The sequence below is a fragment of the Anolis sagrei genome, chromosome Y (assembly GCF_037176765.1).
Source record: "Anolis sagrei isolate rAnoSag1 chromosome Y, rAnoSag1.mat, whole genome shotgun sequence".
Lineage (NCBI taxonomy): Eukaryota > Metazoa > Chordata > Lepidosauria > Squamata > Dactyloidae > Anolis > Anolis sagrei.
In genome coordinates, this window is record NC_090035.1 from 79,330,225 (window position 1) to 79,618,582 (window position 288,358).

General features: G+C 45.2%; 1 protein-coding gene across 1 annotated transcript; it reads left to right on the forward strand.

Moving 5' to 3' along the window:
- Positions 1-26,846: 26,846 nt before the first annotated feature.
- LOC137095500 (leucine-rich repeat and fibronectin type III domain-containing protein 1-like) lies at positions 26,847-205,395 on the forward strand. The gene is made up of 3 exons (XM_067462244.1): positions 26,847-27,623; positions 187,401-188,807; positions 204,501-205,395. Exons 2-3 carry the CDS (start codon positions 187,432-187,434, stop codon positions 205,363-205,365), a joined length of 2,241 nt encoding a protein of 746 aa, XP_067318345.1. The 5' UTR covers positions 26,847-27,623; positions 187,401-187,431; the 3' UTR covers positions 205,366-205,395.
- Positions 205,396-288,358: the final 82,963 nt, after the last annotated feature.

Consider the following 288,358-nt stretch of genomic DNA (forward strand, 5'->3'; position numbering starts at 1 on the left):
GAAAGGGTGAAGGGAGAGGCAGTGTCCCCGTATGAAAGCCTTGATTTGGGTGGTGGGCAGTGTGGTGTTGGTGGAGGACATTGGCAGGGCTCTTGGACATATTCATGACACTCACTATAACCTGTTGTTATAGTGTTATAGAACTCCAGTATGCTGATGACAACGTTGTCTGTGCGCATTCAGAAGAAGACCGACAAGCCACTCTAAACACCTTCGCAGAAGCAGACGAGAAGCTCGGCCTGTCATTAAACATAGAGAAAACCAAAGTGCTGTTCCATTAGTCACCCTCTCCAATGCCAGAGATACAGCTTAATGGTGTAACATTAGAAAATGTTGACTATTTCCGCTCCCTTGGCAGCCACCTCTCCACCAAAGTCAACATCAACACCAAAATACAACACCGCCTGAGCTCTGTGAGTGCAGCACTTTTCTGAATGAAGCAGAGAGTGTTTGAGGACCGGGACATCCGTTGGGAGACCAAGGAGCTTGTTTATAAAGCTACTGTCCTCTCAACCCTGCTATATGCCTGCGAGATGTAGACTGTCTACAGACGTCACATGCAACTCCTGGAATAATTCCATCAGCACTGCCTCTGGAAAATCTTGCAAATCTCTTGGGAAGAAGACAGGCGGACACATGTCAGCGTGCTGGAAGAAGCAAAGACCACCAGCATTGAAGCGATGGTCCTCCGCTATCAGTTCGGCTGGACCGGCCACGTTGTCCGGATGCCCGACCACCGTCTCTCAAAGCAGTTGCTCTACTCCAAACTCAAGAACGGAAAATGGAAAGAGATTGAAAGATGGACTCAAAGCCAACCTTAAAAACACTGGCATAGACACTGAGAACTGGGAAGCCCTGGCCCTTGAGCACTCCAGATGGAGGTCAGCTGTGACCAACAGTGCTGTAGAATTTGAAGAGGCACAAATGGAGGGCGAAAGAGAGAAACGTGCCAAGAGGAAGGCGCATCTAGCCAACCCCGACCAGGACCGCCTTCCACCTGGAAACCGATGCCCTCACTGTGGGAGAAGATGCGGATTGAGAATAGGGCTCCGCAGTCACCTACGGACCCACCACCAGAACACCGACCTTGGAGGACCATCATCCTCAGACTACAAGGGATTGCCTAAGTAAGTAAGTAAGTAAGCAGATGGTAGTTGTGACGTAAGTTCCAGTGAATCATCTGGGCCATAGAGTTGTGCCTCTGTTTGTAGTCCGTCTGTGTGATTTTCTTGCAACAGCTTAGGAGATGGTCCATGGTTTCATCCACTTCCTTGCACAGTCTGCATTTTGGGTCATCTGCTGATTTTCCAATCCTGGCCTTAATGGCATTGGTTCTGACGGCTTTCTCCTGGGCTGCAAGAATCAGACCTTCTTCTGTCTCCTTCTTCAGGGTTCCATTCATGAGCCATCACCAGGTCTTCTTCTTCTTCTTCTTCTTCTTCTTCTTCTTCTTCTTCTTCTTCTTCTTCTTCTTTATTTTATTTATTTATTTATTGTGTCAGGAGCAACCAGACATTTGTATTATATTTTTAACAAAACAAACAAACAGACAAAACACAAAGTTTGCAAGCTTGGTAGTTGATTAAATGTCCTTTGACCAGTCTCTGGCCACTTGGAGTGCCTCTGGTATTACTATAAGAAGGTCCTCCCTTGTGCATGTGGCAGGGCTCAGGTTGCATTGCAGCAGGTGGTCAGTGGTCTGCTCTTCTCCGCACTCGCATGTCGTGGACTCCACTTTGTGGTCCCATTTCTGAAAGTTGGCTCTGCCACTCGTGGTGCCAGAGCGCAGTCTGTTCAGTGCCTTCCAAGTCGCCCAGTCTTCTGTGTGCCCATTTGGTATCAGCCATTGATTGAGGTTTGAGCCTGCCACTTTTGGACTCCCGCTTGCTGGGGAGTTCCAGCGAGTGTCTCTGTAGATCTTAGAAAACTATTTCTTGATTTAAGTCGTTGACGTGCTGGCTGATACCCAAACAAGGGATGAGCTGGAATGAGTGATAGTTTGTGCAGTTCACACCAGGAGAGGACAGCCTCTCCATTTTTGTCCTCTTGAGCATAGCCCCATATGTGGCTATGGCTGTTGAAGTCACCAATTACTACCGCCCTTTGGTGCCTATCAAAGTTCTCAGGGGAGGAGAAACGAAACTCTTCATTTGGGGGCTTGTCCACAGAGGTAATTATGATGTTATTAAGCTCTACTGTTATAACCTCTATATTGTTTTCTTCAGTGTTGTGGGCACTGTTGACTTGGAGGCCTGGTTTGACAAAGACAGCACTTCCATACTGCGCATGTGGTCTTTCCACTACTAAGACCATTCTTGGAACTTTGGGTCATTTCTGTTGTTCATCGCTGTGTGTTTCTTGGACACACCACACATCACATTTCTTATCTTGGTACAGTTCATAGAGCAGTTGTTCTTTGGCAGCTGACATGCCTTTAATGTTGATTGAGATTATTGTCATGGTTAGAATCATAGAATCCTAGAATCAAAGAGTTGGAAGAGACCTCATGGGCCATCCAGTCCAACCCCATTCTGCCAAGAAGCAGGAATATTGCATTCAAATTACCCCTGACAGATGGCCATCCAGCCTCTGTTTAAAAGCTTCCAAAGAAGGAGCCTCCACCACACTCCGGGGCAGAGAGTTCCACTGCTGAACGGCTCTCACAGCCAGGAAATTCTTCCTCATGTTCAGATGGAATCTCCTCTCTTGTAGTTTGAAGCCATTGCTCCTTTGCGTCCGTCTCCAAGGAAGCAGAAAACAAGCTTGCTCCCTCCTCCTCCCTGTGGCTTCCTCTCACATATTTATACATGGCTATCATATCTCCTCTCAGCCTTCTCTTCTTCAGGCTAAACATGCCCAGCTCCTTAAGCCGCTCCTCATACGGCTTGTTCTCCAGACCTTTGATCATTTTAGTCGCCCTCCTCTGGACACATTCCAGATGTCTGTAGTGGAGGAAACATAATTTAGGATGAAATGGTCGTTGCCCAGGGGACGCCTGGATGTCTTGCAATCCTGCGAGGAGCCTTCTCTCATGTCCCCCATTATTATTATTATTATTATTATTATTATTATTATTATGCTGGCTTTTGTATTGGATCATATGCCGGATCCTTCCCAAGTGTCTAGAGCTGTGAAGTATTGGTGAACAATGTGTGCAGATCCAAGCAGGGTGGTCTTTTGCAACTAACAGATGGTAATTTTGTCAGTGCCAATTGTGTTTAAGTGCAGGCCAAGGTCTTTAGGCACTGCACCCAGTGTGCCGATCACCACTGGGACCGCCTTGACTGGCTTGTGCCGGAGTCTTTGCAATTCAATCTTTAAATCCTCACATTGTGTAAACTTTTCCAGTTGCTTCTTGTCAATTCTGCCGTCACCTGGGATTGCAAAACCGATGATCCATATATTGTCGAAGGCTTTCATGGCTGGAATCACTGGGTTGTTGTAGGTTTTTCCAGGCTATATAGCCATGTTCTAGAGGCATTTTCTCCTGATGTTTCGCCTGCATCTATGGCAAGCATCCTCAGAGGTAGCTTGCCATAGATGCAGGCGAAACGTCAGGAGAAGATGCCTCTAGAACATGGCCATATAGCCCGGAAAAACCTACAACAACCCGATGATCCATACTTTCTTTTTTCCACGATTAATAACAATATTAATAATAATACCCCACGTTATCTCTCCCAAAAGAGTCTCCAAGTGGCTGAACATAAAAAGTATTAGCATACAATTTAAATATGCAAACATATTACATAAAACAGTATTAAATATAAATAGTATTTACAAAATTCAGAGTTGAAATCCATGAAAACAGATTCAAAGTGAAAATGTTATTAGTATTAGTCGAATCCCGCTTTTTCTCTTCCAAAAGAAGGCTCAAAAGCGGCTAACATCAAAAACCATAACAACGCGTTCGTTAAGACCTAAAACATATAAACATTAAAACAAGAGTTAAATATAGGAATATTAAAAATAGATAGCTAAAACCAATGGAACTATTAAAAATGTATTCGACGACATGAGACACCGCACCACCCTCAGCTTGGCCTTGAAAACTTCCTTCATTAAAACTCCATTCTGCGGTCAGTGTAGACTCATATAAAGCAAGTCAATGCAGTTCAGCCACATTATATGAGTCTACACCAGGGTTTCTCAACCTGGGGGTCGGGATCCCTGGGGGGGAGGGGTGTGAGGGGGTGTCAGAGGAGTCACCAAAGACCATCAGAAAACACAGTATTTTCTACTGATCGTGTGGATTCTGTGTGGGAAGTTTGGCCCAATTCTGTCATTGGTTGGGTTCAGAAGGCTCTTTGTTTGTAGGTGAACTATAAATCCCAGCAACTACAACTCCCAAATGCCAAGGTCTATTTTCCCCAAACTCCACCAGTGTTCACATTTGGGCATATTGAGGATTCTTGCCAAGTTTGGTCCAGATCCAATCATTGTTTAGGTCCACAGTGCTCCCAGGATGTAAGTAAACTACAACTCCAAAACTCAAGCTCAATGACCACCACACCCTTCCAGTATTTTCTGTTGGTCATGGGAGTTGTGTATACTAAGTCTGGCACAATTCCATTGTTGGTGGCGTTCAGAATGCTCTTTGATTGTAGGTGAACTATAAATCCCAGCAACTACAAGTCCCAAATGCCAAGGTCTATTTTCCCTAAAGTTCAATCACCACCACACCGTTCCAGTGTTTTCTGTTGGTCATGGGAGTTGTGTATACTAAGTCTGGCACAATTCCATTGTTGGTGGCGTTCAGAATGCTCTTTGTTTGTAGATGAACTATAAATCCCAGCAAACTACAACTCCCAAATGCCAAGGTCTATTTTCCCTAAATGCCACCAGTGTTTACATTTGGGCATATTGAGGATTCATGCCAAGTTTGGTCCAGATCCAATCATTGTTTAGGTCCACAGTGCTCCCAGGATTTAGGTAAACTACAACTCCAAAACTCAAGCTCAGTGCCCATCAAGGTCAATGCCCTTCCAGTATTTTTTTGTTGGTCATGGATGTTGTGTGTACCAAGTCTGGTGCAATTCCATTGTTGGTGGAGTTCAGAACGCTCTTTGATTGTAGGTGAACTATAAATCCAAGCAACTCCCAAATGCCAAGGTCTATTTTCCCTAAAGGTCAATCACCACCACACCATTCCAGTATTTTCTGTTGGTCATGAGAGTTGTGTGTACCAAGTTTGGCGCAATTCCATTGTTAGTGGAGTTCAGAACGCTCTTTGATTGTAGGTGAACTATAAATCCAAGCAACTACAACGCCCAAATGTCAAGGTCTATTTTCCCTAAATGCCACCAATGTTCACATTTGGGCATATTGAGGATTTATGTCAAGTTTGCTCCAGATCCAATCATTGTTTAGGTCAACAGTGCTCCCAGGATGCAGGTAAACTACAACTTCAAAACTCAAGGTCAATGACCACCAAACCCTTCCAGTATTTTCTGTTGGTCATGGAAGTTGTGTGTACCAAGTTTAGCACAATTCCATTGTTGGTGGAGTTCAGAATGCTCTTTGATTGTAGGTGAACTATAAATCCCAGCAAACAACAAAATGAATCCGCTCTCAACCTCACCAGTATTCAAAATTGGGCGTATTGCGTCGCTCCAATGTATGGAAATACATCCTGCAGATCAGATATTTACATGACAATTCGTAGCAAGGCACAGTTTTAAATATGTTTGTGGTATTGCTGTATTGCTGTGCCCTTAACGTATTTATTATTTACAGTATTTATATTCCACCCTTCTCACCCTGCAGGGGACTTAGGGTGGATTACAATGCACATATACATGCCAAACATTCAGTTCCATTAGACATACAACATATATAGACAGACACAGAGGAAATTTAACATTCTAGCTATTCTGGCTTCATGAGTGTATGCCCGATTCCGGCCACCGGGGGAGCTGCTGCGTCACCATCGACTTGTGACACCGAGACCTTGATGGAGTACTTCCTCATTCTTATGCACGCCTCTGGAAGGTTTTATGGTGTCGTAAATTAGTTAAATTAGCCTCCCCACATAAAGTCGATGTCCCACCTAGGAATTTAAGATCTACTGGAGAGGCCCTGCTCTTGGCCCTGCCCTTGTCACAAACGAGACTGGGGGGGACGAGGGATGGGGCCTTCTCGATGGTGGCTCCCTGCCTGTAGAATTCACTCCCCGGGGAAATTAGATCATGGAGTACTTCCTCATTCTTATGCATGCTGCTGGAAGGTTTTATGGTGTTGTAAATTAGTTAAATTAGCCTCCCCGCATAAAGTCTACATCCCGCCTAGGAATTTAAGATCTTCTGGAGAGGCCCTGCTCTTGGCCCCGCCCTTGTCACAAACGAGACTGGGGGGGACGAGGGACAGGGCCTTCTCGATGGTGGCTCCCTGCCTGTAGAATTCACTCCCCGGGGAAATTAGATCATGGAGTACTTCCTCATTCTTATGCATGCTGCTGGAAGGTTTTGTGGTGTTGTAAATTAGTTAAATTAGCCTCTCCGAGTCCTCACATAAAGTCTACGTTCTGTCTGGGAATTTAAGATCTTCTGGAGGGGCCCTGCTCTCGACCCCACCCTTGTCACAAACAAGACTGGCAGGGATGAGGGATGGGGCCTTCTCGGTGGTGGCTCCCCACCTGTAGAATTCACTCCCCGGGGAAATTAGATCATGGAGTACTTCCTCATTCTTATGCATGCTGCTGGAAGGTTTTATGGTGTTGTAAATTAGTTAAATTAGCCTCTCCGAGTCCTCGCATAAAGTCTACGTTCTGTCTGGGAATTTAAGATCTTCTGGAGAGGCCCTGCTCTCGACCCCACCCTTGTCACAAACAAGACTGGCAGGGATGAGGGATGGGGCCTTCTCGGTGGTGGCTCCCCACCTGTAGAATTCACTCCCTGGGGAAATTAGATCATCATCATCCCTCCTCTCTTTCAGAAGGAAATTAAAAACATGGGTATGGGACCAGGCCTTTGAGTAATCTGGCAGACCGACAAGGACAATGTCGACAAGAGCTTTGGAAATGGATTATGATAAGCTGAATGGAATCACTAACTACAGAACTTGGCGAGATGATGGCCACCACGCTGGCTTCTTTTCTAGTAGATTTTATTGTATTAACTCAATGTTTTAATGATTTATAATTACTGTTTTGTTGTGCATTTTATTGTGTTAAATTGTAGGCATCGAATATGTGCCGGCTGGAAGCCGCCCTGAGTCCCTCCCCCCCCCCCCCGAAAAAAACCTATATAAATAAAAATTCGTTTGTGGGATTAACAGAACTCAAAAACCAGTAGGTAAATTGACACCAAATTTGGACAGCATACACCTAACAACCCAATGTTTGTCCTTCACTCAAAATCTTTTTGGTTTTGTCATTTGGGAGTTGTAGTTCTTGGGATTTATAGTTCACCTACAATCAAAGTGCATTCTGAACTCCACCAATGATGGAATTGAACCAAACTTCCCACACAGGATTCCCATGACCAACAGAAAACACTAGAAGGGTTTGGTGGGCATTGACCTTGAGTTTGGGAGTTGTAGTTCACCTACATCCAGAGAGCACTGTGGACTCAAACAATGGTGGAACTGGACCAAACTTGGCACAAATATTCTACATGCCCAAATATGAACACAGATGGAGTTTGGGGAAAATAGACCTTGACATTTGGGAGTTGTAGTTACTTGGATTTATAGTTCACCTACAATCAAAAAGCATTCTGAACCCCACCAACAACAGAATTGGGGTAAACTTCCCACACAGAACCCCCATGACCAACAGAAAATACTTAAGGCCATCCAGTCCAACTCCCTTCACCAGGGCAAAAAAGTAATCAAAACCCTCCTGACAAAGAACCATCCAGCCATAGATAGATAGATAGATATAGATAGATAGATAGATATGAATCACACACAGAGAGATACATAGTATCATAGATTTCAAAGGAACCCCTAAAGAAGGACAATGATATATTGCATATTCCAGAGTAGGCAAACCAGACACTCTCCACATCAACACTGACAAAGAAACAACAAGAAATACTGTTTACACACAAGCAGAAAGAAATTACATAGATTAGAAACCATTACTATATTTTCCAGATCATCAGACTGGGCCACAGCAACGTGTGGCAAGGGACGGCTAGTAAATAATAAATACTTGAATTTCCTACTTGACAGATGCAAGTGTCTTCCGGGCTGCATAGGTCAACAGCAATCTAGCCTATTAATGGTTGGAAGCTCACTCTGATCCGGGCTGGCTTTGAACATGACCTCTCGGTCAGTAGTGATTTAATGCAGCTGCGCCACAGCCCGGTCCAACTTCAGTGAACGTGGAGCGCTCACCATGTCTGGACGTTTCCGAAGGCACCGCTCTCGCTCTGAGATCCCTCCTCTTTGCTTCCCAGAGCAGAGAAAAGGGTTTCGAAGCCTTGAGAGATGCCAACCTTCTCTGAGGCTCTTTGTGCCTCGGCTACCAAAAGGCAACAACAGTCCTCCCTTTGCCTGCCTCATTAATAGGGCGGATTTATGAATGATGCAAAGCTGCGCCTTGCCGCCGAGCGCGGCCCTCTCCTCTCCTGTCTCAGCCATTAGTGCCTGATTTGTGAGGCTTTCTGTTGGAAAGGCTGTTCTCTCAGCCCCTCAGGTAGCCATGAAAACAGAGGTTTTTATGAGCAGGAGCAAAGGAGGAGAAGGAATTTAAGGGCTCGCCAGATGGGCCACCTTTCCCTACCCAGGCGTCTCCAGCGCAGGCGTCTTGGATGCCTTTCGGTGCCCAAAGACTTGGCATAAATAAGAATGCTTTAAGAGTCGCTCTCCGTTCTCACGTTTCTTTCCTACCCAAGGACTTGGCGTCGAGAAGGGCGTCTTCAAAGCAGATGTGTCACGGAGACGTCGCAAGCCTTTCACGTTGCATTTAGGCCCGGCGCCATAGAAGAAAGAGAAGAGAAGAGCAGGCAACCTCTGTCCACGTGCAATTTCATAGAATCATAGAATCATAGAATCAAAGAGTTGGAAGAGACCTCCTGGGCCATCCAGTCCAACCCCATTCTGCCAAGAAGCAGGAATATTGCATTCAAATCACCCCTGACAAATGGCCATCCAGCCTCTGCTTAAAAGCTTCCAAAGAAGGAGCCTCCACCACACTCCGGGGCAGAGAGTTCCACTGCTGAACGGCTCTCACAGTCAGGAAGTTCTTCCTCATGTTCAGATGGAATCTCCTCTCTTGTAGTTTGAAGCCATTGTTCCATTGCGTCCTAGTCTCCAAGGAAGCAGAAAACAAGCTTGCTCCCTCCTCCTCCCTGTGGCTTCCTCTCACATATTTATACATGGCTATCATATCTCCTCTCAGCCTTCTCTTCTTCAGGCTAAACATGCCCAGTTCCCTAAGCCGCTCCTCATAGGGCTTGTTCTCCAGACCCTTGATCATTTTAGTCGCCCTCCTCTGGACACATTCCAGCTTGTCAATATCTCTCTTGAATTGTGGTGCCCAGAATTGGACACAGTATTCCAGATGTGGTCTAACCAAAGCAGAATAGAGGGGTAGCATGACTTCCCTAGATCTAGACACTGTGCTCCTCTTGATGCAGGCCAAAATCCCATCGGCTTTTTTTGCTGCCACATCACATTGTTGGTTCATGTTTACCTTCCTGTCCACGAGGACTCCAAGATCTTTTTCACACGTACTGCTCTCGAGCCAGGCATTGTCCCCCATTCTGTATCCCCCATTCTGTAATTTCTTATGGGCTTCGTTCCAGTGCCAAAGACCAAACAGGGCAAGGCCAAATGAATGCCTGGGTAGTTTGATGGCAAGCTATTACAACAGGCTATTACTTTATTACACTACTAGCCGTCCCCTGCCAGGCGTTGTTGTGGCCCAGTCTGGTGATCTGGAAAATAAAATAATGAGAAAGTGTTTGTGCTGGTACGGCTGTACCAGGAGCTCCAACTTTATTTGCTTTGTATTAAATGTTTGCTTGCAGTCCAAGGTTCTTGGGATTCTGCAGAAAGGTGGCTTTCTTTGGTTGCAGTCGTAGGGCAAGTCACCTGTCCATCATCATTAAGTTTGGGTTCTGCCCCTTGTTCAAGTAATTGGGAAGGGAAGGGAGCCAATTTTAGTTAGTCTTAGTAAGGAAAGCTAATTTAGAGGACGTGTACAAGCTTCTCCTGTACAAAAGCTTCAACTCTTAAGACTTTCCGGGGGAGAACAGTCTTAAGAGCATCCAAAGATTTCCAAAGATTTCCAGGGAAGCAGCCCTAAAGGTTTGAGGAATTTCGGAGGGTAAACAGTTTGGAAGACCAAAGAACTCCAGCTGGAGAATCTACTGGCCTTACTGGTAGGTCCACTCGATGCTCGAGACGCAGTTCGACCCGGTAGCGGAGCCCACATCAGTAAGGCTTAGATTACAGTCAGCCTGGGAGAAGTTAAAAAGGGATTTTCCTTAAAGTAAAGAAACAGTTATTGAAGACAATTGCCTGTCCCTCGTGGACATGATTAGGAAGCCACCAGTTGCATAAAAGCCTGGAAGCATTTGTTTAACTATATTGAAGACAAGAGAAGTTTCTGTTTGATTGTTCATTAATAAAGGACTTTGTTATACTTCACAAGCCATCTAAAGACCATTTGTGGTGGAAAATCCTTGAGAACTTCTCTTTGGGGGGCCCTGGCTTCCCGCTGGGCTCAAGCTGCAAGTCATATTTTAGAGGCAATTCTTTACAGGCCCAGCGCTTGACAGAACAGTGTTGGTTTCTAATATATGTAATTTCTTTCTGCTTGCGGGTAAACAGTATTTCTTGCTGTTTCTTTGCCAGTGTTGATGTGGAGAGTGCCTGGTTTGCCCACCCTGGAACATGCAACATATAATTGTCCTTCTTTAGGGGTCTCTTTCAAATCTGTCATATACATATATGTGTGTGAATCATATCTATCTATCTATCTATCTATCTATCTATCCCTGGATGGCTCTTTGTCAGGAGGGTTTTGATTCTGTTTTCTTGCCCTGGTGAAAGGAGTTGGACTGGATTAAGGCAGCATTTCTCAACCTGGGGGTTGGGACCCCTTAGGGGGGTTGCAAGGGGGTGTCAGAAGGGTTGCCAAAGACCACCAGAAAACACAGTATCTTCTGGGTTGTTGTAGGTTTTCTCGGGCTATATGGCCATGTTCTAGAGGCATTCTCTCCTGACATTTTGCCTGCATCTATGGCAAGCATCCTCCTTAGTTACTTGGGTTTGGATGGGAATATTTTAATAAATCAAACACAGAAATAATCCTTAGAATGTGCTGGTCACTTTTCCACATAATCATCAGACAATTGGATACATTTCTGCCAATGATGATCAAGTTTTCCGAAGCCGTCACAGAAGAAGTCGACACTCTGTTTCCGCAACCAGCGTCTCACAGTTCTCTCATCCTGGGTACCCATCGTGCACAGATCTTCCGATAGCCAAGCCAAGCAATAATGTGGCCCACACTTTTTGTGAAATGCCAATTATGCTTGAAATTTCTCTCTGAGTGATACAACGATCATCCTGAATCAATATGTCAACCTTTTGCTTGTGAAACTCGGTGGTTGCTGTCACAGGACGTCCAACTCTTTGTTTGTCATGGAAGTCAGATGTCCCACCTCAACATCTTTAAACTTTCTCACCCAACGATGCACACTACTCACATCAACACAATCACCATAAACAGCTTGCATTCTCTGATGAATCTCCTTTGGGATGACACCTTCTGCCGTCAAGAATTCAATAACTGCACATTGCTTAAGTCGCATTTACCAACCGTCTGTGCAGGGTTCCATACTTTGCACTTTAATAACACAACCATTCAATGCTAAGGTTTCCTGCCAAAATAGAACTGCTTGTCTACTGAACAAGCCAGTACCTGCTGCATACCCGTGCTGTCATCTTCTGAGGAGTTACGAAGGTGGAGGCATTACATTTCATTCAACCCTCGTATTTGGGGATCATAGAATCAAAGAGTTGGAAGAGACCTCATGGGCCATCCAGTCCAACCCCATTCTGCCAAGAAGCAGGAATATTGCATTCAAAGCACCCCTGACAGATGGCCATCCAGCCTCTGTTTAAAAGCTTCCAAAGAAGGAGCCTCCACCACACTCCAGGGCAGAGAGTTCCACTGCTGAACGGCTCTCACAGTCAGGAAGTTCTTCCTCATGTTCAGATGGAATCTCCTTTCTTGTAGTTTGAAGCCATTGTTCCGCGTCCTAATCTCCATGGAAGCAGAAAACAAGCTTGCTCCCTCCTCCTCCCTGTGGCTTCCTCTCACATATTTATACATGGCTATCATATCATAAAATCATAGAATCATAGAATCAAAGAGTTGGAAGAGACCTCATGGGCCATCCAGTCCAACCCCCTGCCAAGAAGCAGGAATATCTCCTCTCAGCCTTTTCTTCTTCAGGCTAGACATGCCCAGCTCCTTAAGCCGCTCCTCATAGGGATCTTTAAACTTACTCCCCCAGCGATGCACAGCACTCACACCAACACAATAAACACTATAAACAGCTTGCATTCTCTGATGAATCTCCTTTGGGATGACACCTTCTGCCGTCAAGAATTCAATGACTGCACGTTGCTTAAGTTGCATTACCAACCGTCTGCGCAGGGTTCCATACTTCGCACTTTAACAATACAACCATTCAATGCTAAGGCTTCCCACCACAATGGAACTGTAGAGGAGAGTCTACTGAACAAGCCAGTCCCTGCCACATACCCGTACTGCCATCTGTTGAGGAGTTACAAAGGTGGAGGCATTACTTTTCATTCAACCCTCGTATTTGGAGATCAAGCTCTGAATATACGGGGAATTCTTGGAGTGCCAGTCCAAAAAAGGCATATTTTCCCCTTGCTCTGCAGTTCCAGCTTTCAACATTTGGGGAAAGGGGATCACATCCAGAATATATAGAATGCACAGGGGATGATGTGAGTTGTAGTCCAAAATGGCTCTTTGACCATGCTCTGGAAGTTCTAGCGTGCAGCATTTGGAGAAAGAGATCAAGGTCAGGTCTCACTGGCTTCCATAACTTCGCGTCAATGCGCCCATAGAGGCAGGGATGGGGCCAAGAGAGAAACGGAGGGTGGTGACCCAGCTCCAAGCACATGATGTTCGCTCCAGTCGTTGTTGAACGAATGCAACCCTTCACTCATTTCTCCGGCGCAGCGATGAAGATGTTAGAAACGAAGATGTCAGTGGGTAAAGATGCATGAACAGGCGGTTTTAGACTGACTGGATAACATGCGCATACAGCGTGCGCATCAGTACAGCATGTGTCTGGAGGGAAGGGGAGGAACGCATAGAAATACAAAGTGGGTAGATGACAGATAGGTTGGCAGCGTGTGGAATTAGTGGGAGAAAAGAGAATGTTGGATGTGGACGGTCTGAATTCAGATTCCACGGAGGCATGGGCGCATCGAGGAGGAAGGCAGGTGGCATCACTTTGATTGCCATGTCCCCATGTGATGGAATCCTGGGAGTTGCAGTTTGACTAAGGGTGCATCTACACTGTAGAATGAATGCAGTTTGGCATCACTTGAACTGCCATAGCTAAGTGGCTCCATCCATAGGATCCTGGGAGTTGTAGTTTGACTAAGGATGTATCGACACTATAGAATAAATGCATCACTTGAACTGCCATGGCTATGCCTATAGCATCTTGGGAGTTGTAGTTTGATGAAGAGTGAATCTACATTGTAAAATAAATGCAGTTTGGTACCACATGAATTGCCATGGCTCAGTGTGATGAAATCCTGGGAGATGTAGTTTGACTAAGGATGCATCTACACTGTAGAATAAATAGTTTGGTACCACTTGAAATGTCATGACTCACTGTGATGAAATCCTGGGAGTTGTAGTTTGACTAAGGCTGCATCTATACTGTAGAATGAATTCAGTTTGGCGTCACTTTGATTGCCATGTCCCCATGTGATGGGATCCTGGGAGTTGTAGTTTGACTAAGTGTGCATTTACACTGTTGAATAAATGCAGTTTGGCACCACTTGAATTGCCATGACTCACTGTGACGAAATCCTGGGAGTTGTAGTTTGACTAAGGGTGCATCTACACTGTAGAATGAATGCAGTTTGGCCTCACTTTGGTTGCCATGCCCCCATGTGATGGGATCCTAGGAGTTGAGGTTTTACTAAGGGTGCATTTACACTTGAATTGCCATGACTCAATGAAGTGCAGTCCTGGGAGTTGTAGTTTGACTAAGGGTGCATTTATACTTTAACAGCCATGACTCAGTGAAGTGGAGTCCTGGGAGTTGTAGTTTGACTAAAGGTGCACCTACACTGTAGAATAAATGCAGTTTGGCCTCACTTTGATTGCCATGTCCCCATGTGATGGGATCCTGGGAGTTGTAGTTTTACTAAGGGTGCATTTACACTTGAACTGCCATGACTCAGTGAAGTGGAGTCCTGGGAGTTGTAGTTTGACTAAAGGTGCATCTTCACTGTAGAATGAATGCAGTTTGGCCTCACTTTGATTGCCATGCCTCCATGTGATGGGATCCTGAGAGTTGTAGTTTTACTAAGGGTGCCTTTACACTTAGACCCCACTTGGACTCAGTGCAGTGGAGTCCTGGGAGTTGTAGTTTGACTAAAGGTGCATCTACACTGTAGAATGAATGCAGTTTGGCCTCACTTTGATTGCCATGCCTCACTGTGACGAAATCCTGGGAGTTGTAGTTTGACTAAGGGTGCATTTACAGTTTGGCCCCACTTGAGCTTCCATAGCTCAGTGAAGTGGAATCCTGAAAGTTGTAGTTTGAGTAAAGGTGCATGTAAAATGCTATGGCTCAATGCAATAGAATCCTGGGAGTTGTAGTTTGACTAAAGGTGCATCTACACTGTAGAATGAATGCAGCTTGGCCTCACTTTAATTGCTAGGTCTCCATGTGATGGGATCCTGGGAGTTGTAGTTTGACTAAAGGTGCATTTACACATGAACTGCCATGACTCAGTGAAGTGGAGTCCTGGGAGTTGTAGTTTGACTAAAGGTGCATCTACACTGTAGAATGTACTCAGTTTGACCCCATTTGAACTGCCATGGTTCAGTGTGATAGAATCCTGGGAATTGTAGTTTGACTAAAGGTGCATCTATACTGTGGAATGAATGCAATTTGACCCCACTTGAATCTGCCATGGCTCAGTGCAATGGAGTCCTGGGAGTTGTAGTTTGACTAAGGGTGCATTTACAGTTTGGCCCCACTTGAGCTTCCATAGCTCAGTGAAGTGGAATCCTGGAAGTTGTAGTTTGACTAAAAGTGCATGTACACTGCTATGGCTCAATGCAATAGAATCCTGGGAGTTGTAGTTTGACTAAGGGTGCATTTACAGTTTGGCCCCACTTGAGCTTCCATGGCTCAGTGACATTGAATCCTGGAAGTTGTAGTTTGACTAAAGGTGCATGTACACTGTAGAATGAACGCAGTTTGGTCTCACTTTGATTGCCATGTCTCCATGTGATGGGAGTTGTAGTATTACTAAGGGTGCATTTACACTTAGACCCCACTTGAACTGCCATGGCTCAGTACGATAGAATCCTTGGAGTTGTAGTTTGACTAAGAGTAAAATGAATGTAGCTTGACCCTTTTCCCTGCCACAGCTCTATGTAGAGGATCCTGAGAGCTGTAGTTTGACAAGGTCAAAGACTGAGAATTGCAACTCCCAGGATTCCATAGCGTGGGACACCGCAGTTCAAGTGAGGTAGAGCTGCATTCATTCTCTACTGCAGATGCACCCACAGTGATCCTCATTCAACCCTATTTGCGATAGCCTTCCTCTGAGGCTGAGAGAGTGTGACTTGCCCAGAGCAATGGGTTTCCTTGACTGAGCAAGGATCCAAACCTAGTCCTTTCTTCCTAAATAGCTCCAGTCCAAAATAAATACGAAACCACCTTCCTGTCGCTCCTCAAATCTCAGGGGTGAAAGGACGGATAGCTTGTCAACAAAACAAAGGAAGCGGAGAGACCCAATTCTGGCAGGCCATTATTCCGGACCAGCGCACTCATCGCTGGGTTTGGAGGCAAACATGTCCGGGAAAGAGAGATCTTTTTGCAGAGCCAGTCCCGAAGAAGTGAATTACCTCCAGGGAGGAGCTGAAGTGACTGAGATTGTGGGGAGACAACTTCATCTATTAAGTCCATCCATTAAAGATGCTTCTTCCCATCTGGAAAGAGGCCTGGAGACCATCTACACTGGACAAGGAATGCAGTTTGACACTATGGAACCCGGGGAGGTGTCACTGGACATGGCTGAGAAGGCAAAAGAACCCGGGACTGTGATTTTACTGCCAAGAACCAGGAAAATCGCATTCAACTGCATTCCTTCAACAGTGTAGATGGTTGGAGGTGAATTGATTTTGTCATTTGGGAGTTGTAGTTGCTAAGATTTATAGTTCACCTACAACAAAGAGCATTCTGAACTCCACCAACGATGGAATTGAACCAAACTTGGCACACAGAACTCCCATTACTCTTCCAGTATTCCAAGATACTGGAAGGGTTTGGTGGGCATTAACCTTGAGTTTGGGAGTTATAGTTCACCTACATCCAGAGAGCACTGTGGACTCAGACAATGCGGGATCTGGACTGAACTTGGCACGGTTACTCAATATGCCCAAATGTGAACACTGGTGGAGTTTAGGGGAAATAGACCTTGATGTTTGGGAGTTGTAGTTGCGGGGATTTATAGTTCACCTACAATTACCTCCTCCAGCGATGGAATTGAACCAATCTTGGCACACAGAACTCCAATGACCAACTGAAAATACCGACAGGTCACAGGTTCGACTCCGGGGAGAGCACAGATGAGCTCCCTCTGTCAGCTCCAGCTTCCCATGCGTGGGCACTGACCTTGAGTTTTGGAGTTGTAGTTCACCTACATCCAGAGAGCACTGGATCTGGACCAAACTTGGCATGAATTCTCAATATGCCCAAATATGAACACTGTTGGAGTTTAGGGGAAAATAGACCTTGACATTTGGGAGTTGTAATTGCTGGGATGTATAGTTCACCTACAATCAAAGAGCATTCCGAACTTCACCAACTATGGAATTGAACCAAACTTGGCACACACAACTCCCATTACTCTTCCAGTATTCCAAGATACTGGAAAGGTTTGGTGGGCATTAACCTTGAGTTTGGGAGTTATAGTTCACCTACACCCAGAGAGCACTGTGGACTCAAACAATGATGAATCTGGACCAAACTTGGCATGGATTCTCAATATGCCTAAATGTGAACACTGATGGGGGTTGGGGAAAATAGACCTTGGCATTTGGGAGTTGTAGTTCCTGAGATTTATAGTTCAGCTACAATCAAAGAGCATTCTGAACTCCACCAGTGATGGACTTGGCACACAGAACTCCCATGACCAACAGAAAATACTGGAAGGGTTTGATGGGCATTGACCTTGAGATGGGGAGTTGTAGTTCACCTACATCCAGAGAGAACTGTGGACTCAATTAGAGATCTGGACCAAACTTGGGACGGATACTCAATATGCCCAAATCTGAATACTGGTGGAGTTTAGGGGAAATAGACTTCGATGTTTGGGAGTTGTAATTACGGGGATTTATAGTTCACCTACAATCAACTCCTCCAGCGATGGAATTGAACCAAACTTGGCACAGAGGATGCCCATGACCAACAGAAAATACCGACAGGTTGCAGGTTCAACTCTGGGGAGAGTGCGGATGAGCTCCCTCTGTCAGCTCCAGCTCCCCATGCATGGGCATTGACCTTGAGTTTTGGAGTTGTAGTTCACCTTCATCCAGAGAGCACTGTGGACTCAAACAATGACGGATCTGGACCAAACCTGGCATAAATATTCAATATGCCCAAATATGAACACTGTTGGAGTTTGGGGAAAATAGACCTTGACATTTGGGAGTTGTAGTTGCTGGGATGTATAGTTCACCTACAATCAAAGAGCATTCTGAACTCCACCAAGGATGGAATTGTACCAAACTTGGCACACACAACTCCCATTACTCTTCCAGTATTCCAAGATACTGGAAAGGTTTGGTGGGCATTAACCTTGAGATGGGGAGTTGTAGTTCACCTACACCCAGAGAGCACTGTGGACTCAAACAATGATGAATCTGGACCAAACTTGGCATGGATTCTCAATATGCCTAAATGTGAACACCGATGGGGGTTGGGGAAAATAGACCTTGGCATTCGGGAGTTGTAGTTCCTGAGATTTATAGTTCAGCTACAATCAAAGAGCATTCTGAACTCCACCAGTGATGGACTTGGCACACAGAACTCCCATGACCAACAGAAAATACTGGAAGGGTTTGATGGGCATTGACCTTGAGATGGGGAGTTGTAGTTCACCTACATCCAGAGAGAACTGTGGACTCAATGAGAGATCTGGACCGAACTTGGCACGGATACTCAATATGCCCAAATCTGAATACTGGTGGAGTTTGGAGGAAACAGACCTTGATGTTTGGTAGTTGTAGTTGCTGGGATTTATAGTTCACCTACAATCAACTCCTCCAATCTTGGCACACAGAACGCCCATGACCAAGAGAAAATACTGACAGGTTGCAGGTTCAACTCCGGGGAGAGTGCAGATGAGCTCCCTCTGTCAGCTCCAGCTCCCCTTACGTGGGCATTGACCTTGAGTTTTGGAGTTGTAGTTCACCTTCATCCAGAGAGCACTGTGGACTCAAACAATGAGGGATCTGGACCGAACTTGGCATGGATACTCAATATGCCCAAATCTGAATACTGCTGGAGTTTGGGGAAAATAGACCTTGATGTTCGGGAGTTGTAGTTGCTGGGATTTATAGTTCACCTACAATCAACTCCTCCAGTGATGACATTGAACCAATCTTGGCACACAGAACACCCATGACCAACAGAAAATACCGACAGGTTGCACGTTCGACTCCGGGGAGAGCATGGGTGAGCTCCCCCTGTCAGCTCCAGCTCCCCATGCATGGGCATTGACCTTGAGTTTTGGAGTTGTAGTTCACCTTCATCCAGAGAGCACTGTGGACACAAACAATGATGGATGTGGACCAAACTTGGCATGAACATTCAATATGCCCAAAAACTATCAGTGGTGGAGTTTGGGGAAAATATACCTTGGCATTTGCAAGTTGTAATTGCCGGGATTCATAGTTCACCTACAATCAAAGAGCATTCTGAACTTCACCATTGATGGAATTGAACCAAACTTTGCACACAGAACTCCCATGACCAACAGAAAATACTGGAAGAGTTTGGTGGGCACTGACCTTGAGTTTGGGAGTTGTAGTTCACCTACATCCAGAGAGCACTGTGGACTCAAGTAATGATGGAATTGGACCAAACTTGGCATGAATATTCAATATGCCCAAATGTGAACACTGATGGAGTTTGGGGAAAATAGAACTTGACATTTGGGAGTTGTAGTTGCTGGGATGTATAGTTCACCTACAATCAAAGAGCATTCTGAACTTCACCAACTATGGAATTGAACCAAACTTGGCACACAGAATGCCCATAACCAACATAAAATACTGGAAGGATTTGGTGGGCATTGACCTTGAGTTTGGTGGGCATTGACCCCTCTGATACCCCCTTGCAACCCCAGTAGGGGTCCCAACCCCCAGGTTGAGAAATGCAGATCTACAGTGCAAATTCTACACTGGAAAAAGGATGCTGTTTGACACTATGGTTCAGTTCCATGGAATCCTGGTAGGTGTCGTTTGACATGGAATGGAAGACAAAAGCTCTTGTGGAACTACAAGTCCCGGGATTCCGTAGAATGATTTTGCAAGATGTTTCGCCTTCCCTGCACACGTGTGCCTCATTAAACTATCTCCTAGTATTCCATAGCTTTGAGCCAGGGAAGTTAAAGCGGTGTCCAACTTCATCCACTCTGCAATGGAGATGCATCCTAGGCCTCATTGTTTACACCCACAGACCCTAATATGCATATTTTGAACAAAGGACCTGCCAATTATTACCTGTGGAAGACTACGTCTCTCTCTTTCTCTCCCTCGCCACTCTCAGAGTGGGTGGGATGCCCACCGAGGACAGCAAAAACCGCGCCGCCATCTGTGCCGACAACAACGTCGCCGGCTAATCTCTCGCCGGCGCTTTATTATCCCATTGCATTATTAATCCCAATTATCCATTTCCTTGATTGCTATTCTTCTGTTTTAGTGGGTTTATCCAACGGATCTTGCGGCTCCGCGCTCCCAGCGGCGAGGGTTCAATGGCGCGCCTGTCTGTTCTCATTGTGGTATTTTGAGAGCTGGGACGCAAATTCTGGCTCAGGAACCCATTCAAGGACCTGGAGTCACACTCTCTCAGCCTGAGAGGAAGGCGATGGAAAACACGCCCTGAAGAAAACCTGACAAGATCCTATTTAGGAAGGGCATTCTGAACTCCACCAAGGATGGAATTGAACCAAACTTGGCACACAGAACTCCCATGACCAACAGAAAATACTGGAAGGGTTTGGTGGACATTTACCTTTAGTTTGGGAGTTGTAGTTCACCTACATCCAGAGAGCACTGTGGACTCAAACAATGATAGATCTGAAACCAAACTTGGCACAAATACTCACTATGCCCAAATGTGAACACAGGTGGAGTTTGAGGAAAATAGACCTTGATATTTGGGAGTTGGTAGTTGCTGGGATTTATAGTTCACCTACAATCAAAGAACATTCTGAACTCCACCAACAATGGAATTGAACTAAACTTGGCACTCAGAAATCCTGTGACCAATAGAAAATACTGGAAACTTTTGATGGGCATTGATCTTGATTTTTGGAGTTGTAGTTCACCTACATCCAGAGAGCACTGTGGACTCAAACAATGATGGATCTGGACCTATCTTGGCACGAATACTCAATATGTCCAAATGTGAACACTGGTTGAGTTTGGGGGAAATAGACCCTGCCATCTGGGAGTTATGGTTGCTTGGATGTATAGTTTACCGAACCCCACCAACAATAGAATTGGGCCAAACTTCCCACACAGAACCCCCATGACCAACAGAAAATACTGTGTTTTCTGATGGTCTCTGGCGACCCCTCTGACACCCCCTCGCGACCTCCCCAGGGATCCCGACCCCCAGGTGGAGAAACGCTGTTCTATAGTATAGTGCTATAGCAATATTTTCTATATAAATAAAAATGCAATGTTCATTTGTGGGATTAACAAAACTCAAAAACCACTGGACGAATTGACACCAAATTTGGACACAACACACCTCTCAGGCCAGTGAGTATCCATCACTCCTAAACACACACACAAAACCCCAGTGAAACAGAATTAAACTGCCCCCCCAAAAAAACCCCACCATATATACATATACACATATACTCATATACATATACGCATGCACACATTCATACACACACATGTGTATGTATATATATGTATAGTAAAGGTTGTCCCCTGACATTAAGTCCAGTCATGTCTGACTCTGGGGTGTGGTGCTCATCTCCATTTCCGAAGAGCCAGCGTTGTCCATAGACACCTCCAAGGTCATGACCGCATGGTACGCCGTTACCTTCCTGCCGGAGCAGTACCTATTGAGTTACTCACATTTGCATGTTTTCGAACTGCTAGGTTGGCAGAAGCTAGGCCTGAAAGTGGAAGCTCACGCCGCTCCCTGGAATCGAACCTGTGACCTTTTGGTCAACAAACTCAGAAGCTCAGTGCTTTAACCCACTGCGCCATAGGGGGCCCATATATGTGTGTGTATGCACAAACACACACAAATATACACATATACAGACACACATACATATAGATACACATTTATACATATACACATGCACACACATATACATATCCACATACATTCATATGTACACACAAATATGCATATAGACAAGCACACACATATACACAATATGTATGTATACATATAAACACACAAATACACAAATATATACACACACACATATACACAATATGTATGTATACATATAAACACACAAATACACAAATATATATACACACACATATACACAATATGCATGTACACATATAAACACACAAATATAGACACACATATATAGACACACACATATATACACCCATATATATATATATATATATATATGCAAACACACATATATAAACAAATATATACACACACAAAGCACATATACACAGACTGGGCCACAGCAATGAATGGCAGGGGACGGCTAGTTAGAAATAACCGTGTATTGTCAAAGGCTTTCATGGCTGGAATCTCTGGGTTGTTGCAGGATGTCCAGGGTGGGAGAAAGAACTCTTGTCTGTTGGCGGAAGGTGTGAATGTTTCAATTGGCCATCTTGATTAGCATTTAATGGCCTGACAGTTTTTAGGTGTGACTTATTACTGCCTGGGGGAATCCTTTGTTGAGAGGTGATTAACTGTCCCTGATTGTTTCTTGTCTGGAATTCCCCTGTTTACTGTTATAATTTTAGAGCTTTTTAATACTGGCAGCCAGATTTTGGTCATTTCCATGGTTTCTTCCTTTCTGTTGAAATTGTCCACATGCTCGTGGATTTCAATGGCAAGCATCGAAAGAAGCCAGACCTTGAAAACTGCAAGGCCATTAAATGCTAATCAAGGTGGCCAGCTGAAACGTTCTCACCTCGCTCCAACAGAGAAGAGTTCTTCCTCCCACCCTGAACTTTTCACAGATACATAAACCTAATTTTTCTAGCTTCCAACAGACCTCACAAGCTCTCAGGTTGACTGCCACAGATGCAGGCAAAACATCAGGAGAGACGTTGGTCAGCTTGAGATTTGGTTTGGTTATTTGGGGTGCTGTTTCAGAAAATTGCACTGGATAGACCCCATCTGCTCTAGTTTCTGATACAGAACATATGCCGCCAAGTAGTCGCCATCTGCTTGCCCAAAGAAAACCATATTTAATAATCTAGAGCTGATGTGGTGGTAGTAATCTTTCGTGGGGAGTTAGCCTCTCCCATCCCGACATCCCCATTGCTTTGGCACTAGAAGAGGGTTTCACAAAACTCATGTTGACGTGTGGTTTCAAGGCAATGATGTAGTAATGGTGAGACCACGGACCATATTTTTGTTCTTGCAGACCACTGGTGGTCCACGGACCACTGATCTACAGTGTGTAGATGCAACTTGACTCAAGGTCCTTGAGATACCAAGACATTGACATCAAGGTCCTTGACACCAAATGCCATCCCTTATATGAAATTGCAGACTCAAAAGAGGCATCTGCACTGTAGAATGAATGCATGCAGTTTGACATGACTTGCAATGCCATGGAATCCAGGGAGTTGTAGTTTTACAAAGTGTGTTGCCAAACGACAACTCCCAACCACATAGCAGTGGTGCCAAACTGCTGAGTATAGAGCAGGCATGGGGCAAACTTGGGTCCTCCATGTGTTTTGCACTTTGGAATGGTGGGAGTTGAAGTTCAAAACATCTGGAAGTTGAAGTCCAATGCCTGGTGTAGAGTGTGGAGACATCCTTCCTCATCTTCACGCTTTCAGCTGCTTGGGTGGACTATCACTCCTCCAGTTGGGCGATATAGTTTGGCGACTGCATGTTGTAATACCCACCTGTATCCTCTCCTCTCTCCCTTCCAGAGTAGGTATGCTGTTAGGAATGGTGGGAGTTGAAGTCCAAAACATCTGGAGGGCCCAAGTTTGCCCAATGCCTGGTGTAGAGTGTGGAGACATCCTTTCTCATCTCCTTCCAGCCTTCGTCTGCTGGACGGCTCAAAACACTTGGAGGGCTCAAATGGCAGAATGTAGAGCAGTCACTGGGCAAACTTGGGCCCACCAGGTGTTTTGGACTTCGACTCCCACCTTGTTTGGAACTGGGTCCAGGAAGAAGCGCAAGGAAGAGGTGTTGTTATTGCTCCTCTTTGTGGAATATCACCATTGACCAATGGCGTTTTGCACCCAAGAATGAGATCCTTGCTCTGAATACAGCCATATATTTTGACCAAGGGGAGAGGAGAGCCATTTGACCCACAAATAACCCCAATTGTTGATGGCTTTTGATCCACTCTTAGAAGTCTCGAGATGCACACTCCAATTGGCCTTACTGGGGTGATACTTGCCCGATATCAATCACTTCCAAGGAAACTCTTTGTAGATGTGGAACATTTTCTGCACTCGGCACTGCCACTTGTTTACTGAGTCCCTTTGTCCAAAGGAACAGGGAGAGTCTCCTTAACACACAATCCATGGCCTTCTCAATTCAAATCATCTAACAGAGAGTGAGTTTGCGCCAATATTAATCCCAGTTGTGTGCCAAAGGGACATTTGGTGTCATATCTACTTGCAAAGCATTCCAGGTTTAGTTGTGGACTCGTCCTTGTTTTGCACACAGTCCAACCTGACTGGTAGCTCTTCCACTGCACACAATCTCTCTCTTGCTTCCAACAACCTTGCAAGGTAGGCCAGGCTTATCTCTTGACTGCCTCTGGGGGTGCATCTATAATGGAGAGCAAAGGCAGTTTGGCCCAAATTTAAGTGCTACATAGAATCATATCAAATCAAGTTTGACCAATGCCTGGTGTTGGGAATGGAGACACCCTTCCTCACCTCCTTGCAACATTTGCCTGCTTCCCAAAGTCGGGTGGACTATCACTCCTCCAGTTGGGAGATGTAGTTTGGCGACTTCACCTTGTGATACTACAACTTTCCCATCGGCTCCCTCTCAGAGTAGGTAGGCTGTTAGGAATGGTGGGAGTTGTAGTCCAAAACACCTGGAGGGCCCAAGTTTGCCCAATGCCTGATGTTGGGAATTGAGACATCCTTCCTCACCTCCTTCCAACCTTTGCCTGCTTCCCAAAGTCGGGTGGATTATCACTCCTCCAGTTGGGAGTTGTAGTTTGGTGACTGCACCTTGTAATACTACAACTCGCTCACCTGCTCCTTCTCCTCTCTTCCTTCCAGATTAGGTAGGCTGTTAGGAACGGTGGGCAAACTTGGAGGGCCCAAGTTTGCCTAATGCCTGGTGTTGGGAGTGGAGACATCCTTCCTCCTCTCCTACCAACCTTTGCCTGCTTCCCAAAGTCGGGTGGACTATCACTCCTCCAGCTGGGAGTTGTAGTTTGGCGACTTCACCTTGTGATACTGCAACTTGCCCACCGGCTCCCTCTCCTCCATCCCTTCCAGAGTAGGTAGGCTCTTAGGAATGGTGGGAGTTGAAGTCCAAAACACCTGGAGGTCCCAAGTTTGCCCAATGCCTGGTGTAGAGTGTGGAGACATCCTTCCTCATCTCCTTCCAGCCTTGATCTGCTTCCCAAAGTTGATCTGCTTCCCAAAGTTGGGTGGACTATCACTTGGAGGGCCCAAGTTTGCCCAATGCCTGGTGTTGGGAATGGAGACATACTTCCTCCTATCCTTCCAACCTTCGCCTGCTTCCCAAAGTTGGGTGGACCATCACTCCTCCAGTTGGGAGATGTAGTTTGGCAACTGCACCTTGTAATACCCACCTGTATCCTCTCCTCCCCCTTCCAGAGCAGGTAGGCTGTTAGGAATGGTGGGAGTTGAAGACCAAAACACCTGGAGGGCCCAAGTTTGCCCAATGCCTGGTGTTGGAAATGGAGACATCCTTCCTCATCTCCTTCCAGCTTTCTTCTGCTTCCCAAAGTTGGGTGGGCTATCACTTCTCCAGTTGGGAGTTGTAGTTTGGTGACTGCACCTTGTAATACTACAACTTGCTCACCTGCTCCTTCTCCTCTCTCCCTTCCAGATTAGGTAGGCTGTTAGGAATGGTGGGCAAAGTTGGAGGGCCCAAGTTTGCCCAATGCCTGGTGTTGGGAATGGAGACATCCTTCCTCATCTCCTTCCAGCTTTCGTCTGCTTCCCAAAGTTGGGTGGACTATCACTCCTCCAGCTGGGAGATGTGGTTTGGCGACTGCACCTTGTAATACTACAATTTGCTCACCTGCTCCTTCTCCTCTCTCCCTTCCAGATTAGGTAGGCTGTTAGGAATAGTGGGCAAACTTGGAGGACCAAAGTTTGCCCAATGCCTGGTGTTGGGAATGGAGACACCCTTCCTCACCTCCTTCCGACCTTTGCCTGCTTCCCAAAGTCGGGTGGACTATCACTCCTCCAGTTGGGAGTTGCAGTTTGGCGACTTCACCTTGTGATACTACAACTTTTCCATCTTTCCATCGGCTCCCTCTAAGAGTAGGTAGGTTGTTAGGAATGGTGGGAGTTGTAGTCCAAAACACCTGGAGGGCCCAAGTTTGCCCAATGCCTGGTGTTGGGAATGGAGACATCCTTCCTCCTCTCCTTCCAACCTTTGCCTGCTTCCCAAAGTCGGGTGGACTATCACTCCTCCAGTTGGGAGTTGTAGTTTGGCGACTGCACCTTGTAATACTACAACTTGCTCATCTGCTCCTTCTCCTCTCCTCCTTCCAGAGTAGGTAGGCTGTTAGGAATGGTGGGAGTTGAAGTCCAAAACACCTGGAAGGCCCAAATTGCAGACTGTAGACCAGGCATTGGGCAAACTCAGGCCCTCCAGGTGTTTTGGACTTCAACTCCCACCATTCCTAACAGCCTACGTACTCTGGAAGGAAGAGCGGAGAAGGAGCAGGTGAGCAAATTGTAGTATTACAAGGGTGCAGTCACTAACTTGGAGGGCCCATGTTAGTCCAATGCCTAGTGTTGGGAATGGAGACATCCTTCTTCTTGTCCTACCAACCTTTGCCTGCTTCCCAAAGTCGGGTGGACTATCACTCCTCCAGTTGGGAGTTGTAGTTTGGCGACTGCCCCTTGCAACCCTCCAACTTGCCCACTTCCAGAGCCTGGCCTTCCTCCTCTTCCTCTTCCTCTTCCTCTTCCTCCTCCTCCCTCCCTAGTTTCGGTGCAGCAGCATCAGCTGCAAGGCTCCCTCCTTTCCCAACGCCGAAGCCTCCGCCTTCCTTCTCCATCTGCAGAAAAGGGGCGGCCCTTTCCCCTCCCTCTCCTCCCTCCCTCCCTCCTTCCCCTTCCTCGGGGCGACACCCAGCTCCCCTCCCTTCCCTCCCCCCCAAAAAGAGGCCAGGAAAGGAGGAGGGCGCCCCAGGAAAAGGCACCCCAAAGCCGCGCGCCCTGGCTGCCCTGCGCGCCCTGGCCTCTCCGAAGAGGGAAAGCGGGGAGGAGGCGCGTCTTCCTTTTGCGCGCTCCGCCTCTCCTCGCCTCTTCCTCCCCCCAGCCCATCATCTCCCCCCAACCCAGCCCAGGTTCTGCGGGGCTCGGCGAGACCCAAACCCGGCACCGGGGAGCTTCGGCTCGGCTCAGGATTCGGAGAAAGCCAACGTCGGGAGCCGGTGCGCGCTCCAAAACAGAACAGCCTCTCCAATGGCCAAGGGCGGTTGATGAAGCTCATTTTTCCGGGGGCCACAGCCCTTCCGTGCCCCCCCCCCATCTTACCCTACCTTCCCTTCCCTTTGCCTCCTTTATGTGCGTGGATGCCGCCGATGGAGGTTTGAAGGAGGCGTTTGGGGGGAGCGCTTTCCCAAGGTCCCCCCTTCCCAATCTCTCTCCCTTCTCTCCCTTCTCCGCCTTGGCGCAGCGTCGGGGAGCCTTCCTTCTCTTCTCCATGCCTCCCAACCCCCCCTGGAGATGAAAGCATGACCCCTCCCATCGGGTGAGGCAAGCTGCACCCCAAAAGGTAAGCGAAAGAGGGGGCTTTGCATGTCTTAAGAGACCCTTCTCTTGCCTTTTCCCCCCAAGTAGAGAGAGAAAGGGCGTGAGGCTGGGAAGGAGGGTGGGGGGTGGCAAAGGGATGCAGTGCCCAAGCTTGGGCAAAATGGTGTGTGTGCTTGGGGGAGGCTTGTAGGGAAGGGTATAATAATATCCCTTTCCAAAGGGATTAATAGGGAAATGGGGAGGGGGGCTTTGAGACCCTCCCTTCCTCACCGGCGTGGGTTGGGGCTGTGCGTAAAAGCTCTCCTTGGAGGATCCCATGCCGGAGGTTCCTCTAATCAAGAGAGAGGGAGGGTGGGAGGGGCTGTTGGGGGTGGAGTGTCCGGTTTGGAGAACCTTTGGTGGTGGTGGGGGGGCAGCTAAGAAGGGCTGGGCTTGGCAATGGCAGGGCGGGAGGCGCCTTTGGGGAGAGAGGGATGCTGGCTTGGAGACAGAGATGGATGGAAAGTGGCCATTGGTGCCATGGAGGAGAGGGGTGTTTCCAGGGCTCCTATATATATATATATATATGTATATTTATATATGTGTGTGTGTGTATATATATATATATATATGTATATGTATATATGTATATGTATATATATATACACACACATATATATACATATATACATACATATACATATATATATACACATATATGCACACATATACAAACTGTATATGTGTGTGTGTATATATATGTATATATATATATGTTTATATGTATATGTATATATGTAAATGTATATATATACACACACACATATATATACATATATACATACATATACATATATATATACACATATATACACACATATACAAACTGTATATGTGTGTGTATATGTATATGTATATATATATGTATATGTGTGTATACATGTATATGTATATGTATGTATATGTCTGTATATATACACACACATATATATATACATATATATACATACACATATACATATATATACACATATATATACACACATATATATACATATATATACATATATATATACACACACACATATACAAACTGTATATGTGTGTGTATATATATATGTATATGTATGTGTATATATCTATCTATATAAAATATATGAGTGTATATATATGTATATGTGTGTACATATATATGTATGTATATCTATATATCTATCTATATCCATCTATATCATTATATGTATGGGGATGTGTATATATCTATCTATATAAAATATTTGAGTGCATATATATATATATATATATGTATATGTGTGTACATATATATGTATGTATATCTATATATCTGTATCTATATCCATCTATATCATTATATGTATGGGGATGTGTATATATCTATCTATATAAAATATATGAGTGCATATATATTTATGTATATGTATATGTGTGTACATATATATGTATGTATATCTATATATCTGTATCTATATCCATCTATATCTATATGGGGAGAGCGCTTTGTTTGTCTAATATGTTGCTCCCATTCGAGTCTTCTTGTGCCAAGGCATGCCAAGGGGCATCTCTCTTCCCAAGCTTTCCCCTTGGAGACTTTTCAGGCTCTCCAAATGTGACTTTGGGGCGGGGGAGTGCGTTCGCCCTTGTGGCCAAAAACAATGCTTCCTAAAATTTCATCACAAGGCATCTTACATTATATATATCATCATCATCTCCTTGTGCCAAAAGGAGGGAATGGCAGAGGACGTGTCTTTCCCTAAGCGTTTGCAAATCATGTATGGATGCTTTCAGGCCCTCCCGACTTATGGGGAGGGGATCTGAGTATGTTTGCCCTTGTGGCCATAAATGAGAGTATGTATATATATTGTGTATATGGATCCATTTCATAGTGGACACAGGAGGCTCTGAAATCCAATTCTTCACAGTGAAGCAGAGCTCTGTGACAAGCTTCTGCACACCACCCTTGGGGACGTGAGGTCTCTCCCGATATATAAGGAGGTGACTTGGGGGTCTTTGCCCTTGTGGCCAAAAATGAGAGTATTTTTTTTCCCCTGTGCAAAGGATCCATTTCGCTCTCGCCACAGGAGGCTCTGAAACCCACATAAAGGACCACCCTCCCACCCTTAAAAGAAAAATAATCCTCTTCGGAGTGGGTTTCTCTGCCAGGGATGAGTTTGCCAGTCTCCGAACTGGGAAGCTTGCCTCTGTCTCTCCCTCTCTTCCCTCGGAGGGCTGCCTATCATGGTGGTTCCTCTTTGCCAGACCCTGGGGGTGGCAGCTGGTTAGGGAAGTGGGGGAGCTTTGCCAGCCAATAGAGGTGCCATTCTCTTCCCTTGGCACCGAGGAAGGGCAGCTGGCATCCTCCTGGCCTCCCAGCCACCACCGTTGCCGTCGTCTCTGCTGCTGAATGTCTAAGTGACTCCATTAGGGATCTTTTTGGGGATCGCAAACCCACATTTTGGGGGACATGAATAAAGGAGAGACCCTTTTTTTGGTGCCGAGGCGGAAGCGCCCGCCTCAGGCCCCTTCCCCCATTTTTTCCGAAGGAGGATCTGAGCCGCTTCCAAACAAGAGACATGGAAACAGCTGCCAGCCCTCCGCCTCCAGCTTCCCTGGATTCATATCGAGCCCTGTGCGGTTTTGATGGGTAATCACCTTGGGGTAAATGACTGGATCGATGATGGATCTATATTGGGTGGTTTTTACACTCTCCTCCTCCTCCTCCATTTCTTCCCTCCCTGGTTTTGGCTCCTCTCTTGGGTATCTCTGGGCCACAGAACTGAAACACAGGTGAGGCTTCTCTCTCTCCCCCCCTCCCCTCCCCTTGGCTAGCTTCACCTGCTCTCTTCCATATGTTGAGTCTGTCTCCTGCCCCTCGCTGTTGATGTATGAGGCCTTGTTGCGGCGGTAAGGCATGAAGGATGGTGGCGGAGCTTCCAGGGAGCATCTAATGAAGCTTCCCTTGAGTGCTTGGCTGCCTCATTGGTTCCATAGAAAGCTTTTTTGGACACCTTGCCCTCTCCGTCCCTCGCTGGCCCATGCATCTACCCACAACCACTGAAATGCTGATGCACACACTCAACTAGAACCCTTCATGACAATGCCTGGTGTAGAGAGTGGAGACATCCTCCTCTCCTTCTAACCATCATCTGCTTCTCAAAGTAGGGTGGACCATCACTCCTCCAGTTGGGAGATGTAGTTTGTTGATTGCATGTTGCAATACCCACCGGTATCCTCTCCTCTCTCCCTTCCAAAGCAGGTGGACTGTTAGGAATGGTGGGAGTTGAAGTCCAAAACACTTGGAGGGCCCAGGTTTGCCCAGTGCTTGGTGTAGAGAGTGGAGACATCCTCCTCTCCTTCCAACCTTCATCTGCTTCCCAAAGTTGGGTGGACCATCACTCCTCCAGTTGGGAGATGTAGTTTGGCAACTGCACGTTGTAATACCCACCCCTCTCCCTTCCAAAGCAGGTATGCTGTTAGGAATGGTGGGAGTTGAAGTCCAAAACACTTGGAGGGCCCAAGTTTGCTCAATGCTTGGTGTAGAGAGTGGAGACATCCTTCCTCCTCTCCTACCAACCTTTGCCTGCTTCTCAAAGTTGGGTGGACCATCACTCCTCCAGTTGGGAGATGTAGTTTGGCAACTTCACGTTGTAATACCCACCTGTATCCTCTCCTCTCTCCCTTCCAAAGCAGGTAGGCTGTTAGGAATGGTGGGAGTTGAAGTCCAAAACACCTGGAGGGCCCAAGTTTGACCAGTGCTTGGTGTAGAGAGTGGAGACATCCTTCCTCCTCTCCTTCCAACCTTTGCCTGCTTCTCAAAGTTGGGTGGACCATCACTTCTCCAGTTGGGAGATGTAGTTTGGCAACTGCACATTGTAATACCCACCTGTATCCTGTCCTCTCTCCCTTCCAAAGCAGATAGGCTGTTAGGAATGGTGGGAGTTGAAGTCCAAGACACCTGGAGGGCCCAAGTTTGCCCAATGCTTGGTGTAGAGAGTGGAGACATCCTTCCTCCTCTCTTTCCAACCTTTGCCTGCTTCCCAAAGTCGAGTGGAGTATCACTTCTCCAGTTGGGAGATGTAGTTTGGCAACTGCACGTTGTAGTACCCACCTGTATCCTCTCCTCTCTTCCTTCCAAAGCAGATAAGATGCTAGGAATGGTGGGAGTTGAAGTCCAAAACAGCTGGAGGGCCCAAGTTTGCCCAATGCCTGGTGTAGAGAGTGGAGACATCCTTCCTCCTCTCCTACCAACCTTTGCCTGCTTCCCAAAGTCAGGTGGACTGTCATTTCTCCAGTTGGGAGATGTAGTTTGGCAACTGCACGTTGTAATACCCACCTCTCTCCCTTCCAAAGCAGGTAGGCTGTTAGGAATGGTGGGAGTTGAAGTCCAAAACACCTGGACGTCCCAGGTTTGCCCAATGCCTAGTGTAGAGAGTGGCGACATCCTTCCTCCTCTCCTTCCAAGCTTTTTTTCTTCCCAAAGTCAGGTGGACTATCACTTCTCCAGTTGGGAGATGTAGTTTGACAACTGCACCTTGTAATACTCACCTGTATCCTCTCCTCTCTCCCTTCCAAAGCAGATAGGCTGTTAGGAATGGTGGGAGTTGAAGTCCAAGACACCCGGAGGGCCCAAGTTTGCTCAATGCTTGGTGTAGAGAGTGATATCCTTCCTCGTCTCCTTCCAACCTTCGTCTGCTTCCCAAAGTTGGGTGGACTATCACTTCTCCAGTCGGGAGATGTAGTTTGGCAACTGCACCTTATAATACCCACCTGTATCCTCTCCTCTCCCTTCCAGAGCAGGTAGGCTGTTAGGAATGGTGGGAGTTGAAGTCCAAAACACCTGGAGGGCCCAAGTTTGACCAGTGCTTGGTGTAGAGAGTGGAGACATCCTTCCTCCTCTCCTTCCAACCTTTGCCTGCTTCCCAAAGTCGGGTGGATTATCCAGTCGGAAGTTGTAGTTTGGTGACTGCACCTTGTAATACTACAACTTGCCCACCTGAATCCTCTCCTCTCTCCCTTCCAGAGTCGGTAGGCCATTAGGAATGGTGGGAGTTGAAGTCCAAAACACCTGGAGGGCTCAAATTGCAGAATGTAGAGCAGTCACTGGGTAAACTTGCGCCCTGTTTTGGCCTTCGACTCCCACCTTGTTTGGAACTGGGTCCAGGGAGAAGCGCAAGGAAGAGGTGTTATTATTGCTCCTCTTTGTGGAATATCACTGTTGCCCAATGGCATTTTGCACCCAAGAATGAGATCCTTGTATTGTCGAAGGCTTTCATGGCCGGAATCACTGGATTGTTGTAGGTTTTCCGGGCTATATGGCCATGTTCTAGAGGCATTTTCTCCTGACGTTTCGCCTGCATCTATGGCAAGCATCCCCAGAGGTAGTGAGGTAATGAGATCCTTGCTCTGAATACAGCCACGTATATTGACCAAGGGGAGAGAAGAGGCATTTGACCCACAAATAACCCCAATTGCTCTAGGATCCACCCCTAGAAGTCTCGAGATGCACACTCCAATTGGCCTTACTGGGGTGATACTTGCCCGATATCAATCACTTCCAAGGAAACTCTTTGTAGATGTGGAACATTTTCTGCACTCGGCACTGCCACTTGTTTACTTCGTCCAAAGGAACAGGGAGAGTCTCCTTAACACACAATCCATGGCCTTCTCAATTCAAATAATTTAACAGGAGTGTGTTTGTGCCAACATTAATCCCAGTTGTGTGCCAAATGGAGATTAGGTCTCATATCTACTTGCAAAGCATCCCAGGTTTGGTTGTGGACTGATCCTTGTTTTGCACACAGTCCAACCTGACTGGTAGCTCTTCCACTGCACACAATCTCTCTCTTGCTTCCAACAACCTTGCAAGGTAGGCCAGGCTTATCTCTTGACTACCTCTGAGGGTGCATCTACAATGGAGAGCAAAGGCAGTTTGGCCCAAATTTAAGTGCTACATAGAATCATATTGGAATCATAGAGTTGAAAGAGACCTCATGTGCCATCCAGTCTAACCCCCTAAGAAGCAAGAAAATAACATTCAAAGCACCCCCGACAGATGGCCATCCAGCCTCCGTTTAAAAGCTTCCGAAGAAGGAGCCTCCATCACACTCCGGGGCAGAGAGTTCCACTGCTGAACAGCTCTCACAGTCAGGAAGTTCTTCCTCATGTTCAGATGGAGTCTCCTTTCTTGTAGTTTGAACCCATTGTTCCATTGCGTCCTAGTCTCCAAGGTAGCGGAAAACAAGTTTGCTCCCTCCTCCCTATGACTTCCTCTCACATATTTATACACGGTCCTCCTCATGTCTCCTTTCGACCTTCTCTTCTTCAGGCTAAATGTGCCCAGCTCTTTAAGCCGCTCCTCATAGGGCTTGTTCTCCAGACCCTTGATCCTTTGAGTTGCCCTCCTCTGGACACATTCCAGCTTGTCAATATCTCTCTTGAATTGTGGTGCCCAGAATTGGACACAATATTCCAGGTGTGGTCTAACCAAAGCGGAATAGAGCATGGGGAGCATGACTTCCCTAGATCTAGACACTAGGCTCCTATTGACACAGGCCAAAAATCCCATTGGGTTTTTTTGCCGCCGCATCACATTGTTGGCTCATGTTTAACTTGTTGTCCACGAGGACTCCAAGACCTTTTTCACACGTACTGCTCTCGAGCCATGCGTCCCTTCACAGTTCAATGCAATGGAATTCTGGGATTTGTAGTTTCCCATAGTCTTTAACCTTTCTTCCCAAAAGGTGAGTTGAAGCCATGGCAGTTAAAGTGATGACAAACTGTATCCAGTTTTACAATGTAGATGCACATTGGGATGAAAAGGCATTCCACCTGAAGGATTATTGGTAGAGGAGTCTTCCAAGGGTCATTCATACTTTTTATCACTGTTTTTAATGTTGTGAATCAGTTTGCATCTCAATCAAAGAGATAAAAATGGGATCATCATAATAACAACAACAATAATAATGCAGAGAATTGCAAAGACTCTGTCACAAGCCAGTCAAGGTGGTCCCAGTGGTGATTGGCAAACTGGGTGCAGTGCCTAAAGACATTGGCCTACACTTAAAAACAATCAGCACTGACAACATTCCCGCTGCTTATTGTTATTGTTATGGTTATTTCTAAAGCTAATTGTAGTGTTTTAATTTGTTTCTGTAAACCGCTCCGAGCCAAACTGGGAGTAGCAGTATACAAGTCAAAGAAATAAATAAACAAACATATAATGTAATATAATATATTGTATATACATATAATGTTTATAATATTATAATGTAATACGATATCACATTGTGTCCAATTCTGGGCACCACAATTGAAGAGATATCTTGATAAGCTGGAATGTGTCCAGAGGAGGGTGACTAAAATGATCAAGGTCTGGAGAACAAGCCCTATGAGGAGTGGCTTAAAGAGCTGGGCATGTTTAGCCTGAGGAAGAGAAGACTGAGAGGAGGCATGATAGCCATGTATAAATATGGACCATGTATAAATATAATGGTTTGACAGTGCCTAGAGCAAACTTTTGTTGAGAGGTGATTAGAGAGGAAACAAACAAGGACATCGAATCACCTCTCAACAAAAGTTTGCTCTAGGCACTGTCAGGCCATTATATGCTAATCAAGGTGGTCAGTTGAAACATTCACACCTAGCTCCAGCAGACAAGAGTCCTTTGCCTCACCCTGGTCATTCCACAGATATATAAACCCCTTTTTCCTAGTTCCAACAGACCTCACTACCTCTGAGGATGCTTGCCATAGATGCAGGCGAAACGTCAGGAGAGAATGCCTCTAGAACATGGCCATATAGCCCAAAAAAACCCTACAACAACCCAGTATGGGAGACCTTGGAGTCAGAGGGTGGTTTGGAGCATTAAATGGGTTGACGCATGTCAATGTGTTGTGATGTGAGGAGTACGTGGGTGCTTTGCTTATTAGCATTGCTTAATGGTGCATATGGCAAAAGTTGATCCATGTAGGCACACGCTATCATTGGGATTAGCCGAGCTTGAAGGCCCTTCGGTACATCATGCGTTTCCTGGATTACCCAAAGCGGAACTGACTGTTTGTTTGCTCGGTTCCTCTTCCCCGACACTCAAGGATGTGCGTGGAAACAGGATTAACCAGCCATACCCTAGAACTCCGCATTGGGCCATTATTAACCTTATACTATCTCTCCAAAGCATCTCCAAGGCATCACTTCTGGTTCTGGGTGCCATTTTGGACATTTCAGTTCTGGGTTTGGGCATCCGTGGGTGTCCTGGAGTGGCTCTACTTTGCAGAACCAATGCAGCTTGACACCACTTTAAATGTCTTAGTTCAAGGCTATGGAATCATGGGAGTTGTAGTTTGGCACTAGACACCTTTGGCAAAGAAGGCTAAAGACCAAGTAAAACGACAACCTCCAGGATTCCATAGCAATGCTGCGAATTTATGGACGAAAGAAGCTTCTCATTTGATGAGTAAGTATTATTATTTGATGTATTGTTGAAGGCTTTCGTGGCCGGAATCACTGGGTTATTGTAGGTTTTTTTGGGCTATATGGCCATGGTCTAGAGGCATTCTCTCCTGACGTTTCGCCTGCATCTATGGGAAGCATCCTCAGAGGTAGTGAGGTCTGTTGGAACTATTATTATTTGGGAAGACTTCATTCTTACTTCCTCAATGTTCTCCCCACACCTTATGGGACACATCTATAGAACGGATGCAGTTTGGTCCCACTTGAACTCCCATGGCTCAATGCTAAGGAATAATGGGAGTTATAGTTTTTCAAGTTCTTGAGCCTTCTCGGCCGGCAAATACCGATGTTTCGTAGAATCCTAGAGTTGGAAGAGACCTCATGGGCCATCCAGTCCAACCCCATTCTGCCAAGAAGCAGGAATATTGCATTCAAATCACCCCTGACAGATGGCCATCCAGCCCCTGTTTAAAAGCTTCCAAAGAAGGAGCCTCCACCACACTCTGGGGCAGAGAGTTCCACTGCTGAACGGCTCTCATAGAATGTCTCATAGAATCATAGAGTTGGAAGAACCCCCAGTGTCGAAGTGGGTTAAACCCCTGTGCCGGCAGGACTGAAGACCGACAGGTCGCAGGTTCGAATCCGGGAAGAGGCAGGTGAGCTCCCTCTGTCAGCTCCAGCTCCCCAAGCAGGGACATATGAGAAGCCTCCCACAAGGATTATAAAAACATTAAATCATCCAGGCGTCCCCTGGGCAGTGTCCTTGCAGACGGCCAATTCTCTCACACCAGAAGCGACTTGCAGTTTCTCAAGTTGCTCCTGACACGATTAAAAAAAAATAGAGTTGGAAGAGACGTCATGGGCCACCCAGTCCAACCCCATTCTGCCAAGAAGCAGGAAAATAGCATTCAAAGCACCCCCGACAGATGGCCATCCAGCCTCTGTTTCAAAGCTTCCAAAGAAGGAGCCTCCGCCACACTCAGAGGCAGAGAGTTCCACAGCTGAACGGCTCTCACACTCAGGAGGTTCTTCCTAATGTTCAGATGAAGTCTCACCAAATTGCAACTCCCACTATTCCATTACATTGAGCCTTGACACAGTACCATAGCCAGGATTTTGATTGGGGGGGGGGGGCTGAGTCTGAGTGAGAGAGGATCTACCCTAGCAAACCTTTTGTATCGTTATCCCAATACCCCCATGCATATGGGATACATTGAGCATGGTATCAGGTCATGATATGAATAAACATAACATATTGTCGAAGGCTTTCATGGCCACTGAGGATGCTTGCCATAGATGCAGGCGAAATGTCAGGAGAGAATGCCTGTATAGATGTTCAAGGGCCTTGATGTACAGTGATGAAGTAAAATGCATCCAGTGATATTAAGGTTTGATGTTGTTTTGGAATATTTAGGTAACCCGCGGATACCAAATCCATGGATACTGGGTGCTGACTGCAATTGGTAAAATGACTCAAAAATATGGAATCCTGGGAGTTGTAGTTTTCCAAGGTCTTTTGCCTCCTCTGCCCAAGAGTGCAAGTGCATGCTACTTCTAGGATTCCGTAGTATTAAAGTGGTGTCAAACCGCATTCGTGCTATAGAGCTGCACCCTTGGAGATGAGTGGGCAGCTTGTTTTGAATGTGAAGGTCATTTGGGAACATTTTTGGGAAGGGGAAGCTCACCCCTGAGTTAGCCACAAGACTCCAACCAGAGAGGGTTTGAGAGCATCGTAGGATGCAAACGTGGTCTTTGGTGGCCACACTCCATGCCTAGTGGAGCAGAGGAGACGAGAAACCGATCCGACTTCGGAACGAGAGGGAGAGAAGTTGGGGGAGAGGGAAAAGGCGTGGGCGGACTTTGTTGTGCATTAATGGGCCTGCGTTTGGGAGAGTGCGCGACGACGGCGGCCTCTGTGCAGCTGTAAGGCTAATGTTTGTGTGCAGATGTTTGTGTGGATGTCATCCTGTGTTTGCTTCCTCCAGCAAGGGAAGCATCCTCCTGCAGACAAGGGATCGGGGCATTTTGTGCCTTGCCCTTGCCCTTCGCTTTCACCATCAGGCTTGGAATGGAGAGGATTGGATCACAAGCGAGAAGAATCATAGAATCAAAGAGTTGGAAGAGACCTCATGGGCCATCCAGTCCAACCCCATTCTGCCAAGAAGCAGGAATATTGCATTCAGATCACCCCTGACAAATAGCCATCCAGCCTCTGCTTAAAAGCTTCCAAAGAAGGAGCCTCCACCACACTCCGGGGCAGAGAGTTCCACTGCTGAACGGCTCTCACAGTCAGGAAGTTCTTCCTCATGTTCAGATGGAATCTCCTCTCTTGTAGTTTGAAGCCATTGTTCCATTGCGTCCTAGTCTCCAAGGAAGCAGAAAACAAGCTTGCTCCCTCCTCCCTGTGGCTTCCTCTCACATATTTATCCATGGCTATCATATCTCCTCTCAGCCTTCTCTTCTTCAGGCTAAACATGCCCAGTTCCCTAAGCCGCTCCTCATAGGGCTTGTTCTCCAGACTCTTGATCATTTGAGTGGCCCTCCTCTGGACACATTCCAGCTTGTCAACATCTCTCTTCAATTGTGGTGCCCAGAATTGGACACAATATTCCAGGTGTGGTCTAACCAAAGCAGAATAGAGCATGGGGAGCATTACTTCCTTAGATCTAGACACTAGGCTCCTCTTGATGCAGGCCAAAATCCCATTGGCTTTTTTTGCCGCCGCATCACATTGTTGGCTCATGTTTAACTTGTTGTCCACAAGGTCTCCAAGATCTTTTTCACACGTACTGCTCTCGAGCCAGGCGTCACCCATTCTGTATCTTTGCATTTCATTTTTTCTGCCAAAGTGGAGTATCTTACATTTGTCACTGTTGAACTTCATTTTGTTAGTTTTGGCCCATCTCTCTAATCTGTCCAGATCGTTTTGAATCCTGCTCCTGTCCTCTGGAGTATTGTCTCTCCCTCCCCATTTGGTGTCGTCTGCAAACTTGATGATCCTGCCTTCTAGCCCTTCATCTAAGTCATTAATAAAGATGTTGAACAGGACCGGGCCCAGGACGAAACCCTGCGGCACTCCACTTGTCACTTCTTTCCCGGATGAAGAGGAAGCATTAGTGAGCACTCTCTGTGTTCGTCCACTTAACCAATTACATAGTCTTGTGCTCCGTGTCATAGTCCCATGCTCACTCTATTTGGACATAGATTATGGACTGTCTAATGCAGGATGGGGCCATGTGGTGTCACACCTCAGAAAAAATCCTTTGGCAAAAGCTCTGAGCAGGTGCCCTTAGAACATATATGTCAAACCCAAGCTCTGCATATATGCCCTTAGAACATATATGGCTGGGAGAACCTTTGCACAATTTAAACTTGTGCACCAGCTGCGCCCGTACCTTGGGAAGTCGGATCTGGCCACGGTGGTCCACACTCTTTTTCCATCCTGAATAGATTACTGCAACGCGCTCTACGTGGGGTTGCCTTTGAAGACTGTTCAGAAACTTCAATTAGTCCAACGGGCGGCGGCTAGATTACTCACTGGAGTGTCATACAGGGAGCATACCACCCCCCTGCTATGTCAGCTCCACTGGCTGCCGATCCAGTTCCGAATACAATTCAAAGTGCTGGTTTTGACCTACAAAACCCTTTACGGCTCCGGCCCAGCGTACCTGTCTGAACATATCTCCTTCTACGTCCCACCTCGGAGTTTAAGATCTGCTGGGGAGGCCCTGCTCTCGGCCCCACCTTTATCACAAGCGAGACTGGCGGGGACGAGGGACAGGGCCTTCTCAGTGGTGGCCCCTCGCCTGTGGTATGCACTCACGGGGGAGATTAGGTCATCAACATCCCTCCTTGCTTTCAGAAGGAAGCTAAAGACCTGGACGTGGGACCAGGCCTTCGGGTAAGTTGGCAGATGGACCAAGACAACCAATGACGACCAGAGTAGGAAAGGACAATGACAATGCTAGATGATTTACGGACTATGAATTAGCGAACATTGACCACAAGATGATTTTATTGCTGCTAGTATACTGTCGGGTTGTCTTAATTAGTTATAACTGTTGACATTATATGGTAAATTCGTGTATTGTATATTGTATTGTATTTTGTGAATTGTTAGGCATCGAATTGTGCCTTTTGTAAGCCGCCCTGAGTCCCTCCTAGGGGGTTGAGAAGGGCGGGGTAGAAGCACCCCACATCAATAAATAAACCCAAGCTCCGCATTGCCGAGTGTGGCCCTCTGTATCATTTTATGTGGCCCTCCTCCGGATGCTGGACTACAACTCCTGTCTTCCCCATCATTGGGCATCATGATTAAGGCTGATGGGAGTTGGGATGCAGTCACATCGGGTTCTGGGTTGTTGTGATTTTTTTCCAGGCTATATGGCCATGTTCCAGTTGCATTCTCTCCTGATGTTTCGCCTGCATCTGTGGCTGGCAACTTTGGAGTTTCTGAAGTGGTGAAGCAAGTGGTGTGTGTGTGTATACACACACATACATATATGTACATACATACACACATACCACCTGACATTTCACCTGCATCTGTGGCTAATGGCAACTTCAGAGTTTCTGTTGGTGATGAAGCAAATGGTGTGTGTGTATATACACACACACACACACACGCATATACGTACATACACACATACCTCCTGATGTTTCGCCTACATCTGTGGTTAATGGCAACTTCAGAGTTTCTGTTAGTGGTGACGCAAGTGGTGTGTGTGTGTGTGTGTGTATACAAACACACACACATATATAGACACACACAGATACATACATACACACATACTTCCTGATGTTTTGCCTGCATCTGTGGCTAATGGCAACTTCAGTTTCTGTTGGTGGTGAAGCAGATGGTGTGTGTGTGTGTGTGTGTATACACACACATACATGCACACACACATATACATACATACACACATACCTCTTGACGTTCGCCTGCATCTGTGGCTAATGGCAACTTCAGAATTTCTGTTGGTGGTGACGCAAGTGGTGTGTGTGTGTATATACAAACACACACACACATACACATATAGACACACACATATACATACATACACACACACATACCTCCTGATGTTTCGCCGACATCTGTGGCTAATGGCAACTTCAGAGTTTCTGTTGGTGGTGAAGCAAGTGGTGTGTGTGTGTGTGTATGTATACACATTCACACATATAGACACACACATATAGACACACACATATACATACACACATACCTCCTGACGTTTTGCCTGCATCTATGGCTAATGGCAACTTCAGAGTTTCTGTTGGTGGTGAAGCAAGTGGTGTGTGTGTGTGTGTATACACATTCACACATATAGACGCACACATAAAGACACACACATATACATACACACATACCTCCTGACGTTTTGCCTGCATCTATGGCTAATGGCAACTTCAGAGTTTCTGGCGGTGGTGAAGCAAATGGTGTGTGTGTGTGTATACACATATATATACACACATATACATACATACATACTTACATACGTACCTCCTGATGTTTTGCCTGCATCTGTGGCTAATGGCAACTTCAGAGTTTCTGGCGGTGGTGAAGCAAATGGTGTGTTTGTGTGTGTGTGTATGTATGTATGTATGTATGTATACATACATACACATACATACCTCTTGATGTTTCACCTGCATCTGTGGCTAATGGCAACTTCAGTTTCTATTGGTGGTGAAGCAAATGGTGTGTGTGTGTGTGTGTGTATATATATATATATATATATATATATATATATACATACACACACACATACAAACACACACATATATATACACACGCACATACATACATATATACACACACACCTCTTGACGTTTCGCCTGCATCTGTGGCTAATGGCAATTTCAGAGTTTCTGTTGGTGGTGAAGCAAATGATGTGTGTGTGTGTGTATATATATATGCACACACACATACATACATACACACATACCTCCTGATGTTTTGCCTGCATCTGTGGCTAATGGCAACTTCAGAGTTTCTGTTGGTGGTGAAGCAAATGGTGTGTGTATGTGTGTGTGTATATATATATATATATATATATATATATATCTACACACACACACACACACATACATACACACACATATACATACATACATACATACACACACATACCTCTTGATGTTTCGCCTGCATCTGTGGCTAATGGAAAATTCAGAGTTTCTGTTGGTGGTGAAGCAAGTGGTGTGTGTATATATACATACACACACACACACACCTCCTGATGCACCAACGGAAACCATGGAGTTTGGGAAGAGTTGGCAAGTGTTTTGTTTGTATGTTTTTGTTATTTAGTGTTAGCAAGCATTCATATTATTATGAATATTGTGTGGTTTGTACACATTGGGTACAATAAAGGAAAGCAGTATGTAAACTAAGCGGTGGTTATGAACAGCAAGAGCAGAAACGCATAGGCGAATGGCTAGTAAAGTTCCAGTCCTGCAGTTGAAGTGGACGATGGGTGAGAGGGAATGCCAGCGAGACCTTTCGCAGAGGCTTGAAAAGGCCAACGCTATGTTCACAAATGGGTCGGGGGCTTTGATGGCCGGGCCTTCCACGTTTCGGACAAGTCTTGGCGTCTAAATTGCTGCCCGCATTCCCTTTGAAGGGAGACGGATGCCGTAGCCGCAACACAAGCCAGGAGAATGCACATTGAATTTCCCCATTGGCTGACCTTGGTTGGAACAATTACAGATTGCAAGCTGACTCACTCAGCAGCAACATTGAGAGCACACAATCGGCGTCGTGTCATGCTTGCCTTTTATTTGTAATGCCAGCATTCTAGTCCTCAAGATGAATACGGCAGCCATTAAAACAATGCCAGATCTCTATGATGTAATGCAGTTTGACACCACTTTATATGTCAGGGCTCAATACTCTGCAGTTCTGAGAGTTGTAGTTTGCACTCCTTAACCAACAAGGCTCAAGTCCTTGTGAAACTACAACTCCCAGGATCGGCATTCAGCCATTGCATTCTAGTCCTCAAGATGAATACGGCAGCCATTAAAACCATGCCAGATCTCTATGGTGTAATGCAGTTTGACACCACTTTGTATGTCAGGGCTCGATGCTCTGCAGTTCTGGGAGTTGTAGTTTGCACTCCTTGGTTACCTAGGCTCAAGTCCTTGTGAAACTACAACTCCCAGGATCGGCATTCAGCCATCACATTCTAGTCCTCAAGATGAATACGGCAGCCATTAAAACAATACCAGATCTCTGTGGTGTAATGCAGTTTGACACCACTTTATATGTCAGGGCTCAATGCTCTGCAGTTCTGGGAGTTGTAGTTTGCACTCCTTGGTTGCCCAGGCTCAAGTCCTTGTGAAACTACAACTCCCAGGATCAGCATTCAGCCATCACATTCTAGTCTTCAAGATGAATATGGCAGCCATTAAAACAACGCCAGATCTCTATGGTGTAATGCAGTTTGACACCACTTTATATGTCAGGGCTCAATGCTCTGCAATTCTGGGAGTTGTAGTTTGCACTCCTTGGCTGCCAAGGTTCAAGGCCTTGTGAAACTACAACTCCCAAGATAACATAGCATCCAGCCATCGCAGTTCAAGTGGCGTCAAATGATGTTCTTTCGACAGTGTAGATGCACCCTTCATAAAACTACAACTCCCAAAATCCCATGGCTGAATGCTATGGCGTCTTGGGAGTTGTAGTTATGTGACGGGTGTATCTACACTGCCAAAAGAATGTCATTTGAGTGGTGCCAACTGCAGTCATTTCACAGTGTAGATGCGCCCTTAGCAAAACTGCAGCTCCCAGGATCCCATAGCATTCAGCCATGGTAGTTCAACTGGCGTCAAACTAGATTCTTTAAACAGTGTAGATACGCCCTTCATAAAACTACAACTCCAAAGATGCCATGGCTGAATGCTATGTGAAGGGTGCATCTACACTGTCAAAAGAATGTCGTTTAAGTGGTGCCAAGTGCATTCATTCGACACTGTAGGTTTGCCCTTAGCAAAACTACATCTCCCAAGATTCCAAAGCATAGATACACCCTTAGAAAAACTAAACCTCCTAGGATTTCATAGCATTCAGCCATGGCAGTTCAAGTGGCATCAAACTAGATTCTTTTGACAGTGTAGATGCACCCTTCACAAAACTACAACTCCCAAGATGCCATGGCTGAATGCTATGTAAACTTGGGAGTTGTAATTTTATGAAGGGCGCATCTACACTGTCAAAAGATTGTAGTTTAAGTGATGTCAACTGCATTTGTTCGAAAGTGTAGGTTCGCCCTTAGCAAAACTAAAACTCCCAGGGTTTCATAGCATTCAGCCATGGCACCCTTCATAAACCTACAACTCCCAAGATGTCATGGCTGTATGCTATGGCCTCTTGGGAGTTGTAGTTTTGTGAAGGGTGCATCTACACTGTTGAAAGAATGCAGTTTAAGTGGTGTCACCTGCATTCATTCGACAGTGTAGGGGCACCCTTAGCAAAACTAAAACTCCCAGGGTTTCATAGCATTCAGCCATGGCAGTTCAAGTGGCATCAAACTAGATACTTTCAACAGTGTAGACGTACTTTTCATGAAACTGCTACTTCCAAAATGCCTGAATTCTACGGCATCTTGGGAGTTGTAGTTTTGTGAAGAGTGCATCTACACTGCTAAAAGAATGCAGTTTAAGTGCTATACACTGCATTCATTTGACAGTGTAGGTGTGCCCTTAGCAAAACTAAAACTCCCAGGGTTTTATAGCATTCCGCCATGGCACCCTTCATAAAACTACAACTCCCAAGATGCCATGGCTGAATGCTATGGCATCTTGGGAATTGTAGTTTTGTGAAGGGTGCATCTACGCTGTTAAAAGAATGCCGTTTAAGTGGTGTCAACTGCATTCATTTGACAGTGTAGGTGCGCCCTTAGAAAAACTACAACTCCCAGGATTCCAAAGCATTGAGCCATGGCAGTTCACGTGCTATCAAACTGCATTCATTTCACAATGTAGAGGCGCCCTTAGTAAAGCTAAATCTCCCAGGATTCCATAGCATTCAGCCATGGCAGTTCAAGTGGTGTCATTCTTTCGATAGTGTATATGTACCCTTCATAAAACTACCACTCTCAAGACGCCATGGCTGAATGCTATGGCATCTTGCGAGTTGTAGTTTTGTGAAGGGTGCATTTACTCTGTCAAAATAATATCGTTTGTGGTATCACCTGCATTCATTCGACAGTGTAGGTGCGCCCTTAGCAAAACTACAACTCCCAGGATTCCAAAGCATTGATCCATGGCAGTTCACGTGCTATCAAACTGCATTCATTTGACAGTGTAGATGCGCCCTTAGTAAAGCTAAATCTCCCTGGATTTCATAGCATTCAGCCATGACACCCTTCATAAAACTACAACTCCCAAGATGTCATGGTTGAATGCATCTTGGGAATTGTAGTTTTGTGATGGGTGCATTTACACTGTTAAAATAATATTGTTTGTGGTGTCTCCTGCATTCATTCGACAGTGTAGGTGCGCCCTTAGCAAAACTACAACTCCCAGGATTCCAAAGCATTGATCCATGGCAGTTCATGTGCTATCAAACTGCATTCATTTGACAGTGTAGCTTTGCCCTTAGCAAAACTACAACTCCCAGGATTTAATAGCATTCAGCCATGGCAGTTCAAGTGGCGTCAAACTAAAATCTTTTGACCGTTTAGACGTACCCTTCATAAAACTACAACTCCCAAGAAGCCATGGCTGAATGCTATGGCATCTTGGGAGTTGTAGTTTTGTGAAGGGTGCATTTACACTGTCAAAATAATATCGTTTGTGGTGTCTCCTGCATTCATTCGACAGTGTAGGTGCGCCCTTGGCAAAACTACAACTCCCAGGATTCCAAAGCATTGATCCATGGCAGCTCATGTGCTATCAAACTGCAGAGGCGCCCTTAGTAAAGCTAAATCTCCCAGGATTCCATAGCATTCAGCCATGGCAGTTCAAGTGACGTCAAACTAGAATCTTTTGACCGTTTAGATGTACCCTTCATAAAACTACAACTGCTGTTCATGTGCTATCAAACTGCAGAGGCGCCCTTAGTAAAGCTAAATCTCCCAGGATTCCATAGCATCCAGCCATGGCAGTTCAAGCAGCATCAATCTGCATTCATTCTGCAGTGTAGATGCACCTGGAGACAGCTCCAATAGCATGGCAACCACTAATTATTTTGCTAGTTTCCCAGATTTTATGCAATTGCCTCTCCTAAGGCTTACGTAATGGCCAAAAAATATATAGTTTTGAAGAAAATGCATTGCTGTTTTGTCCCACTTTGCCTTTAGCCCTGTCCATCAATGCAACTGGGCCCCTCCAAAACGTCTCCAAATCTCGATGTGTCCCTTACCCTTGGTGTAAACGCCAACCACGGTCTCCAAACCCTCCGCCTTTGTTCTTCCCCTTTGGCGAAACTCTTTGCTGCCGAAATGGCAAGCATGAAAAGCAGAACGCGGAGACCACGCTGGGGCTTCATGTTGCTTTTATGTGCCTTCGAGTCAACTTTGACATACGGCAATTCCCCTCCCAGGGCTTTCTTGGCAAGACGTGTTCAAAGGAGGTTTGCAACCATTGCCTCCCGCTGAGGCCGAGAGAGTGGGACTCGCCTGAGGTCGCTCAGTGGGTTTCCGTGGCTGTGCAGGGATCCGAACGCATACCTTTGCAAGTGCATACCTTTGCAAGAGATATTGACTCTAAGCTGGAATGTGTCCAGAGGAGGGCGACTCAAATGATCAAGGGTCTGGAGAACAAGCCCTATGAGGAGCGGCTTAGGGAACTGGGCATGTTTAGCCTGAAGAAGAGAAGGCTGAGAGGAGATATGATAGCCATGTATAAATATGTGAGAGGAAGCCACAGGGAGGAGGGAGCAAGCTTGTTTTCTGCTTCCCTGGAGACTAGGATGCAATGGAACAATGGCTTCAAACTACAAGAGAGGAGATTCCATCTGAACATGAGGAAGAACTTCCTGACTGTGAGAGCCGTTCAGCAGTGGAACTCTCTGCCCCGGAGTGTGGTGGAGGCTTCTTCTTTGGAAGCTTTTAAACAGGCTGGATGGCCATCTGTCAGGGGTGATTTAAAGGCAATATTCCTGCTTCTTGGCAGGGTTGGACTGAATGACCCATGAGATCTCTTCCGATTCTATAATTCTATAATTTGGTGAGACTCCATCTGAACACGAGGAAGAACTTCCTGACTGTGAGAGCCGTTCAGCAGTGGAACTCTCTGCCCCGGAGTGTGGTGGAGACTTCTTCTTTGGAAGCTTTTAAACAGAGGCTGGATGGCCATCTGTCAGGGGTGATTTAAAGGCAATATTCCTGCTTCTTGGCAGGGTTGGACTGAATGACCCATGAGATCTCTTCCGATTCTATAATTCTATAATTTGGTGAGACTCCATCTGAACATGAGGAAGAACTTCCTGACTGTGAGAGCCGTTCAGCAGTGGAACTCTCTGCCCCGGAGTGTGGTGGAGGCTCCTTCCTTGGAAGCTTTTAAGCAGAGGCTGGATGGCCATCTGTCAGGGGTGATTTGAATGCAATATTCCTGCTTCTTGGCAGAATGGGGTTGGACTGGATGGCCCATGAGGTCTCTTCCAACTCTTTGATTCTATGATTCTAAGTGCCCAAATTTTGCATTATTTTCGGCACCCTTTGACGACCCAGTTCAGTGGCGTGTGCCCAAGTCGTGCCAGGACATCGCCGGCCCCAGGCATCGGACGCTGCTCCATTTTTGCAGCTTGTCAACACGCATTCCTGACCCCTTGGCCTTGAGTGGTTTGGAGTCAATGGTGGCTTTTCGTGTCGCTGTCGTCATGCGCCTTCGTGTCGGCTTTGCCCCACGGCAATCCCGTCCCAGGCTCTTCTTGGGGAGCGTCTACACTGGAGAGTTAATGCAGGTTGACACTGCTTGAACTGCCAAATCTCAGTGCTACAGAATTGTGGGACTTGTAGTGTGGCACCTGCACTTTTTTGGCCAGAAAAGGCATTGCAAAACTACGAACCCCCAAGTTACAAACTTCCAACTTACAAATGACTCACAGTTAAGAGCTGAGACAACCAAAAGTTAGAGAAAACGACCCTTTGGATGGGAAATGCATTCCTGAAATAGTTATTATCATGGCGAAAAGGCGTCTCCATTGAAACTTTCTAACTAATCCTTGTTTCCACAACAAGCCAAATTTTCCAGGGAGAGAAAGGGAAGTGAAATCTTCTGAACAGAGGCCCAGACAGCAAATGAAACGCCACAGGAGTGTGGTGGAGGCTCCTTCTTTGGAAGCTTTTAAACAGAGGCTGGATGGCCATCTGTCAGGGGTGATTTGAATGCAATATTCCTGCTTCTTGGCAGAATGGGGTTGGACTGGATGGCCCATGAGGTCTCTTCCAACTCTAGGATTCTATGATTCTAGGAGGTTAACTCTTTCCTACACTAAACAAAGTGCTCTCTCTCTCTATATATATATATATATACACACACACATATAATACATACACATATACATACAGATATACACACATAACGTATACACATATAGATACACACATATACATACAGATACGCACATATAATATATACACGAATATATATGCAGATACACATATAATATACACAGATATACTTACATATACATACGGATACACACAAAACATACATACATATACATACACACATACACACATAACATACACACATATACATACACACATATACATACAGATACACACATATAATATATACACGAATATATATAGATACACACACATATAATATACACAGATAAACATACAGATACACACAAAACATACATATACATACACACATATACATACAGATACACAAACATATATATACACAGATATACATGCAGATACACACAAAACATACACATACATACACAGATAACACAAAACATACATATACATACACATAACATACACATACAGATACACACACATATAATATACATTCACATATACATAAAGATACACACATATAATATACACACATATACATACAGATACACACACATATACATGTAGATACACAATATAATATGCACACATATACATACAGATACACACACACATAATCACACATATACATACCGATACACAAATATAATATACACACATGTGCATACAGATACACATACATGTAGATACACAATATAATATGCACACATATACATACAGATACACATATAATCACACATATACATACAGATGCACACACATATATATAGATAGATACACATACACATTTAATCTACACACATATACATACCGATACACACACATAAAATATACATACAGATACACATACATAACACACACATATACATACAGATACACACACATAATACACAGATATACATACACATATACATATAGATACATACACACACACACACATATATATACATATATACGGCTGGAGTTACACTTAATAATAAATCTATTCTGACTTACATACAAATGCAACTTAAGAAGAAACCTATCTGAGTTATCTCCCCTGTGTAGCTTCACACTCCTTGAATTGCCAGGGCTCAATGTTGTGCAATCCTGGAAGATGTAGTTTCGCAAGGCCTTCTCTGCCAAAAAAGTGCCGGTGCCTCACGTAATCCCAGGATCTCCTAGCATTGGGAGTGAAAAGTGGTATCAAACTGCACTATTGCTACAGTGTAGATGCTCCTTTAGATTGCAATATAGCTTTATCCATATACCAAAAGCAACTTGGGCTAATTGAGAGTGAATGTTGTTCCTTCCATAGTGTCAAAGGGCACTATGTCTACATTGTAGACCAGGCATGGGCAAACTTGGGCCCTCCGGGTGTTTTGGACTTGAACTCCCACCAATCCTAACAGCCTACCGGCTGTTAGGAATGGTGGGAGTTGAAGTCCAAAACACCCGGAGGGCCCAAGTTTGCCCATGCCTGGTAGACAGATTGCAATGTAACATTATTGTCGAAGGCTTTCATGGCCAGAATCACTGGGTTGTTGTAGTTTTTTTCGGGCTATATGGACATGTTCTAGAGGCATTCTCTCCTGACGTTTCGCCTGCATCTATGGCAAGCATCATCAGAGGTAGTGAGGTGTGTTGGAACTAGGAAAAAGGGTTTATAGATCTGTGGAATGACCAGGGTGGGACAAAGGACTCTTGTCTGCTGGAGTTAGGTGTGAATGTTTCAACTGATCACCTTGATTAGCATCTTCAAACTACAAGAGAGGAGATTTCATCTGAACATAAGGAAGAATTTCCTGACTGTGAGAGCCGTTCAGCAGTGGAACTCTCTGCCCCGGAGTGTGGTGGAGGCTCCTTCTTTGGAAGCTTTGAAACAGAGGCTGGATGGCCATCTGTCAGGGGTGATTTGAATGCAATATTCCTGCTTCTTGGCAGGATGGGGTTGGACTGGATGGCCCATGAGGTCTCTTCCAACTCTAGGATTCTATGATTCTATGATTGCCTACAGTGCCTGGGGCAATCTTTTGTTGAGAGGTGATTAGATATCCTTGATTGTTTCCTCTCTGTTGTTGTGCTGTTGTAATTTTAGAGTTTTTTAATACTGGGAGCCAGATTTTGTTCATTTTCATGGTTTCCTCCTTTCTGTTGACATTGTCCACATGCTTCTTGTGGATTTCAATGGCTTCTCTGTGTAGCCTGACATGGTGGTTGTGAGAGTGGTCCAGCATTTCTGTGTTCTCCAATAATATCCTGTGTCCAGGCTGGTTCATCAGGTGCTCTGCTATGGCTGACTTCTCTGGTTGAAGGAGTCTCCAGTGCCTTTCATGTTCCTTGGTTCGTGGTTTGGGCAATGTTGCATTTGGTGGTCCCTATGTAGACCTGTCCACAGCTGCATGGTACACGGTAGACTCCTGCAGAGGTGAGAGGATCCCTCTTGTCCTTTGCTGAACGTAGCATTTGTTGGATTTTCTTGGTGGGTCTGTAGATAGTTTGTATGTTGTGTTTCCTCATCAGCTTCCCTATGTGGTCAGTGGACATCTAATCACCTCTCAACAAAAGATTGCTCCAGGCACTGCCAGGCCATCACATGCTAATCAAGGTGGTCAGTTGAAACATTCACACTTAGCTCCAACAGACAAGAGTCCTTTGTCCCACCCTAGTCATTCCACAGATATATAAACCCTTTTTCCTAGTTCCAACAGACCTCACTACTTCTGTGGATGCTTGCCATAGATGCAGGCGAAACGTCAGGAGAAAATGCCTTTAGAACATGGCCATATAGCCCGAAAAAACCTACAACAACCCAATGTAACATTAGTCGTAGATGAAAAGCAATTTGGGTTTGCTAAGGGCGAGCGGTTGCCCTTTCCTTATGGCGAAAAGGCCTGAACCAAGACGGGGAGGAATCCAAAGAGTCTTTAGCCGTTGCCCTTGCGATCTGGGTGAAGCGCCCGCTCTGCACCATTAACATTTCTGCCTCTGCCCCTTGGCAGGAGTAGAATTCGTTCGGCGTTCTGCACCATGCAAAAGTGGACAGTTGGTCCGAACGGTGGGAGTCCAGTTTCTCTGCCAAATGCCAGCTCCGGCGGTGGCTTGTGGGCAGGGCAACGAGAAGGACGGAGGAGCGGAGAGCAGGTGGCAAGGATGGGCAAACAAGGCCAGGAGAGCGGTACCGGGCAAGGGGAGGACGGGCGGCTTCCTCTCCTTCTTCGCTTCCCGCTGCTCTGCTCTTGAGATGCTGCTCTTGACTTGTAAACACACATCAGAGAGAAGCTCAAAGGGTCTCTGTGCCCTGGACGCAGTTGGACGGAGCTTTGTTGTTGTGGGCTGCGGATCATAGAATCATAGAATCAAAGAGTTGGAAGAGACCTCCTGGGCCATCCAGTCCAACCCCATTCTGCCAAGAAGCAGGAACATTGCATTCAACGCACCCCTGACAGATGGCCATCCAGCCTCTTTTAAAAGCCTCCAAAGAAGGAGCCTCCGCCACACTCCAGGGCAGAGAGTTCCACTGCTGAACGGCTCTCACAGTCAGGAAGTTCATCCTAATGTTCAGATGGAATCTCCTCTCTTGTAGTTTGAAGCCATTGTTCTGCGTCCTAGTCTCCAAGGAAGCAGAAAACAAGCTTGCTCCCTCCTCCCTGTGGCTTCCTCTCACATATTTATACATGGCTATCATATCTCCTCTCAGCCTTCTCTTCTTCAGGCTAAACATGCCCAGTTCCCTAAGTCGCTCCTCATAGGGCTTGTTCTCCAGACCCTTGATCATTTTAGTCGCCCTCCTCTGGACACATTCCAGCTTAGAGTCAATATCTCTCTTGAATTGTGGTGCCCAGAATTGGACACAATATTCCAGGTGCGGTCTAACCAAAGCAGAATAGAGGGGTAGCATTACTTCCTTAGATCTAAGACACTATGCTCCTATTGATGCAGGCCAAAATCCCATTGGCTTTTTTTGCCACCACATCACATTGTTGGCTCATGTTTAACTTGTTGTCCACGAGGACTCCAAGATCTTTTTCACACGAGCCAGGCATCACCCATTCTGTATCTTTGCATTTCATTTTTTCTGCCAAAGTGGAGTATCTTGCATTTGTCACTGTTTTTCCTCATTGAGTTGGAGGAGACCTCATGGGCCATCCAGTCCAATCCCATTCTGCCAAGAAGCAGGAACATTGCATTCAAAGCACCCCTGACAGATGGCCATCCAGCCTCTGTTTAAAAGCCTCCAAAGAAGGAGCCTCCACCACATTCTGTGGCAGAGAGTTCCACTGCTGAACGGCTCTCGCAGTCAGGAAGTTCTTCCTCATGTTCAGGTGGAATCTCCTTTCTTGTAGTTTAAAGCCATGGTTCCGCGTCCATACAAACAAGTTCGCTCCCTCCTCCCTGTGGCTTCCTCTCACATATTTATACATGGCTATCATATCTCCTCTCAGCCTTCTCTTCTTCAGGCTAAACATGCCCAGCTCTTTAAGCCGCTCCATCCAGTCCAGCCCCATTCTGCCAAGAAGCAGGAATATTGCATTCAAAGCACCCCTGACAGATGGCCATCCAGCCTCTGTTTAAAAGATTCCAAAGAAGGAGCCTCTGCCACACTCCAGGGCAGAGAGTTCTACTGCTGAACGGCTCTCTCAGTCAGGAAGTTCTTCCTCATGTTCAGGTGGAATCTCCTTTCTTATAGTTTGAAGCCATTGTTCCATTGCGTCCCAGTCTCCAGGACAGCAGAAAACAAGCTTGCTCCCTCCTCCTCCCTTGGACGACTACCACATCATCTCTAGATTATTAAATATGGTTTTCTGTGGGCGAGCAGATGGCGACTACTGGATGGCATATGTTCTGTATCAGAAACTAGAGCAGATGTGATCTATCCAATGTAATTTTCTGAATCAGCACCCCAAACAATCAAACTGAATCTAAAGTTGACCAAAAACTGATTCGTAACCATTTTGGTACTCATGTTGGAGAGTGGTCCCTGGTCAAAAAAAGGTTGGGAACGACTGATCTACACTGTCGAGTGACTGCAGTTTGGCACCACTTGAACTGCTGTGCCTCAATACTGTGAAGTTATGGAAGCAAAAACAGTAGTACTACACGTCTGGTTCTATAACTCTCAATATTACTATATATAACTATAACTCCCAATATCCCATTGCACTGAGCCATGGCACTTCAGGTGGTGTCAAACTGTATTAATTCTACAGTGTAGATGCACCCATGTCAATGTTGTATAGTTTGGAGATTTCCTTCCTGCCTTCATTCTAATGTAATGGTTATAGTCTTTAGGTTTTAAAGTGTATATTGTATTGTTTTTGAGCCCCTTTAAGAGAAAAAGGATGGCATTTAATAATAATAATAACTAATAATAATAATACCTAATAATAATAATACCTAATAATAATAACTAATAATAACAAAATTGTAATACTACCAACAGTAACTAAAATAATAATAATAAATATATAATAATTAATAACAATCAATAATAATAACTAATAATAATTAATAATAATAACTAATAATAACAAAATTATAATACAAATAACAATAACCAATAATAACTAATAACAAATATCTAATAACAACTAATAATTAATAATAATAATAATAATAATAATAAATAATAAACCTATAATAACTAGAATAATAACTAATAATAGTAAATATATATAACAACAACTAATAACAATGAATAATAATAACTAAAATAATTAATAAGAATAAGAATAACTAAAATAATAACTAACAATAACAAAATTATAATACTACGAACAATAACTGAAATAATAACTAATAATAATAAATATATAATAACTAATAACAATGAATAATAACTAATAATTAATAATAAATATATAATAACTAATAATAACAATGAATAATAGCTAATAATTAATAATAAATATACAATAACTAATAGTAACCATGAATAATAATAGCTAATAATAACTAATAATAAATATTTAATAACTAATAATAACTAATAATAAATATATAATAACAAGTAATAATAATAATTATTAATAAATATATAATAACTAATAATAACTCATAATAATTAATAACCTGGACTTATTATTTGGAGTTGTAGTTTCATGAAGGGTATATCTACACTGTTTGAAGAATCTAGTTTGATGCTACTTGAACTGCCATGGCTGAATGCTATAGAATCCTGGAAGCTGTAGTTTTACTAAGGGCACATCTATACTGTCAAATGAATGCAGGTGACACCACTTAAACTACATTGTTTTGACAGTGGAGATGTACTGGAAGACGACTATAGATTTATGTTGGCTGACTTAGAGATTCCTAGAAAGGGTTTCTCTCTGGAGGATATAGTGTTGGAAGACCTAGAGATTCCTAGAAAGGGTTTCTCTCTGGAGGATATAGTGTTGGAAGACCTAGAGATTCCTAGAAAGGGTTTCTCTCTGGAGGATATAGTGTTGGAAGACCTAGAGATTCCTAGAAAGGGTTTCTCTCTGGAGGATATAGTGTTGGAAGACCTAGAGATTCCTAGAAAGGGTTTCTCTCTGGAGGATATAGTGTTGGAAGACCTAGAGATTCCTAGAAAGGGTTTCTCTCTGGAGGATATAGTGTTGGAAGACCTAGAGATTCCTAGAAAGGGTTTCTCTCTGGAGGATATAGTGTTGGAAGACCTAGAGATTCCTAGAAAGGATTTCTCTCTGGAGGATATAGTGTTGGAAGACCTAGAGATTCCTAGAAAGGGTTTCTCTCTGGAGGATATAGTGTTGGAAGACCTAGAGATTCCTAGAAAGGGTTTCTCTCTGGAGGATATAGTGTTGGAAGACCTAGAGATTCCTAGAAAGGGTTTCTCTCTGGAGGATATAGTGTTGGAAGACCTAGAGATTCCTAGAAAGGATTTCTCTCTGGAGGATATAGTGTTGGAAGACCTAGAGATTCCTAGAAAGGGTTTCTCTCTGGAGGATATAGTGTTGGAAGACCTAGAGATTCCTAGAAAGGGTTTCTCTCTAGAGGATATAGTGTTGGAAGACCTAGAGATTCCTAGAAAGGATTTCTCTCTGGAGGATATAGTGTTGGAAGACCTAGAGATTCCTAGAAAGGGTTTCTCTCTGGAGGATATAGTGTTGGAAGACCTAGAGATTCCTAGAAAGGGTTTCTCTCTGGAGGATATAGTGTTGGAAGACCTAGCGATTCCTAGAAAGGGTTTCTCTCTGGAGGATACAGTGTTGGAAGACCTAGAGATTCCTAGAAAGGGTTTCTCTCTGGAGGATATAGTGTTGGAAGACCCAGAGATTCCTAGAAAGGGTTTCTCTCTGGAGGATATAGTGTTGGAAGACCTAGAGATTCCTAGAAAGGGTTTCTCTCTGGAGGATATAGTGTTGGAAGACCCAGAGATTCCTAGAAGGGGTTTCTCTCTGGAGGATATAGTGTTGGAAGACCTAGAGATTCCTAGAAAGGGTTTCTCTCTGGAGGATATAGTGTTGGAAGACCTAGAGATTCCTAGAAAGGGTTTCTCTCTGGAGGATATAGTGTTGGAAGACCTAGAGATTCCTAGAAAGGGTTTCTCTCTGTAGGATATAGTGTTGGAAGACCTAGAGATTCCTAGAAAGGGTTTCTCTCTGGAGGATATAGTGTTGGAAGACCTAGAGATTCCTAGAAAGAGTTTCTCTCTGTAGGATATAGTGTTGGAAGACCTAGAGATTCCTAGAAAGGGTTTCTCTCTGTAGGATATAGTGTTGGAAGACCTAGAGATTCCTAGAAAGGGTTTCTCTCTGGAGGATATAGTGTTGGAAGACCTAGAGATTCCTAGAAAGGGTTTCTCTCTGGAGGATATAGTGTTGGAAGACCTAGAGATTCCTAGAAAGGGTTTCTCTCTGGAGGATATAGTGTTGGAAGACCTAGAGATTCCTAGAAAGGGTTTCTCTCTGGAGGATATAGTGTTGGAAGACCTAGAGATTCCTAGAAAGGGTTTCTCTCTGGAGGAGATAGTGGTACCAAACTGCATTAATTATGCAGTGTAGATGCACTTGAGGTTGAACGTGAGCCTCCTTGCTTCTGCTTGGTTGCTTCCCATTTTGACCCCATCTTGCATTGCATGATATGAGCCCACACTGACCACACAATGCCGTTTCAAGCTGCATTGTATGGCAGTGTAAATGTAGTAGTATGAATGCACACACACACAATAGCTGCAAGCCACCTACACACAGGGCTTGGCTGCTGCTAGAGAAGGCCGAGGGAGCGAGAGGTGAGAAGCTAAATACCGAAGGCAGGATCTCATCCAGCGTCCAATTTGTTTCTCATTTGCTTCTCATTTGTTTTAATGACGCCGGTCAGTTCCCTCTCGTGCCACTTTTTTTGCAAGCGGGGAAGTGCAAATAAATAGTGAGGAAAATGGTTATGGGTGGACAACAGAACAAAGGAAGAGCCGGATGGGTCAGACGGGGCCAGTGCCTCCAGGGTCCGTCTCCAAGGCGAGTTCCCCAGCCTCCTTGTTACCCTCCATCCGCTGTACTGTCTGTTCTCTGGCGAAAATGGGGTCAATTACTTTCCTTGGGAACTAGCACCAAAAATATCACTTTCTAAGCAGGTTGCAGCCCAATGTCGGGCAGATTCCTATTAGTAGCATATGCCGCAAGACCTCATATCTGCAGAGGTTATGTTCCCGACCATGAAATGATGAATATGACCAAATACCATTAAATGATCTCACTTCGGCACCCAACATGCCTTAGCATTGCATTGGAGAATCTCTCTCTTGGCATTTGCTTATATTAAAGGACTTTGCAAATTCCTGGAAAGACCAATAGGTCAATGAAACCATGGATATGGATCCCATATGTATTGGCCGGAATCACTGGGTTGTTGTGTATTTTTGGGTGGGCTATATGGCCATGTTCTAGAGGCATTATCTCCTGACGTTTCGCCTGCATCTGTGGCAAGCATCCTCAGAGATAGTGAGGTTTGTTGGAACTAGGAAAAAGGGTTTATATATCTGTGGAATGACCAGGGTGGGACAAAGGACTCTTGTCTGTTGGAGCTACGTGGGAATGTTTCAACTGACCACCTTGATTAGCATATAATGGCCTGACAGTGCCTGGAGCAAACTTTTGTTGAGAGGTGATTAGATGTCCTTGTTTGTTTCCTCTCTGTTGTTGGGATGTTGTAATTTTAGTTTTTTTTTAATACTGGTAGCCAGGTTTTGTTCAAAAACTCTTGTTAAAAAACAATAGCTTTATAAACAAGCACCTTGGTAACCCTATGGATGTCCCGGTCCTCAAACACTCTCTGCTTCATTGGAAGAATGCTGCACTTGCAGAGCTCAGGCAGTGTTATATTTCAGTGTCAATGTTATTGTGCATGCCTACAGGTGCATCGCCACTGTGGAAATGAACGCAGTCCACATTTTGCAGGCATATAGCAGGGTTGGGAGGACAATAGCTTTATAAACAAGCACCTTGTTCTCCCTACAGGATGTCCCTGTCCTCAAACACTCTCTGTTTCATTGGAAGAATGCTGCACTTGCAGAGCTCTGGCGATGTTGCCTTTCAGTGTCAATGTTATTGTACACACACAATGCATGGCTACAGGCGCATCGCCACTGTGGAAGTGAATGCTGTCCACGTTTTGCAGGCGAATAGCAGGGTTGGGAGGACAATAGATTTATAAACAAGCACCTTGGTCTCCCTATGGATGGTCCCGGTCTTCACGCTCTCTGCTTCATTGGAAGAATGCTGCACTTGCAGAGCTCAGGCGGTGTTGTATTTCAGTGTCAATGTTATTGTGCACCCACAATGCATGGCTACAGGCGCATCACCACTGCGGAAATGAATGCAGTTTGAGCAGGGGCGGCTCATCCATTACGCAAAGTAAGCGGTTGCGGTACACTTTTTTTTTGCCAGGGGTACAGATGCGCCAACTTCCGTACAGTGGCCCTTATTTCTCATGCCAGTAAGGTAATGCTCAAGATCCTGCAAGGAAGACTCCAGCAATACATGGAGCGAGAGTTGCCAGATGTTCAAGCTGGGTTTAGAAAAGGCAGAGGAACGAGAGACCAGATTGCCAATATCCGCTGGATAATGGAGAAAGGCAGGGAGTTTCAGAAAAACATCTACTTCTGCTTCATTGACTATTCTAAAGCCTTTGACTGTGTGGATCATAATAAATTGTGGCAAGTTCTTGGTGGGATGGGCATCCCAAGCCATCTTGTCTCTCTCCTGAGGAATCTGTACAAGGACCAAGTAGCAACAGTCAGAACTGACCACGGAACAACAGACTGGTTCAAGATTGGGAAAGGCGTACGGCAAGGCTGCATCCTCTCACCCAACCTCTTTAACTTGTATGCAGAACACATCATGCGATGTGCGGGGCTGGATGAATGCAAAGCTGGGGTGAAAATTGCTGGAAGAAACATTAACAACCTCAGATATGCAGATGACACCACTCTGATGGCCGAAAGCGAGGAGGAGCTGAGGAGCCTTCTAATCAAGGTGAAAGAAGAAAGCGCAAAAGCCGGGTTGCAGCTAAACGTCAAAAAAACCAAGATTATGGCAACAAGAATGATTGACAACTGGAAAATAGAGGGAGAAACCGTGGAGGCTGTGACAGACTTTGTATTTCTAGGTGCAAAGATTACTGCAGATGCAGACTGTAGCCAGGAAATCAGAAGACGCTTACTTCTTGGGAGGAGAGCAATGTCCAGTCTCGATAAAATAGTGAAGAGTAGAGACATCAGACTGGCAACAAAGATCCGCCTAGTCAAAGCCATGGTATTCCCTGTAGTCACCTACGGATGTGAGAGCTGGACCTTAGGGAAGGCTGAGCGAAGGAAGAGAGATGCTTTTGAGCTGTGGTGTTGGAGGAAAGTGCTGAGAGTGCCTTGGACTGCGAGAAGATCCAACCAGTCCATCCTCCAGGAAATAAAGCCCGACTGCTCACTGGAGGGAAAGATACTAGAGACAAAGTTGAAGTACTTTGGCCACATCATGAGGAGACAGGAAAGCCTAGAGAAGACAATTATGCTGGGGAAAGTGGAAGGCAAAAGGAAGAGGGGCCGACCAAGGGCAAGATGGATGGATGGCATCCTTGAAGCGACAGGACTGACCTTGAGGGAGCTGGGGGTGGTAACGGCCGACAGGGAGCTCTGGCGTAGGCTGGTCCATGAGGTCACGAAGAGTCGGAGACGACTGAACGAATGAACAACAACAAACAGATGCGCCTCTGTAAATGCCCCTCGACCACCACTTGAGGAGCTCCCCCTCAGCTCACAACAGCCGTAGTAGTCTGGGGGGAGCCTGGGCTTCCTTGCCTCACTAGCCTCGCCTAGCCCCTCTCGTTCCTGCTCCATATCAATGATTGGTTGGGGGGGGGGGGCAAAATACTGTTTGCTTACCGTTGAAAATTACCTAGGGCCACCTCTGGGTTTGAGGCTGCTTTTACTGCACAGAGAAGGCCAAAGCCCTTGTAAGACTACAACTCCCAGCATTTCATCACCTTAATCCTACAATGGAGATACGACATAAGACCAATCTGCCCTGTCCGTTGTTTCTAGGGAGGAATCCCTTCCTCGGAGAGCCAAGTCTAGCATCTTGGTGGAGGGACGTGTTCGTTTGCTGCTAGCCAGTTTTAGAATAGCCTCCCTCTCCACTGGCACAGATGGTGCTGCTGCGTTGGTGCTGCCGGAGAAGCATCGCAAAACATCAAAGCAACTCATGCAAGGCCTAAGGATGCTATTATTATTTGCACAAGGCAGACCGTGAAAGAGGTGGACTTTGGGCACGTCTACATTGTGGGATCGATGCATCATACAGTTGGAAGGGACCCCCAGGGACCATCCAGTCCGACCCTCTTCTTCCATGCAGGAAAAGCACAATCAAAGCCCTCTCAAGAGATGGCCACTCAGTCTCCCCTATTATTTGCACTGCAAAATAGGTAGACTTTGGGCACATCTGCATTGTGGGATCATAGCATCACACAGTTGGAAGAGACACCCAGGGGACATCCAGTCCAGCCGTCTTCTTCCATGCAGGAAAAGCACAATCAAAGCCCTCCTGACAGATGGTCGTCCAGCCTCTCCATAATAATAATAATAATAATAATAATAATAATAGGTTGGAAGGGTCTTCCAGAGCCCAGCCAGTCTAACCCCGTGCCATGCATGAAAAGCACAATCAAAGCCTTCCCAACAGATGGCCACCCAGTCTCTCCAAGTATTATTTGCAAAGGCAAACCATAAAATAGGTGGACTTTGGGTGCATCTACATTGTGGGATCGATGCATCATACAGTTGGAAGGGATCCCCAGGGGACATCTAGTCCAGCCCCCTTCTTCCATGCAGGAAAAGCACAATCAAAGCCTTCTCAAGAGATGGCCATCCAGTCTCTGCTATTTTTATTTGCAAAGGCAAACCGTAAAATAGGTAGACTTTGGGCACATCTACATTGTGGGATCATAGCATCATACAGTTGGAAGGGACCCTTAGGGGACATCCAGTCCAACCCTCTTATTCCATGCAGGTAAGGCACAATCAAAGCCCTCCTGACAGATGGTCATCCAGCCTCTCAATAATAATAATAATAATAATAATAATAATAATAATAATAATAATTGGAAGGGACTTCCAGAGGCCACCCAGTCTAATCCCCTGCCATGCATGAAAAGCACAATCGAAGCCTTCCCAACAGATGGCCATCCAGTCTCTGATATTGTTATTTGCAAAGGCAAACCGTAAAATAGGTGGACTTTGGGCACATCTACATTGTGGGATCATAGCATCATACAGTTGGAAGGGACCCTTAGGAGACATCCAGTCCAACCCTCTTCTTCCATGCAGGAAAGGCACAATCAAAGCCCTCCTGACAGATGATCATCCAGCCTCATAATAATAATAATAATAATAATAATAATAATAATAGAGTTGGAAGGGACTTCCAGAGGCCACCCAGTCTAACCCCCTGCCATGCATGAAAAGCACAATCAAAGCCTTCCCAACAGATGGCCATCCAGTCTCTGATATTGTTATTTGCAAAGGCAAACCGTAAAATAGGTGGACTTTGGGCACATCTACATTGTGGGGTCATAGCATCATACAGTTGGAAGGGACCCTTAGGGGACATCCAGTCCAGCCCCCTTCTTCCATGCAGGAAAAGCACAATCAAAGCCTTCTCAAGAGATGGCCATCCAGTCTCTGATATTATTATTTGCAAAGGCAAACCGCAAAATAGGTGGACTTTGAGCACATCTACATTGTGGGGTCATAGCATCACACAGTTGGAAGGGACACTCAGGAGACATCCAGTCCAACCCTCTTCTTCCATGCAGGAAAAGCACAATCAAAGCCCTCCTGACAGATGGCCATTCAGCCTCTGAATACTACTACTACTACTAATAATAATAATAATAGAGTTGGAAGGGTCTTCCAGAGGCCACCCAGTCTAATCCCCTGCCATGCATGAAGAGCACAATCAAACCCCTCCCAACAGATGGCCATCCAGCCGCTGCATATTATAATTATAATTAATAGAATCCTAGAGTTGGAAGAGACTTGTGCTCTTCCAGTCCAATCCCCTTCTTCTATGCAGGAAGAGCACAATCAAAGCCCTCCTGATAGATGGCCACCCAGCAACTACTTAATAATAATAATAATAATAATAATAATAGAATCCTAGAGTAGGAAGGGACTTCCAAAGACCATCCAGTCTAACCCCCTGCCATGCAAGAAAAGCACAATCAAAGCCTCCTGACAGATGGCCATCCAGCCCAACCCTCTTTTTCCATGCAGGAAGAGCACAATCAAAGCACTCCTGACAGATGGCCACCCAGCCACTACTTAATAATAATAATAATAATAATAATAATAATCTTAGAGTGGGAAAGGACTTTGAGAGGTCATCCAGTCCAACCCCCTTCATGCAGGAAAAACACAATCAAAACCCTCATGACAGATGGCCGTCCAGCCACTGGTTATTATTATTATTATTATTATTAGAATCTTAGGTTTGGAAGGAACTTCCAGAGGCCATCCAGTCCAACCCCCTGCCATGCAGGAAAAGCACAGTCAAAGCCCTCCAGACAGATGGCCACCCAGCCACGACTTCATAATAATAATAATAATAATAATAATAATAGAATCTAAGAGTTGGAAAGGACTTTGAGAGGTCATCTAGTCCAACCCCCTTCCTCCATGCAGGAAAAACACAATCAAAACCCTCATGGCAGATGGCCATCCAGCCACTGCTTATTATTATTATTATTATTATTATTATTATTATTATTACTACTACTATTATAAATATAATCTTAGAGTTGGAAGGGACTTCCAGAGCTCATCTAGTCTAACCCCCTGTCATGCAGGAAAAACACAATCAAAGCCCTCCCAACAGATGGCCATCCAGCCACTACTTAATAATAATAATAATAATAATAATAATAATAGAATCTTAGAGTTGGAAAGGACTTCCAGAGGTCATCCAGTCCAACCCCCTGTCATGCAAGAAAAGCACAATCAAAGCCCTCCGGGCAGATAGCCATCCAGCTTCTGCTTAATAATAACAGTAATATGATTTGCTTGGAGGGTGGCAAGCTCTCTTTGGGTATTAAATGGCTTGCTTGCCCTATCTTTTCTAACTGCTTTGTTTGTGGCTCCTTGCATGGCTGATTGGGGTTGGACTAGATGACCCTTGGGTGCCCCTTTGGATTCTCCGAACCCAAGCAGAGCTGTTCCTGCGACAGAGCCAATCAATATTAAAAACAACCTTGTGAGGGGGAAAGAGAAGGAAAGCTACTTGAGCAGCGCATTTACTTTCCACGAGGGCTCTCCACTCTGCGATCATTATTCTCTGCTTAATGCGCTCTGGTTTTAAGCAAGCCCTCATGCCGCAAGAAAAGGGTTTTTTTCCCTCCCCTGTTCGCTTCCCACCAACCTCTGCAAAGCATTTCAGCTCTTAATTGCATTTACAGGATGGGAAATACGCAGTAGAAGGGTCTGCAAGCTGCAAATAATACCACTTGGAACAAAGGCCCTGCTTGGCGTCTTACAATGGCTTCATCTACACTGCCATAGAATGCAGTTTGAAACCATATATCCTATAATGCAGTTCAATGCAGTTGAAACTGACCTATATGTATGAGAATCCATCTACGCTGCCATGTAATGCAACTTGAAACTCCATTATATTATCGGTATAGACACATTGAACTGCATTCTATATGTGTATGTATTTATCTATACGGTCAGTGTAGACACATATAATGGTCAGTATAGACTCATTGAACTGCATTCTATGTGTTTATGTATATATCTATAAGGTCAGTGTAGACACATATAATGGTCAGTATAGACTCATTGAACTGCATTCTATATGTTTATGTATATATCTATATGGTCAGTGTAGGCACATATAATGGTCAGTATAGACTCATGTCAGTGTAGGCTCATATAATGGTCAGTATAGCCTCATTGAAGTGCACTCTATATGTTTATGTATATATCTATATGGTCAGTGTAAACAAATATAATGGTCAGTATAGACTCATGTCAGTGTAGGCACATATAATGGTCAGTACAGACTCATTGAACTGCATTCTATATGCTTATGTATATATCTATATGGTCAGTGTAGACACATATAATGGTCAGTATAGACTCATTGAACTGCATTCTATATGTTTATGTATATATCTATATGGTCAGTGTAGACAGACACCTATAATGGTCAGTATAGACTCATTGAACTGCATTCTGTATGTTTATGCATATATCTATATGGTCAGTGTAGACACATATAATGGTCAGTATAGACTCATTGAACTGCATTCTATATGTTTATGTATATATCTATATGGTCAGTGTAGACACATATAATGGTCAGTATAGACTCATTGAACTGCATTCTATATGTTTATGTATATATCTATATGGTCAGTGTAGACACCTATAATGGTCAGTATAGACTCATTGAACTGCACTCTATATGTTTATGCATATACCTATATGGTCAGTGTAGACACATATAATGGTCAGTATAGACTCATTGAACTGCATTCTGTATGTTTATGCATATATCTATATGGTCAGCGTAGACACATAATGGTCAGTATAGACTCATTGAACTGCATTCTGTATGTTTATGCATATATCTATATGGTCAGTGTAGACATATAATGTTCAGTATAGATTCATTGAACTCCATTCTATATTTGTATGTATATATCTATATGGTCAGTGTAGACACATACAATGCTGCTCAGTGGAATGAATCTGCGGCTCCATCCCATATATAATGCATTTCTATCCCAGTTTGGAAATGCATTAAATGATCAGTATAGACTCATTGAGCTGCATTCTATATGTATATGTATATATCTATATGGTCACTGTAGACACATACAATGCCGCTCAGTGGAATGAATCTGCAGCTTCATCTCATATAATGCAGTTTGGAAATGCATTAAATAGTCAGTATAGACTCCTTGAACTGCTTTCTGTATCTTTATGTATATATCTATATGGTCAGTGTAGACACATATAATGCCGTTCAGTGGAATGAATCTGTGGTTCCATCCCATTTAATGCAGTTTGGAAATGCATTAAATGGTCAGTATAGACTCACTGAGCTGCAGTCTATATGTTTATGTATATATCTATATGGTCAGTGTAGACACATATAATGCTGCTCAGAGGAATGAATCTGCAGCTCCATCCCATATAATGCAGTTTGGAAATGCATTAAATGATCAGTATAGACCCATTGAGCTGCATTCTATATGTTTATGTATATATCTATATGGTCAGTGTAGTCACATACAATGTCGCTCAGTGAAATGAATTTGCGGTTCCAGCCCATATAATGCAGTTTGGAAATGCCCCATTGTCCCCTGTATATTCTGGCAGGGGTTGTAATACATGTGGCCATTTTGGACTGTCGCTGCCATCATCCCCTATATATTCTGGCATGGGTTGTAATAAATGCTGCCATTTTGGAGTGTCACTCCTGTCATCCCCTATATATTCTGGCATGGGTTGCTTTTGTCGGAGAATGTAATAAATGGTGCAATTTTGGACTGTTACGTCCATCATCCCCTATATACTATAGCATGAGTTGCTTTTCTCCAAGAACATAATAAATGGTACCTTGTTGGAGTGTCGATCCCATCATCCCCTTTATATTCTGAAATTTGTCCCTTTCTCTGAGAACGTAAAAAATGGTGCCTTTTGGGACTATCACTCCCATTGTCCCTATATATTCTGGCGTGGGTTGTAATAAATGCTGCCATTTTGGAGTGTCGCTCCCATCATCCCCTATACATTCTGGAGTGTCACTCCTATCATCCCCTATATATTCTGGCATGGGTTGCTTTTGTCTGAGAATGTAATAAATAGTGCAATTTTGGACTGTTGCTTCCATCATCCCCTATATATTATGGCACGGGTTGCTTTTCTCCAAAAACGTAATAAATGGTACCTTGTTGGAGTGCTGATCCCATCATCCCCTGTATATTCTGGAATTTGTCTCTTTCTCTGAGAACGTAACAAATGGTGCCTTTTGGGATCGTCACTCCCATCGTCCCCTAATATATTCTGGCATGGGTTGTAATAAATTGTGCCATTTTGGACTGTCACTCCCATCATCTCCTATATATTCTGGCATGGGTTGTAATAAATGATGCCTTTTTGGGCTGTCACTCCCATCATCCCCTATATATTCTGACATGGGTTGTGATACATGGTGCCATTTTGGACTGGTACTCCCATCGTCCCCTATATATTCTGGCATGGGTTGTAATACATGGTGCCATTTTGGAGTGTCACTCCCATCATTCCCTATATATTCTGAAATGTTGCTCTCATCATCCCCTATATATTCTGGCATGGGTTGTGATACATGGTGCCATTTTGGACTGGTACTCCCATCGTCCCCTATATATTCTGGCATGGGTTGTAATACATGGTGCCATTTTGGAGTGTCACTCCCATCATTCCCTATATATTCTGAAATGTTGCTCTCATCATCCCCTATATATTCTGGCATGGGTTGCTTTTCTCCAATAACATAATAAATGGTGCCTTTTTGGAATGTCACTCCCATCATCCCCTATGTATTCTGACATGAGTTGTGATACATGGTGCCATTTTGGACTGTCACTCCCATCGTCCCCTATATATTCTGGCATGGGTTGTGATACATGGTGCCATTTTGGAGTGTCACTCCCATCGTCCCCTATATATTCTGGCATGGGTTGTGATACATGGTGCCATTTTGGAGTGTCACTCCCATCATTCCCTATATATTCTGAAATGTCGCTCTCATCATCCCCTATATATTCTGGCATGGGTTGCTTTTCTCTGAGAACGTAATAAACGGTGCCATTTTGGACTGTCACTCCCATCATCCTCTATCTATTCTGGCATGGGTTGTAATAAATGGTGCCATTTTGGAGTTTCGCTCCCATCATCCCTTATATATTCTGGCATGGGTTGTAATAAATAGTGCCATTTTGGACTGTCACTCCCATCATTCCCTATATATTCTGGCATTTTGGAGTGTCGCTCCCATCATTCCCTATATATTCTGGCATGGGTTGTAATAAATGGTGCCATTTTGGACTGTTAGCCTATCATCCCCTATCAATATATTCTGGCATGGGTTGCTTTTCTCTGAGAACATAATAAATGATGCCATTTTAGACTGTCACTCCCATCGTCCCCTATATATTCCGACATGCGTTGCAATAAATGGTGCCATTTTGGACTACCGCTCCCAACATCTCCCAACCCGCGCCGTTGGTTTGAAGGCACATTATTCTGGCATGGGTCACATTTCTCCAAGAACATAATAAATGGTGGCATTTTGGACTGACACTCCCATTGTCCCCTATATATTCTGATATGTGTCACTTTTCTCCGAGAACATAATAAATGATGCAATTTTGGAGTGTTACTCCCATCGTCCCCTATATATTCTGGCATGGGTTGCAATAAATGGTGCCATTTTGGACTGCCTCTCCCAGCATCTCCCAACTCGCGCTGTCGGTTTGAAGGCCCATTACTAAGAAGCCAAGCCAAGCCGAGCCCAGTGCCAATGATGGCATCTTTATGACCGTTTCCCCTCTTAATCCCTCTTCCCTGCTTGCCGCCTCCATCCCCGGTCGTCCACTGAAAATGTCACGTCTAGAATTCAGCCGTCAGCCGAGGCCTCGGAAAGCGACACGCAAAGCCCACGGATCGATACGGCTGGAGTGTTAAACAGGTGTCCGGGCCGAAGGGACATAAATCAGGCGTCCAGGCCAAGCGAGCGTTTGGATTTTGCCTTCCCCTCGGCTCCCCTTGAGCCGCCAAACCACCCGAATTGCAGGACACGGGAGGACGGCCATATATATTTTATTGTGCCACCGAACTTGGCAAATCCAATATCCGAGACGTTGGAAACGTTCAGGTGAAAAAAAGAGACCTGCTTAATTAAATATATTTCCCCGAATGCTGGCATTTCTCAGCATTCACTTACGATATTAATTAAGTTATAAATTAGAGTGCTTAAAAGGCAATGAGGGAGTTTCTAGTTTCCCACCTGGTCCTTTACTACATATATATATATATATATATATATATGTTGACAAGCTGGAATGTGTCCAGAGGAAAGCGACTAAAATGATCAAGGGTCTGGAGAACAAGCCCTATGAGGAGCGGCTTAGGGAACTGGGCATGTTTAGCCTGAAGAAGAGAAGGCTGAGAGGAGACATGATAGCCATGTATAAATATGTGAGAGGAAGCCACAGGGAGGAGGAGGGAGCAAGCTTGTTTTCTGCTTCCTTGGAGACTAGGACGCAATGGAACAATGGCTTCAAACTACAAGAGAGGAGATTCCATCTGAACACGAGGAAGAACTTCCTGACTGTGAGAGCCGTTCAGCAGTGGAACTCTCTGCCCTGGAGTGTGGTGGAGGCTCCTTCTTTGGAAGCTTTTAAGCAGAGGCTGGATGGCCATCTGTCAGGGGTGCTTTGAATGCAATATTCCTGGTTCTTGGCAGAATGGGGTTGGACTGGATGGCCCACGAGGTCTCTTCCAACTCTTTGATTCTATGATTCTATGATTCTATATATATATATAATTTTTTTGGATTTCTGCAACTGGCGTCCAGGCTACTTTAATACAGCGTATGTACCTTAACTTTATGTACACATTGGATTTTGTTTAGCTTGACATAATAGAATATTCTCTAGGCATTTTGGAGATTTGATGTTATGCTTCTGGTAGGAGATGACCAATCCAGTTGTGCCGGAGGACCAAAATGACAAGCTGAACATGAGCCAAGAGTGTGATGCAGCAGCTTAAAAGGCCAATGCAATTCTAGGCTGGTGGTTACAGCTGTTAGACCATGCTTGGGATTCTATTAGCATCTCCTTCTTTGGGGTTTTTTAAGCAGAGCTTGGATGACCATCTGTTGGGAGGGCTTGGATGGTGTCCTCTTGCCTGGCAGACTAGATGATGATGATTATAATGATTACTAGTTTGGGTAGCCACTAGCCAGCATTGCCCAGGCTATTTGGCAAAGTCATTTTTAATTGTACGAAATGCATAAGGTTGTGGGTGAACTACAACTCCCATCATGCCAGGTTAACCCCCTGAAACTCCATCAGTGCTTAAAGTTCGTCGTGCTGGGCAAGTTTGCTCTCTAGATGCATCATCAGTGGGGTCCGTGGGGTCTCTGGATGCAGGATAAACTACAACTCCCACTATGGTGAGTCAGTCCACTTAAACCCCTCCAGTAGGTTCAGTTGGTCATTGGGGTTCTGTGTGCCAAGTTTGGTCCCGGTCTATTGTCGGTGGTGGTCACAGTGTCTCTGGATGTAGGTGAACTACAACTCCTGAAAATGAAGGTCAGTTTCCCCTCAAACCTCTCCAGTATGTTCAGTTGGTCATGGGAGTTCTGTATGCCAAATTTGATTCAGGTGCATCATGGGTGAGGGTCACAGTTTCTCTGGTTGTAGGTGAACTACAATTCCCAGAAAGAAAGCTCAGTTCCTGTCAAATCTCTCCAGTAGGTTCAGTTGGTCATGGGTGTTCTGTGTGCCAAGTTTGGTCCCAGTCTATTGTCAGTTGTGGTCACAGTGTCTCCGGATATGGGTGAACTACAACTCCCAGAAATGAAGGTCAGTTTCCTTCAAACCTCTCCAATATGTTCAGTTGGTCATGGGAGTTCTGTGTGCCAAGTTTGATTCAGGTGCATCATGGGTGAGGGTCACAGTTTCTCTGATTGTAGGTGAACTACAATTCCCAGAAAGAAAGCTCAGTTCCTGTCAAATCTCTCCAGTAGGTTCAGTTGGTCATGGGTGTTCTGTGTGCCAAGTTTGGTCCCGGTCTATTGTCAGTTGTGGTCACAGTGTCTCCGGATGTAGGTGAACTACAACTCCCAGAAATGAAGGTCACTTTCCTTCAAACCTCTCCAATATGTTCAGTTGGTCATGGAGGTTATGTGTGCCAAGTTTGATTCATGTGCATCATTGGTGAGGGTCACAGTTTCTCTGGTTTTAGGTGAACTACAACTCCTAAAACTCAAGGTCAATCCTCCCAAACTCCTCCAGGAAATCAAATTTGAGCATACCAGGTATGGATGCCAAGTTTGATCCAGAACCATCAGCTTTTGGGTTCACAGTGCTCTCTGGATGGAGGTGAATTACAACTCCTATTACAACCACCAGTATTTTTTGTTGGTCATGAGGGTTCTGTGTGCCAAGTTAGTTGCAGGCCCATCATTGGTGAGGTTCAGAGTGCTCTTTGATTGCAGGTGAACTATAAATTCCAGTGCCTACAATGAGATATATATGCTGGATTTCATATCACAAAATCACAAGTCGAATAGATTATTATTATAGATATTATTATTATTATTATTATTATTATTATTATTATTATTACTACTATTTGAAGCACAACAAGATGAGTCCACAGCAAACAAAATCACACTGCTGGCTGTTGTATTGGATCACACGTTGGACACTTCCCAAGTGTCTAGGACTGTGTGATGTATCGGCGAATGATGCGTGCAGATCCCAGAAAGGTGGCCTTCTGCAGCTGCCAGATGGTAATTTTGTCAGCGCCGATTGTGTTTAAGTGCAGGCCAAGGTCTTGAGGCACTGCACCCAGTGTGCCGATCACCACTGGGACCCCCTTGACTGGCTTGTGTTGTAGTTTGATCTTTAAATCCTCATATCGTGTCATTTTTTTCCAGTTGTTTCTCTTCAATCCTGCTGTCACCTGGGATTGCAACATTGACAGTTCATACTTTGGGTTGTTGTAGATTTTTTCAGGCTATATGGCCATGTTCTAGAATCATTCTCTCCTGATGTTTCACCTTCATCTATGGCAAGCATCCTCAGAGGTAGTGAGGCGAAATGTCAGGAGAGAATGCCTCTAGAACAGTGGTTCTCAACCTGTGGGTCCCCAGATGTTTTGGCCTTCAACTCCCAGAAATCCTAACAGTTGGTAAGCTGGCTGGGATTTCTGGGAGTTGTAGCCCAAAACATCTGGGGACCCACAGGTTGAGAACCACTGCTCTAGAACATGGCCATATAGGCCGAAAAAACCTACAACAACCCAGTGATTCCAGCCATGAAAGCCTTCAACAATACATTAATTCAAACTTTGTTTTTTAACACTATTGTGAGGTCAGGACTCTTGTACTCCCAAACTCTTGTCAGTCTGAATTCAAAAGTCCCAGAGTAGCTTGACGTGTTCATTCTCTGTAACTTTTTCCGGCTTGTGATCCCACCAGTTCTTTGTCGCAGGCGGATGGGTCTTTTTGGCACAAGTTCCAATGAATCGTCTTAGCATCTGTGTTGTGCCTCTGCTTGGAGTCTGTCCACGATCTTCTTGCAGCAGCTGAGGATGGGATCTATTGTTTCATCTGCTTCCTTGCAGAGTCTACACTTGGGAACTGTTGTCGACTTTTCAGTTCTGGCTTGGATGGCCTTGGTTCGAATGGCTTGTTCTTGGGCTGCCAGAATCAGGCCCTCCTTTGTCTCCTTTTTCCAAGTTCCATTTGTGAGCCACAGCCAGGTTTTTTCTTTGTCCATTTGGCTCTCAATTTTTACCAGGAACTGTCCATGGAGAGGCTTCATTCTTTCGCCAGTTTTCTCTTCTGCTCTGCATTGTTTTTTTACGGTATAATAATAATAATAATAATAATTATTATTATTATTATTATTATTATTATTATTTCTGCCAGAAGGGACAGAGAGTTTCATCTATGCTGATGATCATGCCATTACTGCTCAAGCAGGGAGCTTTGAGATGATAGAACAGAAGCTCTCCGAAGCTCTAGGTGCTCTTACTGCCTATTACAGGGAAAACCAGCTGATCCCTAACCCATCTAAAACACAGACGTGTGCCTTTCATAACAAGAACAGAGAAGCATCCTGAGCTCTGAGGATTACCTGAGAAGGAATCCCACGGGAGCATTGCAGTGCACCCAAATACCTGGGAGTCACCCTGGACCGTGCTCTGACCTACAAGAAGCACTGCCTGAACATCAAGGAAAAAGTGGGCGCTAGAAACAATATCATATGAAAGCTGACTGGCACAACCTGTGGATCACAACCAGACACAGTGAAGGCATCTGCCCTTGCGCTGTGCTACTCTGCTGCTGAATATGCATGCCCAGTGTGGAACACATCTCACCACACTAAAACAGTGGATGTGGCTCTTAATGAGACATGCCGTATTATCACGAGGTGTCTGCGCCCTACACCACTGGAGAAATTACACTGTTTAGCCGGTATTGTACCACCTGACATCTGCCGGGAAGTAGCAGCCAATAGTGAAAGGACCAAGGCAGAGACATCTCCAGCTCATCCCCTGTTTGGGTATCAGCCAGCACGTCAATGACTTAAATCTAGAAATAGTTTTCTAAGATCTACAGAGACACTCACTGGAACACCCCAGCAAGCGAGAGTCCAAAAGTGGCAGGCTCAAACCCAGAACCTGATACCAAATGAGAGACTCCTCCCTGGGCACACAGAAGACTGGGCGACTTGGAAGGCGCTGAACAGACTGCGCTCTGGCACCACAAGATGCAGAGCCAACCTCAAGAAATGGGGCCACAAAGTAGAATCCTCAACATGCGAGTGTGGAGAAGAGCAAACCACTGACCACTTGCTGCAATGCAACCTGAGCCCTGCCACATGCACAAGGGAGGACCTTCTTGCGGTAACACCAAAGGCACTCCAAGTGGCCAGATACTGGTCAAAGGACATTTAATCCACTACCAAGCTTGCAAATTTTGTGTTTTGTTCTGTTAGAAATGTAATACAATTGACTGGCTGCCCTGACATGACAAATAAATTATTATTATTATTATTATTATTATTATTATTATTATTATTATTATTGGAAACCCAACAAGATGAGTCCACAGCAAACACTCTGCTGGCTGTTGTATTGGATCACGCCAGTTTGTCTCTCCTAAAGGAGACTCAAACTGGCACAACACCAAAGCATCAGCATACAAATGGCCCTTGGTGTCTCTTCCAACTCTATCATTCCTTTGATTGTTTGATATTTTCGAGTGGACACCAATCGCATCCCAATCTCTGGCACATTGCAGAAAGAGAATGAAAAATCCACTTCCTTTGAAGGGAATCTAGTCTGCCAGGAAACTGTCCTTTACTATCAGAAAATTATTTTTCCTCCTATTTCCTCCGACTCTCCGTTCTTGTAATCCGAACCCGTCGGTTCAGGGTTTATCTTCTGGAAGTTGCAGGAAACAAGCTCGCTCTGTTTTCCACTTTGGCAGCCGTTCCGATATTTCAAGATGGCTATCGCCTTGTCTCTCAGGGCTTTATTGCCCTGGTCTGTTGTCTCCTTGCAATTGCTTTGTTGGTTTTTTTTTGCAAACAGAAGCAGGCTGTCGTTGGATCTCTTTCACGTCTCGGAGCAATTGTGGGATGGCGGCACCTTGTTGCCTTGCTGTTCTCCAAATGCTATAGGCTAAAATACACAAAGCTTAGGAAACTGTGCCACTTTTGGACTGTAGCTCCCATCATCTCCTATATATTCTGGCCTTGGTTGCTTTTCTCCAAATGCTACAGCAGTGGTTCTCAACCTTCCTAATGCTGTGGCCCCTGAATACAGTCCCACATGTTGTGGTGACCCCCAACCAAAACATTGTTTTCGTTGTTACTTCATAACTCTAATTTTGCTCCTGTTATGAATCGTAATGTAAATATCTGATATGCAAGATGCATTTTCATTCACTGGACCAAACTGGGCACAAATACCCAATACACCCAAATGTGAATACTAGTGGGATTGGGGGAGGATTGATTTTGTAATTTGGGAGTTGGAGTTGCTGGAATTTATAGTTCACTTATAATCAAAGAGCATTCTGAACGCCACCAGCGATGGATTTGAACCAAACGTGGCTCCCATGACCAATGGAAAACATTGGAAGGGTTTGATGGGCATTGACCTTGAGTTTGGGAGTTGTAGTTCACCTACATCCAGAGAGCACTGTGGACTCAAACAATGGTGTATCTGGACCAAACTTGGCACAAATACTCAATATACCCAAATGTGAACACTGGTGGAGTCTAGGGAAAATAGATCTTGACATTTGGGAGTTGTAGTTGCTGGGATTTATAGTTCATTACAATCAAAGAACATTCTGCACCAAACTGGGCACAAACACCCAATACACCCAAGTGTGAATGGTAGTGGGGTTGGGGGAGGACTGATTTTGTAATTTGGGAATTGTAGTTTTCTGGAATTTATAGTTCACTTATAATCAAAGAGCATTCTGCACTCCACCAGCGATGGATTTGAACCACCAACGATAGAACTGGCTCAAACTTTCCCACATGGAATCCCCATGACCATCAGAAAATACTGTGTTTTCTTATGGTCTTTGGTGACCCCTCTGACACCCCCTCGCGACCCCCTCAGGGGTCCTGACTCCCAGGTTGAGAAACACTGTGCTACAGGCTTCAGCTTTGAGAATGTAGGATATGGTACCTTTTCAGACTGCCATTCCCATCATCCCCTATATATTCTGGCCTTGGTTGCTTTTCTCCAAATGCTAAAGGCTTGAGCTTCGAGAACATACCTTTTTGGACTGCCATTCCCATTATCCCCTATATATTCTGGCCTTGGTTGCTTTTCTCCAAATGCTATGGGCTTGAGCCTCGAGAACATTCCTTTTCAGACTGCCATTCCCATTATCCCCTATATATTCTGGCCTTGGTTGCTTTTCTCCAAATGCTATGGGCTTGAGCCTCGAGAACATACCTTTTCAGACTGCCATTCCCATCATCCCCTATATATTCTGGCCTTGGTTGCTTTTCTCCAAATGCTATAGGCTTGAGCTTTGAGAACATACCTTTTCAGACTGCCATTCCCATCATTCCCTATATATTCTGGCCTTGGTTGCTTTTCTCCAAATGCTAAAGGCTTGAGCTTCGAGAACATACCTTTTCAGACTGCCATTCCCATCATTCCCTATATATTCTGGCCTTGGTTGCTTTCCTCCAAATACTGTAGGGTAGAACTACCAAAGCATAGGAAATTGTGCTTTTTCAGACTCCAACTCCCATCATCCCTTATATATTCTGGCACAGGTCACTTTTCTCCAAATGCTATAGGCTTGAGCTTCGAGAACATATGAAATGGTACCTTTTTGGATTGCCATTCCCATCATCCTCTATATATTCTGGCCTTGGTTGCTTTTCTCCAAATACTGTAGGCTAGAACTTCCAAAGTGTAGGAAATTGTGCTTTTTCACACTGCAGCTCCCATCATCCTGTATATATTCATGTTGAGTTTTTGTGCCAAATTTGGTCCTGATCCATCATTGTTTGTGTCCACTGTGCTCTCTGGATGTAGGTGAACCACAACTCTAAAACTCAAGGTCAGTGCCCACCAAATCCTTCCAGTATTTTCTGTTGGTCATGGGAGTTCTGTGTGCCAAGTTTGGTTCAATTCCATCATTGGTGGAGTTCAGAATGCTCTTTGGTTGTAGGTGAACTAAAATTCCCAGCTATTACAACTCCCAAATATCAAAGTCTATTTTCTCCAAATTCCAACAGCATTCACATTTGGGCATATTGAGTATTTGTGCCAAGTTTGGTCCAGATCCATCATTGTTTGAGTCCACAGTGCTCTCTGGATGTAGGTGAACTACAATTCCCAAACTCAAGGTCAATGCCCACCAAACCTTTTCAGTTGGTCATGGGAGTTCTGTGTGCAAAGACTGGATCAATTCCATTGCTGGTGGCATTTCAGACGTTCTTTGATTGTAGGTAAACTATAAATCCCAGCAACTACAACTCCCAAATGACAAAATCAATCCCCCCTCAACCCCACCAGTATTCAAATGGGTATCAGGTATTTTGTTCCCAGTTTGGTCCAGTGAATGAAAGTACATCTTGCATGTCAGATATTTACATGACAATTCCTAACAGTAGCAAAATGACAGTTGTGAAGTAGCAACGAAAATAATGTTATGGTTGGGGGTCACCACAACATGAGGAGCTGTGTTAAGGGGTTGTTGCATTAGGAAGGTTGAGAAACACTGATATAGTTGCAGTTCTGATAAACAAAGCAACGGTTTGCTTTGATACCCTTGACCTTAAGAATTGGTTATAGGGTTAAGCCCTTCTTAACTTGGCCCCCTTCCTCTCTTTCCCGTCAGTGATCAATACCTTCCTCCTCGCTTTTCAGCCATTCCACTTTATTGCACGGTGTGCCATTCACACCCCACATGTGGGCATTTATTTATCGTGTCATCGTGTCATCAGTAACCATTGTATTACAATTCTAACAGAGCAAAACAAACACACAGATTAAAAAGAAAAAGGGGGAAAAAAACACAGATTTTGCAAATTTGGTATTTGGTTAAATGTCCTTTGACCAGTATCTGGCCACTTGGAGTGCCTCTGGGGTTGCCGCAAGAAGGTCCTCCATCGTGCATGTGGCAGGGGTCAGGGTGCATTGCAGCAGGTGGTCAGGGGTTTGTTCTTCTCCGCACTCGCATGCCGAGGATTCCACCCTGTAGCCCCATTTCTTAAGATTGGCTCTGCATCTCGTGGTGCCAGAGCGCAATCTGTTCAGCGCCTTCCAAGTCGCCCAGTCTTCTGAGTGCCCAGGGGGGAGTCTCTCATCTGGTATCACCCATGAATTTAGGTGCTGGGTTTGGGCCTGCCACTTTTGGACTCTCGCTTGCTGGGGTGTTCCAGCGAGTGTCTCTGTAGATCTAAGAAAACTATGTCTTGATTTAAGTCGTTGACGTGCTGGCTGATACCCAAACAGGGGATGAGCTGGAGATGTTTCTGCCTTGGTCCTTTCACTATTGGCTGCTACTTCCCGGCGGATGTCACGTGGTGCAATACCAGCTAAACAGTGTAATTTCTCCAGTGGTGTGGGGCGCAGACACCCTGTGATAATGCAGCATGTCTCATTAAGAGCCACATCTACTGTTTTAGCGTGGTGAGATGTGTTCCACACTGGGCATGCGTACTCAGCAGCAGAGTAGCATAGCGCAAGGGCAGATGTCTTCACTGTGTCTGGTTGTGATCCCCAGGTTGTGCCAGTCAGCTTTCGTATGATGTTGTTTCTAGGGCCCACTTTTTGTTTGATGTTCAGGTAGTGCTTCTTGTAGGTCAGAGCACGGTCCAAAGTGACTCCCAGGTATTTGGGTGCGCTGCAATGCTCCAGTGGAATTCCTTCCCAGGTAATCCTCAGAGCTCGGGATGCTTGTCTGTTCTTAAGGTGAAAAGCACATGTCTGTGTTTCAGATGGATTAGGGATCAGGGTTTTCCCTGTAATAGGCAGTAAGAGCACCTAGAGCTTTGGAGAGCTTCTGTTCTACCATCTCAAAGCTCCCTGCTTGAGCAGTAATGTGGGCAAAGGGATGGTTTTAACTCCCCAATTGTGGTTGTTGTATTTTTTATTCCAGACCCATAAATTCATCTTTTTCATCCCTTTGGATTATCAGCCGTAGGTCAGCCGGAGTGCCTTGAACCATCTGTCTCGCCTTTTGTTTCCTTTTCCTTTTCACAAAAGGGATTTTCTGCTCCATTTTCCTGTTTGACACTCAGAATCGAGCCTGATGTGCCGATGTGCCTTTTCCACCTCTTTAGTGCACCACTTTTGGGGGGCTGAAAGGGTGGAAGAGGCTGTGGGCATCTAAGGAGGGTCAAGGTGGCAACAGAAGAAGGACAGTCACACTAGGCCAGTGTTTCTCAACCTTCCTAATGCCGCGACCCCTTAGCACAGTTCCACATGTTGTGGTGACCCCCAACCATAAAATTATTTTCGTTGCTACTTCATAATTGTAACTTTGCTACCATTATGAATTGTAATGTAAATATATGCAGGGTGTATTTTCCTTCACTGGACCAAATTTGGCACAAATACCTGATTCACCCAAATTTGAATACTGGTGGGTTTGGGAGTGTGTGTGTGATTTTGTCATTTGGGAGTTGTAGTTGCTGGGATTTATAGTTCACCTACAATCAAAGAACATTCTGAACTCCACCAATGATGGAATTGAACCAAACTTAGCACACAGGACTCGCATGACCAACAGAAAATACTGGAAGGGTTTGTTGGGCATTGACCTTGAGTTTGGAAGTTATAGTTTACCTACATCCAGAAAGCACTTTGGCCTCAAACAATGATAGATCTGGACCAAACTTGGCACAAATACTCAATATGCACAAATGTGAACACTGGTGGAGTTTGGGGAAAATAGACCTTGGCATTTGGGAGTTGTAGTTGATGGGATTTATAGTTCACCTACAATCAAAGAGCGTTCCGAACCCCACCAATGATAGAATTGGGCCATACTTCCCACACAGATCCCCATGATACTGTGTTTTCTGATGGTCTTAGGCGACCCCTCTGACACCCCCTCGCAACCCCCCCAGGGGTCCCGACCCCCAGGTTGAGAAACACTGCACTAGGCTTTGGCCTAAGACAAGTGGAAAAAGCAAAAACACAAGTCTTCCTCTTTTCCTCCCAGAATTAGGAGAATACTAGCTATTTTTTCCACTTTGGACTCAATTTGCTTCAACTGGAGGAAGCTGGGGACAAAGGGGGAAAGTGGGAGGAAGGGAGAGAAACTGGGACATTTAAAAGCAGTGAGAAGGAAGGGAATTAATAGGTGGAGTTCTTGTCAAATCAGAATATTTAGAAGGTATCTCCATGAAAGGCAAATGACACCAACTATCTCTGCTCTTTTGGAACAGGTTGAATTCCTTTCCTCTCTTCCCTCCATTCTTCCTTCCCTCCTCTTCTCCCTTCCTTCATCATTCCCTCCTTCCATCATTCCCTTTTCCCTTCTTTTCTTCCTCTCCTTTCCTCCCTCTCACCTTCTTTCCTTCTCCTTCCCTTCCTCCATTATTCCCTCTTTCCTTCTTCCTTCCATTTCCTTACCTCCCTTCTTTCTTCCTTCCTTCCTCTCCTCCTTCTCTCCCTCATTATCTCTTTCCTTCTTTTCTTCCTTCCTTCCTTTCCTCCCTCTTTCCCTCTCTCTTTGCTTCCACCTTCCTTCCCTCCCGCCTTGTTTTCTTCCTTCCTTTCCTCTCATCCCTCCCTCCATCATTCCCTCTTTCCTTCCTTACTTTCCTTTCCTCCCTTTTTGCTTCCTCTGTCCTTCCCTCCCTCCTTCCTTTCTTCTTTTCTTTGTCTCCTCCCTCTCTCTACCATTCTTTTCCCTTCTTTTCTTCTCTCCTCTCTTCCTCCACCTTTCCCTCTTTCCTACTTTTCTTCCTTCCTTTCCTTGCTCCCTCTTTGCTTCCTCCATCCTTCCTTTCCTCCATCCCTCCTTCTTCCTTCCTTCCCTCCTCCCTATGTTTGTCACCTTTCCTTCTTTCCTTCCTTCCTCTCCTCCTTCCCTCCCTCATTATCTTTCCTTCTTTTCTTCCTTCCTTTCCTCCCTCTTTGCTTCCACCTTCCTTCCTTCCCGCCTTGTTTTCTTCCTTCCTTTCCTCTCATCCCTCCTTCCCTCCATCATTCCCTCTTTCCTTCCTTCTTTCCTTTCCTCCCTCCCTTTTTGCTTCCTCCTTCCTTCCTTCCTTCCTTCCTTCCTTCTTTCCTTCCTTTCTTTGTCTCCTCCCTCTCTCCATCATTCTTTCCCCTCCGTTTCTTTCCTTCTCTCTCCCTCCACCATTCCCTCTTTCCTACTTTTCTTCTTTCCTTTCCTTGCTACCTCTTCGCTTCCTCTGTCTTTCTTTTCCTCCATCCCTCCTTCCTCCCTCCCTCCCTTCCTTCCCTCTTTCCCTCCCTTCCTCCCTACACTTGTCACCCTCCCTCTCTTCCTCCCTATGCTTGTCCTTCCTTCCTTCCTCCCTTTCCTCCCTCCCTCCCTCCCCCCTTCCTTCCTTCCTTCCTTTTTTCCTTCCATCTCTCAAATACTATATTCTATTCTTGCAAATTGAGGTTATGCTCAATATAGATTTAAACTACAGTTGATTCTCTCTTCTCCCCTTCTGAGTTAATTGATTGTGATCGAAGCTTTGTGCTTTGAATTCAGTTTGCAGCAACTGAAGCAAACTGGGGAAGAAGGAAGAAGGAGGACAGAGAAAATGGGACATTGAAATGATAGTTGAGAAACTGGGATGGCAGAGCCTGACAAAAGGTGCATCTAAACCGGCACGGGCAAACTTTGGCCCTCTGGGTGTTTTCCTAAGCAGCTGTTAGAAATTGTGGGAGTTGAAGTCCAAAACACCTGGAGGGGCAAAGTTGGCCCATGCCTGATCTAAACTATAGAATGAATGCAGTTTGACTCCAGTTGAACTGTCATGGCTTGGTACTATTGAATCCTTGGAGCTATAGTTTCACCGGGCACCAGCCCTCTTTGGCAGAGAAGACCTGGCAAAACTACAACTCCCAGGATTGCACAGCATTGAGCTGTGATAGTTTCAAGCAGTTGAGAAGATGGCAGAAGAGGGTCAAACACAAACACTGATGGATCTAGACCAAACTTGGCACAAACACTCAGTATGCCCAAATGTGAACACTGTTGAAGTTTTGGGGGAAATAGACCTTGACATTTGAGAGCTGTAGTTGCTGGGATTTATGGTTCACCTACAGTTGAGAAGATGGCAGAAGAGGGTCAAACACAAACAGTGATGGATCTAGACCAAACTTGGCACGAATACTCAATATGCCCAAATGTGAATACTGGTGAAGTTTTGGGGGAAATAGACCTTGACATTTGAGAGCTGTAGTTGCTGGGATTTATAGTTCACCTACAGTTGAGAAGATGGCAGCAGGGGATCGGGTCCTCTCTCTAGTGACCCCCTAATATCTGTCCTTATTTTGGGTATCTGGCGAAAATGGGATTGATTTATCCTCTTCAGCTGTCAATCATTGAGGAGTCTGTAGTTTGTTTGCTGTTCTCGCGCCTTTGATTGATTGCTGCTTTTATCTTGTGCGCCGCATTTTTATTTCCCGATTTTAAATGTTTATTGCCCCATTATTTTTATGTCTCTTTAAGAACTGCGCTGTGAGGAATGAGCTTCCTTTTGTTTGACTTCAATCTTTCTGATGGCAAATGGGAAGCGCGCTTTGCTTGGAGCAAATCTTCATGGCGTCGCAGCTTTCGCTCGCGATTGGACGTGTCTCTACTTACTTAACCAGGATTTTAGAGTCCGGAAACGAGTGTGTGTCTACACCAGTGTTTCTCAACCTGGGGGTCGGGACCCCTGAGGGGGTCGCGAGGGGGTGTCAGAGGGGTCGCCAAAGACCATCAGAAAACACAGTATTTTCTGATGGTCATGGGGATTCCATGTGGGAAGTTTGAGCCAATTCTATCGTTGGTGGAGTTCAGAATGTTCTTTGATTGTAATGAACAATGCTCTCTGGATGTAGGTGAACTACAACTCCAAAACTCAAGGTCAATGCCCACCAGACCCTTCCAGTATTTTCTGTTGGTCATGGGAGTTCTGTGTGCCAAGTTTGGTTCAATTCCATCATTGGTGGAGTTCAGAATGTTCTTTGATTGTAGGTGAACTATAAATCCCAGCAATTCCAACTCCCAAATGTCATGATCTATTTTCCCCAGACTCCACCAGTGTTCACATTTGGGCATACTGAGTACTCGTGCCAAGTTTGGTCCAGATCCACCATCGCATGAGTCCACAGTGTTCTCTGGATATAGGTGAACTACAACTCCCAAACTCAAGGTCCATGCCCATCAAACCCTTCCAGTGTTCTCCATTGGTCATGGGAGCCAAGTTTGGTTCAAATCCATCGCTGGTGGTGTTCTGAATGCTCTTTGATTATAAGTGAACTATAAATCCCAGCAACTACAACTCCCAAATTACAAAATCAATCCACCAGCGATGGATTTGAACCATACTTGGCTCCCATGACCAGTGGAAAACACTGGAAGGGTTTGATGGGCATGGACCTTGAGTTTGGGAGTTGTAGTTCACCTATATCCAGAGAACAATCCTCCCCCAACCCCACATTTGGGTATGAATGAAAATGCATCCTGCATATCAGATATTTACATTATGATTTATTACAGTAGTAAAAAGACTGTTATGAAGTAGCAACAAAAACAATATTATGGTTGGGGGTCACCACAACATGAGGGTCTGTATTAAGGGGTCACGGCATTGGGAAGGTTGAGAACCACTGGTCTACACGCTAGAATTAATGCACTTTGGCACCACTCTGGCTCAGTACTATGGAATCCTGGGGCTTGCCGTGTGACAAGGCCATGAGCCTTTTCGGCCGATGCCTCGCCAAACTATAACTCCCAGGATTCCATACCGTTTAGCTATTATGATTCAAGTGGTGTGAAACCGCATTAATTCCATAGTATAGGTTTATTGGAGCCCCCAGTGGCGCAGTGGGTTAAAGCGCTGAGCTGCTGAACTTGCTGACCAAAAGATCGCAGGTTCGAATCTGAGGGGCAGAGTGAGCTACCACTGTTAGCCCCAGCTTCTTAGAAAACTATTTCTTGATTTAAGGTGTTGGCATGCTGGCTGATATCCAAACAAAGGATGGGCTGGAAGTGTGAATGCCTTGGTCCTTTCATTATTGGCTGCTACTTCCCGACGGATGTCAGATGGTGCAATACTCTCTGAACAGTATAATTTCTCCAACGGTGTTGGGCGTAGACATCCTGTGATAATGTGGCATGTCTCATTAAGAACTTCGTTGTTCATTCGTTCAGTCATCTCTGACTCTTCGTGACCTCATGGACCAGCCTACACCAGAGCTCCCTGTTGGCCGTCTCCACCCCCAGCTCCTTCAAGGTCAGTCCAGTCACTTCAAGGATGCCATCCATCTATCTTGCCCTTGGTCGGCCCCTCTTCCTTTGCCTTCCACTACATCCACTGTTTTAGCATGGTGATATGTGTTCCACACTGTGCATGCATTCCCAGCAGCAGAGTGGCAAAGCGCAAGGGCAGATGCCTTCACTGTGTCTGGTTGTGATCCCCAGGTTGTGCCAGTCCGCTTTCGTATGATATTATTTCTAGCACCCACTTTTTGCTTGATGTTCAGGGAGTTCTTCTTGTAGGTCAGAGCACGGTCCAAAGTGACTCCCAGGGATTTGGGTGTTCTGCAATGCTCCAATGGGATTCCTTCCCAGGTCATCCTCAGAGCTCGAGATGCTTGTCTATTCTTAAGGTGAAAAGCACACGGTTGCGTTTTAGTTGGATTAGGAATCAGCTGGTTTTCCCTGTAATGGGCAATAATTTATTTATTTTGGGTATTTTTACTCTGCCCTTCTCAACCCCTGGGAAGGGGGGGGGGGGGACGGACTCAAGGCGGCTTCCAGCCAGCACATAAGTAAACACAGTAAAATACATATCAAAAACAATAATTATAAATTGTTAAAACATTAAGTTAATAGCATAAAATCTACTAAAAAAAGGAACACCAGTCTGGTGGCTGTTCTGTAGACTCCATTAAACTTGACCGTAATCCGTGTCCATAGCAATTGTCTTCATTGTCATAGTCAAAGTCTGCAAAGATTACCCGAAGGCCTAATTTCCTTCTAAAGGAGAGGAGGGATGAAGATGACCTAATTTCCCCAGGGAGTGAATTCCACAGGCGGGGGGCCACCACCGAGAAGGCCCTGTCCCTCGTCCCCACCAACTGCGTTTGTGACAGGAGCGGGGATGAGAGCAGGGCCTCTCCAGAAGATCATAAACTCCTAGGTGGGATGTAGAAGGAGATTCATTTGGACAGGTACTCTGGGCACCTAAAGCTTCAAAGAGCTTTTGTTCAACCATTTCAAACTCCCTGTTTGGGTGGTGATGGCACGATCATCAGCATAGATGAAACTTTATCTCCCTTTTGGCAGTGGTGGGTCATTTGTGTAAACGTTGAGCACTCATGGAGAAAGCACACTCCCCTGGGGCAGGCCGTTCTTCCGTTTTCGTCATCTGCTTCTCTGGCCCTGGAACTCAACAAAAAAGCTCCTGTTTTGTAGCAGATTTCCTATGAAGTGGTTGAGGTGGTAGCCCTTCAAACTAGAAGAAAGGAGATTCCACCTGAACATTAGGAAGAACTTTCTGACTGCGACATGATAGCCATGTATAAATATGTGAGAGGAAGTCATAGGGAGGAGGGAGCAAGCTTGTTTTCTGCTGCCCTGGAGTCTAGGAACAACGGCTTCAAACTACAAGAAAGGAGATTCCGTCTGAACATGAGGAAGAACTTCCTGACTGTGAGAGCTGTTCAGTAGTGGTGAAATGTCATGGAAGAGGTTTCAGGAAAGGAGAGACAAAGAGAGATCCTGAGATCTGAAAAGCATGGCTTTTATTTCCAGCTGGGGCCCTGGGGTGGACTTCCGTCCCAAAGCAAACCAGAGCAAATGATAGAGGGGCTGACTGTGGCTTTTATAGATTCCAGGTTCAAGCAAACAAAGAACATGCTACTACATACATTATCGTCACTCACTGCGTCATCTTAGCATCAAATTCTTCCTTCTAACATGCAAAAAGCATGTGTCTGTGTTTCTAAAGAGCAAGCATGGCTTACACTCATCAATCAAGGGGCCCACTTTGACCTGTCCAAGAGAGAGGCATTGGCTCCTTCCCTAGAAGGAAGACACTGGGCTTTTCGTACCAGCCTCTGGGGCTTATCTCTCTCTCCTGGAATGTTCCCCCTCCCTCTTGCTGTGCCTGGGACGTAGCTTGCTTGTCCTATACAGAGAGAACTTGATTTGTCTATGCATTTCAGTAATTGTAAAATACATACAATTTTCACATAAATCAATAAATATCTATTTTTCCAATATCTCCTCATCAGTGGAACTCCCTGCCCCGGAGGGTGGTGGAGGCTCCTTCTTTGGAGGCTTTAAAACAGAGACTGGATGGCCATCTGTTGGGGATGTTTTGAATTTGATTTTCCTTCTTCTTGGCAGAATGGGGTTGGACTGGATGGCCCACGAGGTCTCTATCCAACCCTTGTGAGACATAGTATAGATGCAACTTCGGTATTTAATCTCTTTGCAGGTTTGTTTGTATCGTAACTGGTTGTTTGCATCGGTTGCTTAAAAGGCTATTTCTCGAATGGGAAAATGAAGGAGGGTGGAAAGACAACTGTATCAATAAATGTGAAAATGAACATATAATGGAGACGTTTCACCCGAACGGTCAATGGAAGTCAAACGCGTGGCCATTAGATACATAAATGGATACGTTTTGCCCCTCCGATGAACAAGAAAAGGGCGCCGATTTCTTCCGAAAATTGCGATACGGCTTTTGTTTGCGGGGCACTAATTTCACCATAATTGCCTGCGAAGGCAACTCATCCTCCCCGTTCTCTTATGCTAGATAGACTTATCGATCTCTTGTTCTTTGGAGTACAAAATCTCAGCGCAATGCATAGGAAATCATTTCTCAAAGAAGAAGAAGAAAAAAGACTTAAAACATTACAGGTTGGTAAGAAAGGATTTTTTTTTTGGTCTCTGGGCGCATCCGCACTGTGGAATTAATGCAGTTTGGCACCACTTTGACTGCTGTGACTCAGTGCTATGGGATCCTGGGAGCTATAGTTTGACAAGGTCTTTTGCTTTCTCGGCACCAGAATGAATGCAGTTTGATACCCACTTGACTACTCTGTCTCAAAAGTCTAGAATCCTGGGAGTTGTAGTTTTACAAGGTTTTTTGCTTTCTCTAGGTGCATTTACATTAGAATGAATGCAGATCAATAAACATTTAACTATCCTGGCTCAATGGACTGGAATCCTGGGAGTTGTAGTTTGACAAGGTGTTTTGCCTTCTCTGTTTGTTGTTGTTCATTTGTTCAGTCATCTCCAACTCTTCGTGACCTCCTGGACCAGCCCACGCCAGAGCTCCCTGTCGGCCGTCACCACCCCCAGCTCCTTCAAGGTCAGTCCAGTCGTTTCAAGGATGCCATCCATCCACCTTGCCCTTGGTCGGCCCCTCTTCCTTTTGCCTTCCACTTTCCCCAGCATCATTGTCTTCTCTAGGCTTTGCTGTCTCCTCAGGATGTGGCCAAAGTACTTCAGCTTTGTCTCTAGTCTCCTTCCCTCCAGTGAGCAGTCGGGCTTTATTTCCTGGAGGATGGACTGGTTGGATCTTCTCGCAGTCCAAGGCACTCTCAGCACTTTCCTCCAACACCACAGCTCAAAAGCATCTCTCTTCCTTGGCTCAGCCTTCCCTAAGGTCCAGCTCTCACATCCGTAGGTGACTTCAGGGAAGACCATGGCTTGGACTAGGCAATGGATCTTGGTTGCCAGTCTGATGTCTCTACTCTTGACTAATTTATCGAGACTGGACATTGCTCTCCTCCCAAGAAGGAAGCGTCTTCTGATTTCCTGGCCACAGTCTGCATCTGCACTCATCTTTGCACCTAGAAATACAAACCCTGTCACGGCCTCCACATTTTCTCCCTCTATTTCCCAGTTGTCAATCATTCTTGGTTTTTTTGATGTTTAGCTGCAACCTGGCTTTTGCGCTTTCTTCTTTCACCTTGATTAGAAGGCTCCTCAGCTTCTCCTCGCTTTCGGCCATCAGAGTGGTGTCATCTGCATATCTGAGGTTGTGAATGTTTCTTCCAGCCATTTTCACCCCAGCTTTGCATTCATCCAGCCCCGCACATCCTCGCATGATGTGTTCTGCATACACGTTAAAAAGGTTGGGTGAGAGGATGCAGCCTTGCCGGACGCCTTTCCCAATCTTGAACCCGTCTCCTGTTCCGTGGTCAGTTCTGACTGTGGCTCCTTGGTCCTTGTACAGATTCCTCAGGAGAGAGGGAAGGGGGCTTGGGATGCCCATCCCACCAAGAACTTGCCACAATTTATTATGATCCACACAGTCAAAGGCTTTAGAATAGTCAATGAAGCAGAAGTAGATGTTTTTCTGAAACTCCCTGCCTTTCTCCATTCTCCAGCATCTGGATATTGGCCATCTGGTCTCTGGTTCCTCTGCCTTTTCTAAACCCAGCTTGAACATCTGGCAGCTCTCGCTCCATGTCTTGCTGGAGTCTTCCTTGCAGGATCTTGCTTTCTCTAGGTGCATCTATACCAGAATGAATGCAGATTGATACCATTTAACTATCCTGGCTCAATGGACTGGAATACTGGGAGTTGTAGTTTTACAATGTTTTTTGTCTTCTCTAGGTGCATTTACATATGAACGCAGATTGATAAACATTTAACTATCCTGGCTCAATGGACTGGAATCCTGGGAGATGTAGTTTGACAAGGTCTTTTGTCATCTCTAGGTGCATCTACACCAGAACAAATGCAGTTTGATACCCTCTTGACTTCCCTGGCTCAATGGTCTACAATCCTGGGAGTTGTAGTTTGCACATTGATGCACAGAAGTCTCCAGCCCTTGTCAAACTATAACTCCTTGTAGTTTGCACTCTGTGGCAAGGAAAGCTTCAGTTTGGTCACAATGTAGCTTCCGTAGTTTAAGTCTATGGCATCCTGGGAGTTGTAGTTTGCACTTTTGGGCACAGAAATCTCCAGTCCTTGTCAAACCACAACTCCCAGGATTCCATTGCATTGAGCCATGGCAGTTAAAGCTGTGCCAAACTTCACCAAACTGCTCCCAGGTGTGATAGGGTTGCTTCCTCAATATGATGGGATCCTGGGAGTTGTAGTTTGCAAGGTGGTTGTCGAGATTCCCGGAAAGCCTTTGCCTTGCCGAATACGCCTGGGCCCCGCCATTAGCCTCCTGTCACCGCCTTGTGTGGATTATTGCATGTATAAATACGGACTCATTAACATTCCTCCCTCCTGCTTGGAAGCTATTTTGGGTCTTTAGTTTTTTTTTTAATTGGATTTCTGCCTGATTCTGACCTTCAACTACAAAGCGAAGAGCGGCAACAAGTACGAGTGGATTCATCCCTCCGCTTCTCACATCTGCCTTGTTCGGAAGACAGAGGGTGGCGGCGTTCCCAATCAGGACCTACTCTTTTTCAGGATTGGTTAGCATTTGATTGGGGGGCAAAACCCATTATGTGGGTACGCGGACTAGGTGTGTTCAGTGGGTTGAACGTTCTTAACAACGTTTGCGTGTTTTTCGAGTTTTCAATTGTATGCTGAACTGTTTTCAATGGTTAGCTAATTTGGATCTCTATTTAAAGGTAAAGGATGTCCCCTGACATTAAGTCCAGTTGTGTCTGACTTTGGGGGTTGGTGCTCATCTCTGTTGTCCATAGACACCTCCAAGGTCATGTGGCCAGCATGACTGCATGAAGCGTGGTTACCTTCCCACTGGAGCAGTACCTATTGATCTACTCACATTTGCATGTTTTCGAACCAGTCGTGTCCGACTCTGGGGGTTGGTGCTCATTTCCGTTTCTAAGCCAATGAGCCGGCATTGTCCGTAGACACCTCCAAGGTCATGTGGCCAGCATGACTGCATGAAGCACCATTAACATCCCACTGGAGTGGTACCTATTGATCTACTCACATTTGCCTCTTTTCGAACTGCTAGGTTGGCAGAAGCTGGGGCTGACAGCGGGAGCTCATCCTGCTCCCCGGATTCGAACCTGTGACCTTTTGGTCAGCAAGGTCAGTAGCTCAGCAGTTTAACCTGCTGCACTACCAGGGGGTCTCTTTAAAATAGTAAGCCTATGCTCACACACACACACACATGCATATATGTATGAAGGTTTCCCTTGACATTAAGTCCAGTCATGTCCGACTCTGGGGGTTGGTGCTCATCTCCATTTCTAAGCCAATGAGCCGGCGTTGTCCATAGACACCTCCAAGGTCATGTGGCCTGCATGACTGCATGTAGCACCCTTACCTTCCCACCAGAGCAGTACCTATTGATCTACTCACATTTGCATGTTTTAGAACTGCTAGATTGGCAGAAGCTGGGGCTGACAGTGGAAGCTCATGCCGCTCCCCGGATTTGCACCTGCGACCTTTTGGTAGCAAGTTCAGCCGCTCAGCGGTTTAACCTGCTGCATCACTAGGGGGCCTCTTTAAAATAGTAAGCCCCTGTGTGTGTGTGTGTACACACACACACACACACACATACACACATGCATATATGTATGAAGGTTTCCCTTGACATTAAGTCCAGTCGTGTCTGACTCTGGGGGTTGGTGCTCATCTCAGTTTCTAAGCCAATGAGCCGGCGTTGTCCGTAGACACCTCCAAGGTCATGTGGCCACTGCATGACTGCATGGAGTGCTGTTACCTTCCCACCGGAGCGGTACCTATTGATCTACTCACATTTGCCTGTTTTAGAACTGCTAGGTTGGCAGAAGCTGGGGCTGACAGCAGAAGCTCATGCAGCTCCCTGGATTTGAACCTGTGACCTTTTGGTCATCAAGTTCAGCAGCTCAGCGGTTTAACCTGCAACACCAGGGACCTCGTTAAAATAGTAAGCCTATGTATATGTGTGTGTGTGTGTATATATATGTCCTATGGAATCCTGGGAGCTGTAGTTTGACAAGGACCTTTTACCTTCATGTGCTAAGGAATATAAACTACAACTGCTAGGATTCCACAGCATTGAATCATGGCTGTTTGGCCCCACTTTAACTTTTAAGTCTCACTACGGAATCTTGGGAGTTGTAGTTTTACAAGGTGTTTAATCATCCCTGCCAAAGAGTCCAAGCTTTGACCCTACTTCAACTAGCAAACTACAACTCCCAGGATTCCAAAGCACCAGTCACCCCAAACCACCCCTATGAGTAGTCAAGTTCGGTCCTCTCTTCCAAATGATTTTCATGTTTTGCTCATTCCAGGCTGCTTTCCGCGTTATTTATGAGCGCCGCGCATTCCATGAAAATCTGGCGCTCCCATCTTATCTGTATATTTAATGATTTATGGACTCGGAGTGTTTCTAATCGCCTGATTATTTGTTCTGCGCCTTCAAATATGTCTGCGAGGGCTTCGTTTTCCCGAGCAGCCGGGTCAGAAATCTATGAAATCTATACTATAATTAGATGAAGCGTTGGTCTGTCTGCTGCTGTGCTAAACAAGTCCACGCTCTTGATCCTGGAGTCGCGCCACCCAATCATGTCTTCTCCCATGCATCCAACAGAGGCCCCCACCTACTCTGCCATATAACGCAGGATGAAACTGCATTAAGTGGACAGTGTAGACTCCTATGATGCATTTACATGCATTGAACTGCTTCATAGGAGTTTCTACTGGCCATATCATGCACTTCAATACTACATTATATGGCAGCGTTTCTCAACCTGGGGGTTGGGATCCCCGGGGGGAAGGTCACAAGGGGGTTTCAGAGGGGTCACCAAAGACCATCAGAAAACATACATTTCTGACTAGCCGTCCCCTGCCAGGCATTGCTGTGGCCCACATGGGCATTCTATGTGGGAGGTTTGGCCCAATTCTATTGTTGGTGGGGTTCAGAATGCTCTTTGATTGTAGGTGAACTATAATTCCCAGCAACTACAACTCCCAAAGGTCAAGGTCTATTTCCCCCAAACCCCACCAGTGTTCACATTTGGGCATATTGAGTATTTGGGTTGATTTTGGTCCTGATCCATCAATGTTTGAGTGCACAGTGATCTCTGGATGTAGGTGAACTACAACTCCCAAACTCTAGATCCATGCCCGCTAAACCCTTCCAGTATTTTCTGTTGGTCATGAGAGTTCTGTGTGCCAAGTTCAGTTCAGTTTCATCATTGGAGGAGTTCAGAATGCGCTTTGATTGTAGGTGAACTATAAATCCCAGCAACTACAACTCCCAAATATCAAGATCTATTTCCACCAAACTCCACCAGTGCTCACATTTGGGCATATGGAGGATTCGGTCCAAGTTTGGTCCTGAGCAATCATTGTTTGAGTACACGGTACTCTCTGGATGTAGGTGAACTATAAATCTCAGGAAGTACAACTCCTAAATGTCAAGGTCTATTTCCCCCAAACTCCACCAGTGTTGACATTTGGACATATTGAGGATTTTTGCCAAGTTTGATCCTGACCCATTATTGTTTGAGTCCACAGTGCTCTCTGGATGGAGGTGAACTACAAATCCAGAACTCAAGGTCAATGCCTACCATACCCTTCCAGTATTTTCTGTTGATCATGGGAGTTCTCTCTGCCTAGCTTGGTTCAATTCCATCATTGGTGGAGTTCAGAATGCTCTGTGATTTTAGGCGAACTATAAATCCCAGCATCTATAACTCCCAAATGACAAAATCACCCCCCCCCCCACCCCGTCAGTATTCAAATTTGGGTGTATCGGGTATTTGTGCCAAATTTGGTCCAGTGAATGAAAATACTAATATTTACATGACAATTCATAACAGTTGCAAAATGACAGTTATGAAGTAGCAACGAAAATAATGTTATTGTTGGGGGGTCACCACAGCAGGAGGAACTGTATCAAGGGGTCACGGCGTTAGGAAGGTGACCCCCAACCATAACATTATTTTCATTGCTACTTCACAATGATAATTTTGCTACTATTATGAATCATCATGTAAATACCTGATAAGCAGAATGTATTTCCATTCACTGGACCAAATTTGACACAAATACCCAATATACCCACATTTGAATATGGGTGGGGTGGGGGGGTGGGTAGATTGATTTTGTCATTTGGGAGTTGTAGTTGCTGGGATTTATAATTCACCTACAATCAAAGAGCATTCCGAACTCCACCAACTATGGAATTGAACCAAACTCGGCACACAGAACTCCGATGACTAACAGAAAATACTGGAAGGGTTTGATGGTCATTGACCTTGAGTTTGGGAGTTGTAGTTCACCTCCATCCAGAGAGAACTGTGGACTCAAACAATGATGGATCAGGACTGAACTTGGCACAAATATTCATTATGCCCAAATGTGAACACTGGTGGAGTTTGGGGGGAAATTGGCTTGACATTTGGGAGTTGTAGTTGCTGGGATTTATAGTTCGCCTACAATCAAAGACCATTCTGAACTCCAAAAATGATGGAATTGAACCAAACTTGGCACACAGAATTCCCATGACCATGAGACAATACTGGAAGACTTTGGTGGGCATTGACCTTGAGTTTGGGAGTTGTAGTTCACCTACATCCAGAGAGCACTGTGGACGCAAGCAATGATGGATCTGGACCAAACTTGGCACGATTACTCAACATGCCCAAATGTGAACACTGGTGGAGTTTGGGATAAAATAGACTTGACATTTTGGACTTGTAGTTGCTGGGATTTATAGTTCACCTACAACCAAAGTGCCCCTTGGAACCCACCAATGATAGAATTGGACCAAATGCCCCACATAGAACCCTCATGACCAACAGAAAATATTGTATTTTCTGATGGTCTTTGGTGACCCCTCTGACACCCCCTCACTACCCCACCCCAAGGGTCCTGATATAGACTCATGTAATGCTGATATAGACTCATGTAATGCAGTTATTACTGCGTTATATGAGTCTACACAAACAATATACGGTCAGTATATGAGTCTACACTAGTGCTGTTCCAAATTGCATTGTTATATAGCTGTGCGGATGAGGCTTTTGATATGCCCAGAGTCGCCCAATGTTGTTTTGATGCTTAATGAGACATTTGAATCCAGATCTCCAGAATCACCCAAATATCTTGGGAGTCTTGGTTGCTATGAGTTTTCTGGGCTGTCTGGCCATGTTTCAGAAGCATCCTTTCCTGACGTTTCTCCCACATCTGTGGCAGGCATCCTCAGAGGTTGTGAGGACCTCATAACCTCTGAGGATGCCTGCCAGAGATGTGGGAGATGTGGGACCTCATAACCTCTGAGAATGCCTGCCAGAGATGTGGGCGAAACATGAAGAGTGAATGCTTCTGGAACATGGCTAGACAGCCCGGAAAACTCACAGCAACCCAGTGATTTTGGCCACGAAAGCCTTCGACAACATCTTGGGAGTCATTTGAATGCCGTCTGCTTTGCCTTCTTGAGTCGATTTGCTGTGACACCAATCCAATCCAAACACAGTCCAATTCAATCTTCGGCATCCCAGACCAGGGATGGTCAATTTCCTCCTCGATCGAGAACTCAGTGGAGGGGAAGGTCCCAACCAAGCCATCCAAGGCAGATAATCATCTCCACGTCTCCATCCAGCTGCTGCCCACTCCACAGCCCGGCCAAAGTTTTCCTTGGCGTCCTTTGTCCAGTTGGCGCTCACCACCGTTGGCTAATTGGGAGCAGCCTGGGCAAACCGAAGCCGGCAAAGGGGCCAAGAAAAACAGGCGGCTCCAATGGGCAGCCAATTTTGGAGTCCACCAGCATCTTCTTTGTGCCCATCTTGGCTTATCTTTGATCCTGGTATGGTCAACGCTTGGCACCGGTTGTGCCGCAGAGAATGAATTCAGCGTGAATGCACTTCGACCCCATTTGGATTGCCTATGGCTCAATGCAATGGAGTCCTGGGAGTTGCAGTTGCACTAAGGAAGCATGTCCATCATTGCAGTTTGACACCACACACTTTCCTTGCGCTCCCATCAGCATGTGTTGCACTCATCCAGAGGAGAGCGACTAAAATGATAAAAGGTCTGGAGAACAAGCCCTATGAGGAGCGGCTTAAGGAGCTGGGCATGTTTAGCCTGAAGAAGAGAAGGCTGAGAGGGGATATGATAGCTATGTATAAATATGTGAGAGGAAGCCACAGGGAGGAGGAGGGAGCAAGCTTGTTTTCTGCTTCCCTGGAGACTAGGACGCGGAACAATGTCTTCAAACTACAAGAAAGGAGATTCCATCTGAACATGAGGAAGAACTTCCTGACTGTGAGAGCCGTTCAGCAGTGGAACTCTCTGCCCCGGAGTGTGGTGGAAGCTCCTTCTTTGGAAGCTTTTAAACAGAGGCTGGATGGCCATTTGTCAGGGGTGATTTGAATGCAATATTCCTGCTTCTTGGCAGAATGGGGTTGGACTGGATGGCCCATGAGGTCTCTTCCGACTCTTTGATTCTATGATTCATTGAGCCTGAACCTCAGCTATGTTCTTTTTCTCAGCCGTATTGTTTTGATGTTGTTTACAATTGTGATTTTATCTGATGTTTCTAATAAGTTGTGTTCTAATTGTAATTTTTGGGCTTGTCCCTTGTAAGCCGCCCCAAGTCCCCTTGGGGAGATGGTTGGCGGGGTATGAAAATAAAGTTATTATTATTATTATTATTATTATTATTATTATTATTAGCCATCCCCTGCCACGCGTTGCTGTGGCCCACATGGGGGTCCTGTGTGGGAGGTTTGGCCCAATTCTATCGTTGGTGGGGTTCAGAATGCTCCGTGATTGTAGGTGAACTATAAATCCCAGCAACTACAATTCCCAAATGTCAAGATTCTATTTTCCCCAAACTCCACCAGTATTGTCATTGGGGCATATTGAGTATTTGTGCCAAGTTTGGTCCATAGCCATCACTGAGTGCACCGTGCTCTCTGGATGTAGGTGAACTACAACTCCAAAACTCAAGGTCAATGCCCACCAAACCCTTCCAGTATTTTCTGTTGGTCATGGAAGTTCTGTGTGCCATGTTTGGTTCAATTCCATCATTGGTGGGGTTCAGAATGCTCCTTGATTGTAGGTGAACTATAAATCCCAGCAACTACAACTCCCAAATGACAAAATCTTTTTTTTTTTTTTTGAGTGAAGGACCTACATTGTGTTGTTAGGTGTCTTGTGTCCAAATTTGGTGTCAAACGGTCCAGTGGTTTTTGAGTTCTGTCAATCCCACAAACTAACATTGCGTTTTTATTTATATAGATTGGAAACACAACAAGATGAATCCACAGTAGACAGTGAATCCACAGTGCTGGCTGTTGTATTGGATCACATGTTGGACACTTTCCAAGTGTCTAGGACTGTGTGATGTATCGGCGAATAATGTGTGTAGATCCCAGTAAGGTGGCCTTTTGTAGCTGGAACATGGTCATTTTGTCAGCGCCGATTGTGTTTAAGTGCAGGCCAAGGTCTTTAGGCATTGCACCCAGTGTGCCGATCACCACTGGGACCCCCTTGAGTGGCTTGTGCTAGAGTCTTTGCAGTTCAATCTTTAAATCCTCATTTCGTGTCAGCTTTTCCATTTGTTTCTCTTCGATCCTGCTGTCACCTAGGATTGCAACATCGACAATCCATACTTTGCTTTTTAACAATCATGAGGTCAGGAGTGTTTTGCTCCAAAACTGTGTCAGTCTGAATCTGGAAGTCCCAGAGTAGTTTGACGTGTTCATTCTCTGTAACTCTTTCCAGCTTGTGATCCCACCACTTCTTTGTCGCAGGCAGATGGTGTTTGTAGCACAGGTTCCGGTGAATCATCTGAGCAACAGTGTTGTGCCTCTGCTTGTAGTCTGTCCGCGATCTTCTTGCAGCAGCTGAGGATGTGATCTATTGTTTCAGCCATTATTATTATTATTAATATTATTATTATTATAGTCTAACAATCTGCTATAACGAGAAAGCTTTTCTGGTGCCAAAGTGCATGAAAGTAGTGTCAAAGTGCATTCCTTCGATAGTGTAGATGCTCCCTAAGGTTCTATTTACTCACTTCCTTGCTCAACGGCTGGGTTTCCAGCATGGTAGTCTGATGCTCAAGCCATTATAGCGCATGATTCCTTTCCCATTTTTTTACTCTGGACGCCTCCCTTGCAGCTATGCAGATATACACACCCAGGTTCCTTTTATTTGCATTGAGTCCAGGGGAAGAGGGAAAAAAAGAATAATAATGTTAACCTAATTGGAGGCTGCTAGAGGCGAGTGACATATGGACTAATTAAGACAAGCCTCAAGGAGAACCTTGCATATGGGCTGATCCTCTCAGAGCCTGCCGTTCCCTCCTGCTTCGCCTTCCATGGACGGCCTCCCTACATTGAAGGACAAAGCTTGCATCTACACTGCAGAAGGAATGCAGATTGACACCCATTTAAATGCCATATTTCAAAGTTATGGTGTCCTGGGAGATGTAGTTTGACAAGGTCTTTAGTCCTGTCCGACAAAGAGCAATTTGACACCCATTTAAATGCCATATTCCAAAGTCATGGAGTTCTGGGAGATGTAGTTTGACAGGGTCTTTAGCCCTGTCTGCCAAAGAGTGCAAACTATAACTCCCAGGGCCTGCCATACTGTTTTGCTTCGGCTTCCATTGCCAGCCTCCCTATATTGAAGGACAAAGATTGCATCTACAGTGCAGAACGAATGCAGTTTGACACCCATTTAAATGCCATATTCCAAAGTTATGGGGTCCTGGGAGATGTAGTTTGACAAGGTCTTTAGTCCTGTCCGCCAAAGAGCAATTTGATACCCATTTATATGCAATATTCCAAAGTCATGGGGTCCTGGGAGATGTAGTTTGACAAGGTGTTTAGCCCTCCTCCGCCAAAGGGTGCAAACTATAACTCCCAGGGCCTGCCATTCCTGGCCTCCCTAAATTGAAGGACAAAGGTTGCATCTACACTGCAGAACGAATGCAGTTTGACACCCATTTAAATGCCTTATTCCAAAGTTATGAGGTCCTGGGAGATGTAGTTTGACAAGGTCTTTAGTCCTGTCCGCCAAAGAGCAGTTTGACACCCATCTAAATGGCATATTGCAAAGTCATGGGATCCTGGGAGGTGTAGTTTGACAAGGTCTTTAGCCCTCTCTGCCAGAGAATGCAAACTATAACTCCCAGGGCCTGCCATTCCCTTGTGCGTCGCCTTCCATTGCTGGACTTTCTAAATTGAAGGACAAAGGTTGCATCTGCCCTGCAGAAGGAATACAGTTTCACACCCATTTAAATGCTATATTCCAAAGTCATGGGGTTCTGGGAGATGTAGTTTGACAAGGTCTTTAGCCCTCTTCCACCAAAGTGTGCAAACTATAACTCCAAGGGTCTGCCATTCCTGGCCTCCCTAAATTGAAGGACAAAGGTTGCATCTACACTGCAGAAGGAATGCAGTTTCACACCCATTTAAATGCTATATTCCAAAGTCATGGGGTCCTGGGAGATGTAGTTTGACAAGGTCTTTAGTCCTGTATGCCAAAGAGTAATTCGATACTGATTTAAATGTGATATTCCAAAGTCATGGGGTCCTGGGAGATGTAGTTTGACAAGGTCTTTAGCCCTGCCTGCCAAAGAGTGCAAACTATAACTCCCAGGGCCTGCCGTACCCTCGTGCTTCGCCTTCTGTCGCCAGCCTCCCTCAATGTAAGGACAAAGGTTGCATCTATACTGCAGAAGGAATGCAGTTTCACACCCATTTAAATGCCATATTGCAAAGTCATGGGGTCCTGGGAGATGTAGTTTGACAAGGTCTTTAGCTCTCTTCCACCAAAGAGTGCAAACTATAACTCCCAGAGCCTTCCATCGCTGGCTTCCCTCAATGGAAGGACAAAGGTTGCATCTCCACTGCAGAAGGAATGCATTTTCGGACCCATTTAAATGCCATATTGCAAAGTCATGGGGTCCTGGGAGATGTAGTTTAACAAGGTCTTTAGCCCTCCTCCACCAAAGAGTGCAAACTATAACTCCCAGGGCCTGCCATTCCTGGCCTCCCTAAATTGAAGGACAAAGGTTGCATCTACACTGCAGAAGGAATGCAGTTTCACACCCATTTAAATGCCATATTGCAAAGTCATGGGGTCCTGGGAGATGTAGTTTGACAAGGTCTTTAGCCCTGTCCACCAAAGAGCAGTTTGACACCCATTTAAATGCCATATTCCGAAGTCATGGTGTTCTGGGAGATGTAGTTTGACAAACTACATCTGGGAGATGTAGTTTGACAGATGTAGTTTGGTGTTCTGGGAGATGTAGTTTTGCCAAAGAGTGCAAACTATAACTCCCAGGGCCTGCTGTTGAAGGACAAAGGTTGCATCTACACTGCAGAAGGAATGCAGTTTCACACCCATTTAAATGCCATATTGCAAAGTCATGGGGTCCTGGGAGATGTAATTTGACAAGGTCTTTAGCCCTCCTCCACCAAAGTGTGCAAACTATAACTCCCAGGGCCTGCTATTCCTGGCCCCCCTAAATTGAAGGACAAAGGTTGCATCTACACTGCAAAACAAATGCAGTTTGACACTCATTTGAATGCCATATTGCAAAGTCATGGGGTCCTGGGAGATGTAGTTTGACAAGGTCTTTAACCCTCCTCCACCAAAGAGTGCAAACTATAACTCCCAGGGGCTGCCATTCCTGGCCTCCCTAAATTGAAGGACAAAGGTTGCATCTACACTGCAGAAGGAATGCAGTTTCACACCCATTTAAATGCCATATTGCAAAGTCATGGGGTCCTGGGAAATGTAGTTTGACAAGGTCTTTAGCCCTCCTTTGCAAACTATAACTCCCAGGATGCCATAGCACTTAAAGTGGTATCAAACCGCATTCGTTCTACTATGTAGATGCATTGAGAAATGCATCCATTTTCACCATCGTATGTGGGATGGAAAGACACCGAATCTTCCCTTCCTCCGTCTGGGAGCCTTTAATGGGATTAATCGGCCCCGCAATCAATTAATTCATTAATCACAGATTAAAAAGATGCAGCTTTCCAGCAGGATTTCAGGCGCCGGAGCTGGCTATCAACAATTAATCCCAGTATCGTTCCAGACGATCGGCCCAGTAATAAACTATTGGTCTGTGCTAATGAAGGATATTACATTGGTTCCAGAGCCTAGGGCTGGCACATACATACATACACATACACATACACATACATACACACACACTTCAGTAGCTGCGTCTACACTGTATAATGAATGCAGTTTGACCCCAATCTTACTACCATGCCTCAGTGCTATGGAGTAATGGGATTTGTAGTTTGGTAAGGTACCAGCACTCTGATAGACAAGGTGCAAGACCTTGGGAAACTACAACTCCCAGGATTCCATATCCTTGAGCCACGTTAGTGTTTCTGAATTACATTCATTCTGCACCCTTAGTGAAACTACAACTCCCAGGATTCCATATCTTTGAGCTATGCCAATTCGTGGTGCCAAAATGCATCCATTCTACAGTGTAGATGTACCCTTACTGAAACCACCACTCCCTAGATTCCATAGCATTGAGCCATGAGAGTTCAAATGGTTCCAAACTGTACCCTTAGTGAAAGTACAACTCCCATAATTTCGTAGCATTCAGCCATGGCAGTTCGGGTGATCTCAAACTGCATTCACCCTACAGTAGATGTACCCTTAGTGAAACTACAATTTCTAGGATTCCATAGCCTTGAGCCATGACAGTTCAAGTCGTACCAAATTGCATTCATCCTACAGTAGATGTACCCTTAGTGAAACTACAACTCCCACGATTCCATAGCCTTGTGCCATGACAGTTCAAGTGGTGCCAAATTGCATTCATCCTACAGTAGATGCATCCCTAGTGAAACTACAGCTCCCATAATTTCGTAGCATTCAGCCATGGCAGTTTGGGTGGTCTCAAACTGCATTCACACTACAGTAGAATGTAGATGTACCCTTAGTGAAACTACAACTCCCATAATTTCGTAGCATTCAGCCATGGCGGTTCAGGTGGTCTCAAACAGCATTCACCCTACAGTAGATCTACCCTTAGTGAAACTACAACTCCCATGATTCCATATCCTTGAGCCATGACAGTTCAAGTGGTGCCAAATTGCATTCATCCTATAGTAGATGCAGACTTAGTGAAACTACAATTCCATAGTACGGAGCCATAGCAATTAAAGTGGTCTTAAACTGCATTCACCCTACAGTAGATGTACCCTTAGTGAAACTACAACTCCCATGATTCCATAGCTTTGAGCCATGACAATTCAAGTGGTACTAAATTGCATTCATCCTATAGTAGATGCAGCTTTGGTGAAACTACAATTCCTAGGATTCCATAGTATTGAGTCATGGTAATTAAAGTGGTCTTAAACCGCATTCACCCTATAGTAGATGTGACCTTAGTAAAACTACAACTTCCATGATTCCATAGCCTTGAGCCATGGCAGTTCAATTGCATTCATCCTATAGTAGATGCAACGTTAGTGAAACTACAATTCCTAGGATTCCATAGTATTGAGCCATGGCAATTAAAGTGGTCTTCAACTGCATTCACCCTATAGTAGATGCGTCCTTAGTGAAACTACAACTCTCATGATTTTGTATCATTCATTGGTTTCAAACTGCATTCATCCTACAGTGTAGATGCACCCTAAATTCAAGAAAGGTATATACGATTTTTTCCCCAGTTACTTTATGGGTTCAGAAGGAGCCCCCCATTTGGCAATGGCAACCTAATCAATTTTATGTAATTTTTTTTACAAGCCACATTTAACAAATTGGAAAATAGATTTTTTTTTTGTTTCCCATTTCCCCCCCATTGATTTTCTTTGCCGCCTGCGTAAATAATGCCTCCCCCTCCCCACCCCGGTGTCCTTTTCAGCCAAGATGGATGGGCTGGAAAGAGAGAGGCCAGCGGCACAGCGGGATGCGGGGCTGGATCCATACGGTGACATTCTCCATCCACGGCCCAGGAGTCTCATGTGGGAAGAGGTCAATAGCAAGGCACCATCAATTGAGCCATTGGCTGACCCCAACCATAAGGACTGGCTCTAAAAGGCATCAACTGGCCCCTAAACCCATTGCAATGGCCATAATAATAATAATAATAATAATAATAATAATAATAATAATAATAATATAAATTAAAATGTAATGTTTGTTTGTGGGATTAACAGATGGACAAATTGACACCAAATTTGGACACAAGACACCCAACAACCCAATGTATGACCTTCACTAAAAAAATGATTTTGTCATTTGGGAGTTGTAGTTGCTGGGATTTATAGTTCACCTACAATCAAAGAGCATTCTGAACCGCACCAACAATGGAATTGAACCAAACATGGCACACAGAACTTCCATGACCAACAGAAAATACTGGAAGGGTTTGGTGGGCATTGACCTTGAGTTTTGGAGATGTAGTTCACCTACATTCAGAGAGCACGGTGGACTCAAACAATGATACATCTGGAATTGGGTCAAACCTCCCACACAGAACCCCCATGTGGGCCACACAGAATTCCCATGACCCACAGAAAATACTGGGTTTGGTGGGCACTGTCCTTGAGTTTTGGAGTTGTAGTTCACCTACGTCTAGAGAGCACAGTGCACTCAGTGATGGATATGGACCAAACTTGGCACAAATATTCAATATGCCCAAATATGAACACAGATGGAGTTTAAAGGAAATAGACCTTGACATTTGGGAGTTGTAATTGCTGGGATTTATAGTTCACCTACAATCAAAGAGCATTCTGAACCACACCAACAATGGAATTGAACCAAACATGGCACACAGAACTTCCATGACCAACAGAAAATACTGGAAGGGTTTGGTGGGCATTAACCTTGAGTTTTGGAGATGTAGTTCACCTACATTCAGAGAGCACGGTGGACTCAAACAATGATACATCTGGAATTGGGTCAAACCTCCCACACAGAACCCCCATGTGGGCCACACAGAATTCCCATGACCCACAGAAAATACTGGGTTTGGTGGGCACTGTCCTTGAGTTTTGGAGTTGTAGTTCACCTACGTCTAGAGAGCACAGTGCACTCAGTGATGGATATGGACCAAACTTGGCACAAATATTCAATATGCCCAAATATGAACACAGATGGAGTTTAAAGGAAATAGACCTTGACATTTGGGAGTTGTAATTGCTGGGATTTATAGTTCACCTACAATCAAAGAGCATTCTGAACCACACCAACAATGGAATTGAACCAAACATGGCACACAGAACTTCCATGACCAACAGAAAATACTGGAAGGGTTTGGTGGGCAGTGTCCTTTTGTTTTGGAGTTGTAGTTCACCTATATCCAGGGAGCACTGAGGACTCAAATAATGATGGATCTGGACCAAACTCTACACGAATACTCAATATGCCCAAATGTGAACACTGGTGGAGTTTGGGGAAAATAGACCTTGACATTTGGGAGTTGAAGTTGCTGGTGTGAAGGAGTGTCGTTATTAAACTGCTGCCACCAATTGTAACGATGACCGTTTTAATGCCACCGAATACCACCAATTGTGAAGGTGCACGTGGTAAAACACCCACTGCCACCTAATCTATGAGGGAAGCCGGGCAACGATCAATATCAGCCTAGGAACTATTTTATAAAGGGACTGTTTCTGGCTGACTTTATTATTGCAGGCTGTTCAACTTAGAAGAAACTGTATCAGGCAAGGCTTGAGGAAAAAGTAACAAGTTTATTTTAACAGGAGTATAACAATGTATAACTGTTCTTCAAAAGAGGCATAAATCTTGATGGTTACATTGGAAAGGTTTCATGAGTAAACTCAGGCAAACACTTCATAAGGTTTCACAGCTGGCACAACAGGCTTAAACCCAGCCAAACCTTGATTCTTAATTCAGAATCAACAACCCCTGTACCGGGTCCTTCTCTGCAACCACTTTGGTCACCAATTGATTCCCTGAATCTCTAAGAGATTCAGTTTTTCCCTATAGCACACTGGCTACAGACACATTCCCTGAATCTCCCCCAAAGGATTCAGTGTCTTTTTCAGCAGCTCTCCGGCCACTGACTAATTCCCTATTTCTCCCACTAGAGAAATTAGTCTCTTCCTGTAGCTCACCGGCTACAGACTAATTTTTAAAACACAGCTGCCCCTGAAGAGGCGGTTAGCTCCGCCCCTGTTGCTATGGCAACTTAGCTAACATCAAGCCACTCCCACAAAACATAACCTCCCATACTTACCATCCCTAAACCATTGTCCAAACTACACATAACCAAAGGAATAAAATTTACACATCGTCACACTGGGATTTATAGTTCACCTACAATCAAAGAGCATTCTGAACTCTACCAATAATTGAATTGAACAAAATTGGCACACAGTTCTCCCATGATCAATAGAAAATACTGGAAGGGTTTGGTGGGCAGTGTCCTTTGGTTTTGGAGTTGTAGTTCATCTATATCCAGGGAGCACTGAGGACTCAAACAATGATGGATCTGGACCAAACTCTACACGAATACTCAATATGCCCAAACGTGAACACTGGTGGAGTTTGGGGAAAATAGAATCTTGACATTTGGGAGTTGTAGTTGCTGGGATTTATAGTTCACCTACAATCACAGAGCATTCTGAACCCCAGCAACGATAGAATTGGGTCAAGCCTCCCACACAGAACCCCCATGTGGGCCACAGCAACACGTGGCAGGGGACGGCTAGTGATGATGATGATGATGATGATGATAATAATAGAATTTGTATTTGTTTCCTGCCTTTCCCAGTTGGCTCCCAACTAACCAACACCCATAGCAATGTGTAGATGAGGGATGCTTGTAGTTTTCTGGTTGCTTCAGAGTAGATTTTGAAAATAGGCCTAACTTATGATATGCCACGCTATACCTTAAACTATAGATTGACTTGGTAGCCATATGGAAGTACAATCAGTAAAAGACAGTGAAGATAAATGTGATGTAACATAGTTTCATTGTGAATTATGAAAACAGCTTTGTGAATGCAGTATACATTGTAGTTTTTAAAAATGCTGGTTGCTTGAGAGTTTTGGTTAACGGAGAGTCTGCTGCATGCTTAGATATCTTCCTTCCTTCCTTTATTCCTTCCTCCCTTCCTTCCTTCTTTCCATGCCTCCTTCTGCACTTCCTTCCTCCCTTACCTCCCTCCATCCCCCCTTCCTTCTCTCTTTCATTCTCCCCTTTCTTCTTTCTTTTCCTCCTTCCTTCTTTCCTTCTCTTTTCTTTATTCTTTCCCTCCTTCCCTCCTTCCCTCTATCTCTCCTTCCTTCCTTCCTTCCTTCCTTCCTTCCTTCCTTCCTTCCTTCCCACCTTTCTCCCCTCTTCTTCATACCTTCTTTCCCTCCCTCCTTCTCCCCTTCATTCCTTCCCTCCCTCTTTCCCTTTTTTCTCTCCCTCCTTCTCTCCTTCCTTGCCTTCCTCCTTCCATCCGTTTCTCCTTCTTTCCATCCTTCCTTCTTCTCCTCCTGTACTTTTTTCCCTCCTTCCCTTCCCTCTCTCCCTCCTTCCTTCTCTCCTCCATTCCTTCTCTATTTCCTTCCTTCCCTCCTTCTCCCCTTCTCCTCTTGCATCTCTCCTTCCCTACCTCCATTTTTCTTTTTTCCTCCCTCCTTCCCTCCCTCCCTCCTTCCCTCCCTTCTGCCCTTCCTTCTTTCCCTCCTTTTCTTCCCTCTCTTTCCTCTCTCCCTCCTTCCTTCTCTCCTTCCTCCCTCCCTCCCTCCCTCCCTCCCTTCCCTCCCTCTATCTCTCCTTCCTTCCTTCCTCCCTCCCTCCATCCCTCCATCTATCTCTCCTTCCTCCCATTTTTCTCTCCTTCTCTCATCCCTACCTTCTTTTCCTCCTTTCCTCCTTCTCCCCTTCATTCTTTCCCTCCCTCCCCCTCTCCCTCCCTCCTTCTCTCCTTCCTTCCTTCCTTCCTTCCTTCTTCTCTTCCCTCCCTCTATCTCTCCTTCCTTCTCTCCTACCTTTCTCTCCTCTCATTCCTACCTTCTTTTCCTCCTTCCCTCCTTCTCCCCTTCATTTTTTCCCTACCTCCCTCCTTCCCTTTCTTCTCTCTATCCTTCTCTCCCTCCCTTCCTTCCTTCCTTCCTTCCTTCCTTCCTTCCTTCCCTCCCTCCCTCCCTCCCTCCCTCCCTCTCTCCCTCTATCTCTCCTTCCTCCCCTCCCACCTTTCTCTCCTTTTCTCATCCCTACCTTCTTTTCTTCCTTTCCTCCTTCTCTCCTTCATTCTTTCCCTCCCTCCTTCCCTTTCTTCTCTCTATCCTTCTCTCCCTTCCTCCTTCCTTCCTTCTGTGGAAATACCTGGCACCAGGGGCTGGCTCTTCTGCAGGAGAGGCATTAGCAGGCAACTCAGATTCTCTGTAAGGAGGAAAGATTTTTTTTCCTGGCAGCTGGCGGCAATGTTTGTCGACAACCAATCTTGCTTTTATTGGGCCCTGATTTTGAGTCAAAGCATGCTGTGCCGAACATCACACGGCTATGAGTGACTCTACATTGCAGAATTAATCCAGTTTGACAGCAGTTCAAATGCCTTGGCTTGGTGCAATGGAATCCTGGGAATTGTAGTTTAGTGAGGCACCAGCACCCTTTGGCAGAGAAGGCTGAAGACCTTGCAGAACTACATCTCCTGGGATCCCATAGCATTGAGCCATGGCAGTTCAAGGGCTGACAAACTGCATTAATCCTACAGTGTAGATGCACCCACTACTCAAAAGGATTCAAGGTGTTCAAGGCTTAATACTAGAATTATTCTCAAGGGGTCGGGAAAGGCCTGAGAGGTGAAAACAATGCACGGCGCATACTTGATCCAATCCACAAAGCAGCCTTTTATTGAGAAATCATAAAACCAGTTCAAGGAATGCATCTTGACAGCTGTCGACGGCTGTAAGTGGGGGGAGGGAAACAACAACCGCCGCACACCCTTGGAATCGTAAACGATGGGCCAAATTACATTTGAAATGTGTTAAAGAGAGGAAGTTGGAGTTGGAGTTGGAGTCCCCTGCTAAGCAGGGTTGGCCCTGGTTCATTTTTGGATGGGAGACCACCAATGAATACCAGGTTGCCACAAAGAGACAGTGTGTTTTTGTAGTTTTTTTTCAGGCTATATGGCCATGCTCTAGAGGCATTTTCTCCTGACATTTCGCCTGCATCTATGGCAAGCATCCTCAGAGGTAGTGAGGTCTGTTGGAACTAGGAAAAATGGGTTTATATATCTGTGGAATGACCAGGGCGGGACAAAGGACTCTTGTCTGTTGGAGCTAGGTGTGAATGTTTCAACTGGCCACCTTGATTAGCATTTGATTGCCTGACAGTGCCTAGAGCAATCTTTTGTTGAGAGGTGATTAGATGTCAGCCATAGCAGAACACCTGAGGAACCAACCTAGGCACAACATATTATTTGAGAACACAGCAATGCTGGACCACTCTCACAACCACCATGTCAGGTTACACAGAGAAGCCATTGAAACCCACAAGAAGCATGTGGACAATTTCAACAGAAAGGAGGAAACCATGAAAGGAACAAAATTTGGCTACCAGTATTAAAAAAACCCCTCTAAATTTAGAACAGCACAACAACAGAGGAAACAAACAAGGACACCTAATCACCTCTCAACAAAAGATTGCTCCAGGCACTGCAAGGCAATCAAATGCTAATCAAGGTAGTCAGTTGAAACATTCACACCTAGCTCCAACAGACAAGAGTTCTTTGTTCCACCCTGGTCATTCCACAGATATATAAACCCTTTTTCCTAGTTCCAACAGACCTCATTACCTCTGAGGATGCTTGCCGTAGATGCAGGCAAAATGTCAGGAGAAAATGCCTCTAGAATATGGCCATATAGCCCGAAAAAACCTACAACAATCCAGTGATTCCGGCCATGAAAGCCTTCGACAATACAATAGCCAATGTGTTGGAGAGGTTTGGATGCTGGACTATGATTCTAGAGACTACATCATATGGCAGGGTGGACGAGATCTCTGACAGTGCATACACCTGAGAAGTAGAGAATATACACACACACACACACACACACACACACACACAGAGAGAGAAAGAGCTTATATATACACACAGACACACATATATATGAATTGCATCTGAAACGTGAATATAGACATCAATATTTAGATATACATACACACATATACACACACGTATATATAGATGCATTGCACCTGCAAAAGGGGCTATATCTATATCTTACACACACACACACAGAGTATCTGAAAAATGGATATATCTATATCTTATACAGACACACACATATATATATTACATCTGAAAAGGGTATTATATATGTGTGTGTGTGTATGATATAAATTACATGCACACACATATCATACACACACATATACTGAAAAGTGGGTATATCTATTTATCTCTTTATATATCGATAGACGTGTATATGTATGTGTGTAATAAGTGAAAAAATGAATATATCTATAGCTTACACACATGCTCATGTATATATGTATTATGCTTGAAAATGGATATATCTCTTTATCTATCTGTCTGACTGTCTATATAGTTATCTATCTATTATCTTGCACACTTACACTCATCCACGTAGCATCTGAAAAACAGAACTATAGGGCTTGTACATGCACACACAAATGTATAGCACCTGAAAAATGGATATATCTATAGCTTGTACACATACACATATGTATAGCACCTGAAAAACAGATATATATATAGCTTGTACATGCACACACACATACATATGTATTGCATCTGAAAAATGGATATATCTATATCTTGTACATGCAAATACACATATATGTCTTGCACCTGAAAAATGTATATATCTATAGCTTGTACATGCACGTACACACATATGTATTGCACCTGAAAACAGATATATATATATATAGCTTGTACATGTGTACACACATATATGTATTGCACCTGAAAAATGAATATATCTATAGCTTCAACATGCACACGCACATATATTGCACCTGAAAAAATGGATACCAATATCTATAGCTCCTACACACACACACATATGTATTGCACCTGAAAAATTGATATATCTATAGCATGTAAATGCACATGCACACATATGCATTGCACCTGAAAAATGCATTTCACCTGAAACCTGTAGCTTCTATATGCACATATATTGCACCTGAAAAAATAGATACCTATATCTATATCTTCTATATGCACACACACATATGTCTTGCACCTGAAAAACTGATATATTTATAGCTTGTACACTATATAGCTATAGCTTGTATACGCACACACACATATATGTATTGCACATGAAAAACAGATATAGTTATAGCTTGTACACAATATATCTATAGCTTGTATACGCACACACACATATATGTATTGCATCTGAAAAATGAATATATCTATAGCTTCTATATGCACACACACATATATGTATTTCACCTGAAAAATGAATATATCTATAGCTTCTATATGCACACACACATATATGTATTTCACCTGAAAAATGAATATATCTATAGCTTCTACATGCACACACACATATATGTATTGCACCTGAAAAATGGATATATCTATAGCTTGTACACACACACACATGTATTGCACCTGAAAAAAGGATATATCTATAGTTTGTACATGCACACACATATATATGTATTGCACGTGAAAAATGGATATATCTATAGTTTGTACATGCACACACACATATATGTATTGCACGTGAAAAATGGATATATCTATAGCTTGTACATGCACACACACATATATTGCATCTGAAAAAATGGATACCAATATCTATAGGTTCTACACACACACATATATGTCTTGCACCTGAAAAATGGATGTCTCGCTCTCCAGCTTCCTAACTAGCTTTTGCACCTGATAGATAGCTTTGGCACCTTTTGTATGTCTGTGCTGCTCGCACACGTTAACATAGATTTTGCGTGAGCCTCAGAGGGCCTGGGGCCCTGATCCAAGCGCAGCCCACATGGCGCGGCATGTGAAGACAGCTCAGCCTCCGGGGAAAGCCAAACGGCGTCCGTTGGGGGAAGAGCTTCAAAGGCTTTGCAAAACAGGGCAAAGGGAGGGAGAGCTTCCTTTTTGGTGCTTGGCGTGTGGATGTATAGAGCAATATCTATCTATTTATCTATCTATCTATCATATAGGAAAGCAGGCCAAGAATAAGAATGAAGACGCAAGCAGGGCGTTGGTGGAGAAAAGGAGAAGGAGAGCTTGGAGGAGAGAAGGCGTTGGGATGGGACACTTAGAGGTCATCTAGTCTGACCCACTCCTGGAAAGCAATTGGATTTGTTTACTATCTTCTAACCATAGAATTAACTCTACGAATGTGCTTGAACTGCCATGGCTCCATGTGATTGAATCCCGGGAGCTGTAGTTTTGCAAGGTCTTGAAGGCAAACTACAACTCCCTAGATCCCATTTTAGTGGACCCATTGACGTTCAAGCACATTAATTCCACAGTTAGTTCTATGGTTGCAATACAGAAAATTGTAAGTGGACGCTATTGCCTTCCCGGAGTGGGTTAGACTAGATGACCTCTGAGTGTCCCATCTCTATCTCATCGTCTCCAAGTTCAGGAAAGAGGCTTTCCCTTTTCGGTGGCAATTTCCTCCTCTCCTCTCTTTTGGTCCCGCCCAACCGGTTGCCTTTAATCCTCTTTAATCCCTCTAACTCCCGTAATGAGATCCATTTTTTCGGAGGATGGGAGGAATATTTTCAATGCTTCCTCGCCACCGGCCTCCCACTGAGATAATTCCAACGCTTCTCTTGGCGCGTCGGTTGCTGAGCGAAGTGGGACCCACGTTGGGAAAAAGATGATACGGCAGGATTCCCTCTTACGGACTACAAATCCCAGAATCCCCAAGAGGAGGCAAGGAAATTGATAGTTTGATCTGCAGGACTTGGCCCACCTTGCAAGGTCCTAAGCTGGCTTCAAAGCAGAACATGATGCGTAGCCTCCTCTTTGATAGCTCACCCTATAGGAACACAGCTCCATATTTTGTTGTCTTTTTGGACTGCGACTCCCAGTGTCCACAAGGGGTGAGGGATTATGGGAACTGCAGTCCATAATTTCCTGAACTCTTTTGATAATGGTGTTCTATAGTGTTTTGTTCATTTAGGCTGTAGGTAGGACTGCAATATCTTTGGATGTCTTCTAAAAAAATGCTGGACAGCTCCCTGCTGGAGAATTGCCTCATGGAACATAGAGTCCAATTTATTTATTTATTTATTTATTTGCTATACTTGTATACTGCCGTTTCTCAGCCTAGCCGGCGACTCAACGCGGTTTACAACAACTTATAACAAACAACAGGACTCTATATCATGGGATATAGAGTCCAACCCACTACTCCATTTTGATTGAATGGATTAGTGAGTTGGACTCTATGTTCCATGAGGCAACTTCCCCCCTCCAACATTGTATGCCTTTTTGTGCATTAAGCACCAAGGTTGGACTCTATGTCCCATGAGGCACCTTAGAGTCCTAGATCCTATAGGGAGAATGCAGTCTCCATTGGACTCAGTGTCTCATGAGGCACCTTCCCAGTCTAAGATTCTATGACTCCATGTGCAATCTCCATTGGGCTCTATGTCCCATGAGGCACCTTCCCACTCTAGCATTCCAGGACTCCATGTGCAATCTCCATTGACCAAAGGGTTGGACTCTATGTCCCATGAGGCACTTTCCCACTCTAGCATTCTAGGACTCCATGTGCAATCTCCATTGACCAAAGGGTTGGACTCTATGTCCCATGAGGCACTTTCCCACTCTAGCATTCTAGGACTCCATGTGCAATCTCCATTGACCAAAGGGTTGGACTCTATGTCCCATGAGGCACTTTCCCACTCTAGCATTCCAGGACTCCATGTGCAATCTCCATTGACCAAAGGGTTGGACTCTATGTCCCATGAGGCACTTTCCCACTCTAGCATTCTAGGACTCCATGTGCAATCTCCATTGACCAAAGGGTTGGACTCTATGTCCCATGAGGCACTTTCCCACTCTAGCATTCTAGGACTCCCTGTGCAATCTCCATTGACCAAAGGGTTGGACTCTATGGCCCATGAGGCACCTTCCCACTCTAGCATTCTAAGACTCCCATGTGCAATCTCCATTGACCAAAGGGTTGGATTCTGTGTTCCATGAGGCACCTTCCTACTCTAGCATTCTAAGACTCCCATGTACATTCCATTGGACTCTATGTTCCATGAGGCGCATTTGCACTCCAGGATTGTAGAACTCCATGTGCAGTCTCCATTGGATTCTATGCCCCATGAGGCACCTTCCCAATCTAGCATTCTAGAACTCCATGTTCAGTCTCTATTGGACTCTGTGTCCCATGAGGCACCTTTCCACTCTAGCATTCTAGTATTCCCATGTGCAATCTCAATTGACCAATGGGTTGGACTCTATGTCTCATGAGGCATCTGCTCATTCCAGATTCTAGGACTCATATGCAATCTCCATTGGACTCCATGCCCCATGAGACACCTTCCCACCCCAGGATTCTAGGACTCTGTGTGCAATCTCCATTGACCAAAGATTTGGACTCTATGTCCCATGAGGCACTTTCCCACTCTAGCATTCTAGGACTCTGCCTGCAATCTCCGTTGACCAAAGGGTTGGACTCTATGTCCCATAAGTCACCTTTGCAATCTGGCATTCTAAGAGTCCTAATGCAATCTCCATTGGATGTCCCATGAGGCACCTTCCCACTTCAAGATTGTAGGATGCCACGTGTAATCCCCATTGACTAAAGGGTTGGACTCTATGTCCCATAAGGCACCTTTGCAATCTGGGATTCTAGGAGTCCTAGTGTGATCTTCATTGGATTCTATGTCCCATGAGGCATCTTCCCACTTCAAGATTCTAGGACTCCATGTGTAATCTCCATTGAGCAAAGGGTTGGACTACATATCCCATGGGGCTCCAAATCTAGGGCTTTACGACTCCATCACCATCAGAGCCACAGCAGTTTAGTATTGCTTTAATTGACTCCCAAGTTATGGCATCGTGGGATCTGTATTTTTGTGAGCCATGTACAGCCTTCTCTGCCAAAGAGCTCTGGTGCTTTGCCAGACTACATATCCCATGATTCATGGCAGTTGGCTGCATGGCAGATAGAATGATGCCAGCCTGCTCTAACTCTGATGCGCGGAAAGGCTCTTGGCACCGTTTCCTACTTTTGACTCACAAGAGACTCTCTTTCAGCCTCTGTTGTGATTATTCTGACCTTTTTTCCCCGGCCGCTCTCTAATATCCCTTCTCAATAACCGGACTTGTTTGCCGTGTTTACATGCCCGTTCGCCCCATGGATTTTTCCATTTGTGACAAGCCGTTCCGATATCGACAAGTTGGCTTCGGAGTCTGTTCCTAATGATTGCCGACACGGAGTTTGCCTTTTTCGCCGCACTAGACGCGTTCGGGGCTGACATTTTCCCATTGAGTTTGGCCATCCACCTTCCCTTCCTTTGTTCGATCCTATCAGCATATAGATAACGAGTGCATCTACACTGCAGAATTAATGCAGTTTGACTCCCTTTGAACTGCGGTGGCTCAGTGCTATGCGATCCTGGGAGTTGTAGTTTAAAGAGGAACTAGTAATCTTGGACAGAGGAGACGTGGGTGAAATTATAACTCCCATGGGTTGTTGTAGGTTTTTTCGGGCTATATGGCCATGTTCTAGAGCAGTGGTTCTCAACCTGGGGGTCGGGACCCCTGGAGGGGTCGCGAGGGGGTGTAAGAGGGGTCACCAAAGACCATCACAGACAGTATTTTTTGTTGGTCATGGGGGTTCTGTGTGGGAAGTTTGGCCTAATTCCATCGTTGGTGGGCTTCTGAATGCTCTTTGGTTGTAGGTGAACTATAAATCCCAGCAACTACAACTCCCAAATATCAAGGTCTATTTCCCCCTAACTCCACCAGTGTTCACATTTGGGCATATTGAATATTCGTGTCACGTTTGATCCAGATCCATCATTGTTTGAATCCACAGTGCTCTCTGGGTGTAGGCAAACTACAACTCCCAAACTCAAGGTCAATGCCCACCAAACCCTTCCAGTATTTTCCGTTGGTCATGGGAGTTCTGTGTGCCAAATTTGATCCAGTTTGGTCCAATTCCATCGTTGGTATAGTTCAGAATGCTCTTTGAATGTAGGTGAACTATAAATCCCAGCAACCACAACTCCCAAATGACAAAATCCCATCCCAACCCCACCAGTATTCAAATTAGGGCATATTGGGTATTTGTGCCAAATTTGGTCCAGTGAATGAGAATACATCCTGCATATCAGATATTTACATAACGATTCATAACAGTAGCAAAATTACAATTATGAAGTAGCAATGAAAATAATTTAATGGCTGGGGGTCACCACAACATGAGGAATGGTATTAAGAGGTCGCGGCATTAGGAAGGTTGAGAACCACTGTTCTAGAGGCATTCTCTCCTGACGTTTTGCCTGCATCTATGGCAAGCATCCTCACTACCTCTGAGGATGCTTGCCCTAGATGCAGGCGAAATGTCAGGAGAGAATGCCTCTAGAACATGGCCATATAGCCTGAAAAAACCTACAACAACCCAGTAATTCCAGCCATGAAAGCCTTCAATAATACATTATAACTCCCATGTTCCATAGCATTCTGCCATGGCAGCCAAAGTCATATCAAACTGCATTAACTCTACAGTGTAGATGCACTCGACCAGAACATTATTTTCGTTGCTGGAATTGTGCTACTGTTACGAATTGTCATGTAAACATCTGATATGCAGGATGTGTTTTCATTCACTGGACCAAATTTTGCACAAATACCCAGTATTTCCAAATTTGAATACTAGTGGGGTTGGCAGGGGATTGATTTTGTCATTTTGGGAGTTGTAGTTGCTGGGATTTATAGTTCACCTACAATCAAAGAACATTCTGAACTCCACCAACGATGAAATTGAACTAAACTTTGGACATGGAACTCCCATGACTAACAAAAATTACTGGAAGAGTTTGGTGAACATTGACCTTGAATTTGGGAGTTGTAGTTCACCTACATCCAGAGAGCATTGTGGACTCAAACAATGATGGATCTGGATCAAACTTGGCATGGATACTCAATATGCCCAAATGTGAACACTGGTAAAGTTTAGGGAAAATAAACCTTGATATTTGGGAGTTGTAGTTGCTCGGATGTATAGTTCACCTACCATCAAAGAGCATTCTGAACTCCACCAATGATGGAATCAAACCAATCTTTGGACATGGAACTCCCACAACTAACAGAAAATACTGGAAGAGTTTGATGGGCATTGACGTTGAGTTTGGGAGTTGTAGTTCACCTACATCCAGAGAGCACCGTGGACTCAAACAATGATGGACCCAAATAATGGCAGACAGAACAGAAGGAGGTGCCATGGAAGGTTGGGCTCGAGTCCAGGGGGTGCTGTTGCTCTTTCCTCTATGACAAAGACAGAAAAGTACTGGAAGGATTTGGTGAGCATGGACCTTGACTTTTGGAGTTGTAGTTCACCTACATCCAGAGAGCACAGTGGACTCAAACAATGATAGATCTGGACCAAACTTCGCACAAATACTCAATATGCCCAAATGTGAACACTGGTTCAGTTTGGGGAAAATAGACCTTGACATTTGGGAGTTGTAGCTGCTGGGATTTATAGTTCACCTACAATCAAAGAACATTCTGAACTCCACCAATGATGGAATTGGGCCAAAGGAAGAGAAGGACAGGCGGAGAGATCTTCATCCTTCCCTGCCATAGGGGTTATGAAGACCATCAGAAATATATGTTTTCTGATGGTCTTTGGTGACCCCTCTGAAACCGCCCAGGGGTCCTGACCCCCAAGTTGAGAAATGCTGACATAGATCCAAAGCAAAACTGGGGCCAAAATAAGGGCACTGCTCCCCAAAGGTGAATCCTGTCCCTCCCCAAATTAAAATCTCCTTCAATCTCTCAACGGAGAAACGCTGATCCAAACCCTGTCCTCTTTCCTTATTTTAACTTCCCTGGTTGATCTATCAAAGGCTCTAATAAGCGAACGTCAGAAAAGCCTGCGTCGAACAATAGCCCGCTTTGGGGGCATAAATATTTGACTATTCCATCCTTGCAAGTGGGGAATGAATAATTTCCGCAATTTCCTCCCGCTGCAGAGAAGGAAACCGTGTCTGTGCCCGATTCCCCAAGAGTTTTGGCAAACGATTCGGCTCAGAAAGACTTCTGGGTTTTGGGTTTGTTTTGCATAAGAGTCGTAATGTGCAGAGAGTCAAGGGGTCTGGTTTTTGGTTGCAGGATGGTTGACTTTTGGGAAAACTTGCTTTCTTGTAATGTTATTCCATGTAGCATTCAACGAATGGTCCATCTAACCCAGTGTTTCTCAACCTGGGGGTCGGGACCTCTGAGGGGGTCGCGAGGGGGCATTTCAGAGGGACTCTTTTGGCAGACAAGGCTGGAGATTTCTCCGCCTGTCGTTCTCTTCCTTTTTGGTGTTGGTGAACTACAACTCCCAGAATTCAAAAACAGCCCTCCCTCAACCCCACCAGTACTCAATGTTGGCCATGTAGGTAGTGTGCCAAGTTTAGTGCAGATCCATTCTAGGCTGGGTTCTTTGATTGTAGGTGAACTATAAATCCCAGCAACTATAAGGAGAGAAGGAAAGAAAGAAGGAGAGAAGGAAAATAAGAAAGGAAGGAAGGAAGGAAGAAAGGAAGGAGAGAAGGAAGGAAGGAAGGAGAGAAGGAAGGAAGGAGGAAGGAAAGAAAGAGAAGGAAGGAAACAGAAGGAAGGAGACAAGGGAGGAAAAAGAATGGAAGGAAGGAACTAAACAGAAGGAAAAAAAGAGAAGGAAAGAAGGAGAGAAGGAAGAAGGGAGAAAAAGTAAGGAAGGAAGTAGAAGGAAAGAAAGAGAAGGGAGGAGAGAAGGGAGGAAGGAAAGAAACAGAGGAAGGAAGGAAGTAGAAGGAAGGAAGGAAGTAAAAGGAAATAAAGGGAAGGAAGGAAGGAGAGAAGGGAGGAAAAAGGAAGGAAGGAAGGAAGGCGAAGGAAGGAAAGAAAGAAAGAAGAAGGAAGGAAGGAGAAGGAAGGAAGGAAGGATGTAAAAGGAAAGAAAGGGAAGGAAGGAAGGAGAGAAGGAAGGAAAGAAGGAAGGAAAGAAGGAAGGAAGGAAAGAAAGAAGAAGGAAGGAAAGAAAAAAGAAGGAAGGAAAGAGAAGAAAGGAAGGAAGGAAGGAAGGAAGGGAGGGAGGGAGGGAGGGAGGGAGGGAGGGAGGGAGGGAGGGAGAGAGAGAAGGAAGGAAGGAAAAAGGAAGGAAGGAGAGAAGGAAGGAAGGAAAGAGAAGGAAGGAAGGAAAGAAAAAGAAGGGAGGGAGGAAAGAAAGCAAAGGAAGGAAAGAGAAGAAGGAAGGAAGGAGAGAAGGAAGGAAAAAGGAAGGAAGGAAGAAGAGAAGGAAGGAAAGAAAGAAAGAGAAGGAAGGAAGGAGAGAAGGGAGGAAGGAAAGAAAGAAATAAAGGAGAGAAGAAAGGAAAGAGAAAAGGAAGGAAGGAAGGAAGGAAGGAGAGAAGGAAGGAAGGATACAAGAAAGGAAGAGAGAGTACAGAAAACCTCTTGATTCCATTGCAAGGAGGCATTGCAATTAGAGTGGCGTCAAACTGCATCCATTCTGCCCCCTTTTGCCTTGCCCAAATAGGAATGAGTGCAAGGAAGAGACAGATAAAAGAGAACCCATGCTTCCCTTGATGATCTTGAAAGTGTAATTTGGAAGGGAAAAGTCTGGAGGAAGCCGAGAGAAGCGGAGATGTCATTGTACTTAGTTGAAAAGGGCCTGTGATGGAGGAAGAAAGCTGGGGAGAGCAGTGGCAGCGCCTGCGACAGTCTCTCTCGCCGCCGGAGGAAATGCAAAGGTGATGTTCCCAGCAGCGGTGGCAACTTGTCTGAAGCGAGGCGAGGAGGAAGAGCGTGGAGGTGTCACCAATTACAGGGGAGCCGAGCGGATGGCGGATGGCGTTGTCGCTCCCGGATGGCTTGGCAGGCAGCAGTGCCGGATAAACAAGGCTGGAGAGGCCGCTCAGCCATGGAGAGGCACAGCAGGAAGGTATGGGCAGAATGCACAATCCATCTATGGAGGATGGGAGGCATCAGGCTGCAGAAAGGGAGCCAAAGGGAGCAGGTTGGCACCGATTGCCTTTGTGTCACAGGTAGTGCCCTGAGATGCTTTCTGGACACACCAAGGGTGCATCTACGCATTGTCCAATAAGGCAACTTGATACCCCTTGAACTGCCACAGCTCGACGCAATTGTATCCTGGGAATTATAGCTTTGGCCTTCTCTGCCGAATGGAGCTGGTGCCTCGCCAACCAACCACTCCCAGGGTCTCAGAGTATTGTGCCATGGCAGTTAAAGTGGTATCAAAGTGCATCATGTTCTTCAACTTAGATGCACCCAGGTCACCTTGGAGATTTTTCAGCAGAGGTTGCATGGCCATCTGTTGGGAGAGATTGGATTGTGCATTCCTGCCTGGCAGAAAGTTGGACTGGATGGCCCTTGAGGTCCCTTCCAACTCTAGGAATCTATGCTAGATGGATAGATAGAGATATGTACACATGTGTGTGTGTGCGCGCATATAGGGGGTTGGAATAGATGGCCCTTGGAGTCCCTTCTAACCTTAGGATCCTATGACATATGTATAGATAGATATAAATACACACACACACAAACATACATGCAGGGGGTTGGACTAGATGGCCCTTTGGGTCCCCTCCAACTCTAGGATTCTATGATAGATCAAAACATAGGAAGGTAGGTAGGTAGGCAGATAAGTAGGTAGAAGATTAAATGGCCCTTGGGTCCCTTCCAACTCTAGGATTCCGTGATAGATCAATACATTGATAGGTAGGTGGGTAGGTAAGTAGGTAGATTAAATGGCCCTTGGGTCCCTTCCAACTCTAGGATTCTATGACAGATCAATACATTGATAGGTAGGTGGGTAGATAAGTAGGGAGAAGATTAAATGGCCCTTGGGTCCCTTCCAACTCTAGAATTCAAAGATAGATCAATACATTGATAGATAGGTAGGTAGATAAGTAGGTAGAAGATTAAATGGCCCTTGGGTCTCTTCCAACTCTAGGATTCTGTGATAGATCAATACATTGGTAGGTAGGTAGGTAGGTAGGTAGAAGATTAAATGGCCCTTGGTCCCTTCCAACTCTAGGATTCAATGATAGATCAATACATTGATAGGTAGGTAGGTAGATAAGTAGGGAGAAGATTAAATGGGCCTTGGGTCCCTTCAAACTCTAGGATTCTATGATAGATCAATACATTGATAGGTAGGTAGGTAGGTAGGTAGGTAGGTAGGATGGGTGGGTAGGTAGGTAGGTAGGTAGGTAGAAGATTAAATGGCCTTTGGGTACCTTCCAACTCTAGGATTCTATGATAGATCAATACATTGATAGGTAGGTGGGTAGGTAGATAAGTAGGTAGGAGATTAAGTGGCCCTTTGGGTCCCTTCCAACTCTAGAATTCTGTGATAGATCAATACATTGATAGGTAGGTAGGTAGGAAGGTAGGTAGGTAGGTAGGTAGAAGATTAAATGGCCCTTGGGTCCCTTCCAACTCTAGGATTCTATGATAGATCAATATATTGATAGGTAGGTGGGTAGGTAAGTAGGTAGATTAAATGGCCCTTGGGTCCCTTCCAACTCTAGGATTCTATGATAGATCAATACATTGATAGGTAGGTGGGTAGGTAGATAAGTAGGTAGGAGATTAAGTGGCCCTTTGGGTCCCTTCCAACTCTAGAATTCTGTGATAGATCAATACATTGATAGGTAGGTAGGTAGGAAGGTAGGTAGGTAGGTAGGTAGAAGATTAAATGGCCCTTGGGTCCCTTCCAACTCTAGGATTCTATGATAGATCAATACATTGATAGGTAGGTGGGTAGGTAGATAAGTAGGTAGGAGATTAAGTGGCCCTTTGGGTCCCTTCCAACTCTAGAATTCTGTGATAGATCAATACATTGATAGGTAGGTAGGTAGGAAGGTAGGTAGGTAGGTAGGTAGAAGATTAAATGGCCCTTGGGTCCCTTCCAACTCTAGGATTCTGTGATAGATCAATACATTGATAGGTAGGTAGGTAGGTAGGTAAGTAGGTAGAAGATTAAATGGTCCTTGGGTCCCTTCCAACTCTAGGATTCTGTGATAGATCAATACATTGATAGATTAGGTAGGTAGGTAGGTAGGTTAAATGGCTCTTGGGTCCCTTCAAACTTTAGGATTCTGTGATAGATCAATACATTGATAGATTAGGTAGGTAGGTAGGTAGGTAGGTAGGTAGGTAGATTAAATGGCTCTTGGGTCCCTTCCAACTCTAGGATTCAATGATAGATCAATACATTGATAGGGAGGTAGGTAAGTAGGTAGAAGATTAAATGGTCCTTGGGTCCCTTCCAACTCTAGGATTCTATGATAGATTAATACATTGATAGATAGGTAGGTAGATAAGTAGGTAGAAAGTTAAATGGCCCTTTGGGTCCCTTCCAACTCTAGGATTCTATGGTAGATCAATACATTGATAGGTAGGTAAGTAGGTAAGTAGGGAGAAGATTAAAAGGCCCTTTGGGTCCCTTCCAACTCTAGGATTCTGTGATAGATCAATACATTGATAGATTAGGTAGGTAGGTAGGTAGATTAAATGGCTCTTGGGTCCCTTCCAACTCTAGGATTCTATGATAGATCAATACATTGATAGGGAGGGAGGTAAGTAGGTAGAAAGTTAAATGGCCCTTTGGGTCCCTTCCAACTCTAGGATTTTGTGATAGATCAATACATTGATAGATTAGGTAGGTAGGTAGGTAGAAGATTAAATGGCTCTTTGGTCCCTTCCAACTCTAGGATTCTATGATAGATCATTGATAGGTAGGTAAGTAGGTAAGTAGGTAGAGGATTAAATTGCCCTTTGGGTCCCTTCCAACTCTAGGATTCTGTGATAGATCAATACATTGATAGGTAGGTATAAGATTAAATGGGCCTTGAGTTCCTTCCAACTCTATGAGTCTATGAGTCTAAAGTTCAGACTAAAATCTGGAGCTGATCAAATGTCAAACGTCAGCGAAGTCAGGCCTGGCATGAGGCCCATCCTTGGCTCAAAGACCTTGTTTTTGTCTCCAGCGATGGATCCGTGCGGCCGATAAATCTCTGCTGGAGTGGACCCAGCGGGTGGCCCCGAGTCCCTCCGATAAGCCAGGCGGAGAGTGACAGGTCCCCTATCTGGCTTCTTGGCAACTCGGCACGCGAGCCGGCATCCTCTGCCAGGAAGGCACGCACATATACATACAAATGCGCACACACAGCAGCCGCTCGTCCTGCAGGCAGCGAGGAGATAGCCGTGATTCCGAGATGACAGATGGATAGGAGGCAGGGAGGAGGCCCAGATTGACGTATCGAAATCCTGGCTGAAGGTGAAGAAGGGGCGGGGCGCCTCTACATTGCGGAATTCAGACAGTTCAATGCTATGGCATCCTGAGAGATGTAGTTTGCACTCTTTCGTAGAGAAGGTTGAAATTAACTTTCACCTTGAAATTAACTTGATTTGGGGGAGTTGTAGAATTTTCAATGGAAGCTGTATGTACATCTGTTGGGAGGGCTTGGATGGTGCCTTCTTGCGTGGCAGTATGGGATTGGACTAGATGACCCTTTGGGTTCCCTTCTAGGATTCCAAATCTTCTGTGGAGAATTCTCAGTGGAAGCTAGATGTCCATCTGTTGGGAGAGCTTGGATGGTGCCTTCTTGAATGGCAGAATGGGGTTGGACCAGATGACTTTTTGGGTTCCCTTCTAGGATTCCAAATCTTCTGTGGAGAATTTTCATTGCAAGCTAGATGTCCATCTGTTGGGAGGGCTTGGATGGTACATTCTTACATGGCAGTATGGGGTTGGACTAGATGACCCTTTGGCATCCCTTCGCCAACAGAGTCTCCTTCTCTTGAAGTTTGTAAAACAGAAGCTGGATGGTCATCTCTTGGGAGGGTTTGGATGGTGTCTTCCGGCCTCGCAGAATGGGTTTGATTGGATGGCCCTTGGGGTCGCTCCCAGCTGTTCAATCCTATGATTTAATTAGTGAACTGAAGACGGAATGGGGATCCCTTTCAATTCCAATGGAATATAGATCACTTTGGAGTCCAATGGAATGGCTGGATGGCCATCTGTCAGGAGAGCTTAGATTGTGTCTTTCTGTTTGGCAGAAGGGCACTGGACTGGATGGTCCTTGAGGTCTCTTCCAACTCTAGAATTCTATTATTCTATCATATGTATTTTAAACAGAAGCTGGATGGCCATCTGTCGGGAGGGCTTGGATTGTGCCTTCCTTTATGGCATGTAGGTGAACTGAAACACTGATGGATCTGGACCAAGCTCAGCACACATACCTGATATGCTGGCATTTGATTACTGGAGGGGTTTGGGTGGAACTGACCTTCCTTTCTGGGAGTTGTAGTTCACCCACAACCAGAGAGACTGTGACCTCCCTGATGATGTATCTGGACCAAACTTGGCACACAGAACCCCCAATACTTTTAATTGTACAAAATGCCTAAGGATTTGGGTGAACTACAATTCCCATTGTGCCAGGTTGAACCCAAGAAACTCCATCAATACGCGAAGTTCGTTATGTCGTGTACGTTTGCTCTAGATGCATCATTGATGGGGTTCAGTGTGCTCTCTAGCTCCAGGGTAAACTACAACTCCCACTATCATGAGTCAGTCCCCTCTACCCCTCTAGTAGGTAAAGTTAGTATGGGGGGGGGGGGGTTCTGTGTGCCAAGTTTGGTCCAGGTCCATCATTGGTGGAGGTCACAGTCTCTCTGGTTGTGGGTGAACTACAACTCCTAGAAAGGAAAGTCAGTTCCCCCCTCCCCACCCAGAGACTCGATGAGATAGTCATTGAAAAACTAGAGCAAAATGTGCTGCGGGAAACAAAGTTTTTGCAATTTAGTAAACTTTCCTCATGTTTCTATGATAGAACCAATTAAGAAATGACATTTATAACCCAGGAACCGAAATCGTGTTACATAGTGTTGCATGGATACCCAATCAAAGCACTCCCGACAGATGGCCATCTGGCTTCTGCTTAAAATTGAATTGGTGTCCTGATCTGAAGGCGTATAGCCTTGAATCACACTTGAAACCCATCCTATTCCATTTCAGACCATTTCTCCAAGCTTTACCTGCTTATAATACTTCAGAAAGTCTGTGACTATTTCTTGAGTGGCAGCTCCATAAACATAAAGGTATTTTCCAGGTTGCAATGAGTGGGGAAGACTCGAACCTGGAGCTCTCCGCCTGGCATTTCCAATATCGAAAGATGGCTTTGGGGGAACGGCCATGGGAGTTAATAGGAACAAGGAAGTGGTGGAAACCTTCCGTAAGTCAAAACCAGCCTGACGTGCCTGGCTACAGATACGGACGTTCATTACACGCCACAAACGGGCCAAAGGCAGTCTGTCTTCATCTAGGCCTGAGAGATAAGACAACACCTACTCCTTCATAAAGTGTCAAAGGAAGGCGCAAGGGAAAGCTGCTCGCTGTTTTGCTCTCTCATCTCTGGAGGTTTTGAAGCAGAAAGCTGGCTGTCCATCTGTTGGGAGAGCTTGGATGGTGCCTTCTTGCACAGCAGAATGGGGTTGGACTAGATGACCCTTTGGGTTCTCTTCTAGGATTCTAGGATTCACTATCTTTCCTGGAGAATTCTCAGTGGAAGCTAGATGTCCATCTGTTGGGAGGGCTTGGATGGTGCCTTCTTGAGTTCGACTACCCTTTGGGTTCCCTTCTAGGATTCAAAATCCTCTCTGGAGAATTTTCAATAGAAGATGGATGGCCATCTTTTGGGAGTGCTTGGATGGTGCCTTCTTGTGTGGCAGAATGGGGTTGGACTAGATGACCCTTTGGGTTCCCTTCTAGGATTCAAAATCTTCTCTGGAGAATTTTCAATAGAAGCTGGATGTCCATCTGTCGGGAGAGCTTGGATGGTGCCTTCTTGCACAGCAGAATGGGATTGAACTGGATGACCCTTTGGGTTCCCTTCTAGGATTCAAAATCTTCTCTGGAGAATTTTCAATAGAAGATGGATGGCCATCTGTTGGGAGGGCTTGGATGGTGCCTTCTTGCATGAGAATGGGGTTAGACTAGATTACCTTTTGGGTTCCCTTCTAGGATTCAAAATCTTCTCTGGAGAATTTTCAATAGAAGTTGGATGGCCGTCTTTTGGGAGGGCTTGGATGGTGCCTTCTTGCGTGGCAGAATGGGGTTGGACTAGATGACCCTTCTGTTCCCTTCTAGGATTCAAAATCTTCTCTGGAGAATTTTCAATAGAAGCTGGATGTCCATCTGTCGGGAGAGCTTGGATGGTGCCTTCTTGCACAGCAGAATGGGATTGAACTAGATGACCCTTTGGGTTCCCTTCTAGGATTCAAAATCTTCTCTGGAGAATTTTCAGTGGAAGCTGCGTGTCCCTCTGTTGGGAGGGCTTGGATGGTGCCTTCATGCATGGCAGAATGGGGTTGGACTATATGACCCTTTGGGTTCCCTTCTAGGATTCAAAATCTTCTCTAGAGAATTTTCAGTAGAAGCTGAATGGCCGTCTGTTGGGAGGGCTTGGATGGTGCCTTCTTGTGTGGCAAAATTGAGTTGTACTTGATGACCCTTTGGGTTCCCTTCTAGGATTCAAAATCTTCTCTGGAGAATTTTCAATAGAAGTTGGATGGCTGTCTTTTGGGAGGGCTTGGATGGTGCCTTCTTGCGTGGCAGAATGGGGTTGGACTAGATGACCCTTTGGGTTCCCTTCTAGGATTCTAAATCTTCTCTAGAGAATTTTCAGTAGAAGCTGAATGGCCGTCTGTTGGGAGGGCTTTGATGGTGCCTTCTTGCGTGGCAAAATTGAGTTGTACTAGATGACCCTTTGGGTTCCCTTCTAGGATTCAAAATCTTCTCTGGAGAATTCTCAGTGGAAACTAGGTTTAGATATCTGTAGAATGTTTGGATGGCCATCTGTCAGGCGGGCTTGGATGGTGTCTTTGCATGTCAGAATGGGGTTGGATTAGATGACCTCTTGGGCATCTGTTGGAAGGGCTTGGATGGTGTCTTTGCATGTCAGAATGGGGTTGGACTAGATGACCTCTTGGGATCCCCTCCCATTTCTGTGATTGCAGTCTTGGAAGGAAGAGGGAGCAAATTCCCAATGGAAAATCCTTCCTCCAACGAAACCCAGAGCAGATCCCTTTTATTTTTCAGTCAAGTGTTCACCTTATTATATATTTCTCCTAGCAGAGTGTTCTGGGCTCTTGGTGAACCTGGAAAGTTCCCCGGGGCGGAGAGGCACCTGTGTTCGCAGCCTAAATTGGATGAGGCAGCGAGGAGAGAGAAAAGGGAACATTGTTATTGAACGAAAGCAGATTCCTAAATGGAAACCAAGGCCTGATGAGGGACGGATGAGGGAATTGGCTATGTTTAGCTTGGAGGAGCCGAGACAGCTTTACATATCCAAAGAGAGGACCCATCCAGCTGGTTTCCCATGCCTTTGAGGATTGCATCCGCACTGCAGAAATAATGCAGTTGGATACTGCTTTAGATACACAGATCTCTGGAGTCTGGATTGCCATTGGTCAAGAGGGCTTTGATTGTGCCTCCCATTATGGCAGAAGGAGGGTTTGTCTGTCAGGAGGGTTTCAATTGTACCTTCCTTTATGGCAGAGTGGGGTTGGACTGGATGGTCCTTGCTGTACGATTAATTGGAGAGTTGGATGGACATGGGGACCTGATATCCATGTGTTGAGGGTTGTATGGATGGCCCTCAGGTCCCTTCTAACTCTAGAATTCTGTGATTCAACAGAAACTGTACAGACGTCTGTCAGGAGGGTTTCGATTGTGCCTTCCTTTATGACAGAGTGGGGTTGGACTGGATGGTCCTTGTAGTATGATCCAGTGATTTAATTGGAGAGCTGGATGGACATGGAGACCTGATACCCATATGTCGGGGGTTGGATGGATGGCCCTTAGGGTCTTGTTCAACTCTTGGATTCTGTGATTCGACAGAAACTGTATGGACGTGTCAAGAGGGTTTCAATTGTGCCTTCCTTTACAGCAGAGTGGAGTTGGACTGGATGGTCCTTGCTGCATGATCCTGTGATTTCATTGGACATGGAGACCTGATACCCATGTGTTGGGGGTTTGATGGATGGCCCTCGGGGTTCCGTCCAACTCTAGGATTCTGTGATTCGACAAAAACTGTATGGACGTCTGTCAGGAGGGTTTCGATTGTGCCTTCCTTTATTACAGAACTGGATGGCCCTTGCTGCATGATCCTGTGATTTATTTGGAGAGCTGAATAGACACAGAGACATGATACCCATGTGTCATGGGTTGGATAGATGGCCCTCGGGGTCCCGTCCAACTCTAGGATTCCATGATTCAACAGAAACTGGATGGACGTCTGTCAGGAGGGTTTTGATTGTGCCTTCCTTTATTACAGAACTGGATGGCCCTTGCTGCATGATCCTTTGATTTATTTGGAGAGCTGGATGGATATGGAGACCTAATACCCATGTGTCGGGGGTTGGATGGATGGCCCGTGGGTCCCTTCCAACTAGGATTCTGTGATTCGACAGAAACTGTATGGACATCTGTCAGGAGAGTTTCGATTGTGCCTTCCTTTATGGCAGAATGGGGTTGGACTGGATGGCCCTTGGGGTCCCATCCAAATCTAGGATTCTGTGATTCGACAGAAACTGTATGGACGTCTGTCAGGAGGGTTTCGATTGTGCCTTCCTTTACGGCAGAGTGGGGTTGGACTTGATGGTCCTTGCTGTATGATCCTATGATTTATTTGGAGAGCTGGATGGACATGGGGACCTGATACCCATGTGTCAGGGGTTGGATGGATTGTCCTCGGCGTCCCATCCAACTCTAGGATTCTGTGATTCAACTGAAACTGGATGGACGTCTGTCAGGAGGGTTTCGATTGTGCCTTCCCTTATGGCAGAGTGGGGTTGGACTGGATGGTCCTTGCTGTGCGATTAATTGGAGAGCATGGGGACCTGATACCCATGTGTTGGGGGTTGGATGGATGGCCCTCGGGGTCCCGTCAAACTCTAGGATTCTGTGATTCAACAGAAACTGGATGGACGTCTGTGAAGAGGGTTTCGATTGTGCCTTCCTTTACAGCAGAGTGGAGTTGGACTGGATGGTCCTTGCTGTATGATTCTGTGATTTATTTGGAGAGCTGGATGGACATGGACATGGAGACGTGATACCCGTGTGTCGTATTTTGTCGTATTTTCTGAATGTCTCTCTTTGGGTGCCTTCTGTGCTCCTGGATTTATATCCCATCCCTTTGCCCCCTCCGCCAGATATTGTCTGGTTTCTTCTCTCTTCTCTATGCACTCAGCAATGGGTGCGCCAGAGGTTGGCGCATTATCTCACCGTGTTGCCTGGGCGCCCTGCCCGCAGCCTCTGAGATCTGATGGAGCAGAGACACCCGATCGATGGGATCCACTCCTCCCCGGTCCTTCCTTCGGCTGGCAAAGGGTCAGGAGGAGCAGAAGCAGACCTCCCAGCAGCAGCGGCAGGAGAAAATGCTCGGATCGATGGCTCCAGGAGACGAATCCCTCCAATTTGGGATGCTGCAAATGAAAGGAGGGCTTTGTTTGACCCCTAGGGATGAGCTCAAAGGCACTGCTTACTCCACATCTGGCTCCTTCTGTGCCAAAGCAAAGGACCCCCATCTACATTGGCTATTTGATGTAGTTTATTTATTTACGCCATTTTTATCCCGCCCATTTCAGCCCGAAGATGACTCAATTGCATGTATTTTAAACAGAGGCTGTATGGCCATCTGTCGGGAGGGCTTGGATGGTGTCTACCTGCCAGGCAGAATGGCTTTTACTTGATGGCCCTTGGGGTCTCTTCCAGCTGTTGGATCCTATGGTTCAATTGGTTAACTGGAGACTGAATGGAGCTCCCTTCCAACTCCAATGGAGCCCAATGGAATGGCTGGATGGCCATCTGTCAGGAGGGCTTGGATTGTGCCTTTCTGTTTGGCAGAAAGGCACTGGACTGGATCGTCCTTGAAGCCTCTTCCAACTCTAGAATTCTATGATTCTATTATATGTATTTTAAACAGAGGTTGGATGGCCATCTGTCGGGAGGTCTTGCATGGTGCCTACCTGCCAGGCAGAATGGCTTTTACATGACGGCCCTTGGGGTCTCTTCCAGCTATTGGATCCTATGATTCAGTTGGTTGACTGGAGACTGAATGGAGCTCCCTTCCGACTCCAATGGAGCCCAATGGAATGGCTGGATGGCCATCTGTCCGGAGGGCTTGGATTGTGCCTTTCTGTTTGGCAGAAGGACACTGTACTGGATGGTCCTTGAAGTCTCTCCCAACTCTAGAATTCTATGATTCTATTATATGTATTTTAAACAGAGGCTGGATGGCCATCTGTCTGGAGGGCTTGTATGGTGTCTACCTGCTAGGCAGAATGGCTTTTACTTGATGGCCCTTGGGGTCTCTTTAAGCTGTTGGATCCTATGATTCAGTTGGTTAACTGGAGACTGAATGGAACTCCCTTCCAACTCTAATGGAGCCCAATGGAATGGCTGGATGGCCATCTGTCAGGAGGGCTTGGATTGTGCCTTTCTGTTTGGCAGAAAGGCACTGGACTAGATCATCTTTGAAGCCTCTTCCAACTCTAGAATAACAGTCCATCCAGACTGAATGGAGCTCCCTTCCAACTCCAATGGAATAATGGTGGAGCCCAATGGAATGGCTGGATGGCCATCTGTCAGGAGGGCTTGGATTGTGCCTTTCTGTTTGGCAAAAAGGCACTGGACTGGATCGTCCTTTAAGTCTCTTCCAACTCTAGAATTCTATGATTGTATTATATGTATTTTAAACAGAGGCTGGATGGCCATCTGTTGGGAGGGCTTGGATGGTGTCTACTTGCCAGGCAGAATGGCTTTTACTTGATAGCCCTTGGAGTCTCTTCCAGATGTTGGGTCCTATGATTCAATTGGTTGACTGGAGACTGAATGGAGTTCCCTTCCAACTCCAATGGAATAACTTTGGAGCCCAATGGAATGGCTGGATGGCCATCTGTCAGGAGGGCTTGGATTGTGCCTTGCTTTAAGGCAGAAAGGGGTTGGACTGGATGGCCCTTGGGGTCCCTTCAAACTCTAGTATTCTATGATTCTATTATATGTATTTTAAACAGAGGCTGGATGGCCATCTGTCGGGAGGGCTTGGATTGTGCCTTCCTTTATGACATAAGGGGATTGGACTGGATGGCCCTTGGGGTCCCTTCAAACTCTAGTATTCTATGATTCTATTATATGTATTTTAAACAGAGGCTGGATGGCCATCTGTCGGGAGGGCTTGGATTGTGCCTTCCTTTATGACATAAGGGGGTTGGACTGGATGGCCCTTGGAGTCCTTTCTAACTCCAATATTCAATGATGCAACAAAGGTTGGATGGCCATCGCTCAAGAGGGCTTGGATTGTACCTTCTTTGATGGCAGAATAGGGTTAACAGGATGGACATCTGTCAAGAGGGTTTGGCAGAAAGGCACTGGACTGGATCATCCTTGAAGTCTCTTCCAACTCTAGAATTCTATGATTCTATTATATGTATTTGAAACAGAGGCTGGATGGCCATCTGTTGGGAGGGCTTGGATTGTGCCTTCCTTTAAGGCAGAAAGGGGTTGAACTGGATGGCCCTTGGGATCCCTTCAAACTCTAGTATTCTATGATTCTATGTATTTTAAACAGAGGCTAGATGGCCATCTGTCGGGAGGGCTTGGAATGTGACTTCCTTTATGGCATAAGGGATTGGATGGCCTTTGGAGTCCCTTCTAACTTCAGTATTCAATGATGCAACAAAGGTTGAATGTCCATCGCTCAAGAGGGCTTGGATTGTGCCTTCTTTGATGGCGGAATAGGGTTAACAGGATGGACATCTGTCAAGAGGGTTTGGCAGAAAGGCACTGGACTGGATTGTCCTTGAAGTCTCTTCCAACTCTAGAATTCTATTATTCTATTATATGTATTTTAAACAGAGGCTGGATGGCCATGTGTCGGGAGGGCTTGGATTGTGCCTTCCTTTATGGCAGAAGGGGGTTGGACTGGATGACCTTTGGGGTCCCTTCCAGCTCTACCACTCACTAGTTCGAAGTGAGCTTCAAACTGGACCAGCTAGACAATGTGCAAAAGGAGCATGCCATGCACAACAGTGCTCTTCATTTTGTGCCATCATCATCTGGGCTTCAAATTGGATTTCCTATGTAACTATAGGTCCTGTCTACATTGCTATATGATGCAACTTCAACCGGGATGATGTGGCCAGGATTGGCATGGCAAGGTCCAACCTGGATGGAGACTCTATGATGATGATTGGGTTGTAGAACTACCCTGTATTTCAACAATGCAACCCAATAATCATCCCGGTCTTCAGAGACATGGCTGGAATTGTGAACTGGACGCAAGCAGAGCGGGAGGATCTGGACAGAAAAACAAGAAAACTGATGACAACCCACTGGGAAACATTGAGAGCAAAAAGGATAAGCAAAAACATAGATGTGGCTCACAAATGGAACTTGGAAAAAGGAGACAAAGGAGGGCCTGATTCTGGCAGCCCAAAAACAAGCCATTCGAACCAAGGCCATCCAAGCCAGAACTGAAAAGTCGACAACAGATCCCAAATGCAGACTCTGCAAGGAAACAGATGAAACAACAGATCACATCCTCCAATGCCGCAAGAAGATCGCGCAGACAGACTACAAGCAGAGGCAGGATACAGCACCTAAAGACCTTGGCCTGTAGCTAAAAAGAATATAAAATGCAATAAAATACATCATCACATTACACAAGCAAAAACCAGGCACAGATTAACACCTCCCAGCAACAGATTTTCCCAGGCTCAGGCAGGCCTTCAAATGCTAATGAAGGTGATCAGCTAAACATTCACACCTAACTGCAGCAGGGAAGAGCTCCTTGCCCCACCCCAGCCATTCCACAGATATATAAACCCATTTTCCTACTTCCAACAGACCTCACAACCTCTGAGGATGCTTGCCATAGATGCAGGCGAAACGTCAGGAGAAATGCCTCTAGAGCATGGCTCTATAGCCCGAAAGGGCCCACAGGAACCTACAGTCACAATTCATCGCCATCCTTCCATGTGGACGAGGGTTATTGACTCAATCATCGAATGCCATATCCCAAAGCCAGGTTTTTATTAGCTTTCTAAAGGTCAGGAGGGAAGGAGCAGATCTAATCTCTGCTGGGAGGGAATTCCAAAGCCGAGGGGCCACCACTGAGAAGGCCCTGTCCCTCATTCCCACCAGACGTGATTGCGAGGGTGGTGGGACCGAGAGCAGGGCCCCTCTGGAAGATCTTAGTAACCTTGATGGTTCATAGGGGAGAATCCGTTCGGACAGGTAAACTGGGCCGGAGTCGTTTAGGGCTGTATAGGTCAAGACCAGCACTTTGAATTGTGCTCGGAAGCTAATTGGCAGCCAGTGGAGCTGGCGTAACAGAGGAGTTGTATGCTCTCTGTACCCCGCTCCTGTTAGCAATCTTGCTGCCGCTCGTTGGACTAATTGAAGCTTCCGGGCAGTCTTCAGAGGCAACCCCACGTAGAGAACGTTGCAGTAGTCTAAACGGGATGTAACCAGAGCGTGGACCACCGTGGCCAAGTCACGGTATTTGCCAACACATCACACAGTTCTAGGCACTTGGGAAGCATCCGACGTGTGATCCAATACAACACCCAGCAGAGTGATGTTGTTTGCTGTGTGCTAATCTTGTGTTCCTAACAACAACAACAATAACAACAACAATTATGGTCCCAGTGATGATTGGCACACTGGGTGCATTGCCTAAACACCTTGGCCTGCACTTAAAAACAATCAGCGCTGACAAAATTATCATCTGTCAGCTGCAAAAGGCCATCCTACTCAGATCTGCATGCATTATTTGCCGATACATCACACAGTCCTAGACACCTGGGAAGTGTCCAATGTGTGATGCAATACAACAGCCAGCAGAGTGATGTTGTTTGCTATGTGCTAATCTTGTTGTGTTCCTAACAACAACGACAACAAGTGTGGTCCCAGTGATGATCGGCACACTGGGTGCATTGCCTAAAGACCTTGGCCTGCACCTAAAAACAATCAGCACTGACAAAATTACCATTTGTCAGCTGCAAAAGGCCACCCTACTCAGATCTGCACGCATTATTTGCCGATACATCACACAGTCCTAGACACCTGGGAAGTGTTCGATGTGTGATGCAATGCAACAGCCAGCAGAGTGATCTTGTTTGCTGTGGACTCATCTTAGAATCATAGAATCCTAGAGTTGGAAGAGACCTCCTGGGCCATCCAGTCCAACCCCATTCTGCCAAGAAGCAGGAATATTGCATCCAAAGCACCCCTGACAGATGGCCATCCAGCCTCTGTTTAAAAGCTTCCAAAGAAGGAGCCTCCACCACACTCCGGGGCAGAGAGTTCCACTGCTGAACGGCTCTCACAGTCAGGAAGTTCTTCCTCATGTTCAGATGGAATCTCCTCTCTTGTAGTTTGAAGCCATTGTTCCATTGCGTCCTAGTCTCCAAGGAAGCAGAAAACAAGCTTGCTCCCTCCTCCCTGTGGCTTCCTCTCACATATTTATACATGGCTATCATATCTCCTCTCAGCCTTCTCTTCTTCAGGCTAAACATGCCCAGCTCCTTAAGCCGCTCCTCATATGGCTTGTTCTCTTGTTTGGTATGTAATGATTGTGCTGGTACAGCTGTACCAGAAGCCTAAATATCCTTTTCTATGCACGTGTTTGTTTTGGCCATGCATTTTGCAGTTGGGTGGTTCCTTCCAGGCTGCAGCCATAGGGCCAGCCACCTGCCTATCATCGTTAAGTTCTTTAGTTCCACCCCTTTCCCCAGGATTCTGGGAGGGAAAAGAAAGTTTTTAGTTCAGTCTTACAGTTTAGAAGCTCAGTTACAGGACGTGAGAGCTTTTCCCACCTGTAGAGAAGCTCCGTTTCTTACAAAGTTCCGGGGGAAAATAGTCCCAAAGCTTCTGGGGAAGACAGTTCTCAGGGACCTCACAACCTCTGAGGATGCATGCCATAGATGCAGGCGAAACGTCAGGAGAGAATGCTTCTAGAACATGGCCATATAGCCCAAAAGACTTACAACAAGCCAGTGATTCCAGCCATGGAAGCCTTCGACAAGACTAAAATGCATATGTTAAAAGGCACAGGTTGAAATGTGTTGCAAAGGATGCCGCTCCAAACATTGCGTTTCCAAAGCAAGAAGCAACATGCATTTTTCCGTTTTTATTCTGAGTATATTTATATATATTTTTTGCAAACTCCAGGAGTTTTAGGAGGGGGAGACAGGCCCCACTGACCCCCGTTTTGTACCTGGAAGGATTCCAGCGTTGACGGCGCTTTGTAGTTATTTACTCGGGACAGGCGTTCCGCTAATGATCCGATAATTAGCGGGCGTCCCCTGGACACCATTTTGGAAAATGGCATTGCTTTCTTCCAGCCCTCTGGCAAGGAGCATGGATTGCGCCACAAATTGCTTTTGGGGGTCTCGGCGTGAGTGTGCATGCGAGAGAGGAAGCCGACCGTTTCGGCACCTAGCAGTGCGTTCATTTCTAATTTTCACTTTGGAAAGTTACTCAACTTAGCCAGGTTTGTAAGAACTCTTCGTTCTTTCTCTTCTCCCCATCCACAGGGATCTATCCAAATCTTGCACATTTGGCACAGCTACACTAGGTTTGACAGCACTTTCCCTGTCATGGGTGTGCATGAAAAATGCTCCCCACAAACAAAGGTTGCCTGGCGGGCACAATCAGATCTCTCCCAACAGATGGTCATCCATCTTCACTTCAAAAGGAGACTCCATTGGAAGAGACCTCTAAAGGGCATCTAGTCCATCCTCCTTCAGCCAAAGCCCTCCCAATAGATAGCCATCCAGTATTGGTTCAGCATCCTCCAGAAAAGGAGACTCTACTGAAAGGGACCCCCAAAGGGCATCTCATCCAAACCTCTTCAGCCAGGCAGGAAGACAGTCAAAGCCCTCCCGACAGATGGCCATCCAGACCCAGTTCAAAAACTTCCCAGGACTGTGTGATGTAGTGGCAAATAATGCATGCAGATCTGAGTAGAATCATAGAATCAAAGAGTTGGAAGAGACCTCATGGGCCATCCAGTCCAACCCCATTCTGCCAAGAAGCAGGAATATTGCATTCAAATCACCCCTGACAGATGGCCATCCAGCCTCTGTTTAAAAGCTTCCAAAGGAGGAGCCTCCACCACACTCCGGGGCAGAGAGTTCCACTGCTGAACGGCTCTCACAGTCAGGAAGTTCTTCCTCATGTTCAGATGGAATCTCCTTTCTTGTAGTTTGAAGCCATTGTTCCATTGCGTCCTAGTCTCCAAGGAAGCAGAAAACAAGCTTGCTCCCTCCTCCTCCCTGTGGCTTCCTCTCACGTATTTATACATGGCTATCATATCTCCTCTCAGCCTTCTCTTCTTCAGGCTAAACATGCCCAGCTCCTTAAGCCGCTCCTCATAGGGCTTGTTCTCCAGATCTCACCAGTTCTTTGTCGCAGGCAGATGGGATTTGTGACACAAGTTCCAATGAATCATCTGAGCAACAGTGTTGTGCCTCTGCTTATAGTCCATCTGCGCAATCTTCTTGCAGCAGCTGAGGATGAGATCCACTGTTTTGTCTGCTTTCTTGCAGAGTTTCCACTTGGAATCTGTTGTCAACTACATTATTATTATTATTATTATTATTATTATTATTATCACTACTACTACTACTACTACTACTACATGTATTTATACCCCTCTTTGTCTCTCCTGCGGGAGACCCAAAGCATCTTAACATAAAAGCATCAGCATACAATTTCAAATATACAAATATGCAAACATTAAAACAGGATTAAATATTTTAAAGGTACAGGTTTCCTCAGGAATTGAAGTTTTGTCTAGTTGTGTCCGACTCTGAGGGTTGGTGCTCATCCCCATTCCTAAGCCAAAGAGCCAGCGTTGTCCGTAGACTCCTCCAAGGTCATGTGGACAGCATGACTGCATGGAGCGCAGTTACCTTCCTGCAGAAGCTGTACCTATTGATCTACTCACATTTGCATGTTTTTGAACTGCTAGGTTGGCAGAAGCTGGGCCTAACATCGGGAGCTCACCCTGCTCAGCCAGTTTTCCCCTGACATTAAGTCTAGTTGTGTCCAACTCTGGGGGTTGGTGCTCATCTCCATTCCTAAGCCAAAGAGCCAGCGTTGTCCGTAGACTCCTCCAAGGTCATGTGGACAGCATGACTTCATGGAGCACCATTACCTTCCTGCAGAAGCTGTACCTACCGATCTACTCACATTTGCATGTTTTCGAACTGTTAGGTTGGCAGAAGCTGGGGCTAACAATGGGAGCTCACCCGCTCCCCAGATTCGAACCGCCGACCTTTCGGTCACCAAGTTCAGCAGCTCAGTGGTTTAACCTGCTGTGCCACCGAGGGGCTTAAATATTAAAAACTTCCCAGTTAAAAATCAGATAGCAAACTAATAAGAGTAGTAGTAGTAGTAGTAGTAGTAATAATAATAATACTTGGATAAGATTTTCATGCATATTCTAAGTCTAATCCAATAATAATAATAATAATAATAATAATAATAATAATAATAATACTTGGATAAGTTTTTGATGCATATTCTAAATCTAATTCAATAATAATAATAATAATAATACTTGGATAAGTTTTTGATTCATATTCTAAGTCTACTTCAATAATAATAATAATAATAATAATAATTGGATAAGATTTTCATGCATATTCTAAGTCTACTTCAATAATAATAATAATAATAATAATAATAATACTTGGATAAGTTTTTGATGCATATTCTAAGTCTAATTCAATAATAATAATAATAATAATACTTGGATAAGTTTTTGATGCATATTCTAAGTCTAATTCAATAATAATAATAATAATAATAATAATAATAATAATTGGATAAGTTTTTGATGCATATTCTAAGTCTAATTCAATAATAATAATAATAATAATAATAATAATAATACTTGGATAAGTTTTTGATGCATATTCTAAGTCTAATTCAATAATAATAATAATAATAATAATAATACTTGGATAAGTTTTTGATGCATATTCTAAGTCTACTTCAATAATAATAATAATAATAATAATAATAATTGGATAAGTTTTTGATGCATATTCTAAGTCTAATTCAATAATAATATAATAATAATAATAATAATAATAATTGGATAAGTTTTTGATGCATATTCTAAGTCTAATTCAATAATAATAATAATAATAATACTTGGATAAGTTTTTGATGCATATTCTAAGTCTAATTCAATAATAATAATAATAATAATAATAATAATACTTGGATAAGTTTTTGATGCATATTCTAAGTCTAATTCAATAATAATAATAATAATAATAATAATAATACTTGGATAAGTTTTTGATGCATATTCTAAGTCTAATTCAATAATAATAATAATAATAATACTTGGATAAGTTTTTGATGCATATTCTAAGTCTAATTCAATAATAATAATAATAATAATAATAATACTTGGATAAGTTTTTGATGCATATTCTAAGTCTAATTCAATAATAATAATAATAATAATAATAATAATAATACTTGGATAAGTTTTTGATGCATATTCTAAGTCTAATTCAATAATAATAATAATAATAATAATAATACTTGGATAAGTTTTTGATGCATATTCTAAGTCTAATTCAATAATAATAATAATAATAATACTTGGATAAGTTTTTGATGCATATTCTAAGTCTAATTCAATAATAATAATAATAATAATAATAATACTTGGATAAGTTTTTGATGCATATTCTAAGTCTAATTCAATAATAATAATAATAATAATAATAATAATAATAATACTTGGATAAGTTTTTGATGCATATTCTAAGTCTAATTCAATAATAATAATAATAATAATAATACTTGGATAAGTTTTTGATGCATATTCTAAGTCTAATTCAATAATAATAATAATAATAATAATAATACTTGGATAAGTTTTTGATGCATATTCTAAGTCTACTTCAATAATAATAATAATAATAATAATAATTGGATAAGTTTTTGATGCATATTCTAAGTCTAATTCAATAATAATAATAATAATACTTAGATAAGTTTGTGATGCATATTCTAAGTCTAATTCAATAATAATAATAATAATAATAATAATAATAATAATACTTGGATAAGTTTTTGATGCATATTCTAAGTCTAATTCTTTCAACCTTTTCCATATTTCTCAAACCACTCGTCTTCTGGACAAAGGCATTCCATAGGATGCATCCCAGAGGTGCCAAACTGGATTAATTCCACAGTGTAGACACACCCTTAGTCTCCAGGTGCTGTTTTCTCCCACTTCCCATGGTTTTGCAGGGAGAAAACATCGGTTTTGCTGACTTAACCCCCGTTTTCTGGGTCTGTGTCGCCCGATTTGGATTTGTGCAGCTAAGTTTATTTTCCAAGTGCCAATGTTCCCAGCTTCCGAGTCTCAGAGGGGAAAGAGTTATATATAGCGATTTCTAACAGCTCTTTTTGGTAGTGTGTGTCTTTTTTTTTTGTAAAGTGGGGTGAAAACTGCACTTTGCTCCTGCATTGTTAAACATCTTTTTTTGAGTGTTTAATAACTTCTAGAGAGGTGGAAAGGACTCAAATTCCTATCTCCACCATTTGAAACAAAGGCTAGATGGCCATCTGTCAGGAGGGCTTCCTGCATGGCAGAAGGGGGTTGGAATGGATGACCTCTATGGATCCCTTCCAACTCTGGTGGAATATAAATTACTTGGGAGTCCAGTGGAGTATCCTATTAAGCAGACGCTGACTGGTTATCTGTCGGGAATGATTGGATTGTGTCTTACTGCAGAATTGGATTGGACTGGCTGGCCATCTGTTGGGAGGGCTTCAATGGTGTCTTCCTGCCTTGCAGAAGGGGGTTGGACTGGATGTCCCTGCGAGTCGCCTTCAACTCTAGTGGAATATAGACTGCTCTGGAGTCAAGTGGAGTCCTTCTCTGGAGGCTTTAAAGCAGAAACTGGATGGCCATCTATCAGGAGTGATTGGATTGTGTCTTATGGTGTGGCAGAATGGATTTAGACCAGATGGCCATTGTTAGGAGTGATTGGATTGTGTCTTAAGGTATGGTAGAATGGGTTTGAGCTGGATGGCCATATGTCAGGAGTGATTGAATTGTGTTGTATGTCGTGGCAGAATAGATTTAGACTGTATCGTCAAAGGCTTTCATGGCTGGAGTCACTGGGTTGTTGTAGGTTTTTGGGGGTGTATGGCCATGTTCTAGAAGCATTATCTCCTGTGAGGTCAGACCTCACAACCTTTGAGGATGCTTGCCATAGATGCAGGCAAAACGTCAGGAGAGAATGCTTCTAGAACATGGCCATATAGCCCGAAAAACCTACAACAACCCAGATTTAGACTGGATGGCCATCTGTCAGGAGTGACTGGATTGTGTCTTAGTGCATGGCACAATGGGTTTGGATTGTATGGCCATTTGCTGGGAGTTACTGGATTGTGTCTTAATGCATGGCACAATGGGTTTGTACTGTATGGCCATCTGTTGAGAGTGATTGGATTGTGTCTTTGTGCATGGAAGAATTGATTTAGACTGGATGGCCATCTGTTGGGAGTGATTGGATTGTGTCTCAGTGCATGGCAGAATGGGTTTAGATTGTATGGCCATCTGTTGGGAGTTATTGGATTGTGCCATGCGTCTTACATGGCAGAATGGGTTTGGACTCTGTAACCATCTGTTGGGTGTATTTGGATTGTGTCTTTGTGCATGGCAGAATGGATTTGACGTGTATGGCCATCTGTTGGGAGTGATTGAATTGTGTCTTGCTGCATGGCAGAATGGATTTAGACTGGATGGCCATCTATTGAGAGTGATTGGATTGTGTCTTGCTGCATGGCAGAATGGATTTAGACTGGATGGCCATCTGTCGGGAGTGATTGAATTGTGTCTTGCTGCATGGCAGAATGGATTTAGACTGGATGGCCATCTGTTGGGAGTGTTTGGATTGTGTCTTAGTACATGGCAGAATGGGGTTAGACTCTATCACCGTCTGTTGGGAGTATTTGGATTATGTCTTTGTGCAAGGCAGAATGGGCTTGACCTGTATGGCCATCTGTTGGGAGTGATTGAATTGTGTCCTGCGGCATAACAGAATGGATTTAGACTGTCTTATGGTGTGGCAGAATGGTTTAGGACTGGATGGCCATCTGTCGAGAGTGACCGGATTGTGTCTTGCAACATGGTAGAATGGATTTGGATTGGAGGGTCATCTATCAAGCATGATTGGATTGTGTCTTATGGCATGGCAGAGTGCATTTAGACTGGATGGTCATCTATCAAGAATGGTTGGATTGTGTTTTATGGCATGGCAGAATGGATTTAGACTGGATGGCCATCTGTCAAGAGTGACTGGATTGTGTCTTATGGCGTGGCAGAATGGATTTAGACTGGATGGCCTTCTATTGAGTGTGATTGGATTGTGCCTTATGGCGTGGCAGAATGGATTTAGACTGGATGGTCATGTATTGGGAGTGATTGAATTATGTCCTGCATCATAGCAGAGTGGATTTAGACTGGGTGGTTATCAGTCGAAAGTGATTGAATTGTGTCCTGCGGCATAGCAGAATGGATTTAGACTGGATGGCCATCTGTCGGGAGGGATTGGATTGTGTCTTGCAACATGGCAGAATGGATTTGGATTGGATGGTCATCTATCAAGCATGACTGGATTGTGTCTTATGGCGTGGCAGAATAGGTTTGGACTGGATGGCCATCTGTTGGGAGTGATTGGATTGTGGCTTACGGCATGGCAGGATGGGTTTGTACTGGATGGCCATCTGTCAGGAGTGACTGGATTGTGTCTTATGGCGTGGCGGAATGGATTTAGACTGGATGGCCATCTATTGAGAGTGATTGGATTGTATCTTACGTCATGGCAAAATGGGTTTGGACTGGATAGCCATCTGTTAGGAGTGTTTGGATTGTATCTTACGTCATGGCAGAATGGGTTTGGACTGGATAGCCATCTGTTGGGAGTGTTTAGATTGTATCTTATGTCATGGCAGAATGGGTTTGGACTAGATGGCCTCCTTCAGGAGTGATTGGATTGTGTGTTATGGTGTGGCAGAATGGGTTTGGACTGGATGGCCATCTGTCGGGAGTGATTGAATGGCGTCTTTCTGCCTGGCAGAAGGGATTAGAGACCCTTTGGGTTTTTTCCCAAGTCTATGATCCCTATGGGGTGTTGTTTTGCACTGGTCTGCTTTCTCTTAGGGTTTCCTTGTGGCAAAAGGCATTCCTTTGCCATTGAGACCCATTCTGCTTGGAAGAAAACAACATGCCCGTCACCCCAATGCCAACTCCGTTTCAGAAGCCGCCTAACGGCGTGGGTTTTTTTCTTTCTTTCTTTTTTGATCCGCGCAAATGCCCACCAGATGGTAGGCATGTGTCGGGAAGCGCTGGGCTGGAGGTTTGGAGTAGGCGGGTGGGTGCCAGCCCCGTCTTCCCTTCCCAGCTGGCAGTGCCCGCTTCGGTCCCCCCTTTTCTCTCTCTCCCCTTCAATCTGTTTGCCTCTTGTCTGGTGCTTCATCTCTCGGTGGCTTCCAGGTCTAATGGGATTTTTTTCTCGCTCCTGTGGTCGGATTGCGCGGCACGTCGGTTGTTGGAAAATATAGATCCGAGGAGGTGGGCGAGACGCTGGGTTGTGCCATCATGAAGCGAGGGAGGGCGGCATTCCGCAGCGAGGCTGTTTCCCAACAGATTCCCAAATATTTTCTCCTTTGAGGAGGGGGAGGCTCCGATCAGAGATTCTTGGGATGCATCTACACCAGGTACGGGCCAACTTGGGCCCTCCAGGTGCTTTGGACTTCAACTCCCACAATTCCTAACAGCCGGTAGGCTGTTAGGAATTGTGGGAGTTGAAGTCCAAAGCACCTGGAGGGCCCAAGTTGGCCCGTACCTGGTGTAGAACCATATAGTTCAATGCAGCTCAAACTATATACTTCAATACAGAGAACTTCAGTACAGGTCTGGAGAACAAGCCCTATGAGGAGTGGCATGTTTAGCCTGAAGAAGAGAAGGCTGAGAGGAGATATGATAGCCATGTATAAATATGTGAGAGGAAGCCACAGGGAGGAGGGAGCAAGCTTGTTTTCTGCTTCCCTGGAGACTAGGACGCAGGAGGAGGAAGAGGAGGACATGCACAAGAAGTGGAAAAAGGGAGAAATCACCAAAGAAGAATTCAAACAAATGGCCTCAGCCCCTCCAAAAAGGCTGTCAACCCCCTGTGCCAGCCAAACAGCTGTAGTTCAATGCAGTTCAAGCTATATATGGTCATCATGGAACCATATAGTTCTATGCAAGGTCAATAAAAAGGTCAATTAAATAAAAAGGTCAACATTGCAAGGTCAATAAAAAGCTATATAGTTCAATGCTGTTCAAAATGCATTATATAGTCAGTGCAGAACTATATAGTTCAATGAAGTTCAAACCACATTATAAGATCACTGCAAAACTATATAGGTCAGCAGTTCTCAACCTGGGCCCAAGTTGGCCCGTACCTGGTGTAGAACCATATAGTTCAATGCAGCTCAAACTATATACTTCAATACAGAGAGCTTCAGTACAGGTCTGGAGAACAAGCCCTATGAGGAGTGGCTTAAGGAGCTGGGCATGTTTAGCCTGAAGAAGAGAAGGCTGAGAGGAGATATGATAGCCATGTATAAATATGTGAGAGGAAGCCACAGGGAGGAGGGAGCAAGCTTGTTTTCTGCTTCCCTGGAGACTAGGACGCAGGAGGAGGAAGAGGAGGACATGCACAAGAAGTGGAAAAAGGGAGAAATCACCAAAGAAGAATTCAAACAAATAGCCAACACCTGTAGGGAAAAGTTCCACAAGGCTAAAACATAAAATGATTAGGACAAGGAACAATGGCTTCAAACTACAAGAGAGGAGATTCCATCTGAACATGAGGAAGAACTTCCTGACTGTGAGAGCTGTTCAGAAGTGGAACTCTCTGCCCCGGAGTGTGGTGGAGGCTCCTTCTTTGGAAGCTTTTAAACAGGGGCTGGATGGCCATCTGTCAGGGGTTATTTGAATGCAATATTCCTGCTTCTTGGCAGAATGGGGTTGGACTGGATGGCCCATGAGGTCTCTTCCAACTCTTTGATTCTATGATTCTATGAACTATATACTTCAATACAGTTGAAGCTACATTATAAGGTCAACGTAGAGCCATATAGTTCAATGCAATACAAACTATATGATGGAAGCATATAGTTCAGAGGTTCTCAACCTGGGGGTCGCGACCCCCAGGGGGGTCATTGGGCCACCCTGCGGGGGTGAGAAGAGCAGGGTAAAAATATTGTAAATAAAATAAAATAAATAAGCTACCGTCAATATAGAACCTTATAGTTCAATGCAGTTCAAACTATATGATATGGTCAGCGTAGAACCATATAGTTCAATACAGTTGAAGCTACATTGCAAGGTCAATACAAAGCCATATATTTCAATGCTGTTCAAACTGCATTATATGGTCAGTGCAGAACTATATAGTTCAATGCAGTTCAAACCACATTATAAGGTTACTGCGGAATCATATAGTTCAGCGGTTCTCAGCCTGGGGGTCGCGACCACCACGGGGGTCGTTGGGCCATTTTCGGGGGGTCGCAAATTCACATTGGTTGGCCCTGCCCCCTCCAAAAAGGCTGTCAACCCCCTGTGCCAGCCAAACAGCTGTAGTTCCATGCAGTTCAAACTATATATGGTCATCATAGAGCCATATAGTTCTATGCCAGGTCAATAAAAAGGTCAATTAAATAAAAAGGTCAACATTGCAAGGTCAATAAAAAGCTATATAGTTCAATGCTGTTCAAAATGCATTATATGGTCAGTGCAGAACTATATAGTGCAATGCAGTTCAAACCACATTATGAGGTCAGTGCAGAATCATACAGTTCAGCGGTTCTCAACTTGGGGGTCGCGACCCCCAGAGGGGTCGTTGGACCATTTTCGGGGGGTCGCAAAGCCGCCTTAGTTGGCCACGCCCCCTCCAAAATGGCTGTTGACCCCCTGTGCCAGCAAAACAACTATAGTTCAATGCAGTTCAAACTATATGATATGGTCAGCATAGAACCATATAATTCAATTCAGTTGAAGCTACATTGCAGGGTCAATATAGAACTATATCATTCAATGCAGTTCAAACTATATGACATGGTCAGCATAGAACCATATAATTCAATTCAGTTGAATCTACATTGCAGGGTCAATAAAAAGCCATATAGTTCAATGCAGTTCAAACTATATGATATGGACAGCATAGGACCATATAGTTCAATTCAGTTGAAGCTACATTGCAAGGTCAATGTAAAGCCATATAGTTCAATGCAGTTCAAACTGCATTATATGGTCAGCATAGAACCATATAGTTCAATACAGTTGAAGCTACATTGCAAGGTCAATGTAAAGCCATATAGTTCAATGCAGTTGAAACTACATTATAAGGTCAATATAGAACCATATAGTTCGATGCAGTTCAAACTATATTATTTGGTCGGTGTAGAACCATATAGTTCAATACAGTTGAATCTACATTGCAAGCTCAGTGTTGAACCATATAGTTCTGTGCAGTTCAAACTATAATATAAGGTCAGTGTAGGACTATATAGTTCAATAGGATTCAAACTATATTCTATAGCTTCAATACAGTTGAAGCTACATTGTAAGGTTAATGTAGAAGCATATAGTTCAATGCACTTCAAACTGCATTATAAGGTCAGTGCAGAACCATATAGTTCAATGCACTTCCAACTATATTATATGGTTGGTGTAGAACTATATAGTTCAATACAGTTTAAGCTACATTGCAAGCTCAATGTATGTTGTCTATATGTGTGTGCTTGTGTATATGCATATGTGTGTGTTTATGCATATGTGTGTAAGTGTGTATATGTATATATTTGTGTGTGCTTGTGTATATGTGCATGAACTTATGTGTATATGTATATATGGTTTATTTTGGGGGGTTTTAAAGTCCGTTCTACTGGGTTTTTGTGTGTTTTTAGGAGTGATGGTCACTCGTTGGCCTGATAGTTGTATTGTGTCCAAATTTGGTGTCAATTCGCCCAATCGTTTTTGAGTTATGTTAATCCCACAAGCAAACATTACATTTTTATTTATATAGATCAGTGTTTCTCAACGTGGGGGTCGGGACCCCTGAGGGGGTCGTGAAGGGGTGTCAGAGGGGTCACCAAAGACCATCAGAAAACACAGTATTTTCTGATGGTCATGGAGATTCCATGTGGGAAGTTTGAGCCAATTCTATCGTTGGTGGAGTTCAGAATGTTCTTTGATTGTAATGAACTATAAATCCCAGCAACTACAACTCCCAAAAGTCAAGGTCTATTTTCCCCAAGCTCCACCAGTGTTCACATTTGCGCATATTGAGTATTTGTGCCAAGTTTGGTCCAGATCCACCATTGCGTGAGTCCACAGTGCTCTCTGGATATAGGTGAACTACAACTCCCAAACTCAAGGTCAATACCCACCAAACCCTTCCAGTGTTTTCCGTGGGTCATGGGAGTTCTGTGTGGCAAATTAAGTTCAAATCCATCACTGGTGGAGTTCAGAATGCTCTTTGATTATGTTGTTGTTCATTCGTTCAGTCGTCTCCGACTCTTCGTGACCTCATGGACCAGCCCACGCCAGAGCTCCCTGTCGGTCATCACCACCCCCAGCTCCCTCAAGGTCAGTCCAGTCACTTCAAGGATGCCATCCATCCATCTTGCCCTTGGTCGGCCCCTCTTCCTTTTGCCTTCCACCTTCCCCAGCATAATTGTCTTCTCTAGGCTTTGCTGTCTCCTCATGATGTGGCCAAAGGACTTCCACTTTGTCTCTAGTCTCCTTCCCTCCAATGAGCTTTAGTCGGGCTTTATTTCCTGGAGGATGGACTGGTTGGATCTTCTCGCAGTCCAAGGCACTCTCAGAACTTTCCTCCAATACCACAGCTCAAAAGCATCGATCTTCCTTCGCTCAGCCTTCCCTAAGGTTCTTTGATTATAGGAGAACTATAAATTCCAGCAACTACAACTCCCAAATTACAAAATCAATCCTTCCCCAACCCCACTAGCATTTACATGTGGTTGCATTGGATATTTGTGCCCAGTTTGGTCCAGTGAATGAAAATACAGCTTGCATATCTGATATTTACATTATGAATTATAACAGTAGTTAAATGACTGTTATGAAGTAACAACGAAAACAATATGGTTGGGGGTCACCACAACATGAGAGACTGTATTAAGGGGTCACGGCATTAGGAAGGTTGAGAAGCACTGATATAGATTATTATTATTATTATTATTATTATTATTATTATTATTATTATTATTTGATCTGTAGCTTCTCAAGTTGCTCCTGAAACGACAAAAAAAAGATCTGTCCAGAACCTATAATGCAGTTCAAATTACATTATACGATCAGCGTAAAACCATATAATGCAGTTCGATGCAGTTAGTTGTTTGTGGTCTGTTTTGGCACCAGTTCCATTGAACCCTAATGCAAAACTCCAATGACCTTGGCTCATCATAACACACCTTTCCTGCCATTGTAGACTCTGCTGGAGTGTAGAAGGTGTTGTTTTCTCCCCCCTTTTTGTGGGTTTCTTCCCTCTCCGGCGCAGGTTTGCAGTATGATCGATTCTCGATGCGCTGAAGGTTTGGGGAAAATGAAATCAGGTCAGGAGCAGAGGGGGAAATATAGGAGAGAGAGAGAGAGTTTGTGCCTGTTTGGCTTTGCGTGAAATACGAGGGCATCGACTACCTTGAGCATCATCCTTGGTCTGTGTTTGCGAAGGGCTCTCCGGCACGATATACATAAATAAAATTATATATATATTGAAAGATCCCCGACGCGTGAGGCTCTGTCTGCTGCTGAAACCCATCTCCATGGAAGCTCCTCTTTCCCCTCCTCTCTTGGAGGTGTGAAAAGAAAAGACGAACCCAGTACAATCAGCCGAGGGTGGACTGGTAGGGAAAGGGAGCGGAGAGAGGGCTAAAAATACCCAGCAGAGCATCCAATGGCAGAGGGATGGGGCATCGCAAGAGGAGGAGGAGGTGGCACTGGCATATATATTGGAACGGAGACAGGGAGGATGTCTTATTCTGGCTCTCGGCGGATGAAATCCAAAAGCGGCGGAAAGAGGGGCATGGAGGGCACTGCCGGTGTCGGTGGCATTGAATGCACAAGAGGCAGGTTGGGAAGAAATGGCCCCAAATAGTACAGTGAGGTTTAGCAACCCCTTGTCGTATTTCTATCTGTATCTGGGGGTTGAGTTGGTACACCAGGATGGGCCCCGAAATGGAATGTCTTTGAGGCTTTTGATGCCATATTGGGACCCTCTTGTGACATTCTTGCTGTGTTGGGATGACATCTTTCTCATACTGGGACCCACCTGGTGACATCTTTGCCATGTTGGGATTGTCTCTGTTGCAATCCAGAGCAGGGAACGAGGCCCTAAGATAACTATCCACCACACTTGGCTGTGAAAAACAATCCTTTTTTATTGAAGAAAAATGGTTACAAAATAAAGGAAAAATGCAAGTCAAAAGCCACAGCAAAATCAGCAAACATGAATTTAAATGCACAAGAACAAAACCAAAAGCCTCACTGTGAAATACTGGAACCTGTTAGCAATCCACTAACCGTACTTGATATCCTAGAAGTCTTATTCTGGCTCTCGGCGGATGAAATCCAAAAGCGGCAGAAAGAGGGGCATGGAGGGCACTGCCGGTGTCGGTGGCATTGAATGCACAAGGGGCAGGTTGGGAAGAAATGGCCCCAAATAGTACAGTGAGGTTTAGCAACCCCTTGTCATATTTCTATCTGTATCCGGGGGTTGAGTTGGTACACCAGGATGGGCCCCGAAATGGAATGTCTTTGAGGCTTTTGATGCCATATTGGAACCCTCTTGTGACATTCTTGCTGTGTTGGGATGACATCTTTCTCATCTTGGGACCCATCTGGTGACATCTTTGCCATGTTGGGATTGTCTCTGTTGCAATCCAGAGCAGGGAACGAGGCCCTAAGATAACTATCCACCACACTTGGCTGTGAAAAACAATCCTTTTTTATTGAAGAAAAATGGTTACAAAATAAAGGAAAAATGCAAGTCAAAAGCCACAGCAAAATCAGCAAACATGAATTTAAATGCACAAGAACAAAACCAAAAGCCTCACTGTGAAATACTGGAACCTGTTAGCAATCCACTAACCGTACTTGATATCCTAGAAGTCTTATTCTGGCTCTCGGCGGATGAAATCCAAAAGCGGCAGAAAGAGGGGCATGGAGGGCACTGCCGGTGTCGGTGGCATTGAATGCACAAGGGGTAGGTTGGGAAGAAATGGCCCCAAATAGTACAGTGAGGTTTAGCAACCCCTTGTCGTATTTCTATCTGTATCCGGAGGTTGAGTTGGTACACCAGTATGGGCCCCGAAATGGAATGTCTTTGAGGCTTTTGATGCCGTATTGGGACCCTCTTGTGACATTCTTGCTGTGTTGGGATGACATCTTTCTCATCTTGGGACCCATCTGGTGACATCTTTGCCATGTTGGGATAGTCTCTGTTGCAATCCAGAGCAGGGAACGAGGCCCTAAGACAGTGGTTCTCAACCTTCCTAATGCCGTGACCCCTTAATACAGTCCCTCATGTTGTGGTGACCCCCAACCATATTGTTTTCGTTGTTACTTCATAACAGTCATTTAACTACTGTTATAATTCATAATGTAAATATCAGATATGCAAGCTGTATTTTCATTCACTGGACCAAACTGGGCACAAATATCCAATGCAACCACATGTAAATGCTAGTGGGGTTGGGGAAGGATTGATTTTGTAATTTGGGGGTTGTAGTTGCTGGAATTTATAGTTCACCTATAATCAAAGAGCATTCTGAACTCCACCAGTGATGGATTTGAACTTAATTTGCCACACAGAACTCCCATGACCAACAGAAAACACTGGAAGGGTTTGGTGGGTATTGACCTTGAGTTTGGGAGTTGTAGTTCACCTATATCCAGAGAGCACTGTGGACTCACGCAATGGTGGATCTGGACCAAACTTGGCACAAATACTCAATATGCGCAAATGTGAACACTGGTGGAGCTTGGGGAAAATAGACCTTGACTTTTGGGAGTTGTAGTTGCTGGGATTTATAGTTCATTACAAAGAACATTCTGAACTCCACCAATGATAGAATTGGCTCAAACTTCCCACATGGAATCCCCATGACCATCAGAAAATACTGTGTTTTCTGATGGTCTTTGGTGACCCCTCTGAGACCCCTTCGCGACCCCCTCAGGGGTCCTGACCCCCAGGTTGAGAAACACTGCCCTAAGATAACTATCCACCACACTTGGCTGTGAAAAACAATCCTTTTTTATTGAAGAAAAATGGTTACAAAATAAAGGAAAAATGCAAGTCAAAAGCCACAGCAAAATCAGCAAACATGAATTTAAATGGACAAAGCAAAACCAAAAGCCTCACTGGGAAATACTGGAACCTGTTAGCAATCCACTAACCGTACTTGATATCCTAGAAATCTTCCCAAACTATGGCCAGGGAACCGGGAGAACTGCCAAGGTCTTTATCAATTCTGAAACGATGCCTGAACTGAGACAATCAGCCCGGCGTAAGGCAATTAAAATTCAAGAATTGGTTCCGTGAACCGCCCTTCTTTTTTGAAGCCAATGTTTTTAATTCTTGAATTCGGGAGGATCGACGCAAACTGAGTGATTTACTTCTGTCTTCCCAAATTTGGCCCCTTCTGTTGTCATTACAGTTAACAGGTGCAGAAGGGAGGGAAAGTTCAAGGTCTCCCTCTGAAACATTCTCATGAACACTGGTACTTTCATTTTCCAAATCTACAGAAGTTCCTTCCTCACTAATTTCAGGAACATTGGCATTTTCCAAACCTACAGCAGATTCTTCCTCACTAATTTCAGGAGCATTGGCATCAAAAGGTACATTTCCATTAGCATCAGTAAATATATTTTCATTAGCAACAGGAGGAACAAACAGAGAATCAGGTTCAAGTTCAAACTCAGGCTGAACCCCAACAGTCTCAAACTATCAGCGGAGAACTATATACTTCAGTACAGTTGAAGCTACGTTATAAGGTCAACACAGAGCCATATAGTTCAATGCAAATACAAATTATATGATATGGTCAGGATGGAACCATATAGTTCAGCAGTTCTCAACCTGGGGGTCGCGACCCCCAGGGGGGTCATTGGGCCACCCTGAGGGGGTGAGAAGAGCGGGGTAAAAATGTTGCAAATAAAATAAAATAAATAAGCTACAGTCAATATAGGACCTTATAGTTCAGTACAGTTCAACTATATGATATGGTCAGCAAAAGAACCATATAGTTCAATACAGTTGAAGCTACATTGCAAGGTCAATGTAGGGTCAAATATTTCAATGCAGTTCAAACTGCATTATATGGTCAGTGCAGAACTATATAGTTCAATGCAGTTCAAACCACATTATAAGGTCACTGCAGAATCATATAGTTCAGTGGTACTCAACCTGGGGGTCGTAACCCCCAGGGGGGTCATTGGGCCTTTTTCGGGGGGTCGCAAATTCACATGGGTTGGCCTCACCCCCTCCAAAAAGGCTGTCTGGTGCCATCCTTTCAATGCTGAACCCCCTGGGCACCATCTTTATAATTTTGGGACCTTCTGATGACATCTTTGTCATGTTGGGGACCCTCTTGTGTCATCCTTGCCATATTGGGTCTTAGTGCCATCTTGGCCATGTTGGGACCCCATAATGACTGACATTCTTGCCATATTGGGACCCCTTGGTGCCATCTTTGCCATTTTAGGATGCTCTAGTGCCATCTTCATCATGTGGAACTCCTTAATGATTGAAATTCTTACCATATTGTAACCCTCTGAGGACATTGGGACCCATCTGTTGACATCTTTGCCATGTTGGAACTCTTTGCTGATGTTGGAACCCTTTGCTGACATTATTGCCATATTGGGACCCCTTGGTGCCATATTTCTCATTTTAGGATGCTCTAGTGCCATCTTCCCCATGTTGGAACCCCTTAATTGTTGATATTCTTACCATATTGTAACCCTCTGATGACATTTTTTCTCATATTGGTACCCATCTGAAAACATCTTTGCCATGTTGGAATTGTCTGGTGCCATCTTTTCCATGTTGAGACTTCCTGCCTGTCCTGCCCAATGCCATCTTTATAATTTTGGACCCTCTGATGACATTCTTGCCGTGCTGGGACCATTTGGTGTCATCCTTGCCATATTGGGATACTCCAGTGCCAACTTTGCCATGTTAGGATACTCTGGTGCTATCACCATATTGGGACCTCTTAGTACCATCTTTGGCATGCTGGAACCCTCTAGTGACATTTTTTCTCATATTGGAACCCATCTGATAACATCTTTGCCATGTTGGAACTGTCTGATGCCATCTTTTCCTTGTTGAGAAGCCCCCTCCCAATGCCATCTTTATAATTTTGGGACCCTCTGATGACATCTTCGCCATGTTGGAAGCCTCTGGTGACATTCTTGCCATGCTGGGACCCTTTGGTGTCATCCTTGCCATATTGGGATACTCCAGTGCCATCTTTGCCTTATTGGGGGCATACTCCGGTGCCATCTTTGCCATGTTGGGACCCCTTAGTGACTGACACTCTTGCCATATTGGGACTCTCTGGTGCCATCATTTCTATATTGGAACCCCTTAAAGATTGACATTCTTGCTATATTTGGACCCTCTGGTTGCATCATTGCCATATTGGGACCCTCTTGTGACACATTCTTGCCATATTGGGACCCCCTTGGTACCATCTTTGCCATATTAGGATGCTCTAGTGCCATCTTCACCATGTTGGAACCCCTTAATAATAGACAACTTTTTCATATTGGGACCCTCTTGTGACATCTTCGCTATGTTGGAATCCTTTGATGGCATTCTTGCCATATTGGGACCCCCTTAGTGCCATCCTTGACATATTAGGATGCTCTAGTGCCATCTTCACCAAGTTGGAACCCCTTAATGATTGACATCCTTACCATATTGTCACCCTCTGATGACATCTTTTTCATATTCAGACCCATCTGATGACATCTTTGCCACGTTGAGACTGTCTGGGGCCATCTTTATCATTTTGGGACCCTCTGATGACATCTTCACCATGTTGGAACCCTTTGATGACATTCTTGCCATATTGGGACCTCTTGGTGCCATCCTTACCATATTGGGACCCTCTGTTGGCACCTTTTCCTATTGGGACCTCTTAGTGATTGACACCCTTGGCAATCTGGACCCTCTGTTGGCATCTTTGCCATTTTGGGACCCTCTGGTGACATCTTTGCCATATTGGGACCCCATTCTGGCCATGTTGGAGACCCTCTGGTGCCATTCTTTGTTGAAGAAGGCTTTGTAAAACTACAACTCCCATTATTCCATAGTACTGAGCCATGGCAGTTCAAGTGATCTCAAACTGAATTAATTCTACAATGCAAATGCACCAAATGATTGGGTTCTACCACCCTATTAAGAAGGATGCATGCACATCTATCTGTGGCCACTAGAGGCAGTGTTGTGCCAGTCAACCTTTCTAGACATCTGGGCAGAGATGGCACCATAATGCACTCATCCAGTTGCATCCAATGCAATGGGGTTTTCTCCCCTGGCCACATTCAATCTCCATCTTACTTGGGAGAGATCTTCCTGGGATGCCTGAATGCTGCGAAAGCCTGCGTCTGCCTCCCTGTTTCCCCTCCAGTTCCCGGTATCTCCCGAGCCCTCATCTTTATCCTCGCTCTGGCTGGCGTTTCAAATTATTGCGCTAAGTGGATTACCGGATTAGCATCTGTGCTTCCAAGGAGAGCTGCCGACTCCCGTTTCCATCTTGTTAGGGCCTTTATCAAAAATTAATTGCCCCATATGCGGCATTCTGGGCTGTCAAAAGTCTAAAGCGATGGTACAAGGCCTTGGGAGCCTGAATTGACCCCCAGATGAGGGATTCTGGGAGTGACAGTCCCAAAAAGCCCTTTTCCTTACGCTCTGGAAATTTTAGCCTGGATTACTATTATTGTTTTCTCACCTGCCTCTCCCATAGGGGGAAATCTGAACATGAGGAAGAACTTCCTGACTGTGAGAGCTGTTCAGCAGTGGAACTCTCTGCCCTGGAGTGTGGTGGAGGCTCCTTCTTTGGAAGCTTTTAAACAGAGGCTGGATGGCCATCTGTCAGGGGTGATTTGAATGCAGTATTCCTGCTTCTTGGCAGGGGGTTGGACTAGATGGCCCATGAGGTCTCTTCCAACTCTTTGATTCTATGATTCTATGAAATGGCCAAGGTGGTTTTCCCAGGTCGTTCCTCTGAAACTGAGTCTACTTGGTATTCATTCATAATCTCCCCTCCAAATACTATCCAGAGCTGTCCTTGCTTTGCAACCAAGATCAGACAGGACCTGATGTTGTTCAGAAACCTGGGGTGCGTCTACACTGCAGTTTGACGCCACGTGAAGTTCCATGGCTCAATGCTATGGCATCCTGAGAGTTGTAGTTTGACGAGGTGCCAACTCTTTCTCTAGTAGAGGCTCAGCACCTTATAAAACTACATCTCCCATGATTCCATATTATTGAGCCATTGCAGATCCCAAGCATCTAGGACTGTGTGATGTATTTTCGAATGATGCGTGCAGATCCAAGTCAGGTGATTTTGTTGATGTTTATTGTTTCTAAATGCCGGCTGAGATCTTTTGGCACAACTCCCAGTGTGCCCATCACCACTGGGACCACCTGTACTGGTTGATGCCAGAGCCTTTGCAGTTCGATTTTGAGGTCTTGATAGTGGCTGAGTTTTTCCTGTTGTTTTTCCTCAATGCGACTGTCACCTGAAATGGCTATTGGCTGCTACTTCCCGGCGGATGTCAGGTGGTGCAATACCGGCTAAGCAGTGTAATTTCTCCAGTGGTGTAGGGCGCAGGCATCCCGTGATAATGCGGCATGTCTCATTAAGAGCCACATCCACTGTTTTAGCGTGGTGAGATGTGTTCCACACAGGGCATGCGTACTCGGCAGCAGAGTAGCATAGCACAAGGGCGGATGTCTTCACTGTGTCTGGTTGTGATCTCCAGGTTGTGCCAGTCAGCTTTCGTATGATATTGTTTCTATCACCCACTTTTTGCTTGATGTTCAGGCAGTGCTTCTTGTAGGTCAGAGCACGGTCCAGAGTGACTCCCAGGTATTTGGGTGTGCTGCAATGCTGCACTGGGATTCCTTCCCAGGTAATAATCCTCAGAGCTCGGGATGCTTGTCTGTTCTTAAGGTGAAAGGCACATGTCTGTGTTTTAGATGGATTAGGAATCAGTTGTTTTTCCCTGTAATAGGCAGTTAGAGCACCTAGAGCTTCGGAGAGCTTCTGTTCAACCATCTCAAAGCTCCCTGCTTGAGCAGTAATGGCACGATCATCAGCATAGATGAAGCTCTCTGTCCCTTCTGGCAGTGGCTGGTCATTTGTGTAGATGTTGAACATGGATGGAGCAAGCACGCTCCCCTGAGGCAGGCTGTTCTTCTGTTTCCGCCAATTGCTTCTCTGGTCCTGGAACTCAACCAAAAAGCTCCTGTTTTGTAGCAGGTTTCCTATGAGGCGGGTGAGGTGGCCGTCCTTTGTGATATACATTTTTCTCAGGAGGAGGCGGTGGTTCACAGTATCATAAGCCGCCGACAGGTCTATGAAGACAGCTTCTGTGATCTGCTGCTTTTCAAAGCCATCTTCTATGTGCTGAGTCAGGTTCAGCACTTGCGATGTGCAGCTTTTGCCTTTCCTGAAGCCAGCTTTCTGTGGGATCAGACATGGCCTATTTTTTTCTGTAATTCTATGCAAAATAAGTATCTCCAGAACTTTGTAGAGGTGGCACAGCAGGGAGAGTGGTCTGTAGCTTTTTGGATCATTACGGTCTTTGCCTGGCTTCAAGATGGCAATGACTCTTGCTTTCCTCCAGATTTTGGGGATCTGACAGGATGCAGTGCAGAAGCAACCAGAGACGGTCCAGAGTGATTCTCAGGCATTTGGGTGTGCTGCAATGCTCCAGTGGGATTCCTTTCCAGGTAATCCTCAGAGCTCGGGATGCTTGTCTGTTCTTAAGGCCTGATAGATCTTAAGGCCTGGCTCGAGAGCAGTACGTGTGAAAAAGATCTTGGAGTCCTCGTGGACAACAAGTTAAACATGAGCCAACAATGTGATTTGGCAGCAAAAAAAGCCAATGGGATTTTGGCCTGCATCAAGAGGAGCATAGTGTCTAGATCTAAGGAAGTAATGCTACCCCTCTATTCTGCTTTGGTTAGACCACATCTGGAATACTGTGTCCAATTCTGGGCACCACAATTCAAGAGAGATATTGACAAGCTGGAATGTGTCCAGAGGAGGGCGACTAAAATGATCAAGGGTCTGGAGAACAAGCCCTATGAGGAGTGGCTTAGGGAGCTGGGCATGTTTAGCCTGAAGAAGAGAAGGCTGAGAGGAGATATGATAGCCATGTATAAATATGTGAGAGGAAGCCACAGGGAGGAGGAGGGAGCAAGCTTGTTTTCTGCTTCCTTGGAGACTAGGACGCGGAACAATGGCTTCAAACTACAAGAGAGGAGATTCCATCTGAACATTAGGAAGAACTTCCTGACTGTGAGAGCCGTTCAGCAGTGGAACTCTCTGCCCCAGAGGGAGTGTGGTGGAGGCTCCTTCTTTGGAAGCTTTTAAGCAGAGGCTGGATGGCCATCTGTCAGGGGTGATTTGAATGCAATATTCCTGCTTCTTGGCAGGGGGTTGGACTGGATGGCCCATGAGGTCTCTTCCAACTCTTTGATTCTATGATTCTATGATTCTAGGTGTCTTGTGTCCAAATTTGGTGGTTTTTGAGTTCTGTTAATCCCACAAACGAACATTACATTTTTATTTATATAGATTTTCTTACCTACCTTTCCCATAGGGGGAAATGGCCAAAGCACAACAGTGGGCAGTGCTTAAGGGAGATGGGCATGGCTTTAGTTGGGTATAAATACAAACCTGAGTGCTGTTTGACACCCCATTCCTTGCAAGAGCATCTTGTCTCTCCTTGCATTTTCAGCCGTATTATGGCTCACCCGAGCCGCGGATTTTCCGTTCCGACAGTATTCGCCTTCGCCTGTCAAATCCGCTGCCTCTTCCCCAGGAATATTTATGAATATCTGAATTTCTCATGAGCTCCGTATTGACAGCCTGACAAAAGACTGAAGGCGCTTTCAGTTGGATTCAGGAGGGAAGGAGTCGGCTCATTGCAGCAAATGGCATGTTAAGCGAGCCAAGGAGAAAGATGGCATCGAATTGGGGACAGTGGCATGGAGTTGGGGGGGGGGTGGGATATGATATGACACTGGCCTTCTTCCTTTACTTGTTCCACACCATTAATAATAAAGCTGAATGGGAACATGGCTGTTTGGGGGCTTTGGAGGTCCAATTGATGCGCTTATTTGGCAAGCGATGGAGGCAACTGGCTTTTAGGGATGTGCAAAATTCTGGATGTTGTTTCTGATTTTGGAAAAATTTGGCAATTTGGAGATATGAACTGCTGAAATAAAGGAAGGAAGGACCCTTTGAAGCTTTAGCGACACAAAACATATATTTGTAAAAACATGACATGACCAAAAAAAAATATTATATGTGTATACAATATATTATTAGTACAGCACAACATTAGTATTATATATTACTATATGGTGCTATACGAGTATACTGTAATATATGACTATAGTAATATATGACTAAGTCATCTTAATGACTTAGATGAAGGGCTAGAAGGCATGATCATCAAGTTTGCAGACGACACCAAATTGGGAGGGATAGCCAATAGTCCAGAGGACAGGAGCAGGATTCAAAACGATCTTGACAGATTAGAGAGATGATTGGACAAAACTAACAAAATGAAGTTCAACAGTGACAAATGCAAGATACTCCACTTTGGCAGAAAAAATGAAATGCAAAGATACAGAATGGGTGACGCCTGGCTCGAGAGCAGTACGTGTGAAAAAGATCTTGGAGTCCTCGTGGACAACAAGTTGAACATGAGCCAACAATGTGATGTGGCGGCAAAAAAAGCCAATGGGATTTTGGCCTGCATCAATAGGAGCATAGTGTCTAGATCAAAGGAAGTCATGCTACCCCTCTATTCTGCTTTGGTTAGACCACATCTGGAATATTGTGTCCAATTCTGGGCACCACAATTCAAAAGAGATATTGACAAGCTGGAATGTGTCCAGAGGAGGGCGACTAAAATGATCAAGGGTCTGAAGAACAAGCCCTATGAGGAGCGGCTTAGGGAACTGGGCATGTTTAGCCTGAAGAAGAGAAGGCTGAGAGGAGATATGATAGCCATGTATAAATATGTGAGAGGAAGCCACAGGGAGGAGGAGGGAGCAAGCTTGTTTTCTGCTTCCTTGGAGACTAGGACGCGGAACAATGGCTTCAAACTACAAGAGAGGAGATTCCATCTGAACATTAGGAAGAACTTCCTGACTGTGAGAGCCGTTCAGCAGTGGAACTCTCTGCCCCGGAGTGTGGTGGAGGCTCCTTCTTTGGAAGCTTTTAAGCAGAGGCTGGATGGCCATTTGTCAGGGGTGATTTGAATGCAATATTCCTGCTTCTTGGCAGAATGGGGTTGGACTGGATGGCCCAGGAGGTCTCTTCCAACTCTTTGATTCTATGATTCTATGTAATATTAAATATATAATTATTATATTGTGTTATTATAATGTAATACAATATAGTACTAATAACAATACAACATAATAATAATATATGTTATATTACATATTACTTACTTAGGCGATCCCTCGTTGGATGAGTAAGATGGTCTTCCATGATGGGTTTCCTTGTGGGTCCGTATGTGGCTGTGGAGCCCTCTTCTTGACCCGCATCTTCTCCCACAGTGAGGGCATTGGTTTCCAGGTGGAAGGTGGTCCCGGTCGGGGTTGGCTTGACGTGCCTTCCTCCTGGCACGTTTCTCTCTTTCACCCTCCACTCGTGCCTCCTCGAATTCTGCAGCACTGCTGGTCACAGCTGACCTCCAGCTGGAGCGCTCAAGGGCCAGGGCTTCCCAGTTCTCAGTGTCTATGCCAGAGATTTTAAGGTTGGCTTTGAGGCCATCTTTAAATCTCTTTTCCTGTCCACCAACGTTCCGTTTTCCGTTCTTAAGTTCAGAGTAGAGCAACTGCTTTGGGAGACGGTGGTCAGGCATCCGGACAACGTGGCCGGCCCAGTGGAGTTGATGGCGGAGGACCATTGCTTCAATGCTGGTGGTCTTTGCTTCTTCCAGCACGCTGACGTTTGTCTGCTTGTCTTCCCAAGAGATTTGTAGGATTTTCCAGAGGCAGCGCTGATGGAATCGTTCCAGGAGTTGCATGTGACGTCTGTAGACAGTCCACGTTTCGCAGGCATAGAGCAGGGTTGGGAGGACAATAGCTTTATAGACAAGCACCTTGGTCTCCCTACGGATGTCCCAGTCCTCAAACACTCTCTGCTTCATTCGGGAAAATGCTGCACTTGCAGAGCTCAGGCGGTGTTGTATATATATTACATATATATTACCATATAGTACCACATAGTAATATATAATACTAATCTTGTGCTGTGCTAATAATATAATATATTGTATACATAATATTTATAATATTATAATGTAATACAGTATAATACTACTAATAATACAATATAATAATTATATTTCATATTACATGTAATATTACTAATAATATTACAATTATTATTAGTAATACAATAATAATTGTAGTATTATTAATATAATACTAATATTGTATAATATTATGCAATATTATTATATATGACTATATAGTACAATATACTAATAAGGTAAAGGTTGTCCCCTGACATTAAGTCCAGTCATGTCTGACTCTGGGGTGTGGTGCTCATCTCCATTTCTAAGCCGAAGAGCCAGCGTTGTCCGTAGACACCTCCAAGGTCATGTGGCCAGCATGACCGCATGGAGCGCCGTTACCTTCCCGCCGGAGCGGTACCTATTGATCTACTCACATTTGCATGTTTTCGAACTGCTAGGTTGGCAGAAGCTAGGGCTGACAGCAGAAGCTCACGGGGCTCCCTGGAATCGAACCTGCGACCTTTTGGTCAACAAGCTCAGCAGCTCAGTGCTTTAACCCACTGTGCCACCTATATATGACTATATAGTACAATATAGTAATATATAATACTAATATTGTGCCGTGCTATTATCAGTATTATATGTGGCTTCTTACTGCTTGGGGGAATCCTTTGTTGTTTAGCTAGCCCAGATTGTTTCTTGTCTGGAATTCCCATTTTTTGAATGTTGTTCTTTATTTGCTGTTATAATTTTAGAGATTTTTAAATACCAGTAGCCATATTTTGTTCATTTTCATAGTTTCTTCCTTTCTGTTGAAACTGTCGAGATTCCAATGGCTTCTCTTCAAGCCAGACTTTGAAACTGCTAGGCCATTAAATACTAATGAAGCTGGCCAATTACAACTTCAGTAGCATTTGGACTTGATGATGCTTGAGGTCTTTTGTATCTGTCAGATTCTGCGATAATGCTCCATAATTCTCAGTTTGGAGCTCAGGAAAGGTACCTTTGGGACGACAACGCCCAGAATCCCCATAGTATCCCATTCACATTGTAGTCATAGAATCATAGAATCAAAGAGTTGGAAGAGACCTCATGGGCCATCCCATCCAACCCCATTCTGCCAAGAAGCAGGAATATTGCATTCAAATCACCCCTGACAGATGGCCATCCAGCCTCTGTTTAAAAGCTTCCAAAGAAGGAGCCTCCACCACACTCAGGGGCAGAGAGTTCCACTGCTGAACGGCTCTCACAGTCAGGAAGTTCTTCCTCATGTTCAGATGGAATCTCCTCTCTTGTAGTTTGAAGCCATTGTTCCCTTGCGTCCTAGTCTCCAAGGAAGCAGAAAACAAGCTTGCTCCCTCCTCCCTGTGGCTTCCTCTCACATATTTATACATGGCCATCATATCTCCTCTCAGCCTTCTCTTCCTCAGGCTAAACATGCCCAGCTCCTTAAGCCACTCCTCATAGGGCTTGTTCTCCAGACCCCTGATCATTTGAGTCGCCCTCCTCTGGACACATTCCAGCTTGTCAGTATCTCTCTTGAATTGTGGTGCCCAGAATTGGACACAATATTCCAGGTGTGATCTAGCCAAAGCAGAATAGAGCATGGGGAGCATGACTTCCCTAGATCTAGACACTAGGCTCCTATTGATGCAGGCCAAAATCCCATTGGCTTTTTTTGCCGCCACATCACATTGTTGGCTCATGTTTAACTTGTTGTCCACGAGGACTCCAAGATCTTTTTCACACGTACAGCTTTTGAGCCAGGCATCCCCCATTCTATATCTTTGCATTTCATTTTTACTGCCAAAGTGGAGTATCTTGCATTTGTCCCCGCTGAACTTCATTTTGTTAGTTTTGGCCATTCATCTCTCTAATCTGTCAAGATCGTTTTGAATCCTGCTCCTGTCCTCTGGAGTATTGGCTATCCCAACCAACTTGGTGTCGTCTGCAAACTTGATGATCCTGCCTTCTAACCCTTCATCTAAGTCAGTGGTTCTCAACCTTCCTAATGCCGTGACCCCTTAATACAGTCCCTCGTGTTGTAGTGACCCCCAACCATAACATTGTTTTTGTTGCTACTTCATAACCGTCATTTTACTACTGTTATAAATCATAATGTAAATATCAGATACGCAAGATGCATTTTCATTCACTGGACCAAACTGGGCACAAATACCCAATGCACCCACATGTAAATGCTAGTGGGGTTGGGGGAGGACTGATTTTGTAATTTGCGAGTTGTAGTTGCTGGGAGTTATAGTTCACCTATCAAAGAGCATTCTGAATTCCACTAGCAATGTATTTGAACCTAATTTGCCACACAGAACTCCCATGACCAACGGAAAACACTGGAAGGGTTTGGTGGGCATTGACCTTAAGTTTGGGAGTTGTAGTTCACCTCTATCCAGAGAGCACTGTGGACTCATGCAGTGGTGTATTTGGACCAAACTTGGCACAAATACTCAATATGTGCAAATGTGAACACTGGTGGAGTCTGGGGAAAATAGACCTTGACTTTTGGGAGTTGTAGTTGCTGGGATTTATAGTTCACTACAATCAAAAAATATTCTGAACTCCACCAACAATAGAATTGGCTCAAACTTCCCACATGGAATCCCCATGACCATCAGAAAATACTGTTTTCTGATGGTCTTTGGTGACCCCCTGACACCCCTTCGCGACCCCCTCAGGGGTCCCGACCCCCAGGTTGAGAAACACTGATCTAAGTCATTAATAAAGATGTTGAACAGGACCGGGCCCAGGACGGCACCCTGCTTGTGGCACTCCACTCGTCACTTCTTTCCAAGAGGAAGAGGAAGCATTAGTGAGCACCCTCTGGGTTCGTCCACTTAACCAATTCCAGATCCACCTCACCGTAGTTTTGCCTCGCCCACCTTGGACTAGTTTCCTTGCCAGAAGGTCATGGGGGACCTTGTCAAAGAAGGCCTTCCTGAAATCCAGGTACGCTCCATCCACGGCATTCCCCGCATCTACCCAGCTTGTAGCTCTATCAAAAAAAGAGATCAGATGAGTCTGGCATGACTTGTTTTTGATCCATTGCAATCATGATAATATAGCATTGGGGATTGATACTATGGTGGGCAAATACATACAAAACAGAACGGTTTATGGGAAACAGGAGAAGGAAAGATGCATGGAAAGTTGGGTCCAATTGAAAGTTTTTCGAAGTCTTGTCTGGCGGACGTGCAAAGCCGGCACGGCGTGGAAAAGCAGAGGGATCTCTTTAAGCCGAACGACGTTGAGTCAGGATGTAGTCACTCAGCAATGTTTGATTGAGTCAGAGCATTGGATGTTCCGGCCGAGCATTGTTCGGTCTCTTTGGGAGTCAATCCAAAAAGGTCTCCAGCGGAGAGGAGTCCTTCTCTCCCTTAACTCAGAACCTTTTTAAGTGGCGACGCAAAGGACTGAATGGGTAGAAATGGCATTCCTGTGCCAAGTCAAGGGCCGACGATATTAAAGCCGGAGACGATATGGCTCACGTAAGCCCTTCGATCCATTATTGCGGCTCAGGAAGCCCCCAGTTTCCGGACCAAAACCTCTATGTTGTTGCAGTCGTGAGTCTCCAAATTATGGCAACACAGAGGCTGAGAGAGTGTGACTTGCCCATTTCTTTTTTAGCCCTTGTGGCGAGTTCACCTATACTGTACTTACTTACTTGGGTGATCCCGAAGGATTGTCTTCCAAGATCGGTGTCCTGGCGGTGGGTCCGTAGGTGACTATGGAGCCCTATTTTTGACCCGTATGTTCTCCAGTAGTGAGGGCATCGGTTTACAGTTGGAAGGCGGTCACAGTCAGGGTTCTCCTTGGCACGTTTCTCTCTTTCGCCCTCCATTTGTGCCTCTTCAAATTCTACAGCACTGCTGGTCACAGCTGACCTCCAGCTGGAGCGCTCAAGGGCCAAGCTTCCTAGTTCTCAGTGTCTATGCCAGAGTTTTTCAGCCCATCTTTAAATCTCTTTTCCTGTCCTCCAACATTTCATTTTCTGTTCTTGAGTTCGGAGTAGAGCAACTGCTTTGGGAGACGGTGATCGGGCATTCGGACAACGTGACCTTCAGTCCAGTGGAGTTGATGGCGGAGGAGCATCGCTTCAGTGCTGATGGTCTTTGTTTCTTCCAGTACGCTGGCATTGGTCTGCTTGTCTTCCCAAGAGATTTGAAGGATTTTTCGGAGGCAGCGCTGATGGGTTTCCTTGTGGATTCGTAGGTGGCTGTGGAGCCCTTTTCTTGACCCGCATCTTCTCCCACAGTGAAGGCATTGGTTTCCAGGTGGAAGGTGGTCCTGGTCGGGGTTGGCTTGACTCGCCTTCCTCCTGGCACGTTTCTCTCTTTCACCCTCCACTCGTGCCTCCTCGAATTCTGTAGCACTGCTGGTCACAGCTGACCTCCAGCTGGAGCGCTCAAGGGCCAAGCTTCCTAATTCTCAGTGTCTACGCCAGAGTTTTTAAGGTTGGCTTTGAGCCCATCTTTAAATCTCTTTTCCTGTCCTCCAACATTTCATTTTCTGTTCTTGAGTTCGGAGTAGAGCAACTGCTTTGGGAGACGGTGATCGGGCATTCGGACGTGACCTTCAGTCCAGTGGAGTTGATGGCGGAGGAGCATCGCTTCAGTGCTGGTGGTCTTTGCTTCTTCCAGTACGCTGACATTGGTCTGCTTGTCTTCCCAAGAGATTTGAAGGATTTTTCAGAGGCAGCGCTGATGGAATTGTTCCAGGAGTTGCATGTGACATCTGTAGACAGTCCATGTTTCGCAGACATACAGCAGGGTTGGGAGGACAATAGCTTTATCAACAAGCACTTTGGTCTTCCTACAAATGATCCAGGGACAGAATTTCTTTTTCAAATTTTGTTACAAAGCATAGACATGCTGAAGAGATCCCCATTGATCTGCTGGCTGTTCCAATATCAGGAGATCTCAAGCTGACCTTGAAACCCAATATTTGGAGACAGGAGAGATTAATACAGGGAAGCTTTGGGGAGTCTGGGGGAGGGGGGGCTGATGTGGAGTTGCGCATCCGTAACTACGGTCGTGATGGACGATCTGAGGGCCGGACTCTGAATTCCCAGCCTGCTTCTTCCCTGCCTCTCTCTCCTGCCAAGAGAAGCGACTCCCGCTGCTCAGTTGTGCATTTAGAAGCTGGCACTTTGCGCGGCTCCCAGATGGGGACAGATGCCGCAGCGCCAAAGAGGCAGGCCAAGAGGGATCGGGGTGCAGGAGCCAAGCCGTAAAGAGCATCGAAATCGGCACATTGGGAGGTAGAGAGAGACACACACATCCATAACACAAATATAGAGAGAGAGTCCTCTCTCCGTACGTACACTGTGTGTGTGTGTGTGCACAAACACATATATAACACACACAGATTTGCATACATATCACACATACACACACCACACAATCATATATATATATATATACACACCCATTCACACATCATATATATATACACACACACAAATATATATGCACATACACACCACACAGAGACACACAGATATGTACACATATCACACACACACACATATATACACACACATATATACTCACACACATACACACCACAGAGAGAGACACACACACAAATATGCAAGGATATCATAGATACACGCATATACACACACAACACAAACATATATATATACACACACACATACATATATATATACACATACACAGCACACAGAGACACACAGATATGCCCACATATCACACACATACCACATAAACACACATACATATATATGTACACACACATATACACACACCATATATATACATACACACACACATACACACCACAGAGAGACACACACAGATATGCACGTATATCACAGATACACACACATACAGACACCACACAATCATATATATACACACACACATCATACACACACATATATATACACCAAAGAGAGACACACAGATATGCGCACATATCACATACACAAAATAAACATATATATATATATATATATATGCACACACCATATATACACAGACACACCACAGAAAGACACGCACACACACACAGATATGATGCACATATATCACAGATACACACACATACAGACACCACACAATCATATATATACACATACACACATCATATATACACACATATATAAATATATACACACTACACACAGAGAAAATCACAAAGATATGCACACATATTACAGATACACACATATACACACACCACACAAACATACATACATACATACACACACACACATATATCTATATAAATAAAAATGTAATGTTCGTTTGTGGGATTAACATGGATGAATTGACACCAAATTTGGACACAATACATGTATCAAGCAATGAGTGACCATCACTCAGAAAAACACAGAATACAGACACACACAAACACACCATATACACACGCACATAAACAGAGAGCTCTCTATATATACATTTTCACGCTCTCTCTATAATGTATAACACATACACACACATCTCACATATATACATATATACACACACACCCACACACATACAGGGAGAGAGGGAGGGTCAGCTCTATTTTTGTGGGTTGAATCCATGGAGTTGTAGTTTGGTGAGGCACCTGCACTCTTGAGTAGAGAAGACTTTGCAAACTACAACTCCCAAGATCCCACTTACTTAAAGTCCTGATACTCAAGTTGTACCAATCTGCACCTGTTCTGCACTGTAGATGCACCCAGAGACATATTTAATCCTGGGAGTTGTCGTTTGGTAAGGCACCAAATACCTTGCAAAACTACAACTTCCAGGATCCCACTTGCTTGAAGCCATGATAGTCAAGTGGTTCCAATCTGCACCTGTTCTGCGTTGTAGATGCACCCAGAGACATATTGAATCCTGAGAGTTGTAGTTTGGGCAGGCATCAAATACCTTGCAAAACTACAACTCTCAGGATCCCAAATTAGTTAGCAATGGCAGTCCAAGTGGTGCCAATCTGCACCCATTCTGCATTGTAGATACACCCAGAGACATATTGAATATTGAATCTGGTGAGGCATCAAATACCATGCTAAACTACAACTCCCGAGATCCTGTTGCATCGAGCCATGGCACTCCAGTGGTGCAAATCTGCACCCGTTCTGCATTGTAGATAAACCCAGAGACATACTGAATATTGAATTTGGTGAGGCATCAAATACCATGCAAAACTACAACTCCCAGGATCCTGTTGCTTTGAGCCATGGCAGTCCAGTGGTGCCAATATGCATTGTAGATTCACCCAGAGATGTACTGAATCCTGGGAGTTGTCGTTTGGTGAGGCACCAAATATCTTGCAAAACTACAGCTCCCGGGATCCCAGAGCAATTAGTCACGGCAGTCTAAGTGGTGCCAAATTGCATTCGTTCATCGGTGTAGATGCGCCCTCGGTGCCAAATCACCCACTCCTCTGCAGTTTAGCTTTGTGCGGAGCCGCTTTCTCCCCAATGTTTTGCTTTCCCAGCAAGGCTCCTGCCGTTGGCACCCTTCCCATGGCTCTGGTGTTGTGAACAAACACGGATTCTGCTCCCCATCGCACGTGGGGCAATTAGCCACAATGGCCGCCTCCCCCAGGCTCTGCTAATTTCCCCAGTTAATGAACCCGACTCGGCTTCTCTCTCTTTTGAAGGCTCGCCTCCCTCTGCACCAGAAAAGGGGAAAAAAGAACCGCACGGATCAGAAACGCCGTCTCTGAATGGGCCCAGCTGGAATCCTATCAAGCCTTAAACACTGCGATCCGAAGCTGAGATACCGCACAAAGGAAGGCAATGGAGACGGAGAGCTGTATTTGCACAGACGGCGCAAAGCGAGAACTCCAGACAGCAAGCTATCAAGGGCCGGTGAACGCATCCCAAACAGAGGAGGCCTCCAGGCAACAAAGGCCAGGCTACCTCTACGCAAATACCCTCACTGATTGACTTTGAAAACTTCGTGGCTTACTTACTTACTTCTTACTTAGGCGATCCCTCGTAGTCCGAGGATGATGGTCCTCCAAGTGTAGTATCCTGTCGGTGCGTTCGTAGGTGACTGTGGAGCCCTATTCTTGACCTGCATCTTCTCCCACAGTGAAGGCATCGGTTTCCAAGTGGAAGGCGGTCGCGGTCAGGGTTCGCTTGAGACGCCTTCCTCTTGGAACGTTTCTCTCTTTCGCCCTCCATTCGTGCCTCTTCAAATTCTACAGCACTGGTGCCTCTGGTGTTGCCGCAAGGAGGTCCTCCATTGAGCATGTGGCAGGGCTCAGGTTGCATTGCAGCAGGTGGTCAGTGGTTTGCTCTTCTCCACACTTCACTTTTTTCTTGAGGTTGGCTCTGCATCTCGTGGTGCCAAAGCGCAGTCTGTTCAGCGCCTTCCAAGTCGCCCAGTCCTCTGTGTGCCCAGGGGGAGTCTCTCATTTGGTATCAGCCATTGGTTGAGATGCTGGGTTTGAGCCTGCCACTTTTGGACTCTCGCTTGCTGAGGTGTTCCGGCGAGTGTCTCTGTAGATCTTAGAAAACTATTTCTAGATTTAAGTCGTTGACGTGCTGGCTGATAGGGATGAGCTGGAGGTGTCTCTGCCTTGGTCCTTTCACTATTGGCTGCCAGTTCCCGGCGGATGTCAGGTGGTGCAATACTGGCTAAGCAGTGTAATTTCTCCAGTGGTGTGGGGCGCAGACACCCCGTGATAATGCGGCATGTCTCATTAAGAGCCACATCCACTGTTTTAGTGTGGTGAGATGTGTTCCACACTGGGCATGCGTACTCAGCAGCAGAGTAGCACAGCGCAAGGGCAGATGTCTTCACTGTGTCTGGTTGTGATCCCCAGGTTGTGCCAGTCAGCTTTCGTATGATATTGTTTCTAGCACCCACTTTTTGCTTGATATTCAGGCAGTGCTTCTTGTAGGTCAGAGCACGGTCCAGAGTGACTCCCAGATATTTGAGTGCGCTGCAATGCTCCAGTGGGATTCCTTCCTTCCTTCCTAGGTAATAATCCTCAGAGCTCGGGATGCTTGTCTGTTCTTGAGGTGAAAGGCACATGCCTGTGTTTTAGATGGATTAGGGATCAGTTGGTTTTCCCTGTAATAGGCAGTAAGAGCACCTAGAGCTTCGGAGAGCTTCTGTTCTACCACCTCAAAGCTCCCTGCTTGAGCGGTGATGGCACGATCGTCAGCATAGATGAAGCTCTCTGTCCCTTCTGGCAGTGTCTGGTCATTTGTGTAGATGTTGAACATGGATGGAGCAAGCACGCTCCCCTGAGGCAGGCCGTTCTTCTGTTTCCGCCATCTGCTTCTCTGGCCCTGTGACTCAACAAAAAAGCTCCTGTTTTGTAGCAGGTTTCCTATGAGGCGGGTGAGGTGGTCGTCCTTTGTGATATTATACATTTTTCTCAGGAGGAGGCGGTGGTTCACAGTCTCATAAGCCACTGACAGGTCTATAAGACAGCTCCTGTGATCTGCTGCTTTTCAAAGCCATCTTCTATGTGCTGAGTCAGGTTCAGCACTTGCAATGTGCAGCTTTTGCCTTTCCTGAAGCCAGCTTGCTGTGGAATCAGACAGGGGTCTATTTTTTCCCCCATAATTCTATGCAGAATACGTCTCGGAGCTTCAGAGAGCTTCTGTTCAACCATCTCAAAGCTCCCTGCTTGAGCGGTGATGGCACGATCATCAGCATAGATGAAGCTCTCTAGTTTTTGAGTTATGTTAATCCCACAAACGAACATTACATTTTTATTTATATAGATTATTATTATTATTATTATTATTATCCTTTAAAATAATAGCCCACATAATTATTTTGTATTGCATTATTTTAGCACTAGGCAAGCATGTTGCTCTTGGAGTATTTCAGTGTTTTTTCCCTAGGATGTGTCTTATTTTCCCTATGAAAAGAATGGATCATTTCACCCTATGGATTCTAGCTGTCGATTGCCGCTCACGTTGACGTTCCCGCAAGCGATGCCTCCCACGCAATAGTCCTCATTTTGGACCTTAAATCCTCAATTGCCTTGCCTTGCTCCATTTTGCCTAGTTTCTCTGGTTCCCGGCAGATAGATACGATGCACACAAAAATGAGGAATTGGAGGACGATTGGGTATTTTCCTGCCTTAATATCCGCACCAAGAGGAATTCACGCTGGGTCTTCGCTGGCTGGAGTCAGTGGGAAGCCTTAAATCCGCTCAGGGGCTTAATTCCGATTTCAAAAGCAGCTTTTCCAAGGTTCTGAACTCTCTCTCTCTTCCCAACAGCTTCGGCTCTTTGGGGGAGCGCCTTTCAAGTTCGGACTCCAAACCGGAGCGGACGCGGCTCCGACTGATATCAGAGCCACTGAGGAGGCCAAAAGACAATCCTCAAACCCTTTGAGGGATCGATTCTGTCTTTTTTTCCAACATGAGTGGGAAGTCCATGGGCCACATGCACCCTAACTTGCATCCTTAGCTTGACGTAGTACGCACCACTTGAAGCCTAATTGAGCTAATCGGAGAAATTTCCTCTCTTCTGTATCCAAGTCACGCATTCCGCAGCGTGTAATGAAGCCTATATTCTTTTGATTCGAGGCTTAAGTCCGCTTTCAACCGCTAATTTCCCCCTTGGTGGAAGTGTCAAAAGGGGCTTTGGCAGGAACGCCGTGTACTCAAAGGATCCAAAATGACCTTAACAGATTGGAGAGCGGGGCCAAAACGGACACAATGGGTTCCAACAGGGAGAAACGTACGGCGCAAGACGAAGGCAACACAAACGAAGTGCATGAGATGTAATAGGATGGGTGACCCTTGGCTTGGAAACGGTCCATGGGAAAGCGATCTAGGAGTCTTAATCGGTCACAAGCCGATCGTGAGCCAAACAGGGTGATGCGGCAGCGGAAAAGGCCAATGCGATTCTAGGTTGCATCCATAGGAATCTAGAGTAGTGTTTCTCAACCTGGGGGTTGGGACCCCTGAGGGGGTCATGAGGGGGTGTCAAAGGGGTCGCCAAAGACCATCAGAAAACAGTATTTTCTGTTGATCATTGGGATTCTGTGTGGGAAGTTTGACCCAATTCTATTGTTGGTCGAGTTCAGAATGCTCTTTGATTGTAGGTGAACTATAAATCCCAACAACTACAACTCCCAAATGTCAAAGTCTTTTTTCCCCAGACTCCACCAGTGGTCACATTTGGGCATTTTCATGGTTTCCTCCTTTTTTCTCCTTTCAATTCCATTATACAATTGACAGAATAAACAATACATAAACAGAGGTATAGGCTTTCTTTCCATTTCCAACATCAGGAGACTGTGTTCGACTCTGGCCATGTGGGCGGGGAGGTGCTGTCACTCCATCTTCCATTCCAAGCAACTTGTTGTTGTTGTTGTTGTTGTCATCCATAAAAGCCTCCTGGTTGAATTGCCAGTATGTCCTTTATGGATGCCTTTATTACCTCCACGCTTTTTAAACTGGTACCTATTTATCTACTCACTTTGCTGTTTTCAAACTGCTAGGTGGGCAGAAGCTGGGCTGACAGCCAAGAGCTCACCCCAAACCAGGCTTGAACTGTCAGTCTTTCAATTGGCAACAATTAGCCTGCTGTGCTAATGTCCTGCCCTTCCCAAAGGGGACTCAACGCAGCTAAATACTAGGATGATTCTACGCCATTGAATGGATAATGTTTGACTTCGCATTAACACCCACCTCTGGATGCTATGGAATCCTGGGAGTTGTAGTTTGGTGAGTGACCAGCTCGCTTTGGCATAGAAGGCTGCCAACCTGGTGAAACTACAACTCCCAGGCCAAACGCCATTGAATAGATGTTGTCTGACTTCGCATTAACACCCACCGCTGGATGCTATGGAATCCTGGGAGTTGTAGTTTGGCGAGTGAGCAGCTCGCTTTGGCATAGAAGGCTGACAACCTGGTGAAACTACAACTCCCAGGCCAAACGCCATTGAATGGATGTTGTCTGACTTCGCATTAACACCCACCGCTGGATGCTATGGAATCTTGGGAGTTGTAGTTTGGTGAGTGACCAGCTCGCTTTGGCACAGAAGGCTGACAACCTGGTGAAACTACAACTCCCAGGTTAAAAGTCTTACAAAACTATTTCTCCCAGTAGCTATGTTATGATGTGTACATTTTGGAAATGACAACAATAATATATAATCATCATCATCATCATCATCATCATCCTCATGCTAAAAAAAATTATTTATCCCATAAGTCTTCATTCAAAAACTTGGCATCTATAGTCACCAAAAGAGCAAATTGAAGAATTCCCATTATTGGTTATGACAATCAAGAGAATCCTTTGGGTGCATCTGCACTGCTAAATTAATGCGGTTTGGCATGATGGGATGTAGTGAATGGGATGGCATGATGGGAGTTGTAGTGGTGCAAGGGTCTTTCGCCTTCTCTGCCAAAGAGTGGCATGAAACTACAAATCGTTCTGCAGTTTAGATTTGAATTTTGAAGCCTGGGAGTTGTAGTTGGGTGATGCACCAGCACTCTGAGACAGAGAAGACTGAACACCTTAAAAAAACTACAAATCCCATCATTCCATTGCATGGAGCCATGGCTGTTAAAGTGGTGCCAGATTTTGAATCCTGGGAGTTGTAGTTGGGTGATGCACCAGCACTCTGGGACAGAGAACACCGAACACCTTACAAAACTACAAATCCCATCATTCCATTGCATGGAGCCATGGCTGTTAAAGTGGTGCTAGATTTTGAATCCCAGGAGTTGTAGTTGGGTGATGCACCAGCACTCTGGGACAGAGAACACCGAACACCTTACAAAACTACAAATCCCATCATTCCATCCCATTCAGTCACGGTGGGAAAAGTGGTGCCAGATTTTGAATCCTGGGAGTTGTAGTTGGGTGATGCACCAGCACTCTGGGACAGAGAACACCGAACACCTTACAAAACTACAAATCCCATCATTCCATCGCATGGAGCCATGGCTGTTAAAGTGGTGCCAGATTTTGAATCCTGGGAGTTGTAGTTGGGTGATGCACCAGCACTCTGGGACAGAGAACACCGAACACCTTACAAAACTACAAATCCCATCATTCCATCCCATTCAGTCACGGTGGGAAAAGTGGTGCCAGATTTTGAATCCTGGGAGTTGTAGTTGGGTGATGCACCAGCACTCTGGGACAGAGGACACCGAACACCTTACAAAACTACAAATCCCATCATTCCATCGCATGGAGCCATGGCTGTTAAAGTGGTGCCAGATTTTGAATCCTGGGAGTTGTAGTTGGGTGATGCACAACACTCTGGGACAGAGAACACCGAACACCTTACAAAACTACAAATCCCATCATTCCATCGCATGGAGCCATGGCTGTTAAAGTGGTGCCAGATTTTGAATCCTGGGAGTTGTAGTTGGGTGATGCACCAGCACTCTGGGACAGAGAACACAGAACACCTTACAAAACTACAAATCCCATCATTCCATCGCATGGAGCCATGGCTGTTAAAGTGGTGCCAATCTGCAGAACAGGAGCCAACTGCCTCCCATCTTTCTGCCATTTTTCCTGCCGTTCTTCCAGGCATGGTGACAATCGTGTCACACTCCACCGCGTGGCATCAAGCGCTTGTCATCTTTCGTCTCTTTGGGGCAGATCTTTCGGGATCCCGTCATTCGTGTTGACAGCCGGCACCCCGGGATGCAGGGATGCACTCCGCTCTCGGGATGGACCCTGGCCCGTAGGACCCAGAGCGACGCACCGGATGCAAACATGCTGTGCAACTCTGGCTCGACGCTGTGGCTTCAGCCGTGAACATTGTGGCTGCCTGGCAGCTCTTGCCGCATCTCCGACTCAGGCTCCCCGGGGAACTGAGTCAGCAGAAGCCGCTGCCGGCTCTTGCGGAAAAACCCATCTGGAAGGGAGCGACGGGAGGGAAGCAACCACCTGAAGGTCAGCAGATGGATGGCTGCCTTGTGCTCCAGAAAAAAGCAGAGGCAAAGGTGCAACAAGGGATGATGGCTTCTTATCTCCCTCTCTCAAAGCCCTAAAGATTGAGGAGGGGATCGAAGCTAAGCTTCTTTATCAAATGGTGACAACAACAACTATTATTATTATTATTATTTTGTCCGGGCTTGGCCCCATGTAAGCCGCACCGAGTCCCCACTGAGGAGATGGTAGCGGGGTAGAAATAAAGATTATTATTATTATTATTATTATTATTATTATTATTATTTGAAACACAACAAGATGAATCCACATCAGACACTCTGCTGGCTGTTGATCACACGTCGGACCCTTCCCAAGTGTCTAGGACTGTGTGATGTATTGGCAAATAATGCGTGCAGATACCAGTAAGGTGGCCTTTTTCAGCTGGCAGATGGTAATTTTGTCACCGCCAATTGTGTTTAAGTGCACGCCAAGGTCTTTAGGCACTGCACCCAGTTTGCCGATCACCACTGGGACCACCTTGACTGGTTTGTGCCAGTGTCTTTGCAGTTCGATCTTTAAATCCTCATATTGTGTCAGCTTTTCCAGTTGTTTCTCTGCAATCCTCCTGTTACCTGGGATTGCGACATCAACAATCCATACTTTGTTTTTTAACAATATCATACGATAGCACTTAGAATAATATTATTGTGTCTTAGTACATCACAAGCTGAACATGAACCAACAGTGTCATGCAACAGAGTTTCTGTTTCCATTTTGCTGAAGGTTTTGGGTTGTCTCCAAGGGCAGCCCCACATGGCTTGCAATGCAGTAGTCTAGCCAGAAAATGACCTATTATGGCCAAGCATGATGGCTGAAGGATTTAGGGGATTTGTAGTCCATCTGAAGTCTGCTTTCCAAGATCTGACATGGAAGATTATACTAGAGACATCAGTTGAGAAGTTATGAGCTGCCACTTTAAATAACTGGGTACCACTTAGAATAATATTATTGTGTCTTAGTACGTCACAAGCTGAACATGAGCCAACAGTGTCATGCAGCAGAACTTCTTCTTCTTCTTCTTCTTCTTCTTCTTCTTCTTCTTCTTCTTCTGCTGCTGCTGCTGCTGCTGCTGCTGCTGCTGCTGAAAGTTTTGGGTTGTCTCCAAGGGCAGCCCTACATGGCTTGCATTGCAGTAGTCTAGCCGGAAAATGACCTATTATGGCTGGTCATAATGGCTGAAAGATTTAGGGGATTTATGGTCCATCTGAAGTCTTATTTCCAAGATCTAACATGGAAGATTGCACTAGAGACATCAGTTGAGAAGTTCCAAGCTGCCACTTTAAATAACTGGGTACCACTTAGAATAATATTATTGTGTCTTAGTATATATCACAAGCTGAACATGAGCCAACAGTGTCATGCAACAGAGTTTCTTGGTTATTTTGTTTTGTTTTGTTTTTGCTGAAAGTTTTGGGTTGTCTCCAAGGGCAGCCCCACACGGCTTGCATTGCAGTAGTCTATCCAGAAAATGAACTGTTGTGTCTTAGTACATCACAAGCTGAACATGAGCCAATGTCATGCAGCAGAGTTTCTATAAGCTGTTGCAGTCTGGCTGTTCCCATTTTGCTGAAGGGTTTGAGTTGTCTCCAAGGGCAACCCCACATGGCTTGCATTGCAGTAGTCTAGCCAGAAAATGACCTGGCAGATGGACCATGAAGCATTTAGGGGATTTGTAGTCCATCTGACATCTTATTTCCAAAATCTGACATGGAAGATTGTACTAGAGATATCAGTTGAGAAGTTCTGAGCTGCCACTTTAAATAACCGGGTACCACTTAGAATAATATTATTGTGTCTTAGTACATCACAAGCAGAATATGAGCCAACAGTGTCATGCAGCAGAGTTTCTATAAGCTGTTGCAGTCTAGCTGTTCCCATTTTGCTGAAGGTTTTGGGTTGTCTCCAAGGGCAGCCCCACATGGCTTGAATTGCAGTAGTCTAGCCAGAAAATGAACTATGATGGCTAAGCATGGTGGCTGAAGTATTTAAGGGATTTGTAGTCCATCCGAAGTCTTATTTCCAAGATCTGACATGGAATATTGTTGGAAAATTGTTCTCAACATCAGTTGAGAAGTTCTGAGCTGCCACTTTAAATAACTGGGTACCACTTAGAATAATATTATTGTGTCTTACTACATCACAAGCTGAACACGAACCAACAGTGTCATGCAGCAGAGTTTCTATAAGCTGTTGCAGTCTAGCTGTTCCCATTTTGCTGAAGGTTTTGAGTTGCCTCCAAGGGCAGCCCCACATGGCTTGAATTGCAGTAGTCTAGCCAGAAAATGAACTATGATGGCTGAAGGATTTAAGGGATCTGTAGTCCATCTGAAGTCTTATTTCCAAGATCTGACATGGAAAATAGTTGGAAATTTTTTCTCAACATTAGTTGAGAAGTTCTGAGCTACCACTTTGAATAACTGGGTGCCATGGTAAAAATTAAGCATCTGGAGTAAAGAGAATGTGAAGCTGGTGATCGTAGGATACGAAGGATTTGGCATTATTCACCCGGCTCCTTTTGCTCTCAGTTTGAGAGACAAGACAGTGCTACGTTTCCCTTTTCCATGAAATAGGTCGGTGTTATTTATACACTTAAAATATTCATATATTCCACCTTTCCTACTTTGGGTTCAGAAAGAGCCCATTGGGGCCGGCATTAAATGCCGTGCGTAAAAAAATAAAGGACTTGATCGAAAAAAACGGCGAAGTAGTTAATAAAAACAACGTAATATTTTCCCTTTTGGAAAGGTCAGTCCTAAGCCCACTCAGCCTTTGGTGACAAAACTGGCTAACCGAGGGCCCTCCTACCTGTGATGCGCTTGCCTTCAGACGAGGAGCTCTTTAAAAATAAAAGAGACTTGTAGGTTGATTCATATATATTTTAAGAACACATGATTCACGCAAGAGAGCCTACATTGCTCTGGATGGGATATAATGGTCCTCCGCGCAGGTTGCTAGTGGGAGCGCCATGTTCCTGCTCGAAAGTACATTGTTTTGGTCTCAGAGGGAGAGAAGAGCAGCTCGGCACAGCTCTGCCATGGCTTGGGCCCAGGGCTACTGGAAGCCCCTTCCTCCTTTCCCATTGCCATGGCTTTCGCCTGGAAAGGAGAGAAGAGCAGTCAGAGACACCTCCCCTGTGCCTTGACTCCAGTTCCTTTCCTATCTATCTATCTTCCTCCTCTAGAGCAGCCTGGTACAGCTCCACTGTGCCTTTAGGTTCAGTGGCTGGTGAGAGACCTTCCCTTTGTATTCCATGCTCTGGCCCTTGAGGGAGAGAAGAGCAGCCTGGTACAGCTCCATTGTGCCTTGGTTTAATGGCTGGTGAGAGACCCTCTCTCTGTATTCCATTTTATGGCCCTTGAGGGAGAGAAGAGCAGCCTGGTACAGCTCCATTGTGCCTTGGCTTCAATGGCTGGTGAGAGACCCTCCCTTCATATTCGATGTTATGGCCCTTGAGGGAGAGAAGAGCAGCCTGGTACAGTTCCATTGTGCCTTGGCTTCCTTCGACGGCTGGTGAGAGATCTTCCCTTTGTATTCCATGCTTTGGCCCTTGAGGGAGAGAAGAGCAGCCTGGGACAGCTCCATTGTGTCTTGGTTTAATGGCTGGTGAGAGACGCTCTCTCTGTATTCAATTTTATGTCCTTTGAGGGAGAGAAGAGCAGCCCGGCACAGCTCGGCCATGGCTTGGGCCCAGGGCTGCTGGAAGCCCCTTCTTCCTTTCCCATTGCCATGGCTTTGGCCTGGAAAGGAGAGAAGAGCAGCCAGAGACACCTCCCTTGTGCCTTAGCTCCAGTTCCTTTCCTTCCTATCTATCTTCCTCCTCTAGAGCAGCCTGGTACAGCTCCATTGTGCCCTTGGCTTCAGTGGCTGGTGAGAGATCTTCCCTTCATTTTCGATGTTATGGCCCTTGGGGGAGAGAAGAGCAGCCTGGTACAGCTCCATTGTGCCCTTGGCTTCAGTGGCTGGTGAGAGACCTTCCCTTTGTATTCCATGCTTTGGCCCTTGAGGGAGAGAAGAGCAGCCCGGCACAGCACTGCCATGGCTTGGACCCAAGGCTGCTGGAAGCCCCTTCCTCCTTTCCCATTGCCATGGTTTTGGCCTGGAAAGGAGAGAAGAGCAGCCAGAGACACCTCCCCTGTGCCTTGGCTCCAGTTCCTTATCTATCTATCATCTATCTATCTATCTATCTATCTATCTATCTATCTATCTTCCTCCCTCCTCTAGAGCAGCCTGGTACAGCTCCATTGTGCCCTTGGCTTCAGTGGCTGGTGAGAGATCTTCCCTTTGTATTCCATGCTTTGGCCCTTGAGGGAGAGAAGAGCAGCCTGGTATAGCTCCATTGTGCCTTGGCTTCAGTGGCTGGTGAGAGACCCTCCCTTCATATTCGATGTTATGGCTCTTGAGGGAAAGAAGAACAGCCTGGCACAGCTCTGTCATGACTTGGGCCCAGGGCTGCTGGAAGCCCCTTCCTCCTTTGCATTGCCATGGCTTTGGCCTGGAAAGGAGAGAAGAGCAGCCATAGACAGCTCCCTTCTGCCTTGGCTCGTTCCTTTCCTATCTATCTATCTATCTATCTATCTATCTATCTATCTATCTATCTATCTATCTATCTTCCTCCTCTAGAGCAGCCTGGTACAGCTCCATTGTGCCCTTGGCTTCAATGGCTGATGAGAAATCCTCCCTTCATATTTGATGTTATGGCCCTTGAGGGAGAGAAGAACAGCCCGGCACAGCTCTGCCATGGCTTGGGCCCAGGGCTACTGGAAGCCCCTTCCTCCTTTCCTATTGCCATGGCTTTGGCCTGGAAAGGAGAGAAGAGCAGCCAGAGACACCTCCCTTGTGCCTTGGCTCCAGTTCCTTTCCTTCCTATCTATCTTCCTCCTCTAGAGCAGCCTGGTACAGCTCCATTGTGCCCTTGGCTTCAGTGGCTGGTGAGAGATCTTCCCTTCATTTTCGATGTTATGGCCCTTGGGGGAGAGAAGAGCAGCCTGGTACAGCTCCATTGTGCCCTTGGCTTCAGTGGCTGGTGAGAGACCTTCCCTTTGTATTCCATGCTTTGGCCCTTGAGGGAGAGAAGAGCAGCCCGGCACAGCTCTGCCATGGCTTGGGCCCAGGGCTGCTGGAAGCCCCTTCCTCCTTTCCCATTGCCATGGCTTTGGCCTGGAAAGGAGAGAAGATCAGCCAGAGACACCTCCCTTGTGCCTTGGCTCCAGTTCCTTTCCTTCCTATCTATCTTCCTCCTCTAGAGCAGCCTGGTACAGCTCCATTGTGCCCTTGGCTTCAGTGGGTGGTGAGAGATCTTCCCTTCATTTTCGATGTTATGGCCCTTGGGGGAGAGAAGAGCAGCCTGGTACAGCTCCATTGTGCCCTTGGCTTCAGTGGCTGGTGAGAGACCTTCCCTTTGTATTCCATGCTTTGGCCCTTGAGGGAGAGAAGAGCAGCCCGGCACAGCTCTGCCATGGCTTGGACCCAGGGCTGCTGGAAGCCCCTTCCTCCTTTCTTTCCCATTGCCATGGTTTTGGCCTGGAAAGGAGAGAAGAGCAGCCAGAGACACCTCCCTTGTGCCTTGGCTCCAGTCCCTTTCCTATCTGTCGAGAGATGCAACCAGGATAATCAGAGGCAATTCAGAAATCACAACAGTAATCACTACAAGCAGAGGCTCAAAGCAAGAGAGTAGTCCAAATATCCATTCCACGAAGCCAAATAACAGAGTGTCTCACCAAATGCCCAAGTCAATGTCCAAAACACGTAGTTCAACGCACGAAGGTCATCAACAAGATACTGGCTGTAGCTCTATTTCAAGACGTTGCTGCCAGCAAACGGCTACTACAAGCAACAAAAAGCCTTACAGCTGTGAGCAGGCATGTAGCCGGAGAGGGGGGGGGGGCTTGAGGGGCTTCAGCCCCCCCCCCCCCGAAATTCTCAGGGTGGTCCACGAGAAGGTTTTACTGGTACATTATTTAAACTGTTATGTTTATTCATATCATGATCTGATCACCATGCTCAATATATCCCATATGCATGGGGGTACTTACTTACTTAGGCGATCCCTCGTTTTCCGAGGATGATTGTCTTCCAATATTCTTGTGGGTCCGTATGTGGCTGTGGAGCCCTATTCTTGCTCTGCATCTTCTTTCACAGTGAGGGTTTCCAGGTCTCGGTCGGGGTTGACTTGACACGCCTTCCCCTTGGCACACTTCTCCCTTTCGCCCTCCATTCGTGTCTCCTTAAATTCTGCAGCACTGCTGGTCACAGCTGACCTCCAGCTGGAGCTGTCAAGGGCCAGGGCTTCCCAGTTCTCAGTGTCTATGCCAGAGTTTTTAAGGTTGGCTTTGAGCCCATCTTTAAATCTCTTGTCCTGTCCACCAACTTTCCGTTTTCCGTTCTTGAGTTTGGAGTAGAGCAACTGTTTTGGGAGACGGTGGTCGGGCATCTGGACAACGTGGCCGGTCCAGCAGAGTTGATGGCGGAGGACCATCACTTCAATGCTGGTGGTCTTTGCTTCTTCCAGCACGCTGACGTTTGTCCGCCTGTCTTCCCAAGAGTTTGCAGGATTTTCCGGAGGCAGCGCTGATGGAATCGTTCCAGGAGTTGCATGTGACGTCTATAGACAGTCCACGTTTCGCAGGCATATAGCAGGGTTGGGAGGACAATAGCTTTATAGACAAGCACCTTGGTCTCCCTATGGATGTCCCGGTCCTCAAACACTCTCTGCTTCATTCAGAAAAATGCTGCGCTCACAGAGCTCAGGCGGGGTTGTATTTCGGTGTCGATGTTGACTTTGGTGGAGAAGTGGCTGCCAAGGGAGTGGAAATGATCAACATTTTCTAATGTTACACCATTAAGCTGTATCACTGGCATTGGAGAGGGGTTGGCTGGTGTCTGCTGGAACAGAACCTTGGTTTTTTCAATGTTCAATGACAGGCCAATCTTCTCATATGCTTCTGCAAAGGTGTTTAGAGTGGCTTGTAGATCTTCTTCTGAATGTGCACAGACGACGTTGCCATCAGCATACTGGAGTTCTATCACAGATGTTGTTGTAACCTTGATTTTAGCTTTCAGTCTGCTAAGGTTGAATAGCTTGGCATGGGAGTATTGGGGTAATGATACAAAAGGTTTGCAAGGGTAGACCCTCTCTCACACAGATTCACCCCCCCCCCCCCCGAATCAAACGCAGCCCCCTCCCTCGAATCAAAATCCTGGCTATGGGCCTGAGCATCTCTTCTGAGCTAGTCGATTAGACCTTTGCAGCTGAATGGCATCCACCTGTCATGAACAGAATCATAAAATCATAAGAGTTGGAAGAGACCTCATGGGCCATCTAGTCCAACCCCCTGCCAAGAAGCAGGAATATTGCATTCAAATCACCCCCGACAGATGGCCATCCAGTCCCTGTTTAAAAGCTTCCAAAGAAGGGGCCTCTGCCACACTCCGGAACAGAGAGTTCCACTGCTGAACAGCTCTCACACTCAGGAAGTTCTTCCTCATGTTCAGATGGAATCTCCTTTCTTGTAGTTTGAAGCCATTATTCCATTGCTTGCTTCCATTGTGCCTTGGCTCCAGGTGAAAGACCCCCGTTCCATATTTCATTCTGTAACCTTTGCGGGAGAAAAGAGCAGCCAATATGAGTTCAACACCTTCCCCATTCCATTATTATTTCCTTTGAAGGGGAAAGAGGGGGCTCATGGAAGGAAGGAACAGCTAATCTTGGAGAGGGGATTATTTTCAGGTGAGGTGCCCCTTCTTGAGTAACCCAGACGTGAGTGACATGCATATGGGCCACTCATACATTTCTGGCCCTTGAATTGGCAGGAGTTTACTTCTCCCAGCAAAACGTCCTATATTTCAGAGCTGAGGATGGAAACGCGGTTATTCTCTCTCTCTCTCCGGCCTCTTTCCACCTGGGATCACTGCCAAGTCCTTCTCCCTGTCTGGCCCCTTCTTTATCGCCAAAGAAGACTCTATTGTGCTGATGTCTGTCTGGTGCATTCTTTCATGCCGCAGCCGCTTTCCCTCTGCTGTCTGCAAAAAGCGAAACACAATCAAAAGGAGAGCTCCTTCTAAAGCACATATAAGAGGATGGTAATGATAGTTCTAGACTGGGATCAAAATAATAAAAATTCCGGTGAGCGAAGTGTTGGTTTCAGAGAGCTCTGGGGAGGGCTCATAACCCTCTGTGAAGACTACGACTGGGATCATGGGGGTGACACTGACAGCGGCTGCTCTTCCCTGCCGATATATTTGGGGCGATACCTAGCTCCCCAAGCTGCTCCTCATAAGGCTTGGCTTTCAGATATTTGACCCTGTCCGTCTTCTTTCTCTGTACACATTCCATCTTGTCCATCTCTTTCTTGAGTTGCTTTACCCAGAACTGGACACTGTCTTGAGCCAACAATGTGATGTGGCGGCAAAAAAAGCCAATGGGATTTTGGCCTGCATCAATAGGAGCATAGTGTCTAGATGCAGGGAAGTCATACTCCCCATGCTCTATTCCGCTTTGGTTGTACCACATCTGGAATATTGTGTCCAATTCTGGGCACCACAATTCAAGAGAGATATTGACAAGCTGGAATGCGACTATAATGATCAAGAGTCTGGAGAACAAGCCCTATGAGGAGCGGCTTAAAGAGCTGAGCATGTTTAGCCTGAAGAAGAGAAGGCAGAGAGGAGATATGATAGCCGTGTATAAATAAGTGAGAGGAAGCCACAGGGAGGAGGAGGGAGCAAGCTTGTTTTCTGCTTCCCTGGAGACTAGAACGCAATGGAGCAATGGCTTCAAACTACAAGAGAGGAGATTCCATCTGAACATGAGGAAGAACTTCCAACTGTGAGAGCCGTTCAGCGGTGGAACTCTCTGCCTTGGTGGAGGCTCCTTTTTTGGAAGCTTTTAAAAAGAGGCTGGATGGCCATCTATCAGGGGTGATTTGAATGCAATATTCCTGCTTCTTGGCAGAATGGGGTTGGACTAGATGGCCCATGAGGTCTCTTCTAACTCTTTGATTCTATGATTTTAGGTGAGGTCTGACCAAAACACAATAGAGTGGGACTATAACTTCCCTCCGTCTCGACACTATACTCTTGTTCAGTGGTTCTCAACCTTCCTAATGCCGCGAAGCCTTAATCCAGTTCCTCATGCTGTGGTGACCCCCAACCATAAAATTATTTTCGTTGCTACTTCATAAATCTAATAGAGCCAGGCATTGTCCTCCATTCTGTATATTTGCATTTCGTTTTTTCTGCCAAAGTGGAGTATCTTGCATTTGTCACTGTTGATCTAGGGTCTAGAGAACAAGCCCTATGAGGAGCGGTTTAAAGATCTGGGCATGCTTAGCCTGCACAAGAGAAGACTGGGAGGAATCATAGAATCAAAGAGTTGGAAGAGACCTCCTGGGCCATCCAGTTCAACCCCTGCCAAGAAGCAGGAAAATTGCATTCAAATCACCCCTGACAGATGGCCATCCATCCTCTGTTTAAAAGCTTCCAAAGAAAGAGCTTCCGCTACACTCCGGGGCAGAGAGTTCCACTGCTGAACAGCTTTCACAGTCAGGAAGTTCTTCCTAATGTTCAGATGGAATCTCCTCTCTTGTAGTTTGAAGCCATTGCTCCATTGACTCCTAGTCTCCAGGGCAGAAGAAAACAAAGCCTGCTCCCTCCTCCCTCTCACGTATTTATACATGGCTATCATGTCTCCTCTCCGCCTTCTCTTCTTCAGGTTAAACATGCCCAGCTCTTTAAGCCGTTCCTCATAGGGCTTGTTCTCCAGACCCTTGATCATTTTAGACGCCCTCCTCTGGACACATTCCAGCTTGTCAAAATCTCTCTTGAATTGTGGTGCCCAGAATTGGACACAATATTCCAGGTGTGGTCTAACCAAAGCGGAATAGAGCAGGGGAAGCATGACTTCCCTCGATCTAGACACTATGCTCCTATTGATGCATATTCACTTTGTTCCTTTTGGCAAATGAGCCAAACTGTGAAGTTCATTTTGGATCCTGTGTAGTTCACTTGGGGCGACTAAAATGATCACGGGTCTGGAGAACAAGCCCTATGAGGAGCGGCTTCAAGAGCTGGGCATGTTTAGCCTGCAGAAGAGAAAACTGAGAGGAGACATGATAGCCATGTATAAAGATGTAAGGAAAAGTCATATGGAGAAGGAGGGAGCAAGTTTGTTTTCTGCTGCTCTGGAGACTAGGACGCAATGGAACAATGGCTTCAAACTACAAGAAAGAAAGGATATTCCACCTGAACATGAGGAAGAACTTCCTGACTGTAAGGAGAGCTGTTCAGCAGTGGAACTCTCTACCCCAGTGGTTCTCAACCTGTGGGTCCCCAGGTGTTTTGACCTACAACTCCCAGAAATTCCAGCCAGTTTAGCAGCTGTTAGGACTTCTGGAAGTTGAAAGCCAAAACATCTGGGGACCCACAGGTTGAGAACCACTGCTCTACCCCAAAGTATAGTAGAGGCTCCTTCTAAACAGAGGCTGGATGGCCATCTGTTGGGGGTGCTTTGAATGCAATTTTCCTGCTTCTTGGCAGAATGGGGTTGGACTGGATGGCCCAGGAGGTCTCTTCCAACTCGAGGATTCTATGATTCTGTCCTCTGGGGTATGACTATCCCTCCCAATTTACTGCCATCTGCAAATTGGATAAGCAAGAAGCATGCCTTCCATTCCATCATCCAAATTATTGACAGTGACTTGAAACTTGGAGACTGAGGTTCAATTCCTTGCTTGGCCACAGAAACCCACTAAAGGCAGAAAAAACGAAATGCAAAGATACAGAATGGGGGACGATGAGGCCTGGCTCGAGAGCAGGACGTGTGAAAAAGATATTGGAGTCCTCGTAGACAAGTTAAACATGAGCCAACAATGTGATGTGGCGGCAAAAAAAAGCCAATGGGATTTTGGCCTGCATCAAGAGGAGCCTAGTGTCTAGATCTAGGGAAGTCATGCTCCCCATGCTCTATTCCGCTTTGGTTAGACCACACCTGGAGTATTGTGTCCAATTCTGGGCACCACAATTCAAGAGAGATATTGACAAGCTGGGAATGTGTCCAGAGGAGGGCGACTAAAATGATCAAGGGTCTGGAGAACAAGCCCTATGAGGAGCGGCTTAAGGAGCTGGGGATATTTAGCCTGAAGAAGAGAAGGCTGAGAGGAGACATGATAGCCATGTATAAATATGTGAGAGGAAGCCACAGGGAGCAAGCTTGTTTTCTGCTTCCCTGGAGACTAGAATGCAATGGAACAATGGCTTCAGACTACAAGAAAGGAGGTTCCATCTGAACATGAGGAAGAACTTCCTGACTGTGAGAGCTGTTCAGCAGTGGAACTCTCTGCCCCGGAGTGTGGTGGAGGCTCCTTTTTTGGAAGCTTTTAAACAGAGGCTGGATGGCCATCTGTCAGGGGTGATTTGAATGCAATATTCCTGCTTCTTGGCAGAATGGGGTTGGACTGGATGGCCCATGAGGTCTCTTCCAACTCTTTGATTCTATGATTCTCTGCCCCAGAGTGTGGTGGAGGCTCCTTCTTTGGAAGCTTTTAAACAGAGGCTGGATGGCCATCTGTCGGGGGTGCTTTGAATGCAATTTTCCTGCTTCTTGGCAGAATGGGGTTGGACTGGATGGCCCACGAGGTCTCTTCCAACTCTAGGATTTTTATCCTCTGGGGTATGACTATCCCTTCCAATTTATTGCCGTCTGCAAATTGGATAAGCAATAAGCATGCCTTCCATTCCATCATCCAAATCATTGACAGTGACTTGAAACTTGGAGACTGAGGTTGAATTCCTCGCTTGGCCACAGAAACCAATCAATGACCTTGGATAAGTCACACTCTGAGCCCTAGAAAAGCCGACGACAGAGTCACTTTATTGTCATCGCAATAAGGGAGCGACATGAAGGCGCACGACGACCATGGTTGCAATGCCTTCCCAAGTGCCTGCTCCTCATCCTCCAGCTTCAAGGAGAGCATCCTTCTCCCAAGGTAACGGCTGGTGGGTGAAGGGCTCTTCAGAGGAGCGTGAGGCAGCCGGCCTTTGTGGGAGAGGCGGTGCATCGCTGAATGCCTCATCACCAAGAGGGACCTCAGTCATCCGGCAGCATAATAGGCAGGGTATTAATAGCTGCCCGGGTAGGAGGCAAGGAGCCTCTCCCCTCGTCTGGGCGCTTTGACGCCCCTGCCATCACAATGGCGTGCCGCTGCTCGTGGCACTCTCTCCAGGAGGCAGACAAAGCCAAGCGTCTGAACAGGCAGGGAACACAACCGCAGCGGTGGCTTGGCGGCGTCACGACACGGAGCCGGGAGACAGAGCTCTCCAGATCCTTGGTTTTTGGAAAGTCCAGGAGACAGGTTGGGCATTTCCATTGGGCCGTTCTTCCAAGTATGGGATTCTGGGGGTCCTTCTCCATCTCCACTTCATCTTCATCCAACTCCATTCCAGTTCTACTCAACACTCACACAAAGGCAAAGGGGAAAGTATGTCAAGATTAGGGTGGAGAGTCAGCCGTATGTTGATGATATTCAAGAAGAGTTCAGCTTCGCGTTTGGATGTCTCCTTCAAGCCATTCTTGCAAGCAGAAGATTTTTGGGGAGTCTTTTAGGTCTCTACTTTGTCCCACTCCATCCCATATAATTCTGGTCCACGCTTACATAAAACCAATGCAGATGGTGTGTCAAGATTTAGGTGGAGGGTCATCCATAGAGTCTCCAAGTTATAATCCAAGCCTTCAAACACTATCCATGACTTGGATGGCAGAATACATAGAACCCTAGAGTTGGAAGAGACTTCATGGGCCTTCCAGTCCAACCCCCTGCCAAGAAGCAGGAATATTGCATTCAAATCACTGAACATGAGTATAGCGTTGAGACGGATGGAATTATAGTCCCACTCTATTGTGTTTTGGTCAGACCTCACCTAAAATCATAGAATCAAAGAGTTGGAGGAGACCTCCTGGGCCATCCAGTCCAACCCCATTCTGCCAAGAAGCAGGAATATGGCATTCAAATCACCCCTGACAGATGGCCATCCAGCCTCTGTTTAAAAGCCTCCAAAGAAGGAGCCTCCACCACACTCTGGGGCAGAGAGTTCCAATGCTGAACAACTCTCCCAGTGGAGAAGTTCTTCCTCATGTTCAGGTGGAATCTCCTTTCCTGTAGTTTGAAGCCATTGCTCCATTGCATCCTGGTCTCCAGCGCAGCAGAAAACAAGCTTGCTCCCTCCTCCCTATGACTTCCTCTCACATATTTATACATGGCTATCATATCTCCTCTCAGCCTTCTCTTCTTCAGGCTAAACATGCCCAGTTCTTTAAGCCACTCCTCATAGGGCTTGTTCTCCAGATCCTTGATCATTTTAGTCGCACTCCTCTGGACACATTCCAGCTTGTCAACATCTCTCTTGAATTGTGGTGCCCAGAATTGGACACAATATTCCAGGTAAAGTGGTCTAACCAAGGTGGAATAGAGCATGGGGAGCATGACTTCCCTAGATCTAGACACTATGCTCCTCTTGATGCAGGCCAAAATCCCATTGGCTTTTTTTTGCCGCTGCATCACATTGTTGGCTCATGTTTAACTTGTTGTCCACAAGGACTCCTAGATCATTTCTAAGCAGAAGATTTTGGGGGAGTTGTTTAGGTCTCTATTTTGTCACCCTCCATCTCATATAATCCTGCTCCACACTTACATAAAACCAATGCAGATGGTGTGTCAAGATTTAGGTGGAGGGTCATCCATATAGTCTCCAAGTTATAATCCAAGCCACTATCAAAGACTTCGATGGTGGAATACATAGAATCCTAGAGTTGGAAGAGACCTCACGGGCCATCATCTAGTCCAACCCCATTCTACCAAGAAGCAGGACAATCACATTCAAAGCACCCCCAACAGATGGCCATCCAGCCTCTGTTTAAAAGCCTCTGCCACACTCCAGGGCAGAGAGTTCCACTGCTGAACAGCTCTCACAGTCAGGAAGTTCTTCCTCATGTTCAGATGGAATCTCCTTTCTTGTAGTTTGAAGCCATTGTTCCATTGCGTCCTAGTCTCCAAGGAAGCAGAAAACAAGCTTGCTCCCTCCTCCTCCCTGTGGCTTCCTTTCACATATTTATACATGGCTGTCATATCTCCTCTCAGCCTTCTCTTCTTCAGGCTAAACATGCCCAGCTCCTTAAGCCGCTCCTCATAGGGCTTGTTCTCACATTCAAAGCACGTCTGACAGATGACCATCCAGCCTCTTTTTAAAAGCCTCCAAAGAAGGAGCCTCCACCACACTCTGGGGCAGAGAGTTCCAATGCTGAACAACTCTCCCAATGGAGAAGTTCTTCCTCATGTTCAGGTGGAATCTCCTTTCCTGTAGTTTGAAGCCATTGCTCCATTGCGTCCTGGTCTCCAGCACAGCAGAAAACAAGCTTGCTCCCTCCTCCTCCCTATGACTTCCTCTCACATATTTATACATGGCTATCATATCTCCTCTCAGCCCTCTCTTCTTCAGGCTAAACATGCCCAGTTCTTTAAGCCACTCCTCATAGGGCTTGTTCTCCAGATCCTTGATCATTTTAGTCGCTGTCCTCTGGACACATTCCAGCTTGTCAACATCTTCCTTCGATTGTGGTGCTCAGAATTGGACACCGTATTCCAAATGTGGTCTAACCAAGGCAGAATAGAGCATGGAGAGCATGAGATTCCTGGATCTAGACACTATGCTCCTCTTGATGCAGGCCAAAATCCCACTGGCTTTTTTTTTGCCGCTGCATCACATTGTTGGTTCATGTTTAACTTGTTGTCCACAAGGACTCCAAGATCTTTTCCAAACAGAAGATTTTTGGGGAGTTGTTTAGGTCTCTACTTTGTCGCACTCCATCTCATATAATTCTGCTCCACACTTACATAAAACCAATGCAGATGGTGTGTCAAGATTTAGGTGGAGGGTCATCCATAGAGTCTCCAAACATTATCAATGACATGGATGGTAGAATCATAGAATCATAGCATTGGAAGAGACCTCATGGGCCATCCAGTCCAACCCCATTCTGCCAAAAAGCAGGAAAATTGCATTCAACGCACCCTCGACAGATGGCCATCCAGCCTCTGCTCGAAGTCTCCAAAGAAGGAGATTCCGCCACACTCCGGGGCAGAGAGTTCCACTGCTGAACAGCTCTCCCAGTGGAGAAGTTCTTCCTCATGTTCAGATGGAATCCCCTCTCTTGTAGTTTGAAGCCATTGTTCCGCGTCCTAGTCTCCAAGGAAGCAGAAAACAAGCTTGCTCCCTCCTCCCGATGACTTCCCCTCACATATTTATACATGGCTATCATGTCTTCTCTCAGTCTTCTCTTCTTCAGGCTAAACTTGATATCCAACCATAGCTTGGAATAGAAGTGCATATCCTCCAACTATTTCATCTTCCTGTGTGAAGATGAATAATTAAACTAACATGGGAGAAACCAAATGTAATTCCGGAGTATTTTCCCAAGTATTGCATGTAAATGTCACAATTTCTTTTCTAGTCTTGTCTTGGGGGATAACTGGGGACATGTGTTTGTTGTGTATGTGGAGAGGCCGCCTGGCATGAACCTTAAAGGAGTCTTCAGGAAACGATCAAAAGTTTAATTGCACCGGGATCTCGGGAAGGAAGGAAAAGACTCCTTCTCAGTGAGTTCAAAGTGTGACTTATGATCCGGGGAGCAATTGGCATGTAAGTCTTTGTAAAGGTCATTCAAGAGGGGTCTTCCAGTCTTAACAAAAATTCCTTGTGCTGGGAAGGCTACTGATCATTGACAATATAGTAGTTTTGGAAATGAAAAGACTCTTCATGCCAGGATCACTATCTATCTATCTCTATCTATCTATCTATCTATTTTATCATGTCAGGGGCAACCAGACCATTGTATTACATTTCTAACAGAACAAAACAAACAAACAGATAAAAAAACACAAAGTTTACAAACTTGGTAGTTGATTAAATGTCCTTTGACCAGTATCTGGCCGCTTGGAGTGCCTCTGGTGTTGCTGCAAGAAGGTTCTCTATGGTGCATATGGCAGGGCTCAGGTTGCATCGCAGCAAGTGGTCTGTAGTTTGCTCTTCTCCACACTCGCATGTCGTGGATTCCACTTTGTGGCCCCATTTCTTGAGGTTGGCTCTGCATCTTGTGGTGCCAGAGCGCAGTCTGTTCAGCGCCTTCCAAGTTGCCCAGTCTTCTGTGTGTCCAGGGGGGAGTCTCTCATCTGGTATCACCCACGGATTGAGGTGCTGGGTTTGAGTCTGCCACTTTTGGACTCTCGCTTGCTGGAGTGTTCCAGCGAGTGTCTTTGTAGATCTAAGAAAACTATTTCTTGATTTAAGTTGTTGACTTGCTGCCTGATACCCAAACAGAGGATGAGCTGGAAATGTCACTGCCTTGGTCCTTTCACTATTGGCTGCCACTTCCCAGCGTATGTCAGGTGGTGCAATACCGGCTAAGCAGTGTAATTTCTCCAGTGGTGTAGGGCGCAGACACCCTGTGATAATGTGGCATGTCTCATTAAGAGCCACATCCACTGTTTTAGTGTGGTGAGATGTGTTCCACACTGGGCATGCATACTCAGCAGCAGAGTAGCATAACACAAGGGCAGATGTCTTCACTGTGTCTGGTTGTGATCCCCAGGTTGTGCCAGTCAGCTTTCGTATGATATTGTTTCTATCACCCACTTTTTGCTTGAAGTTCAGGCAGTGCTTCTTGTAGGTCAGAGCACGGTCCAGAGTGACTCCCAGGTATTTGGGTGCGCTGCAATGCTCCAGTGGGATTCCTCCCCAGGTGATAATCCTCAGAGCTTGGGATGCTTGTCTGTTCTTAAGGTGAAAGCCACATGTCTGTGTTTTAGATGGATTAGGCATTGGCTGGTTTTCCCTGTAATAAGCAGTAAGAGCACCTAGAGCTTCGGAGAGCTTCTGTTCTACCATCTCAAAGCTCCCTGCTTGAGCGGTGATGGCACGATCATCAGCATAGATGAAAATAATATCTTGTCAGTCATTGCCAAGATCACTGACAATATATTATTGTGTATACATGTATGATACTCAAGGTTATGTGGACATCATTTTTCTTTATCATCTTCTAGTTACTAACACCTTGTGTGACATCCAAAGGCTCCTCTGCCCAGCCTCAGAGGGCATTGCTGTGGCCCTTCAATAGCCATGGGAGGGAGGTGACCACCATCCCGGAGTTATGGTCATGCTAATTGACTTGTTTTTCTCTTCTCGGCAGGGCCTCCACTGGTACGGTGTGTGCCAGTACCATGGAAAAGCTTTTCCTGCCTCTTTTGATGCTTGGCACCATGGCGAAAGCTCAGCACTGCCCCGGCCGTTGCATCTGCCAGAACATCTCCCCGACGTTGACCATGCTGTGTGCCAAAACGGGCCTCCTCTTTGTGCCGCTCTCCATCGACCGGCGCACGGTGGAGCTGCGCCTGACGGACAACTTCATCACCGTCATCCGCCGGAAGGACTTCTCCAACATGACCAACCTGGTGCACCTCACCCTCTCCCGCAACACCATCAGCCAGATCATGCCCTTCGCCTTCTCCGACCTGCGTGCCTTACGGGCCCTGCACATGAACAGCAACCGCTTGGCCGCCTTGAAGAACGAGCACTTCCGAGGGCTGAGCAACCTCCGGCACCTCATCCTCGGGAACAACCAGATCAACAACATCGAGGCATCCTCCTTCAACGAGTTCCTCTCCACCGTGGAAGACCTGGATCTGTCTTACAACAATCTGGAGACACTGCCATGGGAAGCCATCGGGCAAATGGTGAGCCTCAACACCCTCACGCTGGACCACAACCTCATTGACCACATTGCCGAGGGCACCTTCTCCCAACTCCAGAAGCTGGTGAGGTTAGATATGACCTCCAACCGGCTCCAGAAGCTGCCCCCAGACAACCTCTTCTTGAGGGCTCAAGTGCTGGCCAATGTCCGTGGGACTCACCCTTCTTCCTTGACCATCAGCTTTGGAGGCAACCCTTTGCACTGCAACTGTGAGCTTCTTTGGCTCCGGAGGTTAACGCGAGAGGACGATTTGGAGACCTGCGCATCTCCAGAGCACCTGATGGACAAGTATTTCTGGTCCATCCCCGAAGAAGAGTTCATCTGCGAACCTCCGCTCATCACCCGCCAATACGCGACCAAGGCGTTCATCATGGAAGGACAAGGGGTGAGCCTCAAGTGCAAAGCCGTGGGGGACCCAGAGCCCTCCATCCATTGGATTGCACCCGATGGCAAGTTGATCCACAACACAACCCGGGCCACGGTCTACGACAACGGCACCTTGGATGTCCTCATCACCACCTTGAAGGACAACGGCATCTTCACCTGCATTGCCTCCAATGCGGCTGGAGAGGCCACCGCCCCTGTCGAAATCTGCATCGTCCCCCTCCCTTTGCTCGTCAACAACACTGCCCACATGAAGGAACCTGACCCCGGCTCCTCCGACATCACCACCTCCTCCAAATCCGGTGCCAATGACACCAAGAACCACCTGGACAAGAGGATTGTCGCCGCCGATCTGACGTCCACCTCGGTGGTCATCCATTGGCCCTCTGAGCGGCACATCCCTGGCATCCGTATGTACCAGATCCAATACAACAGCTCCTTGGATGACTCTTTGGTTTACAGGTGAGCCAAGTGGGTTGGGGGTTGATCTAATGTGTCATGTTCACATATCATGTGCCACCCTGATGATGCCATGAGGAAAGAGCACAGAATGTGGCATCTTGGCACTCTCCAAACGTGAGGACAGATTGCCATGTTGTGCGATGACTCTCTCTGCCATCCTGTTAGTAACATATGCATACGTAAACCCACCTTAGGCCTGCATGCCCGCTTTTTCATAATTGCAGAGGTTGTTATTCTCTTCCATGCTCTGCAAAGTACTCCTAGTAACTGTTGGAGACCATGGAGGAGTAGAGATGCATCTGGTGATGGGCAACAGCCTGAAGCAGGGTGCCGACATTTATTTATTTTTATTTATTTACAGCTTTTATATTCCGCCCTTCTCACTCCGCAGGGGACTCAGGGCGGATTACAGTGTACACATATATGGCAAACATTCAATGCCAATTTTTGACATACAACATATACAGACATAGACAAAGGCTATTTAACTTTTTCTGGCCGCCAGGGGAGCTGTCGCTTTCATCATCCATCTGCGACGCTGATGAAGCACTTCCGCATTCCCCGCATGCTTCCCGGCTGGAATGCTTTGCTGGAGTCTTCTTTATGGCCTCATAAATCAGTTAATTTAGCCTCCCCATACTTTAAGGTGGTACCTAATTTTCCTACTTGACAGATGCAACTGTCTTTTGGGTTGCAAAGGTCGACAACAGGCTACACACAATTGGTTGGAAACCCACTCCAATCCGGACTGGCTTCGAACTCATGACCTTTTGGTCAGAGTGATCTTAATGCAGCTGACACTCAGCCAGCTGCGCCACAATCCCGGACATCACCTGCCCTTTAGATTTTGGAAGAAGGTGCCATCATTCAGTGTTTGGCTATGGGACGTAGCCTGACATTTCTCATATATGCAACCCACAGTAGAGTTTGAGAGTGCCTCTCTGTCTGATTTTATTATGCTGCTTTATATTGTAGATTTTATTCATTATTTCATATTTTGTTATGTTGTATTTCGTTATTGTTTATTATGTTGTATTATTTTGGGCCTGGCCTCATGTTAGCCGCTCCGAGTCCCCTTTGGGGAGATGGTGGTGGGTTATAACTTATTATTATTATTATTATTATTATTATTATTATTATCATCAATTTTTTGCACGCTCTACATTGTCCAGCATAGGCTGGACAATGTAGGATATCAGCTTATGTATGCCCACACGAAATTGGATATCAACTGTCCCAATGTAGGCCATGATCTTGCTATTTATTTATCATGTCAGGAGCAGACCAAACAGTTGCGTTGCATTTTTTTAACAAACAAACAAACAAAACACAAAGTTTGCAAGCTTGATAGTTGATTAAATGTCCTTTGACGGGTATCTGGCCCCTTGGAGTGCCTCTGGTGTTGCCGCAAGAAGGTCCTCCCTTGTGCATGTGGCAGGGCTCAGGGTGCATTGCAGCAGGCGGTCAGTGGTTTGCTCTTCTCTGCACTCGCATGCCGTGGATTCCACTTTGTGGCCCCATTTCTTGAGGTTGGCTCTACATCTCGTGGTGCCAGAACGCAGTCTGTTCACCGCCTTCCAAGTCGCCCAGTCTTCTGTGTGCCCAGGGGGGAGGCTCTCGTTTGGTATCAGCAATTATTTGAGGTGCTGGGTTTGAACCTGCCACTTTTGGACTCTCACTTGCTGAGGTGTTCCAGCGAGTGTCTCTGTAGATCTTAGAATATTATTTCTTGATTTAAGTCGTTGACATGCTTGCTGATACCCAAACAGGGGGTGGGTTGGAGATGTCACTGCCTTGGTCCTTTCACTATTGGCTGCTCCTTCCCGACGGATGTCAGGTGGTGCAATACCGGCTAAGCAGTGTAATTTCTCCAGTGGTGTAGGGCGCAGATACCCTGTGATCATGTGGCATGTCTCATTAAGAGCCACATTCACTGTTTTAGCATGGTGAGATGTGTTCCACACCGGGCATGCCTACTCAGCAGCAGAGTAGCACAGCACAAGGGCAGATGTCTTCACTGTGTCTGGTTGTGATCTCCAGGTTGTGCCAGTCAGCTTTCATATGATATTATTTCTAGGGCCCACTTTTTGCATGATCTTACTGGAACAACTGAAAGGAAGAAGATAAGGTAAAGGTAAAGGTTTTCCCCTGAAATTCAGTCCAGTCATGTCTGACTCTGGGGGTTGGTGCTCATATCCATTTCTAAGCCAAAGAGCCGGCGTTGTCCGTAGACACCTCCAAGGTCATGTGGTCACCATGACTGCATGGAGAGCCGTTACCTTCCCACCGGAGTGGGGAATTCACAAAGGACACAAAGTCCAGTCGTGTCCGACTCTGGGGGCTGGTGCTCATCTCCATTTCTAAGCCAAAGAGCCGGCGTTGTCCGTAGACACCTCCAAGGTCATGTGGTTGACATGACTGCATGGAGCACTGTTACCTTCCCAGCGGAACGGTACCTATTGATCTACTCACATTTGCATGTTTTCGAACTGCTAGGTTGGTAGAAGCTGGGGCTGACAGCGGGAGCTCACACCGCTCCCCGGATTCAAACCTGCGACGTTTCGGTCCACAACTTTAGCAGCCCAGCAGTTTAAGCCATCGTGCCACCAGGGTTAGTTCCCAAAAGGAAGAAAGCAAAGGTTTCCATCTCAGTCACTCCAGACTTTGTTACTACTGGTTGGAAACATGGAAACAGAGGTTTGGGGAAGGCCAAGGTGGCAAAAAGGATGTGTCTCTCGCCCTAAAATGGTGCCACAGGAGCAGGGTATATTTGGGAAGAGGCTGAGAGAAGGAGACAGATATATCCAGGCAGTGAGATAGATCAGAGCTGGAAACGCCTTGCTGGCATTGTTATTGTTACGTGCCTTGAAGTCAAGCCTGGATTTACGGCCTCCCTCTCTTCGTGCTTTCTTGGCCGGATTCCTTTGGAGGAGCTTTGCCATTGCCATCCTCAGAGGACGGGAGTGTTTGATATGCCTCCTTCTCCATTGCGCTTCCTTGACTAAATGGGGATTTGGAGCTCCAGAAATCAAAAACCATGACACCTCACTCCTTGGTGATAAGTGGGCCTTTGAGTCGCCTCTCAGCTTATAGTAATCCCATGAAATTAGTAGGGTTTCCTTAACCAATATAGCAATATTAGTATTCCTTGGCCACCAGCGGCACAGCGGGTTAAACTGCTGAGCTGCTGAACTTCCTGATTGAAAGGTTGGCGGTTCAAATCCAGGGAGCAGGGTGAGCTCCTGCTATTAGCCCCAGCTTCTGCCAACTTAGCAGTTCGAAAACATGCAAATGTGAGTAGATCAATAGGTACCGCTCCGGTGGGAAGGTATAAAAGCGCTCCATGCAGTCATGCTGGCCACATGATCTTGGAGACGTCTATGGACAACGAAACTGCTGTGCTGCTGAACTTCCTGATTGAAAGGTTGGCGGTTCAAATCCAGGGAGCAGGGTGAGCTCCTGCTGTTAGCCCCAGCTTCTGCCAACTTAGCAGTTCTAAAACATGCAAATGTGAGTAGATCAATAGGTACCGCTCCGGTGGGAAGGTAAAAGTGCTCCATGCAGTCATGCTGGCCACATGACCTTGGAGACGTCTATGGACAATGAAACTGCTGTGCTGCTGAACTTCCTGATTGAAAGGTTGGCGGTTCAAATCCAGGGAGCAGGGCGAGCTCCTGCTATTAGCCCAGCTTCTGCCAACCTAGCAATTTGAAAACATGCAAATGTGAGTAAATCAATAGGTACCGCTCCGGTGGGAAGGTAAAAGTGCTCCATGCAGTCATGCTGGCCACATGACCTTGGAGACGTCTATGGACAACGAAACTGCTGTGCTGCTGAACTTCCTGATTGAAAGGTTGGCGGTTCAAATCCAGGGAGCAGGGTGAGCTCCTGCTGTTAGCCCCAGCTTCTGCCAACTTAGCTGTTCTAAAACATGCAAATGTGAGTAGATCAATAGGTACCGCTCCGGTGGGAAGGTATAAAAGTGCTCCATGCAGTCATGCTGGCCACATGACCTTGGAGACGTCTGTGGACAACGAAACTGCTGTGTTGCTGAACTTCCTGATTGAATGGTTGGCGGTTCAAATCCAGGGAGCAGGGTGAGCTCCTGCTGTTAGCCCCAGCTTCTGCCAACCTAGCAGTTCGAAAACATGCAAATGTGAGTAGATCAATAGATACCGAGGTAAGGTAACAGTGCTCCATGCAGTCATGCTGGCCACATGACCTTGGAGACGTCTATGGACAATGAAACTGCTGTGCTGCTGAACTTCCTGATTGAAAGGTTGGCGGTTCAAATCCAGGGAGCAGAATGAGCTCCTGCTGTTAGCCCCAGCTTCTGCCAACTTAGTTGTTCGAAAACATGCAAATGTGAGTAGATCAATAGGTACTGCTCCAGTGGGAAGGTAAAAGTGCTCCATGCAGTCATGCTGGCCACATGACCTTGGAGGTGTCTATGGACAATGAAACTGCTGTGCTGCTGAACTTCCTGATTGAAAGGTTGGCGGTTCAAATCCAGGGAGCAGGGTGAGCTCCTGCTGATAGCCCCAGCTTCTGCCAACCTAGCAGTTTGGATACATGCAAATGTGAGTAGATCAATAGGTACCACTCCGGTGGGAAGGTAACAGTGCTCCATGCAGTCATGCCGACCACATGACCTTGGAGGCGTCTATGGACAATGAAACTGCTGTGCTGCTGAACTTCCTGATTGAAAGGTTGGCGGTTCAAATCCAGGGAGCAGGGTGAGCTCCTGCTGATAGCCCCAGCTTCTGCCAACCTAGCAGTTTGGATACATGCAAATGTGAGTAGATCAATAGGTACCACTCCGGTGGGAAGGTAACAGTGCTCCATGCAGTCATGCCGACCACATGACCTTGGAGGCGTCTATGGACAACGAAACTGCTGAGCTGCTGAACTTTCTGATTGAAAGGTTGGCGGTTCAAATCCAGGGAGCAGGGTGAGCTCCTGCTGTTAGCCCCAGCTTCTGCCAACTTAGCAGTTCTAAAACATGCAAATGTGAGTAGATCAATAGGTACCGCTCCGGTGGGAAGGTATAAAAGTGCTCCATGCAGTCATGCTGGCCACATGACCTTGGAGACGTCTATGGACAACGAAACTGCTGTGCTGCTGAACTTCCTGATTGAAAGGTTGGCGGTTTAAATCCAGGGAGCAGGGTGAGCTCCTGCTGTTAGCCCCAGCTTCTGCCAACCTAGCAGTTCGAAAACATGCAAATGTGAGTAGATCAATAGGTACCGCTCTGGTGGGAAGGTAAAAGTGCTCCATGCAGTCATGCTGGCCACATGACCTTGGAGACGTCTATGGACAATGAAACTGCAGTGCTGCTGAACTTCCTGATTGAAAGGTTGGCGCTTCAAATCCAGGGAGCAGGGTGAGCTCCTGCTGTTAGCTCCAGCTTCTGCCAACCTAGCAGTTCGAAAACAAGCAAATGTGAGTAGATCAATAGGTACTGCTCTGGTGGGAAGGTAAAAGTGCTCCATGCAGTCATGCTGGCCACATGACCTTGGAGACGTCTATGGACAATGAAACTGCTGTGCTGCTGAACTTCCTGATTGAAATGTTGGTGGTTCAAATCCAGGGAGCAGGGTGAGCTCCTGCTGTTAGCTCCAGCTTCTGCCAACCTAGCAGTTCGAAAACAAGCAAATGTGAGTAGATCAATAGGTACCGCTCTGGTGGGAAGGTAAAAGTGCTCCATGCAGTCATGCTGGCCACATGACCTTGGAGACGTCTATGGACAATGAAACTGCTGTGCTGCTGAACTTCCTGATTGAAAGGTTGGCGGTTCAAATCCAGGGAGCAGGGTGAGCTCCTGCTGTTAGCTCCAGCTTCTGCCAACCTAGCAGTTCGAAAACAAGCAAATGTGAGTAGATCAATAGGTACCGCTCTGGTGGGAAGGTAAAAGTGCTCCATGCAGTCATGCCGACCACATGACCTTGGAGACGTCTATGGACAATGAAACTGCTGTGCTGCTGAACTTCCTGATTGAAAGGTTGGCGGTTCAAATCCAGGGAGCAGGGTGAGCTCCTGCTGTTAGCCCCAGCTTCTGCCAACCTAGCAGTTCGAAAACATGCAAATGTGAGTAGATCAATAGATACCGAGGGAAGGTAACAGCACTCCATGCAGTCATGCCGACCACATGACCTTGGAGGCATCTATGGACAACGCCGTCTCTCTGGCTTAGAAATTGAGATAAGCACCAACCCCCAGAGTCAGACACAACTTAGACTTAATGTCAAGGGGAAACTTTTATCTTTATTCCTTGGCAATCTCTGATTAGTTTCTAACACCAGATGGGACCTTCTGTTTTTAGGGAATTCAGGATAATGGGACTGTTGCTGATTATCATGGGATTTAATCAGCCAAGAGTAACGGAAGGCATGTATTGTCGAAGGCTTTCATGGCCAGAATCACTGGGTTGTTGTAGGTTTTTTTCGGGCTATATGGCCATGTTCTAGAGGCATTCTCTCCTGACGTTTCGCCTGCATCTATGGCAAGCATCCTCAGAGGTAGTGAGGTCTGTTGGAACTAGGAAAATTGGGTTTATATATCTGTGGAATGACCAGGGTGGGACAAAGGACTCTTGTCTGCTGGAGCTAGGTGTGAATGTATTGTCGAAGGCTTTCATGGCCGGAATCACTGAGTTGTTGTAGGTTTTTTCGGGCTATATGGCCATGTTCTAGAGGCATTTTCTCGTGACGTTTCCCTTGCATCTATGGCAAGCGTCCTCAGAGGTAGTGAGGTCTATTGGAACTAGGAAAGTGGGTGTGAATGTTTTAACTGACCACCTTGATTAGCATTTGATGGCCTGGCAGTGCCTGGGGGAATCTTTTGTTGAGAGGTGATTGGAAATCTACAAGCATGTGGACAATTTCAACAGAAAGGAGGAAACCTAAAACTAAAGCTTTGGAAATGGACTATGATAAGCAGAATGAATTTATTAATTATGGACTTGGCAAAACGATGGCCACCAGGCTGGCATTTTATTGTTTTTTTATTGTATTAATGTAATGTTATAATTTATTGTATTTTACAGTGTGAATTGTAGGCATCAATGTATGCTGGTTGGAAGCCACTCTGCATCCCCCTTCGGGGGTTGAGAAGGGCGGGGTAAAAATACCCGAAATAAATAAATAAATAAATAAATAAACCATGAAAATGAACAAAATCTGGCTACCAGTATTAAAAAAAACCTCAAAAATTACAACAGCAAAACAAGAGAGGAAACAATCTGGGACATCTAATCACCTCTCAACAAAAGATTGCTCCAGGCACTGTCAAGCCATCAAATGCTAATCAAGGTGGTCAGTTGAAACATTCACACCTAGCTCCAGCAGACAAGAGTCCTTTGTCCCACCCTGGTCATTCCACAGATATATAAACCCTTTTTTCCTAGTTCCAAGAGACCTCACAACCTCTGAGGATGCTTGCCATAGATGCAGGCGAAACGTCAGGAGAGAATGCCTCTAGACCATGGCCATATAGCCCGAAAAAACCTACAGCAATCCAATGGAAGGCATCCTTGTCCGGCTGGGCAAATAACACTACGTAACACAATTTTTTGTTCATGGGTTTTAAGTGTCATTTCCTGATTGATTCTGTCATGGGAAAAGTTTGTTAAACTGCCAAAATGATAGAATAAAATAATAAATGTAATGACATGTAATAAAAAGAATAGAGTAAATAATGGAAATAAATGTAATAATAATAATAATAATAATAATACAGTAAAATAATGTAAATGTAATAATAAGAGTAAAATAATAAATGTAACAAAAGTAATAATAGAGTAAATAATAATAATAATAGAGTAAAATAATCAATGTAATTTTATTACATTTATTATTTTACTCTATTATTATTAGTATTAGTATTATTATTATTATTATTACTCTGCTATTAATACTAATAGCAAAGTAAAATAATAAATAACCTTGACTCGAGTATAAGCCGAGAGGATTTTTTCAGCTAATAAAGGGGCTGAAAAACTATAATGATAGAATAAAATAATAAATGTAATAACATGTAATAAAAATAATAACAGTAAATAATGGAAATTTAATAATAATAGTAATAATATAGTAAAATAATAAACAATAAATAAATAGTAAAATAATAAATAATATAGTAAAATAATAAATGCGATAAATATAATAATGCAGTAAAATAATGCAAACGTAATAATAATAATAATAGAGTAAAATAATAAATAAAGTAAAATAATTTTATTTAATTTTATTACATTTATTATTTTAAAAAAGGTAAAGGTAGTCCCCTGACATTAAGTCCAGTCATGTCTGACTCTGGGGTGTGGTGCTCATCTCCATTTCTAAGCCGAAGAGCCAGCGTTGTACGTAGACACCTCCAAGGTCATGTGGCTGGCATGACTGCATGGAGCACTGTTACCTTCCCGCCGGAGCGGTACCTATTGATCTACTCACATTTGCATGTTTTCGAACTGCTAGGTTGGCAGAAGCTAGGGCTGACAGTGGAAGCTCACGCCGCTCCCTGGAATCAAACCTGCGACCTTTCGATCAACAAGCTCAGCAGCTCAGTGCTTTAACCCACTTCGCCACCTGCAATCAAAGAGCATTATTACTCTATTAAAAGTAAGAGCAGAGTAAAATAATAAATAACCTTGACTCGAGTATAAGCCGAGGGGATTTTTTTCAGCCCAAAAAGGGGCTGAAAAACTAGGCTTATACTCGAGTATATACAGTACTTTCCAAGCAAGGACCTCACAGTTAAGCAGGAAATAAGACTTTCAAATCAGAAACAGAAAACGAATTCAAATTTCAAATCCTTTGGAGCTTTATTGCAGGCTTGAAGGGAGCTATCCAAGGTGCTGAACCTATTGGGCTCTGGCTTCAGGACCCTGGAGAGCTCCTTTCTCATTCTAGAGCAGGTACACCTTTCTCTACACGTTTCATTCTCTATGGGTTTCCCCTTCAGTGCAGTCTCACATTGTTATTGTTGCATTTCTAAGGCTGATACGCTATCTGGGATAATCCTACGTATTTACCAATTCCAGGAAACCTTGGATGCGGTGATCCTTGCGCGGGATTGTGTTTTCCCCCTTTAATTATCCAGCTCTGCTTTTGGGACTTCGGTGAGAACAGAAGGGGATTAGCAGCAAACTTGGAAAGGAGAGAATCAATGAGCCGAATCCTTTTGGCGTCTCCTTTTTGTTGTTAATTGAGAACAGGGAGACTTCCAAGTCAGTTCAGGTCTTGGTGAGGCTTCCATGATTGAATCCATCCAACTGGAACAAAGCCTTCCTTTTCTTCCCTACCTTATTGTTCTCTTTCCTGTTGAGTCCTGTCTTTTCATGATATCACCAAAGTACAACAGCCTCAGTTTAGACATCTTCTAGGGCACCACAATTCAAGAGAGATATTGACAAGCTGGAATGTGTCCAGAGGAGAGCGACTAAAATGATAAAAGGTCTGGGGAACAAGCCCTATGAGGAGCGGCTTGAGGAGCTGGGCATGTTTAGTCTGAAGAAGAGAAGGCTGAGAGGGGATATGATAGCCATGTATAAATATGTGAGAGGAAGCCACAGAGAGGAGGGAGCAAGCTTGTTTTCTGCTTCCCTGGAGACTAGGATGCAATGGAGCAATGGCTTCAAACTACAAGAGAGGAGATTCCATCTGAACATGAGGAAGAACTTCCTGACTGTGAGAGCTGTTCAGCAGTGAAACTCTCTGCCCTGGAGTGTGGTGGAGGCTCCTTCTTTGGAAGCTTTTAAGCAGAGGCTGGATGGCCATCTGTCAGGGGTGATTTGAATGCAATATTCCTGCTTCTTGGCAGGGGGTTGGACTGGATGGCCCATGAGGTCTCTTCCAACTCTTTGATTCTATGATTCTAGGGAGAGTTCGGGCTTGATTTGCCCTTAGACCCATTCATTTATCTTTTTGGCAAACTATGGCATTGTCGTGAGTTTTCTAGGCTGTATGGCCATGTTCCAGAAGCACTCTCTCCTGACATTTTGCCCACACCTGTGGCAGGCATCCTCAGATGGAAATTAGGAAAATGGGGTTTATGTCATTAGGTTTGGTTCCTATGTTCTGTGTATATTGTTTTATATGTTTGGATGTTTTACATTTTAATGTTACGTTGTTTATTTTATTGCAATTTGCACTGTTGTATTGTAGTAAGTTGTTTTCGTCTTGGCCCCGTGTAAGCCGCTCCAAGTTCCCATTGGGGAGATTATTATTATTATTATTATTAAATAATATTTATTATATTATTATTATTATTATTATAAAATAAAGATTATTATTATTAATTGTAATTATTATTATTATTATGTTATTATTATTATTATTATTATTAAATAAATAAATAAAGATTATTATTATTATTATTATTATTATTATTATTATTATTATTATGTCATCCAGGCTGGGAGAAAGAACTCTTGTCTGTTGGAGGCAAGTGTGAATGTTTTAATTGGCCACCTTGATTAGCATTTAATGGCCTAGCAATGTCGAGGTCTGGCTTCTTACTGCCTGGGAGAATCCTTTGTTGGGAATGTTTAGCTGATTCTGGTTCTTTCTTATCTGGAATTCCCTTGTTTTTTTAGTCTTGTTCATTATTTACGGTTATGATTTTAGAGTTTTTTTTAATACTGGTAGCCCAATATTGATAGCCTTTAATGGCCTAGTACTTTCAAGGTCTGGCTTCTTACTGCCTGGGAGAATCCTTTGTTGGGAGTGATTAGCTGGCTCTGGTTATTTCTTGTCTGGAATTCCCTTGTTTTTTTAAGTGTTGTTCTTTATTTACTGTTATGATTTTAGAGTTTTTTAATACTGGTAGCCCGATATTGATAGCCTTTAATGGCCTAGCAGTTTCGAGGTCTGGCTTCTTACTGCCTGGGAGAATCCTTTGTTGGGGGTGATTAGCTGGTCCTGGTTGTTTCTTGTCTGGAATTCCCTTTTTTAGTATTGTTCTTTATTTACTATTATGATTTTAAATACTGGTAGCCAGATATTGATAGCCTTTAATGGCCTAGCAGTTTCAAGGTCTGGCTTCTTACTGCCTGGGGGAATCCTTTGTTGGGAGGTGATTAGCTGGCCCCTTGTTGTTTCTTGTCTGGAATTCCCTTGTTTTTTTAGTGTTGTTCTTTATTTAATCTTATTATTTTAGAGTTTTTAAAATACTGGTAGCCAGATTTTGTTCATTTTCATGATTTTTTCTCTTTCTGTTGAAATTGTCCACATGCTTGTGGATTCCAACAGCTTCTCTTCAAGCCAGACCTTGAAACTGCTAGGCCATTAAATGCTAATGAAGTTGGCCAATTACAACTTTTTTCATACTGGTAGCCAGATATTGATAGCCAGATACTCCCAACAATCACCTTCCGACAAAGGATACCCCCAGGCAGTTGGGAGTGATTAGCTGGCCCTGGTTATTTCCTGACTGGAATTCCCATTTTTGGAGTGTTTTTCTTTATTTTCTGTTATGATCTTAGAGTTTTTTTTAATACTGGTAGCCAGATATTGATAGCCAGATACTGGTAGCCAGCTAATCACCTCCCAACAAAGGATTCCCCCAGTCAGTTGGGAGTGATTAGATGGCCCTGGTTGTTTCTTGTCTGGAAGTCCCCCTAGTTTTTTTTTAGTGTTGTTCTTTATTTACTGTTATGATCTTAGTGTTTTTTTAAATACTGGTAGCCAGATATTGATAGCCAGATACTGGTAGCCAGCTAATCACCTCTCAACAAAGCATTCCCCCAGGCAGTTGGGAGTGATTAGCTGGCCCTGGTTGTTTCTTGTCTGGAATTCCCTAGGTTTTTTGTGTTGTTCTTTATTTACTGTTATGATTGTAGAGGTTTTTTAATTCTGGTAGCCAGATATTGGTAGTCAGCTAATCACCCCCAGTCAGTTGGGAGTGATTAGCTGGCCCAGGTTGTTTCTTGTCTGGAATTCCCCTGTTTTTTGAGTGTTGGTCTTTATTTACTGTTATCATTTTAGAGTTTTTTAATACTGTTAACCAGATATTGATAGCTAGATATTGGTAGCCAGCTAATCACCTCCCAACAAAGGATTTCCCCAGGCAGTAAGAAGCCAGACCTTGAAACTGCTAGGCCATTAAATGCTTATCAAGGTGGCCAATTGAACTTTTATTGCCTTTGTCTACTTCTGAGGCTGAGAGGGTATGACTTTCCCCAAGGTCAGCCCATGGGTTTCTATCATGGAAGAGATATTAGAACCTTGATCTCCCAGAATCATTCCAGGATTTTAAGATCGTCTGGGGAGGACCTGCTCTCAGTCCTGCCTTTGTCACAAGTACGGCTGGCGGGGACGAGAGACAGGGCCTTCTCAGGGGTGGCCCCTCGGCTATAGAACAGAAATCAGATTGGTCCCCTCCCTTTTAATATTCGAAAGAGAGTCAAGACTTGGCTCTTTGAGTAGGCAGTTCCAAATACAGTGCTTGAGGCTCAATAAAACTGGCAACTGGGCTTAGCAAGGGGACTCATCCCTGTATTTAAGGTTTGGGGCAAGGACCCCCCCCCCCCCGGGTGGTCCTCACCCCAAACCTTGTGTTGTAAAGACTGGAATCTGGGGAGTGGGGTGAGCTCCCGTCTGTCAGCTCCAGCTTCCCATGCAGGGACATGCAAGCAGCCTCCCACAGGATGGTAAAACATCCGGGTGTCCCCTGGGCAATGTCCTTGCAGACTGCCAATTCTCTCACACCAGAAGCGACTTGCAGTTTCTCAAGTTGCTCTTGACACACACACACAAAAGGTTTGAAATGGCTAGTTCTTTCCAAGGAATCCAGCCTTTCTGCCCTCTTGTCTCATCCACTGGCCTTTCCGCAGTGGTCTGTGCCCAAGCATCGCTCTTGCCTATCTCCCCCCCCCCCCCCCATGACGTTCGCCACTCCCCAGAAAATTGCAGCTGTTGCCAATACGGTTCTATAATTCTTGGCTAATTGCCTGCCGCTCCCTCGGCCCCTCCGTTGCTCGCTTGCTAATAAATGGGAACGAATCGAGTGCTTTGCAGAAAGGCAGCCTTCTGGCCCTGCTTTGCATGGCTTGCCCACTCCCTCTTTCCCAATCCCACCCCGCTCTAGATGTCTCTGCATCCAAAGGTCAGCTTCCTTTGACCTTGCAGGATGGCTTTGCAAAGAGAGGAAGGGCAGAGGGAAAGCCATCCTGCAAGGTCAAGGGAAGCTGACCTTTGGATGCAGATGCTGTGGTTGGCTGAAGCAGTTTGCTATGTGTGGAGTGCTGCTGGACATCAAATCTGGACATTAAGGTTCAAGTTCTCTTATTTATTCAGATGTTGAATGGTCATCTCTTGGGAGGGATTTGATGGTGTCTTCCTGCATGTCAGGGATTGGGCTGAATGGCCCTTGTGGTCTCTTCCAAAACTATAATATTATAAACCTATCACTGGCTGGATGGTTATCTGCTGTGAATGCTTTGATTCTATTTTCCTGCATGGAAAAGGGTTGGACTGGATGACCCTTGTGGTCTCTTCCAACACTATGATTATATGGCCATCACTGGCTGGATGGCCATCTGCTGGGAATACTTTGATTATATTTTCCTGCATGGAAAAGGGTTGGACTGGATGGCCCTTGAGGTCTCTTCCAAAGCTATAATTATATGAAGCTATCAGTGGTTGGATGGCTATCTGCTGGGAATGCTTTGATTCTGTTTTCCTGCATGGAAAAGGGTTGGACTGGATGGCCCTTGGGGTCTCTTCCAATGCTATTATTTTATTGTTCTATAGTTTTTCAGTGGCTAGATAACCATCTGTGAGGAGGGCTTGGACAGTGGTTGGATGGCCATCCGTCAGGAGTGTTTTGATTATACTTTCCTGCATAGCAGAAGGCAGTTGGGTTGTATGGCCCTTAGGATCTCTCAACTCTTACGATGCTATCTGTGGTTGGATGGCCATCTGTCAGGAGTGCGTTGATTGTATTTTCCTGCATGGCAGAAGGGGTCTCTCTCAGTTCTATGATTCTATCAGTGGTTGGATGGTCATCTGTCAGGAGTGTTTTGATTATATTTTCCTGTATGGCAGAAGACAGTTGGGCTGAATGGCCCTTGGGTTCTGTCTCAACTGCATGGCAGTTGGGCTGGATGGGGTCTCCCTCAACTTTATGACTCTATCAGTGGTTGGATGGCCATCTGTCAGGAGTGCTTTGATTGTATTTTCCTGCATGGGCTGAATGGCCCTTGGGTTCTGTCTCAACTGCATGGCAGTTGGGCTGGATGGGGTCTCCCTCAACTTTATGACTCTATCAGTGGTTGGATGGTCATCGGTCAGGAGTGCTTTGATTGTATTTTCCTGCATGGCAGAAGGGGTCTCTCTTAATTCTATGATTCTATCAGTGGTTGGATAGCCATCTGTCAGGAGTGCTTTGATTGTTTTTCCTGCATGGCGGAAGGCAGTTAAACTGGATGGCCCTTGGGGTCCCTCTCAACTCTAAAATTCTATGCCTGGTTGGATGGCTTTAATTGTATTTTCTGGTGTGGCAAGAGGTTAGCTGGTTGTCCCTTTAGGCCTCTTCCAACACTGTGATTCTATGGTGAGGATTCTTTTTGGTGTAGGATCTTAGCTTATGGGTGGAGAAGATCTGATGGCCACCCTTAGGTCTCCTCCAACACTGTGATCCTATGGTAAGGATACCTTGTGGTGTAGGATCTTAGCCTATGTGTGGAGAAGACATGATGGCCACCTTTAGGTCTCTTCCAACACTGTGATTCTATGGTGAGGATACCTTTTGGTGTAGGATCTTAGCCTATAGGAGGAGAAGATGTGATGGCCACCTTTAGGTCTCTTCCAACACTGTGATTCTATGGTGAGGATACCTCTTGGTGTAGGATATTAGCCTATGTGTGGAGAAGATGAGATGGCCACCTTTAGGTCTCTTCCAACACTGTGATTCTATGGTGAAGATACCTCTTGGTGTAGGATCTTAGCCTATGTGTGGAGAAGATGTAGTGGCCACCTTTAGGTCTCTTCCAACACTGTGATTCTATGGTGAGGATACCTTTTGTTGTAGGATCTTAGTCTATGTGTGGAGAAGATCTGATGGCCACCTTTAGGTCTCTTCCAACACTGTGATTCTATGGTGAGGATACCTCTTGGTTTAGGATCTTAGACTATGTGTGGAGAAGACGTTATGGCCACCTTTAGGTCTCTTCCAACACTGTGATTCTATGGTGAGGATATCCCATGGTGTAGGATCTTAGACTATGTGTGGAGAATATCTGATGGACATCATTAGGTCTCTTCCAACACTGTGATTCTATGGTGAGGATATCCCATGGTGTAGGATCTTAGACTATGTGTGGAGAATATCTGATGGCCACCATTAGGTCTCTTCCAACACTGTGATTCTATGGTGAGGATACCTCTTGGTTTAGGATCCTAGCCTATGTGTGGAGAAGATCTGATGGCCACCTTTAGGTCTCTTCCAACACTGTGATTCTATGGTGAAGATACCTCTTGGTGTAGGATCTTAGACTTTGTGTGGAGAAGACATGATGGCCACCTTTAGATCTCTTCCAACATTGTTATTCCATGGTCAAGGTACGTCTTAGTGTAGGATCTTGACCTTTGTATGGAGAAGACATGGTGGCCAAGCCCACCTCTATGTTCTAGATGTTGTATCTCTTTCCCCATCCATGCTTCTTTTAATCCTGACCTTTCTCTTTTCTCGTAGAATGATCCCCTCCTCCAGCAAGACCTTCCTGGTCAACGACTTAGCGGCCGGCCGGGACTACGACCTGTGCGTCTTGGCCGTCTATGACGACGGGGTCACCTCCTTGACGGCCACTCGGGTGGTGGGCTGCGTCCAGTTCACCACCGAAGGGGAGGCCGCCCAGTGCCACTCGCTCCACACCCAGTTCCTGGGCGGCACCATGATCATCATCATCGGGGGCATCATCGTGGCTTCCGTCCTGGTCTTCATCATCATCCTCATGATCCGCTACAAGGTCTACAGCGGCCAGGATGAGCACAAGAAAGCCAAAGTCAGCAACGTCTACTCGCAGACCAACGGGAGCCAACCTTCTTCTTCCACCACTGGTGCCGGTTTGCCCCACTCGACTTCCAAGCTTGGTGAGGACAAATACGAGACTCTCCACGAGACGGCCACCAAGGGGGAAGCCAAGGAGGAGGCCCCCAACGGGCAGGACGTCCTGGCCTTGACCGAAGTGGAGAAGCGCTCGGCCAAGGTGGCCGCGGACCTCCAGACGGTGGCCGTCTTGACCTCGGAGGAGAGGAAGGCGGGCGAAGGCAGCATGACCGCCTCCTCGGTCTCCTTGTGCCTCCTCAAAGACGCCCAGCTCCGCGCCACCTTGGGGGGCAGTGGGTCGGGGGTCTTCCCCCGCGAACTGTCCAGGACTCACCACCACCGCCACTCCTTCGACGGGGACTTCTCCCTCTTCCAGAGCCACAGCTACCCCCGCCGGGCAAGGACAAAAAGACACATGTCCACCTCCCAGTTGAACTCGGAAGAGTGTCCCCTGAGCCACAGGAGGGTCACTTTTAGCAGCACAGAGTGGATGCTGGAAAGCACAGTCTGAGACAGACCGGGCCAGGAGGGTCGAAATGGGGTGGGGGACAAAGGGGGTGGGTGGGGGGGCGGGGGGCATCGGGAGCGGGCAAGGGACTGCCGGACGCACAACCAATGGGGGGCAAAGGGATGGCGGGAGGGGGGCGGGGAAGATAGAAAGCAAAAGTAAGGGGGGGGACAGGCCGAAATATTCGAGAGGAGGGGGGTGGATCCGGCGCATCCCCCCAAACCTCTCCCCCCCAAAAAATGACCGCTTGTTTCCAGAGTTTTTTCTGCAGCGGTGCCTTAGCCAAGCCACAAAAGAAAGAGAGAGAGAAAGGGAGAGTGCGAAAGAGGGAATGAAAGAGTGAGGAAGGTAGGATGGTTGCAATTTTCAGGAAAGATGCCCCTACGGCCCCTTCTAAACTGCCATATAAAATCTAAAGTGGATTATATGGCAGTGTAGACTCATATAATCCAGTTCAAACCAGATAATATGGATTATCTGCTTTAATATTTTGGATTGTATAGCAACGTAGAAGGGGCTTGAGTGCACCTGCACTATAGAATGAAGGGTGGCCCCTTGTTCACTACCATATACAATCCAGATTATCTTTGAATTGGATTATATGCCAGTGTAGACTCATATAATCCAGTTCAAATCAGATCTCTCTTCCAACTCTTTGATTCTATGATGATGGTGATGATATGGATTAGCTACTTTGATATTCTGGGTTATATAGCAGCGTAGAAGGGGCCTGAGTGCACCTTATTATCTGCTTTGACCTGGATTATATGTCAGTGTAGACTCATATAATCTAGTTCAAAGCAGATAATATGGATTATCTACTTTGAGAATCTAGATTATATGGCAGTGTAGAAAGGGCCAACATCAGCAATTCTCAAACTTTGGTGTCTGGTCTTCACAATATGGCACAATGATTGGAGATTCTGGGAGATGAAGTCCAAAACACCTGGAAGTTTAGGATTCGCTGATCTATGGAATGAATGCAGTTTGACGCCACTTGAACTGCCACGGCTCTGTGCTATGGAGTCATGGGAGCTGTTGTTTCCACTCTTGGGCAGAGAATGTCACTGGGGTGGAAGAGAGAAAGAGTAAAAATGCAAACAACACCCCTGCTAGGTAGGAACATGAATTCCTCCTCTCACGACCTCCTCATCCAGCTATGTGATGGACTGACTCAAAAGCAAGCAATCCGTTCTGATCCCCAAAACACTGCAGAGTCTTGGTCACAGTTAGCAGAGATTTTATAGCACAGCCGCTGACCTTTTATAGTACCTCACCAGCTTGAATAAGCACACTTGATCTCTGGCTTTCATCCAGGCTCCTTTGGAGGTGTATTCTCCAGTCGTTTCTACATATAACTATTTACAAGTCTGCTATCAGTAGACAGAGATACAAATATAGCAAGACACACAACGAGGATGGGGATGGATTACAGATGCAGAGAGATCCGTGGCAAAGCATGTAAGGGCTGGATCTACATCACCATATAATCCAGATGATCAGATAATCCACATTATCTTCTTTGAAGTGGATTATATGAGTCTACACTGCCATTTAATCCAGTTCAAATCAGATAATCTAGATTTTATATGGCTGTGTGGAACCAGCCTATGATGGCAGAGAGCAAGCACATAGCAAAGAGGAAGTTGACATACAATCCACTCCCATTCTTCTCTCCAGGGATCACAGGAAATAACTCAGCTGTCCGTCTAGGACAGTTATGGGCAAACTTGAGCCCTCCAGGTGTTTTGGACTTCAACTCCCACAATTCCTAACAGACTACCGGCTGTTAGGAATTGTGAGAGTTGAAATCCAAAACACCTGGAGGGCCGAAGTTTGCCTATACCTGCTCTAGGATCACATCTCTCCTTTCTGAACCATTCCAGAGGCCTGTGAACACATGTCCATAAGAACTGTATTTTTCCATGCTGTATTGGATAGGTACATGCAATGCATTCCTATCTGATACAGCATTTCCTACCCAAGAGAGAAGGCCTTGGAAAACTACAATTCCCAGGATCTTGTAGCATTGAGCCTTGGTGGTTAAAGTGGTGCAGAAACTGCATTCATTCCACAGTGTAGATGCACCCAGTTGGGTTTCCCCAATGATGGAGAAAAGGGGGTTGAAGTCCAAAACACCTGGAGGGCCGAAGTTTGCCTATACCTGCTCTAGGATCACATCTCTCCTTTCTGAACCATTCCAGAGGCCTGTGAACACATGTCCATAAGAACTGTATTTTTCCATGCTGTATTAGATAGGTACATGCAATGCATTCCTATCTAATACAGCATTTTCTACCTGAAAGAGAAGGCCTTGGAAAACTACAATTCCTGGAGCCTTGGAGGTTAAAGTGGTGCAGAAACTGCATTCATTCCACAGTGTAGATGCACCCAGTTGGGTTTCCCCAATGATGGAGAAAAGGGAGTTGAAGTCCAAAACACCTGGAGGGCCGAAGTTTGCCTATACCTGCTCTAGGATCACATCTCTCCTTTCTGAACCATTCCAGAGGCCTGTGAACACATGTCCATAAGAACTGTATTTTTCCATGCTGTATTAGATAGGTACATGCAATGCATTCCTATCTAATACAGCATTTTTTACCTGAGAGAGAAGGCCTTGGAAAACTACAATTCCTGGAGCCTTGGTGGTTAAAGTGGTGCCAAAACTGCATTCATTCCACAGTGTAGATGCACCCAGTTGCATTTCCCCAATGATGGAGAATAGGGGTTCAACATGGGGGAAAATATAGGGAAGATTGCAAGGCGAAAGGTGGCCAAGGAGAGACTCATATGCACAGAGGACACGAAATTAAACCAAGACCCCTCCCCTTTTTCCCCTTCCTCCTTATGCATCAATAACCGTTCCAATAAAGAAGAAGGAAGCCGACTTCAGGACTGAATAGAATAAAAATGGTGGGATTTGGGGGTGTTTTTTGGGGGGGAGGAACAAGAGGGTGCCCTTCTGACCCAACGCCGAACCAAGACCCCAACGAGACGATTCGGTTCCTCTATTTATTGTATCTGGCTGGTCTAGATAAAAGAAAATTCTGTGTTTGGTGTGTTCATTATCGGAAAAGTCATTTGGATCCATGGACCCACCTCTTTCCCTTTTGTGATCCCGATCTCTGTCCCTTTTTCCTCCAAAGATATCGATATCTTCAGCCCCAAATGTCCACTATTGATAACATCCCCCCAAAATACCCATTGGCTTCCTCTCCACGGAGCCTTGGAAATAACACCCCAGTTCCATGTCTCCTCCAAATATCCGGAGTTCTACCTCCCCAACATATCTCCCATTCCTCCAAAATTTCGTCTTTGGATCCCATTCTTCCTCCTTCCAGTCTCCACGACTCCATCCCAAACCATGACTTCTTGCAAAGTCGACAACAGCCCCAACGTTTTGAGTGTTGAACACAAGTTTTTACATTAAAAACCTGTGCCTGCCGCGCCCTCCCATTGCTCCAAACTGGTCCCCTTCCGTCCACCCCCACCCCCGCCTCCATTATCCATCCTTCTTCCTCCCAGTTAATCCCAGTTCCAACCAGTTCCTCCATCAACATGGTGCGGCTGCTTTTCGGAGGTGATTAAATCTTTTGTGTGTGAACCGCGGCCTGGGTCTGGCTTATGTTTTCCGATTTTTAAGAAGTGGGATTTTCAAAGCGTAAGTGACCATGTATGCATGTATGTATGCATGTATATGTACAGTGTTCCCTCACTTATTAAGGGTACAAGGTAAAAAGTCAATGCAGCTACATTTTGCCTAGAGAGAGGCAAAATGTAGCCTTACTGGAAGGAAGGAAAAAGCAGAAGGGACTGGAAAATGGTGGAGGGAGCGTAAGTGACCATGTATGTATCTATGCATGTATGCATATGTACAGTGTTCCCTCACTTATCACAGGTACAAGGTAAATAGTCAATGCAGCTACATTTTGCCTAGAGAGAGGCAAAATGTAGCCTTACTGGAAGGAAGGAAAAAGCAGAAGGGACTGGAAAATGGTGGAGGGAGCGTAAGTGACCATGTATGTATCTATGCATGTATGCATATGTACAGTGTTCCCTCACTTATCATGGGTACAAGGTAAAAAGTCCATGCAGCTACATTTTGCCTAGAGAGAGGCAAAATGTAGCCTTACTGGAAGGAAGGAAAAAGCAGAAGGGACTGGAAAATGGTGGAGGGAGCGTAAGTGACCATGTATGTATCTAGCATGTATGCATATGTACAGTGTTCCCTCACTTATCATGGGTACAAGGTAAAAAGTCCATGCAGCTACATTTTGCCTAGAGAGAGACAAAATGTAGCCTTACTGGAAGGAAGGAAAAAGCAGAAGGGACTGGAAAATGGTGGAGGGGGCGTAAGTGACCATGTATGTATCTATGCATGTATGCATATGTACAGTGTTCCCTCACTTATCATGGGTACAAGGTAAAAAGTCCATGCAGCTACATTTTGCCTAGAGAGAGGCAAAATATAGCATTACTGGAAGGAAGGAAAAAGCAGAAGGGACTGGAAAATGGTGGAGGGAGCGTAAGTGACCATGTATGTATCTATGCATGTATGCATATGTACAGTGTTTGCTCACTTATCACAAGTACAAGGTAAAAAGTCCATGCAGCTACATTTTGCCTAGAGAGAGGCAAAATGTAGCCTTACTGAAAGTAAGGAAAAAGCAGAAGGGACTGGAAAATGGTGGAGGGACTGCATGGTCAACCCAGGGCAGTAAAACTTAAAGAAGTCCCCCCCCCCCCCCCATTACTATAGTGTTTCTCAACCTTCCTAATGCCGTGACCCCTTAATACAGTTTCTCATGTCATGGTGAACCCTAACCATAACATTATTTTTGTTGCTGTAATGAATTGTCATGTAAATACAGTGTTCCCTCATTTATCGCAGGTGTTACATTCCAGGACCACCCGCGAAAAGTGAAAATCCATGAAGTAGCGACGCTATTCCTGTTTTATTGACTATTCTAAAGCCTTTGACTGTGTGTATCATAATAAATTGTGGCAACTATTGTAGGGGAACTATGAATCCCAGCAACTAAAACTCTGAAATATCAAGGCCTATTTTCCCCAAACTCCACCAGTGTTCACATTTGGGCATATTGAGTGTCCGTGCCAAGTTTGGTTCAGATCTATCATCGCTTGAGTTCACAGTGCTATCTGTATAGAGGTGAACTACAACTCCCAAACTTAAGGTCAATGCCCACCAAACCCTTCCAGTATTTTATCTTGGTCATGAGAGTTCTGTGTCTCAAGTTTGGTTCAATTCCATCGTTGGTGGAGTTCAGAATGCTCTTTGATTGCAGGTGAACTATAAATCCCAGCAACTACAACTTCCAAATAACGAAACCAACCCTGCTAGTATTTGGATATGTGCCCAATTTTGTCCAGTTATTGCAAAATCATCCTTCATATCAGATATTTACATAACAATTCCTAACAGTAGCAAAATTAGAGTTATGAAGTAGCAACAAAAATAATGTTATGGTTGGGAATCACCCCAACATGAGCAATGGCTTCAAACTACAGGAAAGGAGATTCCACCTGTACATTAGGAAGAACTTTCTGACTGTGAGAGCCGTTCAGCAGTGGAACTCTCTGCCCCGAAGTGTGGTGGAGGCTCCTTCTATGGAGGCTTTTAAACAGAGACTGGATGGCCATCTGTTGGGGATGCTTTGAATGTGATTGTCCTGCTCTTGGCAGAATGGGGTTGGACTAGATGGCCCACGAGGTCTCTTCCAACTCAAACTGTATTAAGGGGTCACGGCATTAGGAAGGTTGAGAAACACTGGTCTACACTGATCATATAACACAGTTTCAAACTGTTTTTTTATGGCAGTGTCAATCCAACCTATTTTGGTGGGCTAGGGTTTTATGTTTTTTCAAAAAATAAGGTCAGTCTTGGAGCTTAGTGAAGCCATGACTGAATTTATTTATTTGTTTGTTTATTTATTTATTTACATTATTTATAATATTTATTTATTTACAGTATTTATATTTATTTATTAATATTTATTTTATATTTATATTTATTTATATTTATTTATTTACAGTATTTATATTTATTTATTAATATTTATTTTATATTTTATATTTATTTATTTACAGTATTTATAATATTTATTTATTTACAGTATTTTTATTTATTTATTTTTATTTATTTTATATTTATATTTATTTATATCTATTTATTTACAGTATTTATTTTTATTTATTTTTATTTATTATTTATTTATTTATTTATATTTATTTTATATTAATATTTATTTATTAATATTTATTTACATACAGTGTTTATATTTATTTATTTATTTATTTATTTTATATTTATTTATTTACAGTGACACTGATGAAGTACTTCCTCATTCTTTGCATGTTTGCTGGAGATTTTTATGGAATCGTAAATTAGTTATACATGGCAAACATTCAATGCTATAGACACACAACATATATAGACAGACACACAGAGGCTATTTAACATTCCAGCTTTTTTGATGAGGGTATTCTGACCATCGGGGGAGCTGTTGCTTCACCATCCATTTGTGATACTGATGAAGTACTTCCTCATTCTTTGCATGCTTGCTGGAGATGTTTATGGCATCGTAATTTAGTTATACATGGCAAACATTCAATGCCAAAGACACACAACATATATAGACAGACACACAGAGGCTATTTAACATTCCAGCTTTTTTGATGAGGATATTCTGGCCACCAGGGGAGCTGTTGCTTCCATTTGTGTCACTGATGAAGTACTTCCTCATTCTTTGCATGCTTGCTGGAGATTTTTATAGCATCGTAAATTAGTTAAATTAGCCTCCCCTGCATATGCGGTACCTAAATTTCCTACTTGTCAGATGCAACTGTCTTTTGGTCTGTAAAGGTAGACAGCAAACTACACAAATTAGTCGGAAGCTCACTCCGACCTGGGCTGGCTTCGAACTCATGGCAACATTCAATGCCATAAACACACAACATATATAGACAGACACACAGGGACTATTTAACATTTCAGCTTTTTGATGAGGATATTCTGGCCACCAGGGGAGTTGTCGCTTCACCGTCCATTTGTGTCACTGATGAAGTACTTCCTCATTCTTTGCATGCTTGCTGGAGATTTTTATGGCATTGTAAATTAGTTATACATGGCAAACATTCAATGCCTTAGGCACACAACATATATAGACAGACACACAGAGGCTACTTAACATTCCAGCTTTTTTTGATGAGGGTATTCTGGCCGCCAGAATACACTTCATGGTCCATTTGTGTCACTGATGAAGTACTTCCTCATTCTTTGCATGCTTGCTGGAGATTTTTATGGCATCGTAAATTAATTAAATTAGCCTCCCCGCATATGTGGTACCTTAATTTCCTACTTGACAGATGCAACTGTCTTTCGGGCTGCAAAGGTTGACAGCAAACTACACAAATTAGTCAGAAGCTCACTCCGACCTGGGCTGGATTCGAATTCATGGCAACATTCAATGCCATAAACACACAACATATATAGACAGACACATAGAAGCTATTTAACATTCCTGCTTTTTTTGATGAGGGTATCTGGCCATCGGGGGAGCTGTCGCTTCACGGTCCATTTGTAACACTGATGAAGTACTTCCTCATTCTTTGCATGTTTGCTGGACATTTTTATGGCTTCGTAAATTAGTTATACATGGCAAACATTCAATGCCATAGACACACAACATATATAGACAGACACACAGAGGCTATTTAACATTCCAGCTTTTTAGATGAGGGTATTCTGGCCACCAGGGGAGCTATCGCTTCACGGCCCATTTGTGACACTGATGGAGTACTTCCTCATTCTTTGCATGCTTGCTGGAGATTTTTATGGCATTGTAAATTAGTTAAATTAGCCTCCCCTGCATACATGGTACCTAAATTTCCTACTTCACAGATGCAACAGTCTTTCAGGCTGCAAAGGTCAACAGCATACTACACCGTCCATTTGTGACACAGATGAAGTACTTCCTCATTCTTTGCATGCTTGCTGGAGATTTTTATGGCATCGTGAATTAGTTAAATTAGCCTCCCCGCATACATGGTACCTAAATTTCCTACTTGACAGATGTAACTGTCTTTCGGGCTGCAAAGGTCGACAGCAAACTACAGCGTCCATTTGGGACACTGATGAAGTACTTCCTCATTTTTTGCATACTTGCTGGATATTTTTATGGCATTGTAAATTAGTTAAATTAACCTCCCTGCATACGCAGTACCTAAATTTCCTACCTGACAGATGCAAGTGTCTTTTGGGCTGCAAAGGTCGACAGCAAGCTACACAAATTGGTCGGAAGCTCACTCCAACCTGGGCTGGCTTCGAATTCATGACCTTTTGACCAGTGGTGGGCTTAATGCCTCTGACTCCCAGCCAGCTGAGCCACAGTCCTGATGAATTTCAATTACATATTTCAATTCACCCGTATGACACATATTTTCGGCACAATCCGGATAATGTACAACATCACCGAAGCAATCCAGACGCCTCCAGAAGTTAAAATGCCACTGATCCAATTATTATTATTATTAATTAAGCCTCTCTGTCATTTGTGTTTTAAAAAATGATATCAGCAGCCTAATTGTCAGCCTTTTCACTGAGTCATCGGTCCGCATCTACTTGCGTCTCCGCAAAAAGGGGGCATCGGAGTAATGCACAAATCTGATACTAATAAGAAAGGGGCTCCGACGAGCTGGTTGTTTTTCAAGCATTTCCTCTGAAGCACCTGAGCCAAATTACGCCCCCCCCCCCCCCCCAAGCGAACCCCCGATGATTCAAAGCAAGCCTCTCTGCTGCTCAAGAGCATAATTTAGAGCTGAGTAATCGAATGAGTAAGACTCGGATCCTGTTAGTGGCATGAGCTGGATCTACACTGCCGATCATAATGCAATTCTAAGGGTAGTATATAGTTAGTGTAGATCAGTGTTTCTCAACCTGGAGGTCGGGACCCCTGAGGGGGTCGCGAAGAGGTGTCAGAGGGGTCACCAAAGACCATCAGAAAACACTGTATTTCTGTTGGTCATGGGGGTTCTGTGTGGGAAGTTTGGCCCAATTCTATCATTGGTGGGGTTCAGAACTCTCCTTGATTGTAGGTGAACTATAAATCCCAGTATCTACAACTCCCAAATGTCAAAGTCTATTTTCCCCAAACCCGATCAGTGTTCACATTTGGGCATATTGAGTATCTGTGCCAAGTTTGGTCCAGATCCATCATTGTTTGTGCCCACAGTGCTCTCTGCATGCAGGCGAACTACAACTTCCAAACTCAAGGTCAATGCCCACCAAACCCTTCCAGTATTTTCTGTTGATCATGGGAGTTCTCTGTGCCAACTTTGGTTCAATTCCATTGTTGGTGGGGTTCAGAATGCTCTTTGTTTACATGTTAACTATAAATCCCAGCAACTACAACTCCCAAATGACAAAATCAATCCCCTTGCCAACCCCTCCAGTATTCACATTTGGGCATACCGGGTATTTGTGCCAAATTTGCTCCAGTGAATGAAAATACATCCTGCAGATCATTATTTACATGCCGATTCATAATGTTAGGGTTATGGTTGGGGGTCACCACAACATGAGGAACTGTATTAAGGGGTCGTCGCATTAGGAAGGTTGAGAAACACTGGGGTAGATCCATATGATTACTTACTTACTTACTTGGGCGATTCCTCATTGTCCGAGTAGGACAATCCTCCAGGATGATCCCTCGATGTCCGAGTAGGATGGTCTTCCAAGGTCAGTGTTCTGGTGCGTCCGTAGGTGACTGTGGAGCCCTCTTCTTGACCTGCATCTTCTCCCGCAGTGAGGGCATCGGTTTCCAGGTGGAAGGCAGTCCCGGTCGGGGTTGGCTTGATGCGCCTTCCTCTTGGCACGCTTTTCCCTTTTGCCCTCCACTCGTGCCTCTTCAAATTCTGCAGCACTGCTGGGCACAGTTGACCTCCAACTGGAGTGCTCAAGGGCCAGGGCTTCCCAGTTCTCAGTGTCCATTCCATGGTTTTTAAGGTTGGCTTTGAGCCCATCTTTCAATCTCTTTTCCTGCCCACCAACATTCAGTTTTCCATTCTTGAGTTTGGAGTAGAGCAACTGCTTTGGGAGATGGTGGTCGGGCATCTGGACAACGTGGCCAATCCAGCGGAGTTGATGGCCGAGGACCATCGCTTCAGTGCTGGTGGTCTTTGCTTCTTCTAGCACGCTGACGTTTGTCCGCTTGTCTTCCCAAGAGATTTGCAGGATTTTTCCGGAGGCAGCGTTGATGGAATCGTTCCAGGAATTGCATGTGACATCTGTAGACAGTCCATGTCTCGCAGGCATATAGCAGGGTTGGGAGTGCAATCTATATAAATAAAAATGTAATGTTAGTTTGTGGGATTAACAGAACTCAGAAACCACTGGGCGAATTGACACCAAATTTGGACACAATACACCTAACTGTCCAATGAGTGACCACGCTGGGCCTATACAAAAGACTGTAGACAGGACATAAATTCTGTGTGCCCAATGGGACGCCGGGGCTGCCTCAGATTAAAGGCCTTTGGATTTCCTTGAAACAGAGTCTTTAGATTGCTTAAAGGTTCAACAAAGTTCTTTATTATTGAAATCAAACAGGTACTTCAAGGCTTTCTTAATAGTCCATTGGCTCTCTCAAACTTGTCCACAGGGGACAGGCACTATCTTCATAACTGTATTTTAACTAATGGGGAAATCCTTAGCTTCTAATCTGGGCAGTCTGTCTTTGCCTCTGTTGGCGTGAAGCCCCTGCACCCGGTACCAACTGCTTCTGGCTGCCGCGAGTGACCCTTACCAAGCAGAGCTTTGTAGACTTCCAGGGGAAAAGATGTTCAGGTTTCCGTGATGGCTGGCTGAAGTGCTGTGGGACTGGATTCCCTCAGCAAAGGAGCTGAAAGGCTGTAAAATCCTCAGCAAAAGAGCTGTGCTGTGGCTGCATCTATCTGGCCAAGCTATGGGGCTGTATATCCCCAGCCAAGCTATGGGGCCTTTTCTCCCCGGCCAAGCCATAGAAGACGAAGCTTTCTACAGGAGCTCTTGGTTTTATGTCCTGTATGAAAGGCTTCTCTGTGTGGGCAGACCCAAAATGGCTCCTATTCCCTCCAAAACCCAAAAAGGGGGCGGGACCAGGCAACCTAACGATAATTGACAGGTCATAGATCCAATAAATGCAAACTAAGGAAAGCCATCGAACTGCAAAGGCATAGAACTTTAAAATACATGCAGTAATCAACAAATAGCAAGATAAGCTGGAGCTCCTGGTGCGGCTGTCCCAGAACACTTTGCCTCTTCTTCTGGCACGCTGACATTTGTCCGCTTGTCTTCCCAAGAGATTTGCAGGATTTTATTTGTTTGTTTGTTTGTTTATATTTCAAACTTATATGCTGCCACTCCCCTAGGGCTCGGAGCGCCTTACAAGAACAAACTAAAATCTGACACAAAGTAAACAACATATCAAAGATCAAAAGCCTGTCGAAACAAGTATGTCTTAAAAGCCCTGCGGAAAGCCAGTAAATCCCGCAAGGCATGGACTTCTGGTGGCAGAGTGTTCCATAGTGATGGTGCCACTACTGTGAAGGCTCTGTGTCTGGTTGCTGTTAGACGCAAGGTTTTAAAACTGGGGACTTCCAATAAATCTTGGTCCTCAAAACGGAGGGATCTCTGAGGTTGGTAGGGTACATCAGCCCCAGACCATATAAGGTTTCGGAGGCAACGCTGATAGAATCGTTCCAGGAGTTGCATGTGACGTCTGTAGACAGTCCACGTCTCACAGGCATATAGCAGGGTTGGGAGGACAATAGCTTTGTAAACAAACACCTTGGTATCTCTACGGATATCCCAGTCCTCAAACACTCTCTGCTTCATTTGGAAAAATGCTGCACTTGCAAAGCTCATGCGGTGTTGTATTTCGGTGTCGATGTTGACTTTGGTGGAGAGGTAGCTGCCAAGGGAGCGGAAATGGTCAACATTTTCTAACGTTACACCATTAAGCTGTATTTCTGGCATTGGAGAGGGATTGGCTGGTGCTTTTTGCTGCAAGAGCCTTTCGGTTTTCTCGATGTTCAATGACAGGCAGAGCTTCAACTGACCATTGACCATCCACACTACAGTATTGCAGCACTTTGGTGCCACTTTAACTGCTATGGCTCCATGCCATGGAATAATGGGACTTGTAGTTCTATGAAATCTGGTGCCAACATCCATATGATGCAGTTCAACTGACCATCGACCACCCACATTACAGTATTGTAGCACTTTGGTGCCACTTTCAGTGCAATGGCTCCATGCCACGGAATACTGGGATTTGTAGTTCTATAAAATCTGGTGCCGAGATCCATATGATGCAGTTCAACTGACCATCGACCACCCACATTACGTATTGTAGCACTTTGGTGCCACTTTCAGTGCAATGGCTCCATGCCATGGAATACTGGGATTTGTAGTTCTATAAAATCTGGAGCCGAGATCCATATGATGCAGTTCAACTGACGATTGACCATCCACACTACAGTATCGTAGCACTTTGGTGCCACTTTCACTGCAATGGCTCCATGCCATGGAATACTGGGATTTGTAGTTCTGTGCAATAGATCCAAATGATGCAGTTCAACTGACCATTGACCATCCACACTACAGTATCGTAGCACTTTGGTGCCACTTTAACTGCAATGGCTCCATGCCATGGAATACTGGGATTTGTAGTTCTATGAAATCAGGTGCCAAGATCCATATGATGCATTTCAACTGACCATTGACCACCCACACCACAGTATCGTAGCACTCTGATGCCACTTTAACTGCCATGTAAAACAGCAATTTGTAGTTCTGTGCAATAGATCCATATGATGTAGTTCAACTGACCATTGACCATCCACACTACACTATTGTAGCACTTTCGTGCCACTTGAACTGCAATGGCTCCCTGCCATGGAATACTGGGATTTGTAGTTCTATGAAATCGGGTGCCATGACAAATTTCCAATCTCGGCATTCCATTGAAATGTCAGTACTTTCTTTTCCTGGGAGTTGTAGTATTTGAACCACAAGGAAGCCAGAGGTGACACTGTCTCAGCCACTAATGTAGATAGCGTCCAGCTTTTGGAATATTTCAGATTTCCACATAATGGTGATCAGGGGTAAGTCTACACTGCAGAATTGATGCGAATTGATGCCACTTTAGCTGGTGTGTCTTAATGCTGGTGTGTCTGGAGTTTGATGAGGTACCAACACTCATTTATTTATTTCTTTGATGCATTTGTATACTGCTTTTCTCATCCCTGAGGGGACTCAAAGCGGTTTCCAACCTAATAGTGGCAAAAATTCAATGCCGTACACATACATGTGAAAACCAAAACATAATTTCTAGACAGTAACATCTATATAAATAAAAGTGTAATGTTCGTTTGTGGGATTAGCATAACTCAAAAACCACTGGACAAATTGGCACCAAATTTGGACACAAGACACCTCTCAGGCCAATGAGTGACCATAGCTCATAAAAACACTGAAAAACACAGAGGAAGGGACTTAAAAGACCAAAAAAGCAAAAAGATGATATAGCGCAAAAATGACTCCCCCAGCAAACAAAACACACAATAGCATATCCACACCTTCTTCTGGACTACAGGTCCCAGCATCCCCGCCTAGACCAGGCCCTTTAGGAGAGGAGGATGATCCAAATGCACTGCTTCCAAGCTGCAAGCGTTCTTCTCCTTGGATTTCTTTGAGAGCATCCCAATCCCTGCATATTTCCAATTTCCTATTCCTGGACTGCAACTCCCAGCAATCCTCCAGATAGATAGATTAGATAGAGATAGGTAGGTCGATAGATGGATCGGGAGGACTGCTGGGAGTTGCAATCCAAGAATAGGCAGAGAAGGAAGAAAGGGGAGAAAGAGGAAGGGAAAGAAAAGGGGGGAAGGAAGGGAAGAGGAGGAGAAGGGAGGAAGGAGAGAAGGAAAGAAAAAAGGGAAGGAAGGAGAGAAAGAAAGAAGGAGATGAAGAGGAAGGGAAAGAAAAGGGGAGGGGAAAGAAGGGATGAGGAAGAGAAGGGAAGAAGGAAGGAAGGAAAGAGTGAAGGAAAGGAAAAAGGCAAGGGGAGAAAGAAAGAAGGAGAGAAAGAGGGAGGGAAAGAAAAGGGGAGGAGGAGGGAGAAAAGGAAAGAAAAAGAGAAGGAAGGAGAGAAAGAAAGAAAGAGAAAGAAAGAGGGAGGGGAAGAAAAGGGGAGGGGAAGGAAGGAAAGAGAGAAGGAAAGGAAAAAGGGAAGGAGAGAAAGAAAGAAGGAGAGAAAGAAGGAGGGAAAGAAAAGGGGAGAGGAAGGAAGGGAAGAGAAGAATGGAAGGAGGGAGAAAAGGAAAGAAAAAAGAGAAGGAAGGAGAGAAAGAAAGAGAAAGAGAAAGAGGGAGGGGAAGGAAGGGAAGAGGAAGAGAAGGAAGGAAGGAGCGAAGGAAAGAAAAAAGGGAAGGAAGGAAGGAAAGAGGGAAGGAAGGAGAGAAAGAGGAAGGGAAAGACAAGGGGGAAGGAAGAGAAAGAGAAAGAAGGAAAGAAGGAAGGAGAGAAAAAGGAATGGAAAGAAAGGGGGAAGGAAGGGAAGAGGAAGAGAAGGAAGGAAGGAGAGAAGGAAAGAAAAAAGGGAAGGAAGGAAAGAAGGAAGGAAGGAAGGAGAGAAAGAGGAAGGGAAAGAAAAAGGGGGAAGGAAGGGAAGGGGAAGAGAAAGAAGGAAAGAGGGAAGGAAGGAAGGAGAGACAAAGGAATGGAAAGAAAGGGGGGAAGGAAGGGAAGAGGAAGAGAAGGAAGGAGAGAAGGAAAGAACAAAAAGGGAAGGAAGGAAGGAAGGAAGGAGAGAAAGAGAAAGGGAAAGAAAAGGGGGAAAGAAAGGAAGGAGAGAATGAAAGGTAAAAAAGGATGGAAGGCGAGAAAGAGGAAGAGAAAGAAAAGGGGGGAAGGAAGGGAAGACGAAGAGAAGGAAAGAGAGAAGGAAAGAATAAAAGGGAAGGAAGGAGAGAAAGAAAGAAGGAGAAAAAGAGAGAGGGAAGGCTGGCCACAGCAACACGTGGCAGGTACAGCTAGTATACTATAAATTAAGAATCTTAACCATATTACACATAAAACAACACATACATTAAAATCGCATCATTAAAACATATAAATTAAGACAGGTATTGAAAACCACACAATCTGGAAGCATAAGTCAGGAGCCATTCCAATTGTCATTTGCAATTGTTTGTTAGTGTACTGAGATATCAATGGATGCCTTTTCACTGCGCAAACGCTTGGTCCCACAACCAGGATTTAACTTTCTTCCTGAAGGACAGGAGAGAGGGGGCTGATATAATTTCCCTGGGGACAGAGTTCCACAGGCAAGGGGCCACCACTGAGAAGGCCCTGTCTCTCGTCCCCACGATCAAGAACAGGGCCTTCTGGATCATCTTAATTTCTGAGATGGTTCATAGGAGGAGATACGTTCGGACAGGTAAGCTGGGCTGGAATCGTTTACGGCATTATAGGCTCAAGCCAGCACTTTGAATTGTGCTCAGTAGCAGACACACCCAGTGGAAGTGGTGCAACAAGGGAGTTGTGTGCTCCAGTGAGGATTCTGGTTGCTGCCATTGGACTACCTAAAGTTTCCGAACAGTCTTCAAAGGCAACCCCAGGTAGAGCGCATTGCAGTAGTCTATTTGAGATGTAACAAGAGCTTGGACCACTGTGGTCAAATCTGTCTTCCCGAGGAATGGGCACAATGGGTGTACAAGTTTTAATTGTGCAAAATTGCCTAGATCCATGGAAGACATGCTCCCCATGCTCTATTCTGCCTTGGTTAGACCACACCTGGAATACAGTGTCCAATTCTGGGCACCACAATTGAAGGGAGATATTGACAAGCTGGAATGTATCCAGAGGAGGGCGACTAAAATGACCAAGGTTCTGGAGAACAAGCCCTATGAGGAGCGGCTTAAAGAATTGGGCATGTTTAGCCTGCAGAAGAGAAGACTGAGAGGAGACATGATAGCCATGTATAAATATGTGAGGAGAAGTTCTAGGGAGGAGGGAGCAAGCTTGTCCTGGAGACTAGGATGCAATGAAGCAATGGCTTCAAACTACAAGAAAGGAGATTCCACCTGAACATGAGGAAGAACTTCCTGACTGTGAGAGCTGTCCAGCAGTGGAACTCTCTGCCCCGGAGTGTGGTGGAGGCTCCTTTTTCGGAGGCTTTGAAACAGAGGCTGGATGCCCATCTGTCAGGGGTGCTTTGAGTGCAATTTTCCTGCTTCTTGGCAGAATGGGGTTGGACTGGATGGCCCACAAGGTCTCTTCCAACTCTAGGATTCTATGAAATCTTCCCTAGGGTTCCAGGCTCAGTGATGAATCCAGGAGAACTCCCAAGTGGTGGACCTGCATCTTCAGGAGGACTAAAGACCTTGTAAAACTACAACTCCCAGCCTCTAGGTTTGGAAACCATTTGCTGCCCTTTGTAGTAGCGAATTTCACAGTTTGCTTGAGCACAAAAAGCAGCTTTTCTCTCTCTCTCTCTCTTTCTTCCAACCACCATTTACTGCCATTTCCAAGCATTAGGCGCAAGGAGGAAATGCGCCTCCCCGCATTATATTAAGTGCACATTTTGGCCGAGTATTCTTGTAAAAATGAAGATTAATGGGGAAATGTGATGGGACAGAGTTAGGCATGAACCCGTGCGGAAGTAACACGGGCCAGAAATAGCTTTAATCTAGCCTTCCCTCGGAAAAAAAAAAATTGCTTTCAAGGGACTTCAAATGTCAGCGTTTGGAGAAGGTTTGGATACCATTAGTGCGTACTTTGGGGCTTTCTGGCGCATGTCAAAATTGTGCAGTCTATGCATCTGTGTGTATCCTGGTCCCAATCAATTATAGCATCATGATATATTATCATCATCATCATCATCATTGCTACCCTTATAGTTGTTTTTAGTGTCACTGGCTGCATCTACACGATCAAATTAATGCAGTTTGACACACTTTAGTTATATCCTGCTTTTTGTCCTGAAACCAGGATTAAAGCCAGGTTAGAATGAGAAGAAAATACAATACACTTTCAATACCTTGGCAGCCACCTCTCCACGAAAGTCAGCATTGACACTGAAATACAACACCACCCGAGCTCTGCGAGTGCAGCATTTTTCCGAATGAAGCAGAGAGTGTTTGAGGACCGGGACATCCGAAGGGAGACCGAGGGGCTTGTTTATAAAGCCATTCCCCTCCCAACCCTGCTCTATGCCTGCGAGACGTGGACTGTCTACAGACGTCACATGCAACTCCTGGAACGATTCCATCAGCACTGCCTCCGGAAAATTCTGCAAATCTCTTGGGAAGACAAGCAGACAAACGTCAGTGTGCTTGAAGAAGCAAAGACCACCGCTGGTCGCAGCTGACTTCTAGCTGGAGTGCTCAAGGACCAGGGCTTCCCAGTTCTCAGTGTCTATGCCAGAGTTTTAAGGTTGGCTTTGAACCAATCTTTAAATCCCTTTTCCTGCCCACCAACATTTCGTTTTCCATTCTTGAGTTCGGAGTAGAGCAACTGCTTTGGGAGACGGTGGTCGGGCATCCGGACAACGTGGCCAATCCAGTGGAGTTGATGATGGAGGACCATTGCTTCAACGCTGGTGGTCTTTGTTTCTTCCAGCACGTTGACATTTGTCTGCTTGTCTTCCCAAGAGATTTGCGGGATTTTTCGGAGACAACGTTGATGGAATCGTTCCAGGAGTTGCATGTGACGTCTGTAGACAGTCCATGTCTCGCAGGCGTATAGCAGGGTTTGGAGGACAATAGCTTTATAAACAAGCCCCTTGGTATCCCAATGGATGTCCCGGTCCTCAAACACTCTCTGCTTCATTTGGAAAAATGCTGCACTCGTAGAGCTCAGGCGATGTTCTATTTCATTGTCAATGTTGACTTTGGTGGAGAGGTGGCTGTCAAGGGAGCGGAAATGGTCCACATTTTCTAATGTTCCACCATTAAGCTGTATTTCTGGCATTGGAGAGGGGTTGGCTGGTGATTGCTGGAAAAGCACTTTGGTTTTCTCAATGTTCAATGACAGGCTGAGCTTCTCAAATGCTTCTGCGAAGGTGTTTAGAGTGCTTGTAGGTCTTCTTCTGAATGTGCACAGATGATGTTGTCATCAGCATATTGGAGTTCTATAACAGATGATGTTGTAACCTTGGTTTTGGCTTTCAGTCTGCTGAGGTTACATAGCTTGCCATCTGTCCGGTAGATGATTTCCACTCCGGTGGGAAGCTTCCCATCAACAAGATGTAGTATCGTAGCGATGAAGATGGAGAATAAGGTTGGGGCAATAACACATCCCTGTTTGGCACCTGATTCCACCTTAAATTGCCAATTCAGAGCAAGGCCTAAGTGAAGAAAGTACTGTGAAACCAATGTGCCAAGAAGTAAAGGCAGCTTTCAGAGAGTGCCTGGTTTGGGCGCATTTATTATTTCTTGTAGTCAACCATCACTGGCTTTATGATATTTTAAAGTCAATTCAGAGCAAGGGCAGGGTGACAAACATGGAAGTATTAAAAAATAAATGTATCAGGAATTAAAGACAGTTTTCAAAGAGCAGTTGTCCATGGATACTTGCTTTTGATGTCATGATGTGATGACGTCTCTCATAGCCAGCTAGAACTGGCTATGAGAGAACACCCTGAAGCCAATTCAGAAGAAGGGCAAAGTGAAAACTTGGAGATACTATGACATCAATGTGCCAATAGTTGTAAATGAGTATTTTTCTGAGTGTTTGTTTTGATGTCTAAACATCACAGTGTCATAGCCAACCAGAACTGGCTACGTAGCAATATTACAAAGCCAATTCAGAGTAAGGGCAGGGTGAAAAACTTGGAGATACTATGACATCAATGTGCCAAGAATAGTTGTAAATTAGTAGTTTTCTGCGTGTTTGTTTTGATGTCTAAACATTACAGTGTCGTAGCCAACCAGAACTGGCTATGTAGCAATATCACAAAGCCAATTCAGAGTAAAGGCAGGGTGAAAAACTTGGAGATACTATGACATCAATGTGCCAAGAATAGTTGTATATGATTAGTTTTCTGAATGTTTGTTTTGATGTCTAAACATCACAGTGTTGTGGCCAACCAGAACTGGCTACGTAACAACATCACAAATCCAATTCAGAGCAAAGGCTGGGTGAAGAACTTGGAAGTACTAAAAAAAATCAATGTGCCATGAACTAAGAATAGATATAAACAAGCAGTTTTCGGTGGCTGTTTCTTTTGGATGTCATAATGTCACAATATCTTTTGTAGCCCACCGCAACGGGCATCATGACATTTTGAAACCAATTCAGAGTAAGGGCAGGATGGAGAATGTGGAAATACCCTGAAATTTGTGTACCAAGAATTAAGTAAATCTTTCTACACCAAGAACTAAGAATAGCTGCAAATTAGTAGATTTCTGCTTTGTTTTTGAAGTCATAATGGGATGACGTCTCTCATAGTCAACTGGAACGGGCTCTGCAGTGAGATCACGAAGCCAATTCGGAGCAAGAGCAGGGCGAAGGACTTGCAAGTGCAATAAAATCAAGGTGCCAAGCTATAAAAGACCAGTTCCTCAACAGTGCAGTGATATCTCTCATAGCCAACCAGAATTAGCTATGTGTGATGATATTGCAAAGCCAATTCAGAGCAAGGGCAAAGTGAAGAAAGTACTGTGAAACCAATGTGCCAAGAAGTAAAGGCAGCTTTCAGAGAGTGCCTGGTTTTGGTGCATTTATTATTTCTTGTAGTCAACCATCACTGGCTTTATGATATTTTAAAGACAATTCAGAGCAAGGGCAGGGTGACAAATATGGAAGTATTAAAAAAAATAAACCAGGAATTAAGGACAGTTTTCAAAAAGCAGTTGTCCATGGATACTTTGGGCTGTCACAATGTGACAATGTCTTTTGTAGCCAACTACAACGGGCATCATGACATTTTGAAACCAATTCAGAGTAAGGGCAGGATGGAGAATGTGGAAGTACCATGAAATTCATGTACCAAGAATTAAGTGGATTTTTCTATACCAAGAACTAAGACTAGCTGCAAATTAATAGATTTCTGCTTTGTTTTGATGTCATAATGAGATTTATTTATTTATTTATTGTGTCATCAGCAACCATACCATTGTATTACATTTCTAACAGAACAAAACAAACAAACAGATAAAAGAAACACAAATTTTGCAAACTTGGTAGTTGATTAAATGTCCTTTGACCAGTATCTGGCCACTTGGAGTGCCTCTGGTGTTGCCGCAAGAAGGTCCTGCCTTGTGCATGTGGCAGGGCTCAGGTTGCATTGCAGCAGATGGTCAGTGGTTTGCTCTTCTCCACACTTGCATGTCGTGGATTCCACTTTGTGGCCCCATTTCTTGAGGTTGGCTCTGCATCTCGTGGTGCCAGAGCACAGTCTGTTCAGCACCTTCCAAGTCGCCCAGTTTTCTGTGGTGGTGGTGGTGGGGGGGAGTCTCTCATTGGGTATCAGCCATTGGTTGAGGTTCTGGGTTTGAGCCTGCCGCTTTTGGACTCTCACTTGCTGAGGTGTTCCAGCGAGTGTCTCTGTAGATCTTAGAAAACTATTCCTTCATTTAAGTCGTTGACGTGCTGGCTGATACCCAAACAAGGGATGAGCTGCAGATGTCTCTGCCTTGGTCTTTTCACTATTGGCTGCTACTTCCCGGCGGATGTCAGGTGGTGCAATACCGGCTAAGCAGTGTAATTTCTCCAGTGGTGTAGGGCGCAGACACCCTGTGATAATGTGGCATGACTCATTAAGAGCCACATCCACTGTTTTAGCGTAGTGAGACGTGTTCCACACTGGGCATGTGTACTCAACAGCAGAGTAGCATAGCGCAAGGGCAGATGTCTTCACTGTGTCTGGTTGTGATCCCCAGGTTGTGCCAGTCAGCTTTCGTATGATATTGTTTCTAGCACCCACTTTTTGCTTGATGTTCAGGCAGTGCTTCTTGTAGGTTAGAGCACAGTACAGAGTGACTCCCAGGTATTTGGGTGTGCTGCAATGCTCCAGTGGGATTCCTTCCCAGGTAATAATCCTCAGAGCTTGGGATGCTTGTCTGTTCTTGAGATGGAAAGCACATGTCTGTGTTTTGGATGGGTTGGGGATCAGCTGGTTTTCCCTGTAATAGGCAGTAAGAGCACCCAGAGCAGTGGTTCTCAACCTGGGGTCCCCAGATGTTTTTGGCCTACAACTCCCAGAAATCCCAGCCAGTTTACCAGCTGTTAGGATTTCTGGGAATTGAAGGCCAAGCTTCAGAGAGCTTCTGTTCAACCATCTCAAAGCTCCCTGCTTGAGCGGTAATGGCACGATCATCAGCATAGATGAACCTCTCTGTCCCTTCCGGCAGTGGCTGGTCATTTGTCATAATGAGATGACATCTCTCATAGCCAACTGGAACAGGCTGTGCGGTGAGATCACGAAGCCAATTCGGAGCAAGGGCAGGGCGAAGGACTTGCAAGTGCGATAAAATCAATGCGCCAAGCTGTAAAAGAGCGGTAAAGGGTTATTATATTTTCCTCTCTTCCCAAATTGCAGCAGTCTTCTCAGAAGCCTTTTTCCCTGCCATGTCCCCGTCCTGCGACAGCTCTTCGTCTCCCAGCCGTCGACGGCAGAGCGGCTAATTGCCTTTTTTGCAATTGCTATTTCCGCGCGCGCAAGCTCTGCGGCTTCATTGAAATGCATTTCCCAATTATCAGAGGGACCAGGCGGGATGGCAGCACTGCGGAGGCCATACATCCTCGGGAAGGAGGGCTGCCTTGGGCTGGACCAGAGGCAATGAAGACAAGGAGAGATGTTTTCTCCTCCCTTCGGTGTGTTCCAGCACTCATTTGTTTTCAGGCTTTAGCTCACCCCCGAGTTCAAGGGAATGAGCCGCCTTCGCATGAGTAGGCATTTAGAGCATCATTAAGGGAGCCTTGGCTGCATCAATCACAGAGGGTGAGCTGAACAAACAGGTGAGGGCTCACCTTTGCCGCTGCCCGCCTCCAGCGAGCGTTGTTTTGGTGTTGGTTTCTTATGCACAAAATGAGATATTTGCAAGCTTAAGATTGCCTGGAGACTTCTGCCTTTGCACGGGGTCAATGGAAATGGGCAAAGCAGAGCGCTTTCATCATTGGACTATGACTCTGGAGACCAGGGTCCTAATCCCATGGAAACCCACTGGGTGACACTCTCTCAGCCTCAGAAAACCCAATGATAGGGTTAGCTTAAGATTGCCATACATTGGAAACAACATCAATAACAACAACATTACTGGTGGATGATGCCTTTCCTAGGTTTAAATTATCATTATAATGGGTTGCTGTGAATTTTCCGGGCTGCCAGGCCATGTTCCAGAAGCATACTCTCCTGACATTTCACCCACATCTATGGCAGGCATCCTCAGAGGTTGTGAGGTCGGTAGGAAACTAGGCAAGTGGGGTTGATATAATGATCATAGAATCATTGAGCTAGGTTGTTGTAGGTTATTATTAATTCTAATTATTATTGGGTTGCTGTAGATTTTCCAGGCTGCCTGGCCATGTTCCAGAAGCATTCTCTCCTGACGTTTCACCCACATCTATAGCAGGCATCCTCAGAGGTTGTGAGGTCTGTAGGAAACTAGGCAAGTGGGGTTGATATAATTATCATACAATCATTGTGTTGGGTTGTTGTAGGTTTTCCAGGATGCCTGGCCATGTTCCAGAAGCATATTCTCCTGACATTTCATCCACATCTATGGCAGGTATCCTCAGAGGTTGTGAGGTCTGTAGGAAACTAGGCAAGTGGGGTTGATATAATGATCATAGAACCATTGAGCTAGGTTGTTGTAGGTTATTATTAATTCTAATTATTATTGGGTTGTTGTAGGTTTTCCAGGCTGCCTGGCCATGTTCCAGAAGCACTCTCTCCTGACATTTCGCCCACATCTATGGCAGGCATCCTCAGAGGTTGTGAGGTCTGTAGGAAACTAGGCAAGTGGGGTTGATATAATTATCATACAATCATTGTGTTGGGTTGTTGTAGGTTTTCCAGGATGCCTGGCCATGTTCCAGAAGCATATTCTCCTGACATTTCATCCACATCTATGGCAGGTATCCTCAGAGGTTGTGAGGTCTGTAGGAAACTAGGCAAGTGGGGTTGATATAATGATCATAGAATCATTGAGCTAGGTTATTGTAGGTTTTCCAGGCTGCCTGGCCATATTCTAGAAGCATTCTCCCCTGACATTTCGCCCACATCTATGGCAGGCATTCTCAGAGGTTGTGATATCTGTAGGAAACTAGGCAAGTGGGGTTGATATAGTTATCATACAAACATTGCGTTGGGTTGTTGTAGGTTATTATTAATTATAATTATTATTGGGTTGCTGCAGGTTTTCCAGGCTGCCTGGCCATGTTCTAGAAGCATTCTCTCCTGACATTTCACCCACATCTATGGCAGGCATCCTCAGAGGTTGTGAGGTCTGTAGGAAACTAGGCAAGTGGGGTTGATATAATTATCATACAATCATTGTGTTGGGTTGTTGTAGATTTCCCAGGCTGCCTGGCCATGTTCCAGAAGCATTCTCTCCTGACATTTCACCCACATCTATGGCAGGCATCCTCAGAGGTTGTGAGGTCTGTAGGAAACTAGGCAAGTGGGGTTGATATAATGATCTTAGAATCATTGAACTAGGTTGTTGTAGGTTATTATTAATTCTAATTATTATTGGGTTGTTGAAGGTTTTCCACGCTGCCTGGCCATGTTCCAGAAGCATTCTCTCCTGATGTTTCACCCACATCTATGGCAGGCATCCTCAGAGGATCTACCCTAGCAAACCTTTTGTATCGTTACCCCAATACCCCCATGCATATGGGATATATTGAGCATGGTGATCAGATCATGATATGAATAAACATAACAGTTTAAATAATGTACCAGTAAGGCCTTCTCGTAGAACACCCTGAGAATTTCGGAGGGGAGGGGGCTGAAGCCCCTCAAGCCCCCCTCGGGGGGGGGGGGCTGAAGCCCCCTTGGCTACATGCCTGCCCATGACAGTAAGTCTAGATGTGTCCAACTCTGGGACTCTGGTGCTCATCTCCATTTCTAAGCCGAAGAACCGGCGTTGTCTGTAGACACCTCCAAGGTCATGTGGCCAGCATGACTTTCATGGAGTGCCATTACCTTCCCGCCAGAGCAGTACTTATTGATCTACTCACATTTGCATGTTGTCAAACTGCTAGGTTGGCAGAACCTGGGCCTAACAGCAGGAGCTCACGCCGCTCTCCGGTTTCGAACCCGTGACCTTTTGGTCAGCAAGTTCAGCAGCTCAGCGCTTTAACCCACTGCACCAAATTCAAATACTGGTGGGACTGGAGGGGATTGATTCCATCATTTGGGAGTTGTAGTTGTTGGAATTTATAGTTCATCTGCAATCAAAGAGCAGCCTGAACTCCACCAATGATAGAATTGAACCAAACTTGGCACACAGAACTCCCATGACCAACAGAAAATATTGGAAAGGTTTGGTGGGCCAAACTTCCCACACAAAATCCCCATTGGGCCAAACTTCCCACACAATTGGGGCCGAACTTCCCACACAAAATCCCCATGACCAACAGAAAATACTGTGTTTTCTGGTGGTCTTTGGCGACCCCTTGAGTTTGACCTTGAGTTTTGGAGTTGTAGTTCACCTACATCCAGAGAGCACTGTGGACTCAAAACAATGATGAATCTGGATCAAACTTGGCATGCAAATCAATATGTCCAAATGTGAACTCTGGTGGAGTGTAGGGAAAATAGACTTGGCATTTGGGAGTTGTAGTTGCTGGGATTTATTGTTCCCCTACAATCAAAGAGCATTCTGAACTCCACCAATGATGGAATTGAACCAAACTTGGCACACAGAACTCCCATGGCCAACAGAAAATATTGGAAAGGTTTGGTGGGCATTGACCTTGAGTTTTGGAGTTGTAGTTCACCTACATCCAGAGAGCACTGTGGACTCAAAACAATGATGAATCTGGATCAAACTTGGCATGCAAATCAATATGTCCAAATGTGAACTCTGGTGGAGAGTAGGGAAAATAGACTTGGCATTTGGGAGTTGTAGTTGCTGGGATTTATCGTTCACCTATAGTCAAAGAACATTCTGAACCCCACCAAGGTTAGAATTGGGCCAAACTTCCCACACAAAATCCCCATGACCAACAGAAAATACTGTGTTTTCTGGTGGTCTTTGGCGACCCCTCTGACACCCCCTCACGACCCCCCCCAGGGGTTCCGACCCCCAGGTTGAGAAACACTGCCTTATTTGTTTGTTTAGTGCATTTATGTGTCACCTGAACTGGGTCCATGAACAAGATAAGAACACCAACTGAAAAAAATAGCAATGCAATTCAAATGCAAAGAACTCAAACTATATAACGTCAATTAAAAAGCATTCAAAAGTTAAAACTAGGAGAGGCGCCTGGCCCGATTAGAAGGCTGCTTGGAAGCACTTGGTCACTCAAAGCCTTCTTCCAGGTTGCTGTTAAAAATTATATCTACAGTATATATCGAATGGCAGGCTCAAAAGTTCAAAGCCAAGTTCCCGACACGAATGCCTTACCTTTAATCTCACCTGCGCATCTTCATTGCTTCTGGCAGGCATGGAGAGCGAAATCTCTCCTCGGTCAGCTGCGAAATGCCATTGCCTTTTGCTGATCAGATGGCAGATATCAAAAACTGAAGTCAAGCATCCAAGGTCAGGGATATCAAAAATGGGAGTCATTTCAGCCCAATGTACTACTTAAGTCACTCTGCACATGCTCCACGTTCCTCTTTCGGGACTTTAAGGGATGCAGTTAGACTCAATGAATGCAGTTTTGACACTACTTGGATTGTCATGGCTCCATGCTGTGGAATTTTGGGAGATATAGTTTTGACGATGCATTTTATGGCAAGGAAAAGACCTTGTAAAACTACAACTCCCAGCACATGGAGCCATGGCAGTTCAAGAAAGGTCAAGCTGCAGTCATTCTACTCCAAAGTGATGGAATCCTGGGAGTTGTAGTATTGGTGGTGCACCCTATGGCAGGGATGGCCAAAGACCTTGGGAAACAACAATTCCCAGGAAATCAGTGCATGGAGCCATGGCAGTTCAAGTGGGGTCAAGCTGCAGTCATTCTACTCCAAAGTGAACTGGGAGTTGTCGTTTTGGTGACGCACCCTATGGCAGGGATGGCCAAAGACCTTGGGAAACTACAACTCCCAGGAAATCAGTGCATGGTGCTATGGCAGTTCAAGTTGGGACAAACTGCAATCATTCTGCTCCAAAGTGATGGAATCCTGGGAGTTGTAGTTTTGGTGACGCAGCCTAAGGCAAGGATGGCCAAAGACCTTGGGAAACTACAACTCCCAGGATGTCAGCACATGGAGCCATGGCAGTTCAAGAGGGGTCAAGCTGCAGTCATTCCACTCCAAAGTGATGGAATTGTGCAAGTTGTAGTTTTAGTGACACACACTATGGCAGGGATGGCCAAAGACCTTGGGAAATGACAACTCCCAGGAAATCAGTGCATGGAGCCATTGCAGTTCAAGTTGGGACAAACTGCAATCATTCTGCTCCAAAGTGATGGAATCCTGGAAGTTGTAGTTTTGGTGATGCACCGTATAGCAGAGATGGCTGAAGACATTGTAAAACTACAATTCCCTGGATTTCAGCACATGGAGCCATGGCAGTTCAAGTGGGATCAAGCTGCATTCATTCTATTCCAAAGTGATGGAATCCTGGGAATTATAGTTTTGGTGGCACCCTATATGGCAAAGATGGCCAAAGACCTTGTAAAACTACAACTCCCAGGAGTCTAGAGCTTTGAGCAAGGGCTGTTCAAGAGAGGTCAAGCTGCATTCAGTCTACTCCAAAGTAATGGAATCCTGGAAGTTGTAGTTTTGGTGGTGCCCTCTATGGCAGAGATGGCCAAAGACCTTGAAGAACTACAATTCCCTGGATGGTGACACACCCTATGGCAGGGATGGCTAGAGACCCTGGGAAACTACGACTTCCAAGATTGTAGCACATGGAATCAAGGCAGTTCAGGTGGGGTCAAGCTGCATTCAGTCTACTCCAAAGTGATGGAATCCTGGGAGTTGTAGTTTTGGTGGTGCCCTCTATAGCAGAGATAGTCAAAGACCTTGTAAAACTACAACTCCATGGATTCCAGAGCTTTGAGCAAGGGCCGTTTATGCGAGGTCAAGCTTCATTCAGTCTACTCCAAAGTGATGGAATCCTGGGAGTTGTAGTTTTGGTGGTGCCCTCTATAGCAGAGATGGTCAAAGACCTTGTAAAACTACAACTCCCTGGATTCCAGATCTTTGAGCGAGGGCTGTTCAAGCGAGGTCAAGCTGCATTCAGTCTACTCCAAAGTGATGGAATCCTGGGAGTTGTAGTTTTGGTGGTGCCCTCTATAGCAGAGATGGTCAAAGACCTTGTAAAACTACAACTCCCTGGATTCCAGATCTTTGAGCAAGGGCTGTTCAAGCGAGGTCAAGCTGCATTCAGTCTACTCCAAAGTGATGGAATCCTGGGAGTTGTAGTTTTGGTGACACCCTCTATAGCAGAGATGGCCAAAGACTTTGTAAAACTACAACTCCCTGGATTCCAGAGCTTTGAGCAAGGGCCGTTTCAAGCGAGGTCAAGCTGCATTCAGTCTACTCCAAAGTGATGAAATGTTTTGGTGGCATCCTCTATTGCAGAGATAGTCAAAGACCTTGTAAAGCTACAACTCCCTGGATTCCAGATCTTTGAGCAAGGCCGTTCAAGCAAGGTCAAGCTGCAGTCATTCCACTCCACAAAGTGTTGGAGTCCTGAGAGTTGTAGTTTCCCAAGGTCTCTAGCCATCCCTGCCATAGGATGTGTCACCATCCTGGGAGTTGTAGTTCTACAAGGTTTTTGGCCATCTCTGCCATAGAGGGGGTAACGCAAACTACAACTCCCAGGATTCTATCACTTTGGAGTAGAATGACTGCAGCTTGACCTCACTTGAATTGTCATGACTCCATGTGCTACAATCCTGGAAGTCGTAGTTTCCAAGGGTCTATCGCCATCTCTGCCATAGAGTGTGTCACCATCCTAGGAGTTGTAATTTTACAAGGTCTTTGGCCAGCTCTGCCATAGAGGGTACCACCAAAACTACAACTTCCAGGGTGCTGGTGCCAAAGGGAAACCAATGGGAAAAATCTCCTGACTTTTTGGAAAGGTAATGCGCAAGGACGAGAGCATGGATGCTCGGCCCGGTAGCAAGCATAGCCGAAAGGATCTCTTATTTTGCAAGTGATTACAAGCTGAGCAGAAGTCCGCACGGAGATTTATCGGCCGTGGCAACAAAAGGCTAATGTAATTTTAGGCTACATTAATAGAACCACGGCGCAAGAGGCAATATTTCTGCTCTTCTGCCACGCCAGCCCAACCTTGTCTGATGGACTGGGATGGATTTCTGGGCAAAGGAGGCAAATCCGAACGGGTTTCGGAAGGACACTAACGGCATTGCACACCCCTCCTGCGAGGAAGGCTGTGCCTACACTTTTAAGGACCCGAAATCCAGACTAAATCTGGCCCTCCGCACCCATATGATATAAATGATGCATATGTTGAGTATCCCGTATCCGAAATGCTTGGGACCAGAAGTGTTTTGGACGTCGGATTCTGGAATACCTGTATTTGCATATAAGTCCATCTACACTGGGGAATGAATGCACTTTGACACCACTTTCACTGTCATGGCTTCATGCGGTGCAATCCTGGGAGTTGTAGTTTCACAAGGTCTTTGTGGCTCCATGCAATGATATCCTGGGAGATGTAGTTACAAGGTCCTCATGGCTCCATGTGATGGAATCCTGTCAGATGTAGTTACAAGGTCCTTATGGCTCCATATGAGTTGTAGTTTTACAAGGTCCTCATGACTCCATGTGGTGGAATCCTGGAAGATATCGTTTTACGAGGCTCCATGTGATGGAATCCTGTGAAATGTAGTTTTACAAGAAACTCATGACTCCATGCGATGGAATGCTGTGAGATGTAGTTTCACAAGGTCCTCGTGGCTCAATGCAATAGAATCCCGGGAGATGTAGTTTTACTAGGTCCTCATGGCTCAGTGCAATGAAATACTGGGTTGTAGTTTCACAAGGTCCTCATGGCTCCATGTAATGGAATCCTGGGAGATGTAGTTGCACAAGGTCCTCATGGTTCCATGCGATGGAAGACATAGTTTTACTAGGTCCTCATGGGTCAGTGTAATGAAATCGTGGGAATTGGAGTTTCACAAGGACCTCATGTCTCCATGCGATGGAATCCTGGGAGATGTCGTTTCACAAGGTCCTCATACTCCATGTGATGGAATCCTGGGAGATGTAGTTTTACTAGATTCTCATGGCTCCATGCAATGAAATCCTGGCAGTTGGAGTTTCACAAGGTCCTCATGGCTCCATTCGATGGAATCCTAAAAGATGCAGTTTTACTAGGTCCTCTTGGGTCAGTGCAATGGAATCCTGGGAGATGTAGTGTTACTAGGTCCTCATGAGTCAATGCAATGAAATCCTGGGAGTTGGAATTTTACTAGGTCCTCATGCTCCATGTGATAGAATCCGGGAAGATGTAGTGTTACTAGGTCCTCATGGTTCCGTGCAATGAAATCCTGAGAGTTGTAGTTTTACAAGGTAGTCATACTCCATGTGATGGAATCCTGGGAGATGTAGTGTTACTAGGTCCTCATGGTTCCGTGCAATGAAATACTGGGAGTTGTAGTTTCACAAGGGCCTCATGGCTCCATGCAATGAAATCCTGGGAGTTGTAGTTATACAAGGTCCTCATCCTTCTCTGCCCACGAGTATTGGTGCCACCCCAAACTACAACTCCCAGGATTCCATAGGAGTTAAATTGCATTAACTCGACAGTGTAGAAGCACTCTAGGAAATGAGACCCAAGTCTAAAGTTGACTTCCTTTTACATTTCATATATATCTCACACACATATCCTGGTCATACCCGATATTTGCAATAATTTGGTGCATGGAGCCACCAGAAAGCAAAGGTGACACACTCTCAGCCACAAATGCAGGCAATTCTGGATTTGGGAGTGATTTGGGAGTGTTTCACACTCCGGATAAGGATGCTCAACCTGTATATGGGAGACGTAGTACATTATTCCCATCCTGGGAGGGAAATTAATTGGCAAGAGCCAAAAAGAGGACAAACCGCCCCTCGTTCAGAAAACCAATTTATATTTGAAAATATTGAGTCGCTAATGGAGAGGGGGCCAGATCCCTGAGCGCAAAGGCCTGATCGTTGTCACGAAACCTTCCCAATTTGGGCCTAGGAGCCGGTGAGGATCAGCATCCTCTTTGGCATGCAAATGAGCTAATTGGTATGCTAATGAGGCAGCATAATAAGCTCATTGTGCTGGCAAACGGCGTATTGTTATGCTAATGAGCAGGCAGCCAAAAGGAGCCCCCCCTCCTTTTTTCGTTCTGGCAATTAGCTTGTTGTGGCAAGAGGCTCGTTATTATGCTAATGAGGCCAAGGAGGTAATTAACTCATTATGCTAACAAGCTTTTTATTATCACTATTATGACTATTATTATATTACTGTTATTATGATGGGTTTTCTCCATCAGGGGTTTTTTTCTGATGCTTTGGGGAATTTTGTACAAATTTGTCAAGGGACGTCTGCTGGAGAGATGGGATAACAAGAAGCACTATATCTCCCCAAGTACATCCTTGAGAATTTGTGCTGAGAGCAACAGGGCTCTAAACATGTGCAGAGTGCCACCTGCAGAACACCTTCTTGAGTGCATTTACACCCTAGAATGAATGCAGTTTGGCATCATTTTAAACTGCTATGGGATCTTGGGAGCTGTAGTTTGCACCCTTTGGCAGAGAAGGCCTTGGAAAACTATAACTCCCAGGATTCCATATCCTTGAGCCATGAGAGTCCAAGTGGGGTCAAACGGCATTCATTCTATAGGATAGATGCAATTCTGTAGCCAATGCTATGGGATCCTGGGAGCTGTAGTTTGCACCCTTTGGCAGAGAAGGCCTTGGAAAACTACAACTCCCAGGATTCCATATCCTTGAGCCATGGCAGTCCAAGTGGGGTCAAACAGCATTCATTCTATAGGATAGATGCAATTCTGTAGCCAATGCTATGGGATCCTGGAAGCTGTAGTTTGCACCCTTTGGCAGAGAAGACCTTGGAAAACTGCAACTCTCACTATTCCATATCCTTGAGCCATGGCAGTCCAAGTGGGGTCAAACGGCATTCATTCTATAGGATAGATGCAATTCTTTAGCCCAATGCTATGGGATCCTGGGAGCTGTAGTTTGTACCCTTTGGCAGAGAAGGCCTTGGAAAACTACAACTCTCAGGATTCCATATCCTTGAGCCATGGCAGTCCAAGTGGGGTCAAACGGCATTCATTTTATAGGATAGATGCAATTCTGCATCCCAATGCTATGGGATCCTGGGAGCTGTACTTTGCACCCTTTGGCAGAGAAGGCCCTGGAAAACTATAAGTCCCAGGATTCCATATCCCTGAGCCATGGCACTCCAAGTGGGGTCAAACGGCATTCATTCTATAGGATAGATGCAATTCTGTAGCCCAATGCTATGGGATCCTGGGAGCTGTAGTTTGCACCCTTTGGCAGAGAAGGCCTTGGAAAACTATAGCTCCCAGCACTCCATATCCTTCAGCCATGGCAGTCCAAGTGGGGTCATAGCTGAGCAGGGATTCATATACTTGTCTCCAAATCAAGCCAAATGAATACAGTTCAACCCCACTTGAACTGGCATGGCCCAGTGCTGCAGATTCCTGGGAGTTATAGTTTCTCAAAGTATTTTACTTTCTCTTGTCAAAGAGTGCTGGTTCCCTGGCAAACTACAACTTCCAGGATTTCTAACACTGAAACATTGACGTTATAAATGTCCCAAGTGCATGAATTCTACCAATGTATCCTAAATATCTCACCAAACTACAACTCCCAATATTTCATAGCATTGACCTCACTTGTACTGCCATGACCCAATACTGTGGAACCCTGAGAGCTGTAGTTTCTCAAGTTCTTTCACCTTTCCCTGTCAAAGTGTGCTGGTTCCCCAGAAAACTACAACTCCCAGGATTTCATAGCATTCAACAATTGAAGTTAAAAAATATCCCAGTGTATTAATTCTACAGGTGTATCCTAAACATCTCACCAAACTAGAACTCCCAGGATTTCATAGTATTGACCTCACTTGAATTGGCATGGTCCAATTCTGTGGAACCCTGGGAGTTGTAGTTTCTCAAGTTCTTTCACCTTTCCCTGTCAAAGTGTGCTGGTTCCCCAGAAAACTACAACTCCCAGGATTTCATAGCACTGAACAATTGAATTTTAAAAATATCCCAGCATTTCATAGCATTGACCTCACTTGAATTGGCATGGCCCAATGTGTGGAACCCTGGGAGTTGTAGTTTCTCAAGGCCTTTCACCTCCCCTACCAAAGAGTGCTGGTCCCCCAGCAAACTACAACTCCCAGATTTCCATAATATTGAACAATTGCAGTTAAAATGTCAAAGTGCATTAATTCTAAAGATGTACTCTAAATAGCTCACTAAACTACAACTCCCATGATTTCATAGCATTGATCTCACATGAATTGGCATGGTCCAATGCTGAGGAACCCTGGGAGCTGTAGTTTCTCAAGATCTTTCACCTCCCCTGCCAAAGAGTGTTGGTTCCCCAGCAAACTACAACTCCCAGGTTTCCATAGCATTGCGGATAAAAATGTCCAAGTGCATTAATTCTACAGATGTACCCTAAACACCTCACCAAACTACAACTCCCAGGATTTCATTGCAGTTAAAAATGTCCCAAAGTCCATTAATTCTACAGATGTACCCTAAACATCTCACCAAACTACAACTCCCAGTTTTTCATAAAATTGAACCATTGCAGTTTAAAATGTCCAAGTGCATTAATTCTACAGATGTACCCTAAACACCTTTGGATACTACAACTCCCAGGTTTCCATAGCATTGAACCATTGTAGTTTAAAATGTCCAAGTGCATTAATTCTACAGATGTACCCTAAACACCTCAGCAAACTACAACTCCCAGGTTTCCATAGCATTGAACCATTGCCGTTTAAAATGTCCCAAAGTCCATTAATTCTACAGATGTACCCTAAACATCTCACCAAACTACAACTCCCAGGTTTCCATAACATTGAACCATTGCAGTTAAAAATGTCCCAAGTGCATTACTTCTACAGATGTACCCTAAACATCTCACCAAACTACAACTCCCAGGTTTTGCAGTTAGAAATGTCCAAGTGCATTAATTCTACAGATGTACCCTAAACACCTCAGCAAACTACAACTCCCAGGTTTCCACAGCATTGAACCATTGCAGTTAAAAATGTCCAAGTGCATTAATTCTACAGATATATCCTAAACATCTCAGCAAACTACAACCCCCAGGTTTCCATAGCATTGCAGTTAAAAATGTCCAAGTGCATTAATTCTACAGATGTACCCTAAACATCTCACCAAACTACAACTCCCAGGTTTTGCAGTTAAAAATGTCCAAGTGCATTAATTCTACAGATGTACGCTAAACACCTCAGCAAACTACAACTCCCAGGTTTCCATAGCATTGAACCATTGCAGTTTAAAATGTCCCAAAGTCCATTACTTCTACAGATGTACCCTAAACATCTCACCAAACTACAACTCCCAGGTTTTGCAGTTAAAAATGTCCAAGTGCATTAATTCTACAGATGTACCCTAAACACCTCAGCAAACTACAACTTCCAGGTTTCCATAGCATTGCAGTCTAAAATGTCCAAGTGCATTAATTCTAAGGATGTACCCTAAACATCTCACCAAACTACAACTCCCAGCTTTTGCAGTTAAAAATGTCCAAGTGCATTAATTCTACAGGTGTACCCTAAACACCTCACCAAACTACAACTCCCAGGATTTCATTGCAGTTTAAAATGTCCCAAAGTCCATTGATTCTACAGATGTACCCTAAACATCTCACCAAACTACAACTCCCAGGTTTTGCAGTTAAAAATGTCCAAGTGCATTAATTCTACAGATGTACCCTAAACATCTCACCAAACTACAACTCCCAGGTTTCCATAACATTGAAACATTGCAGTTTAAAATGTCCAAGTGCATTAATTCTACAGATGTACCCTAAACACCTCAGCAAACTACAACTCCCAGGTTTCCATAGCATTGGGCCACGGCAGTCCAAGGGGGATCAAACTGTATTAATTCTACCGTGTAGACACACCCTTAGTACGTTGCAGTTTGGGGGGCCGAGGGATGGAGGGAGCGTGGTACCCAAGCTGCCGGGAAGTCGTTTCCACGGCAACGGCAGCTCTTCCGCTTCATCCCTCCCCATCTTTCTCGAAAAGGCCACAGCAAAGGAAGACCGGGGGGGGGGGGGGGGAGTCCAGACAGCGCCAGCATATGTGCCATTAATATTTGAACAGCTCTGCCAAGTGGAATGCTCTCTGATGCTTGCTCAGCTACCTGAGAAGACTGCCAACGCGCCAAACGTTCCCCTAGGCACCCCAAAGAGCCATGAAGTCACCTCCTAGGGATGCGTCTACACTGTGGAATTAATGCAGATTGACACCACTTGAACTGTCGCGGCTCAGTGCAATGCAATCCCGGGAGCTGCGGTTTTACAAGGTCTTCAGTCTTCTCCGATTAGGGTAGCTTGGTCATAGGGCATTTAATATCTATCTATGTATTTATGTGCTGTGCCATTACATTATGCAGGTGACACAACTTTTTGTTCATGTCATTTCTTAATTGGTTCTATCATAGAATTGTGGGAAAAGTTTATTAAACTGCCCAAACGTTGCTTTTTTTTCCTGCTATTGCACATTTGGCTCTACATTTTTCAATGAGTATCTCATAGAGTCTCAACCAATTCAATCTATGTATTGTCGAAGGCTTTCATGGCCAGTATCATTGGGTTGTTGTAGGTTTTTTTGGACTATATGGCCATGGTCTAGAGGCATTCTCTCCTGATGTTTCGCCTCCATCTACGGCAAGCATCCTCAGAGGTAGTGAAGTCACCAGCTCTGAGGATGCTTGCCGTAGATGCAGGTGAAACGTCAGGAGAGAATGCCTCTAGACCAGGCATGGGGAACCTTCGGCCCTCCAGGTGTGGTGGACTTCAACTCCCACAATTCCTTGAGGCTCGGCATTCGCCCCAAAGGCTTACCTTGGCCCAAGGAATTGTGGGAGTTGAAGTCCACCGCACCTGGAGGGCCGAAGGTTCCTGACCCCTGCTCTAGACCATGGCCATAACCTACAACAACTCAATTCAATCTAGTTTGTGGAAGCCACAAAAACAATATTTCCAGAGCTTAAAAACTACTTTCAAAGTAAAAACCACACAATTAAACAGGAAATAACACTTTCAAACCAGGAACAGATTTTTAGCCCCAAATTTTGTTGCATAGTTGTTGTTGCTTATGTTGTTAGAATCATAGAGTAGAATCCTAGAACCATATAGTTGGAAGAGACCTCCTGGGCCATCCAGTCCAACCCCATTCTGCCAAGAAGCAGGAATATTGCATTCAAATCACCCCTGACAGATGAAAAACTGCACAACAGCTGATGAACAACTGCACTGCATCCTGTCAGATCCCCAAAATCTGGAGGAAAGCAAGAGTCATCGCCATCTTGAAGCCAGGCAAAGACAGTAATGACCCAAAAAGCTACAGACCAATCTCCCTGCTGTGCCACCTCTACAAAGTTCTGGAGAGACTTATTTTGCATAGAATTATGGAAAATATAGACCCCTGTCTGATCCCACAGCAAGCTGGCTTCAGAAAAGGCAAAAGCTGCACATCGCAAGTGCTGAACCTGACCCAGCACATAGAAGATGGTTTTGAAAGGCAGCAGATCACAGGAGCTGTCTTCATAGACCTGTCAGCAGCCTATGATACTGTGAACAACCGCCTCCTCCTGAGAAAAATGTATAATATCACAAAGAACGACCACCTCACCCTCCTCATAGGAAACCTGCTACAAAACAGGAGCTTTTTGGTTGAGTTCCAGGGCCAGAGAAGCAGATGGCGGAAACAGAAGAACGGCCTGCCTCAGGGGAGCGTGCTTGCCCCATCCATGTTCAACATCTACACAAATGACCAGCCACTGCCAGAAGGGACAGTTTCATCTATGCTGACGATCGTGCCATTACTGCTCAAGCAGGGAGCTTTGAGATGGTAGAACAGAAGCTCTCCGAAGCTCTAGGTGCTCTTACTGCCTACTACAGGGAAAACCATCTGATCCCTAATCCATCTAAAACACAGACATGCGCCTTTCACCTTAAGAACAGACAAGCATCCCGAGCTCTGAGGATTATCACCTGGGAAGGAATCCCACTGGAGCATTGCAGCGCACCCAAATACCTGGGAGTCACTCTGGACCGTGCTCTGACCTACAAGAAGCACTGCCTGAACATCAAGCAAAAAGTGGGTGCTAGAAGCAATATCATACGAAAGCTGACTGGCACAACCTGGGGATCACAACCAGACACAGTGAAGACATCTGCCCTTGCGCTGTGCTACTCTGCTGCTGAGTATGCATGCCCAGTGTGGAACACATCTCACCACACTAAAACAGTGGATGTGGCTCTTAATGAGACATGCTGCATTATCACGGGGTGTCTGGGCCCTACACCACGGGAGAAAGTACACTCTTTAGCCGGTATTGCACCACCTGACATCTGCCGGGAAGTAGCAGCCAATAGTGAAAGGACCAAGGCAGAGACATCTCCAGCTCATCCCTTGTTTGGGTATCAGCCAGCACGTCAATGACTTAAATCTAAAAATAGTTTTCTAAGATCTACAGAGGCACTCGCTGGAACACCCCAGCAAGCGAGAGTCCAAAAGTGGCAGGCTCAAACCCAGAACCTCAATCCATGGCTGTTACCAAATGAGAGACTCCCCCCTGGGCACACAGAAGACTAGGCGACTTGGAAGGCGTTGAACAGACTGCGCTCTGGCACCACGAGATGCAGAGCCAACCTTCAGAAATGGGGCCACAAAGTGGAATCGACAACATGCGAGTGTGGAGAGGAGCAAACCACTGACCACTGCTGCAATGCAACCTGAGCCCTGCCACATGCACAAGGGAGGACGTCCTTGCGGCAACACCAGAGGCACTCCAAGGGGCCAGATACTGGTGAAAGGAGATTTAATCAACTACCAAACTTGCAAATTTGTGTTTTGTCTGTTTGTTTGTTTTGTTCTGTTAGAAATGTAATACAATTGACTGGTTGCCCTGACACGACAAAAAATGGAGCCTAAAAACTACTTTCAAAGTAAAAACTGCACAATGAAACAGGAAATAACACTTTCAAACCAGAAACAGATCCCCCCCCCCCATTTTTGTTGCATAGTGTTGTTGTTTATGTTATTGTTGTTGTGTTGCATTGTTGAAATGCAGGGTACTTCAACAATACCACCCAATCATCATCATCATCATCATCATCGAGTCTCCATCCAGGTTGGATCTTGCAATACCAGCCCTTGGCTCCTGTCACTCACTTTGACCTTTGAGGTTGGGATTTGTAGTTTGCTGCAGCACCAGAGCTCATTCGCGGGTGTATTTACACTGCAGAATGAGCGCAGCTTGACCCCACTTAAAGTGCCTTGCCTAGTGGGAGATGTCATTTGGCAAGGCCTTGAGCCAGCTCTGCCCAAGGATGCCGGTGCCTCATCAAACTACAAATCCCAGGATAATAATAACAATAACAACAACAATAATAACTTTATTTTTGTATCCTGCCACCATTTCCCCAAAGGGACTCGGGGCAACTTACATGGGGACAAGCCCAGTCAAACAGAGATTAGAATATAACACAATACCAAATTTTACACATACAAACATCATAAAACCAGGTTGTGGCACAGCTAGTTAGTAGCCAGCTACACTAAATCACTACTAACCGAGAGTTCACGAGTTCGAAGCCAGTCAGAGTGAGCTCCCAACCATTAATAGTCTAGCTTGCTGTTGACCTATGCAGCCCAAAAGATAGTTGCATCTGTCAAGTAGGAAATTTAGGCACTGCTTTATGCAGGGAGGCTAATATAACAACAACAACAACAACAACAACAACAACAACAACAACAACAACAACAACAACAACAACAGGATTGCAGAGAAACAACTGGAAAAGCTGAAACGATATGAGGATTTAAAGATTGAACTGCAAAGTCAGTTTTCAATGGGACACCCTTTTAAACCTTGAAACATGGCTCTCCTGTTCCTTTTCTACCTTCTCTTCTCCCAGCTAAACATCCCCAGGAGGAAAGGAGGAAGGAAAAAGAGGAGGAAGGGAGGAAGAAAGGGAGGAAGAGAAGGATAGAAGGAAGGAAGCGTGGAAGGGAATGGAGGGAGGGAGGAAAGATGAAAGGGAAGTAAGGAAGTAAAGAAGGAAGTAAGGAAGAAATAAAGGAACGAAGGAAGAGAGAGGAAGTAAGAGAAGAAATGAAGTAAGGAAACAATGAAGGAATGAAGGAACGAAGGATGAATGGAAGGCAGGAAGGAAGGAAATGGAGGGAGGGAGGGAGGAAAGATGAAAAGAACGAAGGAAGGAAGGAAGGAAGGAAGGAAGGAAGGAAGGAAGGAAGGAAGGAAGGAAGGAAGAGAGAGAAAGTAAGGGAAGAAAGGAAGGAAGGAAAAAAGGAAGGAATGAAGAAGAAAGAAGAATGGAAGGCAGGAAGGAAGGAAAGAAGGGTGGAAGAAAAGGAAGGAAGGAAGGAAGGAAGGAAGGAAGGAAGGAAGGAAGGAAGGAAGGAAGGGTGGAAGAGAAGGATGGAAGGAAGGATGGAAGGGAATGGAGGGAGGGTGGAAAGACGAAAGGAAGGAATGAAGGAACGAAGGAAGAGAGAGGAAGTAAGGGAAGAAAGGAAGGAAGGGTGGAAAAGAAGGATGAAAAGAAGGAAGGATGGAAGGGAATGGGGGAGGGAGGAAAGATGAAAGGAAGGAATGAAGGAACAAAGGAACAAAGGAAGAGAGAGGAAGAAAGGGAAGAAAGGAAGGAAGGAAATAACAAAGGAAGGAAGGAAGGAAGGAAGGAAGGAAGGAAGGAAGGGAAGAAGGAAGGGAAGAATGGAATGAAGGAAGGAAGAGTGGAAGAGAAGGAAGGAAGGGTGGAAGAGAAGGATGGAAGGGAATGGAAGGAGGGAGGAAAGATGAAAGGAAAGAATGAAGGAATGAAGGAACGAAGGAAGAGAGGAAGAAAGGGAAGAAAGGAAGGAAGGAACAAAGGAAGGAAGGAAGAGATGAAGGAAGGAAGGGAAGGAAGGAAGGAAGAGAGAGGGGGAAGGAGGGAGGAACGAGGTAAGGAAGGAAGAGAAGGATGGATGGAAGGAAGGAAGGAGAAAGAAAGGAAGAGTGGGAAGGAGGGAGAAGGAGGAAAGAGGAAAGGAAGGAAGGGCGAGAGGGTAGAAGGGAAGGAAGGAGGGAGGGATGGAGAAAGAGGGAGGTACGGAAGGAAGGGAGGAAAGGAGGGAGGAAGGAAAGAGAGAAGGAAGGAAGGATAGGATGATATGAGAGAGGAGGGCCTGAGAAAAGAGCCCAGGCGCCCGCATCTGGCCCCAGGCCTGGGTTTGTCCATACAATTAATGTGATTTGGACACTGCTTTAACCGCCACAGCTCAGTGTTATATCTGATTCCTGGGAGTTGTAGTTTGAGAAGGCGAAAGCCCTTGTCAAACTACAACTCCTGGGAATAAATAGCCTGGAGCCATGGCAGTTCAACTGCATTAATCCCACAGTGTAGATGCGACCAAGGTCTTCTTGGAAGGAAAGGGCGAGACGGAAAAGCGTACAGAGAGGGGGAAATCATATACAACCGTCCGCCTTTTGAATCCAGGCAAGTGGCTCGCTTTCATGAGATTAATTCCGTCTCTGCTTTTAATCATCTTGGAGGGCGTCTTTCGAAATTGGGGTTTTTTTCGGAGGGTGTGTGGCGGGGAGGGCCTGCGTTCCTTTAGCAAGACATGGCTCACATCCTTCTTTGAAATGGTCTCTTTTTCAAAGCAGGAACCAAGAGAGCGAGCACGAGAGAGAAAAGACAACCTTTTATCAGCCCTCCAGGGATGGCTTGGGCTTGGTCCATAGCAAATTAGCAGCAAAAGAGACAAGGAAAAGCCAAGCCAAGCAGGCGGATTAGGGTTTCTGGATCAACACTTCTTCTTGTTTGGTTCGGCGTTATGAAGTCGTCCAAAAAATAAAAAAGACCCGTTTTTTTAATTGAACGCCTGGGGAAGATTGGGGAAGGGAAAGGGGAGAAGCAAAGGCTAATAACTCCCCGCAGTTGTGGTAGGAGATGATAAAGGAAGAGTTGGAAGGGGCTCTCCAAAGGTCATCTAGTCCAATCCAATCCACCAGGCAAAGAGAATTGATCGGTTTTAAAGTCCAGAGTCTGTTAGTGACTCAAGGGAATTGTAAGCTGAAGAGGACCTGTTTGGGATTCGTGTGCTTATTCCCAAGCAACAGACAGTGAAGATTGAAGTTCCCATGTGAAACAACCTTCAGTTGATAGGGAGTTTTCCCATGAAGTCAGATTAGGTCTCTGGATGGAGGGAGTGAAAGATAGATTACAAGGGTTCAGGCCCGTAGCCAGGATTTCGTTTCGGGGGGGGGGGGGGATTTCAGGGGGGGTTGGGGGGGCTGAGTTTCGGGGGGGGGGGTCTGAGTCTGAGTGAAAGAGGGTCTAGCCTAGCAAACCTTTTGTATCATTACCCGAATACCCCCATGCATATGGGATATATTGAGTATGGTGATCAGATCATGATATGAATAAACATAACAGTTTAAATAATGCACCAGTAAGGCATTTTCGCGAACCACCATGAGAATTTCGGGGGGGGGGGGGCTGAAGCCCCTCGAGCCCCCCCCCCCCCCGGCTACATGCCTGCAAGGGTTGAATGAAAAATAATGCCTTCACCTTTGTAACTCCTCAACAGATGGTAGTACTGGTATACAGCAGGTACTGGCTTGTTCAGTAGACTCTCCTCTACATTTCCATTTTGGCAGGAAGCCTTAGCATTTAATGGTTGTGTTGTTAAAGTGTGAAGTATGGAACCCTGCACAGACAGTCAGTCAATGCAACTTAAGCAATATGCAGTCATGGAATTCTTGACAGCAGAAGGTGTCACCCCAAAGGAGATTCATCAGAGAATGCAAGCTGTTGAAGGTGATTGTGTTGATGTGAGTACTGTGCATGGTTGGGCAAGAAAGTTTAAAGATGTTGAGGTGGGAACATCTGACTTGCGCGACAAGCAAAGAGTTGGATGTCCTGTGACAGCAACCACCGAGTTTCACAAGCAAAAGATTGACAGATTGATTCAGGACGATCGTCGTATCCCTCAGAGAGAAATTTCAAGCATAATTGGCATTTCACAAGAACGTGTGGGTCACATTATTGCTTTTCTTGGCTATCGGAAGCTCTGTGCACGATGGGTACCCAGGATGCTGACGCCTGAAATGAAAGCGCACAGACTCGAAACTTCAGAGACTGGATCTCACCACCGTACGACATCCTCCATTCAGTCCAGATTTAGCACCGCCTGACTTCCATCTGTTCCTGATAATGAAAGAAGATCTGCGGGGACATCATTCTGCTTCTGATGAAGACGTTGAGAGAACTGTGAGACGCTGATTGAGGAAACAGAGTGTCAACTTCTTCCGTGACGGCTTCAGAAAACTTGTTCATCGTTGGCAGAAATGTATCCAATTGTCTGGTGATTATGTGGAAAGGTGAATAGTGGTAGTTAAAGAACACATTCAAAGAATTATTTCTGCATTTGATTTATTAAAATATTGTCATCCAATATTTTTCTGGGCCCAATTGAAGGTGCAGGTCTTGACCTAAAAGCCCTGAATGGTTTGGGCATATTGAGGATTTGTGCCAAGTTTGGTTAAGATCCATCATTGTTTGAGTCCTCAGTGCTCTCTGGATGTAGATGAACTACAACTCCAAAACTCAAGGTCACTGCCCACCAGACCCTTCCAGTATTTTCTGTTGCTCATGGGAGTTCTGTGTGCCAAGACTGGTTCAATGTCATCAACGATGTAGTTCATAATGCTCTTTGATTGTAGGTGAACTATAAATCCCAGCAATTACAACTCCCAAATGTCAAGGTCTATTTTCCCCAAACTCCAGCAGGGTTCGGATTTGGGCACACTGAGAATTTGTGCCAAGTTTGGTCCAGGTTCATCATTGTTTGAGTCCACAGTGCTCTCTGGATGTAGGAGAACTACAACTCCAAAACTCAAGGTCAATGCCCACCAAACCCTTCCAGTATTTTCTGTTTCTCATGGGAGTTCAATGTCATCACTGGTGGGGTTCAGAATGCTCTTTGATTGTAGGTGAACTATAAATCCCAGCAACTACAACTCCCAAATGTCAAGGTCTATTTTCCCCAAACTCCAACAGGGTTCAGATTTGGGCATATTGAGTATTAGTGCCAAGTTTGGTTCAGATTCATCATTGTTTGAGTCCACAGTACTCTCTGGATGGAGGTGAACTACAACTCCCAAACCCAAAGTCCATGAACAAACCCTTCCGGTATTTTCTGTTAGTCATGGGAGTTCTGTGTGCCAGGTTTGGTTCAATGCCATCAATGGTGGAGTTCATAATGATCTTTGATTGCAGGTGAACTTTAAATCCCAGCAACTATAACTCCCAAATGACAAAATCAATCCCCACCCCAACCCCACCAGTATTCAAATTTGGGCGTATTGGGTATTTGTGGCATTAGGTTGCCAAGAGGTGAATTGAATGTGCACACACACACAACAACAACAAAGTATATTCCATACTACTGAGCAGTGGCAGCTGAAGTGGTGTCAAACTGCATCAATTCTTCAATGTAGATGCACTTTGCAGGCTGCAAGCACCATCCTGCCTGGTTTGCCCTCTGGAAACCCATTCCCCGCCAACACCTGAAATATTTTTGCAAAGACATCGCGCCAAAGAAGGAAAAGGAATTGAAAATCCGTGGCGCTTTTTACCAGCACGGACGGCGAAACCCTGTAATTTAAAAATTATTACAGCTCATTTTCTTGTCTCGATGAGTCCCTGAGCTTTGTATGTGTCAGATTTCCTCGCTCACTGTCTCTTAAACACCGTTATTAGCCAGGTCGGGTGAAAACGAGAAATACATTTCCCTCCCCCACTTTCGGCGCAGACTTTAGCGATGATCAGGAAAAGGTGGGGAATTTAATAGGTTTTCTTTTCTTGAGGAGGCAGAAGGCACTCAGAAATACAAAAACTATATATGAATCAATGGATTCAAATGGCAGGTGAAGAGATGCCGGATGAACATGAGGAAGAACTTCCTGGTGATAAGAGCTGTTTGAATGTGGAATATGGCACTCTATGCAGGGTTTCCTTCTTTCTCTAGAGCAGTGTTTCTCAACCTGGGGGTCGGGACCCCTGGGGGGGTCGCAAGGGGGTGTCAGAGGGGTCACCAAAGACCATCAGGAAACAGTATTTTCTGTTGGTTATGATAGTTCTGTGTGCTAGGTTTGGTTCAATTCCATCACTGGTGGAGTTCAGAATGCTCTTTGATTCTAGGTGAACTATAAATCCCAGGAACTACAACTTCCAAATGTCAAGATCTAGTTTTCCCAAACTCCACCAGTTGATCACATTTGGCCATATTGAGTATTTGTGCCAAATTTGTGCCAGATCCATCATTGTTTGAGTCCACTGTGGTTTCTGGATATAGGTAAACTACAACTCCAAAACTCAAGGTCGATACCCACCAAACCCTTCCAGTATTTTCTGTTGGTCATGATAGTTCTGTGTGCCAAGTTTAGTTCAATTCCATCATTGGTGGAGTTCAGGGTGCTCTTTGTTTTTAGGTGAACTATAAACCCCAGCAACTACATCTCTCAAATGACAAAATCAATCCTTCCAACCTAGTATTCAAATTTGGGCATACTGGGTATTTGTGCCAAATTTGGTCCAGTGAATGAAAACACATCCTGCATATCAGATATTTACATTACGATTCATAACAGTAGCAAAATAAGAGTTATGAATTTGCAAAAAAAATTGTTATGGTTGGGGGTCACCACAACATGAGGAACTGTATTGAGGGGTCACGGCATTAGGAAGGTTGAGAACCACTGCTCTAGAGGTTTTAAAACAGAAGCTGGATGGCCATCTGTCGGGAGTGCTTTGATTGTGTTTTCCTACCTGGTAGAAGGAGGTCACACTCGATTGCCTTTGGGAATCTCCTTCCAAATCTGGTGGAATATAGACTGACTCAGAGGCCAGTGGACAACGCTCCTGAGTTTTTTAGAGCACTGGATCAGTGGTTCTCAACTTTCCTAATGCCGTGACCCCTTAATACAGTTCCTCATTTGTGGTGACCCCCAACCATAAAATTATTTTCGTTGCTACTTCATAACAGTAATTTTGCTACTGTTATGAATTGTCATGTAAATATCTGATATGCAGGATGTAGTTTCATTCATTGGACCAAATTTGGCACAAATACCCAATACACCCAAATTTGAATACTGGTGGGATTGGGGAGGGGATTGATTTTGTCATTTGGGATTTATAGTTCACCCACAATCAAAGAACATTCTGAACTCCACCAATGATGGAATTGAACCAATCTTGGCACATAGAACACTCATGACCAACAGAAAATACTGGAAGGGTTTGATGGGCATTGACCTTGAGTTTTGGAGTTGTAGTTCACCTACATCCAGAGAGCATTGTGGACTCAAACAATGATGGATCTGGACCAAACTAGGCACAAATACTCCATATGCCCAAATATGCACACAAATGGTGTTTGGGGAAAATAGGCCTTGACATTTCAGAGTTGTGGTTACTGGGATTTATAGTTCACCTACAATCAAAGAGCATTCCGAACCCCACCAATGACAGAAATGGGGCAAACTTCCCACACAGAACCCCCATGACTAACAGAAAATACTTAAGGCCATCCAGTCCAACTCTCTTCACCAGGGCAAGAAAATGTAAACAAAGCCCTCCTGACAAAGAGCCATCCAGCCATAGAGATAGATAGATAGATATAGATATGATTCATGCACAGAGAGATATAGTATCATAGATTTGAAAGGGACCCCTAAAGAAGGACAATGATACATTGCATGTTCCAGAGTGGGCAAACCAGACAATCTCCACATAACACTGACAAAGAAACAGTAAGAAATACTGTTTACCCACAAGCAGAAAGAAATTACATATATTAGAAACCAACACTTTCTCATTACTTTATTTTCCAGATCAACAGACTGGGCCACAGCAATGAGTGGCAGGTGACAGCTAGTAAATAAATAGTCATCTGTCCGGAGGGCTTGAATTGTACCTTCCTGTCTGGCAGAAGGGAGTTGTACTGGATGGCCTTTGGGGGTCCCTTCCAACTGCACAATTCTAAGATTAATGGCTGTATTTGACCTTTGCTCTCCTGAATCTCTTAAGGCTGTGGTGCCGAATGGGGTGCCCAGTTTGGGGCTCCCTTTCACCTCCCTGGTCTTGCTGGTTTTCCAAAGCCTCTCCTCTCTCCAAATGCACAAGAAATGAGAGCGAAGAGTCTCTCTGTCGACTCTGAGCCGAACGCAGGCCAGGATTAGAGGCGAGGGAGCCGATAAGCCCGGCGTGCGGAGTCGAAGTCGAAGGCTCTCCAAGGAGCCGGTGCTGTGTAAATACCTTGAAGGCAACCATCTCAGCAAAGAAGTGGAAGCAAGGGAGTCCCCTTGGGCCTTGCGCCGCGCCACCGCAACCGTGAAGAGCGAAATGGGGCCAATGCAGAGGCCTGGTGCAAAACGGAGAAGGGACTGTACGAGCCGGGGAAGTTACTCCAAGTTACTCCATGCTCTGACCCAGCAGGGATGTCACGAGTAAGGAGAGATGGATATACCCACCAGGAAGCCCGGGGCAAGATGTTTGCAGATGTTTCTTGGTTGCGCACAGCATTGGTGTCTTTGCTGTGGTAGAAAAAGGCTTGGAGAATGGGTACCCAAGCTGGTTCTCTTTGGACTGTGATTTGCAAACACTGGCAAATGATGATCATGGAATCATAGAATCCTAGAGTTGGAAGAGACCTCGTGGACCATCCAGTCCAACCCTATTCTTCCAAGAAGCAGGACTATCACGTTCAAAGCACCCTCAACAGACGGGCATCCAGCCTGTTTCAAAGCCTCCAAAGGAGGAGCCTCCACTACACTCTGGGGCAGAGAATTCCACTGAATTCCAATCCTGCGAAACATGGACTGTCTACAGACGTCATGCACAACTCCTGGAACGATTCCATCAGCCTCCAAAAATTCTGCAAATCTCTTGGGAAGAAGACAGGTGGGGAAATGTTAGCCTGCTGGAAGAAGCAAAGGCCACCAGCATTGAGCCTCCACCACACTTCGGGGCAGAGAGTTCCACTGCTGAACAACTCTCAAAATTAGGAAGCTCCACACTTTGCATTCTGATAGATATTGAAGCATAGGGTTTCTCCAAAGCTATGCTTCAATATCTATCAGAACGCAAAGTCTGGAGCTTCCTAATTTTGAGAGCTGTTCAGCAGTGGAACTCTCTGCCCCAAAGTGGTTTGGAGCTCAATGCTGGTGATCGTTGCTTCTTTCAGCACGCTGACATTTCCCCACCTGTCTTCTTCCCAAGAGATTTGCAGGATTTTTTGGAGGCTGGTGGAATAGTTCCAGGAGTTGTGCATGACGTGTGTAGACAGTCCACGTTTCGCAGGATTGGAATTCAGTGGAATTCTCTGCCCCAGAGTGTAGTGGAGGCTCCTCCTTTAGAGGTTTTAAAACAGGCTGGATGGCCTCTGTTGAGAGTGCTTTGAATGCAATAGTTCTGCTTCTTGACAGAGTAGGGTTGGACTGGATGGCCCACGAGGTCTCTTCCAACTGAAGAATCCTTAATGATTCTCTAGTAGTTGTATTGGGAAATCCTCCCAATCCTGCTATAGTCCTGCAAAAACCTTGATGGTCTACAGACGTCATGCGCAACTCCTGGAACGATTCCACCAGCCTCCAAAAAATCCTGCAAATTTCTTGGGAAGAAGACACATGGGGAAATGTCAGCCTGCTGGAAGAAGCAAAGAGCACCAGCACTGAGCCTCCACCACACTTCAGGGCAGAGAGTTCCACTGCTGAACTTCTGCAAAACGTGGACTGTCTACAGACATCATGCGCAACTCCTGGAACTATTCCACCAGCCTCCAAAAAGTCCTGCAAATCTCTTGGGAAGAAGACGGGTGGGGAAATGTCAGCCTGCTGGAAGAAGCAAAGGCCACCAGCATTGAGCCTCCACCACACTTCGGGGCAGAGAGTTCCACTGTTGAACAACTCTCAAAATTAGGAAGCTCCAGACTTGGCATTCTGATATATATTCAAAACATAGCTTTGAAGGAGTGAATAGAGCTTATTAGGAAATTATTAGTGCCTATTGGGAAAAATGCTGAAAACTGTAAAAGCCAGGAAGAGTCTTGCCCTTTGCCATAGAAAGGGTGCAAGGACACGAGGGGAGACAGTTTTGGAAGAGAACAGGAAAGAACAAGATGCAGGGCTGAAGGACAGGACGGGATGACATCCAAGGATCTGCAGTCATAACATGAGTACGAGACTCTGTATGTGGGTAAAAGGGCTCTGTCCTTGTAGAGTTGAAAGGGAAGTTTGGAAGGGAGGTGGATCTGTTCATGACACGGCAGGAGAAGGGTATAAGAATCAGATTGAAAAGATCAGATGTCACAGGCAGCCTTTTGATAGACATCTGATTGTCTTGCTGTTCTGTCTCAGTGCGGCCGCACTTGAAATAAAGGAATTTTTGGCTATTATCCCTATGGAGTCTGGCTGGCTTTTTAATATTCACCTTTAGGTTAAAAGGAGAGTTCCCTTCAGCTTTGGAGAAACCCTATCTGAGGAATCCTTAATAATTCCCTAGTAGTTGTATTGGGAAATCCTCCCAATCCTGCTATAGGACTGCAAAACCTGGACTGTCTACAGACGTCATGCGCAACTCCTGGAACGATTCTACCAGCCTCCAAAAAATCCTGCAAATCTCTTGGGAAGAAGGCAGGTGGGGAAACGTCAGCCTGCTGGAAGAAGAAAAGACCACCAGCATTGAGCCTCCACCACACTTCAGGGCAGAGAGTTCCACTGCTGAACTTCTGCTAAACGTGGACTGTCTACAGACATCATGCGCAACTCCTGGAACTATTCCACCAGCCTCCAAAAAGTCCTGCAAATCTCTTGGGAAGAAGACGGGTGGGGAAATGTCAGCCTGCTGGAAAAAGCAAAGACCACCAGCATTGAGCCTCCACCATACTCTGGGGCAGAGAGTTCCACTGCATATATATGCTGTGCTCTGTCTGAATCCCCTTAGAGGTGAAAAGAATGCAATATCAATGTTTTAAATACACACACACACACTTATATATATACTAGCCATCCCCTGTCACGCATTGCGGTGGCCCAGCCTGGTGATCTGGAAAATAAAGTAATGGTTTCTAATTTATGTAATGTCATGATGCTTGTGGGTAAACAGTATTCCTTGTTGTTTCTATGTCAGTGTTGATGTGGAGATAGTCTGGTTTGCCTACTCTGGAACATGCAACACATAATTGTCCTTCTTTAGGGGTTCCTTCCAAATCTAGGCTTCTATATCTCTCTCTCTGTGTGTGAATCATATCTATTATCTATATCTATCTATCTATCTATCTATCTATCTATCTTTCATGGTTTCCTCCTTTCTGTTGAAACTGTCCACATGCTTGTCTACCGTATAGCATGCAGCTGTGGACAAATCTACATAGGGACCACCAAACGCAGCATTGCCCAAACACGAATCAAGGAACATGAAAGGTGCGGCAGAATACTTCAACCAGAGAAGTCAGCCATAGCAGAGCACCTGAGGAATCTACCTGGACACAGCATATTATTTGAGAACACAGAAATGCTGGACCACTCTCACAACCACCATGTCAGGCTACACAGAGAAGCCATTGAAATACACAAGAAGCATGTGGACAATTTCAACAGAAAGGAAGAGACCATGAAAATGAACAAAATCTGGCTACCAGTATTAAAAAACTCTAAAATTATAACAGCACAACAACAGAGAGGAAACAAACAAGGACATCTAATTACCTCTCAACAAAAAATTGCTCCAGGCACTGCCAGGAAATCAAATGCTAATCAAGGTGATCAGTTGAAACTTACACACCTAACTCCAGAAGACAAGAGTCCTTTGTCCCACCCTGGTCATTCCACAGATATATAAACTCTTTTTCCTAATTCCAACAGACCTCACTACCTCTGAGGATGCTTGCCGTAGATGCAGGCGAAACGTCAGAAGAAATGCCTCTAGAACATGGCCATATAGCCCGAAAAAACCTACAACTACCCAGTACTGCCATCTGTTGAGGAGTTACAAAGGTGGAGGCATTAGTTTTCATTCAACCCTCGTAATCTATCTTTCACTCCCTCCATCCAGAGACATAATCTGACCTCACGGGAAAACTCCCTATCAACCGAAGGTTGTTTCACATGGGAACTGCAATCTTCACTGTCTGTTGCTTTGAATGAGTACACGAATCACAAACAGGGTCTTCTTCAGCCTACAATTCCCTTGGGTCACTAACAGACTCTGTACTTTGAAACCCATCAATTCCCTTGTCCCCGGAAGAAGTGTCGGAAAAATCTCCAGTCATTTGCTGAGTCATAGCAGAGGCTTTTAAACAGAGGCTGTGTTGTGGCTCAGCTTGATTCTGAGTCTGACACTGAACCCAGTGGGTCTTGTGCGCCTTGTGAGCCAGAAGAGGATGATGGGATTCAGATTTCTGAGCCTGTTCATGTGCCTCTTTCTGTGCCTCTCTCAGACAGTGCAGCAGAGGAGACAACAAGTCAGCTCTCAAGGGAAAGGAATGCCAGTGAGTTAGATAACGGCCAGGTGGAGTTGTCTCCGCCTGCTCAGCCTTCCCACGGTGATTTGGTCCAGCTGGACCAAACTGATAAAGAAGAGAGCATTGAAGATAGTGAATTATTGAGCAGGCAAGAACGCTTGGATTGGAGGGTCAGGAGGAGTTCTCGGTTAGCTAGCAAGAAAGAGGCCAAGTTGGCGAAAGGTCACCGTAATGCTTTCATGATGGCAAAGGGTATTTAGGCTTGTGGCTGACAAAGAGAAATTGTCAGTTCAACGTGGCTCTTTCCATGAAAGCTTCTATGGTTTAATCTTGGCTTTAAGCAGCAAGCTTTGGGCTTCATGAATCTTGGTTTTTTGGGTCTTGTGTTTCACTGTTTTACCACGGACTCTTGTTTGATCAATGCTGAAGGATTATGCTCCATGTTTTTGCCCCTGGATCTTGGGAACTGTGTTTTTGCATTTAACCTTTGTCTTTGGAACTTTGCATTGCTTACTCTATGTTTTGACTTTGTTTTTCCTCAATAAACTACAAAATCTACGGCTCTTGTGTGGTGGTGTCAGAGGCGGCCCTAGGTAATTTTCAATGGTAAGCAAACAGTATTTTGGCACACTCCCCCCCCCCCCCAACCAATCTTTGATATATATTTTCTGTTTGTCGTGGGAGTTCTGTGTGCCATATTTGGTTCAATTCCATCATTGGTGGAGATCTGAATGCTCTTTGATTGTAGGTGAACTATACATCCCAGTAACTACACTTGCTGCACTTGCTCCCTTGCCTGGCCCACTTTGGGTCCGGAGGTGTGCCTGAAGACCCTGGTGTGTGCACCAAAAGTCACCTCTTCTCCTGACTTTCTCCTCAGCCATTGGGACCAAGAGAGAGAGAGAGAGAGAGAGAGAGAAAGAGAGAGAGAGGTGGAGATGCCCACCTTTCCTGAAGGTAGGCGCAAAAACAAAGGAGGGAGCGGAAGTGGGAGATACCTCCAGCCGGAGGGGCGCTCTCGCTCTCATTCTCTCTTTCTCTTGGTCCCAATGGCCGAAGAGAGAGTCAGGAGAAGAGGTGACTTTTGGTGCACACGCTGGAGTCTTCAGACACGGCTCCGGACCTGAAGCGGGCCAGGCACGGCGACTCCGCGCCTTGGCCCACCCGCGGATTGGGGAGAGGAGAGGAGACGGGTGGAGCGCCGGGGGATCGGGAAAGGGAGCCGGTCATGGGGAAGGGATTGAACGTGGAGAACGATTGAGCACCGGCTCTGCTCGCGCACCCGGTGGCCGGGTGGAGCAGGACCGAGAGATGTATAAATATGTGAGAGGAAGCCACAGGGAGGAGGGAGCAAGCTTGTTTTCTGCTTCCTTGGAGACTAGGACGCGGAACAATGGCTTCAAACTACAAGAGAGGAGATTCCATCTGAACATGAGGAAGAATTTCCTGACTGTGAGAGCCGTTCAGCAATGGAACTCTCTGCCCCGGAGTGTGGTGGATGCTCTTTCTTTGGAAGCTTTTAAGCAGAGGCTGGATGGCCATCTGTCAGGGGTGATTTGAATGCAATATTCCTGCTTCTTGGCAGAATGGGGTTGGACTGGATGGCCCATGAGGTCTCTTCCAACTCTTTGATTCTATGATTCTATGAGAGGGGTGAGGCGAGGCTCAAGGGCCCGGCCCCTTTGGGAAGAGGATCACCCGGCAGCGAAGCAAGAAAGCCGAGGCTCCCCCCGGACTGCTAGGGCTGTTGTGAACTGAGGGGGCGCTCCTCCAGTGGCGGTCGAGGGGCATTTACAGAGACGCCTCTGCGCCCCTGGCAAAAAAAAGTGTTCTGCGACCGCTTACTTCGCGTAATGGACGAGCCGCCCCTGGGTGGTGTTTGGGAGCAAGGTGAAGCCTACTTTGAGTTGCAACAGGCTGGATGGCCATCTTTCGAGGGTGCTTTGATTGTGTTTTTCTTGCATGGAAGAAGGGGGTTGGACTAGATGGCCCATGTGATGTTTTCCAACTCTTATGACTCTATGAATGTCAGAATCAATTATGCATCTTTGGGTAATGCGGCACGTCCCGAGTTGTGCCACTTTCCGCAATTGCGTCGTTGCGGGTCCTGTTTGCGGCGATTGCATTCTGATGTTTTGTCAGCCGTTTCCCTGCAACCAGAGTGGTTTCTCTTTTCCCAAAGGGGCTGAATCTCCATTTGTCGCTCTTGATGTTCCGTCGTCTTTTCCTCCTCTTTGTCTTCAATTGTGTTCTCCCTCGGGATCCCCACGTCTCTAATCCGAGCTTTCTTTTTCCTAACCGCAGTTGTGTCTTTCATGCTGGGTTCTAATTGTTTTATCAGTTTGAAATTGAAAGTCCCTCGAGATTTTCATCAACTTTCTCAATCTTATGTTGCCATCGCTTTGTGCAGGGAGTAAATTTCTATTTTTACGCCGCTTCCAATGGCTGCAATGCAACATACCGAAAAGTGTAGTTTTAAATGGAATTTAATATTTTCATGTTCGTGGCTTGAAATATTTATTTATTTTTAAATTTTATGTGCATGTTTTAATGTGTTTGTCTTGATTTTGTTGTTTTGGGTCATGTTTACTAACAGCTACCTTGAGTCCCTATATAAGGAGAAAGGTGGGATAAAAAATAAAGTTAATAATAATAATAATAATAATAATAATAATAATAACTAGTGGGATCAATTATTAATGGCTTCAAACTACAAGAGAGGAGATTCCATCTGAACATGAGGAAGAACTTCCTGGCTGTGAGAGCCGTTCAGCAGTGGAACTCTCTACCCGGAGTGTGGTGGAGGCTCCTTCTTTGGAGGCTTTTAACCAGAGGCTGGATGGCCATCTGTCAGGGGTGCTTTGAATGCAATATTCCTGCTTCTTGGCAGAATGGGGTTGAACTGGATGGCCCAGGAGGTCTCTTCCAACTCTTTCATTCTATGATTCTATGTGAGAGCCGTTCAGCAGTGGAACTCTCTGCCCCGGAGTGTGGTGGAGGCTCCTTCTTTGGAAGCTTTTAAGCAGAGGCTGGATGGCCATCTGTCAGGGGTGCTTTGAATGCAATATTCCTGCTTCTTGGCAGAATGGGGTTGGACTGGATGGCCCATGAGGTCTCTTCCAACTCTTTGATTCTATGATTCTATGATCACAAGCTGGAGAAAGTTACAGAGAATGAACATGCCAAACTCCTCTGGGACTTCTGGATTCAGACAGACAGAGTTTTGGAGCATAATGCTCCTGATTTCACAATCGTGTTAAAAAACAAAGTATGGATCGTTGATGTCACAATCCCAGGTGACAGTACGATTGCAGAGAAACAACTGGAAAAGCTGACACGATATGAGGATTTAAAGATTGAACTGCAAAGACTCTAGCACAAGCTAGTAAAGGTGGTCCCAGTGGTGATTGGCACACTGGGTGCAGTGCCTCAAGACCTTGGCCTGCACTTAAACACAATCGACGCTGACAAAATTACCATCTGCCAGCTGCAAAAGGTCACCTTACTGGGATCTGCACGCATTATTCGCCGATACATGACAGAGTCCTAGACACTTGGGAAGTGTCCGACGTGTGATCCAATTCGACAACCAGCAGAGTGTCTGCTGTGGACTCATCTTGTTGTGTTTCAAATAATAATAATAATAATAATAATAATAATAATAATAATAATAATAATACTGCACACTGGGTGCCGTGCCAAAAGATCTCAGCCGGCATTTGGAAACAATCAACATCGATAAAATCACGATCTGTCAACTGCAAAAGGCCACCTGACTTGGATCTGTGCACATCATTCGAAAATATATCACACAGTCCTAGACGCTTGGGAAGGGTTTGACTTGCGATTTTGGGTTCGACTTTAGTCTGGATTCAAAAGTCCCACAGTATTTTTGTGTATTCATTTCCCACTCCCTTTGCAGGTTTATGATCCCTTTACCAGTTCTTGACTCCTGGCAGGTGGTCCTTGTGACATAAGTTCCAGTGAATCATTTGGCCATAGAGTTGTGCCTCTGTTTGTAGCCCATCTGTGAGATTTTCTTGCAGCAGCTGAGGAGAGGGTCCATGGTTTCATCAGCTTTCTTGCACAGTCTGCATTTGGGGTCATCCACTGATTTTTCAGTCCTTGCCTTAATGGCATTTGTTCTGATGGCTTGATCCTGGGCACCTAATAATAATAATAATAATTATTATTATTATTATTATTATTATTATTATTATTATTATTATTTGAAACACCACAAGATGAGTCCACAGCAGATACTCTGCTGGCTGTTGTATTGGATCACACGTTGGACACTTCCCAAGTGACTAGGACTGTGTGATGTATAGGCAAATAATGTGTGCAGATCTCAGTAAGGTGGCCTTTTGCAGCTGGCAGATGGTAATCTTGTCAGTACCGATTGTATTTAAGTGCAGGCCAAGGTCTTTAGGCACTGCACCCAGGGTGCCGATCACCACTGGGACCCCCTTGACTGGCTTGTGCCAGAGTCTTTGCAGTTCGATCTTTAAATCCTCTTATCATGTCAGCTTTTCCAGTTGTTTCTCTTCAATCCTGCTGTCACCTGGGATTGCAACATCGACAATCCATACTTTTCTGTAATTTTTTCCGGTTTGTAGTCCCACCAGTTCTTTATCCCAGGCAGATTGTGTTTGTGGCACAAGTTCCAATAAATCACCTGAGCAATGGTGTTGTGCCTCTGCTTGTAGTCTGTCTGCACAATCTTCTTGCAGCAGCTGAGGATATGATGTATTGTTTCATCTACTTCCTTGCAGAGTCTACATTTGGAATCTGTTGTCGACTTTTCAATTCTGGCTTTGATGGCCTTGGTTCAAATGGCTTGTTCTTGGGCTGCCAGAATCAGGCTCTCCTTTCTCTCCTCTCTCAAATCCCATTTGTGAGCCACAGCCATGTTTTTTCTTTCTCAATTTGGCTCTCAATTTTTCCCAGGAACTGTCCATGGAGAGACTTCTTCTTTGGCCAGTTTTCTCTTCTGCTCTGGATTGTGTTTTTAGGGTGTTCCCTCTTTGTCTTTTGCACTTGAAGCAGTTTTCTACTCTTGACTTCCCTCAATGTTGGTTCTTGACTGCCTTTCACAGAATCTGCCAGCGCATGTTCCTCTTCTTCTACCGTTATTATTATTATTAGTAGTAGTAGTAGTAGTAGTAGTATTAGTAGTAGTATTTAAAGATTGAACTGCAAAGACTCTGGCACAAACCAGTAAAGGTGGTCCCAGTGGTGATCAGCACACTGGGTGCAGTGCCTAAAGTCCTTGGTCTGCACTTAAACACACTCAAAATTACCATCTGCCAGCTGCAAAAGGCCACCTTACTGGGATCTGCACGCATTATTCGCTGATACATGACACAGTCCTAGACACTTAGGAAGGGTCCAACGTGTGATCCAATTCAACAGCCAGCAGAGTGTCTGCTGTGGACTCATCTTGTTGTGTTTCAAATAATAATAATAATAATAATAATAATAATAATAATACTGCACACTGGGTGCCGTGCCAAAAGATCTCAGCTGGCATTTAGAAACAATCAACATCGACAAAATCACGATCTGTCATCTGCAAAGGGCCACCTGACTTGGATCTGTGCACATCATTTGAAAATACATCACACAGTCCTAGATGCTTGGGAAGGGTTCGACTTGTGATTTTGGGTTCGACTTCAATCTGGATTCAAAAGTCCCACAGTATTTTTGTGTGTTCATTTCCCACTCCCTTTGCCGGTTTATGAGCACTTTACCAGTTCTTTCCTACTGGCAGGTGGTACTTGTGGCCAAAGTTCCAGTGACTCATTTGGGCCACAGAGTTGTGCCTCTGTTTGTAGTCTATCTGTGCAATTTTCTTGCAGCAGCTGAGGAGATGATCCATAGTTTCATCCGCTTCCTTGCACAGTCTGCATTTGGAGTCATCTGCTGATTTTTCAATCATGGCCTTAATGGCATTTATTCTGATGGCTTGATCCTGGGCACCCAATAATAATAATAATAATAATTATTATTATTATTATTATTATTATTATTATTATTATTATTTGAAACACCACAAGATGAGTCCACAGCAGATACTCTGCTGGCTGTTGTATTGGATCACACATTGGACACTTCCCAAGTGACTAGGACTGTGTGATGTATAGGCAAATAATGTGTGCAGATCTCAGTAAGGTGGCCTTTTGCAGCAGGCAGATGGTAATCTTGTCAGTACCGATTGTATTTAAGTGCAGGCCAAGGTCTTTAGGCACTGTACCCAGGGTGCCGATCACCACTGGGACCCCCTTGACTGGCTTGTGCCAGAGTCTTTGCAGTTCGATCTTTAAATCCTCATATCATGTCAGCTTTTCCAGTTGTTTCTCTTCAATCCTGCTGTCACCTGGGACTGCAACATCGACAATCCATACTTTTCTGTAATTTTTTCCAGCTTGTAGTCCCACCAGTTCTTTATCCCAGGCAGATTGTGTTTGTGGCACAAGTTCCAATAAATCACCTGAGCAATGGTGTTGTGCCTCTGCTTGTAGTCTGTCTGCACAATCTTCTTGCAGCAGCTGAGGATATGATCTATTGTTTCATCTACTTCTTTGCAAAGTCTACACTTTGGATCTGTCGTCGACTTTTAAATTCTGGCTTTGATGGCCTTGGTCCTAATGTCTTGTTCTTGGGCTGCCAGAATCAGACATTTCCTTTGTCTCCTTTTTCAAAGTCCCATTTGTGAGCCACAGCCATGTTTTTTCTTTGTCAATTTGGCTCTCAATTTTTCCCAGGAACTGTCCATGGAGAGACTTCTTCTTTCGCCAGTTTTCTCTTCTGCTCTGGATTGTGTTTTTACGGTATTCGCTCTTTGTCTTTTGCACTTGAAGCAGTTTTCTACTCTTGACTTCCCTCAATGTTGGTTCTTGACTGCCTTTCACATAATCTGCCAGCGCACGTTCCTCTTCTTCTACCGTTATTATTATTATTATTATTATTATTATTATTATTAAAAGTATTTAAAGATCGAACTGCAAAGACTCTAGCACAAGATCGAACTGCAAAGACTCTGGCACAAGCCAGTCAAGGTGGTCCCAGTGGTGATCGGCACACTGGGTGCAGCGTCTAAAGTCCTTGGCCTGCACTTAAACACAATTGGCACTGACAAGATTACCACCTGCCAGCTGCAAAAGGCCACCTTACTGGGATCTGCACGCCTTATTCGCCGATACATCACACAGTCCTAGACACTTGGGAAGTGTACGACGTGTGATCCAATACAACAGCCAGTAGAGTGATCTTGTCTGCTGTGGACTCATCTTGTTGTGTTTCAAATTATTATTATTATTATTATTATTATTTGAAACACAACACGATGAGTCCACAGCAGATAATAATAATAATAATAATAATTATTATTATTATTATTATTATTTCTTACCCGCCTCTTACCCAAGGTGATTGCAACACAGTAAAGATACGATAGATAAAAACACAAATGTATTCAAAACACATAGATTAGAAACCCATAAACAAGATTAAAACACACAATAGAATCAATCATAACTATAACATATCCACTGCAATGTGGTGAAGAGCGCATGCCAGCCAATGTATCAATGCAGCCCACTTCATCATGGAGTTTCCTTGCTGCAAATAATAATAATAATAATAATAATTATTATTATTATTATTATTATTATTGTAATTTATATCCCATTTTTCTCCCCATTCTGGGGACGGTTCTGCCAAGGTAGCCAGGGCTGGAGATTTGCTTTTTTGTTGCCGCAGCGCCAAACAACATAAGCTTCGGCCTTTGCGTTTCCTGTGGCGCACGAATGGACAGACCCCCTTGACATTGTAACGACAACCCGATTATTTACAAATGGATGCCTTGGCTGGTAATTGCAGGGTTGTGGAAGCCGGCTGGTGGGTGGAGAGCGTATTCACAGCCATTCTTTGTCCTCCACACATTTGCTCCTTGCAAGATCCATGGAGTCACTTCCACATCTTCTGATGCCAAGCTGGTGTCAAGCTATGATACTGTGCGCCGTTTGGGGCAGGGGGGAGGATGCATGCCCTCCAAGTGTGCCCAAATTTGTAGGACAGCCCCATTAATCCCCTAACATCCCACTTAGAATCATAGAAATTAAGAGGACAGGCCCCCAGTCCAATCATCCTACCAGGAAGGAAGGCACAATCAAATCCCTCCCAACAGATAGTCATCCAGTCACTGCTTGAAAACCTCCAAGAAAGGGAGAGTCTACTTGGCTCTGAATCCTAGAGTTGGAAAGGGCACCCAAGGGCCAGCCAAATCCATCAGCATGGAAGGAAGACACCAGCAAGGCCCTCCCAACAGATGTCCAGAAGAAGACACTGTTGAACAGTTTTCATTTCCTCTCTCAACTATTCCTTCTCCAAACTAAACATTCCCACTTCCCAAAGCAATTCCTCGTAGGGATGCATAGTTTCCAGGCCTTTGTTCATTGTGATCATCTTCCAACTGGAGCATATTGGAGCAACTGGAGCAATTGGAGCATCCTCTCCCCAATGCCAGAGATACAGCTTAATGGTGTAACATTAGAAAATGTTGAACATTTCCGCTACTTTGGCAGCCACCTCTCCAAGTCAACGACACCGAAATACAACACCGCCTGAGCTCTGCGAGTGCAGCATTTTCCCAAATGAAGCAGAGAGTGTTTGAGGACCGGGACATCCGTAGGGATACCAAGGTGCTTGTCTACAAAGCTATTGTCCTCCCAACCCTGCTATATGCCTGAGAAACGTGGACTGTCTACAGATGTCACATGCAACTCCTGGAACAATTCCATCAGCGCTGCCTCCGGAAAATCCTGCAAATCTCTTGGGAAGACAAGCGGACAAACGTCAGTGTGCTGGAAGAAGCAAAGACCACCAGCATTGAAGCGATGGTCCTCTGCCATCAACTCCGCTGGGCCGGCCACGTTGTCCGGATGCCTGACCACCGCCTCCCAAAGCAGTTGCTCTACTCTGAACTTAAGAATGGAAAACGAAATGTTGGTGGACAGGAAAAGAGATTGAAAGATGGCCTCAAAGCCAACCTTAAAATCTCTGGCATAGACACTGAGAACTGGGAAGCCCTGGCCCTTGAGCGCTCCAGCTGGAGGTCAGCTGTGACCAGCAGTGCTACAGAATTTAAGGACGCACGAGTGGAGGGCGAAAGAGAGAAACGTGCCAGGAGGAAGGCGCATCAAGCCAACCCCGACCGGGACCACCTTCCACCTGGAAACCAATGCCTTCACTGTGGGAGAATATGCAGGTAAAGAATAGGGCTCCACAGCCACCTATGAACCCACAAGGAAACGCATAATGGAAGACCATCTTACTCGTCCAACGAGGGATTGCCTAAGTAAGTATTCGTCCTATCCACCAGTTTAACCAGTTAGAGCTGGGAGGCTTTCCAATTCATTCTGACTTGTCTGCTCGGCAGTCTGAAATGATCTTTTCCGCACTGGGAATTGTGGTAGTTAAATTGGAACGATTTGGAGGACAAGGCTGTCTCTCTCCCTTCTTTTCCGGAGGTCTTTCAGCTGAGGTCCCTGGCCTGGTTTCCTTGCACAAAGCACTTGCCTCCGTTGCCAGCACAGGTCTAATGAGGGTCATTTGGCTGCCGGAGAGCCTTTCGGCGGGACCAGGGTTCCGAGGTCAGGTGTAAGAACAGATAAGAGTCGGAGCGGTCACTGACAATGGCTGCAAAATGGCTCTGAGTCTCCTTCGCTGGCTTCCTCTCGTTATTGAGAGACCTGTGGCTCAATGAGCCGGAAAAGAGAGATGAATCGTACTGAGTGCGCAAGGAAAGGAAATGCAGAAGAGAAGGCCTCTGGGGAATGGCGGCTGGCTATTTGGTATTCTGGACACATCTCCGGCTCCTGACGTGACACCGGAAAGCAACCAGACGGAGATGGGAAAGGGGGCTAGGAACAAGGGAAGCAACCCATGGAAGGAAGGGATAGGATGCCCAGATTGGCATGCATTAGGGTCATAGGTATTTGTAACTCAGGGTTACACATGCACATAGAATCATAGAATCAAAGAGTTGGAAGAGACCTCATGGGCCATCCAGTCCAACCCCATTCTGCCAAGAAGCAGGAATATTGCATTCAAAGCACCCCTGACAGATGGCCATCCAGCCTCTGCTTAAAAGCTTCCAAAGAAGGAGCCTCCACCACACTCCGGGGCAGAGAGTTCCACCGCTGAACGGCTCTCACAGTCAGGAAGTTCTTCCTAATGTTCAGATGGAATCTCCTCTCTTGTAGTTTGAAGCCATTGTTCCGCGTCCTAGTCTCCAAGGAAGCAGAAAACAAGCTTGCTCCCTCCTCCTCCCTGTGGCTTCCTCTCACATATTTATACATGGTTATCATATCTCCTCTCAGCCTTCTCTTCTTCAGGCTAAACATGCCCAGTTCCCTAAGCCGCTCCTCATAGGGCTTGTTCTCCAGACCCTTGATCATTTTAGTCGCCCTCCTCTGGACACATTCCAGCTTGTCAATATCTCTCTTGAATTGTGGTGCCCAGAATTGGACACAATATTCCAGATGTGGTCTAACCAAAGCAGAATAGAGGGGTAGCATGACTTCCTTAGATCTAGACACTAGGCTCCTATTGATGCAGGCCAAAATCCCATTGGCTTTTTTTGCCGCCACATCACATTGTTGGCTCATGTTTAACTTGTTGTCCATGAGGACTCCAAGATCTTTTTCACACGTACTGCTCTCGAGCCAGGCATTGTCCCCCATTCTGTATCTTTGCATTTCATTTTTCCTGCCAAAGTGGAGTATCTTGCATTTGTCACTGTTGAACTTCATTTTGTTAGTTTTGGCCCATCTCTCTAATCTGTCAAGATCGTTTTGAATTCTGCTCCTGTCCTCTGGACTATTGGGACATCTTTTTCCATGGCACAAGGGTCTCCACCCCAAATCTCACTTTGCCAGCCAGTGGAGTCCTTTGCGGAGAGTTTGCTATTCTGATCATGTCTCTTGGCCTTGACATGATACCAGAGAACAGCAAGATAGAGATGGGAAGGTGGTAGGGGCAAGGGGAAACCCTATGGAGGCAAAGGGGGCTGGGGAAGAATGAGGAAGCCTATGTGGGGAAGATTGGCTAACATGTTCATAGGGGCATAGGTTATACACATTCGAGGAATGTCTCCATTTGGATATGGCAGAAGGTTCTCTCTCATAAATTTCTCCTCTCCAGTCAGTGGAATCTTTAGAGAGTATTTACTATTCTGCATGTATCTCCAGCTCCTGGTGTGACATCAGTATGAGACCAGATTGAGGTGGGAAAGGGGGCTAGGGACAAGGGGAAGCCCCAAAGGGGGTATAGGAAAGAAGTAGGTAGCACAAGGGTCTCCGTCCCAATTCTGCATGTATCTCTGGCTCCTGGCGTGACATCAGAATGGGACCAGATTGAGGTGGGAAAGGGGGCTAGGGACAAGGGAAAGTGCCAAAGGGGGTATAGGAAAGAAGTAGGTAGCACAAGGGTCTCCATCCCAATTCTGCATGTATCTCTGGCTCCTGACGTGACATCAGAACGTGACCAGATTGAGGTGGGAAAGGGGGCTAGGGACAAGGGGAAGCCCCAAAGGGGGTATAGCAAAGAAGTAGGTAGCACAAGGGTCTCCGTCCCAATTCTGCATGTATTTCTGGCTCCTGGCGTGACATCAGAATGCGATCAGATTGAGGTGGGAAAGGGGGCTAGGGACAAGGGAAAGCGCCAAAGGGGGCTATAGGAAAGAAGTACGTAGCACAGGGATCTCAATCCCAATTCTGCATGTATATCTGGCTCCTGGCGTGACATCAGAATGCGATCAGATTGAGGTGGGAAAGGGGGCTAGGGACAAGGGAAAGCCCCAAAGGGGGCTATAGGAAAGAAGTAGATAGCACAGGGGTCTCAATCCCAATTCTGCATGTATATCTGGCTCCTGGTGTGACATCAGAACATGATCAGATTGAGATGGGAAAGGGGGCTAGGGACAAGGGAAAGTCCCATGGAGCACAAAGGTCTCCACCCCAGATTTCTCCTCTCCAGTCAGTGGAATCTTAGGGAAGTATTTACCATCCTGCATATATCTCTGGCTCCTGGTGGAACATCAGAATGCGACCAGATGTATTTCCATCTCCTGGTGCGACATCAGAAAGCGACCAGATTGAGGTGGGAAAGGGGGCTAGGGACAAGGGAAAGCCCCATGGAGCCAAAGGGGGCTATAGGAAAGAAGTAGGTAGTGCGTGAAAGCAAATGGGTGATGGGATACCTAGGCTAATGTGTTCTTAGGGACATAGGTTAAACACATCCAAGGGGTATCTTCATTTGTACATAGAACAAAGGTCTCCATCCCAAATCTCGCCTCTTCAGCCAGTGAAGTCCTTAGTGGAGTGTTTGCTATTCTGGATGTGTCTCTCATGCCTGACCTCACATCAGAAAGTGACCAGATAGAAATGGGAAAGGGGGCTAGGGACAAGGTAAGCAGCCCATGGAAGCAAGGGGAAGGTGGGATACCCAGACTGACATGTTCTTTGGGACATAGGTGTGTGTAACTCATGAGTTGCACATACTCATGGGATATCTTTTTTTCCCATGGCTCAAGGGTCTCCACCCCAAATTTCTCCTCTCCAGACAATGGAATCTTTGGGGAGTATTCTGCACGTATCTCCATCTCCTGGTGTGACATCAGAACGTGACCAGATTGAGGTGGGAAAGGGGGCTAGGAACAAGGTAGACAGCCCATGGTGGAAGCAAGAAGAAGGTGGGATACCCAGATTGGCATGTTCTTTGGTGTGTGTAACTTATGAGTTGCACATACTCCTGGGACAGCTTCTTTTTTCCATGGCACAAGGGTCTCCACCCCAAATCTCGCCTCTTCAGCCAGTGGAGTCTTTAGGGGAATATTTGCTATTCTGCAAGTATGTCCAGCTCCTGACATGACACCAGAACATGACCAGATTGAGATGGGAAAGGGGGCTAGGGACAAGGGTAAACCCCATGAAGGCAAAGGGGCTAGGGAAGAAAGAAGAAGCCCATGGTACCAAATGGATGGTGGGAAAGCTTGGTTAACATGTTCTTAAGTATATATGTATGTGTAACTCAAGGGATATCCATGCCATGCCCTCCAAACAGCCAGTGGCATCACTAGGAGGGTACACCGGGTGACCCCAACAAAAGAGGTGACATGTTGTTAGGGACATGTATGAGATGTCTGAGTACATATATGGTAGGAAAGTCCATACCAGAACTCTCCCTGTTGTCAGTATCGAGATGGGGAGTGAGAGATGGAAACCTCACAGGTGACACCATCACAAGGGGTGATGTGCTATTAGGGACATAGTTGTATGTCACTCAAAGTCACTCGCATGAGGAATGTCTTCATTTGTATATGGCAGAAGAGTATCCATCCAAAATCTCTTCTTGTCAGTCAATGAAGTCATTAGGGAAGTGTTGGCTATTCTGTATGTTAATTGATGTGACACCAGAGCATAACCAGATAGAGATGGGAAAGGGGGCTAGGAACAAGGAAAGGAGCCAATGGAAGGAAGGGGAAAGTGAGGGACCTATATGAACAGGTTGTTAGGGATATAGGTGTTGGGGAAAGCAACATTTCTACCCTTAGAGCAGTGTTTCTCAACCTTCCTAGTGCTGCGACCCCTTATTACAGTTTCTTATGTTGTGGTGACCCCCAACCTTAACATTATTTTCGTTGCTACTTCATAATTGTCATTTTGCTACTTTTATTAATCGTAATGTAAATATGGAGCCCCCGGTGGCACAGTGGGTTAAAGCACTGAGCTGCTGAGTTTGTTGATCGAAAGGTCGCAGGTTTGATTCCGGGGAGCGGCGTGAGCTTCCTCTGTCAGCCCTAGCTTCTGCCAACCTAGCAGTTCGAAAACATGCAAATGTGAGTAGATCAATAGGTACCGCTCCGGCGGGAAGGTAACGGCGCTCCATGCAGTCATGCCGGCCACATGACCTTGGAGGTGTCTACAGACAACGCTGGCTCTTCGGCTTAGAAATGGAGATGAGCACCACACCCCAGAGTCAGACATGACTGGACTTAATGTCAAGGGACTACCTTTACCTTTACCTTTAATGTAAATACCTGATGTGCAGGATGTATTTTCATTCACTGGACCACATTTGGCACAGATACCCAATACACCCAAATTGGAATACTGGTGGGGTTGGGGAGGGGATTGATTTTGCCATTTGGGAGATGTAGTTGCAGGGATTTATAGTTCACCCACAATCAAAGAGCATTCTGAACTTCACCAACAATGGAATTGAACCAGTCTTGGCACACAGAATTCCCATGATCAACTGAAAATACTGGAAGGGTTTGGTGGGCATTGACCTTGAGTTTGGGAGTTGTAGTTCACCTCCATCCAGAGAGCACTGTGAACTCAAAAAATGATGGATCTGGACCAAATTTGACATGAATACTCAATATGCCCAAATGTGATCACTGCTGGAGTTTGGGCAAAACAGACCTTGACATTTGGGAGCTGTAGTTATTGGGATTTATAGTTCACCTACAATCAAAGAGCACTCTGAACTCTACCAATGATGGAATTGAACAAAACTTGGCAGACGGATTGGAAGGGTTTGGTGGGCATTGACCTTGAGTTTTGGAGTTGTAGTTCACCTCCATCCAGAGAGCACTGTGGACTCAAAAAATGATGGATCTGGACCAAATTTGACATGAATACTCAATATGCCCAAATGTGAACACTGCTGGAGTTTGGGCAAAACAGACCTTGACATTTGGGAGCTGTAGTTATTGGGATTTATAGTTCACCTACAATCAAAGAGCACTCTGAACTCTACCAATGATGGAATTGAACAAAACTTGGCAGACGGATTGGAAGGGTTTGGTGGGCATTGACCTTGAGTTTTGGAGTTGTAGTTCACCTCCATCCAGAGAGCACTGTGGACTCAAACAGTGATGGATCTGGACCAAACTTGGCACAAATACTCAATATGCCTAAATGTGAACACTGGTGGAGTTTGGGGAAATTGACCTTGACATTTGGGAGTTGTAGTTGCTGGGATGTATAGTACACCCACAATCAAAGAACACTCTGAATCCCACGAATGATAGAATTGGACCAGACTTCCCACAGATAACCCCCATGACCAATAAAAAATACAGTGTTTTCTGGTAGTCTTTGGTGACCCCTCTGACACTGTCTCGTGACCTGACCCCCAGGTTGAGAAACACTGCCTTAGAGTATTCTGTTGTTACTAAAGGAGATGAGCAAATCTCATATGTTTAGATAACCAATGAGTTATTGAGCCCGACAACAATCGCTGTATTCCATGCAGTCAAAGGATGAAGTCTTTATGGCATGAAGGACTCCATCTCTTGTCTCTCCTTGCTGCGCTGGACCATGTGCATGTGTAACCTTGAGTTACAAATACCTATGTCCCTAGGAAAATGCCACTCTGGCTATCCTATCCCTTCCTTCCATGGGTTGTTTTCCTTGTTCCTAGCCCCCTTTCCCATCTCCTCCCCGCAGTAAGATGCCTCTTCCCAGCCCTTCCTCGGAGTGAGTCCTGCATCTCCAAGGAAGGACCACCGCTCTCATTATGCCGGCTGGACTCCCTGCGGTTGTCTCCCTGCCGGCAGGAAATCTCCTTTGACTCTTCCTTAACGAGGGGAGACACAAGGGGAAGATGCCTTCGGCTTTAATCTCCTCTTCACATGGAGAGCTTCATTTGGGGAGAAAAGTTCCCTCCCTTGCCCGCCCCACAGTGCCATTCCCTACCTGGATGCCAATCACATCCAGCCCAGAGCTTTGGAAGGAAGGAAGCTAGGAACTCCTTCCAGCTCTTCCTTCCATTTCTAGCAGGAAAGAGGCCGAAACTACCAGGCTGACAATTGAAGGGAGAGGGCAGGCATGTTTCCTGCTGCTCTGGAGACCAGGACACGACAGAGCAATGGATTCACACGGCAGGAAAAGAGATTCCGAAATGTTAGGAAGGATTTCCTGATGGTCAGAGTTGTTCAACAGTGGAATTTGCGACCTGGGAGTCTGGTGGAGTCTCCTTTTTGGGAGGATTTAAGTAGAGGCTGGATGGCCACCTGCCTGGAGGGCTTTGATTGTGCCTTTATTTCTGGCAGAAGGGAGCTAACTGGATGGTCGTTGAGGCCTCTTCTACAATTTTATGATACGTATTTTCAATAAAGGCTTCATGGCCATCTGTCTGGAGGGCTTTGATTGTGCCTTTCTTTCTAGCAGAAGAGAGCTAACTGGATGGTCGTTGAGGTCTCATCCAACTTTAGGCTTCTACGATTTTATGACACTTATTTTCAATAGAGGCTGGATGGCCATCTGCCTGGAGGGCTTTGATTGTGCCTTTCTTTCTAGCAGAAGAGAGCTAACTGGATGGTCGTTGAGGTCTCATCCAACTTTAGGCTTCTACGATTATTTTATGACACTTATTTTCAACAGAGGCTGGATGGCCATCTGCTGGAGGGCTTTGATTGTATCTTTATGCCTGGCAGAAAAGGGTTGGACTAGATGGCCTTTGGGGCTCCTTCCAACTCTAGGATTCTACAATTCTGTGAGGCAGATACTGGATGGCCATCTGTCAGGAGGGCTTTGATTGTGCCTTTCTGTCAAATGGCCCTTGAGGTCTCTTCCAGCTGTATGATTCTATGATGCTATGATATGAGTTTTCAACAGAGGCTGGGTGGCCATCTGTCTGGAAGGCTTTGATTGTGTCTTTCTGTCAGGTAGCCTTCCAGCTCTATGATTCTATGATGCTATGATATGATTTTTCAACAGAGGCTCAATGGCCATCTGTCTGGAAAGCTTTGATTGTGTCTTCCTGCCTGGCAGAAGGTGGCCGGACTAGATGGCCCTTGGGATCTCTTCCAACTCTAGGATTTTATAGATTATTGTTATTATTATTATTATTATTGCTACTACTACTTGGCAGAGAATGGATGGCCATCTGTCAGGGGGGGCTTTGATTGTGTCTTTCTGTCAGGTGGCCCCTGAGGTCTCTTCCAACTCGAGGATTCTATGATTCCATGATATGTTTTTTCAACAGAGGCTGGATGGTCATCTGTCTATAGGGCTTGGATTGTGTCTTCCTGCCTGGAAGAAGGGGGCTGGACTAGATGGCCCTTGGGATTTCTTCCAACGCTAGGATTTTATAGATGATGATGATGATGATGATGATGATGATGAAGATGATGATTATGGCTACTACTAGGCAGAGAATGGATGGCCATCTGTTAGGAGGGCTTTGATTGTGCTGTTCTCTCAGATGGCTCTTGAAGTCTCTTCCAAAGATTCTACAATACCATGATATGTGCGTTTTCAACAGAGGCTAGATGGCCATCTGTCTGGAAGGCTTTGATTGTGTCTTCCTGCCTGGCAGAAGGGGGCTGGACAAAATGGCCCTTGGGATCTCTTCCAACTCTAGGATTTTACAGATTATTATTGTTATTGCTACTACTAGGCAAAGAATGGATGGCCATCTGTCAGGAGGGCTTTGACTATGCCGTTTTGTCAGATGGCCCTTGAGGTCATTTCCAAGGATTCTATGATATGTGTTTTTAACAAAGGCTGGATAGTCATCTGCCTATAGGGCTTGGATTGTGTCTTCCTGCCTGGCAGAAGGGGGTTGGCCTAGATGGCCTTTGGGGTCCCTTCCAACTATGTGATTGGTTGGCCTTCCAACTCTACGATTCTATGAGGCTAGAAGGTCACTTGTCTGGAAGGCTTTGATTGTGTGTGCCCGCCTGGCAGAAGGGGGCTGGACTAGATGGCCCTTGGGATCTCTTTCAACTCCTTTATTATTATTACTAGCCGTCCCCTGCCACGCGTTGCTGTGGCCCACATGGGGATTCTGTGGGAGGTTTGGCCCAATTCTATCGTTGGCGGGGTTCAGAATGCTCTGTGATTGTAGGTGAACCATAAATCCCAGCAACTACAACTCCCAAATGTCAAGATTCTATTTTCCCCAAACTCCACAGTGTTCACATTTGGGCATTTGAGTCTTCGTGTAGAGTTTGGTCCAGATCCATCATTGTTTGAGTCCACAGTGATCTCTGAATGTAGGTGAACTACAACTCCAAAACCAAAGGATACTGCCCACCAAACCCTTCAAGTATTTTCTGTTGGTCATGGGAGAACTGTGTGCCAATTTTGGTTCAATTCCATCGTTGGTGGGGTTCAGAATGCTCTTTGATTGTAGGTGAACCATAAATCCCAGCAACTACAACTCCCAAATGACAAAAACGATTTTTTTGGAATGAAGGACATACATTGGGTTGTTAGGTATCTTGTGTCCAAATTTGGTGTCAATACATCTAGTGGTTTTTGAGTTCTGTTAATCCCACAAACGAACATTACATTTTATTTATATAGATTGTTATTATTATTATTGCTACTACTAGGCAGAGACTGGATGGCCATCTGTCAGGAGGGCTTTGACTGTGCCGTTCTGTCAAATGGCCCTTGAGGTCTCTTCCAAGGATTCTACGATATGTGTTTTTAACAGAGGCTGGATGGTCATCTGCCTATAGGGCTTGGATTGTGTCTTCCTGCCTGGCAGAAAGGGGGTTGGCCTAGATGGCCTTTGGGGTCCCTAGTGTGTTGTATTGTGAATAATCTTTGCAAGCCCAATGCCAATGGATCCAACCCTGTGCGTCTCCGTCTCCTCTCCTTGAGACCCAAAGTCTGAAGACACCCTCCACTGTCGGATACAATCACTCTTGAGAGCTCCTTGTGTCCCAGAGGATGCGTGCAGAAGGCCCTTAGCAGAGTCAATCACACCCTTCCACACGTCCAGCGACAACTGCTTCAATCTGACTTGACACCTCTTTGCTCAGGAGACCCTCCGCATTGCCCAGCTTGGACTTGGGGGCTTCTTCGAGGAGCCGGTCCGTGTCAACTTGATTTAATTGGACCGCTAGAGTGGTGGCTCTTTGGGTGCATCTACACTGTGGAATTAATGCACTTTGACACCGCTTGAACTGCTGCGGCTAAATGCTGGGGAATCGAGGGAGTTGTAGTTTCGCCAAGCCGTGAGCCTTCTCTCCCCAAAGTACAACTCCCAGGATCCCATTGCATTAAGCCTTGGCACTTAAAGTGGTGTCAAACTGCATTAATTCTACACTGTAGACACACCCCTGCTTGGAATCAAAGTGATGGAGCGTGTCGGAAAGCGTGCCAACCATTTGCTTAATGCAATTTCATTAATAATCCAGGAGAACGTCTTTAAGAATGGGTGAAGGGGCAAAAAACACCCTTTGCTTCATGTTTTGGGATCATCCATCAAGATCTTTAAGGCGTGCCTACACTATAGGATTAACAGTTGTGGCTCAATGCTATGCAATGCTGGGAGTTGTAGTTTTACAATATCTTTAACCTTCTCTGCTAAAGGAGGCAAACTACAATTCCCGTCTCCTTAATGTAGTTGTTTCTAACCTGGGGATTGGGACCCTTGGGGGTGGTTGTGAGGGGTGTCAGAGGGGCCACCAAAGATCATCAGAAAACACTGTGGTGGAGTTCAGAATGCTCTTGATTGTAGGTGAACTATAAATCCCAGCAACTACAACTCACACATGTCAAGGTTTATTTTCCCCAAACTCCACCAGTGTTCTCATTTGGGCATATTGAGTATTCATGCCAAGTCTGGTCCATATCCATCTTTATTTGAGTACACAGTGCTCTCTGAATGTAGGTGAACTACAACTCCCAAACTCAAGCTCAATGTCCGCCAAATCCTTGCAGTATTTTCTGTTGGTCATGGGAGTTCTGGGTGCTAAGTTTGACCCAATTCTATCATTGGTGGAATTCAGAATGCTCTTTGATTTTAGGTGAACTATAAATCCCAGCAACTACAACCCACACATGTCAAGTTCTATTTTCTCCAAACTCCACCAGTGTTCTCATTTGGGCATATTGAGTATTCAAGCCAAGTTTGGTCCAAATCCATCTTTATTTGAGTCCGCAGTGCTAGATGTAGTTGAACTACAACTCCCAAACTCAAGGTCAATGCCCATGAACAAACCCTTCCAGTATTTTCTGTTGGTCATGGGAGTTTTGTGTGCTAAGTTTGGCCCAATTCTATCATTGGTGGAATTCAGATTGCTCTTTGATTGTAGGTGAACTATAAATCCTAGCAATTACAACTCACACATGTCAAGGTCTATTTCCCCCAAACTCGACCAGTGTTCTCATTTAGGCATATTGAGTATTAATGCCTAGTTTGGTCCAGGTCCATCTTTATTTGAGTCCACAGTGCTCTCTGGATGGAGGTGAACTACAACTCCCAAACTCAAGGTCAATGCATTTCTATACAATTCCAGTATTTTCTGTTGATCATGGGAGTTCTGTGTGCTAAGTTTGCCCCAATTCTATCATTGGTGGAGTTCAGAATGCTCTTTGATTGTAGGTGAACTATAAATCCCAGCAACTACAACTCCCAAATGACAAAAACAATTCCTCCAACCCCTCCAGTATTCAAATTTGGGTGTAGTGGTGCCAAATGTGGTCCAGTGAATGAGAATACATCCTGCATATCAGATATTACGTGATGATTCATAACAGAAGCAAAACAACAGTTCTGAAGTAGCAACGAAAATAATGTTATGGTTGGGGGTCAACACAACATGAGGCACAGCTGTAGTTCAATGCTATGCAATGCTGGGAGTTGTAGTTTTACAATGTCTTTAACATTTTCTGCCAAAGAAGGTAAACTACAACTCCCGTCTCCTTAATGCCTCCCAATTCACAAACTATGGTGGTCCCTATTTAAATGCGAGCCATTCTTCCCAAATTTGCATACATCCATATAAACCAGCGATGCACATTTGGGGTTTCTTTTGTCCTCCTTCATTATTTTCTTTCCCCCTTCAGCGATCTGTTTCTTTTTTTAACGAAAGCGGCCGCCCTAATTCTGTCTTAGGGAGATTGATAGAAAGCTAGACTAGTAATTGGGACATGATGTCGCCGAGCGAGGCTTGCAGGAAATGATGCTGGAGTATTTATTTTTCCTGTCTAAAGATGCGAATCTTGTCTTATTTCAGTCTCATCCAGCTTCCAAAGTTTTCTGCTTTATCACACAAACCCGCTATTCCACTTAATGATGACATTGGATACATGCCATTTGGAGCACCTTCGGCGGCGCACTTCTTTTCAGGAGCGAAACTGCGGTGATTCACAATATCGTGATTCTGCAGTTGCATTTCTATACAATTCAGTATAGTGTTAACAACAGCAGCAGCAGCAGCAGCAACAACAGCAACTGCGGTGATTCGCAAATTCGTGATTCCACAATTGCATTGTTTGGATTTTCGACACTCCTTCTGTTCCTTGTTATTGTTGCTGCTGTTAGCATAGCTGTGCAATTTCAGCATACTGTTAACGACAACAACAGCAACAACAAAAAAAGAACAACAGCAACAACAACAGCAACAACAACAACAGCAGCAACAACAGCAACAGCAACTGTGGTGATTCTCAAATTCGTGATTCCGCAATTGCATTTCCATACAATTCCATCATTTGGATTTTCAGCACTCTTGCTGTTCCTTGTTGTTATTGCTGCTGTTAGTATAGCTGTGTAATTTCAGCATACTGTTAACGACAACAACAAGAAAAAACAACAGCTGTGCAATTTCAGTATAGTGTTAACAACAGCAACAGCAACAACAGCAACAGCAGGCAGCAACAACAACAACAACTGCAGTGATTCGCAAATTCGTAATCCCGCGATTGCATTTCCATGCAATTCCATTGTTTGGATTTTTGGCACTCCTCCTCCTCCTCCTTCTTGCTGTTGTTGTTGTTGTTGTTGTTGCTGTTAGCATAGCCATGCAATTTCAGTATAGTGTTAACGACAACAGCAGCAGCAACAACAACAACAGCAACTGTGGGGATTCTCAAATTCGTAATTCCGCAATTGCATTTCCATACAATTCCATCGATTGGATTTTCAGCACTCTTGCTGTTCCTTGTTATTGTTGCTGCTGTTAGCATAGCTGTGCAATTTCAGCATACTGTTAACGACAACAACAGCAACAACAAAAAACAACAACAGCAACAACAACAACAACAACAGCAGCAACAACAACAGCAAGAGCAACTGTGGTGATTTTCAAATTCATGATTCCGCAATTGCATTTCCATACAATTTCATCGTTTGGATTTTCAGCACTCTTGCTGTTCCTTGTTGTTTTTGCTGCTGTTAGTATAGCTGTGTAATTTCAGCATACTGTTAACGACAACAACAGCAGCAACAACAAAAAAAACCACCAGCAGCAGCAACAACAACAACAGCAGCAACTGCAACTGCGGTGATTTGCAAATTCGTGATTCCGCAATTGTATTTCCATACAATTTCATTGTTTGGATTTTCGACACTCCTGCTGTTCCTTGTTGTTTTTGCTGCTGTTAGTATAGCTGTGCAATTTCAGTATAGTGTTAAAAACAGCAACAGCAACAACAAAAAGCAGCAGCAGCAGCAGCAACAATAGCAATTGCAGGCAGCAGCAACAACAGCAACTGCAGTGATTTGCAAATTCGTAATTCCGCAATTGCATTTCCATGCAATTTCATTGTTTGGATTTTTGCTACTCCTCCTCCTCCTCCTCCTCGTTGTTGTTGTTAGCATAGCTGTGCAATTTCAGTAAAGTGTTAACAGCAGCAGCAACAACAACAGCAACAGTAACAACAGCAACTGTGGTGATTCGCAAATTCATGATTCCGCAATTGCATTTCCATACAATTCCATTGTTTGGATTTTCAGCACTTCTGCTGTTGCTTGTTGTTGCTGCTGCTGTTAGCATAGCTGTGCAATTTCAGCATACTGTTAGCTACAACAACAACAAGAAAAAATAACAGCAGCAGCAACAACAACAACAGCAACAGCAACTGCGGTGATTTGCAAATTTGTGATTCCGCAATTGCATTTCCATACAATTCCATCGTTTGGATTTTCAGCACTCTTGCTGTTCCTTGTTGTTTTTGCTGCTGTTAGTATAGCTGCGTAATTTCAGCATACTGTTAACGACAACAACAGCAACAAGAAAAAACAACAGCAGCAGCAACAACAACAGCAGCAACAGCGGCAACAGCAACAGCAACTGCAGGGATTCGCAAATTCGTGATTCCGCAATTGCATTACCATGCAATTCCATTGTTTGGATTTTGGCACTCTTGCTCCTCCTCCTCCTCCTCCTCCTTGTTGCTGTTGCTGCTGCTGTTGTTGTTAGCATAGCTGTGCAATTTCAGTATAGTGTTAACAACAGCAGCAGCAACAGCAACAACAGCAACAGCAACTGCGGGGATTCGCAAATTCGTGATTCCGCAATTGCATTACCATGCAATTCCATTGTTTGGATTTTGGCACTCTTGCTCCTCCTCCTCCTTGTTGCTGTTGCTGCTGCTGTTGTTGTTAGCATAGCTGTGCAATTTCAGTATAGTGTTAACGACAACAGCAGCAGCAACAGCAGAAACAGCAACAACAGCAACTGTGGGGATTTGCACATTCGTGATTCCGCAGTTGCATTTCTTTACAGCTCCACCGTTTGTATTTTCGACACTCCTGCTGTTCCTTGTTGTTTTTGCTGCTGTGAGTATAGCTGTGCAATTTCAGTATAGTGTTAACAACAGCAACAACAAAAAACAGCAGCAGCAACAATAGCAACAGCAGACAGCAACAACAACAGCAACTGCAGTGATTCGCAAATTCGTAATTCCGCAATTGCATTTCCATGCAATTCCATTGTTTGGATTTTTGGTACTCCTGCTGTTCCTCCTCCTCCTCCTCCTCCTCCTCCATCTTGTTGCTGTTGTTGTTGCTGTTGTTGTTGTTAGCATAGCTGTGCAATTTCAGTATAGTGTTAACGACAACAGCAGCAGCAACAGCAACAACAGCAACTGTGATGATTCGCAAAATCGTGATTCCGCAATTGCATTTCCATACAATTCCATTGTTTGGATTTTCAGCACTTCTGCTGTTGCTTGTTGTTGCTGCTGCTGTTAGCATAGCTGTGCAATTTCAGCATACTGTTAAGGACAACAACAACAAGAAAAAAATAACAACAGCAGCAGCAACAACAACAGCAACAGCAACTGCGGTGATTTGCAAATTTGTGATTCCGCAATTGCATTTCCATACAATTCCATCGTTTGGATTTTCAGCACTCTTGCTGTTCCTTGTTGTTTTTGCTGCTGTTAGTATAGCTGCGTAATTTCAGCATACTGTTAACGACAACAACAGCAACAAGAAAAAACAACAGCAGCAGCAGCAACAACAGCATCAACAGCAGCAACATTTCTTTACAGCTCCACCGTTTGGATTTTCGACACTCCTGCTGTAATTAATGTAATTGTTATTTGGATTGTTGTAGGGTTTTTTGGGCTATATGGCCATGTTCTAGAGGCATTTTCTCCTGACGTTTCGCCTGCATCTATGGCTACCTCTGAGGATGCTTGCCATAGATGCAGGCGAAACGTCAGGAGAAAACGCCTCTAGAACATGGCCATATAGCCCGAAAAAACCTTCAACAACCCAATAATAACAATCACAATCTATAGGATCTCTAGTTTTACAAGGTTTTAGAAGACGGGTGCCATACCAAACTATAATTCCCAGGATTCCATAGCATTGAGCCACGGCAGTTACAGTGATGCCAAATTGCATTAAGTCTACAGTGTAGATGCACCCCTAGAGGGTTTTAGAGGGTGGGTGCCACACCAAACTATAGTTCCCAGGATTCCATGGCATTGAACCATGATAGTTGCAGTGATGTCAAACTGCATTTTTCTAGAGTGTAGATGCACCTCTAGAAGGACCATTTCATCCCAGAGATATGAGTTCCACATTGAATGTATATTTCTATACTGCAGCGGGATTGGACTAGATGCTCTTTGGGGTTCCTTCCAGCTCTTCTCTGTAATAGTAAGAGATCTTGAAAGGTATCTCACATGGGTTCACTGGCATGTGGGGTCAGCCAAGAGGGGGGGAAGGGCCTCCTCGCTTAGCAAAGCCACATGAGGCATCTGCGGGAGAGGACCCAAGTGCTGCGCATCCCAGAGACTCACAAAGTGATGCTCAAGCAAGCAGCTAATGTGGATGGGGAAGAGCCATGGAGCGGAAAATGGAGCTGATCTCCCGGCTCTGTGCCACACAGGCTGCACATTCCCCCAGCTCTGGCTTTCAGGCAGCAGCAAGGAAGGGCCTGGATCCATGAGGCTGGGCAGGGATGGATGGATGGATGGATGGATGGATGGATGGATGGATGAATGGAAGGAAGGAAGGAAGGAAGGAAGGAAGGAAGGAAGGAAGGAAGGAAGGCTCTCCGACTTCCTTGCCTTGCACCAATCTGTGCCACCCTCTTGCATCCGTTGGCCTCTCTCTTGGCATTCCCAGCAAGGACCACTCTCCCCTTAATCCGCCTCCATTACCTTCACAACAACCCTGGGAGGTAGGTTGAGAGGAGACCAAGGGGTTGGGAATGAAGCTATGGCAGTGCTAAGGAAGGAGAGAGGGAGGGAAAGAGATTCAGGTAGAGTAGAAAGAGAGAAGGGGAAAGAGATGGAAAGAAAGAGACGTTAGATATTACTTCAGTCTGCCTTATTCCTGTCTCTCCTCCATCCATTTGTCTGGCCACTTCATCCTCTCTGATTTTCAATCCCTCTCCCTTTCAGTCCCCATCTGAATATGTCTGTCTGTCTGTCTGTTGGTCTGTTGATCTTATCTGTCCAACTATCCATCTGACTATCTCTCTCTCTGAGTGACTATCTATCTGTCTGTCTATCCATCTATCCATCCATCTATCCATCTATCCAACTACCCATCTGACTATCTCTCTCTGACTATCTATCTATCTATCTATCCACCCACCCACTCACCCACCCACCCAACTATCCATCTGACTATCTCTCTCTCTGGCTATCTATCTATCTATCTATCTATCTATCTATCTATCTATCTATCTATCCAGCCACCCACCCACCCACCCAACTACCCAACTACCCATCTGACTATCTCTCTCTGACTATCTATCTATCTATCTATCTATCTATCTATCCAGCCACCCACCCACCCACCCACCCAACTACCCAACTACCCATCTGACTATCTCTCTCTGACTATCTATCTATCCACCCACCCACCCACCCACCCACCCAACTACCCAACTACCCATCTGACTATCTCTCTCTGACTATCTATCTATCTATCTATCTATCTATCTATCTATCTATCTATCCAGCCACCCACCCACCCACCCACCCACCCAACTACCCAACTACCCATCTGACTATCTCTCTCTGACTATCTATCTATATCTATCTATCCAGCCACCCACCCATCCACCCATCCAACTATCCATCTCTCTCTCTCTCTGACTGTCTGTCTCTATCCAACTATCTATCCAACTACCCATCTGACTATTTCTCTCTCTGACTATCTATCTATCTATCATCTATCTTTCTATACATCCATCCATCCATCCATCTAGCCATCCATCCATCCATCCATCCATCCACCCAACTATCCATCTGACTATCTATCTGTCTGTCTATCCATCTCTCTGTCTGTCTGTCTATCTATCTATCTATCTATCTAGCTATCTATCTATCCACCCATCTATCTGCCTCTGCTTCTTTCCTCTCCCTCTTCTTTCTCCATCTCTAGCCTTACTTCTCGTTTCCTTTTTTTTCCCTTCTGTCTTTCACACCAATCTAAATATCTGTCAATCATTTTTCTATCTCCTGGTTTCCACCTCTCACTCCATCTTTCCATCCAGCCATTTGTCTCTATCCCCATCTCTCTCTTTCTCCATATCTATCTTCATTTCTATCTCTTCCCCATCTGCATGCCTATATTCACCTGTCTATCAGTCTCCCTGTTTACCTCTCCTTATCCTCATCTTTCTTTTTCTCTACTTCTCCCTCTTTCCTCTATCTATCTATCTATCTATCTATCTATCTATCTATCTATGCATCCATTCATCATCTGGTCCCACCCCTCTCTCTCCTTGTCTCTCCCTCTTGCCATCCCCCTTTGTCTGCCCCTTCCTTCCTTCCTTCCTTCCTTCCTTCCTTCCTTCCTTCCTTCCTTCCTTCCTTCCTTCCTTCCCCTTTCTTTCTTTCTTTCTTTCTTTCTTTCTTTCTTTCTTTCTTTCTTTCTTTCATCTATCTATCTATCTATCTATCTATCTATCTATGCATGTATACATGCACCCATCTATCCATCTATCATCTGGTCCCACTTCTCGCTTTCCTTGTTTCTCCTCTCCATCCCTCCCCCTTTTGTCTTTCTTTCTTTCTTTCTTTTCTTCTCCCTCCCTCCCTCCCTCCTCTATCTATCTATCTATCTATCTATCTATCTATCTATTATCCATGCATCCATCCATCCATGCATTTACCCATCTATCACCTGGTCTCATCTCTCTCTGCTTGTTTCTCCTTTTCTCCATCGTTCTCCCCATTTGTCTGCCCTTCCTTCCTCCCTTCCTTCTTTCCTCTATCTATCATCTATGCATGCATCCATCCACACATTTACCCATCTATCATATGGTCTCATCTCCCTCTTCCCTCCTTCTCTCCATCCTTCTCCCCATTTATCTGTCTCTCTCTCTTTTTCTCTCTTTCTCTCTTTTTCTCCCTCCCTCCCTCCCTCCCTCCCTCCCTCCCTCCCATCCATATGAATATCTATCTATCTACTACTTATCTATCATTTTATATGTACCTTTCCCAATCTTTCACTCCTTCTCTGGTCCCCTTCCCCTTTCTATCCTTCTGGATCTGAATGTCTATCTATCTGTCTGTCTATTTATCTCTATCCATCCATCCTCTATCACCTTTTATGTACCTTTCCCAATCTCTCCCTCCTTCTCTGGTCCAATTCTCTCTTTCCACTCCTCCCTCCATCTGTCTCTTTCTTCTTTCTTTCTTTCTTTCTTCCTCCCTCATCTAAATATCTATCCATCTGTCTATCATCTTATGTGTACCTTTCCCAACCTCTCGCTTGCCCTCTGGTCCCATTTCCCTCTTCTGTTCCTCCCTCCTTCCTTCTCCATCCATCTATCCATTCATCCATTCATCCATCCATCTCTCATTCTTTTCTTCTCTCTCTCTCTTTTTCTTTCTTTCCCTCCCTCCCATATGAATATCTATCCACAACTTATCTATTATTTTATATGTACCTTTCCCAATCTTTCACTCCTTTTCTGGTCCCCTTCCCCTTTCTATTCTTCTGCATCTGAATGTCTGTCTGTCTGTCTATCTATCTATCTATCTATCTATCTATCTATCTATCTCCATCCATCTTCTATCATCTTTTATGTATCTTTCCCAGCCTCTCCCTCCTTCTCTGGTCCAATTCCCTCTTCCCTTTTATATCCATCTTTCCACTCCTCTCTCCATCTGTCTGTCTCTTTCTTTCTTTCTTTCTTTCTTCCTCCCTCCTTTCCTTCTCCCTCCCATATCAAATATCTATCCATCTGATTGTCATCTTATGTGTACCTTTCCTAACCTCTCACTCACCCTCTCGTTCCATTTCCCTCTTCTGTTCCTCCCCCCCCCCCTTCTCCATCCATCCATCTCTCATTCTTTTTCCCCCCTTTTCTCTTTCTTTCTTTCTTTCTTTCTTTCTTTCCCTCCCATATGAATATCTATCTACAACTTATCTATTATTTTATATGTATCTTTCCCAATCTTTCACACTATCTCTGGTCCCATTCCCCTCGCATCTATTCTTCTGCATCTGCCTATCTATCTATCTATCTATCTATCTATCTCTATCCATCCATCCACTATCATCTTTTATGTAGCTTTCCCAGCTTCTCCCTCATTCTCTGGTCCAAATCTCTCTTCCCTTGTTATGTCCCTCTTTCCACTCCTCTCTCCATCTCTTTCTTTCTTTCTTTCTTTCTTTCTTTCTCCTTCCTTCCTTCCTTCCCTCCCTCCCTCCCACATTTAAATATCAATCCATCCATCCATCTATAATCTTTTATGTACCTTTCCCAGCCTCTCCCTCCTTCTCTGGTCCAATTCCCTCTTCCCTTGTATGTCTCTCTTTCCACTTCTACCTCCATCTGTCTCCTTCCTTCCTTCCTTCCTTCCTTCCTTCCTTCCTTCCTTCCTTCCTTCCTTCCTTCCTTCCTTCGTCCCTCCCTCCCTCCCTCCCTCCCTCCCACATTTAAATATCCATCTATCTATCTATCTATCTATCTATCTATCTATCTATCTATCTATCTATCATCTTTTATGTACCTTTCCCATCCTCTCCTTCTTTGTCCAGTTTCCTCTTTCCTTGTATGTCCTTCTTTCCACTCCTCCCTCCATCTGTCTGTCTCTTCCTTCCTTCCTTCCTTCCTTCCTTCCTTCCTTCCTTCCTTCCTTCCTTCCTTCCTTCTTTCCTCCCTCCCTCCCTCCCTCCCACATCTAAATATCTATCCATCCATCCTCTATCATCTTTTATGTACCTTTCCTTCTCTGGCCCAATTCCCCCTTCCCTTTTTATGTCCCTCTTTCCACTCCTCTCTCCATCTGTCTGTCTCTTTCTTTCTTTCTCCCTCCCTCCTTTCCTTCTCCCTCCCATATCTAAATATCTATCCGTCTGTCTGTCATCTTGTGTGTACCTTTCCCAACCTCTCTCTCGCCCTCTGGTCCCATTTCCCTCTTCTGTTCCTCCCTCCTTCTCCATCCATCCATCCATCCATTTCTCATTCTCTCTCTCTCTCTGCACCTGCCTAGAGCTTGTCTTTCTCCCTGCAGATGATTCCCCACCTGGTGGGCGGCTGCCTTGCCTTACCTGAGCCCCCTCCTTACCTCTCCAGCCGCCTGCTACAGTCACTCCCTCCCTCCCTCACTCCTCCTTCCTCTCTCTCTCTTTCTTTCTCTCATTAATTCCAAGAAGCTTCCCAGCACAGAGCTCCAGGGAGGCTGAATCACTCGGTGTCTCTTAATACTCTATTTAAAAATTACTCCACTGTCAACACAAGCCAAACCCGGGAAAAATCCCCAGGGCAGAGGGAATTGCTGCAAGAGGAAGGGGGTGACGCCAGGGTTCAGGGATGCCAAGGCTTTGGGTGTGTTTTCCAGGGAGGGGAAAGAGAGCAAGAGCCCCCCAAGGCCAATATTTGGGTGCGTTTGGGCCTTCTCCCCAGGAAGGACGCAGCCCATTGCCTTTGGAGAGCTCCCTTGTCTCTTCGTCCGTCTCCGGGGAAATCCAGAATTGCCTCTCGAACACCATCAGCGACTCAATTATTGCACGTTTGGGAAACTTGTCTCTCGGCAAACACGGAGAGAAGGTGATGCCTTGCGCTGAGCATGGCAGAAGAAAAGCAAACACTCCTTCGGCAGGAGGTTTGGAGGCCTAACAGGGTTATTCTCCAGTGCTTGAGATATTGAGGATGCATGCCTTTTGGGGTAATTACACACATCTGTCACTAGTTTGCAGAAATGCAATGAGACACTGTCAAGGAATTGCAAAAACGAGGATCCGGGTACCACCAAGTTTCCCAATAGGCATTGGGGCTTTCAGTGCATTTCATAATCACTTCTAATACACATTGTATACATAACAATCACTTTTAATACACAGCTCTGTGAGTGAGCATTCTTCCGAATGAAGCAGAGAGTGTTTGAGGACCGGGACATCTGTAGGGAGACCAAAGTTCTTGTTTACAAAGCTATTGTCCTCCCAACTCTGCTATACGCCTGCAAGACATGGACTGTTGTTGTTGTTCATTCGTTCAGTCATCTCCGACTCTTCGTGACCTCATGGACCAGCCCACGCCAGAGCTCCCTGTCAGCCGTCACCACCCCCAGCTCCTTCAAGGTCAGTCCAGTCACTTCAAGGATGCCATCCATCCATCTTGCCCTTGGTCGGCCCCTCTTCCTTTTTCCTTCTACTTTCCCCAGCATAATGTCTTCTCTAGGCTTTGCTGTCTCCTCATGATGTGGCCAAAGGACTTCAACTTTCCCTCTAGTCTCCTTCCCTCCAATGAGCAGTCGGGCTTTATTTCCTGGAGGATGGACTGGTTGGATCTTCTCGCCGTCCAAGGCACTCTCAGGACTTTCCTCCAACACCACAGCTCAAAAGCATCTCTCTTCCTTCGCTCAGCCTTCCTGAAGGTCCAGCTCTCACATCCGTAGGTTCCTACAGGGAAGACCATGGCTTGGACTAGGCAATGGATCTTTGTTGCCAGTCTGATGTCTCTGCTCTTGACTATTTTCTCGAGACTGGACATTGCTCTCCTCCCAAGAAGGAAGCGTCTTCTGATTTCCTGGCCACAGTCTGCATCTGCAGTCATCTTTGCACCTAGAAATACAAAGTCTGTCACGGCCTTATTTACAAAGCTATTATCCTCCCAACCCTGCTATATGCCTGTGAGATGTGGACTAGGCATTTAATTTTGTTATAACATCTGTTATAGAACTCCAGTATGCTGATGATAGCGTTGTCTGTACACATTCAGAAGAAGACCTACAAGCCACTCTAAACACCTTTGCAGAGGCATACGAGAAGCTTGGCCTGTCATTGAACATCAAGAAAACCAAAGTGTTTTTCCAGCAGTCACCGGCCAATCCCTCTCCAGTGCCAGAAATACAGCTTAATGGTGTCACATTAGAAAATGTTAACCATTTCCACTGTCTGTGCGCATTCAGAAGAAGACCTACAAGCCACTCTAAAAACCTTCCAACAGACCTCACTACCTCTGAGGATGCTTGCCATAGATGCAGGTGAAACGTCAGGAGAAAATGCCTCTAGACCATGGCCATATAGCCCCAAAAAACCTACAACAACACACTCTCAACACCTTCACAGAAGCATACAAGAAGCTCAGCCTCTCATTTAACATCGAGAAAACCAAAGTGCTCTTCCAGCAGTCACCGGCCAATCCCTCTCCAGTGCCAGAAATACAGCTTAATGGTGTAACATTAGAAAATATTGACCATTTCCGCATTCAGAAGAAGACCTACAAGCCACTCTAAAAACCTTCCAACAGACCTCACTACCTCTGAGGATGCTTGCCATAGATGCAGGTGAAACGTCAGGAGAAAATGCCTCTAGAACATGGCCATATAGCCCGAAAAAACCTACAACAACCCACTCTAAACACCTTCACAGAAGGATACAAGAAGCTTAGCCTGTCATTGAACATCGAGAAAACCAAAGTGCTCTTCCAGCAGTCACCGTCCAATCCCTCTCCAGTGCCAGAAATACAGCTTAATGGTGTAACATTAGAAAATGTGAACCATTTCTGCTCCCTTGGCTGCCACCTCTCCACCAAAGTCAACATCGACACTGAAATACAACACTGCCTGAGCTCTGCGAGTGCAGCATTTTTCTGAATGAAGCAGAGAGTGTTTGAGGACCAGGACATCCGTAGGGAGACCAAGGGGTTTGTTTATAAAGCTATTGTCCTCCCAACCCTGCTATACATTTACGAGACGTGGACTGTCTACAGACGTCACATGCAACTCCTGGAACGATTCCATCAACATTGCCTCTGAAAAATCCTGCAAATCTCTTGGGAAGAAGACAGCCATGGAAATGTCAGCATGCTGGAAGAAGCAAAGACCACCAGCATTGAAGCGATGATCCTCCGCTATCAACTCCGCTGGACTGGCCACGTTGTCCAGATGCCCGACCACTGTCCCCCAAAGCAGTTGCTTTATTCCAAACTCAAGAATGGAAAACAGAATGTTGGTGGACAGGAAAAGAGATTGAAAGATGGGCTCAAAGCCAACCTTAAAAACTCTGGCATAGACACTGAGGACTGGGAAGCCCTGGCCCTTGAGTGATCCAGCTCGAGGTCAGCTGTGACCATCAGTGCTGCAGAATTTGAAGAGGCATTAATGGAGGGCAAAAGGGATAAACATGCCAAGAGGAAGGCACATCAAGCCAACCCCGACCGGGACCGCCTTCCATCTGGAAACCAATGCCCTCACTGGGGGAGGACATGCAGATCAAGAACAGTGCTCCACAGTCACCTATGGACCGACCGCCAGGACAC

What these genes read in the sequence shown, in the direction of transcription:
- LOC137095500 (XM_067462244.1), top strand. Translation starts at nt 187,432, where the DNA reads ATGGAAAAGCTTTTCCTGCCTCTTTTGATGCTTGGCACCATGGCGAAA. An exon ending in GATGACTCTTTGGTTTACAG is followed by an intron (nt 188,808 to 204,500) that starts GTGAGCCAAGTG and finishes CTTTTCTCGTAG; the next exon opens with AATGATCCCCTCCTCCAGCA.